The sequence below is a fragment of the Halichoerus grypus genome, chromosome 10, assembly GCF_964656455.1.
Source record: "Halichoerus grypus chromosome 10, mHalGry1.hap1.1, whole genome shotgun sequence".
NCBI lineage: Eukaryota > Metazoa > Chordata > Mammalia > Carnivora > Phocidae > Halichoerus > Halichoerus grypus.
Window position 1 is genome coordinate 89,857,981 of NC_135721.1, and position 264,234 is coordinate 90,122,214.

The 264,234-nt window shown below is 46.1% G+C and overlaps 4 protein-coding genes, 3 long non-coding RNA genes, 1 other non-coding gene and 1 pseudogene across 14 annotated transcripts; 5 read left to right on the plus strand and 4 right to left on the minus strand.

The window, feature by feature from the left end:
• Window positions 1-46,147: 46,147 nt before the first annotated feature.
• VSX1 (visual system homeobox 1) lies at window positions 46,148-51,805 on the plus strand. The gene is made up of 5 exons (XM_036109965.2): window positions 46,148-46,571; window positions 48,455-48,533; window positions 48,961-49,084; window positions 50,091-50,271; window positions 51,519-51,805. The coding sequence occupies exons 1-5, from the start codon at window positions 46,148-46,150 to the stop codon at window positions 51,803-51,805; spliced, it is 1,095 nt and encodes a 364-aa protein (XP_035965858.1).
• A 12,847-nt stretch (window positions 51,806-64,652) lies between these two features.
• LOC118546934 (uncharacterized) lies at window positions 64,653-66,923 on the minus strand. Its single transcript, XR_004922842.2, has 2 exons — window positions 66,574-66,923; window positions 64,653-65,599 (listed from the first exon to the last, which is right to left on the minus strand). It is a non-coding gene; the product is annotated as an uncharacterized LOC118546934 (long non-coding RNA).
• An 89-nt stretch (window positions 66,924-67,012) lies between these two features.
• Window positions 67,013-126,293, plus strand: ACSS1 (acyl-CoA synthetase short chain family member 1). Of its 4 annotated transcripts, none has more exons than XM_036110000.2 (14): window positions 67,015-67,356; window positions 76,953-77,049; window positions 93,144-93,343; window positions 99,873-100,048; window positions 100,435-100,587; window positions 103,936-104,083; window positions 105,319-105,456; window positions 111,024-111,116; window positions 112,307-112,419; window positions 112,822-112,948; window positions 113,695-113,822; window positions 113,932-113,995; window positions 116,731-116,849; window positions 124,592-126,293. In XM_036110000.2, the coding sequence occupies exons 1-14, from the start codon at window positions 67,062-67,064 to the stop codon at window positions 124,769-124,771; spliced, it is 2,031 nt and encodes a 676-aa protein (XP_035965893.1). In that variant the 5' UTR covers window positions 67,015-67,061; the 3' UTR covers window positions 124,772-126,293. The 4 variants fall into 4 exon arrangements, with proteins under 4 accessions (XP_035965894.1, XP_035965893.1, XP_077912975.1 ...); XM_078056849.1 differs by lacking the exon at window positions 67,015-67,356 and adding an exon at window positions 67,808-68,560; XM_078056848.1 differs by lacking the exon at window positions 67,015-67,356 and adding an exon at window positions 76,446-76,512.
• LOC118546933 (small ribosomal subunit protein eS25 pseudogene) lies at window positions 119,657-120,101 on the minus strand (annotated as a pseudogene).
• Window positions 126,294-133,390: 7,097 nt separating the features above from the next.
• APMAP (adipocyte plasma membrane associated protein) lies at window positions 133,391-168,095 on the plus strand. Of its 4 annotated transcripts, XM_036109996.2 has the most exons (10): window positions 133,413-133,551; window positions 136,225-136,329; window positions 144,824-144,940; window positions 148,860-148,975; window positions 156,056-156,148; window positions 157,614-157,730; window positions 158,823-158,997; window positions 159,603-159,737; window positions 160,186-160,378; window positions 165,853-168,095. In XM_036109996.2, the coding sequence occupies exons 3-10, from the start codon at window positions 144,861-144,863 to the stop codon at window positions 166,069-166,071; spliced, it is 1,128 nt and encodes a 375-aa protein (XP_035965889.1). In that variant the 5' UTR covers window positions 133,413-133,551; window positions 136,225-136,329; window positions 144,824-144,860; the 3' UTR covers window positions 166,072-168,095. The 4 variants fall into 4 exon arrangements, with proteins under 4 accessions (XP_035965892.1, XP_035965888.1, XP_035965889.1 ...); XM_036109995.2 differs by lacking the exon at window positions 136,225-136,329 and having other exon boundaries at window positions 133,393-133,551; XM_078056850.1 differs by lacking the exons at window positions 133,413-133,551; window positions 136,225-136,329 and adding an exon at window positions 144,628-144,701.
• Window positions 155,520-155,623, minus strand: LOC118547025 (U6 spliceosomal RNA). The gene has a single exon (XR_004922898.1). It is a non-coding gene; the product is annotated as a U6 spliceosomal RNA (small nuclear RNA).
• A 3,533-nt stretch (window positions 168,096-171,628) lies between the features above and the next one.
• On the minus strand, window positions 171,629-181,378 carry CST7 (cystatin F). The gene is made up of 4 exons (XM_036109994.2): window positions 181,255-181,378; window positions 174,223-174,395; window positions 172,742-172,858; window positions 171,629-172,167 (listed from the first exon to the last, which is right to left on the minus strand). The coding sequence occupies exons 1-4, from the start codon at window positions 181,322-181,324 to the stop codon at window positions 172,090-172,092; spliced, it is 438 nt and encodes a 145-aa protein (XP_035965887.1). The 5' UTR covers window positions 181,325-181,378; the 3' UTR covers window positions 171,629-172,089.
• Window positions 181,379-181,448: 70 nt separating this feature from the next.
• On the plus strand, window positions 181,449-185,427 carry LOC118546929 (uncharacterized). Its single transcript, XR_004922841.2, has 2 exons — window positions 181,449-184,373; window positions 184,490-185,427. It is a non-coding gene; the product is annotated as an uncharacterized LOC118546929 (long non-coding RNA).
• A 3,477-nt stretch (window positions 185,428-188,904) lies between these two features.
• Window positions 188,905-205,591, plus strand: LOC144379248 (uncharacterized). Its single transcript, XR_013441919.1, has 2 exons — window positions 188,905-197,881; window positions 203,152-205,591. It is a non-coding gene; the product is annotated as an uncharacterized LOC144379248 (long non-coding RNA).
• Window positions 205,592-264,234: the final 58,643 nt, after the last annotated feature.

The window sequence follows — 264,234 nt, forward strand, 5'->3', positions numbered from 1 at the left end:
GTGAAAATAAACAAGAGGAAAACCAAACCAGACCCCAAATAATCACACGATGACCCTGTGAACACAGCACAGTCAGGCAGAGGAAAGCCTTTAGAGCTTTGAGCAGTGCTCTTTTGAAAGGCAGAACAGGAATAACAACCCCAATTTTTAAAAATTTAATTTTATTTAAATTCAATTAATTAACATATAGTGTATTATTAGTTTCAGAGGTAGACTTCACTGATTCATCAGTTGCTTATAACACCCAGTTCTCATTACATCATGTGCCCTCCTTAATGCCCATCCCCCAGTTAGCCCATCCACCTCCCCACCTCCCCTCCAGCAACCCTAGTTTGTCTCCCTCTCTGATTTTGTCTTATTTTATTTTTTCCTCCCTTCCCCTGTAATCCTCTGTTTTGTTTCTTAAATTCCTCCTATGAGGGAAATCATATGATAATTATCTTTATCTGATTGACTTATTTCACTTAGCATAATACCCTTTCATTCCATCCATGTCATTGCAAAGTGTAATATTTCATTTTTTGATGGCTGAGTAATATTCCATTGTATACCTCTTCTTCTTTATCCACTCATCTATGCAACCCCGACTTTGTCAAAGATTACCGGAGGTGCCTAGAAGACCTCCTCTGTCAGTGGGGAATGTGGCTCTGGGTCCAGCTTTTCCTTCCTCTCTCTTCCTTTCCATCTCTTTCTTCCTCCTTTTCTCCCAAGAGGAAGGTTTTTGTTGTTGTTATTACTAGCCATTGCAAGTGTGACATTTACTCTTTTATTTTTTATTTTGATTTGAATATAGTTGATACACACTGTGGCATTAGTTTCAGGTGTAAAATTTAGTGATTTGACAAGTTTATACATTATGCTCTGCTCACCACAAATATAGCTACTGTCTGTCCCATTACATCGTTATTACAATATCATTGACTATATTCCTTCTGCTTTGCTTTTTATTCTGTGACTTATTCATTCCATAACTGGAGGCCTGTATCTCCCTCCCACAAGGGAGAATTTAATCATGAACTCACCCCTTGATCAGCACTTGGGACACCATGGAATGACCCAGCCCTTAGCTCAGTCTTCTGCCTGTGAGATGCTGCACAGTAGAAGTCCCAGAGAATATTTTAAATGGAGGAAGGGGATCCTTTGTCAGGCTTCCTCTCTTGCTTTTCTGAAAATTTTCCTTGGTTAACATATTATAAACAGAGATCATTTGTTCTTGCAATGGTAACTATTTTTCCATGGAAGGGCATCTTTTTTTTTTTTTTTTTTAAGGCAGGTTTATTAAGGTAAAATTGAAAAGCAGTGAGATCCATCCTGTTTATTTTATTTTTTATTTAAATTTTAGTTAGTTAACATACAGTGTAATATTAGTTTCTGGAGTAGAATTCAGTGATTCGCCACTTACATACAACACCCAGTGCTCATCATAACAAGTGCCCTCTTTAATACCCATCATTCATCCAGCCCATCCCCCACCCACCTCTTTCCATCAACCCTGTTTGTTCTCTATTGTTGAAGAGTCCTTATAGTTTGTTTCCCTCTCTCCTTTTTTTCTTTTCCCCCTTCCCATATGTTCATCTGTTTTCTTACTTAAATTCCACATATGAGTGAGATCATATGATAATTGTCTTTCTCTGATTGACTTATTTCACTTAGCATGATACACTCTAGCTCCATCCACATTGTTGCAAATGGCAAGATTTCATCCTTTTTGATGGCCAAATAATATTCTATTATATATTATACCATATCTTCTTTATTATTATTATTATTAGTTTCAGGAGTAGAATGTAGTGATTCATCAGTTACATATAACACCCAGTGCTCATTACATCAAGTATCCTCCTTAATGCCCATCACCCAATTACCCCATCCCCCCACCCACCTCCCCTAGCAACCGTCTGTTTATTTCCTATAGTTAAAAGTCTCTTATGGTTTGTCTCCTTCTCTGTTTTCATCTTGTTTTATTTTTCTTCCACTTCCCTTATGCTCATCTGTTTTGTTTCTTAAATGCCACATATGAGTGAAATCATATGTATACCGTATCTTCTTTATCCATTCATCAGTAAATGGACATTTGGCCTCTTTGCATACTTTGGCTATTGTTGATAATTCTGCTATAAACATTGGGGTGCATGTACCCCTTCAAATCTGTATTTTTGTATCCTATGGGTAAATACCTAGTAGTGCAATTGCTGGGTCATAGGGTAGTTCTATTTTTAACATTTTGAGGAACTTCCAAACTGTTCTCCAGAATGGCTGCAGCAGTTTACATTCCCACCAACAGGGCAAGAGGGTTCCCCTTTCTCCTCATCCTCACCAAAACCTGTTGTTTCTTATGTGGTTAATTTTAGCCATTCTGACAGTTGTGAGGTGGTATCTCATTGTGGTTTTGATTTGTATTTCCCTGATGAGTGATGTTGAGCATCTTTTCTTTTTCTTTTACATCATTAGTTTTTAATGTAGTGTTCCATGATTCATTGTTTGTGTATAACACCCAGTGCTCTGTTCAATAAGTGCCCTCTTTAATACCCATCCCCAGGCTAACCCATCCTCCCACCCCCCCTCCCCTCTAGAACCCTCAGTTTGTTTTTCAGAGTCCATCGTCTCTCATGGTCCGTCTCCCCCTCCGATTTCCCCCCCTTCATTCTTCCCCTCCTGCTATCTTCTTCCTTTTTTTTTTTCTTAACATATATTGCATTATTTGTTTCAGAGGTACAGATCTGAGATTCAACAGTCTTGCACAATTCACAGCACTTACCAGAGCACATACCCTCCCCAGTGTCTATCACCCAGTCACCCCATCCCTCCCACCCCACCCCCCACTCCAGCAACACTCAGTTTGTTTCCTGAGATTAAGAATTCCTCATATCAGTGAGGTCATATGATACATGTCTTTCTCTGTTTGACTTATTTCGTGTTGAGCATCTTTTCATGTGTCTATAAGCCATCTGGATATCTTCTTTGGAAAAGTGTCTATTCCTGTCTTCTGCCCATTTCTTACCTGGATTATTTGTTTGGGGTGTTGCATTTTGTAAGTTCTTTATGCATTTTGGATACTATCCCTTTATCAGATATGTCATTTGCAAATATCTTTTCCAATTCCTAGGCTGCCTTTTAGTTTTGTTGATTCTTTCCTTTGCTGTGCAGAAGCTTTTTATCTTGATGAAGTCCCAATAGTTCATTTTTGCTTTTGTTTCCCTTGCTTCCGGTAACATGTCTAATAAGTTGCTATAGCTGAGGTTCAAGAGATTTCTGCCTGTGTTCTCCTCTAAGATTTTGATAGTTTCCTGTCTCACATTTCAGTCTTTCATCCATTTTGAATTTATTTTTGTGTATGGTGTAAGAAAGTGGTCCAGTTTCATTCTTCTGCATGTTGCTGTCCAATTTTCCCAACACCATTTGTTAAAGGGACTGTCTCTTTGCTATTCGATTTTCTTTCCTGCTTTGTCAAATATTAGTTTACCGTATAGTTGTGGGTCCATTTCTGGGCTCTCTATTCTGTTCCATGAAATCCATCCTTGTTTAATGAACAGTTGTATGAGTTACATTCATGTACTTACCACAGTCTTGGAGGCCCATCCTTCTGTAGCCACTTGGCATAGGTAGGTTTTGTGGAATCAGAGTCTGAGACGGGATTTGTGCCTGTGGTTTGTTGAGGGAGAGCTCTCAGAAAGTGAGGAGGTGGGACAGGGTAGGAGAAGGAGCTAAGCAAGGACACAGAGCACCGTTGTACCACAGTGAATCCCATCTTGAGGATGGGGCTATGCCTGAGGACTTGTTCAGTCAACCAGTGGCTGTTCCTGAGAGGAAGTTCGTCCTTAGGCATTTGGGGGCAAGGTGGCTCTGCCAGGCTCAGGAAGATCCCCAGGGAAGAATGTCCCAGTGAGCCCACACCCATCAACTCCCACAGCAGTGGGGGATTGGTGTCACCAGCCCAGCAAAAGCATCTGGGTGAGCACTGATCTTCCTACCATACTTCCTTAGAATCAGAATATTTAACATTTACAAAAACCATCTTGGAAAATACCAGTGTGCTAGAAGCATGTCAGTTCTGCACCCCCAGCCTTCTTAGTTATGGGGGAAAGCTTGAGGAGGTGTGGCCTGTATCTCTGCTGCACATTTTAATGTCAAAGCAAAGGAGGTGAAGATTTTCACCTTTCCTTCTGACTGATTATTATATTCTATTTGCATGTAAAATATGTTAGAAATAAGTTCCTAATTTATATATTTTTTAGAACATTCATCTAGATTTATAGGAAAAATATCTTCATTGACTTTTGCCAAAAAATTGTTGGATACTGGAAATCCATGAAATAGAAAATAAAAATACAAATACATTTTATCTGCCACAAGTCTCCTGCTGTCACTCATGAGCCATTTCTCTTCTGTTTCACTGATGGGGGAGTGCGATGTGGAATGCTCTGTAAATAACGCACTTAGAAGCAATCATTCACGCCCCTGCTGTAAGCCCGGATTATAATGCTCTCCTACCAGCAGAACATATACTGCATGCATGTGCAGGATAAACAGCTTCCTACAACATAATCTAGGAATCCCCTGAATTTGAGAAAACAGGCTTCATTTGAGTAGGATTAATTCCTCCCTCTCAGATGTGGAGAGACTATGCTAAATCTGTCAGAAATATTATTGTAAAGTCAATTCTTATATGTATGTATTATACATGTATCTGTTTCTCCTTCTGTCAGGCATTTTATTTTTAAGCACTGTAAAATAACATAAAATGGAAATTGATTGAATATATTAGTTTTGTTCAGTACTGCTGGAACATTTCTAAAATGCACATTTTCCAATCTTACCTCAATTTCATAGTTTTGTTCCTTAAACAAGTTACATATCTTAGTGGATGGTAATAATTGAGGTGCTTGTAAGCAAAAGGATAATAGGTACAATTAACAGTCATTTGATAGGTCTAAGTAAAGCCTTTTAGGTTATGCTTTTTTGAAAATGAAAAAGTGAAAGATTCCAATGACTGGATAAGAAATAAATTTGTCAGGTTGTTTTTTTTTGTTTTAACAAATTGAAAGAGTACCTGATTAGGTTGTCAGTTAATAGATAATCAATAGAAAGTGAGATTTGGGGCATGGAATCAGAAAGGGGTTCAAATAATTGAGTGATGTTGCTCTGAAGAAATTGCTTCTAGCCCCATCCACTTCTTTACATAAACGGGCTATCTCAACGCTCTGTACATAAAAAATGAGATATAAGATGAAATGGATGATGTCCCAGGCTAGCATCAGGCAGTATTCACCCATGTATACATGAGGTAATTGAGAAAAGTTCTATTTCAATAAAAGATATATTTCCAATAAAACTGAAGTTTCAATATTCAATGGTTCTTTAAAAAAGTATATTTATGGTGTACTTTCCAATTGTACATTAATAATAATTGTTATAATTCAACTCAGGTGACTTTTTTTAGTTTTTACTTAAATTCCTGTTAGTTAACGTACAGTGTTATATTAATTTCAGGTGTACAATATAGTGATTTAACATCACCTGGTGCTCATCACAACCAGTGCACTCCTTAATCCCCATCACCTATTTAACCCATCCCCCACCCACCTCCCTTCTGATAACCATTAGCTTGTTCTCTATAGTTAAGAGTCTGTTTCTTGATTTCAATCTCTCATTTTTTTCCCTTTGCTTGTTTGTTTTGTTTCTTAAATTCCACATATGACTGAAATCATATGGTATTTGTCTTTCTCTGACTGACTTATTTCACTTAGCATTATACTCTCTGGCCCCATCCATTTCATTGCAAATGGCAAGATTTCATTCTTTATTATGGCCAAATAGTATTTCATGAGATATATATATCACATCTTCTTCATCCATTCATCTATTAATGGACATTTGGGCTTCTTCTACATCTTAGCTATTGTAAATAATGCTGCTGTAAACATAAGGATGCATGAATATCTTTAAATTAGTGTTCTTGTATTCTTGGGTAAATACCCAGCAGTGTGATTACTGGATCATAGGGTAGTTCTATTTTTAGCTTTTTGAGGAACTTCCATACCATTTTCCACAGTGCCTACACCAGTTTGCTTCCCATCAACAGTGTAAGAGGGTTCCCCTTTCTCCTCATCCTTGCCAACTTCTGTTGTTTTTTGTGTTGTTGATTTTAGCTATTCTGACAAGTGTGAGGTGTTATCTCATTGTGGTCTTGATTTGCACTTCCCTGATGGTAAGTGAGGATGAGCATTTTTTTCATATGTCCGTTGGCCATCTGTATGTTTTCTTTGGAGAAATGTCTACTCATGTCTTCTACCCGAGTTTTTAATTGGATTGTTTTGTGGGTGTTGCATTTTGTAAGTTCTTTATGCATTTTGGATACTAGCCCTTTATTGGATATGTCATTTACAAATATCTTCCCCCATTCCATAGGTTGCCATTTAGTTTTGTTGATTGTTTCCTTCCCTGTGTAGAAGCTTTTTATTTTGATGAAGTCCCAATAGTTTATTTTTATTTTTGTTTCCCTTGCCTCAGGAGACATATCTAGAAAGAAGTTGCTACTGCCAATGTCAAAGAGGTTGCTGCCTATGTTCTCTAGAATTTTTATGGTTTTAGGTCTCACACTTAGGTCTTTTTTTTTTTTTAAGATTTTATTTATTTATTTGACACAGAGAGAGAGAGACAGTACAAGCAGCAGGGGGAACGGCAGGCAGGGGAGAGGCAGACTCCCTGCCGAGCAAGGAGCCCAATGCGGGACTCGATCCCAGGACTCTGGGATCATGACCTGAGCTGAAGGCTGACGATTAACCGACTGAGCCACCCAGGTGCCCCACACTTAGGTTTTTAATCAATTTTGAGTTTATGATTATGTATGGTGTAAGAAATTGGCCCAGTTCACTCTTTTGCATGTTGCTGTCCAGTTTTCCCAATTCCATTTGTTGAGGAGATTATCATTTCCCCATTGGATATTCTTTCCTCTTTGTCAAAGATTAACTTGCCACATAGTTGTGGGCTCATTTATAGGTTTTCTATTTTGTTCCATTGATCTATGTGTCTGTTTTGTGCAAGCACCATACTGTTTTGATCACTACAGCTTTGTAATATAGCTTGAAGTCCAGGAACTGTGATGGCTCTAGCTTTGCTTTTTCTTTTTTGAGATTGCTTTGACTATTCAAGATCTTTTGTGGTTCCATACAAATTTTAGGATTGTTTATTATAGTTCTGTGAAAGATGTTGTTGGTATTTTGATAGGAAATGCATTAAATGTGTAGATTGCTTTGGGCAGTATAGATATTTTAACAATATTTGTTCTTCCAATCCATGAGCATGGGATGTCTTTCCATTTCTTTGTGTCATCTTCAATTTCTTGCATCAGTGTTTTATAGTTTTCAGAGTACAGGTCTTTCACCTCTTTGGTCAGGTTTATTCCTAGGTATCTTATGGTTTTTGGTGCAATTGTAAACAGGATTGATTCCTTAATTTTTCTTTCTGCTGCTTCATTATTGGGTATAGAAATGTAAAAGATTTCTACATATTGATTTTGTATACTGTGACTTTACTGAAATTGTTTATCAGTTCTAGTAGTTTTTTGATGGAGTCTTTTGGCTTTCTATATAGAGTATTATGTCATCTGCAAGTAGTGAAAATTTTACTTCTTCCTTGCTGACTTGGATGTTTTTTATTTCTTTCTGTTATCTGATTGCTAAGACTAGGACATACAGTACCATGAGAGATAACAGTGGTGAGAATGGACATCCCTGTTTTGTTCCTGACTGTAGAGAAAAAGCTCTCAGTTTTTCCCTGTTGAAGATGATATTAACTGTGGGTTTTTCATTATATTGAGGTATGTTCCTTCTAATCCTACACTGTTGAGGGTTTTTATCATGAATGGATATTTTACTTTGTCAAGTGCTTTTTCTGCATCTATTGAGAGGATCCCAATAGTTTATTTCTTTTATTAATGTGCTGTGTCAAATTGATTGATTTGAAAATATTGAACCACCTTTGCAACCCAGGAATAAATCCCACTTGATCATGGTGAATAATTTTTTTAACGTGTTGTTGGATTTTGTTTCCTAGTATTTTACTGAGAATTTTTGCATCCATGTTCATCAGGGATACTGGCCTGTAGTCCTCTTTTTTAATGGAGTTTTTACCTGGTTTTGGTATCAGGGTAATGTTGGCTGGCCTCATAGAATGAATTTGGAAGTTTTCTTCCCTTTTTTATTTTTTGGAATAGTTTGAGAAGATGAGGTATTAACTCTTTAAATGTTTGGAAGAATTTGCCTGTGAAGCTATCTGGCCCTGGACTTTTGTTTGTTGGGAGATTTTCGATTACTGATTCAACTTCTTTGCTTGTTATTGGTCTGTTCAAGTTTTCTATTTCTTCCTCTTTCAGTTTTGGTAGTTTAAATGTTTCCAGGAATTTGTCTATTTCTTCCAGGTTGTCCAATTTGTTGGCAGATAGTTTTTAATGATATTCTTTTCTAATATTGTTTGTATTTCTGTGGTGTTCATTGTTATTTCTCCTCTCTCATTCATGATTTTATTTATTTGGATCCTTTTTTTTTCTTTTTGGCTGGCTAGAGGTTTATCAATTTTATTAATTTTTTCAAAGAGCCAACTCCTGGTTTCATTGATCTGTTCTATTGTTTTTTTTTTTTAAAAACTTTCTGTATCATTTATTTATGCTCTAATCTTTATTATTTCCTTCCTTCTGCTGATTTTAGGTTTTGTTTAATTTTTTTTTAGCTCCTTTAAGTGCTAGGTTAGGTTGTTCATTTGAGATTTTTCTTGCTTCTTGAGGTAGGCCTGTATTGCTAGATACTTCCCTCTTAGAATCTCTTTTGCTGTAGCCCAAAGTTTTTGAACTGTTGTGTTTTCATTTTCATTTGTTTCCACGTACTTTTTAATTTCTTCTTTGATTTCCTCGTTGACCTACTCATTGTTTAGCAGCATGTTATTTAATGTCCATGTATTTATGCTCTTTCCAGATATTTTCTTGTGGTTGATTTCTAGTTTCATAATGTTGTGGTCAGAAAAGATGGTCTGACTTCAATCTTCTTGAATTTGTTGAGGCTGGTTTTGTGGGTTAATATGTGATCTATTCTGGAGAAAGTCTCATGTACACTTTCAAAGAATGTGTATTTTGTTGTTTTAGAGTGGAATGTTCTGAATATATCTGTTAAGTCCATCTGTTCTAGTGTGTCATTCAATGCCATTGTTTCCTTGTTTATTTTCTGTTTAGATGATCTGTCCATTGATATAAGTGGGGTGTTAAGGTCCCCTACTATTATTGTGTTATTATCAATTAGTTCCTTTATGTTTGTTATTAACTTTTTTATGTATTTGGGTGCTCCTACATTGGGTGCATAATTATATATAATTGTTAGATCTTGTTGGATTGTCTACTTATGATTTTATAGTGTCCTTCTTTGTCTCTTGTTACAGTCTTTCTTTAAAAGTCTATTTTGTCCAAAATAAGCATTACTAACCACTCTGACTTTCTTTTGAATTCATTTGCATTATAGATGTTTATCCATCCCCTTACTTTCAATCTGCAGATGTCTCTAGGTCTGAAATGAGTCTCTTGTAGGCACCATATAGATGGGTCTTGTTTTTTTTTTTTTAATTTTTTTATTGTTATGTTAATCCCCATACATTACATCATTATTTTTAGATATAGTGTTCCATGATTCATTGTTTGTGCATAACACCCAGTGCTCCATGCAGAACGTGCCCTCCTCAATACCCATCACCAGGCTAACCCATCCTCCCACCCCCCTCCCCTCTACAACCCTCAGTTTGTTTTTCAGAGTCCATCGTCTCTCATGGTTCTTCTCCTCCTCGGATTCCCCCGCTTCGTTCTTCCCCTCCTGCTACATTCTTCTTCTTCTTTTTTTCTTTCTTAACATATATTGCAGTATTTGTTTCAGAGGTACAGATCTGAGATTCAACAGTCTTGCACAATTCACAGCGCTTACCAGAGCACATACCCTCCCCAGTGTCCATCACCCAGTCACCCCATCCCTCCCACCCCACCCCCTACTCCAACAACCCTCAGTTTGTTTCCTGAGATTAAGAATTCCTCATATCAGTGAGGTCATATGATACATGTCTTTCTCTGTTTGACTTATTTCGCTCAGCATAATACCCTCCAGTTCCATCCACGTCGTTGCAAATGGCAAGATCTCATTCCTTTTTTTTTTTTTTTAAAGATTTTATTTATTTATTTGAGAGAATGAGATAGAGCATGAGACGGGGGAGGGTGAGAGGGAGAAGAAGACTCCCTGCTGAGCAGGGAGCCCGATGTGGGACTCGATCCCAGGACTCCAGGATCATGACCTGAGCCGAAGGCAGTCGCTTAACCAACTGAGCCACCCAGGCGCCCAAGATCTCATTCCTTTTGATGGCTGCATAATATTCCATTGTATATATATACCACATCTTCTTTAACCATTCATCTGTTGATGGACATCTTGGCTCTTTCCACAGTTTGGCTATTGTGGACATTGCTGCTATAAACATCGGGGTGCACGTACCCTTTCGGGTCCCTATTTTTGTATCTTTGGGGTAAATACCCAGTAGTGCAATTGGATCATATGGTAGCTCTATTTTCAACTTTTTGAGGAACCTCCATACTGTTTTCCAGAGTGGCTGCACCAGCTTGCATTCCCACCAACAGTGTAGGAGGGTTCCCCTTTCTCCGCATCCCTGCCAACATCTGTCATTTCCTGACTTGTTAATTTTAGCCATTCTGACTGGTGTGAGGTGGTATCTCATTGAAGTTTTGATTTGGATTTCCCTGATGCCGAGCGATATTGAACACTTTTTCATCTGTCTGTTGGCCATTTGGATGTCTTCTTTGGAAGAATGTCTGTTCATGTCTTCTGCCCATTTCTTGATTGGATTCTTTGTTCTTTTGGTGTTGAGTTTGGTGAGTTCTTTATAGATTTTGGATACTAGCCCTTTATCTGATATGTCATTTGCAAATATCTTCTCCCATTCTGTCAGTTGTCTTTTGGTTTTGTTGACTGTTTCCTTTGCTTTGCAAAAACTTTTTATCTTGATGAAGTCCCAATAGTTCATTTTTGCCCTTGCTTCCCTTGCCTTTGGCGATGTTTCTAGGAAGAAGTTGCTGCGGCTGAGGTCGAAGAGGTTGCTGCCTGTGTTCTCCTTTAGGATTTTGATGGACTCCTGTCTCACATTGAGGTCTTTCAACCATTTGGAGTCTATTTTTGTGTGTGGTGTAAGGAAATGGTCCAGTTTCATTCTTCTGCATGTGGCTGTCCAATTTTCCCAACACCATTTGTTGAAGAGACTGTCTTTTTTCCATTGGACATTCTTTCCTGCTTTGTCAAAGATGAGTTGACCATAGAGTTGAGGGTCCATTTCTGGGCTCTCTATTCTGTTCCATTGATCTATGTGTCTGTTTTTGTGCCAGTACCATACTGTCTTGATGATGACAGCTTTGTAGTGGAGCTGGAAGTCCGGAATTGTGATGCCGCCAGCTTTGCTTTTCTTTTTCAACATTCCTCTGGCTATTCGGGGTCTTTTCTGGTTCCATACAAATTTTAGGATTATTTGTTCCATTTCTTTGAAAAAAGTGGATGGTATTTTGATGGGGATTGCATTGAATGTGTAGATTGCTCTAGGTAGGATTGACATCTTCACAATATTTGTTCTTCCAATCCATGAGCATGGAACGTTTTTCCATTTCTTTGTGTCTTCCTCAATTTCTTTCATGAGTATTTTATAGTTTTCTGTGTACAGATCCTTTGCCTCTTTGGTTAGATTTATTCCTAGGTATCTTATGGTTTGGGTGCAATTGTAAATGGGATCGACTCCTTAATTTCTCTTTCTTCTGTCTTGTTGTTGGTGTATAGGAATGCCACTGACTTCTGTGCATTGATTTTATATCCTGCCAGTTGACTGAATTCCTGTATGAGTTCTAGCAGTTTTGGGGTGGAGTCTTTGGGATTTTCCACATAAAGTATCATATCATCTGCAAAGAATGAGAGTTTGACTTCTTCTTTGCCGATTTGGATGCCTTTGATTTCTTTTTGTTGTCTGATTGCTGTGGCTAGGACTTCCAATACTATGTTGAATAGCAGTGGTGATAGTGGACATCCCTGCTGCGTTCCTGACCTTAGGGGGAAAGCTCTCAGTTTTTCCCCATTGAGAATGATATTTGCTGTGGGTTTTTCATAGATGGCTTTTATGATATTGAGGTATGTACCCTCTATCCCTATACTCTGAAGAGTTTTGATCAAGAAAGGATGCTGTACTTTGTCAAATGCTTTTTCTGCATCTATTGAGAGGATCATATGATTCTTGTTCTTTCTTTTGTTAATGTATTGTATCACGTTGATTGATTTGCGGATGTTGAACCAACCTTGCAGCCCAGGGATAAATCCCACTTGGTCATGGTGAATAATCCTTTTAATGTACTGTTGGATCCTATTGGCTAGTATTTTGGTGAGAATTTTTGCATCCATGTTCATCAGGGATATTGGTCTGTAATTCTCCTTTTGGATGGGGTCTTTGTCTGGTTTTGGGATCAAGGTAATGCTGGCCTCATAAAATGAGTTTGGAAGTTTTCCTTCCATTTCTATTTTTTGGAACAGTTTCAGAAGAATAGGTATTAATTCTTCTTGAAATGTTTGGTAGAATTCCCCTGGGAAGCCATCTGGCCCTGGGCTTTTGTTTGTTGGGAGATTTTTGATGACTGCTTCAATGTCCTTAGTGATTATAGGTCTGTTCAGGTTTTCTATTTCTTCCTGGTTCAGTTTTGGTAGTTGATACATCTCTAGGAATGCATCCATTTCTTCCAGGTTATCTAATTTGCTGGCATAGAGTTGCTCATAATATGTTCTTATAATTGTTTGTATTTCTTTGGTGTTGGTTGTGATCTCTCCTCTTTCATTCATGATTTTGTTGATTTGGGTCATTGGGTCTTGTTTTTTTTATCCACTCTGTCACCCCAAGTCTTTTGATTGGAATTTTTAGTCCATTTACATTCGAGGTATTTCTTGATAGATATGTATTTCTTGTCATTTTATAACTTGTTTTGTGATTGTTTCTGACAATTTTCTCTGATCCTTTCTTGTCTTTCTCTCTTTCATGGTTTGCTGGGGTTTTTTAGTGATATATTTGGATTTTTTCCCCTTTATTCTTTACATATTTATTAGTGGTTTTTGATATATGATTACCATTAGGTTTGTGTATAACCTCTTCTGCATATAGCAATCTATATTAAGTTGATGGTCATTTAAGTTTGAAACCCATTTTTTTCTCCTTTCCTCCCCCACATTTTAGGTATATGTCATTATATTTTACATCTTTTTCTTGAGTTCCTTGACTTATTTTTTACAGAAATATTCATTTTCACTGCTTTGTGTTTCCTACCTTTATTCTGTCACTTTTGGTCTCTCCTTTCCACTCAAAGAGTCCCTTTAATATTTCTTTTTTTTTTTTAAAGATTTTATTTATTTATTTATTTATTTGAGAGAGAGAGAGAGAGAAACAGCATGAGAGGGGAGAGGGTCAGAGGGAGAAGCAGGCTCCCCGCTGAGCCGGGAGCCCGATGTGGGACTCGATCCCAGGACTCCGGGACCATGACCTGAGCTGAAGGCAGTCGCTTAACCAACTGAGCCACCCAGGCACCCCCCTTTAATATTTCTTGCAGGGCTGATTTAGTAGTCATGAACTCCTTTAGTTTTTCTTTGTCTGGGAAACTCTTTATCCCTCCTTCTATTCTGAGTGATAGCCTTGCAGAATAGAGTATTTTTGGCTGCAGATTTTTTCCCATTCTGTGCTTCAAATATATCGTGCCACTCCCTTCTTGCTTGCAAAGTTCTGTTGAAAAATCTCCTGCTAGCTTTATGGGTTTTCCCTTGTAAGTTAATGACTTCTTTTGTCTTGCGACTTTTAAGATTTTTTTCCTTTATCACTATATTTTTTTCCCTTTATCACTATATTTTGCAAGTTTGATTACAATATGTCTTGGTGTTGGCCTGCTTTTTAAATTTTTGTTGGGAGTTCTCTGTGCCTCCTGGATCTGGATATCTGTTTCCTTCCCCAGAATAGGGAAATTATCAGCTATTATTTCTTCAAATAAATTTTCTGCCCTATTTTCTCTCTCTTCTTCTTCTGGGACTCCTATAACATGAATGTTATTATGTTTGATCGAGATACTAAATTCTCTATTTTTATTTTGTGTAATTCTTTTTTCTCTTTTTTGTTCATCTGGATTACTCTCCATTACTCTATCTTCTAGGTCACTAATTCATTCCTCTGCTTCTTCCGTCCTTCATTTCATCAAGTGTGTTTCTCATTTTGTTTACTGCGCCTTTTATCTCTGCTCTGTTATTCCTTATCTCTGTGTTAAGGGTCTTACTCATGTCTTCCACTCTTTTCTCAAATCCAGTGAGTATCCTTATGATCATTGCTTTAAATTTTCCATCAGGTATATGATTTATATCTGTTTCACTTAGATCTCTGGCTGTGTCCTTGTACTGTTCTTTTATTTGGGATAAATTTCTCTGTCTCCTCATTTTGTCTGCCTCTCTGTGTCTGTTTCTCCACGTTAGGAAAGTCAGCTGTGTCTTCTGTTCTTGAAAGTAGTGACTTTATGAAGAAGAAGTTCTGGGGTGCCCTGCAGTGTTAGTGTCCCCTGTTCATCAGAACCTGGCACTTCAGGAAAGTATCCTCTGTATTGCATATGCCCTGCTGTTGTGTCTGAGTCACTTTTCTTTTCAGTGCAGTCTTCTGCACTGACCCTCTACCTGTTGTGAGCTGTGCTTGCTCTCTGTGGTGTTAGCTCTGTGGGGAGCGCCCACCAGGGAACTTGGGACTGGGGTGGCAGTATTAGAAAAAGTTGCACTGAAGCACTGTAGTGGCTTGGGGCTGCATGCCAGGTCTGCTGGGGGTGTACATTGGTGTCTGGGAGCATGTGGCTGGGCCTGCACACTGGATGTGTGCAGTGCACTGTGGCAGCTATGCACCTAGTGGCTGGTTATGGTGCATGCACAGCTTTAACGATATTTTCCCTGACCCCAGAGCTGAGACCAGCAGGTGTGGAGTGGGCTAGTCCTCAGAAGAACTCATGAATGTGGTGCACTGCCAGCAGACCAGGCAGCAAATGTCTGGGAAGCCCCACCACTCACAGGCAGGGGAGGAAAATGGCACCTGCTAGCTCCCTCGTTTTCAGAGAAGTCCCCAACATGTTTCAAAATCAGTATGAACAGATCTGTCCCCCATTTGTCTCCTGCATTGTGCAAACTGCTGTTTTTTTGTTGCCTGGCTGCTCAGGCTGCTTTCTCTTTAAAGGCCGCAACCCAGCTATCACTTGCCCTCCTAGCCTGCCCAATACTGAGTTAACAGACTTTTAAATCTCCATGTCCACTGGTTATATAAACTCATTGAATTCAGCCCCTCTGGTTTTTAAAGCTACAGATTATGGGGATTCGTCTTCCTGGTGTGACTCCCTAGTGCAAGGCCCTGTTTCTCTGCCCTCTCTGCACACACAGATCCTTCTTGCCTTTCTGACCTTTGTAAACTTTGAGCTGCAGGTTCTTCTCTTTATTTAGTTGTGGAGTTTGTTTTTCCAGTCTTTGGACTGCTCTCTTGTTTGTTGACTTGGATGTGGATGATATCTAGTTAAAAATGTGGGATAGGGTGAGCTCAGGGTCCTCCTATTCTGCCATCTTTCCAATCTCTGGATTCAAGTTGTTTTTGACACTTGTAACCAGAAGAGCCTTGAAAATTTTTCTGAAGGAAAGTATTTGATTTCCATTTTTGGCCATAATTGTGAACTGATTAAACTAACAACCTTCCTTAGAAATACTGAATAAAATATAATAAATGTCCATCTAGAGTCAAAGCTTATCTGTCAACATTTAAGGAGAATTTCCAGGGACCAAAAATGACAAAATCTCCTTCGTGGGCCTTTCCAACATCAATAATAAGACTTCATTTTTAAAATTATTTTTAAAAGTTGAGCAGAAAGTAAAGAGGATTCCCATATACAAAATCTGTCAAAACTCATGCAAGAAGAAATAGACAATCTGAATAGATCTATATCTATTAAAGAAATCCAATCAATAATAATAATCTTTTAGGTCAAAAAGAACCAGTCCCAGATGCATTCACTGGTGAATTCTACCAAACACTTAAAGTAGAGATTATACCAATTCTCTACAATTTCTTTTTTTAAAATAATTTATTTTTAAAATATTTTATTTATTTATTTATTTATTTATTTATTTATTTATTTACTGTTTTTTAGAGAGAGAGAGAGATTTTGAGAGGGGCATTGAGAGGTGGGGGGGGGGGGAGAGGGAGAGAATCTTAAGCAGACTCTGCACTCAGCACAGAGCCTGACACAGGACTTGATCTCATAACCTTGAGATCATGACCTGGGCTTACATCAAGAGTCAGAGGCTTAACTAACTGAGCCAACCAGGTGGCCCCTAATTCTCTACAATTTCTTTTAGAAGGTACAGAAACAGAGGAAATACTTCCTAACTCCTTCTGTAAGGCCAGCATTATTCTAATACCATAACCAGATAAAGACATTACAAGAAAGGAAAACTACGGTATCACTCATGAACATAGATGCAAAAATCCTTATCAAAATACTAGCAAATCAATTCCAGCAATTTATATAAATAACTATACATCATGACCAAGTGAGATTTATCCCAGGAATTCAGGCTGGTTCAACATTTGAAAATCAATTAACGTAATCCATCGAATCAACAGACTAAAAAGAAAAATCACATGATCATGGGGTGCCTGGGTGGCTCAGTTGGTTGTGTGTCCGCCTTTGGCTCAGGTCATGATCCCAGCGTCCTGGGATCGGCCCCCGCATAAGGCTCTCTGCTCAGCGGAGAGTCTGCTTCTCCTTCTGCCTGCTGCTCCCCCTGCTTGTGCTCTCTCTCTCTGACAAGTTAATAAATAAAATCTTTAAAAAATCACATGATCATATCAATAGAGGCAGAAAAATATATGAGAGAATCCAATACCAATTTATGATAAAAACTCTCAGTAAATTAGGAATAGAAGGGAATTTTGTCAACTTGATAAAGAATACCTATAAAAGCCTACAGATAACATCATACTTGTTATTTAATTCTAATTGATATACAATATTATATTAGTTTCAAGTGTACAACATAGTGATTTGATATTTTTATACATTACAAAATGGTTACCACAGAAAATTATTGTAATATTATTGACTATATTCCCTAAGCTCTATATTACACTCTCATGATTTATTTTATAACTGAAAGTTTGTACCTTTTAATTCCTTTCACCTATTTTGTCTTACCCTTCTTCCCCCTCCCCCCCTTGGCAACCACTGATTTGTTCTCTTTATCTGTCTGTTTCTGTTTTCTTTTTTTTGTTCATTTGCTTTGTTTTTAGATTCTACATAAAAATGAAATCATGTAGTATGTCCTTCTCTGTCTGATTTATTTCACTTAGCATAATACCCCTAGGTCCATCCATGTTGTTGCAATATATATGTAAGTGTGTATGTATGTTTGTATATATATTACATGTATATTACATCTTCTTTATCCATTTATCTATGGATAGACACTTATTTTGTCTATTGTATATAATGCTGCAGTGAACATAGCAGTACATATATCTTTTCAAATTAGTGTTTTTGTTTTCTCTGTATAGAGACCCCAAAGTGGTATTAATAAGTGCTGGATTGTATGATAGTCTATTTTCAATTTCTTGAGGAATCTTCATACTGTTTTCCATAGTGGCCACTCAAACTAACATTCCCACTAACAGTGCATGAAGTTTCTCTTTTCTTCACATCCTTGCCTACACTTGTTATTTCTTCTGTTTTTGATAATAGACATTTTAACAGGTGTCAGGTGTTATCCCACTGTGGTGTTGATTTGCATTTCCTCATGATTAGTGGTGTTGAGCATCATTTCATGTTCCTGTTGGTCATGTGTTATGTCTTCTTTGGAAAACTGTCTATTCAGATCCTCTGCCCATTTTTAAATTGGGTTGTTGTTTTGTTATTGAGTTGTATGGACTCTTTACATATTTTGGATATCAACCCCTTACCACATATATTGTTTGCAAGTATCTTTTGCCATTCAGTATTTTGTCTTTTCATTTTGTTGATGGTTTTCTTTGTTGTGCAAAGGTTTTTCAGTTTGATATTGTCTTATTTATTTTATTTTATTTTAAATTGTATTTTATTATGTTAGTCACCATACATTCCATCATTAGTTTTTGATGTAGTGTTTCATGATTCATTGTTTGCGTATAACACCCAGTGCTCCTTGCAGTATGTGCCCTCCTTAATACCCATCACCGGACTAACCCATCCCCCCACCCCCCTCCCCTCTAAACCCTCAGTTTGTTTCTCAGAGTCTATAGTCTCTCATGGTTCGTCCTCCCCTTCGATTTCTCCCCCTTCATTTTTCCCTTCCTACTATCTTCTTCTTCTTCTTCTTCTTCTTCTTTTTTAACATATAATGTATTATTTGTTTCAGAGGTACAGGTCTGTGATTCATCAGTCTTACACAATTCACAGCGCTCACCATAGCACATACCCTCACCAATGTCCATCACCCAGCCACCCCATCCGTCTAACCCCCCACCACTCCAGCAACCCTGTTTGTTTCCTGAGATTAAGAGTCTCTTATGGTTTGTCCCTCTCTGGTTTCATCTTGTTTCATTTTTCCCTCCCTTCCCCTATGATCCTGTCTTGTTTCTTAAATTCTACGTATCAGTGAGATCATATGATACTTGTCTTTCTCTGATTGACTTATTTCGCTTAACATAATACCCTCTAGTTCCATCCACGTCATTGCAAATGGCAAGAGTTTGGTTTTTTTGATGGCTGCATAATATTCCATTGTATATATATATCACATCTTCTTTATCCATTCATCTGTTTTTTTTTATTTTATTATGTTATGTTAGTCACCATACATCATTAGTTTTTGATGTAGTGATCCACGATTCATTGTTTTCATATAATACCCAGTGCTCCATGCAGTATGTGCCCTCCTTAATACCCATCACCGGGCTAACCCATCCCCCCACCCCCCTCCCCTCTAAAACCCTCAGATTGTTTCTCCCAGTCCATAGTCTGTCATGGTTCATCTCTCCCTCTGATTTCCCCCCCTTCATTTTTCCCTTCCTTCTCCTAATGTCCTCCATGCTATTGCTTATGTTCCACAAATAAGTGAAAACATATAATTGACTTTCTCTGCTTGACTTATTTCACTTAGCATAATCTCCTCCAGTCCCATCCATGTTGATGTAAAAGTTGGGTATTCATCCTTTCTGATGGCTGAGTAATATTCCATTGTATATGTGGACCACATCTGCTTTATCCATTCATGTGTTGAAGGGCATCTCAGCTCTTTCCACAGTTTGGCTATTGCTGACATTGCTGCTGTGAACATTGGGGTGCATATGGCCCTTCTTTTCAGTACATCTGTGTCTTTGGGGTAAATACCCAGTAGTACAATTGCTGGGTCATAGGGTACCTCTATTTTTAAATTTTTGAGGAACCTCCACACTGTTTTCCGAAGTGGCTGTACCAACTTGCATTCCCACCAACAGTGTAAGAGGGTTCCCCTTTCTCCACAACCTCTCCAACATTTGTTGTTTCTTGCCTTGTCCATTTTTGTCATTCTAACTGGTGTAAGGTGGTATCTCAATGTGGTTTTGATTTGGATTTCCCTGATGGCTAATGATGATGAACATTTTTGTTTATTTTTTTTATTCTTCTGCATATAGCTGACCCATTTCCCCAACATCATTTATTGAAGGGACTGTCTTTTCCCCATAATATGTTCTTGCCTCTTTGTCATAGATTAAGTGTGGGTTTATTTCTAGACTCTCTATTCTGTTCTGCTTGTCTATATTGCTGTTTTTGTGCCAGGACCATACTGTTTTGATTACAATAGCTTTGTAGTTCAGTGTGAAATCTGGGATTATGATACCTACAGCTTTGTTCTTTTTTTTTTATTATTAACATATAATGTATTTGTTTCGGGGGTACAGGTCTGTGATTCATCAGTCTTACAGAATTCCCAGCACTCACCATAGTGCATACCCTCCCCAATGTCCATCACCCAGCCACCCCATCCCTCCCACCCCCTCCACTCCAGCAACCCTCAGTTTGTTTCCTGAGATTAAGAGTCTCCTATGGTTTGTCTCCCTCTCTGGTTTTATCTTGTTCCATTTTTCTCTCCCTTCCCCTATGATCCTCTCTCTTGTTTCTGAAATTTCTCATATTGGTGAGATCCTGTGATACTTGTCTTTCTCTGATTGACTTATTTCACTTAGCATAATACACTCTAGTTCCATCCATGTCATTGCAAAGGGCAAAATTTCATTTTTTTGGATGGCTGCATAATATTCTATTGTATATATATATATATACCACATCTTTATCCATTCATCTGCTGATGGACATCTAGGCTCTTTCCATAGTTTGGATATTGTGGACATTCTGCTATAAACATTGGGGTGCATGTGCCCCTTTGGATCACTACATTTGTATCTTCAGGGTAAATACCCAGTAGTGCAATTGCTGGGTCATATGGTAGCTCTATTTTCAACTTTTCAAGGAACCTCCATACTGTTTTCCAGAGTGGCTGCACCAGTTTGCATTCCCACCAACAGCGTAGGAGGGTTCTCCTTTCTCTGCATCCCTGCCAACATCTGTCGTTTCCTGACTTGTTAATTTTAGCCATTCTGACTGGTGTGAGGTGGTATCTCATTGAGGTTTTGATTTGGATTTCCCTTATGCCAAGCGATGTTGAGCACTTTCTCATGTGTCTGTTGGCCATTTGGATGTGTTCTTTGGAAAAATGTCTGTTCATGTCTTCTGCCCATTTCTTGATTGGATTATTTGTTCTTTGGGTGTTGAGTTTGATAAGTTCTTTATAGATTTTGGATACTAGCCCTTTATCTGATATGTCCTTTGTAAATATTTTCTCCCAATCTGTCGGTTGTCTTTTGGTTTTGTTGACTGTTTCTTTTGCTGTGCAAAAGCTTTTTATCTTGATGAAGTCCCAATAGTTCATTTATGCCCTTGCTTCCCTTGCCTTTGGTGATGTTTCTAGGAAGAAGTTGCTGTAGCTGAGATCAAAGACGTTGCTGCCTGTGTTCTCAAGGATTTCTATGGATTCCTGCCTCACATTTAGGTCTTTCAACCATTTGGAGTCTATTTTTGTGTGTGGTGTAAGGAAATGGTCCAGTTTCATTCTTTGGCCTGTGGCTGTCCAATTTTCCCAACACCATTTGTTGAAGAGACTGTCTTTTTTCCATTGGACATTCTTTCCTGCTTTGTCAAAGATGAGTTGACCATAGAGTTGAGGGTCTATTTCTGGGCTCTCTGTTCTGTTCCATTGATCTATGTGTCTGTTTTTGTGTCAGTATCATACTGTCTTGATGATGACAGCTTAGTATTAGAGCTTGAAGTTCAGGATTGGGTTACCACCAGCTTTGCTTTTCTTTTTCAACATTCCTCTGGCTATTCGGGGTCTTTTCTGGTTCCATACAAATTTTAGGATTATTTGTTCCATTTCTTTGAAAAAAAGTTGATGGTATTTTGATAAGGATTGCTTTGAATGTGTAGATTGCTCTAGGTAGCGTAGACCTTTCACAATATTTGTTCTTCCAATCCATGAGCATGGAACGTTTTTCCATTTCTTTATGTCTGCCTCAATTTCTTTCATGAGTATTCTATAGTTTTCTGAGTACAGATTTTTTGCCTCTTCAGTTAGAATTATTCCTAGGTATCTTATGGTTTTGGGTGCAATTGTAAATGGGATCGACTCCTTAATTTCTCTTTCTTCTGACTTGTTGGTGGTGTATAGGAATGCCACTGATTTCTGTGCATTGATTTTATATCCTGCCACTTTACTGAATTCCTGTATGAGTTCTAGCAGTTTTGGGGTGGAGTCTTTTGGGTTTTCCACATCAAGTATCATATCATCTGCAAAGAATGAGAGTTTGACTTCTTCTTTGCCGATTTGGATGCCTTTTATTATTTTTTGTTGTTGTTGTCTGACTGCTGTGGCTAGGACTTCTAATACTATGTTGAATAGCAGTGGTGATAGTGGACATTCCTGCCACGTTCCTGACCTTAGGGGGCAAGCTCTCAGTTTTTCCCCATTGAGAATGATATTCGCTGTGGGTTTTTCATAGATGGCTTTTATGATATTGAGGTATTACCCTCTATGCCTATACTCTGAAGAGTTTTGATCAAGAAAGGATGCTGTACTTTGTCAAATGCTTTTTCTGCATCTATTGAGAGGATCATATGGTTCTTGTTCTTTCTTTTGTTAATATATTGTAACACGTTGATTGATTTGCAGATGTTGAACCAACCTTGCAGCCCGGGGATAAATCCCACTTGGTCGTGGTGAATAATCCTTTTAATGTACTGTTGGATCCTATTGGCTAGTATTTTGGTGAGAACTTTTGCATCCATGTTCATCAAGGATATTGGTCTGTAATTCTCCTTTTTGATGGGGTCTTTGTCTGGTTTGGGGATCAAGGTAATGGTGGCCTCATAAAACGAGTTTGGAAGTTTTCCTTCCATATCTATATTTTGGAACAGTTTCAGAAGAATAGGTATTAATTCTTCTTGAAATGTTTGGTAGAATTCCCCTGGGAAGCCATCTGGCCCTGGGCTTTTGTTTGTTGGGAGATTTTTGATGACTGCTTCAGTGTCCTTAGTGGTTATAGGTCTGTTCAGGTTTTCTATTGCTACCTGGTTCAGTTTTGGTAGTTGATACATCTCTAGGAATGCATCCATTTCTTCCAGGTTATCTAATTTGCTGGCATAGAGTTGCTCATAATATGTTCTTATAATTGTTTGTATTTCTTTGGTGTTGGTTGTGATCTCTCCTCTTTCATTCATGATTTTGTTGATTTGGGTCATTTCTCTTTTCTTTTTGAAAAGTCTGGCCAGGGGTTTATCAATCTTGTTCATTCTTTCAAAGAACCAGCTCCTAGTTTCGTTGATCTGTTCTACTGTTCTTTTGGTTTCTATTTCATTGATTTCTGCTCTGATCTTTATTATTTCTCTTCTTCTGCTGGGTTTAGGCTTTATTTGCTGTTCTTTCTCCAGCTCCTTTCGGTGTAGGGTTAGGTTGTGTACTTGAGACCTTTCTTGTTTCTTGAGAAAGTCTTGTATTGCTATATACTTGCCCTTAGGACTGCCTTTGCTGCATCCCAAAGATTTTATACTGTTGTGTTTTCATTTTCATTTGTTTCCATGAATTTTTAAAAAATTCTTCTTTAATTTCCTGGTTGACCCATTCATTCTTTAGTAGGATGCTCTTTAGCCTCCATGTATTTGAGTTCTTTCTGACTTTCCTCTTGTGATTGAGTTCTAGTTTCAAAGCATTGTGGTCTGAAGATATGCAGGGAATGATCCCAATCTTTTGGTACCGGTTGAGACCTGATTTGTGACCTAAGATGTGATCTATTCTGGAGAATGTTCCATGGGCACTAGAGAAGAATGTGTATTCCATTACTTTGGGATGGAATGTTCTGAATATGTCTGTGAAGTCCATTTGGTCCAGTGTGTCATTTAAAGTCTTTATTTCCTTGTTGATCTTTTGCTTAGATGATCTGTCCATTTCAGTGAGGGGGGTGTTAAAGTCCCCCACTATTATTGTATTGTTGTCGATGTGTTTCTTTGCTGTTGTTATTAATTGGCTTATATAATTGGCTGCTCCCATGTTAGGGGCATAGATATTTATAATTGTTAGATCTTCTTGTTGGATAGACACTTTAAGTAGGATATAGTGTCCTTCCTCATCTCTTATTACAGTCTTTGGTTTAAAATCTAATTTGTCTTATATAAGGATTGCCACCCCAACTTTCTTTTGGTGTCCATTAGCATGGTAAATGGTTTTCCACCCCCTCACTTTCAATCTGGGGGTGTCTTGGGGTCTAAAATGAGTCTCTTGCAGACAGCATATCGATAGGTTTTGTTTTTTAATCCATTCTGATAGCCTGTGTCTTTTGATCGGGGCATTTAGCCCATTTACATTCAGGGTAACTATTGAAAGAAATGAATTTAGTGCCATTGTGTTTCCTGTAAGGTGACTGTTACTGTATATTGTCTGTGTTCCTTTCTAGTCTGTTGCTTTTAGGCTCTCTCTTTGCTTAGAAGACCCCTTTCAATATTTCTTGTAGGGCTGGTTTTGTGTTTGCAAATTCCTTTAGTTTTTGTTTGTCCTGGAAGCTTTTTATCTCTCCTTCTATTTTCAATTACAGCCTAGCTGGTTATAGTATTCTTGGCTGCATATTTTTCTCATTTAGTGCTCTGAATATATCATGCCAGTCCTTTCTGGCCTGCCAGGTGTCTGTGGATAGGTCTGTTGCCAATCTAATGTTTCTACATAGGTAGAAACATATCTCATAGATTACATATCTCTTCTCCCAAGCTGCTTTCAGGATTTTTTCTTTGTCTCTGAGACTCGTAAGTTTTACTATTAGATGTCAGGGTGTTGACCTATTTTTATTGATTTTGAGAGGGGTTCTCTGTGCCTCCTGGATTTTGATGCCTGTTTCCTTCCCGAAATTAGGGAAGTTCTCTGCTATAATTTGGTCCAGTATACCTTCTGCCCCTCTCTCTCTTTCTTCTTCTTCTGGGATCCCAATTATTCTAATGTTGTTTCGTCTTATGGTATCGCTTATCTCTCGAAATCTGCCCCCGTGATCCAGTAGTTGTTTATCTCTCTTTTTTCAGCTTCTTTATTTTCCATCATTTGGTCTTCTATATCACTGATTCTCTCTTCTGCCTCATTGATCCTAGCAGTCAGCGCCCCCATTTTTTATTGCACCTAATTAATAGCCTTTTTGATTTTGACTTGGTTAGATTTTAGTTCTTTTATTTCTCCAGAAAGGGTTTCTCTAATAACTTTCATGCTTTTTTCAAGCCCAGCTAGTATCTTTAAAGTGATGATTCTGAACTCTAGATCCAACATCATACTTATGTCCATATTGAGTAGGTCCCTAGCAGTCAGTACTACCTCTTGTTCTTTTTGTTGAGGTGATTTTTTCCATCTTGTCATTTTGTCCAGAGGAGAATAGATGAATGAGAGAACAGAATGCTAACAGGGTAACAACGTCCCCAGAAAATATACTCTAAACAAATCAGAAAAGACCTGAAGCCAGGGGAAAAGAAAGGGAAAGAAAGAAAAAAGAAAAAAAAAAAAAGAAAAAAAAGAAGTAAAAGAAAAAGATAAAAACAAACAAAAACAGAGCAAAACAAAAAGAACCAGAATATGATCAAATATGATTAGGCTGGTGCATATATCAGTGCCACACACTAGATTTTGGGTGTATTTTGGTCTGTTAGAAGAAAGTACCTCCCAAAATTTTAAAGAAAGAAATACTTATATATGTACAAAAATAAGGGTTGATATGAAGTGATGGAATATGACTGTAAAGATGAAAAGTATAAAAAATTTTGTAAAAGGAATTGATAAGAAGTTGTTTGAAAAAAGAAAGAGGAGGATTAAAAAAAAAAAAGACAAAAAAAGGGAGAGAATGTGATCAGGCAGGAGAGTAGAACAAAACCATACACTAGAGATTTAGGGTATATTTTGATCTGTTAGAAGAAACTGTATCTCAAAATTTTAGAGAGAAAAACTTATATATATATGCCAAAAATAAAGGTAACTACTATGAAGGGATAGAATATGACTCTAAAAATGAAAAATAAAAATGTTTTTTCAAAAAGGGATTGATAAGATATTGGTTGAAAAAGGGAAAAAGAAAAATTAAAAAAAAGAGAGAGTTAAAAAAATTAACTTTGAAAGACTAAAGAATCATGGTAAAAAAGCCGTGCATTCTATGTGCATTATTCCCCTAGCGCTGGACTCCTGCCGTTCTCATTGATCGGTAAACTTGGTCTTGGCTGGCTGTTCTTGCTGATCTTCTGGGGGAGGGGCCTGTTGCCGTGGTTCCCAAATGTCTTTTCAGGAAGCGGAATTGCCCCGCCCTTGCCGGCCTGGGCTAAGTAATCTGCTCGGGTTTGCTCTCAGGAGCTTTTGTTCCAAGCTTTCCATACAGTTTTGGAGGCTGAGAGTGAAAATGGTGGCCTCCCAATCTCCGCCCCGGAGGAGCCGAGAACTTGGGGCCCCGCTCCTCAGTGAACCCCCAGAGAAAAGCAGGCAATCACTCCCATCTCCCTAGTCTCTGGCCGCACTCTGTGCTCACTCGGCCTGTGTCCCAACGTTTCTATCTCTGGCACCTGACCCCGTGTGGAGTCTCCAAACCCAGCAGATCCCTGCGGTGCACTCCCGCGCCGCTCCTCCCAGGGGAGGAAGGGGAGTCTCCCCAGATCTGCCACTTGTTGGGTCCCCGCTGGAAGAGCAGTGGCCCGACTATGCCGCTGATCACGATTTATGGCTACCCTGAGCTGAGAGCCCGCGCCTTGGCTCTGTCTCTGCAGCTGACTTCCCTGCTCCGATACCTGGGAGCTCTGCCGCACTCAGGCACCTCGGGTCTTTCTGTGACCCTGAGGGTCCTGAGACCATAGTGTCCCACGAGGGTTCCACCCCCTGCTTAGCCACTGGAGCGACGTCCCTCAGCGAAGCAGACTTCTAAAAGTTCCGATTTTGTGCTCCGTGGCTCTATCACTTGCCAGAAGCATCAGACAGAGGCCCCCTCTCCCACCGTCTATCTTCCTGAGTATCGCCTCGGATTCACTTCTCCGCACATCCTACCTTCCAGAAAGTGGTCGAATTTCTGTTCAGAGAGTTGTTGCTATTCTTTTCTTCGATCTCCTGTTGAGTTTGTAGTTGTTCAGAATGGTTTGATCCCTATCCAGCTGAATTCCTGAGACCAGACGAAATCCAGGTCTCCTACTCACCCCCCACCTTTATTTTTTCATTTACCTTTTCCAGTGAGACTTTTATTTTTTATGTTTTCTTATTATTAATTAGTTCCTTTTCTTTTCAGCTTAGAGAAGTTCCTTTAATGTTTCTTGTGAGGCTGCTTTAGTGGTGATGAACTCCTTTAGCTTTTGTTATTTGGAATACTCTTAATTTCTCCTTCAATTCTGAATGACAGTCTTCGTGGGTAGAGAATTCTTGGTTGACAGTTTTTCTGTTGGGCACTTGAATACGTTATGCCACTTACTTCTGGCTTGAATAGTTTCTGCTTAAAAACCTGCCTATAGCCTTATGGTGTTTTCCTTGTATATAATATGTTGCTTTCCTCTTGCTTTTTTTTTTTTTAATTTTTATTGTTATGTTAATCACCATACATTACATCATTAGTTTTTAATGTAGTGTTCCATGATTCATTGTTTGTACATAACACCCAATGCTCCATGCAGAGCATGCCCTCTTTAGTACCCATCACCAGGCTAACCCATCCTCCCACCCCCCTCCCCTCTAGAACCCTCAGTTTGTTTTTTGAGTCCATCGTCTCTCATGGTTCGTCTCCCCCTCCAATTTCCCTCCCTTCATTCTTCCCCTCCTGCTATCTTCTTTTTTTTTTTTTCTTAACATATATTGCATTATTTGTTTCAGAGGCACAGATCTGTGATTTAACAGTCTTGCACAATTCACAGCACTCACCATAGCACATACCCTCCCCAATGTCTTTCACCCAGCCACCCCATCCCTCCCACACCCCCCACCACTCCAGCAACCCTAAGTTTGTTTCCTGAGATTAAGAATTCCTCATATCAGTGAGGTATTATGATACATGTCTTTCTCTGATTGACTTATTTTGTTCAGCATAACACCCTCCAGTCCCATCCATGTCATTGCAAATGGCAAGATCTCATTCCTTTTGATGGCTGCATAATATTCCATTGTATATATATACCACATCTTCTTTATCCATTCATCTGTCGATGGACATCTTGGCTCTTTCCACAGTTTGGTTATTGTGGACATTGCTGCCATAAATATCAGGGTGCAGGTACCCCTTCGGATCCCTACATTTGTATCTTTGGGGTAAATACCCAGTAGTGCAATTGCTGGATTGTATGGTAGCTCCATTTCCTCTTGCTGCTTTAAGATTCTCTCTTTATCCTTAACTTTTACCATTCTAATGATAATATTTCTTGGTGTACTTCTTTTTGTGTTTATCTTATTTGAAACTCTCTGGGATTCATGTACCTGTATGTGTGTTTCCTTCCCTAGATTAGGAAAGTTTTCAGCCATTATTTCTTCAAATAATTTTTCTGGCCCTTTCACTTTCTCTTCTCCTGCTGGGACCTGTATAATGTGAACATTATTCCATTTAATATTGTGTCTGAGGTCCTTTAAGGTATCCCTACTTCTTTTAACTTTAAAAATTTTTTTTTATTTTGCTGTACTGTCTGTATGTTTTACATTGCTTTGTCTTCCAGCTCACTGATTTGTGTTTTTAATTCATCCATTCTGCTGTTGAACTCCTCTAGTTATTTTTCACTTCAGTTATAACTTCTGTTTCATATTTTCTTATATTTTCTATCTCTTTGTTGAAGTTCTCACTGTTTCCTTCATTCTTCTCTTGACATCAGTGAGAATCTTTATGACCAATACTTTGAACTCTTTAACACATAGGTTGCTTATCTCCATTTCCTTAAGGTCTTTTTCTGTGGATTTGTCCTGTTCTTTGGCTTGAAATATATTCCTCTTTCTCCTCATTTTGCCTGTTTGTTTGTCTATATGTATTAGGCAAAACAGCTACTTCCCTCAGTCCTGAAGGAGTGGTTTTGCATAGGGGCTGCTCCATGTGGCCCAGAATTGCAGTCTTCCCTGGCCGCCATCCCTGTGTGCCCTGCATGTGCCTGCTGCTGTGATAGGGCTATGGTTACTCCCCAGGGAATGTGGGGTTTGGGGCTCTTCCTCACCCTGGTTCAAGGAGAGCATGGTTCAAGCTGCTTGCCTATGGGGATTGCACTCTTGCAGCTTGGTCTTTGTATGGGGTGGCTAGATCTCAGGGACACCCATCATGCAGCCCAATGTGACTCATCTGCAATATGGGGAGGGCAGGTTTTGGGGAACTTGCCTAGCCTGACTGAGGCTCATTCTCTGTGTTATGTTGTCGGGGATCAGTGTAATATCATATTTAATGGTGAGATACTAGAAGCTTTTCCACTAAGATCAGGAATAAGGCAAGGATGTCCCCACTCACCACACCGTTTCAACATTGTACTAAAAATCCTTGCTAAAGCATTAAGACAAGAAAAGGAAATAAAAGGCATATGGATTGCAAAGAAAACCACCTTTCTTCCCAGATGACCTGATTATATATGTAGGAATCAAAAGAATCAGAAAAAAAGTTTCCTGGAACTAAAAAGTAATTATAGCAAGGTTGCAGAATACAAGGTTAAGATTCAAGAGTCAATTGTTTTTTTAGGTACAAGCAATGAACAATTAGAATTTGAAATTAAAAACATAGTATCATTTACATTAGCATCCCCAAAATGAAATACTTAGGTATAAATCTAATAAAATATGTGCAAGATTTATATGAGGATAAAAAGACTCTGATAAATGAAATTAAAGAAGAATTAAAAAAATGGAGAGAAATTTCGTGTTCATGGATAGGAAGACTTAATAGTGTCATGATATCAGTTCTCCCCAAATTTTTCTATTGATTCATTGTAGTCACAATCAAAATACCATCATTATTTTTTGAATATCAGCAGTGTGGTTCTAATGTTTATATGAAGAGGCAAAAGACCAAGAATAACCAACTTAATATTGATGCAGAAGAACAAAGTTGGAGGACTGGAACTCCCTGGCTTCAAGACTCACTATAAAGCTACAGTAATCAAGACAATATGGTATTGTTAAAAGAATAAACAAATAGATCAATTTCATGAAAGAAAACCCAGAAATAGATCCTCATAGATACAGTTAACTGATCATTGACAAGTGAAGGTAATACAATGGAGCAAAGATAATCCCTTCAACAAATGGTGCTGGAATAACTGGAGATCAACATGCAAAAAAATGTCTAGGCACTCACCTTACATCCTTCACAAAAAGTAACTCAAGATGGATCCTAGAGCTAAATGTAAAATACAAAACTATAAAGCTTTTGGAAGATAACATAGGAGAAAACCTAGATGACCTTGGGTATGGTGATGACTTTTTAAATACAAAGGTATTATCCATGAAAGAAATAATTCATTAGAATTAGAAACTTCTGCTCTGTGAAACACAATGTCAGGAGAATGAGAAGACAAACCACAAACAGTGATAAAATATTTGCAGAACAAACATCTGATAAAAGACTTATTCAAAATGTATAAAGAACTCTTAAATCTCAACAATAAGAAAACAATCTGATTAGGAAATAGGCCAAAGACAGACACCTCACCGAAGAAGATATATAGATGTGAAATAAGCATGTGAAAAAATCATATGACATCATATGTCATCAAGACAATGCAGATTAAATCAATGGTGAGATACCAGTACATAGCTGTTAGAATGGCCAAAATCAACAGTACACTGACAACACTGTTGTTACACTGACGATCCTGGTGACGATGTGGAGCCTTAGGAACTGCCATTCATTGCTGCTGGGAATGTAGAATGGTTCAATCATTTTGGAAGACAGTTTGGTGATTTCTTAGAGAACTAAAAATACTTTTACCGTAAGATCCAGCAATTGCACTTGTTAATATTTATGCAAAGGAATTGAAAACTTATGTCTATACAAAAACCTGCACACAGATGTTTATAGCAGCTTTGTTCATAATTGCTAAAACTTGGATGCAACTAAGATATCATTCAGGAGGTGAATGGATAAGTAAACTATGGTACCTCTGGACAATGGAGTATTATTCAGCACAAAAAAGAAATGAACTATCAAGCCATGAAAAGACATGGAAGAAACTTAAGTGCATATTACTAAGTGAATGAAGCCAATTTAAAGGGGCTACATAACATACAATTCCAATTATATGATATTCTGGAAAAGGAAAAATTATGGAAACAGTAAAATCAGTGGTTACCAGGATTTAGAGGGAGGGAGGGATGAACAGGTGGAGCCGAGAGGATTCTTAGGGCAGTGAAAATAGTCTATATGATACTGTAATGGTGGATACATGTCATTATACATTTGTCCAAACCCACGGAACGTACAACATGAAGAGTGAACTAAATGTAAACTATGGACTTTGGGTGATAATGATTTGTTGGTGTAGGTTCATTGAATGGGGGGGGGATGTTGATAGTTGGAGAGGCTGTGCATGTGGGGGGCAGGAGGTATATGGGAACTCTGTGTACTTCTGCTCAATTTCTCTGTGAATCTAAAACTGCTCTAAAAAAACCCAAAGTCTTAATAAAAATAAAAATAAAAACAAAACTACTGTGAGCAGGAGTCAGCAGAAAGAACAAATGACGGAATTTGACCTCTAAATGCTTCAGATACTGAACACTGATGGTGACTCTAAAATGAGTGGGTTTAAATCAGACAGAAATGAAAATTACAGTCTTAAACTTAAAACACAGTGGACTGATTACAAAGCAGATTAGGCACAATTGAAGAGAGGTTAGGGAATGTCAAGTTAGAGCTGTAGCAAAACGATTGGAGGACAGAAGATATGAAAGAAGTTTAAGAGTCATGGAGGAGAGACTGAGAAAGCCCAGCCAAAGAGCAACTGGAGCTCAAAAAGGACAGCCTAGAAGGAATGGAGGAGAGGCAATATTAAAAAGGATAAAATCTGATAATTTCCAGAACCAATGAAATACGGGAGACCCCAGGCTGGAGAATCACCAGTGAGCTCCCAGTATGTGAAGAGCATGAGATGAAAGTCTCTCCAAGCATGAAAGGACCAAGAACACAAACCATCTCCAAATACTTCCCCCCTTTGCACATGAAAGCCTTGGCTATAATGGTAGTGTAAAGAATAAAATGTCTCAGTGTTTGCCACTTCCTCTCTCTCTGGGGAGATGCACATTGACATCTTTGTTGTGTTCAGTAAGGGCTGATTTAAATCACATGGCAGCCCGTGTCTGCAGGGGGTGGTGGTGGTGGGTTTTCACTGTCATACCTTCTCCTTTTTATGCTTCCTCCTCTCCTCTTTAATGAGGATTTCTCTAGTTGACTTGAGGATGTCTGGTTAATTAGTGTGTTTGGGGGGAGTGAGCTAGGACAAGTAAGATTCAATAATCAGACAGACATGTTGCAGTCCTTTGTCCAGGCTGACAGAGCACAGATGGCTTGCTCCAGCCCCATCCTGTCCCCGGCCTGGGTCACCACAAGTCCCATACCCACCCCAGCCTCTATGCCACTTCCTTTAGCCTCACAGGCAAAAACCTAGCACAAATGAAAATACAGTTGCAGAGTGGCTGGCGGCTTGGTGCCACACATTTCAAAACCTTGGTTGGCAGCAGTGAACACAACAGCTCTGTGAAAAGAGCCACTAGGCAGGATGACCAGTCCCAGGGCTGGGCTATGAGTTCCAATGTTGGGCTCCTTTCTGCCCCAAGTGCCAAAGTTGCCATGGAGATGTGCTTTCAGCCCATCTTCCTTGGACCAGGCCTTTAGCATTCAGGGAGGGGACTCTTGAGAAAGACGGCTGAGTAGATGGGGAGGAGCTAGTTTTGGCAACAGACACATGGTTCATATGCATCATACCCTTGGATTCTTTCACTCTGCAGACCTTCTGGAAGCACTCACTCTGTGCCAGCCATGTGCCAGGCACCCAGCATATGGTGCTGCCAGGCCTGCCCAACCCTGCTTTTGTGGAGCTTATTCACTATCCAGGTTTGGGTCCCCAGAGCAGACCCTGAGACAGGGACTGAGATGAAATAGTTTATCTGGAAGGTGAAACAAGGCAGCTCTGGTAGAGGAGAGGGGGAGGACACAAGGAAGTCTGTGATAATGAGTGGGGTTTGCTGGGGCTCAATCCTGACGGGGCCTTTGGAGTGACTGTGCAGAATGCCCCCAGTCTCGTTGCTCCACTTGGCAAGGATGCTTTGGTATTACCCACCACCTCCCAGTCATCCTTGGAGGGTTGTTGCTGGGGCCATTGCCTCCCTGGGTCCCAGGCCTGGCCACTGCACTCCTGGGGCCTGAGAACATCATCAGGCAGAGTTGCAGGTGCTGAGGCAGGATGTTGTTGGTGTGTTTGGGAACTGTCCACAGATGCTGCAGGTGACCTGGGGGGCTGGTGGGCCGCCCTCAGACAGTGCCAGCTATAGCATCTGGTAAGGGTACAGGCAAAGTGCAGTATCCTCTGGACAAATGAATAATTACAAATGTGGCAGGTATCTCCAAGAGAGCTGACAGAGCTAAGCACTGTGGCAGGAGCGAGGACCTCCTTCAAATGGGAAGTGTCTGTGTCCTAGGAGAGGCTCCCTGGAGCTGGTGGAAACTGCAGTCCTCCCTCCCTGGCAGAGCCGTTCTTAGCTTCACCCAGAGCATCAGCCTAGGTGTGGACCTGGATGGTGATCACGTATTTACCTCATTACAAATCCATTACAAGCACATTATCATTTGCTGCCAGAGAGTTTTCTCCACCAGTAGATGACCTAATGCTTGTTTAATGCTGGAAATGAAACTCATCAACAGCTCCTGCCTGCCTTTAGTGTCCCTTTCCCATGACCTTTTGGTTGACTTGATCTGTGCCATCACCCTCTCACTGCATTCCATGCACAAACAACACACCTGCCAGAGTCTCTTCCTCCCACGTGGGGAGGCCATACACACCTTCGGTCATGTCTTCTCTCTGCCCTGGGGATCCCCGCGCAGGTGCTGGATGCTATGCTCTCTCCTGAGTTTAATTTGGTCTTGGAGTTCATTTGACTTACAGATGGGAATTAAGGAGAGTGGCCCTGAGCTTTTTGATGAGCTAAACTGAAGGAAGGGCTAAGCAAGAGAGGGGGAGGGCAGTGGAAGGAGGAGACAGATACAGAGTCCCAGAAGGAGGAAAGGAAATACATTCCTTGGGGCCAAAGTGTTACCTGCATTCCTACCTGGGATTTCCCTATCATCTCAGAACCTAAAGGGAAAAGACCAACCATGGGCATAGGAGCCTCTCACAGAAATCTGCCTCAAGCCCACAGCACCATCAATTGATGGCAATTGGAGATGTGCCAGATTAAATCTTTTACAGGCCTCAGGCTCATAGAAATCAAAACAAAAACAATCCCGAACACCAGACAAGTGTGAGAAACATTGTCATTTTCTTTTTTTTTCTTTCATTATGTTATGTTAGTCACCATACAATACATCATTAGTTTTTGATATGGTGATCCATGATCCATTGTTTTCGTATAACACCCAGTGCTCCATGCAGTACGTGCCCTCCTTAATACCCATCACCGGGCTAACCAATCCCCCCTCCCCCCTCCCCTCTAAAACCCTGTTTGTTTCTCAGAGTCCATAGTCTCTCATGGTTCATCTCTCCCTCCAATTCCCCGTCCCCCTCATTTTTCCCTTCCTTCTCCTAATGTCCTCCATGCTATTCCTTATGTTCCACAAATAAGTGAAACCATATGATAATTGATTTTCTCTGCTTGACTTATTTCACTTAGCATAATCTCCTCCAGTCCCATCCATGTTGATGTAAAAGTTGGGTATTCATCCTTTCTGATGGCTGAGTAATATTCCATTGTATATATGGACCACATCTTTATCCATTCATCTGTTGAAGGGCATCTCGGCTCTTTCCACAGTTTGGCTATTGCAGACATTGCTGCTGTGAACATTGGGGTGCATATGGCCCTTCTTTTCAGTACATCTGTGTCTTTGGGGTAAATACCCAGTAGTACAATTGCTGGGTCATAGGGTACCTCTATTTTTAAATTTTTGAGGAACCTCCACACTGTTTTCCAAAGTGGCTGTACCAACAACTTGCATTCCCACCAACAGTGTAAGAGGGTTCCCCTTTCTCCACAACCTCTCCAACATTTGTTGTTTCTTTCCCTGTCCATTTTTGCCATTCTAACTGGTGTAAGGTGGTATCTCAGTGTGGTTTTGATTTGAATTTCCCTGATGGCTAATGATGATGAACATTTTTTCATGTGTCTGTTAGCCATTTGTATGTCTTCTTCAGAGAAGTGTCTTTTCATATCTTCTGCCCACTTTTTGACTTGATTATTTGTTTTTTGGGTGTTGAGTTTGAGAAGTTCTTTATAGATCTTGGATACCAGCCCTTTATCTCTAGTGTCATTTGCAAATATCTGCTCCCATTCTGTGGATTGCCTCTTTGTTTTGTTGACTGTTTCTTTTGCTGTGCAGAAGCTTTTTATCTTGATGAAGTCCCAAAAGTTCATTTTTGCTTTTGTTTCACTAGCTTTTGGAGATGTATCTTGAAAGAAGTTGCTGTGGGCGATGTCAAAGAGGTTATTGCCTATGTTCTCCTCTAGGATTTTGATGGATTCCTGTCTCACATTGAGGTCTTTCATCCACTTTGAGTTTATCTTTGTGAATGGTCGAGTTTCATTCTTCTGCATGTGGCTGTCCAATTTTCCCAGCACCATTTATTGAAGAGACTGTCTTTTTTCCATTGCATGATTTTTCCTGCTTTGTCAAAGATTATTTGACCATAGAGTTGAGGGTCCATATCTGGGTTCTCTATTCTGTTCCATTGGTCTTTATGTCTGTTTTTGTGCCAGTACCATGCTGTCTTGGTGATCACTGCTTTGTAATAGAGCTTGAAATCGGGCAACGTGATGCCCCCAGCTTTGTTTCTCTTTTTCAACATTTCCTTGGCGATTCAGGGTCTTTTCTGATTCCATACAAATTTTAGGATTGTTTGTTCCAGCACTTTGAAAAATGTCATTGGAATTTTGATCGGGATGACATTGAAGGTATAGATTGCTCTGGGTAGCATAGACATTTTAACAATGTGTATTCTTTCAATCCATGAGCATGGAATATTTTTCCATCTTTTTGTGTCTTCTTCAATTTCTTTCATGAGTGTTCTGTAGTTCCTAGAGTATAGATCCTTTACCTCTTTGGTTAGGTTTATTCTGAGGTATCTTATGGTTTTTGGTGCTATTGTAAATGGAATTGTTTCTCTAATTTCTCTTTCTACAGTTGTGTTGTTAGTGTATAAGAAAGCAACTGATTTCTGTGCATTGATTTTGTATCCTGCCACATTACTGAATTGCTGGATGAGTTCTAGTAATTTGGGGGTGGAGTCCTTTGGGTTTTCCACATAAAGTATCATGTCATCTGCGAAAAGAGAGAGTTTGACTTCTTCTTTGCCAATTTGAATACCTTTTATTTCTTTTTGTTGTCTCATTGCTGTTGCTAGGACTTCTAGTACTATGTTGAGCAATAGTGGTGAGAGTGGGCATCCTTGACGTGTTCCTGATCTTAAGGGAAAGGCTCTCAGCTTTTCCCCATTGAGAATGATATTCGCTGTGGGTTTTTCACAGATGGATTTTATGAACTTGAGGAATTTTCCCTCCATCCCTATACTCTGAAGAGTTTTAATCAGGAAAGGATGTTGTATTTTGTCAAACACTTTTTCTGCATCATTTGAGAGGCCCATATGGTTCTTCTCCCTCCTCTTATTAATGTGTTCTATCACATTGATTGATTTGCGAATGTTGAACCACCCTTGCATCCCGGGGATAAATCCCACTTGGCTGTGGTGGATGATCCTTTTAATGTATTGTTGGATCCTATTAGCTAGGATTTTGTTGAGGATTTTGGAATCCATATTCATCAGGGATATCGGTCTGAAATTCTCCTTTTTGATGGGGTCTTTGCTTGGTTTGAGGATTAAGGTAATGCTGGCCTCATAGAATGAGTTTGGAAGTTTTCCTTCTGTTTCTTTTTTTTTTTTTTTTTAAAGATTTTATTTATTTATTTGACAGAGAGAGACAGCAAGAGCAGGAACACAAGCAGGGGGAGTGGGAGAGGGAGAAGCAGGCTTCCCACTGAGCAGGGAGCCCGATGTGGGACTCGATCCCAGGACCCTGGGATCATGACCTGAGCTGAAGGCAGACGCTTAACGACTGAGCCACCCAGGCGCCCTGTTTCTATTTTTTGAAACAGCTTCAGTAGAACAGGTTTTATTTCTTCTTTGAATGTTTGGTAGAATTCCCCAGGGAATCCATCAGGCCCTGGACTCTTGTTTTTGGGGAGGTTTTTGATCACTGCTTCCATCTTGTTACTGGTTATTGGCCTATTCAGGTTGTCAATTTCTTCCTGTTTCAGTCTTGGCAGCTTATAGGTTTCCAGGAAGGCCTCCATTTCATCCAGATTGCTCAGTTTATTGGCATATAGTTGTTGATAATAATTTCTAATAATTGTTTCTATTTCCTTGGTGTTAGTCATGATCTCTCCCCTTTCATTCATAATTTTATTAATTTGGGTCCTTTCTCTTTTCTTTTGGATAAGTCTGACCAGTGGTTTATCGATCTTATTAATTCTTTCAAAGAACCAACTTCTAGTTTTGTTGATCTGATCTACTGTGTTTCTGGTTTCTAATTCATTGATCTCTGCTTTAATTTTAATTATTTCTCTTCTAATGCATGGCTTAGGCATCGCTTGTTGCTTTTTCTCCAGTTCTTTAAGGTATAGAGTTAGTTGGTGAATTCGGGATTTTCTATTTTTTTGAGTGAGGCTTGGATGGCTATGTATTTCCCCCTTAGGACCGCCTTTGCATTACCCCATAGGTTTTGGACTGATGTGTTTTCATTCTTATTGATTTCCATGAATTGTTTAAGTTCTTCTTTGATTTCCTGGTTGACCCAATCATTCTTGAGCAGAGTGGTCTTTAGCTTCCAAGTGTTTGAATTTCTTCCAAATTTTTTCTTGTGATTGAGTTCCAGCTTTAAAGCATTGTGGTCTGAGAATATGCAGGGAATAATCTCAATCTTTTGGTTTCGGTTGAGAACTGATTTGTGACCCAGTATGTGGTCTATTCTGGAGAAAGTTCCATGCGCGCTCGAGAAGAATGAGTATTCTGTTGTTATAGGGTGGAATGTTCTGTAAATATCTATGAGGTCCATCTGGTCTAATGTATCATTCAAAGCTCTTGTTTCCTTGTTGATTTTCTGCTTAGATGATCTGTCCATTGCTGAGAGTGGAGTATTGAGGTCTCCTACAATTAACGTATTGTTATCGATATGACTCTTTATCTTGGTTAACAGTTAGCTTATGTAGATGGCTGCTCCCATGTTGGGGGCATAGATATTTACAATTGTTAGATCTTCTTGTTGGATAGACCCTTTAAGAATGATATAGTGTCCTTCTGTGTCTCTTATTACAGACTTTAGTTTAAAATCTAATTTGTCTGATATAAGAATTGCTACCCCAGCTTTCTTTTGAAGTCCGCTGGCATGGAAGATGGATCTCCATCCCTTCACTTTCAGTCTGGATGTATCTTTAGGTTCAAATTGAGTCTCTTGTATGCAGCATATGGATGGGTCCTGTCTTTTTATCCAATCTGCAACCCTGTGCCATTTTATGGGAGCATTTAGGCCATTCATATTGAGAGTGATTATTGAAAGATATGAATTAATTATCATCATGTTGCCTGTGAAGATGTTGTTTTTATAGATTGTCTCTGTAAATTTCTGTTGTATATCACTCTTGGGGTCTTTCTCCTTTTATAGAACCCCCCTTAATATTTCTTGCAGGGCTGGCTTAGTGGTCACATATTCTTTCAGTTTCTGCCGGTCGTGGAAGCTCTGCATCTCTCCATCCATTCTAAATGACAGCCTTGCCGGATAAAGTATTCTTGGCTGCATGTTCTTCTCATTTAGTACCCTGAATAGGTCTTGCCAGGCCTTTCTGGCTTGCCAGGTCTCTGTGGATAGGTCTGATGTTATTCTGATGTTCCTTCCTCTGTACGTAAGGAATCTCTTCCCCCTAACTGCCCTTAAGATGGTTTCCTTGGTTCTAAGATTTGCAAGTTTTACTATTACATGCTGGGGTGTTGGCCTGTTTTCCTTGATCTTGGGAGGGGTCCTCTCTGCCTGTAGGATGCAAATGTTTGTTTCATTCCCCAGATTAGAGAAGTTCTCAGCTACGATTTGCTCAAATACATCTTCTAGCCCTCTCTCTCCACTCCCTCCGGGATTCCAATTATTCTGACATTCGAACGCTTCATGGTGTCACTTATTTCTCTGATTCTATTTTCATGGATTTGGAGTTGTTTTTCCCTGGCCTCCTCTTTTCCCTTTTTATCTCTTATATTGCCTTCCAGGTCACTTATTCGTTCTTCTGCCTCACTTACCCTAGCTGTTAGATTATCTAGATTGGATTGGGTCTCATTGATAGCATTTTTAAGTTCTGCCAATTCACCTTTCATTTCTGCCCTTAGAGACTCTATGTTGCCATTAATTGATTTCCCCATTCTAGCCATTGTCTTCACAATTGCTAGCCTGAATTCCATCTCCTACATCTTGGTTATATCTGCATCCATTTGTAAATCTGCAGCATAAGTCATAATCTCTGAGTCTTTTCTATTTTGGGGGCTCCTCCTCCTAGTCATTCTGTTGATGGGTGTTTGAGGGAATGTATAGAGTCCAAATTATTGACCAGAACCCAAGCAAGATGCACCTGTTTTCTTGGGACCTTAGGGTTGCTGGCCTCTTGTTTTCCCAGCCTGTCTTCTGGGGGAGGGGCCTGCAGTGCTGTTACTCAGGCAACCCTGTTTGGGCGGAGTTGCCCTGCCCCCCTGTGGCGGGGGATGGGCTCAGTGGGAATCAGTTTTTGGGGCTTTTGTTCTCTGGCGGCTTTCCCTGGTGGCTTTCCGCGTCTCTTCCGCGAGTCAGAGCAGAAGAGACCGTTTCCAACCCTCTGCTTCAGAGCAGAGAGACCGCAGTCTGTTCTTCAGTGAGCTCTCCAGGCCACACCGTCTCCTTTCTGTCTGTGCTGCTATAAACTGCAGCGTCCTGGGTTGTGAGCCCCTCCGCAGTGCTCCCAGTCCTGCCTCCAGGTCGGGCACGCCTCTGCCCTTTGTGCTTCTAAAACCTCTAGCCACTCCCAGTTCGCACGTGCACGACCCCGCAGCTTCGGGTTTCCGCCCCGGGGGCTGCCCTAAAGTCCTTTCCCCACCGCTACTGGTCTGTGAGTCTGTGCCTGTCCCCAGCACGCGAGGCTGTCGCTCACCGGCGGTGTAGGATCCTGGCGGTGTAGGATCCCTGTGGCCAGGCACCCTCCTGCTGCTGTTTATCCTCCGATATCTGCCCGCGGATTCAGCACTCCCCGATTCATACCTCAAAACCAACCGCCTGCGATATTCTGCTTGTAGAGATCCAGATCTTCTTATGTCTCAGGCTGGTTTCGTGGGTGCTCAGAGTGGTCTGGTAGATATCCAGCTCAATTCCGGGGACCAGTTGAAATAGGGTCCCCTAGTCCTCTGCCATCTTTCCTCCTCCCCCCAACATTGTCATTTTCCCCATCATGACTTTGCTGCTTCAAGGCTGACAGTAGATCCTGACTTCTCCACTGCCTGCCAGACTAGTTACAGCTCTCTACCTTGGTTTTCTCATCCACCAAATGGGAATAATAATAAGACTTCCCTCATTAGGGTTTTTGCATGTATTAAATGAATTGATACATATAAAGCACTTAGCATAGCACCCGGCACACAGCCCGTGCTCCACTGATGGAGCCTATTAGTTTTATTATTAACATATTTTTTAACATACAGAAGTTTTAAATAAAAGTTTTTCTCTTTCTTTTTTTGGTGCCCCTGATTTACTGGTTCCTTTAGTTCACATCTGGCTGTTAACTGTTATCCTACCCTTGAACTCAAGCATTCCCCATAGCTCCTCAGAGCATGAGGTCTGTATGCTCAGACCATATTTGTTAAACAAAGAAGGACACATGGTTCATGAAACATTGCTAGAAGACCCTGATTCTCAAACTTGAAAGGGCAGTGGAGTCCCCTGGAGAGCTTGTAAACACTGATTCCTGGGTCCCACCCCCAGTTTCCATTCAGTAAGTCTGGGTGGGGTCCAGAGTCTGTCTTTCTAGTCAGTTCCCAGGTGATGCTGGTCCTGCTGGTCTGAAGACCACACTTTGAGAACCACTGGTCCAATGTGAGGAGACCAATCCAGAAGCCACATGAAGAAATGCATTGTCTTGGAAGATAAAGAGCATTTTTCTGGGATGTGATTATGAGTAAGACTTGGTCCTGGGCACCTGAAGCCAATGGACGGATGAAGACAGATACAAAAGAACTGAAGGGTAAGACAAGATGGCATAAGGAGCATCAAGTACTGCAAGAGTGTAGAAGAGATTTTTCCAGTGGGGTGAGGGGAATCTGGGAAGGACTACATACCTGGCCCTTTGCACTGGCCCCAGGACTCCAGGTTATAACTGAACTGCCAGAGAGTGGGGAGAGAAAGCATCCACCCCTTACCCCACACAAAGAGAGCACCTCTTGCAGGGCACCTTAAGAGTTGTTTGGATACTGAGTAGCCGTCGACTGACAAATACATTTCCCTCTAGCAAGTGCTAGCTTGGCCAGACCCATTGTGTGGCAATGGGCAGGGAGAGAACTTGAAGACGGATGCAGGCTAGCTAGTGGTGCAGAACTATGCATTAGTCTCACAGTGTTTGTGTTCAAATCTGGCTCTGCCACTTGGCAGTGGGGTGACCTTGGGTAATTTATGTGATTACTTGCCCCCTCCCCAAATCTTTGTTTCTTTACCTGAAAGATATAGACAACAATAGCATCCACCCTTAGAGTTGTGGTCAGGATGAAATGCGATCCTTTTGATAAGGCATATGTAATAGTAGCTGCCCATAGTAAGAACCCAAGAGATGTCAGCCCTTGTTGTTACTCATGTTATTTCTGGTAATTGGAGGTAGACCTGGTGGGGAGGGCTCTGTTTGGGTCCCTGGGGTGGAGCTGAAGAAGGCTTGGGGAGATGCAGACATGAGGGGCAGATGTTGCATTCAGTGCTGATGGGACTGTGCTGTGGTACTCCTGGGACACTGGGACAGAAGTCCAGGAGGCCATTGATGTGAGCCTGAACTGCAGGAGCACATCCCAGGCTGGAGACAAATTTGGGAGTTCTTGGCAGGCAGATGATGACTGAATCATGGGATCTCATGTGAGGGAGAGAGAATGGTGCCCAGGGGAGCCTGAGAAATAGGATGTGTGAGTTTGGGTTTCCCCAGAGGTGGGCTCTGAGTCAAGCACTCCAGGATAAGTCATTTATCTGGGAGATGCTTTTGGGCAACACCATAGGGAAGCAGGGAAATAAGGTGGGAACAGGTTCCTAGAAGCAGAGCTGGAGAGAGAATGTGGATGTATGAGCTTTATTGGGGAAGAAGCTGAAGAGGTCTCAGGGATTAGGGAAGTCAGAGAAGGGGGAGGAGCTGGGCAAGAGTGTGCTCATAGGTCGAGCTGAGCCTTGGCCTGATCCTTGAGCAGAAAGAGGTTTGAAGCAGAACTAGCTCTACGGAATTGTCCCTCTGGAGGCAAGGGGTAGCCTTGTATCGTGTCTAATATAAGTCAGTCAAACATTCTGGATGTGCGGATAGGGGGTGTAGGTTAAAGTCTTTTGTCAGCAGGGGGCAATTCTCATTATGGGCAATGGTGAGCTCTTAGCAGCCTACATTCACAGCAGCTGGAGGGAGGTCCCAGAGCCCAAGAATAGGAGTCTGGGTGGGGCGCTCACAGCACCTAGGAAGAAAGCAGTTTGGATATGATAATTAGCAAGTAACTGGGGCACACCCTGCTGGGGACCTCTGGGAAGCAGAATAGAATGCATTCCTGAGTTATTCCACTCTAGACCTGGGGCAGGTGGTCCAGGGCTTCTCAGGGTGTTTTAATCCTTGGCACCTCTGTTTAGTGGGCAAAGTGGCCTCTGGAGACCAGAGAAAGTCCCCAGGCGAAGATGTGGGTGGTTTGGCACTTGAGGTTGGGCAGGTGTGCAGGCAGAATGGTCAGGGCACGAGATGGTAGAGAGGGCGGAACAGTATCTACACAGGCTTTAAGGGGGAGGGGGGCACAAAAGCAACCGAGGAGTAGCCAGAGAGGCAGGAAGAAAATCAGAAGAGGAATAGAGCCATAGGGCTTGTTTGTGCACTCACATGGAGATGCATTTTATTCACCCGTACTCCTACTGTATTTTAATGCTGCCAGCCTGGCCAGGGGTGGCTCCCTAAAAGCCGAGGACGCGTCTCAGTTGAGCCATTCACACCGGGTCCGGTGTCAGCCTCGCGCTGGGCCAAGCCGGAACGCGTGGGTGGCCAGGGTAAATGGAGCACACATTCGTGGTTGGCCACAGAGAGGGGATGGAAACCTTTCTTGGAAAATAATGAGCAGAGAAACCTTTACTGATTAGTTAAATCCCAGATAATCCTGGCTGATGAAGACAGATCCGGACCCTTTAACGGATTTAGGGTTCCAAAACGACTCTGGGGGTAAGCCAGGGCGGGGATGCTCCAGAGGGCTCTTTTCCTGGCCGCAGATTTGTTTGTCGAGAGAGGGGGCTGGGAGGAGCCTACCCTCCACCCAGCCAGGGCGCGGAAAAGTTCACCAAACCCTTGCACCCACCCATAGACTCCGCACCTGCCAGGGCGCCAGGGGACTCGCAGAACGTGGGTGGGCTCGGGGTGGTACCAGCTCGCACTCTCCTTTCCCAGTCTCCTAAACGACTGGAAGCGCTCTCGCACCTTGGCGGACGTTGAGCCAGGAGCTTAGTCCGGCTCGCGTGGCTGCGTTCCCATCCCCCCGCGCGGGGCCTCTTGAGAGGATCCCGCAGAGTTCCGCGAGCAAGTCAATGGTCCGCCGCAGCAGCTGGGCGTGGGAGTGGGGACGTGGATTAAAGCCGCAAGGGGGTAGGGGAGGCGCTTCTCCCTGGGGAGGAGACAGTGAAAGTGTCCTCAGGCGCTGCGCTCCCGCCACTGCCACTCTGCAAAAAAGGAAGACACCCCGGGTTCATCTATCTCTCCAACCTGGTCCAGAGGGCCCCTTCCTGCAGTGGGAGCGGGAGGAGGCTCTAGGGACGCTCCTGCGCAGGAATTGCAAGGTCCCCTTAGAGTTGCAATTCCGGCTCCTTCTTCGGCTTTCTTTCAGCTTCGCTTTCCCAGTTTCTCTATCCGTGTCTGGTATGACCTGGTTAATAAGCCTCAGTTTTTCTCATCTGCAAAAGAGGTTTTGTAAGATCCTTACAAAAGGATTGTTAACCAGTGTGCTCTTTGATCTATGCGGAGGTCACTGTGTGGGGTGACCGAAGTTGGGCTCCTACCGCCGGCCTTTTGATACCTCTGGGTTCCAGGCCATCCACTTGAGGTCTGTCCTCTCGGTAATCACCTGCCTCCCCGGGGAAAGGATTAGGGGAGAGAGACTTTAAGACCCTAGCCGAGGCGGGGGGGGGGGGGGGGGGGGGGGGCGTTTTTGGCACTCCAGGCTGCAGGCGCTGACCCCGGTTGAGCCACCTTGGGGCGGATGGTCCCGCCTGTCTACACCCCGGACTTGGTCTCAAAATGTGTGGATCGTTAGATGTCTTACTAAACTGTGGGCCCAAATTCTTAATTACAAACGACTATTCTGCTGGGCAAAGACCTAGAGCACTTGGCTGGGTCCTGTGTCAATAACACCTTCCTTTAAAACCAGAGATAAATTTGGGGAGAAATTCCTGGCGGAGCCGAAAATGACGCTGGCGTCTAAAGCCGCCCCTGACCCCCAGCGATTCAAAAGACAATTATCCCAAAGGAAAGTTATTGTTTTGCTAATACCAGGAACAGCTTGCGAGGGGGGAGATTTGGGTCTTCCTTTAATAATGGAAAGTTAATGCCCAGCCTGTTGTAATTATCTTCATCGGAAGCTCCTCTAATCTGCATGTTTAACAGAGGACCCACTCGAAGGTGCAGCCAGCCGTAGACCCACTTTTCAGGGCTCGGTCTCCTCTCCGGCGCGCGCAGGGAACCGCGCCGCGTCCCGGTGGGCTGAGAGTTTTCACCTCTCTCGCTAGATACCTCAGACTGCTCGGCGCTCAGGGGAGACACTGAAGAGATTCCGTTTCCAGGATTCTGTGTTTGGGAAGGGTGGGCTCAAGGTTTCGAACTATTGGGGTTGGGTGGACTCAAATTTTTGGCGTGTGAGCCAGGAGTGGTTTACTCACGTGCTTTGTTTGGCGCCAACTTCAACAAATCAGGACGTTCACAGGACAATCGGGCTGTCTTTGAATAATCCTAAAATCTGACAGTAATTTGTTTGCCTCCTTGAAGAGGGGTGCCTCCTAGCAGACAGGTCTTATGTTCCAATTTACCCCCCACACCCAATTTAGAGTTGCCAGATAGAATACTGATATATTCTTACACACACACACACACAAATATTTGTTTTTTATCTGAAATTCAAATTTCATTGGACCTCTAGTACTTTTGTTTACTAAGCCGGGCACTCTTCTTCGGTCCACTCTACATCTGTCTCTCTCTACTTCTTCCCCCAGTTCGTGTGAGTTTTGCCCCGGCTAAAGCCATTTAGGGAGCTGGGAGTGGCTTTGGCTGGAGGTGAAGTGGGAGTGGATTAAATAAACGCTTTCCACTCCCTTCCCCTTGGAGATTTTCGGGGAAGGCTCTGGCGGTGGAGTTGGAGGGCTGGCGTGTGTTGTATTGGTGGTAGTGTGGCTGGGAATGAGGTCCTAGGTCTTTTTAAAAAATATTTTTTAAAAGTTTTATTTATTTAAGTAATCTCTACACCCTACGTGGGACTCAAACTCACAACCCGAGAGTCAGAGTCGCATGTTCCTCTGACTGAGCCCGCCAGGTACCACGAGGCCCTAGGTCTTAATGGGCAACTGGGTCTTGGGAGGAGGCTTTGGGGCAGCTGTGAGCGGGACCTCCACCTAGAGAAAGGAAGACCACACCGGGGCCTGAATATGCGGCTTTTAGAGGAACTGGCAGATAGCGGGATCGTCCCCTTCCTACTTTCTTCTCCCTGAGAATGGGGGCGGGGGGCGGTGGATGGGGGGATCGGCTGGGGAGTGGGCAGGAGGACAGCTGTAGAAGAGAGAGAAGGAGGTGATTGAGGGGACTGCAGCTGGGAGGGCGGCGACCGAGGGGAGGGAAACTGGTGGCGTCCCCATCTCGCGGGGTCCGAGGCGATGACGCGTCCGCGCCCCACTGATTGGAGCCCTCCTGGCCTTCCGCGCCCGACGGGCGGTCGGGTAGTATAAAGCGTCCTCTGAGCTGCGCCCACTCTGCAAACGTGACCTAGAGAAGGTCAAGCCTCGGCGACTGAGAAGCAATGACCTACCGGGACGCACTTTACGACGGGCGCTCCAGGAGCAGGGCGCTGGTGCCTGGCGGCTCCCCTAGTGGCTCGCGCCCCCGCGGCTTCGCCATCACCGACCTGCTGGGCCTGGAGGCTGAGGTGCCTGCGCCTGCCGGCCCCGGGCCAGGATCTGGTTGTGAGGCCTCCCCGGCCGCACCCTGCACGGGTCCGGGTCTCGGGGGCTCCTGCCTCGCGCGCGGGGCCCTCCCACTGGGGCTCGGCCTTCTCTGCGGCTTCGGCGCGCAGCCTCCTGTGGCTGCTCGGGCGCCCTGCCTGCTCCTAGCCGACGTGCCGTTCCTGCCACCCGGAGCGCCTGAACCTGCTGCCCAGCAAGCCCCAGGTCGTCCACCGCCCCAGCTCAGCAGCCAGAAGAGCAGCGAGAGCGTCCCGACGTCCGGTAATCAGGCCAGGCCATCCGGGTCTTGCCCGTTTCCTCCGGCTTGGGGCCATGCTGGGGTAACTCACCATCGCCTCACTGAGCCCCTATTCCCAGCATCCCGGATCTAAGGGAAGTCGGGACCCTAGAGCGTGGCCCCGTCGGGGGAGGCGTATTCTCGCAGCCTCGCTCCCTGCCCCTTGCCTCTCCCCAAATCCCTGCCTCTTCTCCGGGATTTGGTCCCGCAGCACAGCAGATATCACCACCACCAGGTTCTGGACCTACCCTGGGGGTCTCGGCAACCAAGCAGCGGTCTCCTGAGGGTTTTTCCCCAGCGCCCGGCGCGAGTCTCGGCCTCTGCGAACGGCAGAGGTCAGTGAGGCCTGGGTGTGCTTGTTCATCACCAGCACAGAACCCAGTACCCTGCAGGCGCTCAAAGGTTTGCTGGATTGAAAGATTGAAGAGCTCGAGGCCTGGAGGCCTGGAACTGTCCGCCTCTGGGGTGCTGAAAAGGGAGTCTAGGTACCGCGCTTTTCACCTCGCGCTGCCTTCCCCTCTCCCCACACGTGAGAAAGGAAGTAACCTCGCCAATTTCGTTGTTCTATGCTCAGCATTTTGTTCCGAGCCCAGCTATTTCCTCAAAGAAGTTGAGGCGGAATATGGGGAAAGACAAGGAGGCCATGAAATTCTATAAAGAGCAGAGGCAAAAAAATTGAGAGGTCTGGGGTGTGGGTGGAAGAAAACGGAGAATTATACAAGAAAACGTGGATTGAGAGAAACTATATAGTAGAACCTAGAGTTGAGCATCCAGGCAGCCAAGGCAAAAAGCATACATTGAGTATCCACTGATAATAAAAGACAAAATAATAAAAGTAAACATGCCAGATCAGCAGGCAAGCAAACTTTCATTCTGCTTTTAAAAATCTATTCATAAGTCTCTCTGTAAGATAAAACAAACCCTTCTATTAGTAATTTCACTAAAAATCCAGAAACTGCCTTCATAGGATGAGTTCTTTCCTCTGTGAACACTGATAAAATGAAAGGCAAAATATGGCTAAATTTTGTCAAGAGTGAGTTTCCTGGACCCCACTTCCAGAGATTCAGAATTGGTATAACAAGGCAGGGAGTGAAGTCCTGACAAGGGTTCTGATGTCAAACCTCAGCCCCCGCCCCTGCTTAGAGAAATGTTGGTGTATGGATTAAGAAGAGGGATTAGAGGTGGAAGGAAGTGGATGAATTTGGGAGCTGGGAGCTAAGTGGGGGTAGAGAGTGCCATTAACAGCCAAGTAGCTTCACACAGTCTGGGGTTTGAATCCCAACTTGACCATGTACAACCTGTGTGATCTTGGGCAAGTTACTTAATCTCCCCGCATCTCAGCTTCCTCATCTGTAAAAATAGGACAATAATAGCAGCTACCTTGGAGTTCTTTTATTTTGTGAAGAATAACTGCGATAATGCATGGACAGTGCTAAGCAGAGTGCCTAGAATATAGTAAGTGCTAACAATGCTAAAGTGTATTATTAAATACTCACATATCCTAGCAGAATCATAACTTCAGTCCTCATATTAGAATCTGGAGGAGAAAGTGAAAAATATGCTTGCCTTTTTTTTTTTTAAGATTTATTTATTTATTTATTTATTTGAGCGAGAGCGCGCATGCACAAGTGGGGGATGAAGGAGAGAGAATCTCAAGCAGACTCCACTTTCAGCATGGAGCCTAACTTGGGGCTCAGTCTCATAACCCTGAGATCATGACCTGAGCTGAAACCAAGAGTGGGGGACTTGACCGACTGTGCCACCCAGGTGCCCTGAAAAATATGCTCACCTTTAAAAACAGTTTTTTTTTTTTTTTAATAAAAGGTAATGTGCTCACCTTTAAAATCTCTTTCTCCTGTGCTAACAGATGAGGACAGCCCACCTGAAGACAAGAATGGACTGAAAGTGTCCCCCACCCCTGGCAAGAGGAAGAAGAGGCGGCACAGGTATACAACCAGGCTGTCTTCCCTGGCCCTTTACTCAGGACACAGAATCTGAGAATCTATGGGGCTGCATTATGGCAGGCCCTGTGGCCTCCTGGTTGACACACAGTAGCCATTTGAGAACATAATTCTGCTATTCACAGGAGGCTGCAGGATAATCTTTGTAACATTTTAAAGACACAATTTTGTGGATCTTTAAAGTAGATCTTCTTGAATTCATTGAGGAGGGAAAATATACTAAAGAACTCCGTTTTGTTTGAACCAAACTTCTGGACTTTCCAGAGGCTGATCATTCAGAGGTGGGATATCCAGTTACCATGAGGTGGCCTTTTAGGGTGTGGAAAGGCGGGCACAGGGTCTTCTACATCTGGGAAGCCTGGCAGTCTCCTGTGGACATACACTCATGCGTGTGCTTTGGGTCTCCCTACAGGACTGTTTTCACTGCCCACCAGCTGGAAGAGTTGGAGAAGGCATTCAGCGAGGCCCACTACCCTGATGTGTATGCCCGGGAAATGCTGGCTGTGAAAACTGAGCTCCCGGAAGACCGAATACAGGTGTCTGGGGTCCCCTTTCTCTTTCCCAAAGACATCACAGAGAACATGTTTTTCTCATATACACACACCACCTCTAAACAACCCAACACATTTCCCTTGACACACAAACTGAGGCTCACTTAGCTGTAGGTACCACAATGCTAGAGCCGTTCTGTATGCTTATTCCAAGAAGACATCCTCTGCAACCTGAATGATTTTTTCCTTTTATTAATTAATTCCTTAAAATTACACAATAATGTGTGCTACAACTAAAAACTATATATATAGTTATATCTATCTATAACTATCTATCTATCTATCTATCTGTCATTTATCTATCAATCATCTCTTTGACTATCATTCCCTGAGAGAAACGAATATAAATAGCCTATTGTAACATTTCTGCACACTATCTCTGTGTCATATATATTTGGCACTGAATATGTTTATATGTATGTGCCTGTAGATATATGTATACTTATACATATGGAATTTTGCTCTTTGTTTTTACAAAAAGGTATTGTGTTATACTTCTTAGCCTCTTTGCTTGACAACACATCTTGGACATTTCTCCAGGTCAGAAGATATGCCATTAACTCTTTAACAGCTAATCAATATTCCATATTGTTTCTTTATTAAGATAATATTTTCCAGGAGAAATATCACCAACAAACCAACAACCTGATATTAAAAGGGACCACTGCAAGCATGAACTGTTTCCAATCAATGAGAAAAATCAGGAGACATAGTAGTCCACTTCTTTACATGATGTGGGAAAGAATAATTTTATTTTTGTCGTTCCTGGCTCTCTGGAAAACCTTAGTGGAAACTGATTGAACATTATCCTCACAATAGGATGAGTCCCTGTGAGCTTTGAGTGAATAGTAGACATAGCTCCTGTAAGGTCTGGGACTTGAACGACTAGTTGGCTGTTTTTAGAAGCCCCTGCTCAGGGATACCTAGGAGCATCCTCTTTACTGTGTCTCCTCCTGTATGCTCTTCTGCTTCCTGTCCTGCCTCACATTAGGTCTGGTTTCAAAACCGGAGGGCCAAGTGGCGGAAACGGGAGAAGCGCTGGGGTGGCAGCAGCGTGATGGCCGAGTACGGGCTTTATGGGGCCATGGTGCGACACTGCATCCCACTGCCAGACTCCGTCCTCAACTCCACCGAGGGTGGCCTGGTTGGTTCCTGCGCACCCTGGCTCTTGGGTAAGGAAGAGGGCCCTGCAGCCAGCAAGAGGGCCAGAGATGCTGGGGGAAGGGGCAGGGTTCCCTGAAGAGCAGCCATTTGCAAAGCCAGTCAATGTACATTTACTCAGATTTGGGCCCAGAATATCACATCAATTTTAATTAATTCAAAGGCTTGAACTATGGTCAGTAGAATTATTTTTCATCAGAACTGTGTAGACAGTGTGTGGAAAGGTCACATCAGGCTTTGGTTCTAAGAGTAGAATGATATACTTGTAATATGTGAAATATGTTTCCAAAATGTCACGTGCTATTACAGTGTTTGGAAACCATACAATTTAGAGCTCATGGTAATAGGAATGAGGACAGTGCTAAGCAGTGAAACCTGCAGGTGATTAACCCCCTGCATACCAGAGCCAGGAGGTCCGGGGTCTGGGTCCTAGTTCTGCCATTAACAACCTGCTTTTCTGTCTCTTAGACTTTTGGTGCTAGAACAGTCTACATGGGTGAGGTCCAAGCTTTGGGGCTGGGCATTCTGGTTGTTTTCTGTTTGCTGTTACCAGAGACTAATGGGCAGGGATCACACCTTGGAGGAATGAGTCACAAGATAGCACCCAGGGCAGGGTAGGAGATTAGAGTTAGGTGTATGCGTGTGTGTGTGTGTGTGGGGGGTGGGGTGGGGTGGGGGAATTCTAGGTTGGTGTGGGGAGGAGATTTTTTGTTTTGCAAACACTTTTTTAGCCCCTACCCATCATTAGCTATGCTGAGACTAGAGATAACAATTGTAAATATGGCCTTGACTTTGCCCTCAAAGACTGAAGAAACAAAGAGAATTTTGGGCAGGGAACCAAGTCCACCCCTCTGAACTTCCACAAGCAGGCCAGGTGTGGGGCGATGGTGCTTACTAGCATCTGCAGACCTGTGGCCACATAAGAAAGTGGGCCCAGTGCTGCCAGACATTCTTACTTTCAGAGAAGCTGGAAGTCTGGCTTTAAATGTGCAATCTCCTGATTTTAAAACATTGGCAACAATTAAATTAAAAAAAAAAATCACTTGGATACCTTTGCTGGCTGCACTCCACAGGCTGACATCAGACTTCTACCCTTAATGGGGGTAGTTACCTACCTGGCTCCCCTAGAGGCCCCAGAGACGGGCACTGATGAGGGCACTTCTAATGGGATTTAAAGAACAAGACAAGGAAGAGATTTACAAAACTGCTGAATTTGGAGATATCTAGTTTTATTTTTTCTCTTTTCCTTTTTTGCAAGGGATGCATAAAAAATCCACAGGGATGATAAGGAGACCAGGAAATGAAGAAAAGCTGGCAGGACTCTGGGACTCAGACCACCTCCAGGAAGGTTCTAGCCCAAGACAGGCAGGACCCCAGAGAGGCTCAGATGAAGGCAGCCCTGAGAACGGCTTGGAAGATGTGGCCATTGATCTCTCCAGCTCTGCCCGGCAGGAGACCAAGAAAACACACCAGGGTGCCAGTGCTCGAGGGTGCTCAGACTCCTCGGGGCTGGAGGGGCTCCAGCCAGGAAAGGTGGGAGCCTGATGAGGCCCACAGGCCCCACCCTCAAAGGCTGGGCAATGTGCTCATCCCTCATGGCATTTTCCACAAGACAAAAGTTGTCTAAAACCAGTACTCTCAGCTGGATTTTCTTCTTCCAGTGTCAGGGTACAATGCAAAGCCACTTGCTTTAAGAAGACAAAGGGATGATTTAGGGAAAATCCCATTTCACTCTAGAATGGAAACCATTCCTTAAAGGCACTTGAACCAGTTAATGTCATGTAAGATTTTATTTCTCTTTTGTAGAACTTGAGGAGGGAGGATTTATAGTTCAAAAAAGCATATTTACTGCTGGGCCTCATTTTGAGATTTGGTTCAATATACTGTGTAGATTAATAGGTGAAGTCTGATGTTCTTACTCTGAATTTGAAAATATAAATTCATTTAACCTCCAGAGAATCAGATGTCTTTATAAATAGCAAAGACCCCATACCCCATATAATTCATTCATTCTATGAATGAATTATAGTATCTTTACCTTAAACTTGGCTTTGGACATTTCAGTTTTCTTGTTAGGCAATACTCTTGTATTATCCTGAGTGTCATTTGATAGGCTGTATATATCGGAACTCATAAACAAGAAAGAAAGACATACTTTCCCTTCCCTTCTGAAATATTATGGGACCGTGTTTAAATAATTGTTCAATATCTATAAGTGTTTTAAAGTCAGACGAGGCTTCTTGGTCTTCTAAAATTTATGTTTGAAAGCACTTTAGCGACTTGGATTTCATGAATGTTTCCTTTCCTGTATTTCTTTTGCCACTTATTTATTATTTAAGAATAAATGTTGTGTGGTTTGTTTGCTTCTCAGGGTGCTCCTTCTGTTACAGGTGTATACAACTCCACTATCACTGATCCCCTAACAAAGCTCCTCCCCCTGCAGCCCCTTTGGCCCTTTTTAATCTCAGGACATCTTCAGGCTGTAGCATGTATCATGTGTAGCTTTGTAAACTCCCACTGGGTGGCAGCCAGGTCTAATGAACCTTTTATTATTTTATTTTATTTTATTTTATTTTATTTTATTTTATTTTGACAGAGAGAGAATGCACATGTGTGAGAGTGAGTTGGCATGCAAGAATGGGGGCGGGGAGGGGCAAAAGGAGAGGGAGAGAATCCCATGATCTCAGACTCTGAGATCATGACCTGAGTGGAAATCAAAAGTTGGATGCTTAACTGACTGAGACACCCAGGTGCCCCAATTCACCTTTTATTTATTTATTTATTTATTTATATTTTAAAGATTTTATTTATTTATTTGACAGAGAGAGCACAGTGAAAGAAGAAACGTAAGCAGGGGGAGTGGGAGAGGGAGAAGCAGGCTTCCCACGGAGCAGGGAGCCCGATGTGGGTCTCGATCCCAGGACTCTGGGATCATGACCTGAGCCAAAGGCAGACGCTTAACGACTGAGCCACCCAGGCATCCCCCAATTCACCTTTTAGAGTTCAACTACAGAGAGAGCTTAGATTCATGAGACAGAATTGTGAAACTTCATGAAGAAGCCAGAGTGGGGAAGGAAAGTGGGGATCCCCCATTTGAGAGGCCTTCTCTGGAAACTAGTGCAGTCAGACTGGGCCTGCTTTTCTCATCTCTCCAGATGAGAAAAGAGAGGCTTCCTTCCTCTGGTCTATCTTTCCCATCCTAGCTAGTTCCTTACTATTGTGAGAAGTAAGTGTTACCTATTCTTACTGTAGAAACAGAGAACCATGAGCACTACCTTCTTTTATTCATTCTGGCTCATAGAGATCATTGCGGAATCCTGAGACTAAAGGGCGAAAGAGCAGGTATTGGTGAAGAACTCTAGCAATTATGTTCTATCTTTCATGTCTAGAGGCAGCAGACCAGGCTCTGAGCCAAGTGGCCATGCTTGTTCTGGACCATCTTCTGCCTCACAGCTGGTTTTAAGATTCTTGCTTCCATCTCTCTTCCATCTCCAGGGTTGAGTTTGGGGGACGGAGCTGGTAACTTGTGCAACTTACATATATCACACTCATAGAATAAAATATTATGCAGCTGCTAAAAATGGTAACTGGGCATATTTACTTATGTAGTAAGGTATTAATGAAATGTTGGTGAGTAAAAAAACCCTAAATAAATGGAAATAAAGATATAAGTAGAAATAAACAAATATGTAAAGCAGAATGGAAATGAAATAAACAACTTATTTTATATAAAAATATACAAATAGTGGACAAATTTCTCTGCAATATTATAAAGGAAAAGAAAACAAGAAGAGGCAAAAGAGAAAGGGACCAGAACCAGTAATGTAGACCATTTCAATATATAAGAAAATACTATTCATGACTGGAAAATATAGTGATATGTTTTAAAGATCTCCCACAAATGGACACATTTTCTGGCAAAATACATATTACTAACAATGACTCCAGAATAAGCATGAAATTTGAAAAATCACTAACCAAGAAAGTCATAAACAGTTGTACTATAGACAGAAGGTCCTCCCCCAGGAATGCAAAGAGAATTTAATATCGTGAAAGAAAATTATTTAAACATTTTATTAACAACTCAAACAACTGAATGAATCTTAACATTCATTCAAGAAATACCTATTTCTTTAAAAAAAACTTAAAAAGTAGGAATAGAAGGATGCTTATTTCAAAAATAGCATCTTAATATTTTATAATGCATATGTACATACACACATATATCTAAAAGCACAGTCTTTGAGGTGGCTGTGTTACCTTCATAACATGGCCTTTCTGATCTCTCAGTTTTTTCAATCCTAAAATGGGGATAGTAATAGAACATTCTCATTTCCCCAGAAGATTAGATAAGAGGACATGAGTAACGTACTTAGCTCAGTTTCTGGCATGGCAGAGAAAAAGCAAAATAAATATTAGCTGTTATATGACTATTATTGGCATTCCTATTAATATTAAGACTCAAATGAGAATACGTATCACCATTATTTAACAACATGGGATCAACTAAGTACAGAATGGAATAGCAACCTATTGGAATGTTCTGTGTAAGCAACATTTAGGAAGAGTTCCAGGAACAAAGTAGGATAGACTTTCGGTCTTCTTTCATATTTTCTCAGTTTCATAAAATTAGTATGTAAAAATAAAATAAACTTGTTAATATTAAAATAGTAATACCTGTTTTCAATTTAGAGCTAAGTTCACACTGGACAACAACTCTTAAAAATACAGTGCGAAAACTTCTTATGACGAAAAGTCTGTACTCTGCCCACGCCTCCTGTCTGGTTCTCAAAAGTGCCAGTTTGATAATGAAGACATAAGCAGGCATTTTACACATAGTCTTCTCAAACCCTTACTGAAATCATGCGGCAGGTCAAAGTGAGGTCTGACCACAGGCTGACAACAGGACTGAATCCTTTCCAGCTCTCAAAATTGTTTCCTGGCTGAAATGTGACCGTAAAAGCTCAAAAGGAGATTTAAAAAAATCACAATTTTAGCAAGGCCCATTTGGAGAGATTCTCAGTACGTCACACTCCCAGCTAGCCTTCAGCAGCAGGATGCGGCTCATCGTGCATGAGAAGTGTTCATGAACTCAGGAGATATTTTCAGAAATGACACCTGAACAAGACATGGAAATCACTATTGTTTCCTTTGGTTTAGCAGTATAAATATTATAAACTATCTGCACACAATATATATATTTCTGAACCATTTAAGAGGAAGTTGCTTACATCATCTGCCCCTTTATCTCTTTTTTTCTGGCCTTATTGAGATATAATTGACATAGACCATTGTGTAAGTGTAAGGTGTACAATCTGATGATTTGATACATATATATATATTGCAAAACGTTTACTGCAATAGGTGAGTTAACACATCCTTCACCTCACAGCATTACCATTTGTTGTTGTTATGGTGAGAACATTAAAATGCTACTCTCATAACTACTTTCAAGTATGCAGTGTGGTATTGACAATTATGGTCACCATGCTGTACCTTAGATCCCCCAGAATTTATCTTGTAACTAAAAGTTTGTACCTTTTGACCAATATCTACCCATTTCCTCCACTCCTCTGCCCTGGCAATCACCATTCTACTCTGTTTCTATGGGTTTCATGTTTTCACATTCCACATATAAGTGAGATTGTAGAGTATTTGTCTTTCTCTGTGTTGGTTTGCAAGCTCCTCGGGAGCTTCCTAGGTGAAATCTGAAACCTGTATGCAACTGTATGCGGAGGGTAGGGAGAGATGGAAGAAAGAGGCAGGCACTCCAGGTTGGTAGGGACAGTTCTAATATGCAAAAGGAACTTATACATAAGAGGCTTTTCTTGGGTGGCAGCAAGGTAAGTAGATTTCTGCACCTGCCTGCCAGATCTTAAAAGTTTTTACAGAGGTCTTAAGTGGGTTCAGTCACATATACTGTCCAGATGGTTTCAGGACCACATTCACTTTCTCAAGTTTGTGTCCTTAGGGAAGCCTCTGGAAGTGGGAAAGGAAAGTGGAATGCACATTCTAGGAACAGAGGAGGGGGTGAGGATCTTCTGATTATCAGGGTGCAGCTCATGGGCGAACTGGCAGTCATATCTTCTGGATGACCTCCCCCAACAGTCTGTCTGACTTATTTCACTTAGCATAGAATCCTCAAGGTCCATCCATATTGTTGCAAATGGCAGGATTTCCTTCTTTTTGTGGCTGAATAATATTCCATTATATATTCATAAATTATATATATGTTATATATATTTATTGCATATATATATATCAATTATATGTATATATCTCACTTTCTTTATCCATTCATCTGTCAGTAGACACTTAGGTTGTTTCCATGTCTTGGCTATTGTAAATAATACTGCAGTGAACCATGGGGGTGCGGATATCTCCACAAGGTACTGATTTCATCTCCTTTGGATCTGTCCCCAGAAGTTGGATTGCTGGATCATATGGTAGTTCTTTTTTTAATTTTTAAAAGAACTTCCATACTCTTTTCCATTGTGGCTGTACCTGCTTCTTTATCTCTTAAAGCTGTGTGTATTTCCTAAGGATAAGGTTATACAGGAATATCCCCGATGTGAGCAGCTGAAAGGATTAGAAGGGTGGCTGAGTAGAAAGGCTGAGTGTGGGAGATAGGGCAGGGACTCCTGTCACCTGTTATACAACCTCCTGCATTTTTGAGTTTTTAACAGGGACATATAATTATTTGATTAATAATTTTTAAAAGATTTTATTTTTAAGTAATCTCTATACCCCACATGGGGCTCGAACTCACAACCCTGAGATCAAGAGCCGCATGCTCCACTGACTGAGCCAGTGAGCCACCTGGCTAGGTCCCCAACAATTTTTTAAAATAAGGGAAACTTATGTTGGAAGGCACATATTTTGGAGGTAGGCGGGCATGCTAATTGTTTTGCAAGTCCTTTGAGGAGGTCAAATTGGTGGACAAGGCTATGTATGATCTGGGGAAGAATCCTTTCCTGTCTAGAAGAACAAATCACTTCCCATCTACTCAGGCATTTAGAAACTCTTGCAGGTGGTGTCCTAGGAATTCAAATTTTAAGTACTTTGAAGGTTGAGAGATTTAGACTTTCTGCTCTGCATTTCCATATTGCTGAGCTCATGCTGGGCATATAATGGCAGCTAATGAACTCTAGGCCATTTGTTTTGATATTGCTTTTGAGATTCTTTGGCCTCACTTTGGACACTGAGTAGGGGCTGCAAAGTTTTTCAGAATTCTGGGAATGAGAACAAGGGTCTGTAATGGGTGTAGCTATTTCCCTAGCAGGTCTAAGAAGACATGTCTCTCCAAGAATTGTTGTGAAATACTCTATTTCCCAATTTTAACTTTGGTTCATCTGGGCCCCTATTTAAGGGATTTTATCAGATAGCACACAAGCTGCTTCAAACCCTGTTTTGGTGTATGATCACCTTTAGCTACACCCTTTAATGCTGCTGAATTTTCCTCCTTTGGGCAATTTCTCATGCAGCTTTATTCTGCCTAAATAAGCATGCCAATTTCCCTTTATTATCACTGATGATCCCTCTTCCAGACTCCCCACTTGCAGGCCTCCCAGATATGCAAAGGTTCAACAACCTTAGAATGAAGGTAAAGATCTTCCAGGTTTGTTGTATTCTTTCCCACATCTGGCACCTGGTTGATGAAGGTAAAATGGTATCCATGACGTCTAGGTCCAATGTACAGATGTAGAAAGCTGCTCTTTCAGAAACATCTCTCCATATTAAAGGGCTTTGTCCATCACTCTGAAGTACTTCTACACCAGTTATCTATTAGGAGGGAACTGTGGATACCCACAGCACTATTCTCACTTTTTTGGACACCCTCTCTCCTTAAAAGTTCATCCAAGGCTGGCTGCCTTTTGTCTCTTCCTTCCATCAAAAGGAAGGATGGAAAGAAGGAAGGAAGGAAGGAAGGATGGAAAGAAGGAAAGAAGGAAGGAAGGAAGGAAGGAAGAAAGAAAGAAAGAAAGGCAGGCATAAAAAACACGTAAGACATCACAAGTTTACACACTGGTGCCACCTGTTGGCAAACACATTGATATGCTTTTGCCTCGCTTTTAGCTTAGTATCAATCTAAATTCACAGCTTGAACATTTTTACGTGAAGGAATTTCTTTTGTTCTACCTTCATCTTTCCAACTTGCCTCCTAAATCACCAGCTGTGACAGTCTTCTCATTGACTGCTGATCTGTGAAATGTCTCTGTTCACATAATTGTCCTGTTAGCCACCTTGCTGGTCTGTGGTTCAGCCTCATTTACCATTTTAGGACTTCTCTTTCACTCCCTTCCACCCAAGGCCACCAGCACTATCTCTTTTTCTCTTTCCCTCTTCAACACACTGTCAGTTTTGTACAATGACTAAAGTTGCATTAAATCCTGAACAAAGGCACTCGGGATGTAGCTCAGTGTGGGAGGTGGGGAGATTCTGGGATCTCTTTAAATATCACGTGTAGGGAGCATGTGGAGGGGTTGGAATTCCATAAAAATGAATATTGCAAGGAAGTGTGTTCATGTGTGTGTGTGGGGGGGGTGGGAGGGGGAAGAAATCCATTTCTTTTACCAAGTAATACAATGAAGAGTCCTTCAAGAAATTTCTGATTGAGATACTCCTGTGATCCACATCACATCTTCTTGAACATCTCTTACTCTGGCTGCATCAACTGGCTTTGCAAGTCTGGCTGCTGCATGGAATGTCTCTTGCTTTCCACCTGGGCTTCTTGGACATTGAGGTATGGATCCTTCTGGGAGTTCACCTGGTACTTTCACCTGTGAGACTTGAAAGTGCAAAGAGTCACAACTCATGACCGGTGGGGGGTGGAATCCTTGTGAAGGAATGTTCCCCTTTCCACCCCTGTGATGGGCAAAACTCACGTGCATTCCACAAAACAACTGAATGTCTTGGTGGAGCCCAGCCCCAGTGGCCCACAGGGGTGACCAGCTGGAGAATGGACCCTTGCTGTGGCATTCCCTCCTTTCTCTCTCTCCTGCTCCTCTGCCACCACTCGTCTCCTTTCCCTGGATGTCCTCCCAAGCCAAGCCATGTGCTCACAAGTCCTCAAGGGTCTCAAGTGGGGTGGGATGGGGCCACATCCTAGCCGTGACAGAAGTATAGTGGAATCTGAAGGAACTTTTATGATCTAAAATTCCATCTGCACACAGACTGGCTTTACTGAATTCAGTTTTGTAAATAAAGCTTGAATCCAATCAAACAACCATTTTTGTGAATCTAAATGATATCCAGTCACTGTCCCAATTTTTATGAGATGGTTTTTGGGATTGTGTATATATGGCCTGAAAATTATGAGGGTCAATTTGTTAGTTTCTCCTTGTATTTCTGTCAATTTTTACTTTATGCTTTTGGAATTGTATTTTTAGGTGTACACAAGTTAAGAATTCCTGGATTTTCCTGGTGATCACTTACCATATGTAATTTCCCTCTTTATCTCCCCTCCTATTTTGAATTATAGTTCATTTTGTCTGATATTTAATTCATATTTATTTGGTAAATATTTTCCATGTTTCAGTATCAATATTTCTATATATTTACATTTTTAGGTTGAGGTATATGGCTTGAAAAAGTATCTAGTTGGAATTTTTTTATCCATTCCAACAATCTTTGTCTTTAACAAGATAATTTACTCCATTTACATAGAATATAATTATTGACCTTTTGGAATTTATTTTCACTAATTTATTTTTATGTATGTTTAAAAACATTTTCCACCTTTTCTTTCTTTTAAATTTGTTTCTCTTTTCTATCTATATCTCAGGTTGCTCAGATTTTCTTATTTTATTTTCCCTGCTACTAGATTAGAAGTTATGTTTCTATTTGTGGTTAATCTAGAAATTGTAACAGTCATATTTATTTAAATTTAAAACTCTCCCAACTACTGGAAGGATTATAGGATGCTACTCCCATCCACTTCTACACTCCTGTTGTTCAGGATTTTGTTTCCATCTCTGATTAACTCCATCAAGTACACATTGCTGTTAAAATTATATTGCTAATGTTTGTTTTGGTTTACCCACAAGTGCAACAATTTTCTTGCTTACCCTCCTCTTGCCTTTCAGAACTTCATTTGGGGCTAATTTCTTTTCCTCCTGAAGGAATTCATTGGTGAGGGAGTAGAGTAAAGAATTCTATTAGTTTTTGTTTTGTACTTTGCACTTGTTCTTGAAAAATGATTTCTCTAGCTACACTATTCACAGTTGACATTTTCCTATAATAAAGATATACCACCTGTGCCGCTGTCAGTCTAATCACCCTTCCTGTGTGGGTGATCCACCTTTTCTTTCTGTTTTTATGACCTACTGCTTGTCTTCTCTTTGGTTTCTGACAGTTTTACTATGATGTGTGTAGGTGTTGATTTCATTTTATTTAACTGGCTTAGACTTTGTGCATTTTAGAGGCTGAGTGTCTTTCATTAATTCTGGAAAATGTGCAGCTTTTAACTCACTGAATATTGCCTCTTCTCATCGTCTCCTCTGGAACTTCAAATGTGTGTGTGTGTGTGTTCCACACCCCATGTCTTACACCTTCTTTTCCAAATTTTCTATCCTTTTGACTCTATGCTACAATTTCTATTTAATGGGGGAAATTAGATTAATTATAGCTATTACTGATATGATGTTTGGACATAAATCCCTTGATCTTGTTTTATATTTTCTAACTTACAATTCTTGCTTGTTCCTTTCCCATCTTACTCATTTCAGCTTTTTTTTTTGATTGACCAAATTTTGTTCCATTTCCTTCACCAATGATTTATAGTTACATTCTCTATTTCTAGTTTTCTAGAATTATTTCTGATTTCTAAAAACATAGTCTGTGTTTGGGCTGTAGTTTCTTCTCCAAATTCCACCATTTGTCTCCCATCTGTTAGGGGCTCCTCCTCAGGATTTTCTTCAACCATGGTGTTATGGACCAAATGTTGTGTGCCTCCAAAACTCGTGTGTTGAGATCCCAACCCTGGTGTGCTGGCATTAGGAGGTGGTGACTTGGGAGATGCTGAGGTCATGAGGGTGGAGCCCCCATGATTGGGTTTAGTGCCCTTGTAAAAGAGACCCCTGAGAGCTTGCTTGCCCCTCCCACCATGTGAGGACATAGTAAAATGCTGGCTGTCTAAGAGCCAGGACGAGGGTTCTCCCCACCAAACACTGGATCTGCCAGTGCCTCCAGAACAAGAAGAAATTAACTTCTGTGTTGAAGTCATCCAGTTGGGTCTTACTTGTTATAGCAGCCCAAATGGACCAAGACATGAAGCCTATCTTTTCCCATTTTATCAGAATTTTAAATAAATTATTTCATATACCTCGTCCATCACCTTGATCTCTCTCTCTCTTTCTCTCTCTCCCTGCCATATATAACAGATGTCTCATCTCCTTCACCAGAGTGTCTGTCCCTTGAGTTCAGGACTGCCACATCGCCTTGGACACAGTCAATCTTTGTTCATAAACTCACTAAAAAGACAAAGACTATTTCAAAGGATCTCATTATTCAGGAAACGCTCTTGGACTTCCTTTGATGGTGACATGATTTCAAGGGATGTATTGTGTTCTTCTGGTTGACCTGTCCTGTAGTACAAACATTAGGTTTCCCAGACAGGATAGGAAGTAACTTTAACATTAAATGTAAACTTCCCAGAAAAAAGAATGAAATATTGCCATTTGCAACAACATAGATGGATCCAGAGAGTATTATGCTAAATGAATTATGTCAATCAGAGAAAGACAAATACCATATAATTTCACTCATATGTGGACTTTCTTTTTCATATGTGGAATTTAAGAAACAAAACAAATGAGCAAAGGAGAGAGAGAGAGAAAAACCAAGAAACAGACTCTTTAATTATAGAGAACAAACTGAGAGGTTACCAGAGGGGAGGGAGGTGGGTGGAGGGAATGGGTGAGATGGGGGAGGGGGATTAAAGACAATATGATGGGGGAAAAAGTTAAATGTAGAATCCATCACCAGGTGGCAGTATTGGCCAGCTTTAAATTTCTCAAAACTGCTGTCAGAAATTTGGTGATACTAGATTTATATTTTCTATCACTGATTTTCTGATCCAATTGAATAGTACACATCTTCCTGGATTCTCAGCTGGTGCTTTCAGGGTTGGGACCCTGTTTAATCTGTCTTTGGGACCAGCAGGGACTGGCCCCAGAGAAAGCAGTGTCCACCCCAGGTGGCCAGCACATGTTTGCTGGCTGACCCCTTTCCTGCCACGGTCTTCGGTCTTCGTCCCAAAGTTGTGCCTGTATGTAAACCCTCACATTTGGGTTGATTGAGTTGAGAGGCTGGGGAGCCCATGGAAGCATTCCTGAGGCCACAGGCAAAGATAGCAAGAGTGGTTTCAGCTTCTTTTGCCTTCTTGGGGCAGGAAAAGGGGCCTGATAGCTCAGACCTGCCCAAAGACTGCTCCCTGGTTTCCCTTCCTCCTCTGTAGACTCTTGCGATGGAGGACCCAAGCATCTAGGGTGATCACTGCATGAACAAGTGTCTCAGCAAGGATACCCACAGCACTGAGACTATGAAGGGGACAGGGTGGGCTGCTGATGGGCATTAGGACCTTTGACTAGGAGTGAGTGGATTCTGCAGGTCTCTGCCAGAGGATGAACCCACCGGATGAACCATGAGGACAAGTGGCCACTGGGTCTTTCTGGCACATGCAGGAAATCCACACACTGATCAGGATGACTGTCCCAGTTGGGAGTTGGCTTCTCTGAACAGTTGTCTCATCCACTTTGCCCTCTGGAGTATAAGCCTCTTCCTCCTCCTGTTACCTCCCCACTGAGTCACCATTTGATCTCAAAGGGAACTCTAAGGGTGAGCTGAGAATCCTCTCTAGTTTTCGACCCCCTCCATTTTTTGTTTCATCCTAGTTGAAATACAAACCTTCCCAGGCAGAACTGGCTGCCATTCTCAGAAGCTGCTAGACCAGAAACCCATCAGACCATCAGTCCCTGGTTGCACTTCTGTCCAGGATAAAGCCAGTTCTAGTTGGGCCAGCTTTAAAGAAAACCACAAACAGTGCTCCTGACTGCATCAGTCAGAGTGTGAGCTGGAGCAGATGGGATGTCTCTGTTGGAGACATCCTGGAGTTGGTCTTGGTTTTCACCTCCTGTCTTGCTCTTTGGTGGTGAGCCCTCCCACCCTGTGGTTGCTGTGCATTGCTGGGTTAACCCCGCAGGGCATGGGGTGGGGCAACTCATCCACAGGGATCTGGTGCACAGTGTTACAAGATGGGAGACAAAGGTTGTCCTGTGGCTGAATGGGAATCATTGAGCCCCCACTGCCGAAGTGGATGGATACAAACCTCCCCATGGGTCATTACCGCTGAGGTCATGGCAACACTGGGAAGTGGGAACCTGGGGGGAAGGTTTCCCCAACACCCTTCTGAAAGCGCTCCCAGACTCCCAGCCAACCAAGTGTTCTCCTCCTTCTGACCTGCTTCAAGGCTCCTATTATGGAATTTTGGTTTTGGTTTTGTTTTGCATTTCAAGTCATTTGAGCCGCTGTCTCTCTGGCTCCGTGCACCCCCCCGCCCCGCCCCCGTGGTAACCTTGAGCTCAGGGGCTGTGTTTGGTTCATCCTTGTCAAGCTGTCAGCCCTTTGCACTGGGTTGTGCACACAGGAGTGGCTCCACAGATAACCTTTGCATGCCATTGAAGAGAAGAGCAGAATGAAGAGAACAGGAAAAGAAGCGATGCAGAGTGGGTAAGCAGAGAGCTTTGAAGGTTTTTGTGGAGGCACGTGACTTTACAGATTTGGTGAGTCAATGCTAGGTCTTGCTGACTGGGGCAGGCAATTCTCCCAGGTCCATTATCAACAAAACTGTTTCTAGGAGCACCCAAGTGCTCTGAGTAATGTAGGTGGTTGGACCTAAGGACCTAAGAAGGCAAACGGCAAAGGGCTATACCCTCCAACGTGAACATCAGACCTAAGATGTAAAGGAAACCCCAGCTTCCCATGGGAAACCTTCCAGGCCTCCCTACTTCTGCACCTGCCAATGTACAGCTTTCAAAGCTAAGGGTTTTGCCCAGGGGCCTGTTGGGAAGAAAATGTGACCAGCACTGCCGGGATGGTGTGCTGCTCTCTCAGCACCACTGGGGCCCCATGGAAGCAGCCCTGTGGATATGGCTGGGGCAGGTGGACAGTGGCTCCGCTTTATTCTAGTTCTGGGAGGTATGCTTCCTGGAGGCAGAAATGATGGCCTTGGCCTCGGGGACCCCAGGGCTGTGACACTCAGGAGGAAGGTTCCCAGGTCATCTCTTGGGTAATGGGCTACAGGAAGTGCAATTCTGTACCACCTGAATTCTGAAATGCTTTATGTACACATAATCACTTCGCTTTACCCAACCTGAAGGAAACAAGAACTATGTTACTTCTTTATTTTTTAAAGGTTTATTTATATATTTGTTTATTCGGGGGGGGAGGGGCAGAGGGCGAAGAAGAGAGAGGCCTAAGAAGACTCTGCGCTGAGCTGGAAGCCCAATACGGGGCTCAATCTCATGACCCTGAGATCGCAACCTGAGCTGAAACTAAGAGTCCGATGCTTAACCAACTGCGCCACCCATGTGCCCCTGTACTTCTTTATTTTAAAGTTGAGTCCATTCTGTGTACTTTTCTCATTGTTCTCGTGAGGCTTCTTCCTCTGGAAGGCTACATCGGCTCCCTTACAGCACCACAGCTGAGTTCCAAGAAAGCCGAGCTGCAGCTGGGGCCTCGATCTGGGTCTGTCTGAGCCGGATGCCTCCTGGGGTCCAGCATCAGAGCCATCCCCCAGCCTGCATTCAAGAGGTGGGGGCAGGCTCCTCTCTCGGCGGGGCAGCACACCATCCCTTAGACACAGGGGATGAAGTGTCGGCGGCAGTCTTGGGACCCTCTGCCACGGTTATAATCTTCATTGACAATTTTATATTTTCTTTTTTTTTTTTTTTTAAGATTTTATTTATTTATTTGACAGAGAGAGACATAGCGAGAGCAGGAACACAAGCATGGGGAGTGGGAGAGCGAGAAGCAGGCTTCCTGCTGAGCAGGGAGCCCGATGTGGGACTCGATCCCAGGACCCTGGGATCATGACCTGAGCCGAAGGCAGACGCTTAACGACTGAGCCACCCAGCCGCCCGACAATTTTATATTTTCTATTAAAAATGAAGATTCAGGCCACATGGTGAAGCAGCTACTGAGATGGGAGCGGGAGTGCTGGGTATCAGTGCTGCTCTTCCACGGGCACACTGTGTGCTCTTCAGTAAGCCTGTTTCTTTCTTCGGGCTCAGTTTCCTCATCTGTTCCACCAGGGGGTTGGTCATTGGTGGGAGTTGATAGCTGTAGATAATTTTTAAACTAAGTAAAAAATGTGCTTGGCACAGAGCAAGGCACATGTGTACTGCCAGCTATTTCAGTCTTCAGCGGCCTTCAGACCCTCTGTTCTTTGGCAGGAGGCCGGCATCTCACACACACACACACACACATAGCAGGGCCTGGAGCTGACTTCCAGTGGAAGCTCCTCGGAAATATTCTCCTCTGCCAGGTCTTTCCCACTGCAGATCTTACGGCTAACAGGAAGGACTCTTTCCCAAACCCAAAGAACTCAACCAACCAGTTTTCTAAATCCTCTTTCTCCTCTGTTTGCCTTCTTCATTATGCTTTTACATTTTGGGTATTGAAATATTTAAGAATCTGGTTGAGACAAGATTCCATGAGTTTCCCAACAATACAGCCTCCACTACTGAGCTTCCCGTGTGCCCATTCCAGGCTAGACTTTCCACAGATATTATTGCATTTAATCTTGACTTCCGCCCTGGGGAAAGAGATATTACTCCTGTTTTCTAGGAAAGGAAAATGAGGCAGAGAGAGTTTAAGAAACTTGCCCAAGGTCACAGAGCTAGAAAAGCCAGGGTTTGAGCCCAGGCCACAGATGCTGGAGCAATGGGAGAAACACCTATGTTTCCAAATCAGCCAAGGTTAGTAGAGCATTTGCTTCGCTTATACTCCCCCCCGCCCCCCCACCCCCCCGGAGGTGACTCCCAAGGGGCCTGAGGCTGGCAGCTGGCTGCTAAGAGCATCAGACCTTGGGCCAGGGTTTGAGCATCAGAGCCCAGACCAACATCGTGGCCTGAGGACCGCTAACCAGCCCATTTGGCCCACGGGGGCCACTTATGTGTGTGTTGAAGGGTGGGGCAACAGGTCGGCCTGGCAAGGTGACGGGCTCACTCTCAAGGGCGTACGAAAGGATTGATACTTTGACTTCAGCTTCTGAAATGCTGAAAGGACCTAACTTTGGTGGTCTTCAGACCCACCTGAGCGCTTCCCTCCACCAGTCGCTTACATTCTGCGCCGCCTCCTTCCCATAGCAGACGGTTCAGGCGCCAGGGGCCCGGAGCCTGCGTCCCGCGACGCACGTGTCGCTGGTTTTTGTTTTTGTTTTGTTTTTGCTTGGCGCAGCTGTTGGGTCCTGAAGACCCACAAACTGAAACCAAAACAGCCCGACGCCCAGCGTCAGGACCGGAAAGCAAAGACAAGGGGGGCGCATCGCAGCTCCGCGGGAACCTTCCCGCCGCGCTCCCAGAGGCCCTCTCTTCCTCCGCGGACCTCTTCTCTAGGGCAGGAGAAGAAGGGGTGGGGTTCGCGGCAGGCTGCGGGAGGCAGCTTCCTACCGCACAGGCGCCGGGAGGAGTGGGTGGTGGCCAGAGGGAGGAGACGGGGCGGGGCCCGCGGAGACGTTAAGGGGCGCCCCGGGCTCGCGGCACCCGCTTGGGGCTCCGAGTGCCTCCCGGCGTCTGGCGAGATGGCGGCGGCGCGTGGCCTGGGCAGCAGCGCGGGGCGGCTCCTGGGCAGCCTGTGCAGGCGCTCGGGGCAGCCGGTGCGGCAGCTGCGCGGGGTGAGCGCCCCCGCCGCCGCCGCCGCGCAGCCGGGCTCGTACCAGGCGCAGAGCGCACAGGCGGCCCGGGATCCGGTCGCTTTCTGGGGGCCGCTGGCGCGGGACACGCTCGTGTGGGACACCCCCTACCACACCGTCTGGGACTGTGACTTCAGCAGCGGCAAGATCGGCTGGTTTCTGGGAGGCCAGTTAAACGTGTCTGGTGAGTGGGCTGCGGGGGATCCAGGGCGCCCCCAGCTCACGAGTCCCGAGGGCACTTAACAGCCGTTCCCGGCCCGGCGGGTCACGGCCCCCCGGGAGGCCCCACCTCCAGGCTTCTGCTTGTCGCGCTCTCAACCGTGGCGACTCGCCGCCCCCGCCCCCATCCCATGCGGCCCCAGAGGCTCCAGCCCCGGCCGCTGCCACCCCGCGCCCAGACCCCACCTTCCCCGCTGCGGCCCCCGCCTGCGGAGACCCGGCCCGGCGTCAGCTCGAGTCGCCCAACCGTTGGCCTTGCTCCAGCGCGGCTCCTCAATCGACTGTCTCGAGTTCAGCTGCGGAGTTCCACTGCACTGCGAAGTGCGCCCGCGCTGCTGCGGGCTACCCCTGGGCCAGGCTGGGGTGGAGGGCGCGGGGCTCGCAAGTGTCGGCCGGGACTCCCCCACTTCTGTCCCTGGGAGAGACAAAAACGAAAAGCGGCTGACTTGTCACCTCCAGTTGCGGTGCCCAGAGACTTGCGTGGGGAGATACTGCCCATGTAAACAAACCGAGTGGCAGGCAGCGGGGGAGGAAAAAAACCCGCCAGCAGCAGGAATCAGTTATCTCCTTGCTCCGGGCTTGTGGACGGGAAGGAAGGAATGGGTGTCTTCCAATCGACAGTTTAAGCTGCATCCCGCCTCTGAAGACCCAGGGCTTGCTTTAGACGGTGGCAGTTGAGATCCCAGAAACCAGCTCCACCAGCCAGTCAATCCTCTGGTATCTGCTGAGATTGAATCCACTAGTGTTTCCTTAAGATTTGGGATGGGGGTGGGTACACTGTACCCCTACGCCACAAGGGGAGAAGATCCAGGGACTGGAGACTGGAGGCAGTAGCGGCCTGGCAGGGAAGGCCTGGGGTTGGTCTCCCAGGGCAGGATGGGACTTGCAGTCAGGTGCCTAGTCAGAGGGGCTGCCTGCTGTCCCGGACTATGGAGTTGGATGGGGTCTAGGAGGTGATTAAGGAAAGGACCTGCACATCTTCATGGCTGAACTTCTAGGTAGGATCTGCTGTCTGGCACATCTCCACCACGTACTGGCCCAGTTTTTCTACTCCTCTCAATTCCAGTCTCCCCCCATATAAACTGCAGGCGATAATGCCCACCTGCTAGTCTGGTTGTGAGGACACAGTGCCAGAAGGTATGGACCAGCCCAGCATTTATCGGTGATCAGTAAGTAGTAGTGAATTTAATTTATTATATTCAGAAATAGCCATAAAATTATGGATAGTGTGTTGCAGTTAACTTTCAAACAAAGAAACTTAAGGGAACTTTGGACCAGATATATGTTTTTTTCATATTGTATATTACTTTGCTGGTTTAATCAAAGTGAGTCACTTACTAGATAAGTGTTTTCTCTAAAATTGAGTCAGCAGCATGTGTCCTTGAACTAGTGGGAAGAAAACCAAACCCTTAGTTTTGCGGAGTTGATGTAATGTGCCTTTGAAGGGGAGGAGAGCAACTCACAGCAGGAAGGCACATAGAAAGTGCAGCTCCTTGAGGCTGCTTCTGGATGTGGGAAGCCTGAGGCCACCATGAACATTCCTGGCTGGCTTGTGTGCACTTGCCACCTCTCACTCTTTGATAAGACAGTGGGGATGGACTTCATGGGGCAGGCACCAGGGGCCTGGTGAACCTCACTCAGTCAAGGCTGCGTGTGGTCAGCAAGCAATTCTTCTGCTTCTTCTTCCTTTGCTTATTTCTTCTTTATGGCTACATAGCCAGCAGCTGAGCTTCAGAAAACTGTTGTGTAGAAAGACAGCTTTTCGCAGCTTCCTACCTCTAGTGCATATGCCCACCCACCCATCTGTCAGGAATATCTCTGTCCTTTGCCAGTGTCTGCAAACCACAGAGGTGCCGGGATGGAAAAGGGCCAGGCCAGGCCAGAGCTGCCCTGGGAGCCACTGAAAAAGTTGTGGGATGGGTGGGGGGTGTTTTGGCCTGATCTGTAATCAGCACAATGATGGCTTGTTCCAAAGAAGTATTGCTGTCAAAACTGCCATTACTCCTTCAAGAGGATCTGCACTAGCAGTTCTCAAGGTGAGGTCCCTACACTAGCAGCATTAGCATCATCTGGGAACTTTTTAGAAACACAAGTTTTCAGACCCCATCCTAGACTGTCAATATCAGAAACCCTGGGAGTGGGGCCCTGCCATCTCTGTGTGTGTGTGTGTGTGTGTGTGTGTGTGTGTGTGTGTTTTAAAGATTTTATTTATTTGAGAGAGAGAGCATGAGAGGGAGAGGGAGAGGTACAAGCAGACTCCACAGTGAGTGTGGAGCTCGACACAGGGCTTGATCTTACGACCCTGAGCCAAAATCAAAAGTTGGATGCTCAACCGACTGAGCCACCCATGCCCCACATCTGTGTTTTTAACACGTCCTCCCGGTGCTCCTGATGCACGTTCAAGGTGGAGAACAACTGACTTATAAATCCCAGACCAGTGCAGATGAAGGCACTTCTCAGATGGGTAGGATTGGGATTAGCATCCTGGAGATGACTCCTTTAAGCCAACAAAAATGGTACATGGGTGATGCAGTACAGTTAGTGGTCTAGGATGTGTCTAGAATCACACCTAGGTTTGAATCCTTGCTTTCCCCTTACTTCTCTTTGCACGCATCTCCTCATCTGTAAAGTAAGGATAGTGTGTAACCGAACTCTGTTCTAGTTACTAGTGTTGCATATCCAACCACCCCAAGCTTAGTGGCATAAAGCAGCAACCATCTTATTAATCTCTGGGATTCTGTGGGTCAGGACTTTGGACAGGGCCTGATGGGCAAGCCCTAGGGGATGGCTTGTTTCTGCTCCTGAAGGCTATCTGGGGCTGTTGCATCTGCCCTGCTTCTCACTCCAAAGTCTGGGGCCTGGGCTGGGATGACTGTAGACTGGGCTCAGCTGGAACTGTGGTCCGAAGCACCTACACAGGGCTTGTCACAGCATGTCACTGGGCCAGGGAACATGGGCAACCAGAGGTCTCAGAGACCAATACTCAGACCAAGACTCAGAGCCAACCTGCTCGGCTTCTTCTGACTAGCAGTGTATGACCTGGGGACATCTGGGGCTGTTGCTAGCGTCAAATGAGAAAACGCTTGTAAAGCATTACTTGCACCCAGTCACCGGCTTTTGTTATTTATTAATGAATCATGGGAAAGGCTGTGACCTTGAACTTGGCCTTCAGCAGTGTTACTAGAACTCTGTTTCCTCTGAATAGGACCACATGGGTTTGCATATGATCAGTCTTGGATAAGTGGGAAGCAGACTAGGAAGGCATGCAGGCGGCCAACGTGGCTCTCAAAGTCCATCCTGGAGCTCTGGGATAGCCAGGTCACCAGGTGGAGTCATGGTATCAGAGGCCCCCTGGGCAGGGTAGGTAGAGCCTCCAGTTGCTTCTATTACATTTATGTAAAACAGCTTTGCAGAAGGTTCTTTGGAAAACCAAGATCTAAAAAGGATACTTTTTTAAAAATTAGGTTTTTTATTTTAATTCCTGTATAGTTAGCATACAGTGTTATATTAGTTTCAGATGTACAATATAGTGTGATTCAACAATTCTATACGTTACTCAGTGCTCATCAAGATAAATGTACCCTTAATCCCCTCCACCTATTTCACCCATCCCCCCACCCCCTCCCTCCCCTCTCATATTTGCAAATCACATAGCTGATAAAGTGTTAGTATCTAAAAAGGGTTCTTACCAGTCTTTGAAATTTGGCTGTCTTTTGCAGGGCTCAGTGGGTAAAAGTTTGTGCTTTGTTGCACATAAGCTCAGGATGTCAGGAAGTTGAGAATGCAGAACCGGACGTTAATGACATGTGTTGCTTTCAAAACTCAGAACTAAATTTTGTTTTCTTTCTTTTTAAAAAAAAAATTTTATTTATTTATTTGGGGGGGAGGGGCAGAGGGAGAAGCAGACTCCCCGTTGAGCAGGGAGCATGACTCCTGTCGATCCCAGGACACTAGGATTATGACCTGAGCCAAGGCAGATGATTAACTAACTGAGCCACTCAGGCGCCCCCAAATTCTGTTTTCAAAGACCAAATTCTGAGATTAAAAAAAAAAAGGTTTTCTTACTTTTAAGCAAGTGTGTAGAAAAACTATTTTTAATTGACCATTGAGGGCAGAGATTTCTGGATACTTTTTGGAGTATGAATTGAAGCTATGGAAACCATTTTGCTGTACTTTCCTCCTTTCTGATTGCACCTCCCATAATTCAGAAGGCAGACACACTGAGAGTGGCAAGATGCTGCATTTCTGTGCTTCATGTTTCTCTCAGTGATTGAAATAATTTTTCTAAAGTCTTTCAAGGTAGTCTAAATGAAAGTGTAACCCTTGGTCTTAGGAGGGTCCTCCTGAAGAGACTGAATTCTTCCCAGTTGTAAGATGCACGACTTACTTTAAATAGCAGATGCTTCTGGAAAGTTGGCAAATACAATTTGTGACTGATGTAATTTCTTAAAATGTGCCAGGGAGATTTTCTATTTAAAGAAAGCCCATTGTGAATCCTTTGGTGAATATTAACTCCCTCGTTTCTTTTGATTAAAATTGAATTTCCCTGTGTGGGTTCACTTAAAGTTGGGGAGGGGAAGAGATGTATTTAAACAACTGACAAGAGTTCTTGAAAATTCCTACATAAGTGTATGTCATCTTTATAATGGAAATGATAATCTTATTGTAATCTTTTTTAAAAAACAAAACTCAGGGGCACCTGGCTGGCTCAGTCAATTAAGCATCCGACTCTTGATTTCAGCTCAGGTCCTAGTCTCAGGGTCCTGGGATCAAGCGCTGCACATGCATCTGGCTCCACACTCAGCAGGGAGTCTGCTTCTCCCTCTGCCCCTCCACCCGCTCGTGCTCTCTCTCAAATAAAATAAATAAAATCTTAAAAAAAAAAACCCTCAAAACCCATGAACCTTCAGCAGGCATTTGCTTAACTGTTTGCAGATTTGTGTTAGGCCCAGGGTGCAGATGTGTTCTTAGGAATAGGATGGAGCCTCATCTCACCTCATCCTCATGACACTGATGTGAAGTGATTGGTGGTCCATTGTACAGATGTGGAAATGAAGGCTCCAATTCATGTATTGTGATGAACAGTGCGGAAATGCCACAGAGCCTGCATTCTTCCAAGAGATGAACCACAAATCAGTGAGCAAGCAAATCCACACTGGGGCACTTGCTCAAGGTTTTTTTATAGCTGCTAAGGGGAGAATTCTGATATCATCCCCTCCACCCCAACCCCATGATAAAGGAATCTTAGGGACATGGTCCCTGTCCTCAGGGACTTGTGACCTGGATAGGGGAGGATTTAGCAAAGCTAGCATTGTGTCCCAGAGTGGGGACCACTGGGCAGGTAATTAAGCACTAAATGGTGTGAGCCACCAAGTGACAGGGAGCAAGAGGTCACTGTGTGTTGGGAAATTGGAAAAGGCTTGCAGTGGGAGGTGGGGTTTGAGCTGAGCCTTAAATCGTACTAGGTCCTTAACCGCTTATTCTTAGAAATGGAATTTTCTTGTCCCACTGCCCAGTTCTTTGGGTGGAGGCTTTGTTTTCAAATGTGGAGAAGGAAGAATTTCCTTCCTTCCACCCTCCCTCCTTTCTTTCTTTTCCTCCCTGCAGTTGAGGCAATAGCAGGAACCATGCCCACGTGTTAAAAGCCAACACATACATGGCATTTTAGGGCCACTGTCACCCTAGGCCCTGCACTGTGCTTTGTGTACATGCTTGTGTCATCTGAGTGTTGTCTGTGGTGGCCGTAGAAGCTGTTTCCTTGGGAACACAGTAGCACCATCTGACCTCATGCAGGAAACCCACAAAGCATCTCATTCCTACCATGTCTCCGAGTCAGGAGCCATCACTCCCACGACGGATGAGCAAAGTGAGATTTAAATGAGATAAGCAGTGCACCGTCTGTGGTTAGCAGGTGGTTGGACAGGGTCCAGACTCGAGCGTGTGGTTTTTCCCTACGATCCAGGCTGCCATCCAGCAAAGGTCTGGCCAGATGTCTTACAGAAAGTCTTTAATTACTCCTGTCCCCCAAGGCAGAAGCAAACCCCCCCACCCCAAATCTGGGATAGAATGTGTGTAGTTGTAAGCACATGCATCCGTCTGCTGGAGCGGGGTCCTGGACCAGCAGCACTAGCAGTACGTGGGATCTTACTAGAGGCGAAGATGCGCATGCCCACCCAGACCTGCTCGGTCAGAGACTCGGGGCGGGGGGCCCACCCTCTCTGTGCTAACAAGCCCTCTGGGGGTTCTGGGGGATTCAGAAGCGCTAATTTAGACTAGAAAGAGACCTTGAGAGAGGAAGCCACTAAGACAAGAAGAGATCTGTTCCCTCCCCAGGCACAGAGCCAACCTGGTGTCATTTAGACTCCACTGTCGCCCTCCAGCTCGAGGACCTGAATGGTCCGTGCACCATTCAGAGCTGTGGTGCTTCTCTGCCCTGTGCTCTGGGTTAGGCTGCACGCGCACACACACGTGCACATGCACATGCACAAGTATGGACAGGACGTTGGGTCCCTGTCTGCAGTGGGCAGCAAGTGTGAGACCTCAGGAACAGTGAGAGGGAGGCATGAGGTCCATGGGATGGGAAGTGCTCAGTGAGGGTGGCAATGTGCAGGCCAGACCTGCAGGGGTGTGGGCACCAGGTGAAGGGCAGCAGTGTGGACAGTAGGACAGTGTCCCCCAGGCAAGGAGAAACAGTGCAAAGGCCCTGAGGCAGGAAGGAGCTCACTAGACTCAACATGATTGGTGGGGGGGGGAGGTTAAATCACATGGAGCCTTAGCGGCTGCTTGTTGAGCACTTCCTATGTGCGGGGGGAGGCACGTAGGGGACACTGTACCTGGGGCTCCGTGCTGACCTGCCTGGATTCCTGCCACCCTTCAGTCCCAGAAAGACAGAGACACATGGCTGGTCGCACTGGCCACCCATCCACACCCTGGATACCCAGTGTCCAGCCTGTGGCCGGTGTTCCTCTATTACTTTCTGCAGCTCTGCCTTCCTGCTTGGCATAAACCAGGTGCAGGATGCCCTGCTGGGGTCCGAGGCTGTGAGGGTCTTGGCTCGAAGCTGGGCAATCATTCAGGGGGTGCCCTGGCTGCTGTGGAACAGACAATGCGGGGAGATGAACCCTGGGTGAGGTGTCATGTGTAATTTGAGGCCCTTCCCGCTGCTTTCTGGCTGTGGCCTTAGGCAGGTCACTGGACCACCCAGAGCACCTGGAAACTGTTTCCCAGGCTACCCCTGGGCTGCCCACTTTTCAGGGTGACTCCAAGGGTCAAACTCAGAGTGGGAGAAGGTAGAGCAGGCTTCTTGGATAGAAGCAGGTTTAGGGTGAAGCTGAGGGTTTACTCCTCTAACCAGCTCACCTGTGATGCCTGAAGCAGCCAGGGGCCAGTGAGCATTCGTGCGCAGGTGGGAGCAGCACCCTCCTCCAGCTGGACCACCCACCCCACGCAGTGCACACCTGTAACTCAGTCTGTGGGTTCTCAGCTGGGCACTTCCAGGCTTGTTGTGACCTCTTCCCAATCCATCACTTAGGTCCTCCAGGGCCAGGCAGCAGGAGTGGGGTGTTGGGGGTGGTGGGCTGGTGGTGGGAGTGGGGAAGTCAGGGGTGGGAGGGAGAAAGGGCCTGGCCCTACTGGGGGGTGGTCACTGCTTCAGCTTCCAGGCAGGGTGTGGCCTCATCTGCTGGTTGCTCAAGAGAAGCCAGAAATCTGTGGTTTTAGTGTGAAAACTCTTGATTTCTAAATTTTGGACGGATCCACACACACATACACACACACACACACACACACACACACACACATCAGGTTTATTGTGTAAATCCAGGTTTTGCCACCAACCTCCTTCTCAATTTGACTTCTTGTATTTTCTATCCTCTATTTTTATGGCATTTCTTTTCTTCTGTTTTTCTAGTAATTAAAAGAACTTTCCGGTATCAGTAAGTAGTATTAGTATTAATAATTCTTCCTGATGACATCTATCTTTATTTATTAAATTTTTGGAGGTATAACTTCTATGTCTGTTAGGAGCCAGAAAGTTCAAGTAAAATTTTTTAAAGATTTTATTTGTTTATTTGAGAGAGAGAGAGAGAGCACAAGCAAGGGTAGGAGCAGAGGCAGAGGCAGAGGGAGAAGCAGGCTCCCTGCTGAGCAGGGAGCCCAATGTGGGGCTGGATCTTAGGACCCTGAGATCATGACCTGAGCTGAAAGCAGACGCTTTAACTGACTGAGCCACCCAGGTGCCCCCAAATGAAATTTTTTATTATAAGAGTAAATGATAGATAAAATAACCCAAGAGGGAAAAAATGTAATTCACACACAACAGCTAAAGTATATAAATATTTTCATGTGGCCTCACCCTCTCAAGAATTATGAGAATCACATGATCTTTTATGGGTATGGTCTCTCATAACTTTTGTGAGGACAGTTACTCCATCAGGAAATATTACTGAAGTCCCTGTAGCTCATTGCTTGGTGTTACCAGTTGATAACAGTATCTTGCATTCATGCAATAGCACTTCAGCTTTGGTCTTTTATTTGATTTCTATCATAGTCCTGTGATTAAACATGGTAGATAATGCTTCTCCCATTTATATGGGAGGAGATTGGAGAAGATAAGTAACTGCATTCAAAAAAAAAAAAAAGAAAGAAAAAATTTATATACCTGGACATTGGGGGGTGACCCTGAACACCAGGTGGGCAGATGGCTGCTGGCTCCAAAAGCTATTTGTGGTCATTGTTTCTCCGGCTGAAGGGAAGTTAGTAATGAGATCTGGCCGTGAGGGCTGATAGAAAGGAGCACCAGCATGAACCTACCAGATCGAAGCTCACCTTGAAATCAAGAGTAATGAACAGAATGTTAGCAAATTACCTGATCCTACTATTCTTCAGGTTTACAGTAAATTGTCAGAACTGACCTGTTTTTGCAGGTAGTCATGTGATCTGAGCTTGGGTAACAGAGGGGGCGGGAAGCAGAGTCTTCCGGAAAACCAGCATGGCATTTCCCCATCATTTCATCACTTGTTGGAGCAGAGGCTGCTTTGTAGGGTGCTGGCCAGACATCTGAGAGGGGATATGAGTCCTTGCCCTGGATTGCACCTCCAGCGGACTCCAGAGACTGCCGAATGTACTGTGTACTGAATCAGGGGCAGGCCATTTGCATTAAGCATTCTTTCCAACATCTCAGGTTATAGTGCTCAGTCCCAGCTGCATGTTAGAACAACCCAGGGAGCCTTGAAAACCGCAGGGCCAATTGGGTCAGGGTCCCTGGGGGTGTCCTGGGTGACGCCCACATGTGGCCAGGTTTGGGAACCACAGGTGTGAAGCACCTGCTTCAGAGTATTCACAAGGGATCACCCTGCACCTGTGAGATACTATTTGTGTACAGGTTGTCTTGTTTTGCCAGCTCCAGCAATCACTGTCCTTGCAAGGAGGTAGAAGCCTTGCCTTTGAGGAGGGTAGGGTCCACCTCCGTGGAGAGTAGCACAAGCCATGGCAAATCAAACCCTCCTCTTATCTAACTTTAAAAGCACCAAGTGTAACATCTGTAAAACTGTTTTTGTGCAGTCAACTGCTTGGATCAGCATGTTCAGAAGTCCCCGGAGAGCGTTGCTTTGATCTGGGAGCGGGATGAGCCTGGAACTGAAGTGAGGATCACGTACAGGTACCGTGTGTCCCCTGACAACATCTCAGGGCCCAGCAGGGTCTCCTGGGCCTTTACGTCTCTGTTTGTGGTAGACCCCAGCACCAAACACCTCTGCTGGGCTATTAGCAGGAGCAAGACTGCCCAGCTTGGAGGAGGGCTGCCCTTCTTGTTCACCTTGGCAATACTTGGTGCCTTTAGGTTCCCAAGGAAGGATCTGGGTCTTTGGACACAAATGTGATGAATGTTCAAGGCATGAGGAGGCTTTTGGCACAGTCCTGTATGCTTCTGTCTGGTTCTAGGTGGAGGTCATCTTTGTTATCAAAGGGCATGTTTCAGCTTTGGAAATGTTCTGTGGTCCCAGGAGAGTAAACATGAGTGCAAAGTGAATAAAATACATGCTGGAATAAACAAATGAGGCTGCTCAGCCTCTTTCTTCCAGTGCTCTGAGAGGGGGACCATAAATAAGATCAAGCCATTTAAAGGGGGTCTTCCTGACATTTGTGTTCTTTGATTCTTTAGATAAGTTCTTTACACATTCCATGTGTCAAGCACCTTTCTGGTTGTTGTGTGCATGTCAGGGTTTGAAGGAGCCCGGCATCTGGGAATAGTAACCCGACTTTCTAAGGCACTGCCTCTTGCTGGGACTGCCTTGCTCAGGGATCTCTGTCGTTTGTCCCTGCAGGCCAGTGGTTTCCCCTTCCCCGGGGGTAAAACCTCCTTTGGTTAAGCCTAAACTTGCCTTTACTATGCTATCTCAGACCCACCGTGAACCTGAGTTGTATGTCCTTTATCACCAACACCACCCCTCCCCGCCATCAAGTAATGCTCATTCTCCTAGTGGGCAGCTTGTGACTCTTCTTGTCCCGTCATTCAACAAGTTTCACTGAGTGCCACCATTATCAGTCAGGACAGGCTAGGGTATGTCGTAGTAACCAACAGTCCACAGATGCATGGTAGGGTGTGGCTGGCTGGTCACTTTAGACTGAATAGTCAGGGAAGTCCTTTCTGAGGAGGTGACATCGGAGCTGAGGTCTTGTTGCCAAGAAGGAGCAGCCAAGATTGGAGGAAGAATTCCCAGGCCCTTCCAGGACCGTGAATAAGTGTAGGTGTCCTGGGAACAGAAGGTGCATGTGGCTGGGGCAGTGGGAATGAGGGGGGCATGGTAGGAGGACTGTTCAGGGAAGCAGGGGGCCTGAGAGCAACAGTGACTGTTGGTGACCTGTCACTTGGGTGACTTGGGGGCTATTGGGCACCCCTAGGTTGGTTTGTTTCTCAGACTTAGGTTTTATCACAGACTAAATTCACTAAACCTGGTGAAATTGTACTCAAGTTGACTTTTGGATGTAGCAAAATGATGTTAATCTGCTGCAGCTCCCTGTGGGCACCACCTTACCCATCCCCCTTCAACAACCCTTGGCTGTCATGCCCTTTACCAGTATCTGCATTGTTTGCTGACCTGTCTCCCCACCAGCCTGTACAGATAAACCTCTTGCGTCTGGGTAGCCCACCAACCAGCAGCATTGGCCCTGGGAGCCTTGGGCCCCACCCCGACAACTGAGGCAGATCTTCAGGCCCCTGGGCACACTTGAGTTTGGGGAGCACGGCTCTAACAAACAAACTGGCTTCACCGGTTGTTACTATTATCGGCCCAACTGGATTTATGTTTAATTCTTTAGTAAAAGATTAAGACTCTGTGGGTGAGGGGTAGATGGGCTTACTGCCTGGATGCTGGACATAAGCTGGTCCAGTGATGGACCATTTTCCTTCTGTCACTACCTCAGATGTGCCTGGACCCCAGGTCCCCCTTGGCTGGACATCCCCCATGTGCACACCGAGTTAGTGGTCAGCAGCGTTAGGTGGTCCGAGGGCTGGGCTTGAACTGGCCTGCTGAGATGTGTGGTTGAATGTAAGCCACGGGAGAACTGTTAGGAATGCACCAGTGTGTTAAAAGCTCAGAACTGCCTTAGTTCCATGGTACCAGAACAGCCCCAGGCAAGGGACATAGACACCTAGATTCTACCCTTAACATTTCACAATGCTGGTTTTTATCCCATGTGATTTATGTTTCCATCCCTCCATGGGTCGGTCCATCTTATGTTTTGGATGCATTTCAGCAGCATAGCATTAACTAGAGTTCATTGTGTGCTTATTTTCTCTCTTTTGATGTGAAATTTATATGCCATGAAATGCACAAGCGTACATTTGCTGAGTTTTGATCAATGTGTACACCTGTGTAACTCAAATCCTTATCGAGATACAGAATAATGACCACTGTCCCAGAGGGTTCCCGTGCCCCTTTTCAGTCACTATCCCTACCCTCCCCAAGCAACCACCCTTCTGATTTTTTTCCCAAATAGGTTGTCAAAGCCTTGTCTTAGAGATAAGGAGGGGGCTCAGAGAGAGGGGTAGATCTCTCCCTCCTGGGGCTGCTGAATGTTTTTGAGGAGGCACGTTCCTGGAGAATCATTGTAGAGCTTGTAATGGGGCCCAACAACTCCTGCCTAGTGACCTTAGTGACGCCTCCATCCTGCTCAGCAGAATCTCCCCTGCTCGCCCCATGTCTGGGCGGACACCGTGCACACACACGCACACACACGCGGTGCACACATGGTTGTGTGCTCACACACATACATTTTAAGCGTGCTCGTTTTCAAGGCACGTTTCTACAACTTGCTCTTTGCGTTTGGAATCCAGCCTGGAAATGTTCTCTCGGGTGGCAGTGAGGGCCCTGCCACCTGTTCTGGGAGATGTGCCCTGTGTTGCCGGTGGCTAGACTCCACTGTTCTGAATACTGGCACATATTTCTAACCTCACCTCCCTTGGGTGCGGGAGGCCGGGCAGGATTGGCTTTGGGAGCCCTGGGGAAGCCCCATGTCCTCGCCTGCCCCACCAGTTCCTTCCCTCTGTGACATCAGTTGGCACCGGTCCCAAGGAGCAGTGCAGGTGGGCCCCGTGCTGGCCATGGGGCTCTGGGAGGAGGAGAGCTCAACAGCCGTGGCTCTGTCAAGCAGAGGGCACCTGTGACCTTAGGCTGGAACCAGGGTCAGAGGGCTGCCCCAGCCCAATTTCTAGCCTACCTCTGCTCAGAGGGTTTATGTTCAGAGCCGGCCTGAGGAAGCTGTTCTATCCTAGGGAGCGAGCAGACCGCAAGCCCCGGGCCCCTCCTGCATCCCCTGAGGCCTGCGAGCACGGGGGCTGCCGAGGCCAGGCAGGGCACAGATAACCTGGGTGGCTCCCTGAGGCTGTGCGGCCAGATTGCACCCTGGGCGCTGCTCCTTCCGACTGTCCACGTGTGCTTTTCCAGCACAGTGCCTTTCTAGAAGATTGTCCTTCACCTCTAGTTCAAGTAGACAGATTCTAGAGGCCCTTGGGGATGAGGATGTGGAAAAACACAAATCCCTGTCCTCAGAAGTTGGTGGTGGGGTGCTGGGTAGTTTCTGAGGCTTCTAGACTGCGGTCTGGAACCTGGAGGTCTGGGCTAGGGATTTCCAAGCTGGGGATGGACACAGGACGTGGAGTGGAGCAGACGGAGGCCCCGTGGCTGGTCTCAGCCTCTGGGGTGTATGTGGGTGCCCTGAAACAGGTGACAGCAGGCTGTGGGTGTCTTCCTTAGAGTATTTACCAAGGCTCAGCTCATCTTTTGTCTGAGTGCTCCAAACAGAGGTCTGAACTTGAACTTGAACTGAGAACTTAAGCCAAAGACCAAATTTAAGCCCTGGCCAGCTCTATGACCTCGAGGTCCTCAGTGTCCCCAGCTGTGAAATGAGGGCCCAGATGAGACCAGCACTACTCCAGCCCTAGCAGGCCTGGCTCCGTGCGGTAGTCGCACCCAGCATGGCGCAATCGAGCCCGACATAGGCCGCACCGTGATGGGCAGCTGTTGTCTTAGATGTGCTTCCAGCATGAACTGAGTATGGTTCTCACTGTGGGTCAAGCCCCTGGAGGGGGTGATTTCCGTGGCTGTTCCATTTTCTTTCTGGCGGGAGGTGTGCACCGTGAGGAACCCCTGTCCAGAGGAGCAGAGGGGCTGTCAGGCCTCCTTCACCCTGCCTGCCTCAGAAGCCCTGGGTGGGCGTAGAGGGGCCGGCTTCCTTGCTGGGCATGCTGGGGCCAGGCACTGGGTGTTATCGAGCCTCTACGCGACCGGTGCCTCATGTGGAGGGCCCACAGAGAATACAAAATGGGGTCTTGCCCTTTGGGGTACCCCTCTCTCTGGGGCAGCTTGACCAACACACCTGGAGCTGGGGCAGGCCTACAGCCTAGAGGCACCTCCCGTAGAGGCTTCTTTGTTTCCTTGGCCCTGGGTGTCCCAGAAAGGAGGGCCCCTGTGGGCACCAGCAGTAGGAACTGGGGAGTCTCAACATGGACACCCGGTTGGAGAAGGCTCTGGGGCAGTTCTGAGGAGGGCTGGCTTTTGAGAGGCACAGGAGGGGGGGGTGTGATGAGGAAGACAGAGAAGCAATGGCAGGTGGGTGCGCTGTAGGGAGAGGGGAGAGGGGCCAGGGAGGGGGGAAGTGGAGGGCTGTGCTCCATGTCTGCTCTGGCTTCTGGCTGTGCGTGACCCTGAGCAAGTCATTCCGCCTTTCTGTTTCCTCATCTGCAAAATGGAAACATGCCTCTCCTCTGCCGGATGGCCAAGTGTGGAGCAGCACCTGGGGTATGAAAGCCCAGAACAGGGTCTGGGAAGACGAGGCTTTGGGATCTGATGAGGGAAGGGCATGTGGCTGCCGGGGCCGGGAGCTGGTGGGGTGGTGTTTTCAGAGCAGGGACTTCACCTCCGGAGAGCAATCTCTAGTCAGCTAAAAAGCAGCCCCTCCCCCTTCTTGTGGGTCTGACCCTTGTTCCTTGCTCTTCTCCTCGGCCCCAAAGTAATTACTTTAATGAGCAAACTCCTTTATTAAAATAAACAGGGCAACTGAAAGCAGGGATCCTTAACAGGCCTAATGAGGTTGATGGGCGGGGTGCTTTGGAGTAAAACAGCCCCATGATCGGTGAGCTTTCCCACGGCAAGAGCCATCTCTCACGCAGGGCAAAGTCAGTTTGCTCCGTGGGCTCCCCTGGGTGGGGGGAGGAGAGGCCAGAGGCCCTGGGCTCATGTGCAGTGTCCTGACTTCGATGACTAAGAGGAGGGAGGTGTCCTGGGCACACTCTTTCCCCTGCTGACCTCTGAGTAACTCTGATTGCAACACTTGGTTGGGAATCTGCATGCCGACTGCCAGGAACTGGCTGGGAACCCTGGGTCACTTGGATTGTGCACTTACCTTTCCTTAAAACTTTGGCTCCAGATGTTGAGGGCTTTGCAGGGAACTGCTTAAGAGCAGGACCCTCGGAGCCAGGCCGGGGTTTGAATCCTGCCTTGACTCTTTCGGGAAGTCGGTTAAGTTCTGTTTGCCTTAGCTTCCTTATCTGAGAGATGGAGGTGGGGGGTGGGGTGGGATGGTAGCTCATACCACGAGCTGTCGTGAGCGGTAAATGTGTGTGTGATCTTTTGGATCAGCTAAGTCTCTTGGAATTTCATATTTTAGAATGGCCAAATCTTGGGACTGCAGCAGGAATGATCCACTCCGAGAGTGTCTATGGCCAGAGAAACCTCCTGGATGGGGACCCTTGTGAGAATTTTCTGGGGGCAAACAGTGGCAGAGGTTTACTTTAGGAGCACACGGAAGCAAACACTTCCCTTGGAGCTGGATCCCCGTTTTTGTGGACCCTCTTCTGCATACAGGGGCTATTGGGGGGACGGCTGGGTTGTGGGAGGCGGAGGGGCACAGCCTGGTGAGGGCACAGTGCAGGCCCTGGGGTGAGAGTGGGGAAGGGGAGCAGGTGCCTGAAGTGTGGGGCCGGGGAGGGGCTCAACGCCTGCTCCTGAGGAGTGGGGACAAGCTCCCTGCCACAGCTTGGAGAGGAGCCTTCTAGGACTAGGTGGTGTTGTTCCTGTTTTTTCCCTTTCTGCTTCCGGAGGCTCCAGACAGTAGGATAAGCCTGACTCATAGCTTCGCTGTGGGTAGCGCTGTGGTGTCACGCGGCCCTGCCCCATGTTGGTTCCCATCAGGGCAGCACTGTGGGCACAGACGGCTGTGGTTGAACCTTCTCACCTGTCCAGAAGTGCACACCAGGCCCGGGCTCGGGGGGGGGGGGGGAGGGGCGCATCTTTGTTCCTGCCCCCTCTCCCCGCAAGTGCCCATTTCCTCCTCTTATGCCAGGTGGACACCAAAGGAAAGTGTCACTATGAGGTTAGACGTGCTGTCTGATGCCGAGTTGAAAATCTTTGCACAGCTAGAAGGGAGTGGGCCCCCGGCAGGCTGGGTCCCTGGGGAGGGTGAGGATGCACAGCCCTCCTGGCTGGCAGGCACGCGTGCCACTGCGCGTGAGAGTCCTCAGCAGGGCGGCCCACGCGGTGCTGGCGTCCGGGCACCCAGTCTGGGGCGGGGCTGGGAAGAGGGCCCAGTGGGTGGGTGGCATGTGGGTGTGCCCTGGGTGACCCCTTCCTGTGCTCAGCCCGCATCCAGCCTCCAATGCCGGCCAGGCTGGACCCTTCTGTCCCCTGCCTACCTGGAACAGAGGGCACCAGCAACAACTCCTGGGAAGGTTCCTGGTGACCATCCTGCATACCAGGCTGGGAATGGGGTGTCCCAGCCCTCTGTCCTCCAGAAGTCATACCTACCCTGCTGTCTGGGGGCAGCCCCTGGCTGACTGGGCAGGAGCTGACTCTGCTGCTCATAGCTCACATTCATGGTCATGCTTGGTTTTAAAGCCCAGGACCTGATGCCCAGCGAGCTTCTGGGGTCCTCAAGCTTACCCAGCTGGAAAGGTCAGAAATGGGGTTTGAGTTCAGCTTTGTCTGGCTCTTGCCAATGCGCTGAGGAATCTGAGAGGGAGGAGGTGACAGTGTGAATGGGACCCCTGCTGCTTGGCAGCACTAACTTGGTGACAGGCCAGACGCCTGGTGGTTCCTGGTGGTTCCTGGTGCTGTGTGCAGAGGGTAAACTCTGCTGTGTGCAGACAATAGCCCTTTACTGACTGGGACCCTGTGTGCTCATTGTCTGTCCCCACTTCCTGCTTAAGCAGAGACACATTAAGTGCTAATATCAGCTGGGGAGGAGGAGGCTCGTCAGTGCCAGCAGGCTTTAGGTGGCCTTGAAGAGGGACAAGGGTCAGCTGCAGAAGACGGGGCCAAGGGCTGTGGAGTCCTGCTGTGACCGTGGGACAGTGAGGAGCAGGAAGCAGAGTGCTAAATGGGCGCTCTGGGCCTTGGAGCACCTTCGAGGCCAGGGTCGGGGACGCCGTGGGTGCCAGAGGAAGGGGTGACAGGCGGGTGCTGGCAACTTCTCAAAGAGGGGCTGCCTGGCCTGGCACTCCCTCATCCTTCATCCTTTGTGCTGGCGCTCTCCAAGACTGTCTTGCACCTCATCTGAATGTGGTAATAGCAGCGGGTGTGGTTGGGTGAGAGGCTTGACAATTTCCCATCAACAAATCCAGATAAACTTCCTCCAAAAGCCTGGACTGAGGTTTTCGAGCCTTTGGCAGGTAAGTGACTCATTTGGACCAGCACATCCCCATTCTCCCTGCTGGTTCTGCTTGACTGAGTTAATGAAGCAACAAGGACATGGAATTTGAATTTCATGTGGTTTCCACACATCCGTGATGTGTCACTCTGGTAGCATCTGAAGGTGTGCCTGAGTCCCCTGGGGAGGTTTCCAACAATAAACGCAGCCCTGCTGAGTCAGGATCTCCTCAGGGGATTGGGGAACTTTATTTGAAAACACATTTCCAGTAATAGAGCTGCTGCCCCCGTCAGAGGGAGTGGATCTGTCAGGATTCAGCTGTAGAAAAGGGAAGGCAGTGCCACTCTTTTAAGCAGAAAGGGAGCTGACACAGAGTGCTTACAGAGCCTTTGGGCGGACTCCCAGCACCCACTCCGGCACAATCAGAATGGAGATAGCACAGGCACTGCTGAGTTCTCAAAACACAGCACTGTGCCAGGAAACCACTGTTTTGCCAGCTCAGCTGCTCAGCTTTCTCTCGACATCTTTGCAGCGAGTGGAATCTCTACAGGAAAACCCCGGTTCCTCCTGAGCTGCAGCAAAGCACAACCCACCTTGCAACGGCTCCCCACGTGCAGCTGCCTGGTGCGACCTGAGTTGCATGCAGAAGCCCAGATGTGAGGTGTCTGAGGTGGCGGGTGCATTCTGGGGTGCATTCCGACTGAGAGAATGGCATGGCGACCGCAGGCAGGCCTATCCAGGGTGGGTTTGTGGACCCAGATTCTGCTTGATTCCTGGGTGGTTGACTGTAACAGTATGAAGACCAGGCCTCTAACTGCCCAGATCCCAGGCCGCTCAGGTGGGTTCTGGTGGTCCTTCCTCCTAGTGCAGGTGACCAAACCCTCAGAGTCACTCCTGTGTGCACCACAGCTGTTCAAGTTCTGCTCTAACTAATAGGCTCTTATCATTACTCTGTCACTCACTCAGTCCGTCCACCAACGTAGGCTGGTCTAGATGTGGATTCACTGTAGGCCAGACCGTTTTCCAAAAGAGTAGTCTCCTGTGACTAAATTGTGGGACAGTTTTCCAGTCTAAGGTTCTACATGAGGAGGTCTTTGGCATGTTACCAGCTGGTGCAAATGGGGGTGCTTTTGTGGAACGGCGAGAGGGCGCCCCTCAGCAGGGGTACGAGGCCTGGTGTGTACTCCAGCATCCTGGGGCAGGTGCCTTCGAGTAGAGCTGAGTGGCACAGCCACCTGCAGTGGCCCTGGTAATAGGGCTGCCATGGAGTGTGTGTGCTTGGGGGTGGAGGGAGAGTCACAGGAAACCCAATTTCTGAACTCACGCAGAACGCAGCATCTTAAACCCGGGGGAGGGGGGGTCCTGTGGCCTGGACAAGGAGATAGCTTGAGTGGAATGAAAAGGGTGTGCATTTTGCTCCTCTCCTTCCTTCCAAATGAACAATTTAAATTTCTATTAGCAATTATTTGTTTATTAAATGCATGATTATTAAGTAAAATGAGTTAAGTAAATAAAAATCATTGTTTTTATGAAGGAAACAGTTGAAGTAACCTTTAAGGACAGCCTCAATGGGGGTCACGGGCAGCTTTTGGGGTACGGAGGGCTCATGAGTTTGGTTCTGCTGTCACAGGGGCTCCTCATTCCAGTCCCTTGCTCAGTTGGTCAGTGAGTCATGTTGGTAGCTGGAAATCCTCCACAGGGGGAATATTCATACATCACAATGATTGGCAAATGCTATAAATCAGGGCTCTTTTCCCCGTGGGAAAATTGGTTGTTAAACATTTGGCAGTAGTGCGTTTCATGGGCCCCCTGTTCTTTTTAACAGTTTCTCCAAGCTGCTACCAGAGGCCAGGAAATCAACTTGGGCCCAAGGCAGTTGTACCAAATTCTTGTAGCCCCCGGGTTCCCGCCGGGGTGGCCGTGTCTCCTTGCTTACTTTCCTCTGCATGTTAGTTTGGAACGTTCTGTGGACTCACAGTGAAGCCTGGAAATAGAGCAACACCCAGCAACTCGTGTCTGGTCTGAAGCTGGCCGCCCTGTGCACTGTTGTTGCCCCTGCTGCCCGGTGGACTTGCGTGGAGCACTGTGGGAAGACTCACCAGGCCACACTGGGACAGGTCAACCTGTGGTGGGACCTAAAAAACATCTAGTGGCTTTTTTTTTTTTTAAACCAGGGAAAAGGGAATGTTTTTAGAAAGTTAAAATCTACATCCTGTTCCAGATTCCACCAGGGAAAGGACATCACTTCTGTGGCTTTCTCTGGGAAGTAAACAAGCCTGGCCCACCAGTGGGTGGGTGTCCTGCCTGGGCACCAGCTGTTTTCTGGGCTGGTGTCCAGGACCGGAGTCCACCAGCACGCTCTCGTCTGGGGCCACCAGCTTCCTCAGTGTCAGGAGCTGGGCTCTGGGTCTGGAAAGGAAGAACTTCTTTTCTGGAGGCCAAATGCTGAGGTCTGAGGGGAAATCAGGCATTAATGAGGACAGAGCTTTTTTCAAGTCTGGCCGTTACCTCCATTCCACAGGGGTTTTTCTAGAGGCTGACAGCATGTAGGGTTTTGTCAGAGTAGGAGAGAAAGACTTAGGGTGAGTGCTTCGACCCGGATATGTCTAGTGAGGTGTATCCTTGGGCAGGTGGTCCTGAACGTGCAGTCAAACATGGACTCATGAAGGAAAAGGCCACCCCCACCCCCTCCTCTCTCCTGTTCTCCTCCATCCTGATTACAAGAAAGGCTCCATGTAACTATGGTGGGCCAGCTTTGAACACTTCTCTTGCTAATTTTCCTTTTGAACAAGGTCAGCCTCAAGTTCGGAGCTTTTAGTTTATTCTTAAAAATGAATGTGCATTGGGCGCCTGGGTGGCTCAGTTGGTTAAGCGACTGCCTTCGGCTCAGGTCATGATCCTGGAGTCCCGGGATCGAGTCCCACATCAGGCTCCCTGCTCAGCAGGGAGTCTGCTTCTCCCTCTGACCCTCCTCCCTCTCATGCTCTCTGTCTCTCATTCTCTCTCTCGCAAATAAATAAAATATTAAAAAAAAATTTTTTTTTAAAAATGAATGTGCATTAAAAAAGAAACTACCCTCCCCCAAATGTTACATAAATAACAACAGAGTTGGTGGGTGGCAGAAATCATGAAATTTGGGAAGCTTTGCCATGGAAAACCAGCTGTCCTGATGTTGAGGGCTTTGGGGGGAATTGCTTAAGAGCAGGACCCTCGGAGCCAGACCGGGGTTTGAATCCTGCCCTGACCCTTTCGGGAAGTCGTTAAGTTCTGTTTGCCTTAGCTTCCTTATCTGAGAAATGGAGGTGGGGCGGGGGGGATGGCAGCTCATACCACGAGCTTTTGTGAGGGGTAAATGTGTGTGTGCAGTCAGAGTAGTCCTGGGCACAGGACATTTGCTGAATAGCTGTTACTGTTGTTCCATGGGAAGGAAATGTGAATGGGGGGATGGGTAGGCAGGAGGATGCCAACATGAGGGGGTTGGGGAAGGAACCAGAAAGTGGTCAAGAGTCAGATGCTTAACTGAGCCAGCCGGGCGCCCTGAAGACCCATGTACCTTCTGTGAGGAAGGTAGCAAACCTGCAGCTGTAGTGACCGCAGTTTCACGGGCTGACTTCGTGTCACCAGTGACAGTTCAGCTGTTGTTTCTTGAAAAGCCCATGTCGGGGGCCTTCCTTGGCAAACATCAACTTCGGGAATTGTTCACCTTTAAGTGAGGCTACTGCTTTATATTCCATTGCAGCTTCTCTTCGCTAAAGGTCATGGTCATGAAATCAAATAATGATGTATAAGGAATTTCACACTTGATTTATGAACCCATTCAGCTGAATTTCCTGGACTTCTATTCCCAGTGGTTGTGAGTAGCAGAGTGAGCAAATTTTATCACCATTAAATCAGATTTAGTGGCTACAGTAATGTCAGGGTCAGAGGAGTCTGTCCGGAGGGAAGGAGTTTGTCCCTAGGCCTGGTTCTGAGACACAATTCATGAGCTGTTGACGTGCCCTGCCTGGCCCTCCATGTAAGCCCTGTGTGAGAAAGGGGCCCTCCTGCTTTGTTCTGCTTCTTTTTCTTCTCTCACCACCTCATCTTCCAAAAGTGGCTTGCTGAAGAAAATACTGAACTGCAGAGAAGCAAACTGAGTGCCCTTTCAGGTTCTGCAGCACCTAGGCTTGCAGGAGAGCAGGGACTCTGAAGGACTTTGTGTCTGTCACAGGCCTTACGTACACAATACCAACATGATCACCTGGGTTCATTTCCCTTATTGGCAGAAGAAACTGAAGAGGAAGGTAGCTGTGGGTGCTTTATCAGTGGGAGTGGTCCCTCTCATTTGCTGCCAAAGGGGTAGGACATTTTCCTGCCTGTGTGATGCTGATATGATGGCCAGCCTTGCCCTCTCTCCGTGCAGGGAGATGGAAGGCGTCTGCAGAGTGGACAGGCGCTCATGGTGAGAGCACAGGCCTGAGGAGTCCTGCGCCTGCCAGAGTTCTTGTCATTTCTCACTTATCTGCTGTTCCCATTCATTCAACAAATATTTATCAAGCCTTCTATGAACTAGGCTCAGTTGTAGGCCCTAGGAAGAAGGCAATAACCCCCAAATCCCTGCCCAAGTAGAGCTTGCACTTAGTGGGGTAGATGGACAATGAAGGTGGTAAGTATTTATTTAATGAACACTAAGAGCCAGAATAATTGTAGGAAGTGAACGAATCATGCATTTCCAATTTGTTTATTTCTTAAATACAGCACACACACACACACACACACACACACACACACACGGCTTATCTTACTTCCCTGGGCTGTCACCTGGAAATGGCTAGAAGGTAAAAATACTTTCAAACAATAACCATGAAAAAATAGCTTTAATTAGAATATAGATAAATAAATAAACACCAGTGTATTTATTCTTGTCTTTCTTCTGAACTCTATTTCCAGCTGTGTCCTATTTTGGACTGAGCTGGGCCAGGGGCCTTTATACTGGCTGAGACATTGGCAAGTGTCATGTTGGTTACAAATACTTGAGGTCAGATTATGTCTTTAGCATTGGATAAACATTATTCCCTGCTGATGCCTAATAGTTGGCTCTAGAAAGTCTTCTCCCTTCCCCCAAGGCCAGGCAGCATTTTACTGGTATTAAGCACCATTGACACCATGCCAAATTATGTATTTGTGCACATTATTTGTATATGTTCATATTGAAGGTTTGGCCCTGAAGAGTCTACATTGCAGACAAACTTAGATATCTTGCTCAGTACTGGAATAACAAATGTTACTTTTCTCTTTGCACTTGAAAACATAACTCTAACTCACCTCAGTGAGATCTTTTCTCAGAAAGCTGCAAGCTGCCATCCCTTGGGAAGACCCTGTCCGGCACAAGGAAGCCAGTATTTCCTGCAGTGACAGCCCAAAGCACCAGCCTCCGAGTGGCAGCATTATCTTTTTGATACAGAAATAGTAGCATTTCAGTTTGTGGGAGTCTTTGAGAAGTGACAAATATCCAACAACATGCTTTTGAGCAGTTTCTGAATATGTGGAGTGATAGGATCACTCGAATATGTTTATTTTTCAATGATTTGAAGACCTAGGTTTGCTGACCATATTTTCCAATGGCAAAAGTGTGGAGGAAATCAACATGTTCTTAATTTACATTATTAAATGTAGAGTTGAGGTCAAGGGTCTCAGTACCCACATTCTGCTCTAGACAGAAACCATGAGAACATGGGGGTCCATTTGGTAACCTGGAGGTATATCTATAGAGAGTAAGTGGGGTCATGGATGGCTGGACGACAGAACTGGGAGAAGAAAGGCTTCCTGGGGTATGGGAGGGTATTGAGAAATTTGAAGAGCTGTCATTGAGTGACATTTATTCAGCTTTAAAGAGCTGAGCTAGGACCAATGTGTGGAATTTGTATAGCTGCAGAACTTGGTCCAATTTTAGGATGACTGTTTCTCTACTAAAATGACAAAGCAAGAGAGAGCCCTGTGAGGTGTGACTTCCAGCAGTATGATACTTAAGCAGAGGCTGGACCACTGTGGGCAAGAATGTGGCAACAAGATTTCTGGACCCCAAGGGAGACTGTACCATCTGACCTTCAAGGAGCCCTTTGATTTTGAGGTTTATGGCCTTGGTAGAGTGGATAAGAAGAGGAATGTGCTTGGAGATTTACCCAGATCAAATTCTTTATCAGAAACCGCTCCTCTGGATGTAGCAGCAAGAATCTGGGACCCACTGGACGCAGCTCCAGATGCAGCCCATGTTGATGCCTCTGGATCCTCCAGGGAACCCATGGGCTGCCTCAGCTTGGTCTCCAGACCCTCCTCCAGGGCCATAGCTCAACTGTCCTGCAATAGGGGGGCGACTCCTGCCGCTGCTCCCTTGCTCCTTCTCACCACAGCCAACCTGTCCAGAAAGTTCTACCTGCTGCCCTCAGAGACTGTAGCACCAAGCTGAGGTGATAAATGCCCTTCACACTCTCATGCATGTGCCTTCATCTCTCTAGTCAGAGCTGTGATCCCCACATCTCATCCCCACAGTGTCTGGATGGAATTTTTAACATCTTAGGAATTCACCCATTATGTGATTTTAGAAATGATTTTTAGAATTCAGATTTTTAGAATTTTAGAAAATGATGACAAAGAGATCTGATGGGAAAGATAATACCTTCTGAATGTTTGGCAGGGTCCTGGATGGGTGATGCTTCTCACTAACATTTGTGACAGGTACACAAGGTGCATGGCACCTGCTGTTTCTCAGATGATCACATGGCAGTTGAGAAAGGTAAGCTGCCATGCTTAATGCAGCTACTATAGAAAACTAACCCAGGCTGCTCTGTCTAGACAGTTCACATTTGTTTCTTGACTTCTAACTGCTGCCTTTGGTCTACAGAATTTCATCACCATTGATGTATAACACACATTCAAGCCTGCACATCCCTGAGCACTGCCCAGGGGCTTAAATCCTTAGCTATAAAAATGGTGCCTCCACTGGACTTGAGTTTACTCTCCTGCATCGCTGATCATAGCTGCCTCTTCAATAGTCACAGGCTGTCCCAGCCTCCTTCCCTGGATTAGTATGGATGTTTATAGGTTCTGGATTCTGGGGAGTTTGGTGTTGGGGACTGTTGGGAAGTGCTCTTTCTTTCATCATAAACTTAGGCAAGGGATGGGTGGGGCACCACTGAATGATGTCTTTGTCCTCCTGAAAGCTTTAAGGAGGAGATGAAATCCTGCAGAAGAGGCATGCCAGAGCCAGCCTGGGCATGAGTCACTGGTCGCGAGGCGAAGGAATTATGATCTGGTTCTCATCAGGTCTTCTTGCTGGATGGCTTTGGGAAGAAACAAAGGCCTCCTTGAAGTCTCTGCCTGAAATGGGGAGTGTTCATTTTCATTCCCCTGGTGTTTCTAGGCAGCCTCTTGCTGAGCTTGGCCTTTCTTCAGAGCCCTTTCCTTGACGACCCTTTGAACAGAGGGGAAGTAGGCACACACGCTTGTAAGGGGTTCTTGCAGAGCTAGGAGGTCTGGTCTCTGGCTGGCAGGGCCTGCAGAAGTCGGCGCTGCCCCACTCAGACCTGTTGGAGCGATGCAGAGCGCAGGTGTGGTTTGGTTGGTTGGCTGCCCTTTATTCTGTCTTTCCGTGTTAGTTCTGTGATTAAATAACAAATTAAAATCAAGTCACAGCAAAAATGGTAAAATGATTGGCTATTTGCACAGCCCAGGGTCAGCTGGACCAGCTGTTGGAACAACACGGAATGGAACGTCAAGTTCCCCAGGTTGCTTTTCTCTACTTCCTGCTCCACTCCAGACAAGTGGGCGCCTACAGGGAGTACTCCGGGGTTTCCGGAGTTGATGGTCATTGATTCTGATTGGGCTGGATTGGGTCACATGCCAATCCTTAAACCAGTCCGCTTCTCCAGGGAGATGCTGCATTCTGATTGGCAGGCGGAACCTCGTGGTTAGTCCTGGAGTGGAAGGAGAGTCACGTGGACAGGAGAGGGGGGAGGGGGTGGGGGCCTGGCTGCCCCTGGGTCTTCAATGCGCGACGCGCATTCAGTGCCTTGCACGCAGAAGAACGGGGTGCTCTCAGTGCCTGCCCTCCCTGCCTCGGGGCTGCAGGGTGGGGGGTCATCCTGCGGCCAGCCTTCCCTCCCACTTACTGTGGCTACACAGAGTTGGGAATCTGTTGCATGAGCGGGGGTCTCTGGGCTAGAGCCTTGCTTGGTGTCACTGGGCTGTGTTGATTCAGAAAACTGAGGCCTTACTTTCCCCAGTAAGGTCTTAGGAGATCACCTTTGAGGACGGACATTTCCAGAAGTCTCAGGGATATGACGATTTAGGCTTTGGACACCTGTGCTGTCTGAGAAGCTCTGCTGTAAATGGACACAAGGACAGCCATTTTACCACAGTTACGTGGCCATGAATCTCTGTCAGTACCAGCCTACGATGAAAACATTATTTTCTGGAAAAGAATTTGCAGTGCAACAAGCACTTGAGTACCTACTCTCTTCTGGGCCCTGGCTGGGTATACAGCACTTGCTGTTTGCAGAATTATGCCACCCCAAAAACTCTGTGTTTTGGCCCTCCCCCATCTCTGATGGCCTTCTCTTCCTTGTACTTTAGGGAACTGCTGGAGACCACGTGCCGCCTGGCCAACACGCTGAAGAGACATGGCATCCGACGAGGGGACCGGGTGGCCATCTACATGCCTGTTTCCCCACTGGCTGTGGCTGCAATGCTGGCCTGTGCCAGGATTGGAGCCGTCCACACCGTTGTCTTTGCTGGCTTCAGTGCGGAGTCCTTGGCTGGGAGGATCAATGATGGTGAGCATGTGGGAGGGAGGGAGAAACCTGGAGGACCCTGGCCTTTGTTCCTTGGGGCCTGGCCATCAGGGACTTGGAATGGAGACAGACATTAATAAAAATCACAGAGACAAATGACAGATACCACCAGGGACAAGGACATAACTGAATGAGCATTTGTTCTGTGAGCTGAGATCTGATGGCATTGGATTAACCAGGTGAAGAAGGAAAGAAATATTCCAGGTGGAGGGAACAGCGTAGGTCCCAGCTGCTTGGTGGGAGGAGCACAGCACGTGTGAGGGCTTGGAGGGGGCTGGCATGGCTGTGGTGGAGGGAAGAAACCTGTAGGGTGAGATGAGGCTGGGGATGTATAGGGAATGTCTCACAGGTCAACAGCTAGAAGCCTTCCAACATGAGGAAGGTGTGGGGGCTTGTGGTGCATCTTTAAGGATTTCTGTCTGCAGATAGGTCAGAGTCTCCTGAACAGTGTCCAGAACAATATTGACTCCCTCCTTTTTCTGGTGTGGGAGGGCTGAGTGTCTAGATAATGACCCCATGTCTTCGAGGTCTGACACGTACTCAGTGAGATCCTAGAGAGTCCCCTGAGCTGGCTCACCAAGAAAGATGCTTATGGGGGCCACTGGGAGTTCTTTGTGTCTCACCAAAGACTTGCCTTTGTGTAATGAACAGAGCTAAAGAGCAGAGTTCTCAGACCCTGGCTGACCACCTTCTTTAGGAAGGGCTGAGAAGCCTTCCCACTCCCTTTGTATGTCTCTCTCTCCACTTTCAAGGGTTGGTGCTGTCACTCATTTCTCCTTCTCTCTCTAAACCATGTAGCACCTACTATGTGCCAGGCACTGTTCTAAGCACTTTGCAAAAGTCATCTCCTTTAATTTAATAAGCTAGTCTTCATAAATATGATAGGTGATAATACTCTCACTATTTCTCCCTTCCCCCATTTTTTATTACTATTATGACCATCTTAAAGTGTACAGTTCAGTGGCATTAAGCACATTCACAGTGTTGTGCAACCATCATCACTGTCTATTCCAGACCTTTGTCATCACCCAAATGGACATCACATACCCATTCAGCAGGCGCTCCCTATTGCCCTCTCCACCCAGCGTCTGGCAACCACTAATCTGCTTTCTGTGTCAATGATTTGCCTCTTCTGGATATTTCATAAAAATGAATCCATAAGATATGTGGCCTTTTGTATATGACTTCTTTGACCACTTCACAGTGTTTTTAAGGTTCATCCATGTTGTAGCATGTATCATTGCTTCATTTCATTTTCTATAAATAAAAATTTTACTGTGCGGGTATACCATGTTTTGTCTGTCTGTTGATGGACATTTGACTTGTTAACGCTTCTTGGCTGTTTTGAATAGCGTTGCTCTGAATGTTCACGAGAACACCTGCTTTCAATTTCTCGTGCATATACCTCAGCATGGCATTGCCGGCACACGTGGTAAATCTATATTGAACTTAGTGAGGAACTGCAGGCTGTTTTCCAAAGTTGCCGCTCTGTTTTACATTCCCGCCAGCAATGTTTGAGGGTCCCAATTTCTCTGAATCCTCATCAACACTTGTTATTTCACTTAAAAAAAATTATAGCCATCCTAGTGGGTATGAAGTGGTATTTCATTGTGGGTTTGATTTGCCCTTCTAATGACTAACATCATTGAGCATCTTTTTGTGTGCTTCTCTGTGTGTGTGTCTTCTTTGGAGAAATGTCTGTATAAGCCCTTTGTCCATTTTTTAATTGGTTGTTGGTCTTTTTGTTGGTGGAGTTGTAAGAGTTATCTCTATGTTCTGGAGGCTAGACCTTTATTAGATTTATCATTTGCAATTATTTTCTCCCATTCTGTGGAGTGTCTTTTCACTCTCTCAATAGTGTCCTTTGATGCACAAAAGTTTTTAATCATGATGAAGTCTGGGTCATCCATTTTGTCTTCTGTTGCTTGTGGTTTTGGTGTAGTATTTAAGAATCCATTGCCAACTCCAGTGTCATGAAGATTTGCCTCTATGTTTTCTTCTAAGAGTTTTATAGTCTTTGCTTTTACGTTTAGGTCTTTGATCCATTTTGAGTTAATTTTTGTATATGGTGTGAGGTTCAACTTCATTCTTTTGCTGGGGTTATCCAGTGCTACCAGCACCATTTGTTGAAGAGACTTTTTTTCCCCCTCATTGAAGGGCCTTGGCACTTTGTCGAAACTAATTTGCCATCTATGTGAGGGCTTATTTCTGAGTTCTGTATTCTGTTCCAATGATCTGTATATCTGTCTTTGATTTTCATGTGTCAAACCACTCCTGGATTCCAGGAATAAATCCCACTTGGTCATGATTTGTAATCCTGTTAATATGCTGCTGGATATAGTTTGTTAGCATTTTGTTGAGGATTTTTGCATCAGTGTTCATAAAGGGTATTGGTCTGCAGTTTTGTTATTTTTCCTGTGATGTGTTTGTCTGGCTTTGGTATCAGGGTAATGCTGGCCACATATAATTAGTTAGAAAGTGTTTCCTCCTCTATAGTATTTGGGCAAAGTTTGAGGAAGATTGATATTAATTTGTCTTTGAATGTTTGCTAGAATTCACCAGTGATACCATCTTGTCCTGGGCTTTTCTTTGTTGGGAGGCTACTGTTTTTGAAGATGAGGAAAGATGAGGAAACTGAGGCACAGAGAGGTTAAATGACTTGCCTAAGGTCACATTGCTGGTTAGTGACAGAGCCAGGATTTGAACCCAGACATTCTGCCATCAGAGTTCATGTTTTTAACATTATACTCGGCTGGGGTGCCTGGGTGGCTCAGTCGGCTAAGTGTCTGCCTTCGGCTCAGGTCATGATCTCAGGGTCCTGGGATCAAGCCCTGCATCAGGCTCCCTGCTCAGCGGGGGGCCTGCTTCTCCCTCTCCTCCCTGCTCCTGCTCTCACTTGCTAGCTCTCACTATCTCTGTCTCTCTCCCTCAAATAAATAAATAAAATCTTTAAAAAAAAAACAAAAAAACATTACACTAGGTTGCTCCTTTCCTCTCTTGATGATATGGTCATGGTTGCCAAGTTTCTGTTTCTGTTAAGGTTCTTTAAAATAAGCAAAAGCCCTGGAGATTTAGTAGGTGGGTGCTGGAGTAGGTCCCAGAACTTCAGGAATCCTAAATAACAAGGCCACAGAAGGGCAGGGGCCAGGTCAGCTCTGAGGCCCTCAGCAGAGGAAACTGCTATAATTTTCTCTAAAACTTTGCTATTAAGAGGTTCTTACCCAACACCTATAACCTCCACGTCCAGCTATTCAGGTGTCAGTTTCCACGGGCAAGACTCTGTTGGGACAGGTGTTTGCATCCTCTTTGGTCAATGAGGGGGGTGTTTTGGTTATTTATTGCTTTATAACAAACTGCTCAGAAACTTAGTGCTTAAAACAATAAATTTTATTATTATATTTCATGATTCTGTGGGGGCAGGGATCAGATGGGCTTAGTGGGTTATCTTAGTGGGCTATCATGGGCTTATCTACTCCATGATATCTGGGATACAAGCTGGGTTGGCTTGCATGGTTGGGGGCTGTGAAGCATCTCTTTCATGTGGCCTGTTTGCATAACCAGCTCGGGCAACCTCAGGCAGTCAGACTTGTTACATGGTGGCTCATGGTTCCAAGAAGATGGAAGTAGGAAGTGCCAGTTTGCCCTAAAGGCCAGGTCAAGAATACACATAGCATCATTTTTACCGTACTCCATTCGTCCAGCCAGTCTGGCCATTCCGAATTCAAGGTGGAGGGGGGACACCAAGACCCTGTTTCTCCTTGAGAAGTAGTATGAGACCAGGTGAAAGAATTTGCAACTCTCTTTAATCCATCACTGGGAGGGAGAGGGTGGGATTGTGAGCATGGCCACCAGGGTCTCATCATGAGCTAGGCGGCCACCTCAGTCAATATGTTCTATTCTAGAATTTCTGTACCCTGGCCTGGCCTCCAGGCTCTGACCAATGCTCTTCCTTTTACCTTCCCTCTTGCTTTAGGCTGTGTGAGGAGTGGAGGGAGAGGGTAGTATGGTGGGGAGGGTGGAGGGCAGGAGAATGATTCTGAGAGACTGTGGGTGGGGGGCAAATAATGGCCCCCACAGATGTCCACACCCTAATCCCCAAAACCTGGTAATATGTTACTTTACACATCAAAAGGGCTTGGCAAATGGGATGAGCATTACAATGGGGAGATTATCCAGGTGGGCCCAATGTAATCACATAAGCCCTGGAAAGCAGAGAACTTTCTCTGGCTGGAGGCAGAGGACATGTGCAGAATGGGAGGTCACAGTATGAGAAGGACTTGATCTGTGTTGGCTGGCTTTGATGATAAAGGAGGTCACAAGCCAGGGGACATTGTAGGTGGCTCGAAAGGCTGAGAACGACCCTTGGCTGACAGCAAGGGAAATGGGGAAATGGGGTCCTCAGTCCTGAAGTTCTATGGAGCTGAGTTCTGCCAACACCGTGAATAGCCCAGAAGCAGACTCTCCTCCAGATCCTCCAGATAAGAGCTCTGCTCCCTCCTACCTTGATTTTGGGCATGAGACTTCAAGAAAAGAACCCTACCATGCTCACCTGGACTAGAGAACTGTGAGCTAAAATATAGGTTTTCTGAACCACTACGTTTGTGGTAATTGGCTATGGGAACAATAAAAAATGAAGACAGATGCTAATACCTGCTCAAAAACCAGGGAGGTAAAATCAAAGCTTCCCAGTAAAGTGTCGTGATGATCTGGCCTGTGCCCCAATGTTGTGCACATACCCTGTACCCGTCCACCCAGCTATGGGGGGGGCCACAGAGTGAGACATGCTCTCCAAGCACCTCCTAGGCACTGGGCATGTGCATGCAGGTTCCTGCCCTAGAGAACTGCTTGGGTGGGAAGACTCGGACAAATGAGAGCCAGGAGCAAGGCATGTGCCATGGGAGGTTGTGGACGGCTATAATCCACATAAAGGAGTTCGAACACCGGGTATGGACTGGGGCCACTGCTTTCCCCCAGGGCCGGGGGTGGTGTCCTGAGCTTTCTTTGTCTCTCATCCCCTTGAAGCCAGGCTCTTTCTACCTGCTGGATCATCTCCCTTCCTGCCCCACAGGGAGTTTACCTGGACCAATCCCAGCACCTGGGATGTAGGCCAGGGTGGTCTCTGACAGACTCCACTCAACTGATTTCGTTTCCCCAGGGTGACCGATGGCCAGGGCTGAGGAACAAAGAGTGGGCAGCTGGGGTCCCCTGGTGTGCAGAGTTGGATGACACTGCCCTGGGTGCCTCAAGCCCTTTAGAGTACCTCTCTGACCCTAGGGTGACCCAGCCAAGGGCTGAGAGAATTCTTAGATGGCTCTCAAGTTCATGCCATCTCTAGGGCCCTTGGGATGAAGAAAGAATGAGTGTGTTGCTAGAAGGCACTTTTCAGACTGCAGAGCTGAAGGAGATGGGTGCCTCTGTCAGGGCTCTCACAGAAGTAGACCCTGAGATGAAAGTTCAGGGGTAGCCAGTTCATTTGGGAGGTGATCCTGGGAACTGCTGTAGGGTGCTGGGGAGTGGGGCTGGGAAGAGGAATCCACTAGACCAGCTTCCACAGCGGATGCCTGGAACTCAGTCCCATATAGGGATTGGCCTCTGGGCGGTGAGGGAGTTGGGGTATTTATACTCCAACCCTTGAGTCATTGGTGGAGGGCTGCTAGGGTTGGGGCAATCCCTTAGCACTTCTGCCTGTGGCTTTGGAAGAAGTCCTTGGTGTAGAGTGATAAAAGGTCTGAGGATGTGTGGGATCCTGCCGGTCAGTACTACAACTGGGTATTTGTTCTGGGCTCTTCCTTAGGGGCCAGTTAAGAGAATAGCCCACTGCAGCCTTGATTCCTCTGGGTCATCCCAGGTTGGGGCACGATGTGGGGGCTCATTCCTTTGCCTATGATTCTGAGGCCCAGTTTGTGTCTGTATCCAGTTCCCTGCTCAGGGCCTCACTCTCAGTCTGCTGTGGAAGCTTGGGTCTTCCCAGCATTGCCCTGGGCTTGGTTGAGCCTAGCCAGGTTGTTGAGGAGCAGGTGTGGAGCCTGGAGGGCCATCTGCTAAAGACAAGGGTGGGGGCCTGTAGCTTCTGGCACCCACTGGGGGTGTGTCCTCTCTTTTCGGGGCAGTGAAGCTTCTTGAGCCTGGACAGGGCAGGGGCCACACAGGACACGTTGGGGCTTGATCTCCGGCTGCCCAGCTTTCTTGGTCTCTGCATCTTGGTGTTGCTTTGCCACCACGGTGGCTGTGGCTGAGGACGGTGTGATGGCCTCTCACCTGGGAAAGCTCCCAGGGCAGGTGGCAGGGACTGGTGGAAGTCTCCCCTTCAGGGCTGAGAAAAGGTCTGGCACTTCTGCACTGAGCACAAAGATTGCAAAGCAGGCAGAGCCCCCACATTTTGTGGACTCTGTTGCTAAGAACAGACTTTGTCAATCCCACGTTCAGGCCTGGACTGTGTGGCTGTCAGCCTGGGCCGTGAGGGTCAGTGTGGGAAGGAAACTGACCAGAAATCTCTGTTTGTCTCCATTAGCCAAGTGCAAGGTTGTCATCACCTTCAACCAAGGACTCCGGGGAGGGCGCGTGGTGGAGCTGAAGAAGATCGTGGATGAAGCCGTGAAGCACTGTCCGACCATCCAGCACGTCCTGGTGGCTCACAGGACGGACAACAAGGTCCACATGGGGCATCGGGACATCCCCCTCGAGCAGGTGCGTTTGCCTCACTTTGTACAGTTGGAGAAAGAGGGGTAGTTATTGGGTTAACTGGGACTGAGCCTTGTCAGACTGTGGTTCTCAACCTGGGTCCCCTGGAGGTGCTCACAGTTCCCCCGTGGTATCTGATGGACTTGTATCGTGGTTGGGAAGATGGAACTCAAATACCATAAACATACTGAAACACTTGGTGTAACAGAAATGATTTTTTTTTTTTTTTGTTCTCTCTGCATCTGGAGTGGAACTAGGGTAGGGTAGAGAAGGCGAACTGGCCCCAGTCTGCTAAGTCCTGTGGCCGTCGGGTGAGAGGTGTTCTCAGGAAGGGTGAGTGGAGGCAGAGGGTAACTGCCCTGGATGGGGCTGTTTATGTCTTCCCCCTACAGGAAATGGCCAAGGAAGACCCTGTGTGCGCCCCAGAGAGCATGGGCAGCGAGGACATGCTCTTCTTGCTGTACACTTCGGGGAGCACTGGGACCCCCAAGGGACTGGTCCACACCCAGGCGGGCTACCTGCTCTATGCCGCCCTGACACACAGGGTATGTGCCTCGGTGGGCGCGGCTGAGGGTGTGAGGTGCCATGCCTCCGTGGCCGGGCTCTGGGCAGGGGGCCCGCAGAGCCGGAGTAGGGCTAGAACTCCTGCTGTAACCGAGTGCCCGTATGCGTGAGGGGCTGATGTTTCTCCCAGTGCGTTCAGGGGCGGGCTGCTGTGAGTTGTGGCACTGACTCCGGGAGGGGGTGGGTGTGGGGGCCAAGTTTCTGTGTTCGTCGGGAGAGTCCGGGTCTCTAATCTGAGGCTCACTGCTGGCCTTTAGCCCCTTTGCCCCTGCATCCATGCCATCTGTTTGCTCTGGAGGAGTCAGGCTCTCCCCAGGTCCGACGTGCTCCCTGGCACAGCTGCGTTCTGATGCTCAGGGGCCCAGGTGCTTAGGCCTTACATATTAAAATGTCTACTTCTACTTAATAGATCTTTTTTTTTTTTCCTTGGTGTTAAAAGAAAGTAAAACATTTTCAAATGCCCCTACAGGTATTGTGGGCTCTGCTCACTGGGGCCACATTTTAAAAGTAAAATTAGAAACAGATTTACTTTTCTTTCTTTTTTTTTTTTTTTTTAAGATTTTATTTATTTGACAGAGAGAGACACAGTGAGAGAGGGAACACAAGCAGGGGGAGTGGGAGAGGGAGAAGCAGGCTTCCCGCAAAGCAGGGAGCCTGATGTGGGGCTCGATCCCAGGACCCTGGGATCATGGCCCGAGCTGAAGGCAGACGCTTAACGACTGAGCCACCCAGGTGCCCCAAAGATTTACTTTTCTAAGGAAACCTAAGTTCGGTATATGGAAATTGTATTACAGTGGACCACCCTTTAGGGCCTATGAAGCAGATGGTATGGCATGTTTTTATTTTAATAAATGCACTTAAAAATCAGGACTTATTTGAATGTGGGTGGGTTGGGGGGGGTTGTGGTTTAATTGGCATCCCTGGTCACTTGAGGAATGGGTGACACTTCCCAGGTAGGATTTGGTTTCAAGATAGTGTTTGTGGACCTGACTGTTGTAACAGGTGAAACTCTGCTCTCGCTGGTACCGGCAGCAAAGGGAAGTGGCTGGCCAGGTGACCAGCAAGCCCAGGCTCATCCAAGAAGGGCTTGGACATTGGTCCTGGGCGGTGGTGTCTTTCCTGCCTTGGCCCCCTTCCTCTGTGCTGACCACATTCCTCCCCAGGGGCTGGAGAGAGCCTCCCAGTCCCCGCGAAGTCCAGAGCCGGCTTGGTCACACGGGTGGCGAATCTCATGACACGAGTGTGGCGAGCAGCAGGTGCTGGGAGGCGGGTCGCAGGCATGCACGCTGCACAGGATGCAGTCTCTGAGTGGTAATGTGCCGGTCCCACTGGCAGCCACACACCCAGGACTAACAATGTTGAAAGTGAGCCAGCAAGATGGATGTGGTACAGAACCAGGCTGAGCAGACAAGGTATTACTTGAGCCCAAATCCATATTAAAACAGTTGTCTGCTGCTTGCTGGGTGACCTTGAGCATGCTGCAGAACCTTTCTTGACCTCAGTGTTCTCCTCTGGAAAACCCCACTCTTCCTCAGCTCTCGGTGGGGGTGTTGCAAAGATTGACACATCATGTAAATAAAAATACTTTGGAAAATATAACTACTAAGACCAAATACCAAGAACTTCACAGAGTGGCTCAAATTGTTTTCACCAGTTTACAATAAAGCTAACATTAGGGAAGCTGTAAATGTGGTGAGAGATTCTTTTTTGTGTTTTCAAAGTGTTACCAGGACCCAGTCTACATGAGCAAAAGAAGTCAGGGTATAGGTATCTTTTGAATTTTTCTTCAATAAGAGATTTTTTTTTTTTTTTTTGAAGCATTAGGAATAGAAGCTTCCAGCCTTCTGTAGATGAAAGCATGCACCCATGTAGAGGACATTAGGACCATGGGCTCTTCAGGGAAAAGGACAGTTGGCTCAGAAGGGATGACTGCGGTGTGAGCAGATTTTGGAGGTGTGCAGTGGGCTCAGGGTGCTGGCTGCCTCCTGGGCCCTTTGGAGCATGGCTGGACCCCCGCACTTGCTCCCGTTCCCAGAACTTCAGGGAGAGAAATCTGCAGCCCCATTGAAGCGTTGGCAGTTTGGGTCCAAAGTTGTACTAAAAATCCTTTCAGTCCCGGAATGCTGTGGGACCTCGGGTGTCAGCGTCCTGATTCTCCAGTGCAGCAAAAGTGCAGTCCTCCTTGAAAGAGTCCTCCCTCTCCATTGGGTCACAGCTTCACAGGGCCCTGGCTGTCTCCAGACCACTGTGCTATGTGCAGATTTCTGAAGAGTCTCAGCGTTCATCTGGGGCAGCAAGAAACTGGGCCATTCACCCAAAGATTTAAAAGAAAATCTTCTTATTGAAAAACAGAATACAGAGTAGGATCCAGAAAAGCACCCAAATCAAGTGTGTGGCTTGATGAATTATTAAAAGGCGAACCCCACTTGGGTCAGAGAAGCCCTTCCTGCCTGTCCGACCACAGCCCCTCCCTGTATCCTGACTTTGATAGTGTCGCTGTCCCGCGTTTCCCCTCTTCTAGCTTTGTCCCACCCAGCATGCATCCCCTGATCCCGTAGCTTACTCTTGCCCACTGATGTTTCTTTGAGATGTCTTTTAAACCTGTTTTAACCTGTTGGTTCTCCTCCGTCCCTTCCATTTCCTTACACTTCCTTGTGGCACTTGGCAGTTTTCCCCTCCATCCTCTGTGTTTCCTGCAAAGGGGCATTTGGATCCAGAGGCAGGTCAGGCTCAGGTTGGACCCTGTGGTGAGAATGCAGGAGACACATGTCCTGACCTATGTTTTTCTGCTGAGGCTTGTGGAAGCTGATGATGCATGAGACGTTTCTTGGTCTTTTTGGCTTTCATTTCTGTGCAATTTTTAAGGGATCTAAAAAGATTGTGGTATGACTTAATGCAGAAGGGTGCCCTTATTTTAGACATACAACTAGATGAGGTTTGACCTCTGGGTGCACATGTGGCCCCCACCTGCATCAGACGTGGGGTGTCTCCAGCTCCTGGGGGCCCTGACACACCCCCAGCAGAAAGCCCCCTAGCGGGCAGGCCCTCGCGCGAGCTCCAGCACACAGACCAGCTTTAGCTGGTTTGGGCGCACGCGGTACAAGCCTGGGGTCTGGCTTCTTGCACTGTCACCTGTGAGAGCCCGCGCCTTGTGTGTAGCAGTAACTCTGTCTTGTCACTGCCGTAGCGCACAGAGCCCCAGCAATGCTCTTGTTCTTCCTGCTCTTGGTGGCCTTAGGAGCAGCTGTGTTTTGCATTTACAGAACACTGTTAGTGACCTGTGGGAACGTGGGGTGACAGGCTCCTGACGGCCTCTTCTGTTTCTGCAGCTTGTGTTTGACTACCGGCCAGGTGACGTCTTTGGCTGTGTGGCCGACATCGGCTGGATCACAGGACACAGCTATGTGGTGTATGGACCCCTGTGCAATGGAGCAACCAGCGTCCTTTTTGAGAGCACTCCAGCTTACCCCGATGCTGGTGAGGACTGGGGACGCATACAGGGTCTCCAGGAGGGAGCTTGAGGAGGAGGAGAGGTTCACAGGAGGGTGGAGTAGAGGCCCTTGCTCTGGGCTGGCTGTGGTCCTTGTGGTCCTGTGGCGTAGCTGCCGAGCCTTCGCCTGCCAGGTGGGCTGGGGCCAGGGGCGGTGTCTGCAGTAGGATCAGATAAGCAATAGATTTGTCACTGGAAGCCATCTCAGGACAACCCACTCCAGCGTTCCTTTCCCCCTAGCAAACTGGGTGCCTTGGGCCATCCCCTCAGCACTGTCCCTCCCTCCTCTCTGGCCACCTGACCAGATCCAGCCCTTCCTCAACCACCCAGGCCAACTGCCAACCTCCTGTTACCCCAGACGGAGGGAACTTTCTCCAGCTCTGCGCCTGTGCCTTCGGGGCTCTCTATCAGAGAGCATTGCCTGTGGCCTGGAGCCACCTCCATGAATGGAGATCGCTTTGAGGACCCACATCTTGCTCACCTTGGCATCTTCCTCCAAGGCAGCACAAAACCCCAAGTATTTGTTGTAATGCAGCCGAATGGTGGTGGCTCTGCCAGGAGGCTCTTGCCAAACCTCCGGCGCTAACAGTGATGGGTGTGGAACTTCTTGTCACCTCCCCTGCTCCTCTCCAGCCTCCTGAAGGGCTAGATGCACTCTAGGAAGAATGTGTAGGGCATCTTAGGTGTGATCTCAGGCATGGCCCTTCAGCCCTTGAAGCTCCGCTCACTCCGTGTGTAGAGCCATCGTGGCAATTTGTGGGGGTTTGTGGGGAACCAGGTGGGTGCGTGCTGGAAAATTGCCCTGCTCCCAAGGGCTCCCTCACTGGCAGCCGCCACTGTCCCAGGGGAAGCACCGGTCACCCCCTTAGAGATCATTTAAGTGTGACTGAACAGAAGTTCTATGTTAGTGTGACACGGGGTATTTTTAAAATTCAGTGATATCCCTTTGAACCGATCCTTGCTGTATCCTCTGGGATACGCCACGTGAATGCAGCCGTCCAGAGCCAGGTGAAGGCTGTTGCCAGATGCACCAGCCCTGGATGTGGGGTGTGCGGGGAGGTGATTGCCCCCTTCCCGTCCCATCGATGGGTGTTGGGATTCCATTTCTGTGAACACAGGTGTTTGCATGTATCCAGTGTACAGTAACTGTTGACTGATTTCTAAATAAGTTAGATAATGTCTGATGGGCTCAGGCTGACACCGAACTTGGGCCCTTCTGTAGGTCGATACTGGGAAACGGTGCAGAGGTTAAAGATCAGTCAGTTCTATGGGGCCCCGACGGCTATCCGGCTGCTGTTGAAATACGGCGACTCCTGGGTGAAGAAGTATGACCGCTCTTCCCTGAGGACCCTGGGGTCAGGTGAGTGGCCCGCCATGGAGCAGAGCCAGTGCAGGCTTCAGGATGGTTTTAATCCTGAAAGCTGTGTCTGTAGTGAATTCAAACAGTGCCAGGCTGAATAGGAAGCAGATGTCCCTGCCCGTAAGCAGCTTCCTGGAGGCCCCGGCTGATCATGTTCTGGGGCACAACATTCCATACATTTCTGTGCCTGAGTTCTGTGCTTCATCTTTATTATGAAAACCTGGTAAAGTGGCTTGAGCCCTTCTTTAGTGGCTGCATGGGATTGCGGTGCGGGGGGAGTTGACCGTGGTTCACGAAGGTGCCCCCCTCTGCTGGGTGCCGATGAGCCCCAAAGACTGTGATAAACACACTGTGCTTGTGTGCTGTTCTTGCTGTAGATATTTCCAAGGCAGAGGGTTGCAAGATCAAAGATTATCTCCACTTACGATTTTGATAGATGTTGCCAAGTCATATGAAAGCACTTTGGAAAGGTGATGTGGGGTTAGTTCAGGTGATACGGGTCGGGTGGAAGGTACCCATGCCCTTTCTGTCTCCTTTTTCTGATTCATTTCATTTCTGCCCCTATACATGTCAGTGGGGAAAACAAGGGCGGGGAAGCCCTCTGTGCTCCTTGGGTGAATACTTGGATCTGCTTGGTGGTTTCTCACAGCGGAAGCATGTGGGGCAGGTACCACCAGGGATGTGGCTTGCTGCCAAATGCGTCCATGGGGAAGAGAGCTCAGACCATGGGGAAGAGAGCTCAGACGTGCATGTCACTCATCAGTGACGTACTTGTGCAGCGCTGTTATGGGTCCTAGGCCCTGGTTCACTCTGTTTCCCTTGCCTGCGATGCCTTGCTGCCCCTCCCCACCTCTGAGGATTCCATCCTTCTTTAAGGCCCTTCTCTGTGCACCTTCTCCCGTAGAGTTCCCTGGCAGCTCTGGATCTCAGGCTCTCTGCTCTCAGACAGCTCTGTATTCTATTCTGGGATATCTGTTCTCATGCTGACTGTTTCACTGGGTGGTGGGCTCCCCAAAGTCACAGCCATCTGTGTCCTCAGCACCCTGGTGTGGGTCAGTGAGGGTGAGTGAGGGTTGACTGCTCACTGTGAAGCTGAGTGGCAGGCCCAGGAGCAGAAGGCCCAGATGCTGTGCTGAGGGCTCAGTACCCGGATGCTAGCATCTCCAGGGCAGATGCTACCTAGCAGTGCTGCTTCCCGCCTAGGACGACCTGTGTCCTTGCCTGGGAGATGTGTTCTTATGTGCCCAGCTCCTCCCTGCTCAGGACCTGCCTTATGCGTGGGGTCATTTGGTGTCTGGATGACCAAGTACTTTGAATTTTCCAGATGGGGTCAGCAGAAAGAGTTTTGGCTCCTTTCTAGGTGGTGGTAAGTCTGAGATGCCTCTCTTGGCATGTTTCAGCTGTGGAGGGTGAAGCCAGCATGTCCTGAAGGGAGCCACGTGGTTGGAGAAGACCTGCCCTCCAGCCCAGGGGCCGTGAGGTGCTCCTGCACTCTGGGCCAGGCAGGGCTTGGGGACCGAGGGCAAGTGGAGGGCCACAGAAGCTCAGATCCTCCAGGTGCCATCTGCAGGCCACCTAAGTGGGCTCAGGAGTTAGGTCAGCTTAGTGGTGATGGGAGGTTTGATTTTCCAGATGCGTTCAAGGGATTCAGCTGCTAAGGAAGACTCACAGGGACCCCAGTGACAAGGCATATGCTCTGAGTGCTTTAGAAGGAGGTGCCCAGCCACTGCATTAGAGTGGGGGAGCACGTCCTAACTCAGAGCTGCCTTAGCCAGGCATCCCCTCGGCCAGACAGGCTTCTGGGGTCCTCACTCCATAAGTGACCAGACCCGCTTCCTCTCCTGGACCAGGCTCTGCACCAGGGAGCACACACGGAGCCTTCTCCGGGCTCTGTGTATTTTATTGGTCTTGTGGGCACATTCCTGCCGTGTAACCAGCACCGACAGCAGAGTCCTACAGGGCTTTCCCTGGGACCTGCTTGTCAATAAGCAGTGCCAGCAGGCAGGTAGCACCAGGTGTCTCCTCGCATGGGGGAAGCATGGACCGGTAAGCTGCGTGCTCGCCAGGGCCCAGGTGGTGCTGTCCCCCACTGCGGTCCCGGCTGCTCGGGCTGTGTCCAGACGGCTGGATTAGCCCTCGCAGCGCACCAGGCTGGGGGTGCATTGACTTGATTTAATCCTGCCAGTCAGCAGAATCCAGCTTCCTCAGGACTTTAACCCCAAGATTTCCATTACAGTTTTTTTTTAACTTTTAATTTCACAAGTGACACCTAGCTCTCCTCCTGTTGGGGAAAAAAACCACAACATGGTCATGCAAGCTGACGTCCTCCGTGAGCACTGCTCCAGGTGACCCTGCTGCTTGTGTCCCTTCTGAGGCTGTCTGCATGGTTACGTTCCTGTGAGAGACGCAGCGTGATTCTAAGATGTCTGCTTTAATGTGACCATGATCACACTGTGCTATCCTCCTAGTGTGTATTTTAACTCAGCAGCATGCAGGTTTCCATACGGCTCTGCTCTGTGTTTGAGAAGTTGATTTACCCTCGAGTGGGGGTTGCTGTGGGTGTGGTCCGGGAGTCTTGCCCCTGTGGTTGGAGATCCGGGCTGTGGGCAGTTTCTCAGTGTATCCCATGGTAGCTTCTTACCTCCTCGTGGGTGTGGGTGTGGGTGAGCGCAGGGTCAGTGCACACAACACCCAGCACCCACGTGACCAGCGTGGGAGCCCCTGGCCAGGTCAGGCCTTGGTTTGTTGCTGCATCGTGGGTGGTTCTGAGCAAGAGGCAACCAGCATGAGGGTATTTCACTGTTTCAGCAGCAGTATGGCTAAGCTGGCCAATTCTGGCTGAGGGCCAGTCTTGTATGGCTGGTTCATTAGGGTAGTAGCTTAGCCATTGGGGCTGCACCACTGACTGGGTGGCTTATAAACAACACGAATTTATTTCTCACCGTTGTGGGGGCTGGGAAGTTCCAAGTTCAAGGTGCTAGCACGATTGTCTTCTGGTGAGGGCCCTCTTCCTGGGTTCATAGATGGTGCCTTTTCCCTGGGTCCTCACATGGTTGAAGGGAGGAGGGAGCTCTGTGGGGTCTGTTTTATAAGAGCACTAATCCCTTCCTGAGGGCTTCATGACCTCCCAAAGGCCTTACCTCCCAATACTATCATCTTTGGGGGTTAAGATTTCAACATACGAAATCTTGGGGGGGGGCACAAAATTGAAGTCATGGTAGGTAGACACTGAGAAGTTGGGCTGTAGAGTCCTAGGGCACAAGCACATTTGTGTGTGTCTGTGTGTGTGTACATATATATGTATGTACGTAGCAGTCGTTACATATACATACGGTTGACCTTTGAACAACATGGGTTTGAACTGCATGGGCCCTACTTATACATGGATTTTTTTCAATAAATGCAGTACAGGACTGTAAATGTATTTTCTTTATGATTTTCTTAATATTTTCTTATCTTTTTTTTTATAAATTTGTGGTCTTTTTTTTTTAAGATTTTGTTTATTTATTTGAGACAGAATGAGAGAGAGAGAGAGCACATAAGAGTGGGGAGGGTCAGAGGGAGAAGCAGACTCCCTGCTGAGCAGGAAGCCCGGTGCGGGACTCGATCCAGGGACTCCAGGATCATGACCTGAGCCGAAGGCAGTCGCTCAACCAACTGAGCCACCCAGGTGCCCTCTTATCTTTTTTTTTAAAAGATTTTATTTATTTGACAGAGAGAGAGACAGCAAGAATGGGAACACAAGCAGGGGGAGTGGGAGAGGGAGAAGCAGGCCTCCCCCTGAGCAGGGAGCCCGATGTGGGGCTCGATCCCAGGACCCTGGGATCATGACTCTAGCCGAAGGCAGAAGCTGAACGGCTGAGCCACCCAGGTGCCCCAATATATTATCTTTAGCTTACTTTATTGTAAGAATACAGTATATAATATATACAACATACAAAATATGGGGTCATTGACTGTTTATGTTATCGGTGAGGCTTCTGGTCAACAGCAGGCTGTTAATAAAGTTTTAAGGAGTCGAAGCTATACTCAGATTTTTGATGGCATGGGACGCCCACACCCCTAACCCCCATGTTTTTCAACCACCAACTGTGTACATGTATCTAAAACCACCACCCAGATCAAGCCATAGAAATTTCCAGGCCCCAGAAGGTTCCCTTACGACCCCTCCGCGTCAGTAACCCCCAGCCCCAGCCACTGTTCGACTGCTCTCAGCATGGATTGATACGCTTGTTGTTGAACTTGCACCTGCAGGGCCAGCCCTGCCAAGTGTGGCGGCGGTTTGCTTTTGCTCTCATGCTGTGTATCACGTCGATGTACCACAGTTTATTTCTCCATCCCACTCTTGATGGCAGTTTTGGTTTTTAACTGCTGTGGTCATCCTCGTATGTGAGCACCTATGCATTCTTATCTGTAGGTTATACGCCAGGAGTGATGTTCTTGATAATAAGAGAAACAGGTTTAGCTTTAGTAGATCCCACCACAAACAGTTTCCAGAGTAGTCCTATCAGGTGTATGCACACTAAATATTAAGAGACACATCCATTGCTCCCAGTTGCATATCAAATTACACTTCTGTAGTGTGTTGTTTCTCCCACATTCTTTTATTTTTTATTTTTTTTTTGAAGTGAAGTTGAAAGTTTATTAAGTGAAAGTGAGAACAGGAAGGAAAGAAAAAAGCTCTCTAGAGTGAGAGGGATCCCGAATGGGTTGCCACTGAGGTCTTTTATGGTCGGTGTTTTATAGAAAACTGACCAGGGAACTGAAATCTGGACATCACTGCTGATAGCACCATAATTACCTCTCCTTTGAATATCTCATCTCTGATGTTTAAGACAAACGAGATGGTCTGGTTCTGTTCCCTTATTTCTGGTTTCCTTACGCCTCAGCATTTCTGGGATTTTTGGTGAGCCTGATCATGTAACCCCCTACCTATCTCTCCCTACCTGGCCCTGCCTGGCCCTTACTCATTTTTAGTGTTTACAGCACTCCTAAAAGAAACCCCGAACCCATTAGCAATCACTCCCCATCTCCTCCAACTTCCCTCTACCCCTACTTCAGCTCTAAGGTAGCTGCGAATCTGCTTTCTGTCTGTATCGATTTGCTTATTCTGGACAGTTCATATACATGGAATTATACGTATGGGTGTTATACGCAACTAATGAATCGTTGAACACTACATCAAAAACTAATGATGTATTATATGTTGGCTAATTGAACATAATAAAAAAATAGAAAGCTACTGAGCAAAACTGGAAAAAAAAAAGTAAAAAAAAATTTTTTTAAATGAGGGGTACCGGGTAGGCTCAGTTGGTTAAGCCTATTTAAGGTTTTCTCTCCCACATTCTTGCCAACTTTTTAATTCTTGACCTGATGGTAAAAATGCCTTGTTGTAATTTATATTCTTTGGCAGCCATAAATGTGATGAATCTCACTGTTTTTTTCAAGTTTCCTCTTATGTCCTTTAGGAAAATTACAGAGCTCTTTTCCCTGTAGAAACCTATCCTTTTTGGTTTCAGGTTTCTTGAGGTCTATTATATTGTTTTTCCTTTTGCGTGTGGTTTCAGTGGGAGAACCGATCAACCTCGAGGCTTGGGAGTGGCTCCACAAGGTGGTGGGGGACAGCAGATGCACGCTGGTGGACACGTGGTGGCAGACAGGTGAGAGTCCCCGAGGAGAAGGGGTCCAGGCATGCCTTTGGAACCTGGCACCAGGCTCGCTCGCGGTGCACGATAGCACATGGGAACCTGTGGCCGAGCCTGAGTCTTGGAGGCTCAAGTGTGAGTGAGGCTCTGTGATTGCCATCCAACAGCACTGAGGCCTCAGCCCCTCGGCACGCGTGGTGGCTGGAAAACCCGGCGTCTGGAGTGAGAGGCCGAGCCGGGCTGCCGGCTTGCAGCTGGAAGACTTGGGATGTGTATGACTTCTCTGAGCCTTGGGGTTCTTATTTGTGAAGTGGAGGTACTCCACTACAGGCCCCAACGAGGATGGAGAGAGGTGATGCAACTGCTGTATGTTGTCCCAGGCCTGACAGGTAGTAGGTGCTTAGCTAAATGTTCATTTTCCCTGTAGGGGCCACGTGCCCAACACAAGTACAACTGATGCCGATGGGCCCCACTGCAGGGGACCAGAGTCTAAATTTAGATTTCAGTGGGAAAGGCATTTTTTTTTTCCTGTGCCATTTTGTTTTGCTTTGCCCTTTCTCCTCTGGGGTATCTGACTTATTAGGATGTTAGGGCAAGAGACCATCACTGATGTAATGAATGTAGCCAGCTGGGGTCTCATTCTTCAAGAAGCCAGAAAGTGAGGCATTGCAAATAGCTCTGTTCTCCATTTGGGAAGCCTCAGGACGGAGACTCTCTACAACTGAGTCTCCTGAGGCATTTCCATGCAGGCTGAGAGAGAGAAGTGCCAAAGAAATACTTGAGAACAGAATTGTGGGCATAGCTTTTCATTGTTTGGGGTTTGTGTGTGGGGGGGAGGGGCACTGGCCCAGAAGCAATTCATTTCCTCTGTTTTCCTGTGCAAGTGGGTGGGCTCTGCCCTGTCCCACAGAGCCAAGGACGAGGGGAGGCAGCCCCTGTCCCTGTGGAGTGCCCCAGCTCCTGGGACTGACCCCTCTGTCTTGGGCCCACATCTTGTTTCTGCAGATGAGAGGACCAGAACCCAAGTCTGGTCTTGCCTCAGAAAGATATCTTTGTGTCACTGGGGGCCAAGCAGGGACAAACACCCATCTCCCACCCTGGGAGAGCACTTGTGTGTCCATCACGGACCCTTTGATGGCATGTCTAGATAAACATCTCAGTAGCCCCTGGGCCCAACCTGCATTTCTTCCCTATTCTCCCTGCAGAAACGGGTGGCATCTGCATCGCGCCACGGCCCTCAGAAGAAGGGGCAGAGATCCTCCCTGGCATGGCGATGCGGCCCTTTTTTGGCATTGTCCCGGTGCTCATGGACGAGAAGGTAAGGGCCTTGTGGAGGCATCCCCTTCCTGCACGCATGCCCTGCGGAGCTCCTGGCGCTCTTGTCTACCTTCCTGGCCTCCTCTGCCCCTGTCTCACATCACACGGGCCTGGCTCTAGTAGGTGGCAGAAGGGTGAGCGTTCACTGCAGCGTCTCCTCAAGGACACACAGTTGAAATCCGTGCATGGAGTAAGCGCAGGGTCCTCCGGGAAGCCCTCTTAGGCTGGTTCCTTGCAGAGGAGAAAGGCAGTTCCTTTTGGGGCACGCTTGTCATTTTTCACATTTCTGTTTTCCACATATTTCTCTGGCACCCCCCTCTGTCATTTCTCAGAAGAACATTAGTTCTTTGCTTCTAAAGCAGAATCTGTGTGTTCTCTCACACGTGTGTCTCTGGGTCCATAGGGAAATGTCGTGGAGGGCAATAACGTCTCCGGGGCTCTGTGCCTGTCCCAGGCCTGGCCGGGCATGGCCAGGACCATCTACGGAGACCACCAGAGATTCATGGAGGCCTACTTCAAGCCTTACCCAGGTGAGCTGTCTAAAGTGGATTGTGTCATGCGTTTTTGTACACACTGGGAAGCATAGGCTCAGAAAATGTTTTTAAGGTAATGATGACTGAGTGTAGTGTGGTGACACTTTGGAGTTGGAGTCCTACCCTCTCCCCCTCACCTTCCTGACCCTCCTGGGCTCAGAATGGGAAGAGTCCCTGGGGTTTAAGTGGGGCTGCAAGCAGAGACTGAAGCACCTGGCCCTTGGTGTGCATGCCTTAGGCTACTAGGAAGGAAGAGTGAAGAAACCACTCTGGAAAACTGGCATGATGGCTGGCTGTGAGTTTTCTTCTGGCTTACTTTTTTTTTTTCCTGGTTTGCTTTATGTCATTGGGTTGGAAGATGATATACACAGTGTGCCTATTGGAACCCATCATCTTCATCTCAAGCTTGTGAATGAGCCTCACTTTGGGGGATGCTTAGATGTGCTCTTTGTATACCATCTACTCCCCAGACGTTTGCAGTCGTGACGTGGTCAGAATTCTGCTGTTTCGGAGCCATTGCCCTTTCTCTAGCACACAGCCAGATGGCACCATCTAGAGAAGTGTCTCTGCGAGGGGTTGGCAGGAGGACGGGTAGGCAGGAAGTCAGCAGGCTGGGGCTTCAGAGATTTCTTCCGTAGAGTGAGGTCAGGGTGTGTGTCTTGCTGTGTCCCTGTGGAGGGATGGGAGCCCCGCCAGGTCCTGGTGCAGAGGTATTGGTGCTGAATTCCCCCGCTGTGGTGCAGGCCACTACTTCACCGGCGATGGGGCATACCGGACAGAGGGCGGCTACTACCAGATCACAGGGCGGATGGACGACGTCATCAACATCAGTGGTCACAGGCTGGGGACCGCAGAGATCGAGGATGCGATGGTGAGCATGGTCGGGCCTCCTTTGCTGGGGTACATCCACAAGGCCTTGGATTTACTTGTGTGCTGACTCAGGCGGTTCATCTGCATGTTTTGTCTTGTGTTCTGCCCAGGCTAACCACCCCGCCGTGCCAGAGACCGCTGTCATTGGCTATCCCCATGACATCAAAGGAGAAGGTGAGCGCCCACAAAAGGTGCTCCTCATTCCTGGTCTCATGCACATTGTGGCACTTTGTAACAGGAATGGACTCCGGGAGTGGGTGGTAGGGGTTTTGTGTGGGTCAAGCTGTTGCTTTCTTCTGTCCTATGTGGAGGTTTTGGGTGAGGAGACTCGATAGCATGTATGTTAGACAAGGGTCAGATTTTTGAAATGTCCTAGCTCTGCCACCCCTTAAGGACACACATCCACAAGCAGCCAGGACCTGTTTGGCCCCTGCTGAGCTTGGGAGTTTCCTCCTCTGTCCATGTGCGTGTGGCAGCTTGGTTGTGGAGGGTGTCCACGAAATGCCCTGTCCTGCTCACAGCGTCTCCTTGCACGTGCTCGGTCACAGTGCCCCACGCAGCCGCCACAGGGGCTGCCCGACAGGCCCTGGCGCGGGCCCTTGTGCAGCTCTGGCATTCTTTTTGGAGGCATTTGACCTGTGGTTCTCACTGCAGATGCTGAATGATAATCAGAATAGTTTATTTGAAGACACCCATTGTTCCAAAGTCTGCCAGTTTCTAAGTGGGTGGGTCTGGGAAGGGACAGGGTCCCCTGAGTATTGTAGTGCCCAGTGCACGGTGGCCATACTCATTTGGCCTGGTGTGACCTGCACACTCGCTGACTGTATGCTGCACTGCTGGGCAGGCCACCCTCCACTGCCCGGCCAAGCAGCCTGGGAAGGGCACTTGGCCTCTTGCTGTCAGGGCTATCCTCTGTCTCCGCGTGCCCCAGTGTCATCTGCCTTCCTGTCACATTTGTGTGCCACAGTTCCATTATTTACTCAAACACCTTATCTAAATCAACCCATTGTAAAATTTAACATTTATTTAAACACTTTTTAAAAGATTTTATTTATTTATTTGTCAGAGATACAGAGCGAGAGAGCACAAGCAGGGGGAGGAGCAGGCTTCCCGCAGAGCAGGGAGCCGATGCAGGGCTCGATCCCAGGACCCTGGGACCATGGCCTGAGCCAAAGGCAGATGCTTAACCAACTGAGCCACCGAGGCGTCCTATTTAGACACTTGAAAAAGCATTTTCAGTTGCCGTGAGAAGCATGTGTCCATGAGGCTGCTGCCCCTTCCTTAGCAGGAGACTGGAAAATGCACGAGAGCAGTCAGGGATAGGAAGGGGATGGAGATGGGTCAGGTCCTCTCGTGTGAATTCAGAGGCCTTGGGTCAGCTTGTGTCCCCGTTAGCAGAAGCTGCAGCCCAAGTAACTCTGGGATCAGTAGGCCTTTCAGTGCCTGTCAGGCAGCTGGGGGGAATGTACATATCATGGGTATGGTGATAGACATTTTTCTGATTTCTTTTTTTTTTTTTTTAAGGATTTTTAATTTATTTTTTGACAGAGAGACAGCGAGAGAGGGAACACAAGAGGGGGAGTGGGAGAGGGAGAAGAAGGCTTCCCGCGGAGCAGGGAGCCCAATGTGGGGCTCGATCCCAGGACCCTGGGATCATGACCTGAGCCGAAGGCAGATGGCTAATGACTGAGCCACCCAGGGACAGCTGTTTTTCTGATTTCTAACAGAGTTGAGCATCTGTGTGATGGTAACACATGAGCAACAGCAAAAGCTGTTGGGTACCTGTGTATTCCCACTCCCTGGGTTTGCACGTGGTCTGACTGAGGGGAGCCCCTGGTCTGGTCTGGTCTGATTAGGACCCAGACTTGGCGAGGAACAAAACTCCTTGCTTCATAGAGCTTACGTGCTGGAGGATCAGGGAGTAGAGGGGAGAGACAGACAATAAGTAATAAACACAAGCAATGACAAAACTACATAGTAGGCTAGGCGGCACGTGCCATGAAGAGAATTAATTAAGATGGGGTGGGATTGGTGCAGGTATACACAGGCCGAACATATATAGGAACTTCATGCATGCGAGGGGACACTGCAGGTCCATGAGGGAAGCTAGACTGTCTGCAGGGCTGCTGGGATGGCTCATGTGGAGAAACAGTGGAATTGGATCTGTGTCCCACACATGCAAGATTATCCCAGGTGGATTGAAAAGAAATGTAGAAACCTGTGGGAACCACTGTTAATCTTTTCTGGAACATGGTAGGATATTGACAAACAAAACTTAGTGTTTATGCTAAAATATTGGTTGGCCAGCCCTGCCCAACAGGGCTTCCAGCCAAGCCGGAGCTCGCTCTTCATCTGTGCTGTCCAGGACAGTAGCCACAAGCTACAGGGGGCTCATGCCACCCAGGAACTACATGTTAACCTTAATTTCATTTACATTTAAATAGCTACTGTGGCTAGTGCCCACTGTGTTGGACACGTACCTACAAGATTAGTGTCACCTGTTACGTTCCCATCACCACGTCACAAGGGTGGACAGTACGTCTCCTTTGAGCCCACATTATGGGCTACTTCACAGGTACAAGGATGGTAGGAGAGGTTAAATCATGCCTCCAAGGTGACATCCCCATCCAGTCAACACAAGAGCCAAAGGGAGCTCTCATATACATGTCGGCTTCGCTAGGATGTTCATAGGAGCTGTTAGAATCGCTTCCACTTTGAGAAAAAAAAAATCACTTCCCACTTTGGATGAAATGGAAATGCATCTTTAGGGCTGCAACTAAAGGAAGCAGCTGCTACAGGTCACCAATGTATGATTTAAAGATCCTTAAGATATATGATAACTGTGTACAATGATCTGCCTTGGAGATGATTCGTGGTTGAACACACCCCAAACCTTTGACTCCTTTCAGCTGCATTTGCCTTCATCGTATTGAAGGACAACACAGGTGACACAGATGCTGTGGTGAAGGAGCTCAGATCAGCAGTGGCCACCAAGATTGCCAAGTACGCCGTGCCCGATCAGATTCTGGTGAGTGGCACCTGGCCCTCAGGTGTGATGGCGCTGCTTGTTGTAAGCCTTCTTCTCTACTTCCCACAAGTAATGAGCAAAAGTGATCCCTTCCATCGGCAGCAACACGGATGTTAGCTGTTTGGTTGCCTGGGATGTAGGTGGGGAAGGTGAGTTGCTGCATCCTCAGAGAGAGGGGGAGGCCAGAAGACCTCACAGCAAACGTTTTCACAACTCAGAGGATCATGCTGGGCAGGATTAGGTGCTCTCTTACTTTGGCATGTGGAGGCCAGTTATAGGAGCAGGGCTGGGCGGTGAAGAAAATTTAGAGATTTTACTTATTTTTTAAAAGTTTTTATTTAAATTCCAGTTAGTTAACATACAGTGTAATATTAGTTTTAGATGTACAATGGAGTGATTCAACCCTTCTATACATCACCTGGTGCTCATCATAACCAGGGCACTCCTTAATCTCCATCACCTACTTAACCCATCCCTTCCCCACCTCCCCTCTAGTAACCATTAGTTTGTTCTCTGTAATTAAGAGTCTTTTTCTTGGTTTGCATCTCTCTCTCTCTTTCCCCTTTTGCTCATATATTTTGTTTCTTAAATTCCACATATGAGTGAAATCATATGGTATTTGTCTTTCTCTGACTGACTTATTTTGCTTAGCACTGTACTCTCTGGCTCCATCCATGTCATTGTCAGTGGTAAGATTTCATTCTTTTTTTATGGCTGGGTAATACTCCAGTGGACACACACACACACACACACACACACACATCTATATACACACCACATCTTTATTCATTCATCAGTCAGTGGACACTTGGGCTCCTTCCATAATTTGGCTATTGTAGATAATGCTGCTATAAACATCGGAGTGCATGTACCCCTTTGAATTAGTGTTTTTGGATTCTTTGGGTAAATACCTAGTAGTGTGACTGCTGGATCAGAGGGTAGTTCTATTTTTAACTTTTGAGGAACCTTCGTACAGTTTTCTAGAGTGGCTGCACCAGTTTGCATTCCCACCAACAGTGTAAGAGGGTTCCCCTTTCTCCACATCCTTGCGAACATCTGTTGTTTTCTGTGTTGTTGAGTTTAGCCATTCTGACAGGTGTCAGGTGATACCTCATTGTAGTGTTGATTTGTATTTCCCTGATGATGAGTGATGTTGAGCATCTTTTCATGTTTCTGCTGGCCATCTGTATTGTCTTCTTTGCAAAAATGTCTATTCATGTCTTCTGCCCAGTTTTTAGTTGGATTGTTTTTTGGGTGTTGAGTTTGATAAGCTCTTTATAGATTTTGGATACTAACCCTTTATCAGATATGTCATTTGCAAAACATCTTCTCTCATTCTGTAGGTTGCCTTTTAGTTTTGTTGATTGTTTCCTCCACTGTGCAGAAGCTTTTTATTTTGATGAAGACCCAGTAGTTTATTTTTGCTTTTGTTCCCCTTGCCTCAGGAGACCTATCTAGAAAGAAGTTCTATGGCTGATGTCAAAGAGGCTACACTCTGTGTTCTCGTCGTGGATTTTTATGGTCTCAGGTCTCACATTTAGGTCTTTAATCCATTTTGAATTTATTTTTGTGTCTAGTGTAAGAAAGTGGTCCAATTTCATTTGTTGCAGAGATTGTCTTTTTCCCATTGGATATTCTTTCCTGCTCTGTCGAAGATTAATTGACCATATAGTTGTGGGTCATTTCTGGGTTTTCAATTCTGTTCCAATCATCTATGTGTTTATTTTTGTGCCAGTACCATGCTGTTTTGATCACTACAGCTTTATAATATAACTTGAAGCCTGGAATTGTGATGCTTCCAGCTTTGCTTTTCTTTTTCAAGGTTTCTTTGGATATTTGGGGGTCTTTTGTGTTTCCATACAAATTTTAGAATTGTTTGTTCTAGTTCTTGTGAAAAATGCCATTGGTATTTGATAGGAATTGCATTAAATGTGTAGTGCTTGGGTAGTATAGACATTTTAACAATATTTGTTCTTCCAATCCGTGAGCATGGAATGTCTTTACATTTCTTTGTGTCATCTTCAGTTTCTTTCATCAGTGTTTTATAGTTTTTACGGTACAGATCTTTTACCTCTTTGGTTAGCTTTATTCCTAGGTATCTTACTGTTTTTGGTGTAATTGTAAATGGGATTGATTCCTTATTTTCTCTTTCTGCTGCTTCATTATGGTGTCTAGAAATGCAACAGATTTCTGCATGTTAATTTTGTATCCTGTGACTTTACTGAATTTGTGTATCAGTTCTAGCAGTTTTTTGTTGGAGTCTTTGGTTTTTTACACAGAGTATCATGTCATCTGCAAATAGTGAAAATATTACTTCTTCCTTGCTGATTTGGATGCCTTTTACTTCTTTTTGTTTGATTGCTATGCTTAGGACTTCTGGTACTATCTTAAATAACACTGGTGAGAATGGACATCCCTGTCTTGTTCTTGACTGTAGAAGAAAAGCTCTCAGTTTTCCCCATTGAGGATGATATTAGCTGTGAGTTTTTTGTTTATGGTCTTTATAATGTTGAGGTATGTTCCCTCTAAATCTACTTTGTTGAGGGTTTTTTATCATGAATGTACTGTACTTTGTCAGATGCTTTTTCTGCACCTATTGAAATCATATGGTTTTTATCCTTTCTTTATTAATATGGTATATCACATTGATCTGCAAATATTGTACCACCCTTGCAACCCAGGAATAAATCCCACTTGATTGTGGTGAATGATTTTTTAAATGTATTGTTTGCTAGTATTTTATTGAGAATTTTTGCATCTGTGTTCATCAGGGATATTGGCCTTTAGTTCTCTTTTTTAGTGGAGTCTTTTTTTCTTTTTGGATTTAATAAAGTTTTATTTTCCCAAATGTACAGTTGGTGGGATCTGTTCATGCGTTCTACCAGCAGCAGGGGCATCTCCACCCTTGGTGTTTCTGGTGTAAATTACTTGAGCTCTGTGCTTTGAAACCAGTTTTTAATGAGTCCTTTACTAAGGAGCTCCTGAAGGACTGCCCTGGCCAGGGAACCTCGAATCTTTAGTCTCCCAGAGACAACACCTGGAGTCATAAGCTTATAGTTGGGAACTTCCTTACAGAGCTTGTCATATGTCACTTTGTCAAACAAGACCAGGTTACTGAGCTTGTCCCAAACTTTGCCTTTGGACCCTTCTTTCTGGCCTTACTCCTGGATTTGTTCACTGGGTCTTTATCGTTTTTGGCTGACTTTCCAGCATCTTTCTTCTTGTTGTCCTTGGGCGGCATGGTGAAGCTCAGAGGACAGCGGTCACCCCCGCAGCCTGGCTAAGATGTAGGACAATAAGGTTAGTGGAGTCTTTCTCTGGTTTTGGTATCATGGTAATGCTCGCCCCATAGAATTAATTTGGAAGTTGTCCTTCCTTTTCTATTTTATGGAATGATTTGAGAAGAATAGGTGTTTGGTAGAATTTGCCTGTGAAGCCATCTGGGCCTGGACTGTTGTTTGTTGGGAGATTTTTGATTACAGACTCAATTTCTTTGCTGGTTATTGGTCTGTTCAAGTTTTCTATTTTTTCCTGTTTCAATTTTGGTAATTTATAGGTTTCTAGGAATTTATCCATTTCTTCTAGGTTGTCCAGTTTGTTGGCATATAGTTTTTCATGATATTGTCTTATAATCTTGTTTGTCTTTCTCTGGTGTTTGTTGTTATTTCTCCTCATTTGTGATCTTATTTATTTGGGTCCTTTCTCTTTTCTTTTTGGTTGGCTAGAGGTTTATCAATTTTATTTTTTCAAAGAGCCAGCTCCTGGTTTCATTGACCTATCCTAGTATTTTTTTTTAAAATTATTATGTTCAGTTAGCCAACATATAGTAGTACATCATTAGTTTTTGATATAGTGTTCAGTGATTCATTAGTTGCATACAACACCCAGTGCTCATCACAACACATGCCCTCCTTAATACCCATCACCAGGTTACCTCATCCCCCAATTCCCTTTCCTTCTGTAACCCTCAGTTTGTGTTCTAGTATTTTTTTACTTTCTGTATCATTTATTTCTGCTCTAATCTTTATTATTTCCTTCCTTTTGCTGGCTTTAGGCTTCATTTGTTGTTCTTTTTCTAGCTTTTTTGGGTTTAAGGTTAGGTTGTTTATTTGAGATTTTTGTTTCTTAAGGTAGGTCTGTATTGCTAGATACTTCCCTCTTAGGACTGCCTTTATTGTATCCCAAAGGTTTGTACTGTTGTGTTTTCATTTTCATTTTTTTTTTCTTTGATTTCCTGGTTGACCCATTCATTGTTTCATAGCATGCTGTTTAACCTCCATGTATTAGTGGTCTTTCCAAAGTTTTTCTTGTGGTTGATCTCTAGTTTCATAGTGTTATGGTCGAAAAATGTGCATGGTATGATTTCAGTCTTTTATACTTGTTGAGGCCTGTTTTGTGACCTAATATGTGATCTATTCTGGAGAATGTTTCATGTGCACTTGAAAAGAATGTGTATTCTGCTGTTTTAGGATGGAATGTTCTGAATATATCTGTTAAGTCCCTCTGGTCCAGTGTGTCATTCAAAACCATTGTTTCCTTATTGATTTTCTGTTTAGACGATCTGTCTATTGGTGTAAGTGGGTTGTTAAAGTCACCTATTATTATTGTATTATTATCAATTAGGTCCTTTATGTTTGTTATTTTTTTAATATGTATTTGGGTGTTCCCATGTTGTGGGCATAAATATTTATGATTGTTATATCTTCTTGTTGGATTATCCCCTTTATGATTATATAGTGTCCTTCTTTGTCTCTTGTTACAGTCTTTGTTTTAAAATACATTTTGTCCAAAATAAATATTGCTACTCCAGCTTTCTTTTGACATCCATTTGCACGACAGATGTTTCTCCAACCGCTCACTTTCAATTTACAGGTGTCTTTAGGTCTAAAATGAGTCTCTTGTTGGCAGCATATAGATGGGTCTTGTTTTTTATCCATTCTGACACCATATGCCTTTTGATTGGCGTGTTTAGTCTGTTTAAATTCAGAGTAATTATTATTGTTTTTTAAAGATTTTATTTATTTGTTTGAGAGAGAGAGAACACGCACGAGTTGGGGGAGGGGCAGAGGCAGAGGGAGAAGGAGAAGCAGACTCCCCACTGAGCAGGGAGCCCAAAGCTGGGCTTGATCCCAAGACCCTGAGATCATGATCTGTTTTGTCATTGTGTCTGGAGATTTTCTCTGATCATTTTTTGTCTTTGTCACATTTGGTCTCTTCTTTGCACTTAAAGAGTCTCTTTTAAAGTTAAAAATAGAACTACCCTATGACCCAGCAATTGCACTACTACGTATTTATCTAAAGGATACAAGCTGATTTGAAGGGGCACATGCACCCCAATGTTTATAGCAGCAATGTCCACAATAGCCAAATTATGGAAAGAGCCCAGGTGTCCATCTATAGATGAATGGATAAAGAAATGGTATATATACACAATGCAATATTACTCAGCCATCAAAAAGAATAAAATGTTGCCATTTGCAATGATGTGGATGGAACTGGAGGGTATTATGCTATGTGAATAAGTCAGTCAGATAAAGACAAATACCATATGATTTCACTCATATGTGCAATTTAAGAAACAAAACAGATGAACTTAGGGGAAGGGAAGGAAAAAATATAAGATGAGGATAGGGAGGCAAACTGTAAGAAACACTGAACTCTAGGAAACAAACTGACGGTTGCTGGAGGGGATGTGGGTGGGGGATGGGGTAACTGGGTGATGGGCATTAAGGAGGGCATGAGATTTAATGAGCACTGGGTGTTATATGCAACTGATGAATCACTAAATTCTACCCTGGTGTAACTAATAATACAGTATATATTAACTAAATTGAATTTAAATAAAGAATTAAAAAAAGAATCCCTTTTAATATTTCCTGCAGGGCTGGGTTAGTGGTCACAAACTCCTTTAGTTTTTGTTTGTCTGGGAAACTCTTTATCTCTTATTCTGTTCTGAATGACAGCCTTGCTGGATAGAGTATTCTTGGCTGCAGATTGTTCCCATTCAGCACTTTGAATGAATATATATATATATATATATATATATATATATATATATATATATATATATATATATCATGCTACTCCCTTTTGGCTTGCCAAGTTTCTATGGAGAAATCTCCAGCTAGCCTTACGGTCTTCCCTTGTAAGTTAAGGACTTTTTTCTTGATGCTTTTAAGATTTTTTCTCTGTCACTATATTTTGCAAGTTTAACTACCACATGTTAGTGTTGGCCTGCTTTTGTTGATTTTGATGGGAGTTCTCTGTTCCCCCTAGATCTGGATGTCTGTTTCCTTCCCCAGATTAGGGACGTTTTCAGCTATTATTTCTTCAAACAAATTTTCTGCCTCCTTTCATCTCTCTTCTTCTGGGACTCCTATAATACAAATGTTTTTACATTTGTTGGAGTCACTGAGTTCTTGAAGTCTATTCTCATGTTTCCTAATTCTTTCTCTTTTGTTCAGCTTCATTATTTTCCATTATTTTATCTTCTAGGTCACTAATTTGTTCCTTTGCTTCTTCCAGTCTGCTGTTAATTGTATCAGGCCTGTTTCCAATTTCATATATTGCATTCTTCATCTCTGATTGATTCTTTTTTAACTCTTTTATCTCTGTGGTAAGGTTCTCATTGAAGTCTTCTATTCTTCTTTCAAGTCCAGTGAGTATCCTTATGATTGTTACTTTAAATTCTCCATCATGCATGTTACTTATATCTGTCCCACTTAGATCTCTGGCTGTGACTTTATCTTGTTCTTTCATTTGGGATAAATTCTTCCATCCTCTCATTTTGTCTAAGTCTCTACCTTCTTCTAAAAATTAGAGAGTTTAAATAGAGAAACGTGGAAAGTACCAGCTTTCCCTAGCCCCTGTGTGGTTTCTGAACACATCACCTGGTGTCAGTGCGGGAGACACTGCCAGACCCCTATCTGAGGGAGTCTGTGTTGGAGTCAGGTCTGGGGAATAATGGGGCCACCTTTCCAGCCCCATTAGGTTTCTACTCCTTTCTTTGTTAACATTTTCCCCACAGCCTTCCTTGGTTCAGAGGAGGTCCTCTGAGGGAGGCACGGCCCCAGGCTCACCTGGTCTTATACAAAGTCAAGCTGTTGGCCTGGACCAGAGTTTCAGGGAAACCTGAACTCCCCTAGGTGAACTCAACCCTTTCAAAAGATGGGTAACTGTTAAATAAGCCCCAAACACGGCTCTTAACATATTGCTATTGACATTAAGGGGACCATGGTTGTTTGAAAATGTTAAATGCTAAATTTTCAAACACTAAACAAACAACATTTTTCTCTAAAGTAGTAGCTCTTACCTTTCATGTCAGCAAAAAACAACCTTGGGCCAAGCCAGTCAGTGGAGATGAGTTGCCATGGCATATGCTTGGTTCTGTTGCTACTGGGGAGCTCTCAGAAATGTAGCAAATGGGAGACAGAGGTATCAGCAGTGAGGCAGACCAGGGTACTGGCAGACCCTGCCTGAAGAAGGGCTTCAGCAAAACCCCTGACGTATGGTTGATCCTTTGGGTTGATTTCAGTTTATGTCTAGATTGTGGGAAGATAAAACCAGAGACCACAGGCCCCCATGTTCTCTAGGGTGGGCCTGGCACCTCAGTCGTGTTCATTCCTGAGTCCCCAGTGAGGCTGTCAACCCCTGGGCAGAGCCCTTCTTATGCCAACAAACTTGGATGCCGCTGGGAGTCTGGGCACCACACAAACTTGAATGCTGCACCCCTTCCTTGCCAGGTAGTGAAGCGTCTTCCAAAAACTCGGTCTGGAAAAGTCATGCGGAGGCTCCTGAGGAAGATAATCACGGGCAGAGCTCAGGATCTGGGGGACACCACCACCCTGGAGGACCCCAGTGTCATCACGGAAATCCTGAGTGCCTACCAGAAGTACAAATCCAAGCAAGCTGCCTCTCAGTGATGGGCTCTGGTCAAGACCCAGTGCCCACACCCCTAACCGTCGTTCCAGAATGTAGCTCTCAGATGTGCTCATTTTCTGCTCTCTCAGAAGCATAACCTCTCCCAGTCCTCTCCCAGAGCATAACCCATACTGCCCCAGTGTGAAGTCTGTGCTAAACCCTGCCTCCTTGCTGCTGAGAACCCATGAAGAAGTACTATCAGACATGCTTAGCATTTGCTTCCCCTTGTCCTGAATTTGGTTTCCTGGAGTGAAAAGTCACTGTCATCTCCATTTCTGTGTTACCTCCTGACAGCACAGGAAGGTGAAAAGCCTGGTAACATGTGCCTGCTCAGATGACTGAGAACTAGAAGCAATCATGTGTTTTCCCAGATGTTTCTAGATACAAAAGGCAGATATTTTATTTTTATACTTTTATATTTTGGAAGAATGTACAAATACACACATGTAGTATGTGGATTTACATGTACACGCTCTTTGTAACATTTAGAGTTATGAAAATCTTTTGTGCCTCTGCTCATGGGGAAATGTGGAGAGGGTCAGAGGGTGCATTTTTAATGTTCAGCATATTGGGGAATCTGTATTGGAAATGTTTGTACCTTTGTCTAAATATAGCTATCTTGAGAACTTTCAAGCTTGTAGCATCCTTTTTTGATATATATTTCTATTTCCCTTGGTTTATGTATAATGAAACCTAACTCTTAAGAAGTGGTGGTACGAATGTGCTCTGATTTTAGTTTTAGAACCACTCATGTATTCTGTTTCTCCAAGCTGTGATGTGGAAAGACTTCCCTCTCCACCTTGGATGCCTCTTGGTAGGAGGTCAACATGCTCCAAATATGTGGGGATGTTCAGGGAGGGAAGCCCATGGGAGGGAAGCCCATGGAAACTCAGGTGACTCCTCGTTAGGGCCCTAATTTGGCTAGAAATGGGTCCTTGAAAACTGCCTGCCCTTCATTCTGTGGTTGGTGTGGGAAGAACCACAGAGGCCCAAGGATGAGACTTGGAACTCTGAATCAAGTCTCTCTCTTTAAGTATGCCTTAAGTCATCTGAACATTAGCAAGATGACATAAATCATTAAGTTGCAAAGTGTTTATTAGCTAAGCATTCAGGGGCCGATGGCATGGAGTACAGGTGAAGGCAGCCTGCTGAGCTGGGTCCTTGGGAACAGGGAAAATTTGTCCTTATCTATACTCCATGTTATATGGTGCCTTGCAGCTGTGTAGGTGTTCAAGTGGTGTCTGGGGTACTGAACACCTACTGTGGGTCATAACTATGCTTGCTTCTCTCTGATTTGGCGAGTATGCCTGTGACACCAACGGGGTGGCCATTAGCTGTAGCCCACAGATACACTGAGTGATGGTCTGTTCTTTGTCGCTAAGCAACAAGCCGTGCTTAGCAACAGAGATCTGTGGCGTGTGTGGTGGACCTGGCGGCTTGTAGTTATGGCACTATTTATGAAATGGCTTGGATATAAACTTGGACAGTGACCGGGGCAGTTCAAATAAAGCTTTATTTTGTTCATCCTCTTCTCTCTGTGGTGATGTTTTTGATCAAATAATGCTGTTGTTGCTGAATATAATCCTAAGGACAAAACTGGAAGGGGCCTATTCATTCAAAAGAGAACACTTAGTAGTCCATTGGGGAAGAAACCCATTACAGGGAGGAAATCTAGACTAAGAGCTCACCCATCTCAGACTGTTGCTTGGTAAACCTGTGTCTAGATTGCTGTGCTATCCAATACACTAGTTCTACGTAGCTCTTTAGGTGTAAGTAAAAAAAAAATATAGAATAGAATGGAATAAAATAAAATATTCCATTCTACAGTGGCAGTAGCCACAGTTCACATGCTCAGTAGCCACATGGCCAGTAGCTACCAGATTGGACAGCATGGACAACAACATTCCCACCATCACACAGAGTTCTGGTGATGGGCGCTGGTCTGGAACACCCATTAGAACGAGGAAGCAAAAACGATGTCAGGGTCACAGACTGCATCCGTGAGCAGCAGAGGCTTGCCTGAGAGAGAAATTCCCTGACCCAGGGTTATCCTTTCTCTAGACGTGAGAGAACATCGGTTTCTGTGTCCTTCACTGAACAGAGAAGCTGATTTTAGAGAATACACTGAACTGGTGCCACGGGAGCTGGGATGTGAGAGACCCCAGTCTGGGCGGCTCCTACAAAGCCTGGACCCCTGGTTTACCCACTGCAATGAGTTCATGGTGAAGAAAAGGGAGTGTGAATTCTCACCCAGTTTCCCCAGCCTGACTGGAAAGAGGGGATTTGGCCGTGGAATTAACATGAGTTCTTGGTTGTTGCAGAGCTGACTTGCACCCACTGCACCAACCACCCTCAGGATACCCAACATCGGGAACAACAGCAGTAATGGTCACACTACACTGCTGGGCACTGTGTGCAAGGAGGCCCTGAGAAGGTTCTGGATTCCATCCCCCCATCTCTTCCTCGTGTGGCCCTCTGAGGCAGACACTGTTATCCCAGCTTCACAGAAGAGGTGGGGAGAGGCAGAGCTGGGATGTGGATGGAGATTGTCTGGCTCTACCCTTGATCCTCAAGCTCAGACCAAAGGTGTGGCCCCTTCCTGCAAGAGCTTTGAAGAATATCAACCGCATTTTATTTTTATTATTTTATTATTATTTTTTTAAGGTGCTTTACTGTTGACATCTGGGTAGCTCTATGAACTCTTGGATAGAGGTAAGAAGCCTAAATCCAGGCCAAGAGGAAGCTTTCCTGGAGACAGCGCTTTTGGAAGGGGTGGTGATGCCAACTTGACTTTCAGTGAACCTCTAATTGGGGCTATGTAAGTTTTCCCTTCATCAGTTTGGGAATTTGTTGCATAACAGGATTAAACCAAATAAATACATAATTCCTAGGTCTGTGAATACCAACTGTCTTTGGTTTTTGCAGTATTCTCTTTTGTTGACTTGTTTTTATTCACCCTGGGTGGGCTCTGAGGTGCTTCTTGGATCTGTAGCTCGATATCCATCTTAATCAGTTTTGGAAGTGTCTCAATCATTATCTCCTCAAATATAGTGTTTGCCTATTTGGTCTCCTTTTCTTGAGGAACTTCTCACCTTCTATTTCCTAGATCTCTTACTGCTTTAGTCTCCAGTGTCCTGGAAGCAGAGCCTGAGACGAGGGCCTGCATGCAGGTGATTTGCTTAGGAATGGGACCCTCAGGACAGGTGTGAGGAATGGGGGTGTGAAACAGGGAGGGAGGGAAAGCAATGCAAGCAGGTGCGCTGCTGGGACAGCCAGCACCGTCAGCCGCCGCTCTGTGTCCCAGGCCTCAGGGGGGTCTTAACCAGCGTATCTCTGACCCAACTCAGAATGAGCTGTCTGAGATGTTGCACGGCCTCTCAGCTTTCCCCTCTGGAGCCTGCAGATGCACTCAGGAAAAAGTGGCTCCCTGCACTGGGCTCATCTCCCTGAGCTTCTGTCTCCAAAAAAGCCCTCCTGCCTGCTGTCCTGGTTTATAAGTATCGGAGTATCATTTTTGTTCTCACTTGCCTTGCTCTCTGAAACGAAAAGAGGGGTAAGAAAAAAGAAGCCTCTGTTTCCACACTCTTTTGTTCAGTTGCTCAGATTATTCTTCTCCCTATCTTAGGGATATGGGGAGACAGGGGGATGCCCCCAAATTTGTTCCTAATCAGCCATGCCAGAGGCAAGCTGTGACCCTCCAAGCGCACTCCCAGGGAGTTCCCTCACCGGTGGCCTTTGCTAAATGTGAAGTTGAAGTTCCTGCCTGCACCAGTCTTTATTCCAAATAGTAGAGAAGGAGCTGGTTAGTGCCCCTGGTGCCTGCACCAAAGGGTACCAACCATGGCCAAGGAGGTGAGAAACCAGAGGGCAAAAATCCAAGTCTAAATAAACCTAGAAAGAGCAAAGGGGAAGAAGGCTGGGGCTGGCTGGCCTAGGACATCATAAACAGACTGGTAAGTACCAAGGAGTTTAGAGTCTATTGGAATAGATGGCCTGCCAACTTCTTTTGCAGCAGGGTGGGATTTTCTTGGTAAGAGCCACCAACTGGGTAACTGTGTCTAGTCTCCTTGCTCCTGTAGACCAAACTTATGCTGAGCAGCCTTCTGGATGCACAGCCTCATTTTGGGCTGAGTCTTTCCCAAAGAAGATGTCCCCTCAGCCAACCACACATCTCTTTATTCCTGAGCCAAGGAAACACTTAACTCTTACACGTATGCAAACGTTTGCTCAAAAAGGCAGAGCAGAAATCGTCCAAAGGGAAATAACTAGTTGCTTTCAGGAAATGGTTTCTGGGTGTAATGAAATGTGATGAATGAGTGACCCAAGGAACTGATGGAGCAGATGAGCTCACTTCTCAACAGAGGTAACGATAATGAATGTCCAGGTCTATGCAGATGCCGACTGGTGAATGTCTTTCCTACGAGCACCTTTTCCTACCAAGTCAGGGCTGACCTTATGAATCTTCCTCATTAGGGTAATTAAGGCAGTTCTGTCCAGTCAGCTTATTTCTAATCCTCACCTCTCCCCTTGCCTGCTTCTCATTGGGGCAGACATCATTCAGTGTGCCAGCCCTGCCCTGCTCATGCCTATGCCACCTAGTCTCTTCTCTCGGTCCTCCCCGCCCTGAATGCTCAGTGGAACATGGGACCCTGTCCTCTAACATGGCAATCAGACTTGGGCACCTCACCAAAGTTGGGAGCATCAGAGTCTCAGTCCAGGAATCTGGACTGTGGACAAAGAGACTGTAGTTAGCTGGTGGAATACATGAAATGGGAGGTCATGGAGAGCTGGGCTTGAGGCAATAATTTTCTCCCACGGGCATGTTCAAGCAGAGAACACTGGCATATCAGATAGGACGCATTTAGGTGCAAGCACAAACTGCTCACCTGACTAGGCCTTGGATGCACAAGGGGTGGCTTTCCTCATGTAACCCAGAAGCCCGGGGGTACATGGTTGCTGGCAGGAGTTAGCAGCCTAGGTTTTCTCTTCTTGGCGTGTTGTTAGACCTCAGGGTGATTTTCCACTGTCACAAGATGCTGCTGCCCTTCTAAGCATAACTCTGGGGGTCAGAGGAGGGTAAGAAAGGGCAGGACACTATCTCTCCTTTTTATTGGAAAAGCAGGAACTTTTCCTAGAGGCCAAAAGAAACCCCAGATTGCTGCCTTTAACTCAAGGCCAGATTCTAGCCTGCGTCACTATACCCAGCTCTAATAGAGGGCAGCAAAGACGAAGACGGACAGTCCTGTAACAAGGCTTGCCACCGAATCACCAGGGATGAAGAGACAAGACACAGTGAGGTATGAGGGAGGCTGAGAGGAGTACTGCTCCTGTTTTCCCAGGTCCTCGTACCAGTCCCTGTGAGGCCAGGCTGCACTTTCTGTGTTGGAGTTCCATGAGCTATCCCCATATCCTTCCAATAAATCCCTCCCATACCTTAAGTGGGCTTTTGTGAATGCCTGTGTCTGGCAACTGGATGACCTCTAGGATACTTTTTCTACTCTGAACAAGCTATTCTACATTCTCTAACTTGACACTCTCCACTGTCCCACCTGAGCTGACATCAGAGCTTCCCATCACAACACAACAACTTAGCTTGAAGTCCTGTTTGGAGCAGATCACTCCTGCTCTCCTGGATTCGGGGCAGGGAGAAGGGCTCTGTCTATTGCTGCTCTTCTTCACCCCTTTAGAGCATCTTTTAGATGATTCTTCTTCTTTGATTACTCATAACCTTGAAGTCTACCCTGATTGTCACCCCCTTGTTGACCAATCCATGGACACCCCACGCTTCCCTTTTAAGCCTGTTTTTTGTCCTCTTCCATCCCTTCAACCTGCCATCATAATTCTACTTCCTCCATGAAACCTTCTCTGGGCACTGCTACCTGATGGGACTTGTTCCCTGTGGCCCCCAACACACTGTGTGGTTCCTCCGTGGCACCGTTTTGGATTGGTTATCATGCTTATCTCCCTTCTGAGATCATAACATGTCTGCAAGTTGGCTCACCTTATTTCACCTTTGTTTTGTCACAGCACTTGGCTAAGCGCCTGAAAGGCTTTCGGGAGATATCTACAAAAGAAATGGAAACAGTACGGGATTGGGAAAAAGCAGTGGCCTGGAAATAGGGAGTATTTCCAGTCTAAGCTGTGAGGCACAGTACTGGCTCCTTGCTCAGCATCACTGCCTCTCCTTCCCTGCTGGCAGAACCCTGATTTGTTGAGATAAATGCCTTCCACATGGGCCAGAGTTTCAATGCAAATGGGCCTCATCCCCACTCTCAGGGTGCATGGGGGTGGCTTCTGGTTGGTCTAACCTAGTGGTTCGCAATCAGGGGCTATTTTGTCTCCCAGGGGACACTTGGCAGTGTCCGGAGACATTACTGATTATCAAGACTAGGTGGGATGCTATTGACATCTAGTGGGTGGAGGCCAGGGATGCAGCTAAACATCCTGCAATGCACAGGAGAGCTTCTTCCTGCCATCCCCAGCAAAGAATTATCTGGCCCATAATATCAGTGGTGCTGAGGTTGAGAAACCTGTTCTAACCAATTACATTGATCCCATCTCCCTGCTGATAACTGAGTGGCAGCTAGGCTAGAGCCTGGGGAGAGAACTGAAACAAACCACAACCAGCAATGTGGATCTCACCATGAAAAATGGTACTAAACTGTGCCACCCAACACAAACAATCTAAACTCAAACCTTTTAATTTAGCTCATTCAGACCACTTGTTCCGAGATAAGACAAGCTGATCTCCCAATAACTCCACTTGGACTCATGTGTTCCAGGTAAGACCACTGACTCCCCCAATCAGTCTCCTAGTTTACAAATTCTGGCCCATCGCTGCCAAGACCATCTTTTACAAACACTGGCCCTAACCCCTCAAGGACCTTCTGTAACTCCCCCATTTTTGAGGAGCCTCACAGGTCCTTCTGGCGAATTTCTTTGCTGCAACAAGTTCAATAAACCTAACTTCTTATTACTATTTCTTACTTTTGACAGGTATGTTCCTGGCTGTTTTTAGTTGGTGGGCTTTAATGCTGGGCATGGAATACAAATAATTCCAATGCAATGAGCTGTCTTATACTTGGGGCATGTTCAAAGTGGCTTAGACACAAAGATGTTCTGCTTAAGAAATTAGGGGAAGAGTTTTCAGCAATGATACTTGAAGTGAATCCTAAATGACAAAAGTTGTTTTAAAGGCCAAGTGGTGAAGGAAAGCATTTTCACAAGAAGGAATAATATGGACAAAGGCAGGGAGGCATAGAATTAGAAATAGCAAGCAATGCTGAGTGTCTGAAACACAGCAGGAGGGATAATCCAGACAGGAAGAAAGGGGCCAGATCATGCAGTGCTGTTTAAACTATCCTGGATCTAACAGCTATATTGGTTGTATTGGATAGGAAATGAAGTAAAATATTGCCAAGGCCTTAATTACATCCCTGCCAGGCATGGTAATCCCTGCAGAACTGGATTTATATGAGAACTCTTCACTTCCCTCATGCTGGTTCTTCATCTCTTATTAAACAGTCATATGGGATTCTAGTGCCACCTAACACTAAGAAAGGCAATGGCATGTTTGATCAGGGAAGCCTTTAAGTGCAATAAGGAAATTAATTCTTAATACTTCATTTTGAACATGCCTTTTCTAGAGATGATGCACAGTAATGGGATTTGGTTTCCTCTGCCTGGAAATCCTGTTTCTTCTCAAAATCCTAGTCATTTCTCAGGACCTTAATCCATCAAATGCTCTCACAAGATCATGTTACTCCCCTTTAATGCAATTTTTACATTTCACATTTATCTTTATGATGACCTGATTAAAGTCATCTCTCACTAGTTTAATTTCAGTAAGTGAGCGAGCTTGTCTGTGGTTTGCTCACCATCACCTCCCAGCACTTAGAAATATACCTAGCTGACTAAAATACTGTTAAATGATTACTTCGTGCTTTCTTAGACCTTATTTGTTGTAATTAATGATTTCTATATACCCCCCTTCTACTTCTAAGGGTAACCCTTTCACAAACCTTGTCAAATATTCGGTTGTAGCAAAAAGATTTAATACTCAATGGCCTTAATCCAAAGAGCAGCATATATTTGTCCCAAATTTTCCCCTTAACAGGATCTGTTTTGTAAAAGGTCACGATTTTCAGGTGGGCATTACGCCCTCGTAGGCCTCCAGTACGAACTCGTTATTTTTTTTACCCCGCCTATACGAACCGGGTCTTTGTCATTTAACAAGCAGCGCCATCTTCTACCCACACAAACGGCCAACACCTCAGCCCAGCACCGCCCGTTTGCACCATTATGCGCCTAACCATTACTGCGGTCCCACCGCCAGCAACAAAGTAACGCAGGAAGCGCAGGCGCTGCGCTGGACGAGCCCGGGGTTAGACCACGCGCCTTCCGGGGCCCCGGAAGCGTCCGCACTGGCTCGGGGCCCCCCCGAGCGCCCGCCCACTCGCACTCGCCGAGAAGTGCCGCCCAGACAGGCTCTAGGGGCCGCCGTGCCAGTTGCCAGTAGGGGCGGGCCAGCGACGTCACTTCCGCGCGCGGTCGGGGTGGGGCCGAGGGCGGCGCGGGGCCCGGATCTGGGCGGGCCGGGGCGGGCCGGGGCGGGCCGGGGCGGGCGGGCGCAGAGCCTGCTCTGCTCCTTCCCGGTTAGTGACGGGGTTAGGGGCTGTGGCGCTCGCACCATGAGCGAGGCGGACGGGCTGCGGCAGCGCCGGCCGCTGCGGCCGCAGGTCGTCACGGACGATGGCCAGGCCCCCGAGGCCAAGGACGGCAGGTAGGCCGGGGCCCTGGCGGTGGGCCGCGAATGGCCGGGTCGACCCTCCCTAACCATTGGGACGGCAATAACAGCAGTTGGGTAAATGCGTTGCCAAGCGCGCTGCAGGCGCCATCCCATTTAATTCCCCAGGCAAAACTCATTTTATAGGGGAGGAAACAGGCTCCGACCAAGCGGATGCACCTGCCAGGTCCTTGAGGCTTGGGTGCACCCTGCGCCCAATTTCAGCATTGTTCCCTGGCTCTTGGCGTCCCGAGACCGCCTCGCTCCGCATCTGCCCCTTTCTGCCCCTCACTCCTTCCCCAGCTTAGAGAGCTGTTGCTTTCTCGCCTTTCCCAGCTCCCTCGTCCCCTCCCCCCTTTCCTTCCTGCTGGCTTACCCGATCCCCCGAGGGAGGACCACCTTGCCACCTCGCCACGGTCCTAGGTCTTCCCAGTCCCCCGCTCTCACTGTCCTGAAAGGAAGTCCGAAAGCATGCTCGGGTCGCGCCTCGTGTTCCAGCGAAGAGCTGGCCTCTCTGCACCTGCTCTTCTGCACCTTCCCACCTCTCGCTGTGTGGTCAGTTTCATTGTGGTTTTCAGGAAAAAGTAGAGAACAGAAGTGACATTGTTAATCAACTTTTGTGAGAATTTAGGCTTGCACATTTTTCCTGATTGGGACGGAGAAGCCTAGGAAACTAGTTGATGCCTACCTAATAAAAAAATCTGATTTTTGGCCTTCGCTTCTCTGAACCTTACAGAATTTACGTATACTTTGTTTTGTTAGCTAAAAACTGAAGCAGGATCCTTAAACATACATTTAAAAAAATATAATACTTAAACTTCTCTCTTTAATTTTGTCTCCTGAGTCACCTAACTGTGAATTTTTAGGGAGAACCAAGAGGCCCCGTGCAGACCAACCTCAAAGTTGTGGAACTGATTGACTTATAAGTTGATAGAAATATTGGAAGTATTTATCGGTGTGCCTAGGGGTGTGGTACATAATGAGGGCTAGTTTTTGTGGGAACAGACTGGATATTCACTGATGATAATCAGAGGACCACACTTGACGGAGGGCTGTAGCAGAGAGGAGTGTTTTGGTTTTAGAAAGGCAATTTGCAGAGAAGAGATTTTGGTAATATTTGACTCCTGGGGCTGGTGGAAAGGTCAGTAATATGCTGAATAAACTCAGAGGTTTCCAAGGACATAGGACTTTCAGTGCAAAGCCTGGGCAAACCAGGACAAGTGATTGTGGATATTGTGAAGTCATGGTCTGCTGATCACTGAGGAGCCCTTTAGAATGGACATGCAAGGACTGGCAGTGCTTTACTACAGAAACCACGAAAACAAGGCTTTCTCACACACTTCTACATGGGAAGTGAAAGAGCAGGTGGCTCTGAGTTTGCCTTGAGGGGCAGTGTGTTGAAAACCAGGGCATATAGCACCTGAGGGCGCTTGTTGGTTGGGCCCAACTCTCAGCTGGTCTTCTCTGACACTCCTGAGTGCAAGGCGGACGGGCAGATTTAATTACACTGTTTTTCAGTTTCTCTGTGGGATCTCTGACTTAATGGCAGGATGAATTGGATATTACAGAATCATCATCTGCTGCTGTTCTTTTCCACTGTGCCTTTTACAAACCTGTGTGTATTTAAGACATTTTCTTGACTTCCCTGTCCATGAACATTGTTCTTATTTTCCCGTGTTTCTCTCTTTCTCTTCTTATGTATTTGATCCCATTTCTATATATCTGTAATGGTCTCTTTTTTCAAAGTGAGTTTTCACTTTTTCTACATTTATTATTGTAACTCTGTAGTTGTTTTTCTTATTTTTCTGATGCAGTTCTATTTTTCATTTCTTTTGTGATCATTTCCAGTACCTCACTGTCTTCTTGATTTACCTTAAAAGTTGAGGGTTCACTGTAAGGCAGAAAGCATTGTATATAGTGGGTGAAGTAAAGGAATCTGAAGGAAGTAGAAATCTGACAACTATAGAATAAACTTTAGATGAGCTAAGCAGGAAAAAGAAGACCTTGAATGATATGTTATTCAGTCAAGAGAACAGAAGTAGGACAGTAGATTTTAGTGGAAGGGACACCCAGTGATACCTTAGCTAGTCCCCTGACTCTTGACATGAAATGTGTTGTTAGCTCTGTTTGACTGCTGAGGTCACTGAGGTCTGTGTGAGTGAAGTGGTTTATATAAAGTTAGAGTAATGGAGACAAAAGAGAAGCAGAAATGAATGAATAAGGATAGCATTGGCAGCTGGACAGCGATTGAGAAATATTTTTAAAATTATGCTTTGGAAATAAGGTTTTATGCCAAAGCTCTTGAATTTCTGTATTTAAGCTATAATGGGGAATGTGGTCATTAAGTCCTTTTATTCAGTGTGGAATATAGATGGGCTATGCACTTTTAACATACTAGTGCAAACTTATAATTATTATTATTTGGCATCAACTTCTCCAAATGCTTTACAAAAGCTATTAGAAGGATTGTAACACTGATACTATTCCTTCTCTTTTGGAACATAGTTCAGTCTGGGAAGAGAGAATAGCTGTTTAATGTCTCTGTGTAACTGTTAAGGATTGAAGAGTGAATATATTGAAAATTTAGCTGCTGCTTTTTCAATAAACTTCTAAAGGATTTTAAGCTAAATAAGAATCTCTACTACATTCATTTTCCTTTTCCCTTTTTAGGACTGAAGAGTAAGGAAGGCAAGGTGGAGAGACAGATGGGGCCATCATAAAATTGTGGTCATGAGGAGTCAGGAATCAGCATTTTCTTCTCATCCCTCCCCTTGGGTGTGTGTTTCAAATGGCTCTTTTAACTTGTTTCTAACTTATTTTCAATGCTAAAATGAATGAAGACATCTACAGTCAGGGAGCCCCAGTTTAAAAGAATGTGAGAAACCAACAAATTCAGGGTGCAGTCACTTAAAGACTGGGCTTACTGCTATTTGACTTTCTCAGGTTTCAGGGGTCACCTTGACACCTGGGGCTCTGGTCCATGGATCTGTGGCTAATAAGTTTTCCACAAAATCACAGGTTGTTTTTGATCTCATGGAGTCATTAGTCTATGACTCAAGGCCCTGATGTCCTGTATGCAGAAGGGGGTGGAGAACACCTTTTAGTTTGCCTGGTGAAGTTACAGAGGATTTTGCAAAACATGGCTGAGCCAACAGTTATTGCCAACTCCTGTTGTATCAACCTGATTGCTCTCTTGGCCTTAGAAATGTAGGAAATTTCAGGGTGCAGATGTCCTCAAGGAGGTGAGCATCACTTTGGGCTCTTCCAAGGGATTGGAGCAAACCAGTTGATTTCCCAAACTGCATCTGGAAGGGAAGTTGCTGGCCTTCCTGGATGTGTCAGCACAGATTGGGAAAGAGAATATGATGGGAATGTGCAGCACTTTGTCAGTGAAAATGGATAGGGATAAATGGGGTGTCCTCTGTTTAGGTTAACGTGAGGCAGGTGTACAGAGGCAGGGGCAAACCTGGAGGAAAGGCAGAATTACAGGTGACTGTGAGTTTGCAGGAATGAACCTTGGGCCAAAATAAATGTGCCCAGAGCTTGGGTGCAGAAGTCCCACTGCCAGACAGTCACAGACTCAGATGCCCCCAGGAGAGCAGCACTCCTGCTACCTGTCATATATGGAGCACTTTTCTTGTTCCAGACCCTGGTCTTAGCACTGCACGTGCATCCGTCATTTGGTTTAGTTCTTATAAAATCCTGATGTAAGATCTGGAGCAGATGTGGGGCCAGGAGAAGAGGAGCGTGTGTGTCTGTCTGAAGAGTGGAAAGCCCTGTGCACCTGCCCTGTAGCCTTTTCACAGGTTTCATAGATCTCTGCTTCTTCAAGAGAAGCTGGAAACCCAGATTTTTATGGGATATCTCCTTGTTTTTCAGTTATGGCAATTAAAGCCATTTTTGTGGAGTGACAGTTATGGTTTAGACTAGAGCTTTGCTTTGAGCTCTGGGCACCACATCTTATGGGGAATTTTGACAAACTCTGAGACAACCAGGAAAGTTCTGCAAGCCCCACAGTCTGAGGGACTCCTGCAGGACTGGGGATGCTTTGCCCATGAAGGATGGTGTGATTGCATGCATCTGGGAGGTCAAAGGTTTGCTCCTCCCGAGGGCACACATCTGGGCCCAGTCAGTGCAAGCAAAGGGAAAGTGTCTTTCTTAGAATGTGTTGCATGAGGTGACCTGAGCAGCCATCGTCCCCCAAGTAAAAGAATTAGGGAACTGCTTTATACTGTAGCCTTCATATACATCCCCCCCTGCACACTGGCCGGCACTTCCCTGGCTTTCAGGGCCTGTGGGATCTGCCCCTGGCTGTGGGCCAGACCTGTTCCAGCAGCTTCCCCTCGCTCACCATGTCTCAGCCTGCCTGCCCGCCTGCCATGGCCATTCTGTCTCTGTGGCCAAGGTTTGGGAATGGGGGCTTAAAGTTAAACAACCCCTTAAAGTATGTATTCTTCACTCATGCCGAGTTCTTGTTGAGTCCTACTGTGTTACCTCTGCTTGCATTGCTCTGCCCCAGGTATTTTTTTCCCCACCTTCACTGAAGTCTCTGTTCAGAGGTCATCTGCTTTGACCCCTGTGTGTGTGGCCAGCCTCCCCTTCCTCCTGTATCCTGATCCTGCTGTATTTTTCTTCATTGTATTTGTCACTATCTGGTATCTGCTTATTTAATAGAATATGCAGAGGGCAGGAAACTATTTATTGCTGTCCTCTCAGGGCCTTGGATAGTACCTGGCACATGTGTGTAGTTGATTATTAAATGCTGTGTGTGAAGGAATATTAAATGAGCCGAAGCTGTGCTGTCTGATGTGCTAGCCATTTGCCCTATGTAGCTATTTAAATTAATTGGACTAATATTAAAAATTCAGTTCCTCATTTGCACTGTGTAGGGAGTTTGAGGGATTTGGGGGCTGATCAAGGAAAAAAATGACTATGAGGTGGCAGTGGCACACATGAGCTTTATTGGGCGACACTTGGACAGGTTGGCATGTGGGAGCAGTCTCTCATGGCAGGAGCCGGGGCACAGTCCAGAAGGGGAGGGGAGTGAGGGCGGGAGGAGAGGGGCCTCCTCCATCTAGGTGAGTCTCTGGGTCAGAGAGCTCCAGGGGCAGCAGCGGCAGCAGCTCAGGGCCTTAAAAGTTCCAGGCCCTGTCTTATCAATGGGTAACTGCTGGTGGCGAGGTTTACAGAGTATGCAAAGCAGGCAGACTCTAAATGGCTAAAAATTTGCCTGTTTGGCTATTTTTAAAATAACCAGGTATGTAAAAGTTTGAGTTTGGTGCCGGTGGGCCTTTTGAGCTAATGGGTCTTAGCCTGCAGTGAAGAAATAAATAACGTAGGGCCAATACACAGTGGCCGTCTTTGGCTCATTTAGATAACGTGCTAGCCCCATTCCAGGTGCTCAGCTGCCACACACGGCTAGTGGTTGCTGCGTTCTGTCGTTGCCGAGAGTTCTGTTGGACAGCACTGCTCAAGGAGTTTAAGTGCTTGTTTGTAAAACTTGACCACAGAACTTTCCAGTAGAGGCTGTGTCTCATGATCAGCCAGGGGGATGACGGACATCTGCCACCGGGTGGGGAGTTGGATGAGGTTGGGGGTATCTAGCACATCGGGAGCAACTGGGGAGCACGAGAAAAAGGGTCCCCAGGCCCACACTGGCCTGCACAATCAGAATTCCTGGGCCTTGTTTAAAGTTGCCCCAGTCATCTGGTGTAGGCAGTCCAGGGACTGGCCACCTTTGGGAGCACTGCCTGGATGGCCTCTGAATTTTTCTTCAGCTTTTTAGACTGGATTGTAAGAGGGCATTCACTAGAACTCTGGCAAGGATTGGCTCCCAATTTCTGGCTGCCTTTCTAGCTGGAAGCACCCGCTTTCAGTCCTGGCTGGACTTTTTCTTCTGGGGATCAGTGAGCCTTTTGCTATTGTGTGAAAGGGTAGCCAGATATTCAAGCAGGGTGTCACAATCTGTGAGTTGGATTACTAAATTAAGATTTTAAAAAATGTAAGCTACAGTGTGGTATAGGAGAGTTTACAGTATAGGAGCCTTAGACAAATGAGAAGGATGTGTTAGGTAAGGAAAAGGTAAAGTAGAACTTTGGCCAGAGTGTCACCACCTTTGTTAAGAACAGCTCAGTGGTGAAAGATTTTACAATGCAGTTTCCCCTAAGGGACTGCACCTCTGCTGGGCTGGGGGAAGGGTGATTACATCAGCCCCCTTTCAAGGACATGGACTTCCTTGTTGGACCTTACCCGAATGATGTGTGCAATGCAGCTGCACCATGCGCCTTTGCATTTGTCTCTCTTGGGATTCTGCTTTTAAAAGAACCACGCAATCAGCCATTTCTGTCAATTGTACTTGTAAACAGCCCTGCTTTACCATATAGATACTTTGTTATTTCTATTGTGTTAAAAGACTTTAGGCCACTTGAAATCACTTGAGTGTCCCAGCCTCAGAGTGGCAGTTGGGTCATTGACTTTTTTTTTAACAAGGTAAAATTCACATACCATAAAATTCACCCATTTTAAAATGTCCAATTCAGTGGTTTTCAGTATATTCACAAAATTTGGAAGAATCACCACAATCTAAGTTTAGAACATTTTCATCACTGTTAAACATTTTTAAAAATTGAGGTGAAATTCACATAACATAAAATCAACTGCTTTAGAGTATATACAGTTTAGTGATATTTAGTGTTGGGCAACACTTTCTAGTTTCAAAACCTTTTCATCACCCCATAAAAACATCTTGTACCTATTAAGTAATCACTCTGATGAGGGAACAGAAGGCAAGCTGAGGACAAAGCAGAACCTGGTACCCTACACCCCCCCCGCCCCGCTTTGGGATATATGTGACATTCCTCAGACACTCCTGGCTGCCCTAAAGGAAAAACAAATGGTGAACTGATAGAGATCACAGTCCTGCAGGACAGGAGTCTCCCTCAGTTTACAGATGTCCTAGTGATTTTCAAGGAAGAAGCTTTCTTATCAATAGCCTAACTTCCAAGAAACCCATAACTCAGTTTCCTGAAGCCCTAACATCACCCTCCCCTCCATAAAATTAAGGGAGGCTGAGGCAGAAGGAAATGTAAATAAAATTAAATTTCTTTTGAACCTGAAGCCCATTGACAAGGATGTGTGATAGGAGGAATGTAACATTCCTCCAGGAAACTCCCAACTGTCTTCATGTTAGTGCCTCATTAGAGGAAAAAACAACCTTGGCTTGACAATAACCAGGCCTCCAGTACCCTGAGAGTCTTTAGCATATGACAGTCCTTCTGGACACCCCCTTTGTCCTCACCTCCCCAACTCCTGAGTATATAATCAGCCACTCCTCAAGACCACGGGGCAGCAGCTCTTTCTGCCCACAGGTCCTGTCCCCGTGCTTTAATAAACCACCATTTTGCACCGAAGATGCCTCAAAAATTCTTTCTTGGTTGTCGGGTCTGGACTGCACCCCTCTGAACCTCACCTATATTCCAAAACTGCATTAACTCCTTATTTCCCCTTCTCACCCGAATGTCTATCAGTAGATGAGTGGATAAACCAGTTGTGATACAGGCATACCTCTGAGAAATTGTGTGTTCAGTTTCAGACCAGTTTTATCTCAATAATATGAGTCAGATGAAGTTTTTGGTTTCCCAGTGCATAGAAAAGTTGTGTTTATACTATACTGTAATCTATTAAGTGTACAATAGCATTATGTCTAGAAAAACAATGTACATACCTTTACGTTAAGTTAAAAATACTTTATTGTCTAAAAATGCTAACCATCATCTGAGTTTTCAGCAAGTAATCATCTTTCTGCTGGTCTTGCCTCGATGTTGGTGGCTGCTGACTGATCAGGTGGTGGTTGCTGAAGGCTAGGGTGGCTGTGGCAGTTTCTTAAAGTAAGACAAATTTGACGTATCGATTGGTTCTTCCTTTCACAAGCAGTTTCTCTGTAGCAGGTGATGCTGCTGATAGCATTGATAGAACTTCTTTCAAAATTGTAATCAATCCCCTCAAAATCTGCCACTGCTTTATCAACTAAGTTTATGTGCTGTTCTCATTCTTCTGTTGTCATTCCAAGAATCTTCACAGCCTCTTCACCAGGAGTAGATCCCATCTCAAGAAATCACTTTCTTGGCTCATCTATAAGAAGTAACTCTTCATCTGTGAAAGTTTTATCACGAGGTTGCAGCAACTCAGCCACATCTTCAGGCTCTACTTCTGATTCTAGTTCTCTTGCTGTTTCCACCACATCAGCAATTACCTCCTCCACTGAAGTCTTGAGCCTTCAAATTGTAAAAGAAAAAATATGCAGTGTCTGTGAAGCCCAGTAAAATGAGGTATGCCTGTATATACTCACAATGGAATGGTATTGAGCTGTGAAAAGGAATGACGTACTGATACGTACTGCAGCCTGGATGATCCTCAAAACATATGTTGAGTGAAAGGAGCCATTCATGGCGGTCACATATTGTATGATCCCACATATACGAAATGTCCAGAATAATGTCATGATCAAGGTGTGCCGAGTTTTTCCAACCCCGGCTCTGAGGGCTCTAGGTCTGGGCACCCTCTCCCCATCCGTTTGTCCCTGGCAGGTGGTGGTGGTAATGGTGACTGCAGCCTTAGAGCCAGACCTGGCCCTCCGTTGTGCTCTTCCAGTTCTGGCAGTGGGCAGCAGGCCCACTTGTCTTTCTCTGACCACTTTTCTCTTCGGAAACTAGAGAGAGACCTAGTTCCACCTAGCTAGCTACCCACATAAAGCACGTTGCATGGCATGTTCTTATTGTCACTGTCTTTATCATTCCTCTTTTTATGGCCCTTACTCCTTCCCCTGCTGCAGACCTCTCAGCAGGTTGCATCAGCCTGCTGTCATGTCGGGTTCATAGCTGATCTATGTCATACGTGCATTTTCATGCACTGTGCTCTTGCACCCTTGACTGGCATCGGTCAGTCGCATTAGAAGACTCTGTGGCCCTGGAGTTTGGAGACAGGGCTGGGAGGTAGAGGTTGGCCTGAATTTTCCCTTCCTGGCTGCTGATCCCCTTCCAGGAGCCTGGGCACCCTTGGCCTCTCACAGCCGGGTCTGTGGGATGGACCACCTCCTTTCCCAGGTAGCAGAAGAGGGAAAGACTGGTGACCTGGCGTTTTGCCTGGGTAGAGTTTGGGCTCTGAGCCCTGTGTGAGTGAAGAGAAGGAAGTTAGGAACAAAATTCGTTTTTGGAAGATTATTAGAAGGTAGACAGACACAGAATAGGGTTCTCATTACCAAAGGGGGAAGTGTCAAAGGCAAAAGGAAGTGCTCACTGCTGCTCCCTATGCTGTCCTGCTCTGGAAGAGAAAGGAGAAGAAGAAACCAGGCTGCACCTTCCACTCTGCTTGGAAAGGGCCTTAGCTCGGCATCCTGGTTCATCATATACAAGTTCTGCTTTCCACATTGCTGCAGGACACAGTATAATAAGGATCTGCTCTCCTCCAGTTTCCAATAACCTGTTCCTGACACCCTTCAGAGCCCTTACCACGGCACCTTCAGTGTCTGTCTGTTCGCAACGATTTCGGCATCCCCTGAGATGATGTACGTTTTCTCTACCATGCTCCTCACTGCCTTCTGAGCCCTTGCTAGCAGAGTCTTTAACATCCGTTTTCCTACTAAGTCTGTTTAAGGAGATCTGGACAAGATTTTCTGTCCTGCTTCTCAGCGTTTTTCCTTCCTCTGCCTGCTGCTTGATTCCAAAGCCACTTCCACGTGTTGAGGTATTTGTTGCACCAGCACCCCACTTCCAGGCCACAAAAATAGTTTAATTAGAAAACTGCCTTAGTTTTCCATGGCTGCCATGGCAAGTGACCACATACTTCATGGCTTAAACAACACCATTGGATGAACTTGCAGTTCTGACTGTCAGCAGTCCCGGACAGTTCTCACTGTGCTGAAATCAAGGTGTCGGCAGGACTGCGCTCCTTTGTGGGGGCACTAGGGGAGAATCTTCTCCCTCCTCCTCTTTTTCTTTCCCCTTACCTTTTATTTCAACCCAGTAGAAACAGATGCTTCATTTTCTGCCATATTCATTTATTAAAATCATGCATGTTCAAATTGGGCAGGACTTTGAGGTTACAAAGCCCTGTTTCATAGTGGGGAGCCCATGGGCTTCGTGTGAAGAAACCTGCCTGAAGTGGCATAGCTGGCTGTTGGGAAAGTTAGGACTGGCCCTTAGGCCCCCACATTTATGTACTGTACCTGGAATCAGGTTTATACAGCGGAAGACTGGCCTGTCAAAAGTCAAACAAAACACTGCCCTTCAATGAAGTATTTGTTAAGTGTGAGTCTTGATATTTTTTCTTTAAGTCAACTTTTTTTTTTGGATAGAAAAAGATTCTCCACCTTAGGAGCTCATGATTTTATTTGCTTAGAGTTAATCTTGATGTAAGTGTATAATAAATCTGAATGCACTTAAAGCAAATAATGATCCTGTGAAGTAGCAAGAGGCTAAATGTGCTTGTTTACCAGATGAGTAATGGTGTATGTGAGGATTGTTTGAGAGATATTTTAGTTACCATTGGTCATTTGTCCAAAAACATCACACAAGATTCCCAAGGCAGCTTTTAGATCTTCCCAAGGCTTTAGTAGTGGTGACTTGGAATTGTGATTGTATAGATTCTTTGTAAGTAACTGTCAGTATCTGTCAGACCTCTACCAGGTAGAGAGCTGGGATTTGCTTTGAATTCTTGAAGGTGTGGTGTGATTGGCAAAATGATTGGAGAATTGGATGCTCAGGAGGTTGTTTTTTGTTCTCTTTGCTTCATGAATTTGTCTCTGTCTCTTTTATCTACCAAAGCTGTGAATCTTAGGGACCCACAGTACTGAGTGTTGCTGCTTTGAATCCAAGTACCAGGAAATAGTGGCTTTTGGAAAACACGTTTTCTCTGTAGACAAGTGTGTTTGCATTACTTCATTGCACCTCTTTTCTTCCATTTTTGTGTTTATCAATTCTTTGATTTGCCCTCTTTGAGACTCCGCTAGAGGGTTGAAGGTACAGCTTATCGAACTGTCTGGCAAATAACTGATAAGTGTTTCCCACGCAGCTGGAAGATTAAAAAAAAGAACAGAGGCATGTTTGGCAATTGTAGCAAACCATCCTAAAGTTTCATCACAAGCCACAGAGGTCAGTGGTCTCACGGTGACACCAGGCTAGAGGCCTGCTCTGGCTTGACAGGCTTTGAGACCAGCTGAGCTTGTCCCCGCTGAGCCTCTGCTGATGGCCTTTCTACATTTCATCTCTCGCAGCTCCTTTAGTGGCCGCGTGTTCCGAGTGACCTTCGTGATGCTGGCCGTCTCCCTCACTGTTCCCCTGCTTGGGGCCATGCTGCTGCTGGATTCTCCCATCGACCCACAGCCTCTCAGGTGAGCTGTCATGGCCATTCTTGGGAGGGCTTGCTCGGCAAGGGTGGGGTGGGATAGCGTCTAGGGTAACAAACCAGTTTGATCTGAAAGGACAGAGGGAGAGAGATTTGTGATTTCTTTAGTGCCTGAATTTTGTGTGGAATCAGATGTTACACCATATGTGAATGGTATTGTTGATGATATGGTTTCAAAAACAAAACTGTACAAACCACATATAAAACCCAGAAAAACCCCAAATAAGAGAAGCTTATGTGTTAATTAACCTGAATTCATTTGAAGTGGCAAGAGCATACACAAAGGTTAAGTTTAAGTTACCTTGTTTAAATTTTATAAGTACTGATTTTTCAAAAGCCTTGTAATTAGTATTCTGCTTTTCCTAAGTTACCTCTCATTGGTGGGCATCTATGAGGAATGCAGTCCATTATAACTTGAAAAAAATAGTGTATACCTAGGGACTCTGTGAAATATATTCACGTTTGTAATTATAGTAATGCAGAGCCAGGCTCTTAATGGTGTGATGATTTATGACATCGATGTTGAGCTTATGCCAAAAGGGTTGTGCAATCCGGTTTGATAAGTAAATTCCCCTTTCCTCTTGAAACTTTCTAGAGAGGTGAAGCTTTTGGAAGTTTATTTTAAGTAAGTTTAAAAACTTTAGGCTCAAGTTTATATTGGACTCAATTCACTGAGAATGTATTCAGCATCTAGAATGCTTAAGGTAGGTACCCAGCTGAATACAAAGATACAAGAGGACACAGTTCTGACCTTAGATTGACATTTGTATACAAGAACAACTTTTTGTTGTTGGATTTAGAATTAGTAAAGGTACAAGGTGCTGTTAAAACATAATTAGCTTGCATAACATTGAGATTGGGTGAAGGCCTGGGCATTCTAGACCCATGACAGTGTTGGCTTCTAATTCCTGATGTGTCGGTGGACCCTTTCGTGTGTCTTTCTGGCCCGAGCTAGGCCCAAGGGCATAGTGGGTGTCCTGTCTTGGGGGAGGCTCCCAGGACACATTGTGGGGGATACGGGTTCTCTCTTGCTAACCCCTGTCAACATGTAGAAGGATGTGGCTCAACCCACCCCAAATAGAAACTGACCTGGGGCTTTCTGGATAATCTAGTTGGCTAATGACAACAGCAAAAAGGGCTTCTTTCAAACTCTGTTCAGAGCAAAAAGAGCAAGGAAGGGAAATGCACTGTTTGGAGCAAGTAAGTGGTTGGGTATTGACAATGACAGGAAAGCAGAGCTCCCAGCTTCTGCTGCACCTCTGTTCTCTCCACCAGCTGGTGCGGTGGGGAACAGGATCAGGCCAACTGGCCGGGTGGGAGGACGGCTGACGGAAGTGCCTCAGAGAGTCTGCCTCTGGTGTACATGACTTCCCGGGAGGGCTGAGACCACACTTAGCAATGGCCAGGATGTCACAGAGAAAAATAAAGATGGGTGCAGACCCCTCCAGAATGGATTATTATGCAGTTGATTTCAGTTCTAGGGAGCAGTCACTGGGAAGGTTGCAGGGCTTTGTCAAAAACCTGCCATGCAAGGCAGCCTTCTTCCTTGTTTGGAAGACTGGTGGACTGTGGTAGGTAGGACATACATGACATCCTGATTTCTGGAGGATGTTGGTCAGTTCTTTCAGGATACATTTGATACATGGAGTTAATGGGACTTAATATGAGTTAGCAGGACTTGGGAGTTAACAGGGAGTTGATAAGAGTTTATGAGTTCACGGGCTTTAACAAGGGTCCACGTGGCCTGGCTGGCCTTCCTGAGGCCGTTCTTCCTTGATGCTCCTGCTGCTCAGGCTGCAGAAGTCAGGGCCTTTTCTTGCCTGTTCTTTGCATTTTCTCATATAAGTTTTCTTCTTGCCTCCCTATTGAGATGATAGTCAGGCTGTTTGTTGGCAGGGATGGTGCATGAAGTACTGATTAGGTTGATGCTACAAGTATTTCTTGAGGACTTCCCTTGTATAGGGAATTAGGCAAGGTCAAGGACTGGACAGAAGGGGGTGGCTGAGTATCAGGTGTGCTGTCCTCTATCCCTGGGCTGTACATGTTTGTGTTGTTCAGTCTTCATATGCATCTTGGAAGGGCTGACCTTTCCAAGGTCAGAATTCGAACCCAGCTGTGTCCATCTCCATAACCCAGGCTTTTCTCACCAAAGTATGCAGGTTGCAGCCCTGCTCTCTTCCTTTGGAAATAAAACTCCTAGTTTTATTAGGTAGGTTACCTATCTAATAACTTTATTAACTTAATAACTTTGTTAATAACTTTATTAACTTCTAGTTAAATCATGAGTGTTTTTTTTTTAAAGCAGGTGAAAGCCATAATTGGGAGGCAGGGTAGAGTGAAAGGGTGGGTTGGGGGAGTTTAATTCAGAGGAAATTGTGCTGTGTCCTGAGTACATGCCTGACTCAGAGGAGGCAGTAGGAAGTGAAGTGCTCTGCTGGGAAGAGAGGGGTTGGGTAAGACCGGGAAGATTCTTCATCATTCCACAGCCTCAACCACCCCTTCCCTCTTGGTTCTCCCACTCCGGTGGGCTGGCTAGGAAACTGCCTTGCTTCAGGGCAAGGTAGGGAGGGAATTGGGAGATAGTCTCCTGCTCCGCTCCCTCCTTTGCTTCTTCCTCCCTCCCACCGTGTTCACCGGGAGCCTCCTGTATGTCAGGTGCTTGAGATACAGCAGTGAAAAACACAGACAACTCCCTGATCTCATGGGCCATGTGTTCTAGTGGGGATAGACAGACAATATATGTAACAGAGAAGTGAGAAGCTGCTAAGTGCTATAGAAAAAATAGAGTGGGGTAAGGGACTGGGCTTTTGAGGGGAGGTCTGGAGTATTGTACTGGGTGGTCAGAACAGGTGTCCTCTTCAGGGAGAGGGCAAAGCACAGAGGAGCGGGGGCCGAGGATTTCAGGTGGGAGGTGCCTGTTAGGTCAGGAGCCAGCAGGAAGGGTCCTGGGGAGGGCAGAGTGAACAAGGGGGAGAGGACCTGAGAGAGGTGACTGGCCAGACTGCCGGGGGAAGGGCGCCCCTGCAAGGCCATAGGCTCTGCTGAGATGGGGCAGTTGCAGGGCTGTGAGAGCCGAACACTGTGATCTGACTGTATTTCACAAGGTGCATGGTGCTGGGTTGAGGATATACACTGTAGGGAACAAGGGAGGAAGTGGGGGCCAGAAGATGGTGGCCTGGACCAGGGTGGTAGCTGAGGACATGGGGAGAAGGGCTTCAACCATGTTTGTCTTCTGAGGGTGCCACCAGCAGGATTTGAAGGCTGTGAAGGACCAGCAGAGAGGGAAGATCCCAGGGGCTGAGTCTCTTGTCGGGGGAAGGGTCCCCGGCCTAGTGGAAGCTGGCTTCAGAGAGAAACCAGGCTGGGCCCTGAGAGGGACAGGTGGGAGGCAGGGCGCACCTGTGCTCGATGATGGGCTGGTGGCGCCAGCCCTAGGACAAACTCCACTCGTTCCTTCTGTCTTCTCTGTGAAGTAGGAAGCAAGGTTATCAGCTGTGAAACGTCAGCACCACTCCCCTCTGTCTCAATTGGATTTTAACGACTGGGCAGGCACTGGGAAAATAAATGCTGGGGCATGTGAATCAGAGGGTGGGAGGAGGTCTAACCTGTCCCGAGGGCATTGGACTGTGACTGGAGCTCAGGTAAATGGAGGCCCCAGATGCTCTCAGGTGATTACCAAAGTTCTTGCATTAGCCATAATCATATTTAATTGTTTTTTATACTATGACCTTTTCTAATATCCTAGAATGGTGTTTTCTTTAACCTTTGTGTTTCTGGCAACTAAGGATGTTGTTGCAACATGCCCTCTTTATCAAAGAATGGGGAGTTATGCATGAAGGTCCTCAGTAAACACTTTCTTCATGTATTTCTTATAGACCAATCCCTGTAATTGCATTATTTTACAGCTTCAAAGAACCCCCTCTCTTGCTTGGCGTTCTGCAACCAAATACGAAGTTACAACAGGCGGAAAGGTTGTTTGAAAATCAACTTATTGGGCCAGAGTCCATAGCAAATATTGGGGGTGAGTAAAGCCCTGGAACTTCAAGACTCCCTGAGGGGGGATTCTGCCAGAGCAGCCTTGATGCACCCTGCTGCTCCTGGGTGGGGGGCCCTGGCTGTTCTCCTCAGCTGCAGACGCGACCCCTCAGCTCTCTGAGTTACAGCTCATTTCAGTGCTGGGTGGTTTTGAGTTCATGTGTGTGGAACACTTTATTCTGTCAAAGTGTTGGGCCCATTAAATTGAAAGGAAAAAGGAAAAATATACTGATGTTTAGCTCATTTATCAAAGGTAGGTATTACTTGATAGGACATTGTTTTTTCATTCAGTTTGTCTTTGCCTAGATTCCATTTTTGGAAAGAATACAAATGAGAGGCACCTGGGTGGCTCAGTCGGTTGGGGGTTGGGCATCTGCCTTCAGCTCAGGTCATGATCCCAGGGGTCTGGGATCGAGCCCCGCGTGGGGCTCCCTGCTCAGCGGAGAGTCTGCTTCTCCCTTTCTCTCTCTCTCTGCTGCTCCCCCTGCTCATGCTTGCTCACTCTCTCTCAAATAAATAAAATCTTTAAAAAAAAAAAAAATACAAATGGTTCTCAGTATTTCCACTGTTGTTTTGTTTTGTTTGTTTTGTTTGAAGCTGACTTTGGTGGGTATGTTTAAGGGTAACTTAACTATCTGCTTCAGACTTGCCCAAACCTAAAAACTAGACATGGGTCTGGTTCTAATTCTTGAGTCTCTAGCCACGAGGCATTTTCTGCCTTTGAGAATGAAGCTTAAGCTCAGGGATCAAAAGACACAGTTAATGAGCAGCTGAAGAGCTGAAAATGGCATGAGGATTTCTGAGCAGCTTCCTGTGGCAGGCTGCCCTCATTCTGCGTATGGTGTGCTTCCGTGGAGCGGTGTAGATTCCTGCCTCCCGTGTGCTGCTTTGCTATGGGCAGGGCGGGGTGGTCCCCCAGTGGCACGGACCGCTTCTCTTTTCCCTGCTGTTGGATATGGGACCCAAATCTGGTGCATTTCTGCAACCGTTGGTTTGTTTGGCTGGCAGTCAAATTTGTAAGAGGGATAGGCCTTTCATGGTAGAACCTCGAGTTTCTCTTCAAAAGACATTGACATTTATTAATGTAACAAATTTTGTTTTTTTGGTGAAAAATCAAAATTGATATTTAAAACTGGAACTCCTAGGAGTTAAGTGATCTTTTCTGTTACCTTTCAAAGAGAATATTTCTCTTGTCCCCTCCCTTTTCCTCTTGGGCTGACACCCTATTGCTCCATGGCACCGGGGTTTGCCTTTTTCCCTTAAAGGAGTTGGTGGTTCTCTCTCTGACGTTTCTGGTTAGGCACAGTGAGGGTCCGTTACCCCCCTGCAGGTGTGAACCACAGGGAGGCCCCCAGGGAGCCGCTGCTTCCCAGCTTCATTTGGAAGTTGTCCTGGGGCTGGAGGCACTGGCCTCAGGAGGGTGCGGGGGAGAGTGATCACCAATTAACATACTTTAATTTTTTTAAATAAAATTTATTTCTTAGAGCATTTTTTTATTATGTTCAATTAGCCAACATATAGTACATCATTAGTTTTTGATGTAGTGTTCCACGATTCTTAGAGCGTTTTAGATTCATAGCAAAATTGAGGGGAAGGAACAGAGATTTATCATATACCCTGCCCCCCACCAGCACATATACACAGGCTCTCTGTTATCAGCACTCAGCAACGGCGTGGAACATGGTAGATGAACCTACCCTGACATGTCATTATGACCTGGAGGCCATGGTTTACCTTAAGGCTTACTTTTGGTGTTGTATATTCTGTAGGTTTGGACAAACGTACGAATGATGTGTATCCACCATTATCATATCATACAGAGTAGTTTCACTGCCCTAAAAATCCCCCCCAAATCCTCTGTGCTCCACCTGTTTATCCCTGCCCACCCTGCAACCTGCGGCAGCACTGATCTTTCTACTGTCTCCATAGTTTTGCCTTTTCCAGAATGTCATATAATTGGAATCATGTAGCACGAGCATGTAGTCTTTTCAGATTGGCTTCCTTCCCTTAGTAATATGCACTTACAGTTCCTCCATGTCTTTTCATGGATTCATAGCTCATTCCTTTTTGTTGATGGGTAATACTCCATGTGTGAATGTACCAGTTTATCCATTTACCTACTGAAGGACATCTTGGTTACTTCCAAATTTTGGCAATTATGAATAAGGCTGCTGCTATACACATCCACATGCAGGTTTTTGTGTGGACTTATGTTTTCAACTCATTTGGGTAAATACCAAGGAACACAGTTGCTGGATTTTCAGAATATATTTAGTTTTGTAAGAAACCATCAGACTGTGTTCCAAAATGGCTGCACCATTTTGCATTCTGACCGGCAATGAATGAGAGTTCCTTTTGCTCTACATCTTCATCAACATTTGGTGTTGTCTGTGTCTTAGATTTTTGGCCATTCTAAGAGGTGTGTAGTGGTATTTCATTGTTTCAATTTGTAATTCCCTAATGGACATATAATGTTGAGCATCTTTTCATATGCTTATTTTCTATTTGCTTATCTTTTGTGGTAAGGTATCTAAGGCTTTTGGCCATTTTAAAAATTGGGTTCATTTTCTTCTTTTTTTTTTTTCATTTTTTCAAGGTTTTTTTTTTTTATGTTATGTTAATCACCATACATTACATCATTAGTTTTAGATGTAGTGTTCCGTGATTCATTGTTTGCGTGTAACACCCAGTGCTCCATGCAGAACGTGCCCTCCTTAATACCCATCACCAGGCTAACCCATCCTCCCACCCCCCTCCCCTCTAGAACCCTCAGATTGTTTCTCAGGGTCCATAGTCTCTCATGGTTCGTCTCCCAAAAATTGGGTTCGTTTTCTTATTGTTGATTTTAAGAGTTCTTTGTATATCTTGAATAACAGTCCTTATCAGATGTGTATTTTACAAATATTTTCTCCCAGTCTGAGGCTTGTTTTCTCTCTCTTGACAGGGTCTTTCACAGAGCAGAAGTTTGTTTTAATGAAGTCCAAGTTCACAGTTATTTGTTCATCAATTATGCCTTTATTGTTGTGTCTAAAAAGTCATCACCACACCCAAAGTCACCTACATTTTCTCTTATGTTCTCCTCTAGGAGCTTTATACTTCCGTGTTTTATATTCAGGTCTATGGTCTATTTTGAGTTAACTGCTGTGGAAGGGTGTAATGTCTGTGTCTAGATTAATTTTTACATGTGGATGTCCAATTGTTTCAGCACCATTTGGGGAAAATACAATCTTTGCTCCATTGTATTACAATATATTATGTAGATTGTATTGTGAAACATCAGTTGACTAATTTATGTGGGTCTGTTTCTGGACTCTATTCTGTTACATGGAATTATTGTCTTAATTTTTTCGCCATTACCACAATGTCTTGGTTACTGTAGCATTACGGTAAGTCTGGAGGTCAAGTAGTGTCATACCTCTGGCTTTGTTCTTCTTCTTTTGCTTCTCCATATGAACATTAGAATCAGTTCTAGGATATGTACAGAATGCTGGGATTTTGATTGTGATTACTTTGAATGTATGAATCAAGTTGGGAAGAACTGACCTTTTCACAATATTGAATCTTCCTATCCATGAACCTGGAATATCTTTCCATTTAGTTTTTTAATTTCTTTCATCAGAGTTTTATAGTTTTCCTCATATAGATCTTGTACATATTTTGCTATATTTAGACCTAAATATTTTATTCTTTTGGGTGCTAATGTAAATGCTACTCTCTATTTAATTTTAAATTTTACTTGTTCATTGCTGGTATACAGGGAAGTAATTGACTTTTGCATATTATCCTTGTATCCTGAAACCTTGCCATAATCACTTATTAATTCTAGAAGTTTTTTTGTTGTTGTTGATTCTTTGGGATTTTCTACATAGACAGTCATATCATCTGTGAACAAAGGTTTATTTCTTCCTTCTCAGTCAGTATACCTTTTATTTCCTTCTCTTACTGCATTAGCCAGGATTTCTAGTACAGTATTGTGAAGGAGTGGTGAGGGGGGGACATTCTTGCTTTTTTCCTCATCTTAGTGGGACAGCTTCCAAGTTTGTCACCAATAATTATGATGTTAGCTGTAGGTATTTTCAAGTTGAGCAAGTGCCTTTCTATTCCTAATTTGCTGAAAGTTTTTATCATGAATGGGTGTTGGAGTTTGTCAGAGGCTTTTCTGCATCTGTAGATGTGATCATGTGATTTTTCTCTAACCTGTTGATACTATGGATTACTACCTAAGTATTTTCTTTCTTTTTTTTTTTTTACTTTGTTAATGTTTTATTTGGAATTTTTGTATCTAAATTCATAAGTGATATTGGGCTATAATTTCTATTTTGTGCTTGCTTGTGCCTTTTCTAATCTTTGACAATGTATACAATATCCTCCCTTAATATTGGTCTATTCAAATTCCTCATCTGGACTGTTCTGATAATTTAGTTTTTCTTTTTTTTTAATAATTTTTTTTTAAAAGATTTTATTTATTTGAGAGAGCACGAGCAAGGGTGTGGGGTGGGGCGGGGAGGAGCAGAGGGAGATGGAGAAGCAGGTAGGAGGGAGGAGCATGATTGCCATAATCACTTATTAATTCTCGGACCCTGGGATCATGACCTGAGCTGAAGGCAGATGCTTAACCAACTGAGCCAGATTTTTGCATTTGTGTTCATGAGAGATCTTGATCTATAGTTTTTTGTAATGACTGTCTGGTTTTGGCATTAGACTAATGCTGGCTTCATAGAATAAGTTTGGAAATATTCCCTCTTCTTTTATTTTCTGGAAGAGATTGTAGGGAATTGGTGTCATTTCTTCCTTAATTGTTTGGTAGAATTCATCACTGAACCCATTGGTGAAAGCTTTATGGTTTTTCTGTTTTGGAAGGTTATTGGTTATTGATTCATTTCTTCCATAGTACAGGCCTATTCAAATAGTCTGTTTCTTCTTGTGTGAGTTTTGGCTGATTGTGTTTTTCAAAATACTGGTTTATTTCATCTAGGTTATCAAATTTGTGAACATAGAGCTGTTTATGATATTCCTTTATTATCCTTTTATGTCCATGGGGTCTGTAGGGATGTTCTGTTTTTCATTTCTGATATTGGTAGTTTGTATCTCCTCTCTTTTTAACTTAGCCTGGTTAATAGATTATCATTTATTGATCTTTTCAAAGAACCATATTTTGGTTTTGTTGATTTTTCTCTTTTGATTCCTCTTTTCAATTTCATTGATATCTGCTCTAATTTTTATTTATTATTTCTTTCTTCTGCTTACCTTGGGTTTACTTTGCTCTTCTTTTTCTAGTTTCCTAAGATGGGAACTTAGATGATTGATTTTAGATCTTTCTTCATTCCTAATATATGCATTCAATGCTATAAATTTCTCCCTAAGCAGTGCTTTCACTGCATCCCACAGATTTTGAGAAGTTGTATTTTCATTTTTATTTAGTTCAAGATGTTCTTCAGTTTCTCTTGAGATTTCTTCTTTGACCTGTGAGTTATTTAGAAGTGTGTTAATCTTTAAGTATTTCAGGATTTTCCAGCCATCTTTCTGTATTGATTTGTATTTTAATTCCATTGTGGTCTGAGAGCAATATATGATTTCTATTCTTTTAAATTTGTCAAGGTATGTTTTATGGCCCAGATTGTGGTCTGTCTTGCTTAGAATGTTCCATGTGAGCTTGAGAAAAATATGTATTTTGCTGTATTTGGTTGAGCAATTGATAGATGTCAGTTGTATCCAGTTGATCAATGGTGCTGTTGTGTTCAACTATGTCCTTATTGATTTTCTGTCTTTAGAACTTGTCCATTTCTGATGGAGAGATGCTTAAGTCTTCAACTCTTATATTTATCTATTTCTTCTTGCATTTCTATCAGCGTTGCTTCGTGGAGTTTGATGATTTGTTATCAGGCACATACACATTAAAGCTTATTATGTCTTCTTGGAAGATTGACCACTTACTATATGTAGTGTTCTTCTTTATCTCTGATAATGTTCTTTTCTCTGAAGTTGGCTCTGAGATTAATATAGCTACTCCCTTTCTTTTGATTAGTGTTGGCATGGTATATCTTCTATCCCTTTATTTTTAATCTATGTGTGTCTTTGTATTTAAAGTGGGTTTCCTATGGACAACATGTAGTTGGGTCTTGTTTTTTGATTTACTCTGAGAGTCTCTGTTTTTTAATGGTATATTTAGACCATTGATGTTTAAAGTGATAATTGATATAGGTTAATATTTACCATAATTGTTACTGTTTTCTACTTGTTCCTTTGGTTTTTTGTTCCTATTTTTGTCTTCACTCTCTGCCTTTTATAGTTTTTTATTTTGTGTTGTTTTGTTTTTTAGTATAGTTGACACACAGTGTTAGTTTCAGGTGTACAACTTAGTGATTAGACAAGTTTATACATTATGCTATATTCACCACAAGTATAGCTTTTATAGTTTTAATTGACCATTTTATAGGATTCCATTTTGTCTTCTTGCTTAGCATATCAATTATACTTTTTCTAAAAAAATTGTTCTAGTAGTTGCCCTAGAGTTTGCCCATATACATTCAAAAACTGTGGAATGTTTCACGAATTTGCATGTCATCTTTGTGCAGGGGCCATTCTAATCTCTGTGTTGTTCTGAGTGTAGTACATGTGCTGATGAACTGAGCACTTAATGTGCTTTAGTTTTATCCCAAGGGACTTCTTAGCCGTTCTTCCCCTTTAGTTGGGTATAATCAGTGTCAGCAGCAGACATCGACGTGAGGCGAACATGAACACATGTCCCTGAGTGCCGAGTGTTAGCCCGAGAGTCCGCGCTCTTTTGAGAGTGGAAAATCCTCACAGTTTTTTCACTGACTGGTGTCTTCTGTGCCCTTGCTCCAATGTCAGGTTCAAGCCCATGTGCCAGTGCCCCAGGCCCCCATGGTTTTATCACTGCATGCTTTAAGGACTCAGACATCACTTCTCCTTCATCTTCAAAGCTGTCATTTTCTTTCTAGAGATGAAAAATACAAACAAGCCACCTCTGTTGTAGAAGGCAGCATGATCACAGTTCTTAGGCTAATCTAGTAACTCTCTTATTCCTTTTTATTTTTTTAAACAGATGTGATGTTTACTGGTACGGCAGATGGCCGGATCGTAAAACTTGAAAATGGTGAAATAGAGACCATCGCCCAGTTTGGTTCAGGCCCATGCAGTAAGTCAGTGACAGCACCCCCTGATATATGTCTGTGGTTATTGAGAAAGGTGCTGAATGGCTGTGTGGAGCTTAATTTTCCTAGAAGTCAGGTTCATCCTTGCAGAAGAAGAGCCCCAACCACCTGGCAGACAGAGCCTGACCTGAGTGCTGCCACCAGCTCTTCATTTGCCGTGTGGTCCCTGGACCTCATGGTACCTGACTGTCACCGTGCAGGTGTAGCTTGCCAACTAAGCAGTGGCCCCTGCACCTGCCAGTTACCTTACGGGCCTTGCACCCCTGCCATTCCATAGGGGCCCGTGTTCACTCTTGAGGTCACTTTAAAGAAGATTAATAGCCATTGTCAGAGTGCTGCTGTGGAAGAGCAGTTGGCTCTGGTTTACTTGCACGCTGAAATATCGTTCCTGCTCAGGCATTTCAGCAGTGTCATTCAGAGTGAAAACACCCTTATGTCACTCAGGTTTGGGGCAATTAGAGTAGAAGAATCTCACTGTTTAAAACCTGGTAGCCCACAGGTTTCTTAGTAGTTACTGTTTTTTAATAGCTAGAATGCTTTTGTAAAAATGATGCATTTTCATTGTACAGAGCTACAAAGGAGAAAGTAAAAGTCACCTCAGAGTCTTCACAGATATAACTTAACATTTTAGGGCATAGATTTTCAGATCTCTTTCTGTTCATGAGTACTCTGGTTTTGTGATGGAATCATACTCTACATTCGTTTTTTTAACCTGCCTTTTCCACTGTATTTTGGCAGTAAGTAGCCCTATAGTAAGTGCCCTATAGTAAGCACCCTGCAGTAAGCACCCCACAGAAAGCACCCTGCACTAAGCACCTTGCAGAAAGCACCCTGCACTGAGCACCCTGCAGAAAGCACCCTGCAGTAAGCACCCCTGCTGTAAACACCTCTGCAGTTAGCAGCTTACAGAAGCATCCCTGCATATATAAAGCTCGGCAGTTAAACACACCTGCAATAAATATGCATTGCCATAGGTTTAAAAAGGGTACAGGTATTAATCTGAGGAATAAAATAGTAGCTCTCCCTTTAAGCCAGATGGAGGGAAAACTGCCAAGGCCCTAGATGCGCAGAGTATTCAGGTCAGGCAGTCGGGATTAAACTCACAATTACTGAGGTCCTGAGGGAATTCTGGAGTTGGGGCCTGGGTCCTGATGATGTCCCTGAGTTAACTGTTCAAGTCTCAGGATGCTAATATGAACACAATTCTTGGATACCAATTGCTATTCATATGTTCAGATCCATATTCTTAGGTGGTCCCTCTGGATACACCAGACAGTTGTCATAAGTTCTGAGGGGGCTGGAATACTAGGGGATGGGTCTGTTTCTAATGCCATATCCTTTTTTGTTCTGAACAGCATGATGTATATTTAGGAAGGGATGGATGAGGTACTTGGAGGCACAGGTAGAATCTGGGACCAGCCACTGCTTCCTATCCGTTTGTTTCCCTAGAAACTCGAGATGATGAGCCTGCTTGTGGGAGGCCCCTGGGCATCCGGGTGGGGCCCAATGGAACCCTTTTTGTGGCTGATGCGTATAAGGGACTATTTGAAGTAAATCCCTGGAAACGTACGTAACAATGCCTTATTTCCTTCTCTGATGATTTCAGATGTTTTAAACAATATGTGCATAAGTGGATTTAATAGAATTTGTTCAGTACAATCTACTGGAGACTCTAATATTTTCTTATTCATTGAATCGTCCTGGAAGTATTGCCTGCGTATATCAGCTGTCATGTAACTCATGACCCCATTTGGTCAATCCCCTAATTTCCTGTTTGTGTTTTAGCCACAGGGTCTATTCCTCCAAATGTCAGAACTCCTCTTTCTGTGTTTATTTTCCTGTGTCTCTGTCTTGTCTTCCTGTTTGTTCTCTGTCTGTCCCTTTGCTCTTTGTCTGCTTCCTCCCGCGTTTTTCTCCCAGTACGTGCTTCAGCAGAGGAGTTTGTACGATGCAGGAATCTGTTATCATGGGGGAGGGGGCTGGGGCTCTGGGTGGCCCCCTCTGCTGATGGCTGGCTGTGGGACTGTGCGGGTGCTTAGCCTCTCTGTGCACAGGTTACTCACCCATGAAACTGGGCTAATGGTAGTGCCTGCCTTGTGGGATTGTGGGAGGGTTTAAATGAGATTGTACATGGGGACAGTTTAGTACTCCATAAATGGTTATTCTCCTGTTTTTAAAGTTTACCACTGTCACTGTTCCCATATTTAACACCGGATGAATGGAGCATTTTGTATTTCTCTCAAGCAACCCGAAAGACAGTTGCCTTTCATCTAAGATTCTTGATAGATTTTTAAAAGTCATTTGGTCTTGGTGAAAGGAAGAGGTCCTTATCCTTAGAGGAAGGATTTTGCCGTTAATGAAGTCAGTGTAAAAACATTAATCACCTAACAGCTAAAAGAAAGGAAAACACTGTTTTTTACTGGAAGAGGGAATAAATCTACTAGCGAATGACATGGAGAAGCTCATTTTAGTTTTCCCTTTTAAATCAGGTAGGCTGATTGAGACTTTGAAATTATTGACATACAAGTTCTTAGAATGAAAACAGGTCTTCTCTTCCTCCCTCCTTTCCTTCTTTCTTCCATTATTATTTCCTTCTTTCTTTTCTTCTTTGCCCCTTCCTCCTTTCCTCCCTCTCTCCTTTTCTTTCTTCTACCTCAGGTGAAGTGAAACTGCTGATCTCCTCTGAGACACCCATTGAGGGGAGGAAAATGTCCTTTGTGAATGATCTTACAATAACTCAGGATGGGAGGAAGATTTATTTTACGGATTCTAGCAGCAAATGGCAGAGACGAGATTATCTGCTTCTGGTTATGGAGGGAACGGATGATGGGCGGTGAGTGTTCACTTCAGATCTTCTGCTCGGTGAGATCATCAGTCAGGCAGGGTGACTTTGGCAGAGCTTATTTGTGGGAGTCATTGGAGTGTTTCTGAGCATAATATTGCAGCTTTTGAGATAGGACTTTCATGACTCCTGGAAACGGGTGATGGATGCAACACAACAGAACAAGATGTTCTCACTTTCTCTTTGAAAAAATGAAATTAAAACAGGCCAGTCTATCTGAGCATGTGGTCTAGGCACTCTGGGTGGACACCTCCCAGGCTGGCCTCCGTTTCAGGTCATCCCTCCCAAGGGGAACTCCTTTGAGGCTGGAGCCATGGGGGCCCTCCCTGGTGCTGAGCCAGTTCCCGGCTTGGTGAGAGAACTGAGTGGGGGGTTCTCTGGAAGAGGATGCCTGGGGTCTGCTCTGGATGGGAAGGCCCCCAGGGGCCAGCCTGGAGTCAGCTCTGGGCGGAGGACCACCAGGGGCCTTGTCACTGCAGCATGAGGTGGATCCCCTTCTGCAGGCCCCCTGCCTGAGGCTCAGAAGGGAGTGAGGCTCCAATGTGGCAGGGGCCACAGACTCTCCCGTGTGAGCATTTGCTGTTGGCGCCCCACAGCCTACTAGAGTATGACACGGAGACCAAGGAAGTGAAGGTTTTACTGGACCAGTTGCGGTTCCCTAACGGAGTGCAGCTTTCTCCCGCGGAGGACTTTGTCCTGGTGGCCGAGACGACAATGGCGAGGATAAGAAGGTGCGTGCGGCCCCTGCCGAGCTTTTGGGGGTGCGCCAGAGCTCGTTGTGGCCCAGCCTGGCTTGCTGGGAGATGTCGAGCTACATGATTGGAGATGGGGAAGGGCACCTTCTCCTTTGTGTGATAATGGAAGCAGTAAAATTCAGGGGTGCCTTTTCTTTCTCCTCCATCTCAGCCTGCTGAAAGTTGTGGTCTGGGAGGGTCTTGATTTAATGCTGACCACACATCCTGGGTCCCTTTTCCTCCCGGGGGTGCCGGGCTCCCTGCTACTGCTCCTGGCTGTGCCCCGGGCTGGTGAGGGCCCCTTTCACCATCTGGTGTCTTCCTTTGCGGTGGGCGCGTTTACAGTTGTAAATCACTTGGGATTAGGACCATTTTGGTGCTTGGCTAAAAGTTTTCCTTACATTCGGGGACCTCTGCTCACCACTTGCTTGGGTGAATTTTTCAGATTCTACCTGTCGGGCCTGATGAAGGGAGGGGCTGATCTGTTCGTGGAGAACCTGCCTGGATTTCCAGACAACATCCGACCCAGCAGCTCTGGAGGGTACTGGGTCGGCATGGCAACCATTCGCTCCAACCCTGGGTTTTCTATGTTGGATTTCTTATCTGAGAGACCCTATATTAAAAGAATGATTTTTAAGGTAACTATGAAAACTGTAATTCCAAAAAACAAAATGAAAATGCATCTAATTACGATCGTTTTTGACCTTTGGAGCTCTAAAAATTCTCGTGCTGCTTATAATATTTACTACTTCTAGTGACTTTTTTTTAAGTGTGAGTGAGCAGAGGAGGGGCAGAGGGAGAGAGAATCTTAAGCAGGCTCCACACCCAGCGTGGAGCCTGACGCAGGGCTTAATCTCATGACCCTGAGATCATGACCCGACCTGAAATCGAGAGTCAAGAGTTGGACACTTAACCGGCTGAGCCACCCAGGCACCCCACTTTTAGTGACTTCTTTAATACATGTTTTCTGCCTCAGCCTGAAATGTAGATTGAAACACTTGAACCCTTTGATGTTACCCTTCTGGCTTCCTTGTCTGGGTATTTTTACCATCACCCTCACCATCATGTCCTATCAGTCACACCTGCCCCTTTGTGATGGCTGTTTCAGGCCTTCTCCCCTCTCCACAGACCCTGCAACTTGGCCTGCAAATGGGGCCCCTGCAGACCACAGTGCTGCTCCTCCTCAAATGGTTATCAGGCACGCCTTCCTGCGGCCACACGTCAAGACGCACTTTCCTTGGACCCCATCCCGCCCTGGCTCCTCCTGCCTTCTGAAACCTTCCTGTCAGTCATACTCCTCCATCCCCATAGGATCCTGACCTTTGACCTCTTAGCACACCAAACTCTTTCGTTACAAAAAAAATCACTCACCCTCACCAAGGGCCAGCCACAGACCTCTTAACACAGCCTTTCCCCCAGTGACTTCCATGAAATGCCCTCAGTGTAGCTCCCCATGTTTAGCACTGTGGATGAGGAACCTGCTGATATGGGTGCTTCCATCATGCAGAAATCTTCATTTCCAGCAAGCCCCATTTCACAGGCTGAAGAGATGTTGGAAACTGAGATTGGATATTGAATAGTGAATAGATATAGTCAAATAATTGTAACTTAAGGCCCTGGAAGGTACCAGGCAGCAATTCCTGAGTCTGTACGGTGCTGGGCCCTGTGTCTGGGCCCTGCTGAGGGGCTGTAGGCACCTGCTCTGTCAGGCTGGCCCATGGCCTTCAGTTTTGTTGCAAGTTCTGTGGGTCACTGTGGAAAATCCTGGTCTGTTCAAAAATAATACATTCCTCCTCTTTGCCTCATTGGCTCCAGAGCCAGCATTTGTTCCCACTGTGACCTAGGAGGAGGCAGAATGGTGAGGTGGGAGGAAGGACAGGGTTTTGTTTTTTATTTTGTTTTGTTTTTGTTTTTGTTTTGTGCAGGGGTTTTGAAGAAGGCTAGGCCAGTTGTGGGACCCTGGGCAAATGATGTGATCTCTCTGCCTCAATTCCTCCATCTTTCAAGTGGGAAGAATAACAGCATGGTTCTGTTTTCATTAGGTACTGAAAAAGTGTAACAGGAATATGCGTATAATGCCCTTAGCTGACTTCAGTAGGTGTTCTCTTTCTGTACATGTCCATTTTCCCACAGTGGAGCGGTGGTGGTAGTGGTGTGTCTGCCGCCCCCCCCCCCCGCCCCCGACAGAACGCATGCTCCATCAGAGCAGGTGTTCTTCTGTTTCATTCGCTCCTTTGTTCCCAGCACCTAGAACAGCGTCTAGGTGGGTGCTCAGAAATTACTGTGGAAGCAATGTGTGCTCAGAGAGCTGAGGCCACAAGTGTGAGCAGGGGCTAGAGTGGTGACATGGTTCCTGGCACAGGAGAGCTCCGCACCTTCCTGAGGCAGATCAAGAGCAGTGGGAGAGGACCATAGGCCTTGCAGACGCCACAGAGCCTAGATCTTATTCTAACTATAATTGAAGTCGTGGAGGATTTTTGTTTGTTTTTAGTTTTGAGACAGTGTCAGACTTAGAAAAGTAGCAAGAGGGTAACAAAGAATTCCTTTCCCTGAACTATTTGCTAGTAAGTTGCTGACCTAATGCCCTGTCATCATCAGGGTTTGGGCAGTTGCCCTCGTGGATTCGACCCAGGCTGAGGTGTGGCCTTCAGCTGTCATGTCTCTTTATTCTCCTTTGGTCTGGAACAGCTCCTCAGTCTTGATCTTTTTGAGAATTACAGGTCAGTTATGTTGTAGAATGTTCCTCTGTGTGGGTCATCCAGCATTTCTCATGATTAGATTTAGGTTATACATCTCTGGCAGGAAGACCACAGAAGTTGTGTTCTCAGTGTGTCCTGTCAGGAGGCACGTGATATCAGCTTGTCCCATATGGGTGGTGGCAGCACTGGCCACCTGGTTCAGTGGTGAATGTGGGCTTCTCTATGGTGAAGTCACTCTTTTCCCATTTGTAATTAACAAGTATTTTGTGGGGAGGTACTTTCTAAATAAGTAAACATCAGTGTGATCTCATGGTTGCCAGTTTTTTCAGTGGTTTATAGTCTCTTACTGCCATTATTTATTCTGAGGCTCAAATCGTCTGGCTGTGACCAGTGGGAGCCCCTTTAGTGTGGCTCCTTGACCTTTGCCCACGTCCCTACTGCTTTTGGAGTGGTTCCTGGCTTTCTGGCAACCCACGTTGTTCAGGCTCATCATGCCCCAGCTCTGTAATGGACCACTTCTCCAGGAGCCCGGGTTCCTTCTAGAAAGGATCTGCTGCTACATGTGCTAATGGCTTTTGGCAGGTGACTGCCCTAGTCCCCCTCAACAGACAAGGCCAGAGAACATGTGCATGTGTATTCATACGTAGATAAACACATTTGACCCTTGAACAATGCGGGGGTTAGGGGCACTGGCCCCTGTGCAGTCAGAAATCTGCATATAACTCTTGAGTCCCCAAAGACTTAACTGCTAACAGCCTACTGTTGACCAGAAGCCTCACCAGTAACAAACAGTTGATTAACACATAATTTGTATGTTATGTGTGTTGTATACTATATTCTTACAATAAAGTAAGCTAGAGAATATTAACAAAATTACAAGAATGAGAAAATACATTTACAGCACTGTATTTATAAAAAAAAAAAACTACACCTGCTGCAGTTCAGACCGGTGTTGTTCAAGGTCAAATGTATATGCGGTGTGTGTATACATGTTTACACACGTGTTCATTTATTCATCATCTGTTTATTTAAGTTGAAAACTCTAAGTAATGCTGGTATTTTGGCTTCCAGTCCCATACCACAGGATTTATTCTAATTTTCTCCACTTCCATAATAGTACTTCCCTTCTCTAATAGTGGAACACCTGGATCCTATTACCCTTCATACCTGTTTGATCAGATTCCCTGGATGTCACCAAGATGTGGCCGTGTCCCCCATCACACGGCCCCTGCTAGGGTTCTGGCATCCCATGCTGGGCCTTCTCCCTCCTCCCAACCATGTGAGGCTCCTGCCTTTTCCCTCAAAGGCTCGGATGCCTGTGCCAAGCTGTCCCCAGGCAAACACTGTCCTCACTCTGCCTGGGCTCTTCCAGCCTGTGCCAGGCCCTGCTTGGGCTCCGATGCCCTATTCTGTGCCACTGCCCTCCCCCCAGTGTGGACTCTGCCTCACCCTGCTTGGACTGACTTGTGGTCTGGGCCACTGTGGCTCCAGCCTCTGCACACACCTACCTTGCTGGGCCCTACAAGCCACTTCCTGACGAATTGTTCAGGAGGGGCGTGATGTAGTACAAAGAAAGTTTTAAAGAGACAAGCGTAGCTGCCGTGTGGGGGGCAGCCTGTAGCTTGGCTCCACGGGCTGTGAAGAGCCTGGCATGGAGGAGGCTGCAGCAGCCAGGAAGGGTGGTGGGGCAGACCCTGGGGTGGGGGTGGTACGTCCATAGCACGTGATAAGACCCTGTGGTGCTGGGCTTGCAGGGTCTGGAGAGAAGGGATTAGGCGTGAGGGCAGGGGTCTCAGGATCAGCAGCTGATGTCCACGGCCCTGTCTCCTTAGCCAGGGTGTCTGTCAAGTTTGAAGAACTGTTAGAGAGTCTGGGTGGAGAAGGGTCAGCACCGGGAGTTGGAAATTGGGGGGGAGATTTGAGAGCTTTCTGGGAAAGCAACTTAAACCCAGCAGAGGGGGTGAGAGGCCTTAGGGATAAGACGGAGAGAGCAGAAAAGGGGGGACCTGGCACTGAGGTGAGGTGGCATTTCATAGGCCGTGGGAAGCCTTATGAAGTATTTCAAGTTTTAATCAATTTTGCCATACAACTTTCTAGAACACAGTCAACTTGTATGGCTGCTTGGACCCTTCCAGTGACTAGGAGACATTATTCATTGGACATTTACAGTTGTTTGGCTGTTTCCCCTTACGTGAAAAGGTGGACATCTGCCTATTTTCACTCACTGGTTTTATGCAGTAGCATACTGTCATCATTTCCTCCCTGGTGTCCTGCTCTGCCAGAAATTGCATATCTCACCCTCTGGTTTCTCTGCTTAAAACCCTTCAGTTGCCCTGTGTGGCCCCTGACCTGGCTGAGCCACGGGGCTCCTAAAGGGTGCCTTGCTCAGCATGGAGGTTATCTCTACACTGGCCTCAAGCAGAGCTGCCAGGGCCCTAGGGGGCAGGGACACGTTCATTTAACCAGTCCAGGTCTTTCCTCTAACATGAACTGCTCTCAAATCTCCATCATTTGCACCTTGCACATCTGAAATATTTTAAACCTAGTCTGAGGGCTTGGCGTTTATTCTGGTTAGGCTGTGCTGGTTTTAACCCGGTGTCCTGGGGTCCATGTCAGTGTGGGCTTGGCTTCAGTATCTTGTCTTCCTCAGGTGTGAGGAGCCATGAACCCTTCTCTTGGTTCAGCTAGCTCATTCAGAGTGGTGCCTGCATTGGGTCTGGTGGGTACTGTGGCGAGGACTGTTGGAAGGCTGCCATCCTTGTGCCAGGCTGGCCTTGCCTGGATGCAGGTGACAGGAGGCTCCTTGGCCTGCTCTGCCCAGGGGCAGAAGTGGGGGAGGCCTGTGAGGTGGCAGGCCCTGTGCCAGGGGCAGGGAGCTGGTTTAATCTGCTTCTGCTCTATGCGGCTTCCCTATCATTGGAAGAGCTGGGCCCTTACAAGATGGGGAGGGGATGTGGCATCTGTGAAAAACAACATTCAACTGAATAAATGTCAAAGAGCTTATTGGCTTCGTTCAGTAACTCATGAGTCAGACACCATCCAATCCAGCAGATACAAATGAGCTTGGAGGAGCAGTACAAAATGAAAAATTTTTATAGGCAGGAGGGAGCGGGAACAAGGTGGTTACACTGGACAAAAAACCGGGTTGGTTATCACCAGGCTACTTTCCTTTAGGGGATGGCAGGCAGATTACCTCATTAGTGCTGATCAGGTGATTCCTGATCGACTGGCTTAAGGTTCCATTTCTGGGAGAACCCAAATTGTAAGTAAGTTAGGTCTCAGTTTGGTGACTTGGAGCTGAGCATAATTGACTCCATTTTGGGCCCGTGGTCTTGTTTTTAGCAGGCCGGATCTGCTCACACCACTCTCTTGGTCAGAAGCTAACCTCTGCTCACACTGTGCTTCCCTCCCAGCTGTTTAGTCAGGAGACTGTGATGAAGTTTGTACCACGGTACAGCCTCGTTCTAGAACTCAGCGACAGCGGGGCCTTCCGGAGAAGCTTGCACGATCCCGATGGGCAGGTGGCCTCCTACATCAGCGAAGTGCATGAGCACGACGGGCACCTATACCTGGGCTCCTTCAGGGCCCCCTTCCTCTGCAGACTCAGCCTCCAGTCTGTTCAGCAGCCTTGACCGTGGCTGTGCCAGGAGTCCTCACACGGCACCACCGCTGGTCCAGGAGATTCCGTGCACACAGCCCTTTTCACCTGCGCCTGCCGGTCCTTGGACATGGACGTTGGAAGTGGACAGTGAGACCCTGTGGATGTCTGGGCCCCTGTGGGATACCCCTCACCTGGGTTTGACATCTAGAGGGAAGCATAACATGCCACAGGGAAGATAAGTCCATGTTATACCATTTCCTCTTAAAAAACCTTTCTAAGTACAGTGATTCTATTCTCTAGGACTTAGGAGTCTTCATACACTTATAATAGGCCTCAGGGTTTGGTGGATAGAGCAGTAGATGAGATGTCCAGGGATCTTGTTTTTGCTACTGGCTGTCCTGCCAGCCTCAGTATCTTTACTATAAAATGTGGTAATACCGGTCTCTGGGGGTGGGGCACAGGAAGGGCAAGGGGAGCTCAGTGCAAAAGTATGTTGAGGCCAGTGAGTGGAGCTGTGTAAATGGTAGAGCTGTATTCTCCAGAGCTGTGTGGGCCGTGGGCCCTGGATCCTGTGTGGTCCCTTCCATAGCTCACACCCCCCCGCCTACGCCAGTTCAGCCCCACTCTGAACCAGAGGGTTTTCAAGACTCCTGAGTCCCCATCAACCATTTAAAGGCAAGGACCTGAGAAAGTGCATAGAAGCATGTTGATCCCAGCAGCTCAGAGAGGACCTGCGGGGCTTCTCTCTGTGAACAGACCGCATTGATGGAATGATTCAGCAGCTGGGTGCTACAGGGCAGAATCTAGGGGAGTCCTGTTGACACCCCTTTGTTCCTTACCTCTAGACCAGCAGATGAATAGTGCACATGTTAATATCATTTGCTAGGGTGTCACAAGCCCGAAATGGCTGTATATCCTGACAAGTGTGTACACACTGGTCCTAAGTTTTTCAGGGGGACCCATGTAGTAATGATAATTAAATTGACTTTCTGCTCATTAACCTTTTCTGATGGTGTTGCCTGGGATTTCTTCTCTGATAGAATTAGGTTAACGGTGACTGGAGTTTGATTCCATCGCGGGTTGAGAGGAGGATCCTTTTGGCCAGGACCTTGTTTAGGGACCGGCAGTCCATCTGGCTCGCTCCGCACCCCTCCCAGGGTGGCCACCTCCGGCTACCACCTCCCGGCAGTGCTTCATCCTTGGGCAAGTTGCTCTTACACTGTGTTCCTGTCCCCAGCCTGCAGAATGGGGTTGATACCTGTTCCTCTCCGTCCTGGCTGTTCGTGAGAGTACAGAAGACCTTGCGTCTCTGGAATCGTTTTCAGTAACTTGACAAGGAAATATTTTAAATAGGCAACGACAGCTGTGGTAAAACATGAACCATTTGTGTTGTGTCACACTGGTTGGTGACAAGCCCTTTGCTCCCTTTCCCAACCGTGGCCCCTCCCCTGCGCTGGCCTGGCCTTGTTTTAGGGGAAAGAGTCAGGATCTGGAGGTTGGCTCATCTGTTGTTGCATGCTCAGGGATGGCTTCATGTGCAGCAGTAGGACAGAGTCAGAGACTGGCTTCAGTCCAGTTGGTGTGACCCAGAATGTATTAGGTGAATGACTCAATGTTACTTATGTTACTTTAGGGAAAGAAAATTGAGTATAGATTATTAAATACTTTTTAATAGATGGTGGTGCACCCCATATATCAGCTGTACAGGAGTACGTTCTGCCATAAAAAACAATTTAAATGTGTGGAGCGCATAGAAGTTGACTTCTTGATCAAGAACAGAGGGCTTTTTAGTGCTTGCTTTCTACCAATGCAAAGAAGCCGGTAAATTGCTTTTCACAGTTTTCAGCAAAGGAGTCTTGATTTTGACTTAGATGTTGATTTTCTGTCTCAACGTGTCACTTCCTGTGTTTTATCTGGTAATTTGCCGTGGTGAGGTGCAAAATATAGCCTTATTAGGTTTAAATATGTGGTATGCTTTTGTTGTAAACATAAAGCAGATTTACTCTAATGTGAATTACTAACATGCTCTTAAAATTAAATCAAGCGATTCATTCATTGTGTGCTTCCTTATTATCGATTACAAAAACTCTGCTGGGACTCAAGTACTGCCTTTCATAGGACAGAAGCCCTGTTTTGAGATTTTTATCATCAACATGCATTTGCAGGGTGGTCTGTAGTTTAGAAAGTGTTTTCATGAACACTGACGTTTTACTGATGGAAGGAGATATAGTCATTTTATAGGTGGGGACTGAGGCTTGCGGGGGCGGGTGGAGAGGACTTGCCCAGACTCACTGAGCACACCGCTGAGTCAGGACCCATGGTCTGACTTTGGAATCTGCTGGGGAAGCTGGGAGGTGAGGCAGGGTGGTGTTTCCAGGACCTGGCTCTGTGGTGGTCACCGCCCAGCCCAGGGGCTGGACCTTGGCTGCACATCAGAGTCCTCTGGGCTTCCCAGTCTTTCGGAATGGCCTGGTATCATCATGGTTTCAAGCTTCACAGGTGGTCCCCATGACAGTGGTGGGGCACTCATCACTGCCAGGGCCCACCTGTACCCTAAAGGGGCTGGGCTGGGCGGACACCTGGAGCAGGGCCAGTAGAGCTGAATCCCTGAGAGTCTGTGTATAGCTAGTGAGGAGGTGTGGAGCATGGCCAGGGAAAGCTCTAGAACACTCAGGGCAAGACTGTTAGAATTTTGACTGGTTTTGCTCAGTTTTTGAGACCTTGAACAATAAGTATTTTTTCTCTTTGGTCCTAATTCTGGTATGTCTTAGAATCCTGGGTACTTAACTTTACATTTTCTCAGTGAGAATAACATTAGATGATGTCACAGCTTCCCTCTGTGTCAGAGTCATTCTCTCCGAGGCAGAGTAAAGCTCTAAGTCTAAAAGCGCAGGTAAAATTGGGTCGGCAAGGGGTGCCTGGGTGGCTCAGTCGGTTAAGTGTCTGCCTTTGGCTCAGGTCATGATCCCAGTGTCCTGGGATCGAGCCCCGCATCTGGCTCCTTCCTCAGTGGGGAGCCTGCTTCTCCCTCTCCCTCTGCCTGCTGCCCTGCCTACTTGTGTTCTCTATCTTTGTCAAATAAATAAATAAAATCTTAAAAAAAAAAAATGGCGGCAATACGAGACTTCAGGTCATTGCTGGTTGACGTCCACCACCTACGGTAAGTCACACCATCTCCATGTGGGTGTTTTGTTTCATCTGTTTGAATCCTACCAAGTGGCTCTCTGGTCAGTCCCCTCCCAGGGCGGGCTTTGCTGTGCTCGGTCTAGAGCGAAGTCTTTCATGGGGTGGGGGTGAGGGGCAGAGTTAGGTTGCTAGAACAAGCAGCATGCCCACAGGACCTGCTCTACAGGCAGCTGTAGCCAGACGTCTGCAGTAGTGTGGTTGGCAGATGTGTCTCTGTGGAGGACAAAGGCAACGAACTGTTGGCTTCCAGAAATCAGAGTAGCCTCACGCTGGCTCACTGGCTCAGGCCCTTTCCTTCTGGTGCCACTGTGGCTGGTGTAAGAGTTATTTAAAGTCAAGCATTGTCTTCTGTGAGGTATAGTACATAAAGCAGATTGGGGATAATAAAACAGCTGACGTATTAGAGAGTTGAGGTCGCCTAGAGTTCAGGCCCGAAGGTCCCCATGTAGAGAAGGTTTGCAGAAGCCTGAGATTGGGGGACCCACAGTCAACTGGCTTCTGCAGGAGCTGGTTTGTCTTAGTTCTAAGACTTCTGTTTACTTTATAGGAAGAGATTTTAAATACCTGGCCCCAAATGATGTTTTGAAAATTGTGGGCATAGGTTAGTGTTGAAACCTGAGAGTTTTGAGATTCAGATTTGAGGCCTCCTTCTCTGTCCCCAGAGGGAAGGTCAGCCCTGGCTCCTGGCTGGGCAGAAGGGGGTTCAAATGCAGCTCAGCTCGGAGCAGAGGTACTGTGAGGCTGCTCTCCCCCACACCTGTGTGTGCATTCTCATTTCTGACCGTGAGGCCAGGTGACGCCAGGTGGGCCCACAGGCCTGGAAGCCTAAGTAATAATTTTCAGGAGAGGCCTGGCCTTCATGTGCTCTGGGCCGTATTTAAATGTTCATGAGGACCAACTGGGAGTTCGCATGGGTTCCTACCTTTATTTGTTGCAACATCCTGCCCGTTCAGCTGTGTCCCGAGGCCCATCTGAGTCTGAAGCTCTGACTCCTGGTGTTCCTGCCACCTTGTTTATGTATGGGGTCAACAACGTTGGGTGGACTCATTTATCTTGATGAAAGGGTGGCCTTCAGAATCATCAAATAAATTGTCTTGTGGCATAGTTGCCATCACTGTCCCTGAATTAAATGACCAGAAGGAGGCGAGCCAGCAAAAATGAGTGAGGATTTAGAAATTAAAGCTCTCCCTTCACTGAAGGAAACCAAAGGGTAATTCATTTTGGTTGTACGCAGTGATCAAGTTTACAACTGCATACCAAATTGTCATACGTATTTATTTATTTTATTTTTTTTTTTTTATTTTTTTTTAATTTTTTTATTGTTATGTTAATCCCCATACATTACATCATTAGTTTTAGATATGTCATACGTATTTAATGCAGATTTTGTTTCCTGTGAATTATCAAGTCCATATTTTTTAGATTTATTTATTTTAGAAAGAGAGCAGGGGAGGAGGGGCAGAGGGAGAGGGAGAGATCGAATCTCAAGCAGACTCCCTGCTGAGCACGGAGTCCTACCTGGGGCTCCATCTCACGACCCTGAGATCATGACCTGAGCTGAAATCAAGAGTCAGAGGCTAAAACGACTGAGCCACCCAGGTGCCCCAAGTCCATATTTTTTTTTTTTTTTTTTAAAGGCAACAGTGTATTTTGTACTAATCTATAGTTTGAAGAGGCCTGGAGAGGAGGAAATCCAAAGCGAGAGGCTCTGCATTCCAACCCAGGCCTACTGGAGTAGGGTGGCCGGGGGCCTGTCTTCTCTGAGTGATGCCCATCTCTGTCTGCAAGCTCCTGGGCATGTCCGTGGCCAAGCACTGCAAGGCTTGATGAAAAGGGTGGCCTTCAGAATCACGCTTGATGAAAACGTGGCCTTTAGAATCATCAAATAAATTGTGTTGTGGCATAGTTGCCACCACTGTCCCTGAATTAAATGGCCAGAAGGAGGCGAGCCAGCAAAAATGAGTGAGGATTTGGAAATTAAAGCTCTCCCCTCACTGAAGGAAGCCAAAGGGTAATTCATTTTGGTTGTACATAGTGATCAAGTTTACAACTGCATACTAAATTGTCATACGTATTTAATGCAGATTTTGTTTCCTATGAATTATCAAGTCCATCAAGAACTTGGGTGTATGACTCCTGGTCAGAAGAAAGCCCAGCTGGAGGGTGAGCGCCCTCCAAAGTGGGGTGCTGTCTGCCCTGCCAGTTCATGATGTGGACACAGGCTGGCCTGTTTCCAGCTCCTCTGGTCTTCAGTATAGTTTAGCTGGCAGTGAAAGGCCAGAGACGCCTCCAAGGGGCTTTATGGAAGTCACTAGACTCATCAGACCACTCAGTGAGAGGGACCTCTCACAACGTTCACCTCACCTTCCTGACTGTCCCTTTAACAGGTAAAGCAACAGGTGTTGTTTTGAGATGGTCAGTTCTTTATTCATATTTATTCATAGTTTTATTCATGCACAAAAGGTCAAGATGCACAATAGCTGACTTGTCCCCCTGCCCAGGGCTGTAACCATTATTTGGTCAAAGGGACGGATCTCTGGGCTTTCATTGCTGGATGTGGGACCACAAGGTGATCAGGTGGGAGGGGATGGAGGGGGCTCGCTCAGAGGTCCAGAACCTGAATAATTACCATCAGAGCATCGGTAAAATTAGTTAGGTTAGAAGAAAATGCGAAATACATACTCTAACCACGGGCAGTATCATTCTTCCACCCTGGCTACTCTGTGATGAGCCCACGGGCACTTCCGTTTCGGCTCACTGGTGAGCCACTGCGTCGGAAGGTCCCAGGGCCTGTGACAGCCAGGGCGGGGCTGTGACCGCATGCAGTAAAGAGCAGGAGTGCAGTGTTGCTGAGAGGCGGAAGTCAGCGACAGAGGAGAACGGGCACCTTGAACCTCTGGAGCCAGGGGATGACCCAAACTTCCGTGTAGCAACTGAAAGTCTGAAACAAAGAAGGGCACACTGAGACCCCCTCCCTCCCCCGTCGCAGAGGCTGCGGTCCCGACACGCTCCGCAGGGGTTAGGTTCCCTGCAGCGGTGGGCGGTGCGTGCGCATCTTCCTTTGGACGTTTTTCCCCTGCCCCAAGTTTTTATTTTGAAAAATTTCACATCTACAGAGAAGTTGAGAGATTCAAGAAAAAAAAAAATATGTATTTTCACTTTTTTTTGCAAATTAATTAGATGTTGTCACATTTGCTCTCTCCTGCATGTGTATGTGTGTATATGATTTCTGAACTGTTTGAAAGCTCCTTTTGTTCTAACCTCCCCTGCCCCAAGCCCAGGGTGTTTATTTCCTGGAGCTGTGCCCCTCAGGGGGGTGGTTTGAGGTGCTCTCTTGCGAGTCCTCCCTCTGTGTTCTCCCAGGTCTGTGGGTACTGCACGGATGCTGGAAGTGAGAGTTGGAAACTTGCAGGCAGAGAGGTGATGAAGGGGATGGTTCCCAAAGCCCTGGGGAGTGCGCGAGGGCTGGGACGGCAGTGAGTAGGTGTGAGGAGGTGAGACCCCTTTGTTTTTACCCTTTTTAAGGTATCGTTGGTCTGGAAGTCACAGTTGTCTAGAATAGGGTGCTGGGTCTTCTTGCAAGAAGTTCTGCCAATCTTTATGTGCAGCATGTACTTCAGGCCCTTCACGATCTATGGGGAAGAAGGGCCGGGTCGGTGTTACTCAGTCCAGGACAGTAGGGTGGCTGCTCCTTCACCAGCAGGAGGCGGCATGGAGACCAGGGGGAAGGACTCCCAGATTCGCTCCCAGAAAGGGGCTGAGTGTCTGGGACCCATCAGAGAACTCCGGTGTGGGGGGGGGGGGGCGGTGGGGGAAGCTGCTGCTTGCACCCAGGCCTCTCCCTTCCTTTCTTACCCACTCATGTCATTCCTGCTCATGGTGCCAGTTCTCGGTCCCCAGGTGAGACTGGGGCTCTGGGTCTGTCGGAGGACATTTCCTTACTGCCCAGAACTCTGCGCCTCACCTCCATGCCCAACACCCACCTGCGGGCTGTGCCGACCCGCCCTGCATGCCAACAGTGGTTGCTTTTCCCCCCAGTTTCAAAATAGACCCTTTTCCGCACGAATGCGGCAGCAACCGGTTCCTCCTCACTTGCAGTCTCTCAATGAAGCCTTAGCCCCGCCAAGTACCAGGTGAAGTCAAGTCATCCCCAGTGTCATCTGTCCCCTCCCACAGGCCCTCGAGCACTGGCAGGAGCACCGGGAACTTGCCGTGTTCCGCAGGAGGCGAAAGCCTGGCTTGGGAAGACCCCATGGCCCCTGGGGCGGAGTCCCTGGAGAGATGACACTTGGGCTATTTCCATGGGAAGTAGGCTTTTAAAGCCCACCGCACACCAGCTTGCGTTTCTGCCACATGCTTTCTAATCATAAAAATATGCTGCTCTTAAAAAAGTTTGCAATTTTCGAAAAGAATAAGGATTATAAGAATTTCCAACAATCCTGTGACACAGGGGTAACCATTACCAGTATGCGTAAAAACTGTTAGTGTCCGAGTGGGACCACCTCACCATCTTTCCCTGGGGTTTGTGTGTGGGGAAGGGGCAGTGGTTTGGGCAAAGCTCTCCGAGCGACATGGCCCAGATGGAGAACGGCAAGAGGTCCCTTGGGGCTGCGGTGCGGGCGAGGGGCGGGGTGGGGCGAGGCAGGGCGGGGCTCCGACGGGCGGTCTAGTGGTTCCTGCAGGCCGGCCTTCTGCTTCTCCCGGCGACGGCCTTCGTGCCCGGCTGCAGTGGCCTGTTCCACCCCTGCCCTCCTGGGTTCCGCTGCAGATGTGCTGTGGGCCCCCCGGGAGGAGCCTGCCTTCACGGGAGGTGGCGCAGGGCCTTCTTGCTGTGCCCTGGTGCCTCTGGCTGTGGCTGCTCGTGGGCTGCCTGTGGCGCTGCTGTCAGCCTCCCGGCCGGGGGCCACACTCTACAGGGACGGGCACTAGCCGGCCAGCCCCTGGTAAGACAGAAGCCACTGCAGCCTGGCCGCGTAGGGGCGTCCCCAACCCTCACCTGGAGCAGGGCTTTGCTGATGTGGGACTCCTTGAACAAGAAGATGTCATTTGTACAGTTGTTGAACCTTTCAACGCTGTGTCTGGCTGCTTGGAGGGCTCCTGGGTCGTGGGGGTTTATTTTTTTGGGAAATCCTGGCTTCACATCTGGGTTAAGGGTCTGGGAACAAAAATCTGAAACAGAGAAGCACAGAACCAGACACGAACATTGCTGTGAGCAGGGTCCTTGGGCCCAGTGTTGCACTTCACACCTCAGTTCTGCTGTCTGCTCCCAGACCTACCCCCTCAACCAGCCACCCCACACCCCACAGAGCATTTGTTGTGCTTCTCGCGGTTGCTCCCTCCTCAGAGCTGAGGACCAGGCGCGGTGGGTGGTACCGTGAGGAATGGAAGGTAGTCCCGGCCCATGGTGCCTGCCGCACAGGCTTTCTCGGAACCCAGGGTGGTTTCTAGCATGTGTTAAAGAAAACCCAACCGCGTCTTCCGGGGGCGGAGCCTCTGGATAGGATGCAACCCCAGAGGTTAGAAGAAGGTGCCTCAGTTGGCCTTTGAGGCCACCACCATCTGGACCCTGCCCCTCAGTGTGTCCCCAACAAGTGGACCACGGAGAAGTGCCCAAAGGCGCATCCTGCCTTCTCACTTGCTCGGACGCTGCTGCTGTCCTCTCCCTCAGTGATTCTTGTCAGAATCCACCCAGCTTCCAGGCCCTGGGTTGGCCCGTCCGCACCCGATGCCCCTCATGTGCTGCCTCCTGCCATGCCCTTCTGGGTACAAGTCCGAGGACAGGGGTCAGGCCCGCAGAGCTGGCACGTGGTGGAGGCAGGGACGACTGGCTTTCTTTCATCCTTCCATGCTCTTCCTATTCCGAGGAGGCCCATATTTGGATTAAAGATGGGGTAAGCAACAGGAGGGGCTTCTCCCCCGGCACTTGGGTCCCCCAGTGTCTGACAGAACCAGGGACCCCCATGCTGCTCCTCTCCTCTCCACGTCCTCTGCTCCCAGGCGCCACAGAAGCAGAGCCCGGCCACACCCCGAGGACCCTCGCTGAAGAAGGACCGGACTTCATTCCTTCGTCCGGCTTGCTCACTAGCCCCTCTGGAGCCCTCCTCATCCTGCAGGCTCTGGGGGTACAGAAGCTTATGTTCACTGCAGCTCACGTCCCGTCAGTAATCAGGCAAGACAAACATCAGAGCAGCAGGTGAAGCAAGGCAGGAGCTGTGCGGGGGTCTGTCCACAGCAGATGCAGCACCAGGCTGTGCCATCTGCACGAACCTAGATGGAGGGGCCGAGAGCAAGTGAGGGGCCGGAGGGCAGAGGTGTCTGACGGCTCAGGGCCCCAGCGCGGCTGAAGCAAGGAGGGCATGTGGGAAGGGCTGAGAGGCAAGGCCGGGCCCGGCACAGCTGTGTGCTCATTTGGGTCACAAACTTTGGATTTTATTATAAAGAAAAAAGGAACATAAAAAGCCCCACAGGCTCCGTATGGCAACACGTGAATGGTGGCCTTTTCTGGTTGGTGGCTCATGATGAATTTAGGTTTCTGTCCATTTCTACAGTGGACAACTGATGTCTAAAAGTAAAAAGTTGGGGCGCCTGGGTGGCTCAATTACGTGTCTGACTTCAGCTCAGGTCATGATCTCAGGGTCCTGGGACTGAGTCCCGCATTGGGCTCCCCACTCAGTGGGGAGTCTGCTTCTCTCGCTCCCTCTGCCCCTCCCCTGCTTGTGCTCTCTCTCTCTCTCTCTCAAATAAATAAAGTCTTAAAAAAATAAAAAGTTTTGGGGGAAAAATCTAAACTGGGAGGAAGAAGGGGAAGAGGGTTTTTAGATTTGTAAACTGCTTCTCTTTAGGAAGACGTTCTCCCAGATTTTCCTGAAATGTTAGCCTGCCAGAGACGATTTAGAGCTGAGCTGTTTTAGTTCATTAACTAAATTAAACAGAGTGTGAAGTTCAGCTCCTCAGTGGCATGGCCCCATTTCAGGTGCTCAGTAGCCCCACGTGGTCGTGGCGGTGGGTGCCGATAGGGACACCGTGTCCTTGCAGAGGACCCCAGGGGACTGCACTGCCCTGAGACTTCACTCGCTTCCCTCTGCCATGACCTCGGGGAGCATCTGTGGCGCAGGCATCTGTGTTCAGTCTGGGGAGACTGAGTTTGGCATGAGGCAGAGGTGCAGAGGCAGCAGGAAGTGGAGACTCGGGGTGTGTGGGTAACAGCAGTGGTAACCAAGCTTCCGGGCTGAGCATATGTAAGGTGGAAAGATGAGTGCTGACCTGTGCCCACCCCACCCCAGCCCGTCCCCCCTGAGCGACAAACTCCAGCTCAGACCCGAGACACCCAAGTATATTTGGGTGGTAGAAGATAACCGCGACAAGGCACGCAGGCTTTGGCGGGGGCAAGATACCATCTGGTTCCCCCGTGAAGAAATCACAACTTTAGGGGAGGAAGCTGGCAGCATGAATTCAACAGAGCATGGGAGCTTTAATAGAAGCTGCACTGGGATGTCCCATTGGGGACAAGGAGTCCCCCATGCATGGAGACTGACAGAAGGGGGCTGAGGGAAATACCCACTACCTTGTACGGGGGGTCGGGTTAGATAGGGCCAGTGGGCTGGCTAGGCTGGGAACTGCCTGGGAGGTTGGCGCCTTGGGTGCTGCGCGTCTGCTATGGCCTCTTGTGTACGTGAGACCCCTGCCGAATGTGAGACCTAGGGCGGGGTCGGGGGGCATCTGGCTGGGTGGTCTCCCCTCCCCTGTGTGTGGTGCAGTGGAAGGAGCCCTGAGAGTGGACAGAGAAGGTGTGAGTCTCTGTGCGTTCTGTGACCCTGGGGCGGGGCGGGGGCAGCATCTTGCAGTCTGGGGAGGGCCAGCACTGCCTGACCAAGCAGGGCCCCACCTGGCAAATGGGTCTCCCCCAGCTGGTTCCTTGGGCGCAACGCTGAAGCGTCAAGACTAAGCCCCCTAAGCTTTAGCAGCCCCACGGACCTGGCCCCCTGGCTCCGATGAAAGCAGCATACCACTGGGACCCTTCCCAGCACAGGATTATGGCCATCTGCTGGTCTGAGTTTCCCTCCGAGCCCTGTCCCCGACCAGCACTGGGATTCTCCTTTGTAAGAATCCAGCCCTCCTAGGACAGTCTTTGCTTAAAGTCTCCAAAGATGGAAATAAGCAAAGCCGCTTGCGTTCCTGGAGTGCCAGCAGCTGGGCTGGTGGGGCTGGGTCGGCCCTGGAACCCGCATTTCCCCAAGCTGCCCACGTGGCTGTGACTCAGGTGGTGGTGCTGGGGGGCCTCGTGGGCTCTGCACACAGACACCCTAACACGAGGGGGCGGGGCCTGGCCGAGGGCTGCCCCCACCCCCGCACCTGTGTGCCACACGGAGTCAAGGGTGCTTTGTAGTTTAAACCAAAAACCAGTGGGGCAAACAACTGCAAGCTTGACTTCTGCTCCTCACTGTAGTCTAGCCGGCAGAGGAAGAGGAAGGCACCGAAGCTCAATGTACGCCTGCCGTCGGAGAGGAGAGGGTCCCCCCTTCCCCACTGTGGATCGATAATGGCTTCTATTCTTTGCTTTGCATAAATTACATTTATTGCTTTTTCTGGTTATAAGCCTACCTATTTTGGGTAGGAAATTTGAAAAATACAGAAAAGTATAACAAAACAAGTTAGTTATCACTCTTAGTATCTCAAATTAGAAATCACTCTTAGTAACCAGTGTTAATGGTTTTTTAAATAAAATGTATTAAATGCAATTTAGCTTGAACAGAATGAAAAATGAAGTGAAAGAGGGGTGTCTGCGTGGCTTAGTTGGTTGAACATCTGACTCTTAGTTTCAGCTCAGGCCATGATCTTAGGGTCATGAGATCGAGCCCTGAGTTGGGCTCTGCACTGAGGGGGGATTCTGCTTGAGATTCTCTTCCTCTCCCTCACCTCCACCCCCCCCGCACCCCGCTCTCTTTCTCTCAAAAAAAAAAAAATGGAAGTGAAAGTAGGTGAGGCTGAACCTCAGATGCGTTGTCCTTTTGGAACACATGATGTCAGTTCCTAAGCAATTTCAGTAATGTTACAAAAAGTTTAGGAAAAATACTGAAGTTGGTTTATTTTTATCTAACTACACGTTTTCCTAAAATGTAGGCTTCAAGTCAGTAAAGCTTCATCAATGCAGTTGTCTAAACAAATAATAAAAGCTCCATTTTTAATTAAAAAAAAGGTTGAAAGTCAAATCTATTTTTAGGATTCTTTAAGAGAATTCTAAGGCTTCTCATGGAGAATAAACATCCCAAAGAGCTCTCCTTCAGGGAAGAACGGAAGCCACGAGGTGGGTGCTGAGCAGATGGCGACAGTGCAGGCTGGGTGGCCTGGGGCCCCGGCCAGGGGGTCAGTCCCTCCCCCACTAAAGGGGGCCTGGGCTGTCCTCAGGGATGGGGGTTCTGGGGTGTGTGCTGTGCAGCCGAAGTCTGGGGAGCAAGAGAGTTAGAGCTGTTCCTTTCTTGTTACCACTCTGCGGGCAGCGTGTGGGTCCCCATTCTACAGGGGAGAGACTGAGGCCCCAGAGGAGTGCAGGGTGGATTTAAACCAGGTTCAACTAATTGTAAAGCCCTGTAATGAGAAGATGGGCCACTGCAAGCCTGGCTGGGGGCAGGGGAGGGGGGCAGAGTGTGGCATGGCAACCCCGTGGAGCTTCCCAGGAGAGAGAACAGGCTGAGAAAGAAGGACTTTTGGGTTGCAACGGAACATAAAAGGGCTGAAGACACTGATGTGGCAATTTCCTAAGTCCTGAAGGGCTTAGGGAGGGAAGATGCCATGGGGCTCCGCATTTAGGTCAGTGCAGTTTAGTGTCTGGGCATGGGGAGGTCATGTGCCCAGAGGGCACCAGCGTCAGGGGCCCTGCTGCCCCCGACTCCCTCCCAGGAAGGCACTGGAATCTATTCTCAGGGGAGGGAAGGAAAAGGCTGTGGGAGCCATGGAGGCAGAGTCGGGGCTGGGCTGAGTTCCCGTCTCTGTTCAACCGCCAGACAGAGGCGCCTCCAAGCCCCTCTTTCTGAGGCCCTTGCTCAGGCCCTCACCTGTCAAATGAAGGAAGCACCAGAAGAGATTGCTTCGGAGGGGCGGTGGGGTGGGCTGGGAAGGCTACCGGCGTGGCGGAGACTTGGAGCAGGGATGTGGGCAGGTGGCTGCCAAGCACCCCGGGCCCAGTGAGAATGCTTTCCATGGGCCGCCGCAGTCAGGCCTCTTCAAGGCCCAAGGGTGCTCAAGTTCTTTATGTATCTCCTGGCTGATGAGCCCAGGCTTAGGGAGGCTGCAGGTTCCACAGCTAGTAGGTTTGGGGAGTCTGTGGTACCCCACTCTCTGCATGTGAGTGTGGGCTCTGGACTTGCCGGCTGGCAGGCAGGGGCAGAGACCAGGTCCGACAGGGGAGGGGCGCGTGGCTCTCATGTGGGCGTGGCCCGTGAGGACATGAACAGTCGTCCAGTGCCGCCTGTCTCTGAACTCCCCATGCAGTCCTGTTCCCATCCCTGCTCTGTTCCATGAGGAAACGGAGGCAAGCGGAAGGAACTTGGCAAAACAGTTGACAGTGAGTGTCAATAATTAAATCCCAGTGTAGTTATGACGGCAGGCTCCACATCTCTCCAGGGGACCCTTCACTAAGGTTTTGAGAAGGAGTGTGCGTCTCTGTTCTGAACATGCAGCTTCTTCCCCTGACTTGTCCCCCTGGGATGGGTACTAAGTGGGGGGCACAGGAAGACAGCAGTATCCCGACAAGAGAAGGCCGGGAAAGGGTGTCCTCAGCATGAGAGCTAAGAATGAGGGTTGGGGGGAGAGAGGAGGAAGGGTGTCCTGTCCCTGTGGTCCCCATGTGCAGCCCCACCCGAGACCGTCCAGGGGCCAGAAGTGAGGGCAGGGGACCCCTCCACCAGCTGAGGGGTTAAAGGAGGAGGGGCGCTTCTCTCGCCCCCCAGGCAGGCCCCAGACCCCCTACCCCTGGTGGTTGAACAGAGACGGGAACTCAGCCCAGCCCCGACTCTGCCTCCATGGCTCCCACAGCCTTTTCCTTCCCTCCCCTGAGAACAGATTCCGGTGCCTTCCTGGGAGGGAGTCGGGGGCAGCAGGGCCCCTGACGCTGGTGCCCTCTGGGCACATGACCTCCCCATGCCCAGACACTAAACTGCACTGACCTAAATGCGGAGCCCCATGGCATCTTCCCTCCCTAAGCCCTTCAGGACTTAGGAAATTGCCACATCAGTGTCTTCAGCCCTTTTATGTTCCGTTGCAACCCAAAAGTCCTTCTTTCTCAACCTGTTATTTCTCCCGGGAAGCTCCACGGGGTTGCCATGTCACACTCTGCCCCCTCCCCTGCCCCCAGCCAGGCTTGCAGTGGCCCACCTCTAAGTCTCCCCCAGCAGCCATGGCCTGTGAGTCCAGTGATGGGAGGACATGGCCTGCTCCTCTGTGCTCTGGCGGGGACAGGTGCTCACTGGCTGTGTAATGGGCAAGTAACCCAATCTCCTTGTGCCTTAGTTTCTGGACAGCAGCGGCACCCTCCCTCCCCTTCTCCCCCAGTGCTGGCCTGGCAGGAAGGGTCTGATCCTTAGGCTCCCGGGGGCCAAGTCACAGGACAGCAGGCGGCAGGCAGAAAGGGCAGGCATCACATGGAAACTGCTTAACCACCACGGGGCATCCCGGAGCTTGGTCCCCGTGCAGGGGCCACAGGGGAGCCTCCCTTGGGCCCACAGTTCTCCGTCCCTGGACAGGGAGGGGGCGGACGACAGAGGGCGCTTCTCTCGCCCCCCAGGCAGGCCCCAGACCCCCTACCCCCGAACCACGCAAAGGCCGCTGCAGCCGGGATGGGAGCCGCCTGCCCCTGCCGCCGCGCGGTCCCCCGGGCTGCCAAGCCAGCAGTGTGCCTTGGGGAGCCGGGCGGGAAGCTCAGGGCGCGCCCGCCGCCGACGGGCAATCAGGGGACCTCGCCTCGGGGAGCGGCCAGAGCTCCGGAGCCCCGGAGCCCCGGCATGAAGCGGCCCAGGGGAGACCCTGCTCTTACCTCGCGAAGGGCCCGCGGTGGTGCACGGGACCAGGCAGCAGAAGGCGAGCAGCACCCCGACGGGCCGCATGGCTGCCTGCGCGGAGGGTAGCGTGCGCTGGGGGAGCCGGGCCGGCCTGAGGGTAGTGCTCGGGAGCTGAGAGGGGGCCCCGCCCCGCAAACCGCCCCCGGGGCGGGGGTGGGGGCTGCCTGCCTCGGGTGGGGAGGCGGGGGGCGGCGATGGTTTCTTGCTGAATCATTTTGACCAGAAGCTCCCCACCTGTGTACTTATGGGCTACAAAGTCAACCGCTTCCTTTATAAAAGTTTCCAAACAGCGATTATTTGCAAGGGGAGGAGGCAGAAATAAGAGCTATAACAAAACCTTTGCGATTTTCTACCCTCGAAATATACATGGAAGAGACATTGCATTAAAAAAATTAGCAGGGAGGCGCCTGTGTGGCTCAATCGGATAAGAGTCTGCCTTCCTGCTGTGATGAGCATTGGGTGTTACACTTAACTAATGAATCATTGAACACTACATAAAAAAACTAATTATGTACTATACAGTGGCTAACTGAACAACAACAACAAAAAAGAGTCTGCCTTCGCCTGGTGTCATGATCCCCCATCCTGGGATGAGCTTGCATAGGGCTCCCTGCTCGGCGGGAAGTCTGCTTCTCCTTCTCCCTCTGCCCCTCCCCGCCCTCTTTGTCTCGCTCACTCTCTCTCAAATAAGTAAGTAAATAAATAAATAAGTAAATAAGTAAATAAAATCTTAAAAAAAAAATCAGCAGGGATTTTCAAAAGCAGAATCATCTGGGTTTCCTTCTCCAAAGGACACGCTTCTCAGGCCTATGATTCCAGCGTTCTGAGTGGCCCCCTGAAGGAGACTGTCCTCTGTTTGTGTGAGTGGGCATCTCCCCTTAGGAAGTGGGCAGGAAAATCGGGTGCACACTGCAATTTCAGAGAATGGACATCGCCAGGAAACATGCTCCCTCTGGGTGATTTCTGCACCTGGAAATTGGCAGACAGCAGTGTTTGCTGGCTAAGTGATCACTTCCCAGCTTTGGCTCCACACTGGCAAATGTGAAGAAAGAACAGAGGTGTTCCAGAACAGACAGTGACCCAGAGGTTTGCTTCCCTTTACATGCCCAGGCCAGCGGTTAGAGTGGGGTCTCTGGAGCTCATGGCTTGAATTTGTTTGAATTTGGCTCTACCTTTTAACACCTGGGTGACCTTGGGTGAGGGACGGCCTCTCTGTGCCTCAGTTCCCCCTGATGGTTGTGGTGAGGGTTTGGGGACTTCCTCAGTGTAAATGCTCAGGGCTGGGATAGAGCACATTGTATGGTCTTAGCTGCAGGGGCACCCCCCGCAGACTTCAGGACTACCCTGGCAGGAGGAAGGAGACGCCTGAGCCTTACCCAGATGGGTCCTGCTGGGGCATAGCGGCTTTCGGGCAAGGAGATCTGGGTTTGTGTGACTCAGACAAGCCACGTAAACTCTTGGGACCTCCCAGGTTCCTGGCTACTCAGAGATCTGTCATGAGAACTGAAATTAGCAAAGCACGTTTGGTACAGTGCATAGCTGGTAGCATTCAGTAAGTAGGGGCTGCTGTACGCGCCCTCACGTTCTGCTGGGCCTGCTGTGTTGGTCCCGGACACTCACCCTCTGGTTGTCAGTGGCCACGCCACAAGGGCCCCAGGGCGGCATCTCCTCGCCAGGCTCTGTGCCCTGACCACACGTGCCACGTTCAGTGTTCACCCCCAGCAGGGGACCGGGCTAGAGGAGAGGCGGGTGTCATGGCATCGGTGTCTTTGCTCAGCTCAAGTGCCAGGTTACCACAAGTGCTTATTGGTAGTGTTGTGGGTTATTCTCCCTTTCAGAAGCACGGGGGGAAGCTCAGAGCGGTTGGAAGACTTGCTCCGTTTACTGCATCTTCTCTGGGCCTCGGCCCTGTTGTCTGTGAATGTGGGTGATGGTCACCAGCCTGGTGCCTCAGGCAAAGCACAAGGGGGTCCTGTTAAATCACAAAGTGCCACAGCAGGAAGGAGCTGTTTTACAGCAGCATCATTTCAGGGTTGTCTGGGGGAAAATTGTGCCTGTGTATTTGTGCATGTGTGTAAATGTGTATGTATGCGTTTATTCACTGTCTGTATGTGTGTGTATCCACGAGCCTGCCTTTGTTTCAGTTTTTGCATATGTTGGAGTAGGAATGCACATAAGTGTGTTGTTCTGATTGTGCACAAAAGGACAGTATGCATGTGCTTATGTGCATTTGTGTATAAGTCTGTTTGAGTGTGTGCTTGTGTGTATATGTTGTGATGGTTAACTTTATGTGTCGACTGGGTCACAGATATTGGCCCAGATATTTAGTTGAACATTATTTCTGCATGTGCCTGTGAGGGTGTTTCTGGATGTGATTAGCTTTTGAACTGGTAGACTGAGTAAAGCAGATTGCCCTCCACAATGTGGTGGGCCTTGTCTAAACAGTTGAAGGCTTGAGTAGGAAGGAAGGCTGAGGAAGAAAGAATTTTCTATTTGTGTGACTGTCTTCAAGCTGGGGCGTTAGTCTTCTTCTCCTGCCTTAGGACTCAGATTTCGACTGGAACTTATACCACCAGCTTTTCTGGGTCTGCATTTTCCAGCCTCCATAATCATATGGGCCAATTCCTTATAATAAATCTCTTTACACACATGGACACGACCCCCAGCCCCACACACACCCTATTGGTTCTCTTTCTCTGGAGAACCCTGACTGATCCATTTGTGTACCTGTCTGTGCCTACAGGTGTCTGTTTGTGTGTGTAAGTGTGTATCATTCGTATGCCTGTGTCTCTGTGCTTATGTGTCTGTATGTTCATATGTGTGTGTCCGTGAGTGTTTCTGTGAGTCTGGATGAGAGGCTTTTGTACAGATGTGTCTCTGTGCGCACGTGCTTGTGTGTGGCCGTTTGTGTGTTACCTGCACTATTTCTGTCCCATCCAAGGCCTGCCAGAACTGACGCAGGGGTGATTCATCATTCATCCATCCTTCCGCTCCTTGCTGCTGGAAGTGTGGTCCCTGGAACTGGAGTCCCTGGGAACCTGAGGGAAATGCAGATGCTCAGGCCCCACCCCAGACCTTCTGAATCAGATTCCCTGTGAGTGGGGCCCAGGAATCTGTTTTTACAAGCTCTCAAGGAGAATTTTTGGCGCCTAAAGTCTGGGAAGCACTGATTGAACCCATTTTGTCCCCTCTCCTGTCTTCTTGTCTCAGTGGTACACATGACGTCCTCTGGCCTCCATATGACATCCACTGCTGGCCTTGGTCACACATCATCCCGCCATGTGAAGAACACAGCTTTGCCCACCAACTGCTCATAAGCAGAGCTCGTACATGAGTTCCCTGGGGTGAATGGATGTGGGAGCGACATGGGGCCGGCCAGGGAAGCCTGACTTGGTGAAAGCCAGGCCGTGTGCTCTTCCTTCCAAGCAGATGTGGCCACGGCCCCAGATCCATCCCTCTGCTGGGCATGAAGCAGAAGTGGAATCTAGTTTTGCTAGAACCTCTGAGCCAGGACTTCTCAGGCCCAGCCTGCACAGCTGGGGAGCTTCAGATCTTTGGCTGGGTGGGCAGGAAGTGTGTGTCTGTCTAATGTGAGGAAGTACAGACATTGGTGGAGGACCTAGGTTTGGGTCCCTCTCTCCCAGGATCTCTTGGGAGCTCTTCCTTGCCTCCCATTGGGATAAAAAGAGGGAGGGGGAGCTTAGGTGGCATGGCCCCTGGGTGGCCGGGTTTCCCCGACTCTCTGAGTCGTCCTTCCTGCCATGTGGGACACAGCTGGCAGCCTCACGGCCAATTCAAACACATTGAATTTACTGCAGAGGATACATCTCGGCACAGACAGTGTGCACCCTGCTCTTAGGGTGCGTGGCTTGTTACCTCCATTGTGGCTCCCTTTGCAGTTTGCAAGCAAAATCCTATGACATGCCTCTAGTTATTGGGTTAGTTATCTAAAACAAACAACGACAGGGACACCTGGGTGGCTCAGTCATTAGGAGTCTGCCTTCGGCTCAGGTCATGATCCCAGGGTCCTGGGATCGAGCCCCGTGTCGGGTTCCCTGCTTAGCACCGTCTCCCACTCCCCTTGCTTGTGTTCGTGATCTCTCTCTCTGTCAAATAAATAAATAATATCTTAAACAAACAACGACAAACTTTGCAGCTTGAAACACACATTAACTGTCTCACGATAATTGCGGGTCAGGATTGGGCACAGCTTAGCTGAGTTCTCTGCTTCAGGGCTTCCCCAGGCTACAATGCAGGTGCCAACTGGGGCCGAGTCCCATTTGAGGGCTCAACTGGGGAAGGATCCCCTTGTAAGCTCATGTGCTTGTTGGCCATCCTCAGTTCCTAGCTATGTGGGCTTCCCAGCCTGGCTGCTGGCCTCCTTAAGGGAGGGAGAATGTCCTAAAAAAATGACTTCAGGCTCTCTGAGCCTTGAGAATCTCATGTGCACAAAAGGCACAAGCTGGGCTCTTTGTGGTTTGTGGGGGTCCAACCTCAGCAGGTGTGAAGGGAGCCTCCGAGGCCTGTGTATCACCTACAGACCAGCGGCAATGCAACACGCACCTCGTAGAATCTGTGGGAGGATAAGGAGACAATGGCTCCTGGCACTTACAAGGTCGTAAAAGCCACATCCCTTGAAAAACATGGCAAAGGTTTGTTTGCCCTTGGCTGCCAGACCGGAAGCCGAGTGGCCTCCCTACACTCTGGGAGGTCAGCTGATCCAGAGCTATGGAGAGCAGGGGTGCCAGGCAGAGGCAGGAAAGGTCTGAGAGTGCCTGGGGTTGGTGTGTTGAGTGGATGGAAATAATCAAAAGAGCTTCTGTTTGTTGATCACTTCCTGCATGCACATTAGCAAATTGGCTCTGTGAATTGCCATCATAAGATGGGTATTGTCTTTAAGATGGGTATTGTCTTTAAGATGGGTATCAGTGTCCCCACTTTACAGATGAGAAGACTGGGGTTCAGAGAGGGAAAGTCACTTCCCTAGGGTCACACAGCATGCTTATTCCAGTGCTGGGCTTGGCACCAGCTCTGAGGCTCAACCTGAGGTCTGGACTATGAAAATCAATAAAGGAAACCTCACTAAAGTGGGGTGGGGAGTCTGGAAGGGGGAGCCCTACCACTCAACACCAATTACAGGAAAAGTTGTCAGTTACAGACCCCCAACAGAAGAGTCTTCAGCAGCAAAAAATCGTCAGTTACAGGCCCCAGTAGGGAAAAGATATTCACTGCATCTCCTGCAAGAAATCTACTACCCCTACAAGTCAGCCAGTGAGAGAGAAATTGTCATCACCCTGAACTCTTGCTTCTCTCCAGTAGACTTTGGTTCCAAATAACCACTCCTGACTTCCTCCTTCTTCTTCATAAAATAATGCTCCTCTGCTTCATTGGACTTGTCTATGGTCTTGCAGTAGCTTGCATGTCCCAAGTTGTAATTCTCTGCTATTCCTGAATAAACTCAGTTTTGCTGTTAAGATAAGTGGCTTTTATTTTTAAGGTTAGCAGGACCGTCCACAATGCTCTTCCCAGAAGAGGAGGCTACTTGCAGATTCACCTGCTCAGCAACACAGGGGCACTACACTGGGTTCTGGGAACATTCCAGAGTCCTGGCATTCTAGAGGACACAGTTGAAGGCCACAGCCTTGTCCAGAAGGAAGAGCCGGCAGGCCCCTTTGGGGTACTTTCAAGATCTGACATCTGATGTTCCTTGGCACATCTGTTTGTTTCCACGGAGGGGTCAGAAGGCCAGTTTGGGTGGATTCTGGGCTCAGATTTTTATACCCTGTGACCTGAGCAAGTGCATTTAATCCTGGAAAAGACCACTTTCTGTTCTTGCACCCAGTGCCCTCTGCCAGTCCACGGCCTTCACCCTGGGGGCTGGGATCCTGGGAGGCCCAGCCTCGTGGAGGAGAGGCCGAAGGTGAGGGGGATGCAGCGGCTTGGGGGGTCAGTAGCGAGGTGGGAGAGGGAGAGTCCCACGGTGCAGGCCAGGATCCTGGGAGGGCAGAACTGGCTCCAGAGTGGAGCTCTGAGGGGCTGGGTAGGGGACCCTGGGGGGGGGATGGGAGGCATTGGCTTCATGGCTGAGTGCCTGTCCTGGACCCAGCTTGTGTTTGTGCCCAGGGGCTCAGGTGACTGGAACCATCCAGTTCTAACACTGTGCTGTCCTCAGCTGCCTGGCCACACAGCTGAGAAGCCAAAGGGACATCTGAACCACCCTGCTGTTTCCAAATCCTGAGCTTCCTTGCCTTACACGCTGCCTGTCTCGGGCACAGCGGGTCCCAGGGCTCCATTAGTTAGTGATAGAAATGGTAACAGTGAGAGGGAGCGTGTTGCCAGCATTCACTATGTGCTAGGTACTTTCCCAGCATGTTATGACTGCTTCTTCACTTCATCCCTGTCCCGTCACTGTGGAGAGAGGAAACTGAGGCCCAGGGAGGGTGACAAGTTGCCGGAAGTTCTGCGGAGCCGCGGCCCAGGCCCTGGCAGTGGGGCTCTGGCTTCTGGGTCCTTGCTGCTGTCCTCTACTGTTTCCCTGCTGGGCCCAGGGCCTGGCCCTGGGGCACCTGTGCTGGCCACGGTGGCACCAGCCCCGCTGGGAGGGGCGGGGGTGACTCCTGAGCCCCGGCCAGCCTACAGACGCCAGTTTGGCAATGCGGGTGTCTGATGGCGGCCCAGTGCACTGAGGACGCAGGCCCGCTGGGGCTGCTACACCATTCCGGGTGATGGTCAGCCGGAGAGTCACAAGGCCTCGAAGAGCAGGGAGTGGTGTCCTCAGGAGTCTCAGTGTATAGGGCGCGTGCGAGACTGTTTTGTATGGCAGAAACGAAAACCGGGTGCCCCTGGAGAGGGTTGCTAGCTGATGGACTGCCGGTACCTCTTAAGTTCTTTTTTGTTGTTTTTTCTTTTTGTTTGTTTGTTTCTGATACCCTCATGTTCTGCTGGTACTTTCCTTCTTTAGAGTCATTGGTGGTTATCTGAGTGGTGAGGCCACCAGACGGTTTTTTGTCTTTGTATCTCTCCGTTCACAGAGAATGCAGTTTACCCTCTTCTCCAGGGCTGTTGGGAGTGTGAGGAGCATTTTATCCACATGCTGGCGCTGTGATCCAAGAAATGAGCTCGGCGTTCCTTCCGCCGTCACCACAGACCATCTAGGTTCAGAGGATAGGAAACAAACCCGAGTCTCAGCGGGACAGTATCACTGTCACTTCATAAGAAAAGCACGTGGGAGGGGGTACATCGATGTGGGCGAGTTGTCTGCCGCAGGTGGGTCCAGAAAAGATTCAGGTCTAAACCTCTTCGAAAGGGACCCTGTCTCCCTGACTTAATCTACCCAGTGAAGGTGCTGCTTGTTGCCATCATGGTAGACGCGGCCAGGGCCGGGCGGTGGGGAAGTCAGCATGCTGGCCTTGTAGACAAGGGGTTCGGACTAACACCACCCCAGCTCACGGAGTGGGTTCTGATTGGCCCATGTCGTCAACTCAGCTGGTTCAGGTGGGCAAGTGACTGAAGGTACCTCAATTAGAGTTCACTGAAGGACTCCCTTTATAATTGAGGGAGGAATAGCTATCTCTCATTCCTCCATCCTGCTCCCTCTCCTTTCTTCCCTCCTTCTCCCTTGGGTGAATAAAGCAGTATGTAGCCCCCAGAGCTAGAAGGTGTCTTGGTACACGAGGGCAGGCTGAGGAGGAAGCCTCAAGAGGGGAGAATTGTAGAGATTCAGCCATGGCGACCCCTGAATCAACCCACCCCGAAGATCACATACTGCTATATCTCCCAGTTATGAGTTCTTATAAAAATCCCTTACCATGTAAGACCATTCATGTTGGATTTTCAAGGTTTTTTTTCCCCCCTCAACATGGAAGGGCCCCAGCTGACACAGATGGGAAGCAGGTTTGTGTCTGGGTCACTATCAAGCGTATGTGCTTGCCAGTGCCAGCCAGTCCGGGGGTGTGCAGAAGCTGGTTTTTACCAGGAGAACTGAGGAACTTTCCAGTGGGGACGGAAGCCCAGATCAAAGGGTGGAAACTGAATTCAGGTGCACAAGCATGGTCAGTTTTCAGCACGCTGAAGTGGACTTGGTTCTTGGAGGCTGGACACAAGCCTGCCTTCCCTGTGGCCAGTGCTGTGGCCTCTGCATGGAGGTGACTTAAAGGCCTGGCATGTCCCATTACCTAAGGTTGCCAGTTAAAATACGAGGCACCAAGCTAAATTTGAACAACAAGTGAATTATTAGTAAAAGTATATCCTAAATATGGCGTGGGACATGCTTGGACTAAAAATTATTCATTATCTGAAATTCAAATTTAACTGGGCGTTCTGTATTTTACTTACCTGTCTGTAGCCTGGTGAACTTCGTCGGACAGAGTTGCTAGCTCTTTCCACTGGTTCTCCTGTGTGGAATGGGGGCGCTCTCAGCTTGGGGTTCTGGAGCTCAGAGCCCTAGTGGGTCAGCCTCATCAGCTGCGCACACTGGCCGGCCGCAGGGCTCTGGTTTGGTCACCAGAGCAGGAGCAGAACCTGGTACTGACAGGATGGGAGGTGTTTCCTTCACTCCTCTCACCCTTACGTTTTATGGCTAAGCGTCCCCAGAAGCCCTGCTACATGCTCACTGTGTGGGGACTGGACTCTTCCCTGGGCTGTGTCGCTCTGACGGTGACTAGGTGTGAGCATTCTGAAGCAGGCGCACGCCCTCAGTCGGATCCAGGTGGAGGTCTGGAGACCAGAAGCTCTGTCTGCCGCGCCATCCGTGCCTGTCCTAAAGGTGTCCGAGGCCCGGGCTTGGTGCTAAGGAACTCACCTGCAGGGGAGAACGTGTCGCTGGGATAGGCAGCGCTGCCCAGCAAGCGGGGGGATGCTCGCTCTGCTTGGGCTGCTCCATGGGCACAGGCCACCGCTGGGTACTTACTTCCCCAGCCCTGGAAGGGTCATCCTTGGCTGAAGAGAGCCACCTTGCCGGGGTTGCACCCTTTCCCAGGGGCAGCCTGCATCCCCTTGGTTCATGGCAGGACATCTCTGCACGCCCGTCGCTGCTCCTGAGTTCCAGCTGCCCTCACTCCCCACCAGTCTCCTGCTCACCCAGCGCCGTCTCATTTGATCCCCAGGGAACTCATCCATAACAGGTGGGATGCACTGTTTCCGTAGAAGGGATATTGAAGTCGGGTTCTGATGATTAGGTAGGAGCTCTCGTGGAAGGAAAGGAGGAGCACCAGCAAGGGCATGGCATGCAGGTGTTGGGGTGCTCCTTGTTAGGGCAGTCATGCTGCTTCCCTGTGGCTCCAGCTGGGGACAGTGCAGGCCAGTCCAGGCCTCATCATGCGGTCCTGAACCTTTGGGTCATTCTTGGAGCTGCCTGAGCCCAGGGGAACGAGTGGTAGTGTTGAGAGTGAACCTTGTTTTATAGTCACCGGCAAGGCCCTTTAAGCCTCACCCTGCAGAACAGTGACAGCAGTGTGACCTATGACCTGGCACTGGGAGAGCCAAGGACCGTGTGGAAATTGACGGTGTGTTCACCCTAAATCGTCCCCCACCTGCCCTGCTGAGATGCCCCCATGACCTGCAGCCCCTTGAATGTGCAAGGACTGCCAGGGAAGCCTCCACTCCAGGGCTTTGGAGTTGGGATGCTAGGCGATGCCTGGACGAGGCTGGCACCAGAGAGGATGAAGAGGAAAAGGCACAAGGCAGGATGCCTCGGTGTCCAGAGCCCAGTGCCATCCCAGGGACATGGGGACTGCTGACTGCTGGAGGAAGGCATCTCTCTGACATGTCTTCCCTCTTTACATCTCTCTGACCGAAGGCAGGTTCTCTGCCCTTTAGGGATTCGTGTGATTACACTGACGGATCACCTGGCTGACCAGGACAACCCCCCCCACCCCCACCCCACTGTCCTTAATCACATCTGCAAACTGGTCTCACGGTCAGGGCCTGGGCATCTCTGGGGGCATTGCCCTGTGAGCCCTGTATGTCAGGAAGAGGAAGACCTCTGTGCGTTGCTGCCAAGCTTAGGGCTGACCCCTGACTAGATGAGCACCCTCATAGCCTGCAAGGTGGCCACGAGCTGGGGAGGCCTCGGGGGCATGCCCCCAGCTCAGCTGTCTCACAAGCCAATCAGCCTTCATCCTTCTCTTTCAGGGAAGGTCCTGTGCTAAGTCCCTGGAACAGACGCGAAGACAGAGGTTGGGGTGTACCCAGCATAGCAGGGAGGCGATCGCAGGGAGAGACACGTGCACAGGACAGACAGCGGCCAGACCGTCAGTGACAATAGGATTCTGACCCACAGCTTGCAACACCAGCCCAGGAAGCCAGACCACAACCTCCGTAGCAATTGGCCCAACGGTCAGGCTTGGTCAATAACTGCCAGCTACCCTGTATCGGACTTACCATCAACCAGAGAAGAAAGCAAATATGCTTCCCTAACTAGTCCCATGGGATGCCCTATCTAATCGTCTGCCTGCCCTGCAGCGTCCCCAGACCAACCTGAAACCTTCCCTTTTTCCCGTCATAAAGCTCTCCCGCTCCCTGGCTTATGTCCCAGTCTCTGCCACATGCAGGAGATGGGGGCTCACCTCCCTTCCATCACAAGTTCTGAAAAAGTAGATTTTGCTTGTTCTCATTTGGGTGGTCCTATTTTCACACCAGGAGACATGGCCGGAAGAGTGGGGCGGGGACATAGCATTCAGGGTGGGCTAATGAGCAGGTTCTCGTGGGGCATCTGGGGGTCTCTGAGCCAGTGTTCTGGAGGGACAGGAAGCTGCAGGGTCATGGGCTGAGGGCTGTCTCGGGACTGGTAAGAGAGTACTCAGGCAGACTTGGTGCCTGCAGTCCCCTTCTGTCAGCACTGAGGCACCGGGATGTGGGTGGGACCCCAGGAGCACCTGCTTCTGGCACAGGTAACTTTCAGGGTGAGTCTTCGTTCTTATGGTGGCTGCTCATCAGAGTAGCCCTGCAAACTTGGTGAAAATGCAGCCTATTTGCTTCTCAGTGAACCCCCATTCTGTGGACCTGGGTGTGGAGCTGGGAATGAGCATTTTATTTTATTTTATTTTCTAAGATTTTAAAAATTTATTTATGAGAGACAGAACAAGCAGGGGGAGCAGCAGAGGGAGAGGGAGAAGCAGGCTCCCTGCTTAGCAGGGAGCCTATTGCGGGGCTTGATCCCGGGACCCCGGATCATGACCTGAGCCAAAGTCAGACGCTTAACCGACTGAGCCACCCAGGCGCCCCAAGAGGATAAGCATTTTAAAAGCTCCTGGGGATCCAGGTAGACCCTCATGCACAGCTGTGTCTCCACATGGTTCTCAGGCTGACCACTCCCTGGACACACCTGCCCCATGGCCCTGATCGGCCTCCGTGTTTACTCTAGGCATTTTTCACGGAATGTTTGTTGACTTAAACGATGGAGATGGCATCTCTGCCTCAGTCACCCTCTGCGTCTGGTGACTCCTGTATTACTGCATTAATTATGTGCTCTGGGTGTATCTTCCCTCGGGCGTCTGTAACTCTCGGGTGTCATTCATTTGGCTGATGCTGACATGGAACCACGGATAACATATCAGCGGCTTTCCTCCTACCATTAGTTTCTGTAGTTTTTGTAAAAAGGCTCCAGATCGCAATTCCCGGACTCTAATTTGGTCCTTCTTGAACAAGCCCCCTTCGTGTGGGAGAATTTAGGGGTTGGTTTTACCCCTTCCCTCACCTTCATCCCATCTTTAGTGATCTCTGCTCTTGCAGGGGAATCTGCCTCTGGTACTGATCCAACCCTCCGGCTGGCTGAGTCCTACCCCACACACATGACACTGTGTGTGTGGTAGGACTCAGTGTCAGAGAACCATAGGCCAGGATCAAAGGATGGTTATTACATGAAGTTCTTCACTTGATTTCTTCCCACAACATTTTATTATAAAATTTTTCAGAAATGTTGAATGAATGTCCACCCCCTAATTCATTCCACAATTAACTTTTTCTACATTTGCTTTATGATCTGTCCATCCATCAGTTTGTCGTACTGTTTTTGTGCAGCACAAAGTAAGCCATGCTTCAGTGGATGTTGAATCCTGGGGACTCCACTCTGCCCAATGACTGTTTGGCCTCTGTTTAAATTCCCCTGGAGACGGGAAACTCACTACCTGTTACAATTCCCCGTTACAACTATTCTGGCTGTCACCAAGTCCCCTTCTGTGCCAGGGTCCCAATGGCAGGCCCTCCCAGGTGTGAGTATTCAAAAGAAAGGCACTGAGAACAGAGAGTCAGAACTCCCTGGAGTTGTTAGAACCCGGAGGCTGGGCACTCCTTCAGGGCTTCCCGTTCAGGAGGGGGCTGGCAGGGTCTGTGCATGTGCATTTCTAGCAAGCTCCCAAGTATGCCTGACACAGCTCGTCTAGGCCCCCACTTTGAGAATTGCTGGTCTAAGCTTACACAGCCACTTGGAGGTACAGTTAATCCTAAAATAACTGTGTAGACAGTCTTGGGTGTCCCTTTGGATTGGGTCTGGAAACATGCTTCTGGTCTGAGGGTGCCCCAGTCTTTACCCCAAGGGAGGCCACCCACCCCTCTCCTGGTGGCCCCGAATACAGCTGGTTGCAGGGGGTTGGGGCAGGCGCCTTCCCTGTGGCAACATGCTCCTGTCCTGTGTGTGGTCCCCCGGGGAAGGTTGCGTGTCTGCAGCTGCTGGCTCAGGTCCTCCTAGTGGCTTCCCTGGCTCTCCTCTCTACCTGGGTGTCCATTGGCCCCACTGACTGTCCGAGATGGGGTCTGGCGTGCCCCCAGGGAGAGGCATCATCATTCGACCTGAATGAACCGGTGCACCCGATGAACTTACTTTGCTTTTATTTATTTCCTCTCTGCCCAAAGCTAAAATGTTCTGTAAAAAAAACAAGTGTGTATCTCTAAGACTGCCTTTGCCTCCGTCTGCAGACTGGGGATGCTGTCTTTCACAGTACACTTTTGCAAATTAAGTTATTTAAGAAGGAGTAAACTTACGTTAATTGTCAATGGCTTATTAGTACCCACCTAGATGGCCAGGCTGGGGATAGGTGTGAATTTCATTAATTTCCCCATGCTTTTGGGGTTTGGCTTGAACTCAAAAGCCCTTCTTCAGCGAACTCTTGTGGAAGCTTTAATTAACTCTTGCCAGTGTCAATATGTTTTATTACCTTCTGCAGCCCGCAGCCTTCCCCCGTGACTAATTTACTCGGATGTTTGGGGCCGAGGTAATGAAGGCAGGAGCTCTGCGCAGACCCTGGAGTGGATTAAATCACGTTATGGGCTCCAGCTGGAGGGCAGTGCTTCTCCATCAGAGGTGATAATAGAGGGTTGTTCTTCTCTGGGTGGGGGTGTGCACCCTAGCAGACTAGGGTGGGTGGGTAATGCTTCCATGAGGCCAGAGAAAAGTCCCGGAGACAGTAATTGAGACATAGGTCTAGTCGGGGAGCTTACATACAGAGAGCCCGGGAGTGGACAGCTGGACAAAGCACCTATATACAGCCAGCTTGTATAGTACAGCAACTGAGCCTAGTGACTCTCTGCAGCCCCTCCCTCCTTACAGGGCCAGCCCTCCAAGGAGATCCAAGCCTGCCGCCTGGACACTCTTCGTTACAAGGGAGACACTCCGGGTTGGCCATCCTTGGGAGCCCGTAACCTTGAATGCTGAAAAAACCATTCTTCTGCACATTCTGCTTGATGGGAATATAGAGGGAGGACAGGACCTCTATGTTCTCAAGATAGTGATTAACATGCGCATTCAGGGTGTGTTCGCACCAAATAGTGATCCAGCATGTTCCATACAGGAGGGGCCCCTGAAGTTTTAATCAGTTTTGCTGCATCAGATATGCGAGGGTCTGAGCTTGGACATATGACCTTGGTGGTGGCCTTTGAGAGCACAGATGTGGTGTCCAGGACTTGAGTTCAGGTCCCGACCACCACTTGAAAGCTGGGTGCAGCATAAGTCACCCCTTCTTCAGGACGCCCCCTTTCCTCCATTTGAAAGTGTGGGCAGGAATCTTGCCCCTCAGAAGACCAGGTGTCGGGGGCATCTTTGTGGCCACAGTGGATGTGGAGCAGCCAACTTCCATTGGTTTGGTGGGCTGGAGTCTGTGCAGGCCTGGCCTCTGGGGTCGGAGTAGGGAGCCCTACCCAGGACCCTGGGATCATGACCTGAGCCGAAGGCAGACGCTTAACGGACTGAGCTACCCAGGTGCCCGCAGACCTCGTTTTGTTTGTTCATTTACTTGTTGATGTACGAAGACATTTTTTCCAGGTTTTGCTGTCATGAAAAATGCTACTATAGATGTACTTGTATAATTTGTTCATTATGTGGACTTATGTTTCATTTCCCTTGGAGGGAGCATTGTTGAATCATTGGGTAGGTATATGTTTAGATTCATAAAAAACTGCCAGACTGTTTTCCAAAGTGGCTGTACCATTGTTCACTCCTAAGAAGGGTGCATGGGTTCCTGGGGCTCCACATCCTTGCTAGCACTTGATACTGTTAGTCTTTTTAATTTTAGCCATTTTGGTGGGTGCAGAACAGCATCTCACTGTGGTTATAATTTGCATTTTTCTGATAACTGATGGTGTTGAGCATCTTTCCACATACTTATTATTCCATGCATCTTACTTTGTGAAGCATTTGTTCATGTTTTTTGTTCATTTTAAAATTGGATTGTCTTTTTATTATTGATTTGTATTTCTTTATATATTCTGGATATAAATCATTTATCACATATGCGTAGTACATAGTTTCTCCTAGTCTGTGGCTTGTCTTTTCATTATCTAAATGCTGTCTTCATAAGCTAAAGTTTTTAATTTTGATGAGCGCATTCTACTTTTGTGATTGAGGTGTAATTAGACTCTTGGAGCTGGGATTGTAACTTTAGGATTTTAAATTATTCTCATCACTAGTGTGCGCACGTGCACACACACACACACACACAGTCCTCACCCCAAGTAACCTGTGTTGGCAGCTTCCTATGCATCTTCCCGTGCTCCTACAAACATATACATATGCATGAGATTTTTTTTTTTACTTAAATGGGAGCACACTATGGATCCAGGAAACTATTCTTCTCATTTAACAGTACAGTGACCAACAGGTACGTGAAAAGACCTGTCAGAATGGCTATTATAAAAAGGACAAGATATAACAAGTGTTGGCGAGGATGTGGAGAAAAGGGGACCCCCATGCACTGTTGGTGGGACTGTAAATTGGTGTGCCACTGTTGAGGTTCCTCAAAAGATTAAAAATAGAACTACCATATGACCCCGTAATTCCACTTCTGGGTACTTACCTGAAGAAAATGAAAACACTAACTCAAAGAGCTATCTGTCCTCCCATGCTCCCTGTGGCATTATTCACAATAGCCAAGACATGGGAGCAACCCAACCGTGCATTGATAGATGAGTGGATAAAGAAGATATGGCATAGATATACAATGGAATATTACTCAGCCATGAAGAAGGAAATCTTGCCATTGACAACAACACAGATGGACCCTAATGCTAAGTGAAATAAGGCCGAGAAACAAATGCTGTCTGATTTCACTTATATGTAAAATCTAAAAGGAAAAAGAAAGGAAAACCAAGCTCATAGATGCAGAGAACAGATTGGTGGTTGCCAGAGGTGAGGGATGGGTGAGAGAAATGGGTAAAAGGGGTCAAAAATTAAAAAAAGAAAGGCTAAGGCTAGCACAGGTATCACAGAACTGAAAGGGTTGCTGGGGGCCCAAATGTTTGGTAGATTTCTCCACTAGATAATGCACTTTGTTTTATTTTTCCCTGTTTTGATGAAGATTTTGCCATTTTTTTTACACTGTGCCAGGAAAAACCGAATTATGACTTACATTTTATGATTTTGGAAACCGATTTCACATGCAGTGCTAAAATTCATTTATTGTGAAATTTGACATGCACCCTGAAGCACATCTAAAACATGTGCACTGCATGAAGAGTGAAACCACAGTCAGCACTTGTGCAACCAAGACTGACCCCAGGCTGAGAATGGACGCGGCCAGGACCCCGGTGGGCCTCTGCATGTCGGATCCGCTCCAGGGATGGCCCCTATGCAAAAACATCAAAAACAAAAACACTTTTTTTTTTTTCTCAGACCATTTTGTTATGTCATTTTAAATTATATTCAAGACTGTGCCTCTTTAGAAATATTTATATTAAAACACACATAGGAAATGGAAATTAAGGACCAAAAAAAGTGCTGCAACAAACAAAGACAAAACTGTACGTGAGTTGATCCACGGAGGCCATAGGAAGAGATCTGAGCCATTCTCTTTGGTTGCTACTTAATTAATATTCCAGAGAATGAATATGCCACTGCTGATTTAACCACTTCTCTTTTTAACGAGTTTCGATTCTGTCTTCTGCTGGCCCTTCGGGTTGTTTCCGGCATCTGGCTGCCTCACACAACGCTCGAAGCAAGCACACAAGCAAGCCAACGAACACACCGCGGGTACAGCTCTGCAAAGCCTGTGGCTGTTTTCCTGTGGGATAAATTCCAACAGTGAGATCGTTGGGTCATGGAGTGCGTGTATTGTGAAACTTAACAGCAACTGCAGATTTCTTTCCCAAAAAGCTGTAGGAATTCACAAGGTGCAGGTGAGGCTCTGTGTCCCTGTGTCTGCAAAGCTCTGGGTGCTGATGCTTAACTCATTTTGCAGCCTCATGGGTAATAAAACTCTTATCTCACCTCAGCCCAACCATGCTTTTCTACTAACTCATTTTAAAAACTAATTTTTAAAATTTATCTGCATGACTTTTTTTTCTGTTCAGAAATGTTTTTTTTTAATTCTTCCCCTTTTCTCTCCAGTGTTCTCTCTTGCTCTTCATCTTGTCATTTCTCAAATGACATGTTTCAGACGTGTTTCAAACAACTCCCAGGAGATCCTCGGTTCTCGATTACTTATTTTTCACGAGTGATTTCCTCCAGGCCTCGAGCCCTGCTTGCCGTGCAGCATGCCCGAGGGCGAGCTCCCTGGGGATTCAGTGTCATAGTTTCTAGATAAAATTGTTAAACCGCGGCCTGCTTTGTAGGAATTGGGTCCAAGTGTTCTGAATGCATTTTCTTTTTTGAGAACTGATCCTGGCAGGGATCAAATGCATCTTGATTGAATCTGAACCTCCCTGTGTGGAGGCTGAGCTGGTTGCTGAGCCTTTGTCCTCATCGCTGGATTAGTTGCTGGAGAGCCGGGCTCCTGGCCTCTATGGTAGCACACGGCCCACCCCCGTGCCGGGCTATTCCAGCCAGCTACCAGCAGGGTGTCCGAGCCCTGCGGAGGGGACGGGCCTTAGAAGACAGCGGGCAGGTGTGCAGGGCAGGGCCACGCCGCCCCGGTCACAGAGAGAGAAGCAAGCAGACTGAGCTAGCATGGGCTGGCCAAAGGCAAGTGGAGGTCTGGGGGCAGGAGGCTCAGCTCTTTGAGCACCTTTCTCCTCCTCCTCGACTTTGGAGAACCGTTGAAGAACTGCAGAGAAAACAAAACCACAGAATTTTTTTTTCTTTCAGTGTTACTGAGATGTAGTTGACACGCAGCACTGTGTAAATGTAAGGTGTACGTGTGTCATGAAGTGACCCAACTTACGTGTGTCGTGGAGTGAGGACCACGATAAGTTCAGTTAACACCTATCACCTTATACAGATGCAAAAAAAAAAGAAAGAAAGAAAGAAAAGAAAAAGAAAAAAGAAAAAAAAACAAGAAAAAAATGTATTTTCCTTGTGATGAGAACTTTTAGGATTTGCGACCTTAGTCACTTTCAAATACACCAACAGCAGTGTTAACTATAGTCTTCATGTTGTATGTTACATCCACACTACTTACATATCTTATTACTGGAAATTTGTACCTTTGACCCCCTTCATCTGTTTCCCCACTGCCCCCGCCTCCGGCAACCACATGTCTGATCTCTTTTTGTATGAGAGTTGTTGGCTCCATAGCTCAGGGGTTAGAGCACTGGTCTTGTATGAGAGTTGTTTTTTTTTTTTAAACTCCATATGCAAGTGAAATCATACAGTATTTGTCTTTCTCTGACTTATTTCATTTGGCTTAGAACACTCAACATCCACCCACTCTTTTGTTTTTTTAAGATTTTATTTATTTGTCAGAGAGAGAGAGCACAAGCGGGGGGAGCGGCAGGCAGAGGGAGAGGGAGAAGCAGGCTCCCCGCTGAGCAACGAGCCCGATGCGGGACTCGATCCCAGCACCCTGGGATCATGACTTGAGCCGAAGGCAGATGCTTAATTGATTGAGCCACCCAGGTGTCCCAAGATCCACCCACTCTGTTACAAATGGCAGCATTCCCTTCCTTTTACGGTTGAATAGTATTCCATCCTGTGTATATTGTCTATCTGCTATCTCTCTCTCCCTCTCTCTATCACCTATCCATCTAGGTGAGTGATAATATTTTATGTAGAAAATCTGAATTGTTATACCACAGAGTATAATGAATATAAGAAAACTTGTGTATAGTCTCACTATCCACAGATCTCTCATAATATTTCTGTGGTTTTCTTTCAGTAATAAACAAACACACACACTTGTTTATATGTATATTTAAGCATTTTATATATATTTAAAATGTAGCTCACATTGTATATGCAATTGTCTCTTATTTATCATTATATTGTTTCTATTTATCCATGTCATTAAATATTCTTTAAAAGTTTAATTTTTATTGAAGTATAATATACACAGAAGAATGCACATACCATAAACATGTAGCTTCAATGAGTTTTCATGTGAAAGTCTCATTTTTATACTACAGAGTAATTTCTTGCATGTAACTCATTTGTATAGCCCATTGTTTGTAAGTTTTCATACAGATAAATAGCTCTGTGATGAACATCTCTGTGCACAAATCTTTGGGTGCATCCCGGGTGAGTTTTAATCAAATATACATTATAGATGAGAATAGGCACCACTGTGCTTTTGCTCTGGGGACTCGGGACTGGGACCTTTACACAAGGGGCCACGTTCATGTGCCAGTTGTGCAGTATTTGGTTTACATCACCTGTGAAGGGGACACACGGATAAAGACTCTGGAGCAGTGACCCGTATCTCAGGCAGCAACCACCCTTCTGCTGTGTGTGCTTGTGAATGAGAACAAAGATGGTGGGCCTTGGGCGGGAAGACCCAGGAAGCAGAGATGGTCAGCAGATGCAGGGGCTGGGGCTACAGGTGACTGGGAAGGTCTGCTATGGATATGTGGGCAGTGATGTCCTGCCCTGGTGGTCAAGGGGGACATTACCATCAGCCTGAGGTGGTGAGTGTGGGACCTGAGCAGGACCCTGACCTCCGGCTGACCTTCACTTCCCCAGGACGGTCCTGCTCCAAAATGGGTGAGGAGGAGGGGTACCTGGCCTCCATTGGGCCCTTGAGGCCTTTGGGTACCTGAAGGAGAGATGGGCTTATGACGTGGCTGGCTTTTGGACAAGGTCTTCCCAAATGCAAGTAGCTGGGAGTTTCTCCAGTTCAGTGAACTTTCTCTTCTCTTTTTACCCGACTGCCTGGTTGCCTTTGTCCCTCCCGCCCTCCCTTTCTCCCTTTCTTTCATCTGTTGACTGTTTCCTGGAAATATGACATCAAAGGAAGCATTACCTGTGCTTCCAGAGACATCTGTGCGGGGCTGTGGAGACCTGGAACAGGCTGCAGGTGTTGAGATGGCCTATTGCAGTGTAACCCACCATCCTGAGTGTGGTGGCCCAAACAGTGACCATCACCCACTGCGCTTCCCTCTCAGGCCCTGGGTGGGCTCTGGGGGGTGGGTCTGTGACCCACTCTGCGACCCAGTGGGACAGGGCTGGAGGGAGCAGCGGGGCTGGCCAGCAGCCGCCTCTTTCCCTGTGTGGCCTCTCTGTGGGCTCCCTCATGCAGCGTACCCAGTACGGCCCCCGAGCACTCTGAGAAGGGCTTGCAGAGGTGCTGCGCCTCTTCCCAGCGCTGGCTCGATGCGGTTCCTTTCCCGGGGGCGAGGGCGGGGAGGACTTTGAGGTGGAAGTGAAGGCTCCAACATGTGGGTTGGAAAGGGAAGATGGAGAGGTTCTCAACCACACTGCACAAGGAACAGCCGTGACCTTGGAAGGGGCAGGGGGTTTGAGAGAGGGTGGTGCCAACTGAGTGAGGCAGGAGGCAGAGCTGGATGAAGCACCGAGTGCTTTCTTGACATGAGGTGCCAAGTCACCTTGCTCTGAAATGTAAGTCCTCTCCTTTTCTCTACACCTTTAGTAGAGTCGGCTATAGACACGGGGGCCTCGGGGAGTAGGTCTATCTGTATCTGCTTGTGCGCGGTGTGTATGGTGCGTGCGGCACGTGTACGGTGTGCGCGGCGTGTGTGAATGCAGGTAGCGTGTTTGCATCGGTGCATGTTTTGTGTACAGTGTGAATGTGGGTGCCCGTGAATGAGAACAAAGATGGCGGGCTTTGCAAGGAAGACCCAAGAAGCAGAGATGGGGGCTGAGGGTTAGGCTCGGGGGGATCAGGTGGCATGCATGGAACTGGGCTCTGCCCTCTGGCCCTCTCCTTTCTGAGACTCCTGGGGTTGTGGACGCACTGACGCTGTCCCCCAGCCCTCTGTGTACGTGCTGTGTGGAGTTGCGGTCACTCCTGGGGCGGGCAGGGGGGCCTGGCCCGATGGGAGCTGTGGGCATGGAAGGTTGCCGTGCACCTCTCCTCCTCCAAGCGTCAGTGCCTGGCTGGCATCTGCCTGCGCCGGGTAGCTTCCTAGCGCCTCCGATGGTTGATGTTGCATTTTATCTTGAGGTTATTGTAAAATCCATGGGAAGGTCCAGCTGGTAGGTGCTTGCCTGGCCATCTCCACACGTGGGGTCTTGGATGCAGAGGACTTGTCTACACAGCCTAAGATACGCTGTTATTTTCCACACGAGTGGGTATCATCCAGCACCCCGGCCTTTCCAGTCCCTATTTCTGACCCACCTTCCAGCACACATCTTCACTCCCTCACCTCACCCCTCACCGTCTCCCCACAAAGCCTTCGCTAGTACACCTTCACCACCCCTTACACTTGGGTGCGCATTCCCACAGGCACGGGGGGAGGGCCCTGCGCCAGTGGCTTTCAAGTCTGGGCTACATCCCGAGCGGCCACAGCAGGCTCCCTGGGTGGGCCTGGGCTGGCCAGGTGATCCCACTGTGTAGCCGAGGCCGAGAACCACTGCTAGGAGGAAGAAGTCTGCAGGACACCTGCTTTTGATGCTTCTAGGTAAAAAAAACCACAGTGTTTTGTCCAAAATGGCTGCTTGGGGGTGTTACTTCCTGCGTGCTCCATCCCAACTGTGCAGAGACCCCTGAGGTTGCCCCAGCCCCCACTCTGACCTGTGGGACATCCCACGAACGGGCCAGGGCGGGCCACATGTCTGGGGCTGCTGCCCTTTCTCCCTTTTGTTCTCTGTGTGGCTGCTCACTCCCCTCCCCCCTGCCCTCCGCCCCAGCTAGCTCAGCTTTTCTCAAGCTCAGAAAGCTGTTGCTTGGCCGTGGGAGCATCAGGGGTCTGGAGAAGGGCTCCGTAAAATGAGGAACTGCTCTGTCTTCCAGGGGACCCTTTTCAGGGCAAGGCCCTGGCAAACTGAGAACTTAAGGAGAGTGGAAAAGGGAGTCTTTTCCACGCAAGGCAGGAGATGTCCCCAGGGTCTGAGCCGGGCCTGAGACAGCAAAGGCCTGGCTGTCAGAAGGGAAAATACTTCTGCAAGGAGGGGAGGTGACACTTTGGTGGCCCTTCATTACCTTGCTGGACCAGCTGCCCTGGAGTCATTATGGATCAGCTGAAGTCATGTGAGAGGACAGGTGTTCCTAATTGCTGCCACAAGTCTTGGAGACTTGTGCATTTGAGATTGTTCTGAGCCTTCTGTCTTGTTGCAGAGCCTCTTCGGGAACGTGGGGGTTGGTGTGACCCAGCACCTGCCTCGAGTTGATGCACTGGGGCCACATACTGTCTGCTGAGAGCCATCATGTCCAGGGCCTGGCAGCCTGCGCACGGAGGACTGGCTCCCACACACAAGGAAGAAACAGACCACAATGCAGGGAGGTGAGCAGGGAGTCCACTCTCCCAAGGATCTGAAGCTCTCCTGTTGGGCTGGCTGGAAGCAAAGTTCACTGGCAAAAAATGGGTTTTGCGGTGAAGCCAAGCATGCTTCGTCCATTCCTTGGCCGTCTGCTCTACCACTGTTTACTGAGCACCTACTGAGTGCTCCAAAAAGCGATGGGCATCTGTGGGCCTAGAGTCTCACAGGAGGCATGGGTGAAACCCAGGCCTGCCACCTACTCAGGATGTGCTTCAACCTGTTTCCTTATCTGTAAAGCCAGCCCCTATGTCGTAACAATGTAGGAGGCCATTGAGAGCCTATCAGTAATTTCTCTAGGGCTTATCTGTGCTAGGGTCTGTTCTCAAGGAACCCACAGGACCTGGGGGTGGCTGACCTGCAGGTGGATGAGAATGTGCCAGAAGCCCCCTGCCCTCAGAGCAGCCGGCATGCGGTTCCTGATAGCTGGACTCCCTGGGAATGCCCTCCTTCCGAGGGACCAACTTGTTTTAACAGGCAAGAGCTTCTCTACATCAGAGGAGTTACTGACTGAAAGGAGGGGGCTTTTAGAGCTCAGAGTTCACTAAATGTTCCCAGATTTTGAGCGAAGATGTTCCTGTATCAGTTTGAGATGGCAACGGGGCCTGCCTTTCTGGGAGCTGGTTCTGTGGACATCCCAGACTCCATGTTACACCTATGAGAACCAACTGTGCAGGGGGGCTGCCTCTGCCACAGTCGTGGAGGTGGGTGGGAGGGGGCTGATCTGGCTCCTTGAATCAGGGCTGCTCAGAAGTAGGACTACTGAGGACAAACATTCACTGGCTTGGAGAAAGATAAGACAAATAGATCAATGCAACAGAATAGAGACCCCAGAAATGGACCCTCATAAATATAGTCAGCGGGTCTTTGACAAAGGGGCAAAGGCAATGCAATGAGGCAAAGACAGTCTCTTTAGCAACCAGTGCTGGAACAACGGAACATCAATATGCAAATAAATAAATCTAGACACAGACCTTATGCCCTTCACAAAAGTTAACTGAAAATGGATCACAGACCCAAACGTAAAATAAAAACTATAAAAATCCTAGAAGTTACCATAGAAAACCCAGATGACCTTGGGTGTGGTGATGACTTCCTAGATACAACACCAAAGACATGATCCATGAAAGAAAGAATTGATAAGGTAGATTTCATTAAAATTAGAAACTTCTGCTCTGTGGAAGACCCCATCAAGAGAATGAGAAGAGAAGCCACAGACTAGGAGAAAATATTTGCAAACAACACATCTGATAAGATGTTATCCCAAATATTCAAAGAGCTCTTCCAACTCAAGACAACAAATAGCTCAATTAAAAAATGGGCCAACAGATACCTCACTGAAGAAGATGTACTGATGCCAAACAAGCATATGAAAAGATGCACCACATTATACTCATCAAGGAAATGCAAATGAAAACAACAATGGGTTGCTACTACTCTCCTATTAGAATGGTCAAAACCCAATAGACAGACAGCACCAAGTGCTGACGAGGACATGGAGCAACAGGAACTCTCACTCACCGCCGGTGGGAATGCAAAATGCTGCAGCCACCTTGGAAGACAGTTTGGCAGTTTCTTACAAAACTAGAAATATTTCTACCATATGATCAGTTGTGCTTCTTGGTATTTACCCAAAGAAGTGAAAAACTGATGTCTGCACAAAAACTTGCATGTGGGTGTTTAGAGCAACTTTATTCATCATTGTCAAAACTTAGAAGCAGCCAGGATGTCCTTCAGTAGGTGAACGGATAAATAAACTGTGGTGCATTCAGACGATGGAATATTATTCAGCAATAAAAAGAAATGAGCTATCAAGCCATGAAAAGACATGGAGGAAGCTCAGATGCATATTATTCAGTGAAAGAAATCAATCTGAAAGGCTACATGCTGTGTGACTCCACCTATATGACATTCTGGGAAAGGCAAAACTATAGAGACGGTAAGAGGATCAGTGGTTGCCAAGGGTGGGATGGGGGAAGGAGGGACGAATAGGAGGAGCACGGAGGACTTTTAAGGCAGTGTAACTCTCCGGATGATGCTCTAATGATGGCTGTGTGTCATTTTCCCTTTGTCCAAAACCAGCGAATGGACAATGCTGCAGGTGAGCCATGAGGCATGGGGGAGGCTATGTACGAGTGGGTGCAGGGTGTATTTGGAAAATCTCTGTACTTTCTTTCAATTTTGTTGCTTTAAAGAAATAATGTCTTTAAATAACTTTAAATAAAGTCTTTAAAAGCTTTTGTTGGCTCACTAGCCCCCGGGTATCGTTCCTGTTGAATTTGGCTGTTGCTGATGTTGTGTGAGCTCGTCACGGGGTCTTTCCTCTCACTCTCGTCCGTGAGGATGAAGCTGTTTTCTGAAAACGTCTGGAGGTATTGGAGAGTGAAGGGTGGGGGACGGGCGTCTCGGGGTGTCCGGTTGGCAGGCAGTTCAGGACGGGGCGCTGCCGGCTGGCGAGGGCTGCCCTGTGGACCTTCCAGCAGACAGGACGGAAACGGGCTGGTTTGAGTTGAATGGGGAGAGCAGACTCATTTCAGATGGAACAAGTTCTTTCTGGGGCTGGCCCAGGACAGGCTACGGGCATCAGCTGAGGGGAGCTGCCAGGGCTTCCTTCTCTTGCCAAGCCCCCTGCTGGCCCGGTGGAGCACTTGTGGAGACAGGCGGCTGGATGGAGGGGTAGCTGGAATGGATCATGTAGGGCAGCCCATCCTGCAGCACCTCCCAAGTGACTCCCTGAAGGCAAGCATTATGGAAGTGGTCGGCATTCTGCCATCATAGAATGGGTTCTGGGGTCAAATACACTTTACAGTGGCCGTTGACCAGTGCTTCTCAGACCAGCATCAGCAGCTCGGGGGAATGGGTCAGAAATGTGAATTCTGGGCCTACCCCAGGCCAACTGAATCAGAGAGGATGAGAGTGGGCCCAGCTCTCCTGGGGATGCTGATGATCCCTGCTCAAGTTTGAAAACCTCTGCTGTAAACCAATGGTGGGCTGGGCCCTTGGGGCCAAATCTGGCTGAGGCTGCCTTTTTTTTTTTAGAGAGAGGGAGAGAGAAAGTGGGGAGGGGGAGGGGCATAGGCAGAGGGAGAAAGAGGATCTTAAGCAGGCTCCATGCCCAGATGGGGTGGGGCTCCATCTCACAGCTGTGAGATCATGACCTGAGCTGAAATCAAGAGTCAGACGCTTAACTGACTGACACCCCACAGGAGCCCAGGCTGAGGCTGTTTTGTAAATAAAGTTTTATTGGGTCACAGCCATACCCGCTCATTCATGGTCATCTGCTGCCACTTTCACTCTTCAACCGCAGACCGGTTGTGACAGAGCCCATGTGGCTCACAACACTAATATCTTTACTATCTGGTCCTTTACAGAAAAAACGTGGCCAACCCTGGTTCTCAGCCTAAGCTGCACAGCGGGATCACCTGGGCAGTGAGAAAACCACTGAAGCCAGGGCCCCAGCCCAGAGACCCTGGTTTGATTGGTTGGGGGGGTTGCCCTGGCTGCTAGGACTTTGAACAGCTCCCAGCTGATTTAATGTGCAGCTATGCTTGTGAAACCCATGGCTTTAGACCAGCGTTTGTTTTCAAGGTTTGCAATCTGCTCAGCCTTTCTCAGCCAGCTTTGCTCACATCCCATCCCCAGCCAGCTCGCTCTTCCGACACAGGCTGGGGGACGGGGGTTTCTTTCCTTCTCAGAGTTGCTCCTGCGCTTAAGTGTGGTGAGCTCTTGGGCTCCACACTCCGCAGGATGCACTCGTGAAGACATCTGAGTAGCTCTCCTGCGGGAAGGGCCACCGTGGCAGCTGCCAGCCTGTGGCTTGGGCCAAGTGTGTCTCTCTAAGGGATGGAGGGGCTGGCTTGACCGCAGCGCTGGTGCTGTTGGAAGCAGGGTACCTGGATGTGCTTCTGCTCAAGGGTTCCGGCGCACAGGGAACAGCAGTGCGCCAGAGGCCAGGAGGCCCTGGAGCTGGGAGCAGGTCACTATTTACCAGCTGGGGAAACTGGGCAGGCGGCTCCCAGGCCCAGCTGTTTACACAGGTGCTGAATGCAACAGGTCATCCACAAGGAATTTACCATTTCTCATGCTCTGTTAGTTGATGTTCACACTTACTTGCTTTTAAAATAAACTATCCTTCTTATTGTGGTGACAGAAGAAAAGAGTTCAGTGCATGAAATTTAAAAACTAAAATTTAGATCAAATAAGAAACGAGAAATCATTCACCACCCAGAGAAAATCCCTGTTAAGATGTTGGTATGGATCCTCCTAGTCCTCATTTCAAAACTGAGCACTGTACAAAATTCAGTTACTTTGCAACAACTCCATGAGGTCGGTGGGAGTAGACAATGTAGCAGGTGGAAGAGGAGAGTCAGCCCTGAGGGTAAATTGAAGGTAGGTGGTTATGTGGCTATGTGGATGTTCAACTTTGGGAGATATAAAAATCACTCATCTTGATCTAACTGCCCTGGGGACTTGCTAACATGCAGATTCTGGCCTCTGGGCTGGGCCTGAGACTGTGCATTTCTAACCAGCTCCTGGAAGGGGCCCACACTGCTGGTCTGTTGACCACATTTGAGTACCAGGGACTAGAGAAGAATTGAGAAAATCCAGCTGAACTGTGCTGCAGGCTCTCGTGGTGCTAAGGTGTGAGATGGGGAGGGAGTTCATGTCTACTTAAATGTCTGCTCTAGAACTTGCAAAACTATGTTTTATTAGGAAAAATGTTCCATGGAAGAATTTAACTATTTTCAACTAGCATACTGGCTCTCTGGGAAAATCTTGTCCTTGTCAAGGATAAATATATCAGGCTGCTTACTCTAAAGCCTCTTCTCAGCTTCTAGGATGCCTGTTTTCCCACTTCTGGGTTGGGGGGAGACCTGTGCCCTTGGCTGGGCAGGCAGATCTGCTTTAGCTCCCCAGAGGCCTTCACGTAGCCCCTGATCTCGAAAGAGGAGCAAGGAATGAGCTTGCAAAAGAGAAGCTGTGGTTTTTAGAGTTGAACAAGCAGGAGGGGAGAATAGGCAGGCTGAGTTGGCTGCCAGAGCAAAAGGCCTCACCCCCAGCGAGGGGCACGCACTGTGCAGCCCCCCCGGCAGCTTCCAGCCGCAGGCGAGGGGGACTCTTTTGGTTGCCCCTGTGGGAGAATGAGCTCAGGAGGTGAAGTGCAGGACGGCTTCAATAACAGGGCTGAAAACGTCTTTTCCTCTAGCAAAATACATTTTCCCAGAAAACATAATTACACTGCCAAAACTACTCCGGGCAGCTTGAGGATAAGAGCACCACAAAATGGAATGAGGCAGTTGGTTTTATTTAAAAAAAAATCTGGAGAATTCAAAATGGCCTAATTGCACAGCTATTAAACAGCTCCTAAATCTGGGAAGTTAGAGCTGTTTTGTTGTTAATATTTCCTTTCAGCGGGCCGAGCCCCCTTCCTCATTGCAGGCAGCAGCCATGAGGTTTGGCTGCCTTCTCTCCTGTAGCTCGATGGTGACCATTTTCAGCCTGGTGCGGGGGAGCGTGACTCCTGACTGCCTGGGTTTATGCAGCAGCTTCCCCCGGAGGGAATCTGCCCCCAAGACGTTGCTCCCCAGTCTGGGGGCAGGTTCTGTTCCCCAAGGACCCTGTGTCACTGAGGGTCCTCCTGGCTGGTCCAGACTCCGGGCCTCTGCCAGGAGAAAGAGGCTTAGTGTGGAAGACAAATGGGTTTTGGAATCAGCTGTATCTGGATTTGAACACAGGACTCTTCATTTTCTGACCCGGTGACTTTGGACAACCTATGTGACCCCTCTAGGTGAGGACTTGCCGAGCTGCGGCTGGGGCCACTGAACAGGGACTTGAGTGAATATAGTGTGGGAGGCCAGGCAAGAGGGGGCAGCAATTTACCCCAGAAGTGTCAGACTTCAGAGTCTGACTGAGCCAAGCCCCATGTTTTCCTCATCCTCAGAGGATGGCATAGTGCAGGGATCCTTCTGGAGCCTATTGTGTTTTTGCTCATCAGTTTGTAACAAGTATACACCCCCCATGTTCATCATTTTATCAGCGCTTTCAATAAACGAACTCATGAGTGCACCCCTCTGGTTTTCCTTGCATGGACGCCCTTTCTGCTTTTACACCATTATATTTAGGAGGGTTGACCATGTTCCTAAAACTCTCAGAGCTGAGTGAAAATTGGCAAGTCTGCTGGGAGTTGGGCCTGAAGGTGCCCCCCTGCCTCCTGTCATTCCACTTTACACTGCTGACTTCCGCTTTTCCTACTCCTAACACGGCACCTTCTTTTGGGGGATTTTGTTTCTTGCTCATAACTTTTAGGACAGTCTTTGGCTCTAGGGAAGAGGGATCAGCCACTCTGGAGGGATTACAAAACTAACCGAGATTTTATTCTTTACAACTGGTACAAATTTTTAAGATTATGAAATACTTCAAATGTATAGAAAAGAAGTAGAATCTGTGTATCTGCCACCCAGATTCAACCAATGGACGTCATTTACCCTACTTGTTTCAGATTACTTATTTTTTATTATTATTATTATTTTTTAAAAGATTTTTATTTATTTGACAGAGAGAGAGAGTTAGTGAGAGCAGAAACAAGCAGGGGGAGTGGGAGAGGGAGAAGCAGGCCTCCCGCTGAGCAGAGAGCCCGATGTGGGGCTCGATCCCAGGACCCTGGGATCATGACCTGAGCCGAAGGCAGACGCTTAACGGCTGAGCCACCCAGGCGCCCCACAGATTACTTATTTTTTTAAAGAAACAAAATATCATAGCTAAAGAAACCATCAACAAAACTAAATGTCAACCTAAAGAATTGTAGGAGATATTTGCAAATAATATGTTAATAAGAGGTTAATATCCAAAATACGGAAAGAGCTTCTACAACTTAATATGAAAAAACAAATAAGCCAATTAAAAAATGGGCAGAAGACACAAATAAACATTTTTTTCCAAAGAAGACATACAGTTGGCCAACAGACATATGAAAGGATGCTAACCACAAAAACCAGCACCTTACACTTGTCAGAATGGCTAGAATAAAAAAGATAAGAAGTAACAAGTGTTGCTGAGGCTGTGGAGAAAAAGGAACCCTCGTGCACTGTTGGTGGGAATGCAGACTGGTGCAGCCACTATGGAGGTTTCTCAAAAAATTAAAAATAGAACTACCATATGATTCAGTAATTCCACTACTGGGTATTTATTCAAAATAAACTAAACTACTAATTTGAAAAGATATGCAACCCAATGTTTATTTCAGCATTATTTACAATAGCCAAGGTATGAAAGCTGCCCAAGTGATCACTGATTGATGAATAAAGAAGATGTGATGTGTGTGTGTATACACACACACACACACACACACACACACACACACACACACACACATATATACATATATATATATATATATATATATATATATATATATATATATAAGCTTTTTATCTCTCCTTCTATTTTCAATGACAGCCTAGCTGGATATAGTATTCTTGGCTGCATATTTTTCTCATTTAGTACTCTGAATATATCCTGCCAGTCCTTTCTGGCCTGCCAGGTCTCTGTGGATAGGTCTGTTGCCAATCTAATGTTTCTACCATTGTAGGTTACAGATGTCTTGTCCCGAGCTGCTTTCAGGATTTTCTCTTTTTCTCAGACTCGTAAGTTTTACTATTAGATGTCGGGGTGTTGACCTATTTTTATTGATTTTGAGGGGGGTTCTCTGTGCCTCCTGGATTTTGATGCCTGTTTCCTTCCCCAAATTAGGGAAGTTCTCTGCTATAATTTGCTCCAATATAGCTTCTGCCCCCCTCTCTCTTTCTTCTTCTTCTGGGATCCCAATTATTCTAATGTTGTTTCGTCTTATGGTATCGCTTATCTCTCGAATTCTGCCCTCGTGATCCAGTAGTTGTTTATCTCTCTTTTTCTCAGCTTCTTTATTTTCCATCATTTGGTCTTCTATATCACTGATTCACTCTTCTGCCTCATTTATCCTAGCAGTTAGCGCCCCCATTTTTGATTGCACCTCATTGCCTTTTTGATTTTGACTTGGTTAGATTTTAGTTCTTTTATTTCTCCAGAAAGGGTTTCTCTAATAACTTCTATGCTTTTTTCAAGCCCAGCTAGTATCTTTAAAATCATGATTCTGAACTCTAGGTCCAACATCGTACTAATGTCCGTATTGAGTAGGTCCCTGGCAGTCGGTACTACCTCTTGTTCTTTTTGTTGAGGTGATTTTTTCCATCTTGTCATTTTGTCCAAAGGAGAACAGATGAATGAGAGAACAAAATGCTAACAGGGTAACAACGTCCCCAGAAAATATACTCTAAACAAATCAGAAAAGACCTGAAGCTGGGGGAAAAGAAAGGGAAAGAGAAAAAAGAAAAAGAAAAAGATAAAAACAAAAACAGAACAAAAGAAAAAAAAAACAGAATATGATCAAATATGATCAGGCTGGTGCATAGATCAGTGCCACACACTAGATTTTGGGTGTATTTTGGTCTGTTAGAAGAAAGTGCCTCCCAAAATTTTAAAGAAAGAAAAACCTATATATGTACAAAAATAAGGGTTGATACGATGAAGGGATGGAATATGAATGTAAAAATGAAAATTATAAAAAATTTTATAAAAGGGATTGATAAGAAGTTGTTTGAAAAAAGAAAGAAGAGGATTTAAAAAAAAGAAAAAAAAAGGGAGAGAATATGATCAGGCAGGAGACTAGAACAAAGCCATACACTAGAGATGTAGGGTATATTTTGATCTGTTAGAAGAAACTGTATCTCAAAATTTTAAAGAGAGAACAACTTATATATATATGCCAAAAATAAGGGTAACTACTATGAAGGGATAGAATATGACTCTAAAAATGAAAAATAAAAATGTTTTTTAAAAAAGGGATTGATAAGATGTTGGTTGAAAAAGGGAAAAAGAAAAATTAAAAAAAAAAAAAGACAGTTAAAAAAAATTAAGTTTGAAAGACTAAAGAATCATGGCAAAAAAGCCGTGGATTCTATGTGCAGTATTCCCCTAGCGCTGGAGTTCTGCGGTTCTCATTGATCGGTAAACTTGGTCTTGGCTTGCGGGTCTCGCCGATCTTCTGGGGGAGGGGCCTGTTGCCGTGGTTCCCAAATGTCTTTGCCAGAGGCGGAATTGCCCCGCCCTTGCCGGTCCGGGCTAAATAATCTGCTTGGGTTTGCTCTCAGGAACTTTTGTTCCCTGCAAGCTTTCCGTACAGCTTTGGAGGCCTAGAGTGAAAATGTCGGCCTCCCAATCTCCACCCCAGAGGAGCCGAGAACTCGGGGTCCCAGTCCTCAGTGCGCCCCCAGAGAAAAGCAGTCAATCACTCCCATCTCCCCGGTCTCCAGCCACACTCTGTTCTCACCCGGCCTGTGACCAAGCGTTTCTATCTCTGGCACCCGACCCCGTGTGGAGTCTCCAAACCCAGCAGATCCCTGCGGTGTGCTCCCGTGCCACTCCTCCCGGGGGAGGAAGGGGAGTCTCCCTGGATCTGCCGCTTGTTGGGTCCCTGCTGGAGGAGCAGTGGCCCGACTGTGCCGTGGATCACGGTTTATGGCAACCCCGAGCTGAGAGCCTGCGCCTCGGCTCCGTCTCTGCAGCCGGCTTCCCCGCTCCCATACCTGGGAGCTCTGCCGCACTCAGGCACCCCCGGTCTTTCTGTGACCCCGAGGGTCCTGAGACCACACTGTCCCACGAGGGTTCCACCCCCTGCTTAGCCACTGGAGCGACGTCCCAAATCGGAGCCGACTTATAAAAGTTCCGATTTTGTGCTCCGTGGCTCTATCACTTGCCAGAAGTGGCCGACGGAGCCCCCTCCCCCACCATCTATCCTCCCGAATATCGCCTCAGATTCACTTCTCTGCACGTCCTACCTTCCAGAAAGTGGTCGCTTTTCTGTTCCGGGTGTTGTTGCTATTCTTTTCTTCGATCTCCTGTTGAGTTTGTAGGTGTTCAGAATGGTTTCATCCCTATCCAGCTGAATTCCTGAGACCGGACTAAATCCAGGTCTCCTACTCCTCTGCCATCTTGCTCCGCCCCTTGTTATTTGTTTTCTATGTGCCTTATAGCTTGCTTATCTCTCATTTCCTGTATTACTATTTTCTTTTGTGTTTCACTGATTTTTTTGTAGGGACACATAGAAATATCTTTTTCAATTTCCTTTGTGTATATTCTTCAGCTACTTTCTTGGGGGTTTCCATGGGGATTATATCTAATATCCTAAAGTTATAACAATTTAACTTGAATTTACACCAGCTTAACTTCAATAAAACTCAGTTCCTTTAACATTTCCATCCTCACTCTTTCAGTTGTTGATTTCCCCAAATTGCATCTTTATACATTGTATTTCCAAAATGTAAAGTAATACATTTTTAATATATTAGTTTCTTATATTATGTAAACAAAATGTGCAGTTACAAAGGTAAAATGATATTAGTTTTTAGAGTAAGAATTTTTTTTGTGTAGTAAACAAAAACTGGAATTATACACCATTGTACAATTAATACAGGCTTTTATATTGCCCAGGTATACCTTTACACAGATCTTTGTTTCTCCATATGACTTTGAGTTACTGTTCAGTGTGTTTTCATTTTAATCTGCAGGATTTCTTTAATGTTTCTTGCAGGGCAGGTTTAAGACAGTTTTGCCAGATATAGGATCCTTGGTTGACCACATTTTTCTTTTAGCACTCTGAATATATCAGTTCACTACCTTCTGGTCTCCAAAGATTTGACAAGAAATCTGCTGGTAATCTTATTGAAGACTCTTTGTGATGAGTCACAGTTCTCTTCCTGCTTTCAAAATATTCTTGTTGACTTTTGAAAGTTTGACTATAATATCTAGGTGTGGGTCTCTTTGAGTTCATCCTATCAAAATTTGTCGAACTTCTTGGGTGTTTATATTTATGTCTTTCATCAGATTTGTTAAGTTTTTGGCTATTATTTCTTCAAATATTCTCTCTGCCACTTTCTCTCTTCTCCTTCTGGGACTCCCACAGTTGCATATGCTGGTCTGCTTGCTGGTGCCCACAAGTCCTTTAGGCTCTGTTCACCTTTCTTCTTTTTCTCAGATTCAGTAAGTCCCATTCACTGATTCTTTCTTCTGCCTGCTCAAATCTGCCTTCGAATTCCTCTAGTAAATTTTTCATTTCAAGTTTTGTATTTTTCAGCTCCGGAATTTCTTTTTTGTTATCTTTTTAGGTTTTCTATTTCTTTATTGGTATTTCCACTTTGTTAAGACATTATTTTCTTGACTTTGCCCACATCTTTCTTTAGTTCTTTGAGCATCTTTAAGATAGTTGTCTTTGTCAAGTATATCTGCCAGCGGGTCTTCTTCAGGGACAATTAGTTTACTTTTTTTCCTTTGAATGATGCATACTTTTTTGTTTCTTTCTATGCCTTGTGATTTTTTTTGTTGAAAACTGGACATTTGAATCTAATAATGTGGCCACTCCAGAAATCTGATTCTCTCCCTGCCCCAGAGTTTGCTGGGTTTTGTTTTTGTTTATTTATTTAGTTTTGATCTGTTGCCCAATCTGTCACCTGACTGTGCTTAAGATCAGACTGAGGTATAAACTTAAGGTATTCTCAGGTATTTTCTGAGCCTTCACTTCTCCCTAGGCATGTGCGGTGACTTTCTAATTTCCCCTGTATAAGCAGTTGCTTTTGAACGTCCTAGTTTTTAATGGGCGACTCCCAAAAATGGAAAAAGAGAAAGATGAAGGCAGGGAAAAGGTGTCGGCCCTTTAAAATTCCTAGAAGTTACTTCTGCCAGATGGAGGAGGACTTGCAGTAATGTGGGGGAGGTACAGCAATGATGGCCTACCTCTTTGTCTGCACTTCTGAGAACAGAAGCAGCAGTGATCAGAGCACAATCCCCAATATTTGGAGGACAAGGTTCTTTTTGCCCACTCTTGCTCCCATAAGGTGTGTGCAAGCTGTGCCAGGAGCACATCTTGTTTGCCATGTGGCTGGGGGTGGGGGATGGGTAGCTGCTACTGCGCTAAAAGCTGAAATTGACTAAAATTAACCGTAGTTTACTGCTCAAGCCTTCCCCTGGAAGTTTCAAGCCTTCAATAGACTCTAGAGTTCCAAAATAGCTACATCGGAGGACTCTGCCAGTGCAATTGCTGTCTCTGTGGGGATATAAATTCCTGGTGCTTTCTAGTCGGCCATCTTCCCCGAATGTTTGTTAAGAGGTTTAAACTTGTATGAGGTATTGAATTTTATCAAATGCCTTTTCTGCATCTATTGATGATCTTGATATGTCTTTTTCTTATATATTATGTGATAAACCACATTCCACAATTTTAAGCCAACTTTGCATTTCTGAGATAAACCCTACTTGATCAAGTTATCAGTTTTGTTTTTTTTCTGCAAAAAGCTTTATTGTTTCCATTTGGTCCATGGCTTGGGAGAGGGCTCCAGAGTAGTTAAAAAGCTGCCTAGTGGCTGTAGGGAGAGGCTCAGGCACAAGACCTGACACCAGGGGGATGCCAGAGAGGCCCCTCAAAGGCTGCTGGGCTTCAGAGGCTCCTAGTCATGCTGGAGGGTGAGCCTTTTGAAGAAATACTTCCTCAGTCAGCCTGCAGAGGTTAGTCAGGTGGTCGCCCATCTTCTTGATGAGTTTCACCTCCTCATCTAGGAATTCGTTCTCCAGGAAGTCACAGACATGGGAGTCTGCACAGCCAGAACCAGGGCATGCAGATACAAAAGAGCCTGGTTCAGATTCTTCTCCTGAACCAGGGCAGCTTCTGTGGCATCTAGGGTTTTACCCCATTCATCTTGGGATGGCTTCTGCACATCCTGGAAGAGGGTGGGGCAGCTTGCTGAGCTGGTTTTGAATCTTTAAGAGACACTCAGCACCCTAGCACTTCTCCTCAGCCAACTCGTGGAAGAAGTGGCCCATGCCCTCCAGAGCCACATTGTCATGGTCGAAATAGAAGCCCAGGGAGAGGTAGGTATAGGAGGCTTGCCTGTGCATGTTGACCAGGTAGTTGATGGCAGCCTCTACCTTGGTGGAATAATTCTGATGAATCTGGGTTGATTGGTAATAAGGAGCTAAGCTCAAAATAGGGTGTTGGCTGGTCCTGGAGGCAGAAGGTGGCCAAAAAATGGATCCAAAGGTTGCAACTGGAAACAAGGTTGGAGGGTGGTTGGAGGTTGGTAGAAGGGGCATCCCTGGGTCTGTTCTGTCCAAACACTGTTGAAGCAACAGACAGATCTGTGGGACTGTGGTGTGTACTGCCAAGCTATCAGTTTTTAAGTGCTATATTCAAGTTCCTAAAATTTGCATAGGATTTTGAATTTATGTTTGTGAGTGAGCTTATCTTATAAGTCCTTTGGGTTTGGTATCAAAGTTTTACCACCTTCATGAAGCAAGCTCTTCTTACATGCTCTGGAGAGGTAGTGTAATTGCAGAGATCTGTCATCTGATTCTGTCATCTGATCTGTCACCTGACTGTAAAACCATCTGGGCCTGGTGCTTTCTATGTAGGAAGATTTTAACTTCTTATTCAATTTCTTTGATTGTTACGAGAAAAATTTGGCCATCAATCTTTGGTAAGCTTTTCATATTGAGTGTAACATACATAAAAAATGTCTAGTTCATGTTACAACTTGATGAATTTTTGTGGTAAACACATCCATGTAACATTCATCCAGATCAGTCCCACCACAGCCACTCATGTGGGTGTTTTATCAAATGCTTGTCTATGCCTATTGAAATGGTTCCATATTCTCTTTTATTCTGTTAATGTGGTGAAATACTATAAGTGATTTTAAAATGATTGGTTAACTTTGCATTTCATAAACCCAATTTGGACATTCTATTACCCTTCAGACATATTGCTGGATTTTTTTTCCATTATCAAAATGTCCTTTTCAGGTTTGGGAATCAAGATTATGGTAGCTTCATAAAACAAGGTGCTGCATCTATGTATCAGTTTGCTTTCAACTGCAAGGAATTGATGATCATCAGTTTAGTAGTGTCTTAATAATGTGACAGAATTATTTCTCATTAGAAGGAATAGGGAGGAAGATGGTTCCAGGGCTGATTCAGAGGCTCATCATTGTTATCTAGGACTCAGGCTCTTTCCATCTTTCCTCTCTGCCACCCACATCCTGTTGACTTTTTGTCTTCAGCCTTGTTGCCTCATGGTTGCAAGATGGCTGTCAAAGCTCCAGGCTTTGTTTTCCCATACTATCTCCCCACATTATCACGTTCAAAGTCAAAGAGCAAGTGGAAAACTTGGGAGGTGAGATAGATAGATAGATAGATAGATAGATAGATAGATAGATGATAGATAATCTTGGCCTCTCTTTTCTTTTCATCACAGAGGAAAAATGTCTTCCCTTAAAATCCACAGAAAATTTCTCCTAATGTCTTAATGGCCAGAAGGACTAGGTCATATGCCCATACATGAACCAAGCACTACAAAAGGAATTGGGCTCCAAAGTCTGCTTGGAACAGTTATGATCCCTCCACCCTCTGTCGCCAACCCTCCCTGCTCCACATTAGGGTTGGCCACTGTTGTCTAAACACCCATGAGATTTGTTGGACATGAAAAGGAGAAATGTCTATTGACTGACGTTATTTGCCACACTTGTATCCAGATATTTAGTAGGTTGGTAACTGTCCATAAGGGAGAACTGGCCCATGTTTCAAGACCTGATTTGTGCCTGTGAACTGGGCTCCTGAAAATGACCTGAGTTCTCAGAAGTGAAGGCACATGATACTATTTAGTGCTATTAGCAGTATAGAAGTTAAACCTGTCCTGTATAAAAAAACAAATAACAGAGGATTCTGTCCCTAAGCTGAAGCAAGCTGTCAAACAACATTTTTTTTTAGAATGTCCTACATGTCTTCATCATGGGTTTTGAATTGAGTTCACAGCTGGTGTTAAATCTTAAAAGGGTTAGCTCTATTTTTCACATATTTGTTAACAAGGCTTAGGCGGGAAGCTGGAGACCACAAGTAACTAGATGTCCATGAAGACCTATTAATGCAGAGAGCACAATTTTTTTTTAAAGATTTTATTTATTTATTTGAGAAAGAGAATGAGAGAGAGAGCATGAGAGGGGGGAGAGTCAGAGGGAGAAGCAGACTCCCTGCCAAGCAGGGAGCCCGATGCCTTGGTCCCATGGCCCTGGCAGCACCACAGGAGGGCAGGTGGAAACACATAAGGCCTCTTGGGACCTGGCTGGGAGTTGGCATATCATCACTTCTGCCTTATTCTCTTGGCCACACTAGAGGCAAGGGGCAGGGAAATACCCCCCACCATTTTAGTGGGGGAACTTCAAGTTGTAGGTGAGGTCATGGATGTACCTTCTTGCTACTGAGAGGGAGGTAGTATGATGGATTGGATAGTTCCAATGACAGAAGTGCTAGTCAGCAGAAGAGAGGAATAGTCACCTGTTTATACACAAGTTGGGAAGGATGTTAACAAATATTGTTGAGCTGTAATGGAGTTCTAGGGGTTCTGTGTTCCAGTCACTCATCTGTTGCTCCTCATCACTTCTATTTGGAGATGTTTGACACCAATGGTGGACACTAATGGAGTAAGGGAATGGGTACACAGGGGAAGTAGTGCAACTCAGTGGTTAAAGATGCTGGCTTCAGGTCAGAGGGGCTTAGTTTTGGCATCCAGGCTTTGCAGCCTCTACTGGGTGACTTCAGGAGTTTCAATTTCCCCAAGGCTCAGTTTTCCCAGTTTGACCTGAGAGGGAGCTGGGTGTGGCATGTAGAAATGGTCCAGTTAATGATTTACAGCCACTGTTGCTTCCGTGAGGTCCCTCCGGAGAGCTCCAGGGCCCATGGTGGACATGAGCCCTGGATGCAGCAATAGCGATTCCGTAACCCAAACCAAGTCCATCTGCCCGATGTGCAACAATGCCAATCACTGAGACGTCAGGTTTGCAGCAAGGAAAGAGTTTATTTGAGAGGCAGCTAAATGAGGAGACAGGAGGCAAGCTTCGAGTCTGCCTCCCTGAAGGGGGAGAGAGTCCATTTTTTTATGATCATTGGCATTGAACTTACATTCATAAGATGGAACATGCACATTGAGCAAACATGTATGTAACATACATCCCGTATTCACCTGGGGAGGAGACAACATCAGAACGAGGCAAAATTCAGCCCTTGATGTCAGCAGGTTATCTTAGGACAAGGAGAAGGGGCCATGGGCAAGCTCTGAGAGCCTGTATAAACTGGATAGGGTCTTGGGCTTGTTATCTCAGGTAAGGGTAAGGAATGCAGGTTCTTGCTTATTCCTAGGCTGGAATCATATCAGTTGATCTTGAGTCCAGGCTTCTGCAGACACAGCAAGTGTGCTTGTTAGTGGGGTCCAAAAAGAACAAGAGCTGATTAGGGAGACACAGTTGTCTGAAAAATAAGCTTTAATATTTCTGCTAGTGAACCTCATTAATCCTATGGGGCACAGTTTTGCTTCCACATTGGGCTCTGGCTGGGTCAGCCTCTGTTGTCCACTGTTGCATAGGACCACCAGAATAATCTCCTGGTTCTGCTTCCCTCCTCTGACAATTCCAATCAAGAGCCCATGATGGACCTTATTGCTTATTATATCAGGTCCAGATTTTTCATTCAGTTTGACCTCTGTGCATAAGCAATGTTGATAATGTCCTGAAGAGAATGTGCATATAAAGAAATGAGGCCCTTTTGCTCTTCAAAAAATCAATACATCATACAGAATGCCTTAGGTAGATTGGTAACAATATAATGAAGTTGATAGTTTGCATATGTACTTTGATTTATAATGTTGACCACATGTATTGCGATTGATTATGAAACAGAGCTGGCAAGGAGTGGGACAGAGAACTTTAGACTGGCTGCCACCCTTTGTAGCACTTCCTACAGGTGAGGCTTTGCAGCACCCTATGGGTGCCTGAGCAGTTCCCTTAGCCCCTGTCCTTCCTAGGTCTTTGACTCTGCTGCACAAACATGGCTTCACACTTGCGCAGATCCTGGTTCTCATGTAAACAAGGCTGTGGGCCGGAAAGATGGGGACTGTCCATTTTTATATTTGGTTACAAAATAGATGTTGATGGCTTCAAAATGCTAAGTGTCCAGCACCAAAGGCCAAGGGCATCAGCCTTCTCCATGTCTCAAGTCAGGTGGTGGTTAGCTGGTTTTGCTCTCCTCTCCTTTCCCCTCCCCTCCTCTCCTTTAAAATAGCTTTATTGAGATACAATTTACACACCATACAATTCACTTATTTACAATTCAATTATTTTTTGGTATATTACATTATTTTAAAAAGTTACTAAAATATATATAACATAAAATTTTCCATTTTGGGGCACCTGGGTGGCTCAGTCAGTTGAGTGTCTGCCTTCGGCTCGGGTAATGATCCCAGGGTCCTGGGATTGAGTCCCACGTGGGGCTCCCTGCTCAGTGGGAAGCCTGCTTCTCCCTCTCCTTCTGCTGCTCTCTTCTTTCTCTGTCAAATAAATACATATTTTAAAAAAAATTACCATTTTAACCATTTTAAGTGTACAATTCAGCATTAATCACATTCACAGTTCTACACCATTGCTACAATTCTTTCATCATCCCAAACAGAAACTCTGTAACCACTCAGCAGTGACTCTCCACTCTCCTCCCCCAGCCCCTGGCAACTTGTCCTCTACTTTCTATCTCTACAAACCTGCCTACTCCAGATCCATGGTATAAGTGGAGTCTATAAGATATTAGTCCCTTTGTGTCTGGTTTCTTTCACTTAGCATAGTGTTTTTGAGGTACATACATGTTGTAGGTTGGATCAGAACCTTGTTCCTTTTTGTGGCTTAATAATATTACATTGCATGTAAATACCACATTTTGTTCTATTGATGGGGTGTTTTCATTTTTCAGTTATTGTAAATAATGCTGCTATAAACATGAAGGTACAAATATCTGCTTGAATCCAGGTTTTCAGTTCTTTTCCACATACACTTACAAGTGGAATTCCTAGATTACAGGGAATCCACATGCATTTACAAGTGGAATTCCTGGATTACATATTTTTGATTTTTTTTTTAAAGATTTTATTTATTTATTTGAGACAGAGAGAATGAGAGAGAGAGAGCACATGAGAGGGGGGAGGGTCAGAGGGAGAAGCAGGGAGCCCGATGCGGGACTCGATCCAGGGACTCCAGGATCATGACCTGAGCCGAAGGCAGTCGCTTAACCAACTGAGCCACCCAGGCGCCCTACATATTTTTGATTTTTTGAGGAACTGCCAGACTGTTTTCCACAGCAGCTGCACCATCTTACATTCCCACCAGCAATGCACAAAGGTCTTAGTTTCCCCATGTTCTCCCCATGTTCTCACAACAAATAACACTTGTTATTTTCTGTTTCTTTAAATTAATTATTTAATAATAGCCATCCCAATGGGTATGAAGTGATATCTCATTGTGGTTTTGATTTCCATTTCTCTAATGATTAGCATTGTTGAGCATCGTTTCATCTTTTCTGTTTATTGACTCTGTGTAATTTCTTCAGAACAATGTCTATTCGAGTCCTTTGTTCATTAAATTTTTTTTTTTTTTCCTGGGGCGCCTGGGTGGCTCAGTAGGTTGAGCATCTAACTCTTGATCTTGGCTCAGGTCATAGATCTCAGAGTCCTGAGATCCAGCCCCGCCTCTGGCTCTGTGCTCAGCGCAGAGTCTGCTTGAGATTCTATCTCTCTTCCTCTCCCTCTGCCCCTCCTCCACTCATGCTCTCTCCTGTGCTCTCTCTCTAAAATGAATAAGTAAAATCTTAAAAAATTTTTTTTCTTGTTGAGTTATAGGAGTTCTTTATATATTTTGGATATTAATCTCTTGTCAGGCATGTAATTTGCAAATATTTCTCCCATTCTGTGAGTTGTCCTTTTATTTTGTTGATTGGGCCCTTTGATGCACAAAAGCTTTTATTTTTTATTAAGTCCAACCTAGCTATTTGTTGTTCTTAGCATTGCTTGTGTTTTTGATGTCATATCTAAGAAATTGTCATGAAATCCATGTGATGATTTTTCCTTATGTTTTCTTCTAAGGATTTTATAGCTTTAGGCTTTGCATTTGGGTCCAGAATCCATTTTGAGTTAATTTCTGTAGATGTGTGAGGTAAGGGTCCCACTTCATTCTGCATGTGGATACCACTGTTCACGTTTGACAGGAAGGAAGGAAGAAGATGTGGGGAATCATATGCTCTGGGGCTTAGTGAATCTTTGTGTAGTTTTTCTATTCAATCAGGGCTTGGCTAGCACCTTGTTTGACTCCATTGTGTGGTCATGTGTCCAAAACTATTCTAAGGTTTTGTCACCCACATGTTCTCTGTCTCTACTCAAGTTACCTCCCAGACTCCAGGGCTCATGGCTGTGGGAAGGGGTAAAGTCCCGGCTACCAACATGCTTGTCCTTAAAAATGTATTGATGGTGAAACAGAGAGAACTAATCAGTGGCTTCCAGGGGCGGGGGCTGGGGTTGGGGCTGACCCCAAAATGGCTGCATGAGGGAGTTTTTTGGGTGATGGGACTATTCTAAGTCTTGACTGTTGAGGTGGTCCCATGACTGTGTACAGTTGCCCAAACTCATAGAATTGTAATCCAGAACAATGACTTTTACTGTCTGTTAGTATAAAACATGGACATTAAAGAGTGAACAATGTGCTCTTGAGAGGCAGCAGAGCAAGGGTGAGGACAGCCTCTGGAGGCAGACTGTCTGGGTTCAAGTCCAGGCTTCCGCACCTCCCAGCTTTGTGACTTTGGCAACCACGGAGTGCTTAGGTCTCCCTTTCTGTAAGAGGAGAGTGGTGGTCATTATTGCATGGAGCCGGAATGAGGATTGAATTTATGTGGCCATGCAGACCTCGTGGGACAGGTTGGTGTGCCATGTAAGGGGTCGCTGTCGTCACAGGCATCTTCAGGCCCGGGGGGGGGGTGTGTGTGTCCGTGGTGGTGGGGGAAGAAGCTGATGGGGTGAAAGTTTCTGGTCCCTGTGAAGTACTCTGTTGTCACTTGGTTTTATTCGTTCACGTCACACTGTAGTGCTACAGCCACGTTGGAGTGGGATGCTCTGTGTTGCCCGTGGCATCTCGCGTGGCCTGGGCACGTGACCTGAGGAAGCAGCTGGGCAGGGCTGGGCTGTCCCTCCTGAGCCCCAGTGGTGGCAGGTGGCTTCGGATGACTGCAGCCCTGACCCCCAGCCCTTGGGGGCCTCAGCCCCATGGCCCCAGTTAGGTGGGACTGTTTCTGGATGTCAGTGCTGCTTTCTTTATAGTGTAACCTCTTTAGCTGGTCATTGGTCCCAAGGAAGAGAGAACGAGGCAAAGGAGGTGAGAGTGGTCACCTCAACTTGGAAAAACTTTCCTCTGCTTTCTGTTATTCCAGGGGCTTCTCCGTCCAAGGAAAGAAAATACAATGTGTTCTGGCCAGAGAGGAGCTGTTCCTTATGGGTCTTCCTGGTTAAGAGGCAGGGAGCCAGACCCACCCCCCCACCACCTGTGAGTCTGACTGCGGTGTTCTTTCCAGTTGCCTCTTCTCAGATTGACCCCCACCACCACCACATGGTTGGGCCCAGGCCTCTCTGGGTCCTTCCAGGCATGCTCGCCCCCATCCGCCTGTATTTTGGGATGCAGCTCCCCACCCTCTGTTGCATCTACCAACGCATTTCCATCTGCTTTCTGTCTCCCAGAAATTGATTGAAATCTCGTGCCTGCTTGCTGATGGTCTGCTTCCAATTCTTTTTGTGGTAACAGGTTTATTCCCTTTTAAATTTATTTTCTGGCTTGGAAGGGAGGAGAAACAAGCTTGTGTGGTAAGTCTGGGGCCAGAGTAGTCCACTTTTAGAAGGCAAATACACATGGGAGTCAGGAAGCTGGGCAGTCATGACATCGTAGCATGAATGGCGCTGCTCAGAGTGTCCTTGAGAGTGCATTTTGGAGCGTGGAGAGCTAGAGAGGGCCAGTTGTGTCAGAACAGGAAGGCAGGAGCCAGTGTGAGGGCAGTGAGGAGAACACTGGGAACACTGGGAGGTGGGGGTGGTGCCCAGTGCAGGAGCAGCAGATGAGACCTCGGATTACCTTGTAAATGAGACTTGGAACTTGCTTCGTTCTCTGTGGGACCTTTGGGGGCAGCTCTGCGGTGGGGCTGTTGAGACGGTGTTCGGGGGTGTTCTAGGGGAACTTTTGGCCAGGTATCAAGGCATTTTCTTTTTCTCCTTGCCAGGCCCCCAGCTGATGCATAAATCGATTCTATGAGATGAAAAATAAAACGTTTAGAACTCTAACAAGCAAATGTCAGCCAGTAAAGTTTTCACCCAAGCCCTTTATTCAAGAAAGCAAAAGGTAACACAGCTCTCAAGCTAGATTCTCACAGGGAGGTCCTTTGCAAAAGCCATGGGCAAACATTTGGGAGCCTCAGTGAGGCCTTCTGTGCTGTCCTGGAGCAGGAATGAGGGCAGAGGGAGTGAGGAGGGATGGAGGAGAAAGGCTGTTCCGGCAGTCCCTGGGCTGGAACGAGCAGTGCCCTCTGCTGGGAGGGGTGGCCAGGTCACCAGGCAGGATGTCCCTCCTTCTGGTCTGCGTGACTGGGGCTGGTCACCAACACCCCAGGGGGTACTACCAGACAGAAGGAGCCCAGGGCACCACCCTGACCCCACCCTCGGGGCTCCCCAGGCCACACTGTGGCCTAGGCCTAGGCACTCACCTCCAGCAACACGGAGTTGCCCCCTCTTTCGAGAGGAGCTGCCTCTGCTGGACCTCAGACAGCCTTGACGCCCTGCAGGGGGTGGATTTCATGTAACGTGAATTATAACTCAATAAAAACTTGTTTCAGAAAAATATTTTTCCAACATCAGCTGTGAGATGTCTGTCGCATGAACTTGTGTTAGAATCCAGTGCCCCTCCCCCGGCAAGACTTCTGTAGGCACAGCTGCGGACAAAGGCGCGCCCCGCGCCCAGCTGCGTGCGGGCCTGTCTGCAGGCGTCGTTTCCGCCCACGGCCCAAGCTCACCTTCCCTCCGGAGCCAAGTGTGAATCTTGGGACCGCTTTGCTCAGCCAGGCCTGCTGGGTGGGGGTGACGGAGAGGATGAGATGGACAGGCAGCAGCAGGAAAGCTCAAGGCCCGGCAAGGGTGTTGATTTTGAAGGCCCGGTGGTCTATTCCTCTAGTAAATGAGGTCTAGCAAAGGCCTGGCCTGTGAGATCAGCAGCTCGTCCTCTGTGCGGGACAGTGGGGGGCAGTGGGTGTTGGGTGGAGCCAGGAGGGTGCAGCGGAGAAGAGACTCACTATGGGCAGAGATGAACAAAGCCATTCCAGGGGCCCAGTCTGGCCACAGCCACTATGTCCTGGGAGAACAGGGCTGGTGAGATCTAGGTGGGGCATTAGCACCCCAGAGTGGCCTGAAGTTGAGGACAGAACTTCTACTCAAAGGAGAGTCGAAATGCTGGAGGGGGACCAGGAGGGAGCCTGGGTTGGATGGGCTGCCTCCATGGAGAGGAGGGGAAGGGGAGTGCTGCAAATTTGGGGACATGCTCTGTGGTAGTCTGCAACACTGGGGTCCCCGATGAACCAAGCCTGCTGGTATACATGGCCTGTGTAGTCCCCTGCCCTATGACTTGCTTTAACCAATAAACTGCCAAGGAAATGACACTGCCAGTTCCGGGTCTAAGCTGCATGGAGGCCTGGCTGACTCTGCTTTTGTGCTCGGGAGCCCTGAGACCAGCGGAGGAAGGAGATCCAGCTATCTCAACATCCAGCAGAGTCTGGTTCCCAGCTGGTCTTTCAGCTGAGGGTGGCCATGAAAGTGACCACTGGTGAGGCCCAACAGGCCTGCCCCGTGGGAAGTCAGAGTGCCTGGCTAGATAAGATTTTATAAACACATGCCTCCCCGGATGAGACCAGTCGAAAAACAAAGAAGGAGTGTCTGGATAACTGGGCCTCCTTCAGAGTTTCTGGGCTGAAAATAGCTGGATCCTCCTTGCGGCTCATGCACTCATCCAGGGAGTAAATGCTTGACTTAGGAGAAACATTTATCTTTGGAGGTCACACACTCCACGCACTCCCTGTCTGCATGCCCGTCACAAGCACAGCTTGTTCTAGTCCCACGATACTCCCTATGTCCCTGTCTTGATTATTACAGCTTCACATTCCTTCTTGTTTTTCTTCTTCCCTCGTTGTATGGATAACATTCACAATACAGGTGGAGACAGTCTGCCTTGGGACCTGTCACCACTAGGGCATCTGGTCCCCAGGCCCTCTCCTCTCTCCTTCTAAGTTGTCTGGAGTGATCTTTTCATTTGCAGCCTCGGGGTTTGCTGGCCAAACCCGATACTGCCCAGCTCAGCTTGCAGAATCCTGAGCAATTACACCACTCCTTGAAGTCACTGAGTTTTGGGCTTGCTAGAACTGCCCCTTCTAGGTCTGCCCCTCTGACTCCTGATTGGTGGGCAGAGGCCGCTCATCTTCCTTCCTCCTGCTCTGGATGGGATTGGCCCAGGCCCTGGGAAGGGGTGATGCCTCAGGTAGAGAGACTCAGTGAGAGGTCACCAGGCAGGGTGCCTGTGGAAGCTACTTGAGCTCAAACTGCATCTCTGGGATGAGGCTGCTGTGCCCATGATGTCCAGGGCAGGGGCAGCTCCCAACTGGTACTAATCTGCCAAGGCCAGGTGACCCCTTGAAGATCAGCTGACTTTTCTCACAGATTGTGGTTCAAGCTACAGAGTCATCCAAAGTCATCCAAAGTGCAGGGCAAATGTTACCTGTCCTAAGGTATGTGTCACCCTGTTCCTCACTGAATCAGCATCAAGCCCAGTCAATGGCTCAAGGACCATCGACATGGATGAGTGGGCCAGTGGGGGCCTTCTCCAGTGGCTTCAATGGCTGGATCCCTCCTTAGCTCTTCCACAGGCCCTGAGCTAACCAGGCTGCGTGTATTGGGAGGCCAGGACCAGATCTTGAATTATTTCCTACTGCGGGGTCTGGAAGGGCGCCTTGCACACAGGAGGTGAGCTTGTTGCATGAAGGAAGTGCAGCTGGGAAGAGCAGGTGCTGGGCAGGAAATGGGGAGCTCCGAGTCTCTGCAGGAAACAGGACGGTGGATGCTTCTCCTGGAGCAGGGACAGCTTGAGTGCAGGCAGGATGAGAGCTGTCTTTATCTCCTGCTGCAGGCACAGACAGTCCCATGTTTGTTTTGTGTCGATAATTCTGAGTTATTTAAAATTTAGCTATTATGACAGAAGGACACTCATAATCTCACCTGTCAATGTCTTTCTGTAGGTTCTCTTCCAACAATGGAGCAGGGAGGGAGGAGGAGAGGATTGTGTGGACAGATCAGTGATGACCTCGTGCCAGAAGAAGGGCTTTATGGGGTGTGGAGACCACACTGCCGAGTTCATTCTACTCCAAGTTCACAGCATTTTGTCATCGGTGGTCCTTGACCTCCACCTGCTCTGCCTCCCCCTTCACTGGCCCCAGCCCCACCTCCCACACACTTCCACTCTGGTGAAAACTTGTGGGGTGTGCAAGGCTGTTTCGTGCATTTCTATTGTGCACGTGTGGAAGTGTGCTCTCCATCTTCCATTTCTTACCTTTGCTCTTGACACAATGTTCTTCAGGCCTACCCGTGGTACTTCTGTGCATCTGGCCTTGCTTTGTACAGCTGTTTTTAGGTGCATTAAAGATGTTCAGTTAATCCTTCCCCCTGATGATGACTCACTGATTGTCCTGAATTCTATCATGATGCCTCAAGGAACATGCCTCATGTGTTTCCTCAAGGATACCAGGAGCGGAGTCTGGGTCATTGCCACCTTTCCTTCCACCCCCAGACTTAACACTCAATATTTCATATTTTTTGATACCCGTATGGGTCTGTTTTCCTGCTTCTTTACATGCTTGGTATTCTTGATTGGGTGTCGTAGGTTGCAAATTTTGCCTTATTGAGTGCTAGATATTTTTGTATTTCTGTAAATGCTTTTGAGCTCTTCTCTGGATACAATTAAGTTATTCAGAAAGAGTTTGATGCATTTGGGTTTCACTTTCAAACATTGTTAGAGGGAACAAGAGTGCCTTTACTCTCGGGCTAGGGCTCCCCGTGAATGAGGCCAGGTTCTTCTGAGCACTCCGTCCAGTGCCCTGTGAATTATGAGGTTGCCAGGGTGGCTAGTGGGAGCACGCATGGCTCCTGGCCCTGTGTGAGTGCCTGCGACACCCTCTCCGTCTGGCTTTGGGTAGTTTTCCCACACACATTTACTCAGCCTCTCTCAGCTGAGGACTGGGGACTCTGCAGATCTCCACTGGCCTCCGCACTGCTCTCTCCTCCCTGAGCTTTGGTCCGCAGGCTCCCCTGCACTGCGGCTGCGCCACGCTCCCCTGGCACCGAGCTTCTTTCCTATCTCAGCCACTGTGTCTTTGCTGCTTGATGCTCAAGTTTTAAAAATAGTTATTTCATATATCTCATCCTATTTTTCCCTTGTTTCACACATGTGTGCGTGAACAACTTTTATTTTGGAACAATTTTAGATTATGGAAGAATTGCAAAGATAGTTCAGAGAGTATCTATGCCCCCCACTCAGTTATCTCTAATGTTAATATCTTAAGTTACCATGGTACATTGGTCCAAACTAAGACCATAATGTCCACTGATACATCACTATTAACAACGAAACTCCAGAAATGGAATGCCCAACTAAGCCACTCGCGATTCCTGCCTCTCAGAAACTGTGTGACATATTACATGTGTGATGTTTTAAGCCATCAATGTTGGGGCAAACTCATTACACAGCACTAGATAACCTATACATACACCTAATGCATACCCTCCTCTAAGCCTTTGCACACACTCTTCCCTCCATCTATGCTTCCTGTTCCCTTCTCTTCCCATGTGCCAATTCAACCGCCATTCAAGGCTCAGCTTCCCTACAAAATGCCCCTTGATTCCCTTTGATGGAAGAATTTTTCCTTTATCTGAACCGTATAGCCCTCTCTGCATACCTTTCAAAGACACCCCTCTTCCCCCTGTATCAGCTTTCATGTGTGATTTTGCCCTCCCTACTGCTCTGTGACGCCCGTGGGCAGGATCTGGGTCAGTAACTCGAGTGTTTGTGATTCTATGGCTACTTGTCCCCTGCAGGGTGTCGTTTTATCCTCACTCACATCTGAATGTGCTTCCACACCTGGCCTCCATGGGCTCATCCAAGTCTGTACATAGTGTTGGTGCTATAGGTTGCCCGTACTATGGGTGGGAGAGATGACATTCCACACCTGGAGTCTTTCAGGATATGGGATCGAAGAGCTTTGGGGGCAGAAGACTCTGGGAGAAACAGATCAAGTGCTTTCTCATTTGCTAGGAAAGTCCCTTGGAGTTGTTCTGATGAAGCCACAAATGTGTCTCCTGGAGCCAGCAAGCTGCCAGGGAGAGAGGAAATGAGCAGCTTTTCCACCTGAGGGTGTCCCTGCAGGAACAAAAACCAAATTCTTTGGTTTGTGGGGTCTTAGACCTTTTAAGAAACTTAGCAGAAAAGCTGATCAGGGCCCCTTTGCTGTTAACAAGTTGTCCTTCACCGCATTTCAAGAACAGCTCTTGATCCCACACATTCTGTGCTGCCCATCAACACGGGGCCAAGGGTACTCTAGGGAAGCATGGGGAAGCCAGCCGGTGAGGTCACTTCGCAAATGCCCTGGTCCGACAGGGCTAGCAGCTGCTGCAGTCATGGGCATCTGCCCCAGAAGGAAGGACAGAACCTACTGGGACCAAAGGTGAGTGAGGACCACCACTTCACCGATGAATGGAGCAGTCTGGGGCCTTGCACAAGTCACTGCACTTTCCAAGATGGAAGACAGAACCACTGCAGAAGGAGATGGAGGTGACAGAGGTCAGGGCTGTCTTTCTCCTTCCTGATTTTGCACCCAGCCCCATGTCTCCACATCCTCCTCTGTCCTAACCACATGTCCCGTCCCCTTCCCAGAGGTGACCTCTGTCTGAAAAGACAGCTGTCAACCCGCCTTCTCTCCAACTCCCCTTTTTGAGCAACAAAAATGAGATTATACTGTTCTGCAATTTGCCTTTTTCCACTTCACAACACACTGTCTAAATCTTTCCATGTTTGTATAAGGGTCAATCCTGTCTTTTTTTTTTTTAAGGGGGGAGGGAAGGGCAGAGGGAGACACAGAGAGAATCTCAAGCAGGCTGCATGCCTGGTGCAGAGCCCAACGTGGGGCTCGATCTCATGACCCTGAGATCGTGACCTGAGTCGAAATCGAGAGTCAGACGCTTAACCCTCTGAGCCACCCAGGCACCCACTCCATCCTTTTTTAAAAAACAGCTTTACTGAAATATAACTGTCATAAAATAAGATGTACATATTTGAGATATACGATCTCCTTTTTAAAAATAATCTCAACCATTTAAAAGTGTACGGGCATGATGCCAAAAGTACTTTGGCATTTCTGACTGTATCTAGTCCATTTATTCTTATTTTATTAACTTATTCTTTCATTTTTGTTATTTCCTTCCATTTTTTTTGAATTTATCCTTTGTTCTGAACTTCCTAAGTAGGATGCTTAGCTAATACTCCCCTACACATTCAAGGCATAAGCTTTTTCATAAGTGTCACTTTGCCTGCATGCTGCAGGACTTGCTGTGCAGTATTTTCGTTATTCAATGGGAAATGATTTGTTAGGTCCGTGGTGATGTCTTCTTGCGCTGATTTATTACTTCCTTTTTCCACGAGTCATTTAGAAGATGTTTTAAAATTTTCAAACATATGGTGTTGTTTTGGATATCTTTTTTTTTTCAATTCATATAGCAATAAGGATGTACATTCTGAACATACAAAAATCTTCTACAAGCTAAAAAGAAATAGACTGGCAATCCAGTAGAGACATGGACAGTGGGTTTGAAGTGATGACTCCTGGAAGAGGAAGCCAGTACACATGTGGACAGGTAGTTGACTTTGTGAGTCATCAGGTAATGCAAATAAACTCTCAAGAAACACATTCATCCCATCTGATTTGCAGAAATAAGCAGTTAATACAAAGTATTGATAGGGATGTAGGCAAATGGAAGTTCTTACACATGATTTGTTGAGGTTAGTACAAATGCTTAGAAGAGCAATTTGGCAATCTGAACTAACTCATTGACTCGTGTTATTTAAAAGTGTATTACTTAATTTCCAAACATATGGAAATTTTCTATTTATTTTTTTTTAAAGATTTTATTTATTTATTTGACAGAGAGAGACACAGTGAGAGAGGGAACACAAGCAGGGGGAGTGGGAGAGGGAGAAGCAGGCTTCCTGCTAAGCAGAGAGCCCGATGGGGGGCTCTATCCCAGGACCCTGGGATCATGACCTGAGCTGAAGGCAGACGCTTAACGACTGAGCCACCCAGGCACCCCTTTCTATTTATTTTTAAATGATTTTTTTCTAGTTTACTTTCACAGTAGATGTACCCCGTTTGATTTCAGTCCTTTGAACTTTGTTGGGATTGAGTCCTACTTTGTGCCCCTGTATGGTTTGTTTTTATAAATGCTCTATGTGCAGTTGGAAACAATGTATACGTCACAGTTATTGACAGTCAGGTCAAGTTTGTTTATTGTGTAGTATCTTCTAAGTCAATACTTTTTTGGGGGGGTGCTGCTTGTTCTACCAGTTATTGAGTGAGATAAGTTAAAATCTCTCTCTATGATTATGGATTTGTCTATTCTTCAGTACCATCAATTTTTACTTTGTGTGTCTTGAGGCCATGTTATTATGTGCTGCAAGTTTAGGACTGTTGTACTTTCCATTTGGTTGGCACCTTTGATCATTCTGGAATGTCTCTCATCTGCACTACTGCTTCCGGTCTGATATTAGTACTTCTGTACCAGCTTTCTTTCTGTTAGTATTTGCCTAATGAGTTTCTTCTATCATCTCAGTTTCAACTTTTCTGCAGTCTTCTATTTTAATGTGTCCCTTGCATTTTATTCTTGCATTAATTATTTGACTAGTTTCCATCACTAAATATTTGCTGATGACTGCCATGGCAAATACGTCCTTCGGAGACTGGAGAAAGCAGGCATGCAGCTCCCTTGCTTGATGTGGCTGACACACAGGCATGGGACTTCTGGCCAAGGCTTGCACAACTTTAAAAAAAAAAATTTTTTTAAAGATTTTATTTGTTTGTCTTATTTTTTTATTTTATTTTTTTTTATTTTTTAAAGATTTTATTTATTTATTTGCCAGAGAGAGACACAGCGAGAGAGGGAACACAAGCAGGGGGAGTGGGAGAGGGTGAAGCAGGCTTCCCGCGGAGCAGGGAGCCCGATGCGGGGCTCGATCCCAGGACCCTGGGATCACGACCTGAGCCGAAGGCAGCCGCTTAACGACTGAGCCACCCAGGTGCCCTATTTGTTTGTTTTAGAGAGAGAGAGAGAGAGCATGCGTGCACCAGCGAGCTGGGAGTGGGGAAGAGGGGCAGAGGGGGAGGGAGAAGGAGGACTTTGCCCTGAGCAGGGCTCGATGTCACAACCCCGAGATCACGACCTGAGCTGAAACCAAGAGACACTTAACCGACTGAGCCACCCAGGTGCTCCTTGCACTACTTCTATGACACAGTGTGTTGCTGTCTCTAAGTACATCACCTCTTAATGGGGAAAATATTATATACCTCAAAGTTTATGTAAGGGCTGCATTAAGTGAGAGCCTTTGTGAAAATCATTCAGCACAGTGGCTGACAATAGACTGTCAGGAAAGGATGACAGCTGTCCCTGTTGTCAACCAGTGGGTTTCCAAGCGTGGTTCCTGACCAGTAGCATCGGCATCACCTGGGAACTGTTATAGATGCACATTCTTGGGTCTACCCCAGGCCTACCGAACTATAATCTCCGGGGGTGGGGCCTGGCAATTTGAGTTTAAAAAGCCCTCTGGGTGGTTCCGAGGCATGAAAATTTGAGACCCACTGCTACAAATAATAGAAGTATAATGTTACTGACTTTGATAATACTTTCCTGTGTTGGCAGCTCTGGGGAGCAAATGGTTTGGTTAACCTAGAGCTGGGATTGGTCCAGTGATCCTGCAGATAGATGGAATGCTGGCGGAGCTGTGAAGGTCAAAGGTTTGTGCCTGACCACGAGCGCTTTGTGAAGTGACCTGTGTCAGTAGCTTGTGAAGCACTGTCATCATCACCATCATCATCATCTTCTTCACCATACCTTTCAGTACATGCTGCTTTCAATCCCTCATTCTTTTCTTCTTGCATAGTAGCCTTAAAGGTCACTGTGCTGAAGCTGATTGGGTTTTTATTGAGGCTCCTTGTTTGTCTGTTTATTTATTTAAGTGTGTGTTTGTATCAAAATGACTGTCTGTAGTCACTTGCTTTTATCCTGAAGAACTTCCTTTTGTATTTCTTGCAAGTGACTTTGCTAGCAACATATGTTTTTGCTTATCTGGAAATGTCTTTATTTCACCTGCAGTTTTGAAAGATAATTTTGCTGGATATAATAGTCTTAGCGGCTCATTTTTTTCCCCTTTCTTTCAGCACCTTGAATATATTGTTCCAGTGCTTTTGGCCTCCACTCTTTCCAATGTGAAGTCTGCCTTCAATCTTACTGAGATGCCCTTGTATATGATGAGTCATTTTTCTCTCACTGCTTTAAAGTTTTTCTTTCAGCATGTTTAATATGATGTGTTTTGGTGTCACTCTCTTTGTATTTATCCTATGGAGTTATTGAGCTTCTTGAGATTAATGTTTTTCATCAGAGAAGTTTTTAGCCGTTGTTTCTTTGGATATTTTTTCTTCTCCTTCATCTCTTCCCTTTCCTTCAGGTACACCTGTTAAACACATGTTGGTGTGCTTGATGGTGTTCCACATTTCTTGAAGGCTCTCTTCATTTTTTTTCTTTTCTGATCTTTGGGTTGCATAATTCCTGTCATTTTGTAAGTTCACTCATTCTTTCTTCTGACAGTTCCCATCTACACTTGAGCCCCTGTAGTAATTTCTCATTTTGGTTTGTGTACTTTTCCTACTCTAGAATTACTATTTGGTTCTTTTTTAAAAATCTGTCTATTCATATTCTCTATTTAATGAGCACTGTCACCATATCTTCCTTCATTTTTAAAGCATGATTTTCTTCAGTTCTTTAAACACATTTATAATAGCTGCTTGGAAGTATTTGTCTGTTATATTTGGTATCTGGGCCCTGTCTTAGCCAGTTCCTGTTTCTTAATTTTGCCCCCATGTAGGGACCACACTTTCCTTTTCTTTGCACATTATATTTTTGTTGTTGTTGAAAACTGGGCATTAGGTAAATGTAGCAACTTTCAACACTGATACCCCTCTACCTCTCTGGAGTTTGTTTTGTTATTGTTGTTTGTTTATTTGTTTAGTAATTCAGCTAGACTCTTTCAGTCTATCTGGAAGTCTATTTCTCCTTCAGTGTGAAGCCTTTGGTGCTGTTCCTCACAGGGCTCAGCCTTGGGCACGTGCAATCACCTTCGGATGACAGTGGTTGAGCAGATTCTCTTTGGTGATCTCTTTCCAAGCTCTGTCTGGTAACCTAGCTGGCCTACGGTTTAGCTTATTGATTTCAGAGTGCTACCAAATTGCTCTTAATTACTTGCACCCAAAATCTCCATTGTTTTCTAGAGCACCTTTAGACTTGGTGCTTGTTTCACATTCAGTCACTTCCTTTGGGAATTGATGTGAAGCTTTCTGTCCTTGTGGCTCCTCTCTCCTTCTGGGCATAATCTCTGAGTCACTATTCTGGAGGTTGGGTGAGAACCTTAGTGTCTGGTCTTCTTGGCTTACCTCTCCCAGCAGGAAACCTCTATCCTATGAGTTAGCTGCAGGGAGGGTGGTCAGGCCCCAGTATTCTAACCCTCCCACTCTGAAGTTAGGGTCTTTACCTTATGAATGAAGGATAAGTGGAGGAAGGGAGCTCTTGAACTCTCAGCCACACTCACCAGGAATTTAGCCTCCGCAACTCAGAGTCGGACGGGGTGAGATAGGCTGGTTTTCTGCCCCTCCCAGTGATACCATATTCTTTGATATGATATCATATCCATTGATTGGAAATGAAGTGATAGGGAACCCCATCTCCATGGCCACACCCTCTGGAGTGGAGCTTCCATCAAGCTGAGGCAGGGTGGGGGAGGGAGAGAGTTGGTTGTAGCTTCAGTTCCACAGGTTATGGCAATTCTCACCGAGATTTAGTAAATTTTCTTGAGCAAATATTCCGTCAGTTGCTCTATGCCCTTAGGGGAAATTTCCAGAGACTTCAAAATGGTTATTATTTAAAAAAATTAAAACTTGGTACTGTTTTCATCAATTATGGTTGTTTCACTGGGAAACAGTTCTGCAGGGCTCCTTGCACTACTATTCCAGAAGAATGTTTTTCCTTATCTTTTTACTTAATGTATCAATTTCCACTTTTAGTGCTTTTCTTATTTTGAATTTCTGTTTCTTTCAGGTGTGAACTCTGTGCAATTTTGCTAGTTCTGCCTTCCAGCCGGCTAATTTTCCTTCAGTGAAGTCTATTCTGCTATTTAACCTGTCCATTGAGTATTAAATTTCAATATTATTAGTTTCATTTTCAGAAATTCCATTCAATACTTTATTAAAACTATATGGTCAAGTTTGATCGTCTGTTATTCCTTCATTTTTTATTTTTGTAAGCATATTAAGTATATTTATATTTTTGAATTTGATAATTCTTACCTCTTCAGTGTGTGCAGTGCAATTCTTTCTCCTCACTTTATTATTATTAATTTAATTTTATTTATTTTTATTTAATTTTTTATTATGTTATGTTAGTCACCATACAGTATATGATTAGGGTTTTTTTTTAATTATGTTATGTTAGTCACCATAGAGTACATCATTAGTTTTTGATGTAGTGTTCCATGATCCATTATTTGCGTATAATACCCAGTGCTCATTACAACATGGGCCCTCCTTAATATTATTATTTTTAAACCTGAAGTATAGTTGACATACAATGTAAATTAGTTTCAGGTGTACAACAAAGTGATTCCAAATTTATATACATTATGAAATGCTCACCACAAGAGTAGTTACCATCTGTCACCTTACAAAGTTATTGCAATATTATTGACTATATTCTCTATGCTGTACTTTACATCACTGTGATTTATTTATTTTATAACTGGAAGCTGGAATCTCTTAATTCCCATCACCTATTTTGCCCATCCTTCCACCCCTATCCTCTCTGGCAAACACCATTTAGTCTGTGGATTTACAAGTCTTTTATTATTTTGTTTTGTTTATTGTTTTGTTGTTAAGATTCCACATATAAGTGAAATCATATGGTATTTGTCTTTCTTAGGCTGACTTATTTCAGTTAGCAAAATACCCTCGAGGTTCATCCATGGTGTTGCAAATGGCAAGATTCTGTTTTTCTTTATGGCTGAGTAAAGTGTATGCGTGTGTGCACATGTGGGTATACACATCTTCTTTATTCATCTACTGATGGAAACTTAGGTTGCTTTCATATCTTGGCTGTTGTAAATAATGCTGCAATGAGCATAGAGGTGAATATATCCTTTTAAATTAGTGTTTTTGTTTTCTTCAGGGAAATACCCAAAGGTGGAATTGCTGGGTTATGTGGTATTTCCATTTTGAATTTTTTGAGGAAACTTGGTACTGTTTTCCACAGTGACCACAACAATTTACATTCCCATTAAGAGGGCATGAGGGTTCCTTTTTCTGCACATCCTTGTCAACACTTGTTATTTCTTATCTTTTTTGATACTAGCCACTCTGACAGGTGTGAAGTGGTAGCTTATTATGAGTTTGATTTGCAGTTCTCTGGTGTTTAGTGATGTTGAGGATATTTTCATGTGTCTGTTTGCCATCTGTATGTCTTCTTTGGAAAAAAGTCTATTTAGGTCTTCTGCCCATTTTAAAATTGGATTATAATAATAATAATAATAATAATTTTTTGGTGTTGAGTTGTATAAGTTCTTTATATATTTTGGATATTAACCCCTTACTGAATATATCATTTGCAAATATATTTCTCCTATTCTGTAGGTTGCCTTTTCATTTTTTTTTGATGGTTTCCTTTACTGTGCAAAAGCTTTTTAGTTTGATGTAGTTCCAATTGTTTATTTTTGCTTTTGTTGCTTTTGCCTGAGGAAACAGATCCAAAAAATATTGCTAAGACTGATATCCAAGAGTTTATTGCCTGTTTTCTTTTAGGTGTTTTATGGTTTCAGGTCTTATATTTAGGTCTCTAAGCCACTTTGAGTTTATTTTTGTATTCAGTGTAAGAAAACAATCCAGTTTCATTCTATTGCATGCAGCTGTCCAGTTCTCTTAACCATATATTGAAGACACTGCGTCTTATCCATTGTATTTTCTTGCCTCTTTTGTCATAGATTAATTGACCATATATGAATGGTTTTATTTCTGGGCTGTCTGTTCTTTTCCATTGATCTATGTGTCTATTTTGTGCCAGTATAATACTGTTTTGATATTTTGCAGTACAGTTTGAAATCTGGGATTGTGATACCTCCAGCTTTGTTTTTTTTTTTTCAAGATTGCTTTGGCTGTTTGAGGTTATTTGTACATTTATCAAATTTTAGGATTTTTTGTTCTAGTTCTGTGAAAAATGTTGGTATTTTGATAGGGATTGCATTGAATCTGTAGATTGCTTTGGGTAGTATGGACATTTTAACAATATTAATTCTTCCAGTCTATGGCATATCTTTCCATTTATTTGTGTTGTCTTCAATTTCTTTCATCAATGTCTTACAGTTTTCAGAGGACAAATCTTTCACCTTTGTAAAATTTATTGCTATGTGTTTTTTTCTTCTTGATGCAATTGTAAGTGAGATTGTTTTCTTAAATTCTTTTTTTTCTGATAATTCATTGTTAATGTATAGAAATGTAATAGATTTCTGTATATTAATTTTGTATCCTGCAACTTTACTGAATTTATTAATTACTTCTAATAGGTTTTTTTTTTGTGTGGAGTCTTTAGGGTTTTCTATATATAGTATCATGTCATCTGCAAATAGAGACAGTTTTAATTTTCCTTATCAATTTGTATACCTTTTATTTCTTTTTCTTATCTGATTACTGTGGCCAGAACTTCTAGTACTATGTTAAATAAAAGTGGCAAAAGTGGGCATCCTTGCCTTGTTCCTGGTCTTAGAGGAAATGATTTCACCTTTTCACCACTGAGTATGATGTTAGCTGTGGAGTTGTCATATACGGCCCTTATTATGTTGAGGTATATTCCCTTTATACCCACTTTCTTGAGAGTTTTTATCATTAATGAATGTTGAATTTTGTTACATGTTTTTTCTACATCTATTGAGAGGATCATATGGTTTTTATCTTTCATTTTGTTAATGTACTATATCATGTTGATTGATTTGTCCAGAATAAATCCTACTTGATGTGGTTCATGATCCTTTTTTAAAAAAGATTTTATTATTTATTTAAGAGAGAGAGAGAGCACGAGTGAAGGGAGGGGCAGAGGGAGAAGCAGACTCCCCACTGAGCAGGGAGCCTGATGTGGGGTTTGATCGCAGGACCCTGAGATCATGACCCAAGCCAAAGGCAAATGCCCAGCTGACTGAGCCACCCAGGTGCCCTGGTGCACGATCCTTTTAATATATGAATTCATTTTGCTAAGATTTTGTTGAGAATCTTTACATCTATGTTACTAGGGGATATTGGCCTATATATATATATTTTTTTTTTTGGTAGTGTCTTTTTCTGGTTTTAGTGTCAGGGTAATGCTGGCCTCATAAAATGAGTTTGGAAGTGTTCCTTCCTCTTCAATTTTTTTGGAATAGTTTTACAAGAATAGGTATTAATTCTTTAAATGTTTGGTAGATTTCACCTGTGAAGCCATCTGGTCCTGGACTTTGTTTGTTGGGAGTTTTTTGATCACTGATTTAATTCCATTACTAGTAATCAGTCTGTTCGGATTTTCTATTTCTTCCTAATTTGGTTTTGGAAGGTTTATGTTTCTAGGAATTTATCTATTTTTCTAAGTTGTCCAATTTTTTAATGTATAATTTTTCTTAATAGTCTCTTGTAATTGTTTGTATTCCTGTGGTGTCTGTTGTATCTTCTCTTTCATTTCTGATTTTATTTATTTGAGTCATCTTTTTTTTTTTTCTTTGTTCAATCTGGATAAAAGTTTATCAATTGTGTTTATCTTTTCAAAGAACCACTTCTTAGTTTCATTGATCGTCTCTATCATTTTTTTCTTCCCCTTTGTTTCATTTATTTCCACACTGGCCTTTATTATTTTCTTCCTTCTCCCAACTTTGAGTTTTGTTTGTTCTTCTTTTCCTAGTTCCTTTAGGCATAAGGTTAGATTGTTTATTTCGGATTTTTTTGTTTTGTTTTGTTTTTCTTGATGTAGGCCTGTATCATTATAAAGTTCCCTCTTAGAACTGCTCTTGCTGAATCCTCATATTTTGAGATGTTGTGTTTCATTTTCATTAGTGTGCAGGTATTTTTTCGTTTCCTCTTTGATTTCTTCATTTACCTATTGGTTGTTTAGTATCCTGTTGTTTAGCCTCCCAATGTTTCTGTTTTTTTCCAGCTTTTTTCTGCTTGTAATTGATTTCTAGATTCATACCATCATAGCCAGAAAAGATCATGCTTGGTATGATTTCAATCTTTTTGAATTTATTGCAACTTATTTTGTGGCCTAACATGTGATCTATCCTGGAGACTATTTCATGTGCATTTGAAAAGCAAGTGTATTCTGCTGTTTTTGGATGGACTGTTCTGTATGTATTTGTTAAGTCCATCTGGTCTAATGTGCCATTCAAAGCCACTGTTTTTTTTTCCCTGTAGAGATGATTTATCCATTGATGGTGGTGGAGCATTAAATTCCCCTACTATTATTGTATTACTGTCAATTTCTCCCTTTATGTCTATTAATATTTGTTTCATTTATTTAGGTGCTCCTATGTTGGGTGCATAGATATTTATAATTTTTATAGTCTCTTGTTGGATTGATCCCTTTATCATTATGTAATGCCCTTCATTGTCTCATTACAGTCTTTTTTTAAAGTCTATTTTGTCTGATATAAGTATTGCTACCTTTTTCTATATTTCCATATACATAGAATATTTTTTCTATCCCTTCACTTTCAGTCTGTGTGTGTCTGAGATGAATCTCTGGTAGTCAGCATATATATGGCTCTTGTGTTTTTTATCCATTCAGTTACTCTATGTCTTTTGAGTGGAGCATTCAGGTCATTTATATTTAAAATAATTATTGATAGGTATGTACTTATTCCCAATTCGTTATTTGTTTTCTGGTTATTTTTGTAGTTTTTTTAAATTTAAATTCAACTAGCTAACATATAGTACATCATTAGTTTTTGATGTACTGTTGAATGATTCATTAGTTGCGTATAAGACTCAGTACTCATCAAATCACGTGCCTTCCTTAATGCCCATCACCCAGTTATCCCATCCCCCCCCATACCTTCCTTTCTGCAACCCTCAGTTTTTTCCTGGAGTCAAGAGTCTCTCATGGTTTGTCCCCCTCTCTGATTTCTAGTAGTTTCTTTCTGTTCCTTTTTTTTCTCTTGCTCTCTTCTCTTATGATTTGATTATCTTCTTTAGTGTTGTGCTCATATTCCTTTCTCTCTTTTTCTTGTGTATTTATTATAAGTTTTGGTTTGTGGTTACCATGAATTTCATATATAACACCTTATGTATATAGTAGTCCTTTTAATTTGATGGTTGGAACACATTTTAAAAGTACTACATTTTTACTTCCCTTACCCATGTTTTATGTATTTGATGTTATATTTTACATCTTTTTATTTTGTGTATCCTTAACTAATTTCTATAAATACAGTTGATTTTACTATTTTTATTTTCTAACCTTCCTACTGGCTTTATGTGACTTTTACTATGTGTTTGCCTTTTTTTTTTTTTTTTTTTTTAGTGATAGATATCTTTTGTGTGTGTGTGTGTGTGTGTGTGTGGTTTTTTAAAAATTTTTTATTGTTATGTTAATCACCATACATTACATCATTAGTTTTAGATGTAGTGTTCCATGATTCATTGTTTGTGCATAACACCCAGTGCTCCATGCAGAACGTGCCCTCCTTAATACCCATCACGAGGCTAACCTATCCTCCCACCCCCCTCCCCTCTAGAACCCTCAGTTTGTTTTTCAGAGTCCATTGTCTCTCATGGTTCGTCTCCCCCTCCAATTCCCCCCCTTCATTCTTCCCCTCCTGCTATCTTCTTCTTTTTTTTTTTCTTAACATATATTGCATTATTTGTTTCAGAGGTACACATCTGAGATTCAACAGTCATGCACAATTCACAGCGCTTACCAGAGCATATACCCTCCCCAGTGTCTATCACCCAGTCACCCCATCCCTCCTACCCACCCCCAATCCAGCAACCCTCAGTTTGTTACCTGAGATTAAGAATTCCTCATATCAGTGAGGTCATATGATACATGTCTTTCTGTGTGTGACTTATTTCGCTCAGCATAATACCCTCCAGTTCCATCCACGTCATTGCAAATGGCAAGATCTCATTCCTTTTGATGGCTGCATAATATTCCATTGTATATATATATACACCACATCTTTATCATTCATCTGTCAATGGACATCTTGGCTCGTTCCACAGTTTGGCTATTGTGGACATTGCTGCTATAAACATCAGGGTGCATGTACCCTTTCGGATCCCTACATTTGTATCTTTGGGGTAAATACCCAGTAGTGCAATTGTTGGATCGTACGGTAGCTCTATTTTCAACTTTTTGAGGAACCTCCATACTATTTTCCAGAGTGGCTGCACCAGTTTGCATTCCCACCAACAGTGTAGGAGGGTTCCCCTTTCTCCGCATCCCCGCCAACATCTGTCCTTTCCCGCCTTGTTAATTTTAGCCATTCTGACTGGTGTGAGGTGGTATCTCATTGAGGTTTTGATTTGGATTTCCCTGATGCCAAGCGATGTTGAGCACTTTTTCATGTGTCTGTTGGCCATTTGGTCGTCTTCTTTGGAAAAATGTCTGTTCATGTCTTCTGCCCATTTCTTGATTGGATTCTTTGTTCTTTGGGTGTTGAGTTTGATAAGTTCTTTATAGATTTTGGGTACTAGCCCTTTATCTGATATGTCATTTGCAAATATCTTCTCCCATTCTGTCGGTTGTCTTTTGGTTTTGTTGACTGTTTCTTTTGCTGTGCAAAAGCTTTTTATCTTGATGAAGTCCCAATAGTTCATTTTTGCCCTTGCTTCCCTTGCCTTTGGCGATGTTTCTAGGAAGAAGTTGCTGTGGCTGAGGTCGAAGAGGTTGCTGCCTGTGTTCTCCTTTAGGATGTTGATGGACTCCTGTCTCACACTGAGGTCTTTCAACCATTTGGAGTCTATTTTTGTGTGTGGTGTAAGGAAATGGTCCAGTTTCATTCTTCTGCATGTGGCTGTCCAATTTCCCCAACACCATTTGTTGAAGAGACTGTCTTTTTTCCATTGGACATTCTTTCCTGCTTTGTCAAAGATTAGTTGACCATAGAGTTGAGGGTCCATTTCTGGGCTCTCTAGTCTGTTCCATTGATCTATGTGTCTGTTCTTATGCCAGTACCATACTGTCTTGATGATGACAGCTTTGTAATAGAGCTGGAAGTCCGGAATTGTGATGCCTCCAGCTTTGCTTTTCTTTTTCAAAATTCCTGTGGCTTTTCGGGGTCTTTTCTGGTTCCATACAAATTTTAGAATTATTTGTTCCATTTCTTTGAAAAAAGTGGATGGTATTTTGATGGGGATTGCATTGAATGTGTAGATTGCTCTAGGTAGCATTGACATCTTCACAACATTTGTTCTTCCATTCCATGAGCATGGAACGTTTTTCCATTTCTTTGTGCCTTCCTCAATTTCTTTCATGAGTATTTTATAGTTTTCTGAGTACAGATCCTTTGTCTCTTTGGTTAGAATTATTCCTAGGTATCTTATGGTTTTGGGTGCAATTGTACATGGGATCGACTCCTTAATTTCTCTTTCTTCTGTCTTGTTGTTGGTGTATAGGAATGCCACTGATTTCTGTGCATTGATTTTATATCCTGCCACTTGACTGAATTCCTGAATGAGTTCTAGCAGTTTTGGGGTGGAGTCTTTTGGGTTGTCCACATAAAGTATCATATCATCTGCAAAGAGTGAGAGTTTGACTTCTTCTTTGCCGATTTGGATGCCTTTGATTTCTTTTTGTTGTCTGATTGCTGTGGCTAGGACTTCTAATACTATGTTGAATAGCAGTGGTGATAGTGGACATCCCTGCCACGTTCCTGACCTTAGCGGGAAAGCTCTCAGTTTTTCCCCATTGAAAATGATATTCGCTGTGGGTTTTTCATAGATGGCTTTTATGATATTGAGGTATGTACCCTCTATCCCTATACTCTGAAGAGTTTTGATCAAGAAAGGATGCTGTACTTTGTCAAATGCTTTTTCTGCATCTATTGAGAGGATCATATGATTCTTGTTCTTTCTTTTGTTAATGTATTGTATCACATTGATTGATTTGCGGATGTTGAACCAACCTTGCAGCCCAGGGATAAATCCCACTTGGTCATGGTGAATAATCCTTTTAATGTACTGTTGGATCCTATTGGCTAGTATTTTGGTGAGAATTTTACATCCATGTTCATCAAGGATTTTGGTCTGTAATTCTCCTTTTTGATGGGGTCTTTGTCTGGTTTGGGGATCAAGGTAATGGCCTCATAAAATGAGTTTGGAAGTTTTCCTTCCATTTCTATTTTTTGGAACAGTTTCAGAAGAATAGGTGTTAATTCTTCTTTAAATGTTTGGTAGAATTCCTCTGGGAAGCCATCTGGCCCTGGGCTTTTGTTTGTTGGGAGATTTTTGATGACTGCTTCAATGTCCTTAGTAGTTATAGGTCTGTTCATGTTTTCTATTTCTTCCTGGTTCAGTTGTGGTAGTTGATACATCTCTAGGAATGCATCCATTTCTTCCAGATTATCTAATTTGCTGGCATAGAGTTGCTCATATTATGTGCTTATAATTGTTTGTATTTCTTTGGTGTTGGTTGTGATCTCTCCTCTTTCATTCATGATTTTGTTGAATTGGGTCATTTCTCTTTTCTTTTTGATAAGTCTGGCCAGGGGTTTATCAATCTTGTTAATTCTTTCAAAGAACCACCTCCTAGTTTTGTTGATCTGTTCTACTGTTCTTTTAGTTTCTATTTCATTGATTTCTGCTCTGATCTTTATTATTTTTCTTCTCCTGCTGGGTTTTGGCTTTATTTGCTGTTCTTTCTCCAGCTCCTTTAGGGGTAGGGTTAGGTTATGTACTTGAGACCTTTCTTATTTCTTGAGAAAGGCTTGTATTGCTATATACTTTCCTCTTAGGACTGCCTTTGCTGCATCCTAAAGATTTTGAATAGTTGTGTTTTCATTTTCATTCATTTCCATGAATTTTTTAAATTCTTCTTTAATTTCCTGATTGACCCATTCATTCTTTAGTAGGATGCTCTTTAGCCTCCATGTATTTGAGTTCTTTTCAACTTTCCTCTTGTGATTGAGTTCTAGTTTCAAAGCACTGTGGTCTGAAAATAGGCAGGGAATGATCCTAATCTTTTGGTACCGGTTGAGACCTGATTAGTGACCTAGGATGTGATCTATTCTGGAGAATGTTCCATGGGCACTAGAGAAGAATGTGTATTCTGTTGCTTTGGGATGGAATGTTCTGAATATGTCTGTGAAGTCCATTTGGTCCAGTGTGTCATTTAAAGTCTTTATTTCCTTGTTGATCTTTTGCTTAGATGATCTGTCCATTTCAGTGAGGGGGGTGTTAAAGTCCCCCACTATTATTGTATTGTTGTCAATGTATTTCTTTGCTTTTGTTATTAATTGCCTTTATAATTGGCTGCCCCCATGTTAGGGGCATAGATATTTACAATTGTTAGATCTTCTTGTTGGATAGACCCTTTAAGTAGGATATAGTGTCCTTCCTCATCTCTTATTACAGTCTTTGGTTTAAAATCTAATTTGTCTGATAGAAGGATTGCCACCCCAGCTTTCTTTTGGTGTCCATTAGCATGGTAAATGGTTTTCCACCCCCTCACTTTCAATCTGGGGGTGTCTTTGGGTCTAAAATGAGTCTCTTGCAGACAGCATATCAATGGGTCTTGTTTTTTAATCCAGTCTGATAGCCTGTGTCTTTTGATTCGGGCATTTAGCCCATTTACATTCAGGGTAACTATTGAAAGATATGAATTTAGTGCCATTGTATTGCCTGTAAGGTGACTGTTACTGTATATTGTCTGTGTTCCTTTCTGGTCTATGTTGCTTTTAGGCTCTCTCTTTGCTTAGAGGACCCCTTTCAAGATTTCTTGTAGGGCTGGTTTCGTGTTTGCAAATTCCTTTATTTTTTGTTTGTCCTGGAAGCTTTTTATGTCTCCTTCTATTTTCAATGACAGCCTAGCTGGATATAGTATTCTTGGCTGCATATTTTTCTCATTTAGTGCTCTGAATATATCCTGCCAGTCCTTTCTGGCCTGCCAGGTCTCTTTGGATAGGTCTGTTGCCAATCTAATGTTTCTACCATTGTAGGTTACAGATGTCTTGTCCCGAGCTGCTTTCAGGATTTTCTCTTTGTCTCTGAGACTCGTAAGTTTTACTATTAGATGTCAGGGTGTTGACCTATTTTTATTGATTTTGAGGGGGGTTCTCTGTGCTTCCTGGATTTTGATGCCTGTTTCCTTCCCCAAATTAGGGAAGTTCTCTGCTATAATTTGCTCCAGTAGACCTTCTGCCCTTCTCTCTCTTTCTTCTTCTTCTGGGATCCCAATTATTCTAATGTTTTGTCTTATGGTATCGCTTATCTCTCGAATTCTGCCCTCATGATCCAGTAGTTGTTTATCTCTCTTTTTCTCAGCTTCTTTATCTTCCATCATTTGATCTTCTGTATCACTGATTCACTCTTCTGCCTCATTGATCCTAGCAATTAGAGCCCCCATTTTTGATTGCACCTCATTAATAGCCTTTTTGATTTCAACTTAGTTAGATTTTAGTTCTTTTATTTCTCCAGAAAGTGTTTCTCTAATAACTTACATGCTGTTTTCAAGCCCAGCTAGTATCTTTAAAGTGATGATTCTGAACTCTAGATCTGACATCGTACTAATGTCTGTATTGAGTAGGTCCCTGGCAGTCGGTACTACCTCTTGTTCTTTCTGTTGAGGTGATTTTTTCCATCTTGTCATTTTGTCCAGAGGAGAATAGATTAATGAGAGAACAAAATGCTAACAGGGTAACAACGTCCCCAGAAAATATACTCTAAATAAACCAGAAAAGACCTGAAGCAGGGGGAAAAGAAAGGGAAAGAGAGAAAGAAGAAAAAGAAAAAGAAAAAAAAGAAAAAGAAAGAGATAAAGATAAAAACAAACAAAAACAGAACAAAACAGGAAAAAAAACCAGAATCTGATCAAGTATGATCAGGCTGGTACATAGATCAGTGCCACACACTAGATTTTGGGTGTATTTTGGTGTTTTAGAAGAAAGTGCCTCCCAAAATTTTAAAGAAAGAAAAACTTATATACATACAAAAATAAGGTTTGATATGATGAAGGGATGGAATATGACTGTAAAGATAAAAATTATAAAAAATTTTTTAAAAGGAATTGATAAGAAGTTGTTTGAAAAAAGAAAGAAGAGGATTTAAAAAAAAAGAAAAAAAAAGGGGAGAGAATGTGATCAGGCAGGGGAGTAGAAAAAAACCATACACTAGAGGTTTAGGGTATATTTTGACCTGTTAGAAGAAACTATCGCAAAATTTTAAAGAGAGAACAACTTATATATATATGCCAAAAATACGGGTAACTACTATGAAGGGATAGAATATGACTCTAAAAATGAAAAATAAAGATGTTTTTTTAAAAAAGGGATTGATAAGATGTTGGTTGAAAAAGGGAAAAAGAAAAATTAAAAAAAAAAAACAGTTAAAAAAAAAGATTAACTTTGAAAGACTACAGAATCATGGTAAAAAAGCCGTGGATTCTATGTGCAGTATTCCCCTAGCGCTGGAGTTCTGCGGTTCTCATTGATCGGTAAACTTGGTCTTGGCTGGCTGTTCTCGCTGATCTGGGGGGAGGGGCCTGTTGCCGTGGTTCCCAAATGTCTTTGCCGGAGGCGGAATTGCCCCGCCCTTGCCCGGTCCGGGCTAAGTAATCTGCTCGGGTTTGCTCTTGGGAGCTTTTGTTCCTTGCAAGCTTTCCGTACAGCTTTGGAGGCCGAGAGTGAAAATGGCGGCCTCCCAATCTCCGCCCCGGAGGAGCTGAGAACTCAGGGCCCCGCTCCTCAGTGCGCCCCCAGAGAAAAGCAGTCAGTCACTCCCGTCTCCCTGGTGTCCGGCGGCACTCCGTGCTCACCCAGCCTGTGACCCAGCCTTTCTATCTCTGGCACCCGACTCCGTGTGGAGTCTCCAAACCCAGCAGATCCCTGTGGTGTGCTCCCGCGCCGCTCCTCCCGGGGGAGGAAGGGGAGTCTCCCCAGATCTGCTGCTTGTCGGGTCCCTGCTGGAGGAGCAGTGGCCCGACTGTTCTGCGGATCACGGTTTATGGCAACCCTGAGCTGAGAGCCTGCGCCTCGGCTCCGTCTCTGCAGCCAGCTTCCCCGCTCCAATACCTGGGAGCTGTGCCACACTCGGGCACCCCCGGTCTTTCTGTGACTCCGAGGGTCCTGAGACCACACTGTCCCGCGAGTGTTCCACCCCCCGCTTAGCCACCGGAGTGACGTCCCTCAGCGGAGCAGACTTATAAAAGTTCCGATTTTGTGCTCCGCGGCTCTATCACTTGCCAGAAGCAGCTGTGGGAGGCCCCTCCCCCACCGTCTATCCTCCTGAATATCGCCTCGGATTCACTTCTCTGCACGTCCTACCTTCCAGAAAGTGGTCGCTTTTCTGTTCAGAGAGTTGTTGCTATTCTTTTCTTTGATCTTCTGTTGAGTTTGTAGGTGTTCTATGTGTTTGCTTTTACCAGTAAAATCTTTTTTCATAATTTTTTTACTTCTAGCTATGAAATTTTCTTACTTCTAGTTATGACTTTTTCTTTTTTGCTTAAAGAAGCAAAAAAGAAATAGTCATAACTTTTTTAGTGATGGTGAACTTACAAAGTCTTGTAAAAAGTCTTTCAAAGTCTTGTAAGTTCATCACCACTAAACTGACCTTAACATACTTAACTTTTATTTGTCTGGGAAACTCTTTATCTTTCCTTCAATTCTGAATGATAGCTTTTCCGGGTAGAGTGTTTTTGATTGTACGTTTTTTCTTTTCAGCACTTTGAATATATCATGCTACTTCTTCTGGCTTGTAAAGTTTCTGCTGAAAAATCAGCTCATAGTCTTATGGGTATTCTCTTATGTAACTAGTGGCTTTTCTCTTGCTAATTTTAATATGATGTTATTTTTAATTTTTGACATTCTAATTATTATGTGCTTGGTGTGAAACTCTTTGGGTTCATTTTGTTTGTGGCTTTCTGTGCTTCTTAGACCTGGATGTCTGTTTCCTTTCCCAGCTTAGGGTAGTTTTCAGTTGAAGCTTATTTCTTCAAATACATTTTCTGTGCCTTTCTCTCTTCTTCTTGGACCCCTGTAATGCACATTTAGTATACTTGATGTCCCAGAGGTTCCTTGACCTATACTCATTTTAAAAAATTCTTTTTATTTTTGCTGTTAGGCATGGATGATTTCCATTACTGTCTTCCAGATTGCTGATCCATTTTTCTTTATCATCTAATCTGCTGTTGATTCCCTTTGGTATATTTCTTATTTCAGTTATTGTATTCTTTAGCTCTGAGATCTTCTTTTTTATGTTTTCTATTCTTTTTTAAAAATTTTTTATTATGTTATGTTAGTCACCATACAGTATATCATTAGTTTTTGATGTATGTTCCATGATTCATTGTTTGCGTATAACACCCAGTGCTCCATGCAATATGTTTTCTATTCTTTTGTTGAAGTTTTCACCTGATTTCATCCACTCTTCTCCCAAGTTTGGTGAGCATCTTTATGACTATTACTTTGAACTGCTTATCAGGTAAATTGGTTATTTCCATTTTATGTAGTTCTTTTTCTGAGGTTTTATCTTGTCTTTCATTTGAAACACATTCTTCTGGGTCCTCATTTTGTCGACTCTCTGTGTTTGTTTATATGTGTTAGGTAGTTGTATTGTGTAGAAGGTGCCCATGCGGCCCAAAAGCCCAATCTCGCCTGGTCACCAGAACCAGATATTTCAGAGGTTTTCTCTGTGTGGGCTGCATGCGCCCTCCTGCTGTGAGTGGGCTGTGACTGCTATGGGCATGCTGGTGGACAGTGTTGGTCCCCAGCCTGGCTGGCTGTGATGCCCAGTCACAACTACTGGTGGGTGGGTGGCCCCTGGTGGGGCTAGTTGTGAGGCTTTGGACAGTTGTGGTACTATGTCAGGCATGCTGGTGGGCTGGGCTGACTCCCCTCCCCCACCACAGTAGGAGTTGCTTTGGAGGAGTGCTGGTCTGGGAAGAGGCTGCTCACTGGGTGTCATGGGGCAGGAACTGATTTGGGGGGTGCCTGATGGGGCAGGCAGGTTGTGCAGAGTGTGTCCATAGGGCAATGTCAGGGCAAGAAGTGCTAGCAAAGTAGATGGAGATTGTCAGAATAGGTGCCCACTGGCGTCAGCCCACCTAGGCTAACGGAGGGAAGAAAGATGGTGTCCACCAGCACTTCCATTCCTGGAAAAAAATTCTTCCAGATCCCTGCCCCCCCCAACACACATCCTAAAATTAGTGAATAAGCCTTTTTCATGTATGGCCAGGTGCTTTTTGAACCGCTGCCTCTGCGTGGGGTCTCAGAGTGCGTGATGCTATGTGCTGGCCCTTTAAGAGCAGACGCTTGTGGCCCTCCTGGAGTTGTGCCCCTCTGATTGTCAAAGCAGACATTACAGGGACACATCTTCCTGGTGCAGTTCCCCAGGGCCAGGGTGCCTGATGTGAGGCCTGATCCCCTTGCTCCTCAGGGAGGACTTTCATGTCTGTGACAATCCCTCCTGCTTATGGGTCACTGCACTGGGGGTTTGGTTCCTGAGCAGACTACACCTCTGCCCCTCCTACCCTTCTTGATGGGGCTTTTATTTACATATATAGCTGTGGAAGGCTGTGCTACTAATCTTCAGGGTATACTCAGAGAATGCTGCTCTATATGTATCTGCAGACTTGGTGTGTCTGGGGAAGAAGGTGAATGAGCTCAGGGTCTTCCTTCTCCACCACCTCACCCTTGCTTTCTCCCCTCACTGTATTGTTTTGTTTTCATTGACTCTAGACTGGAATGGCTTGTTTTCTCATATATTTAGTGGCTTTTTAAAGATTCAAGTTTATCTGTGGGCAATTGTCGCCTGAGTTTAAAATAACCTCCAGAAAAGATACAAGTTCGCTTCTGTCAGGGGCCTGGAAATTGCAAATCTAGGTCTACTTTTACCTGGATTTTCAGCTTTTATTTTCCTACAACAGAGACGTGACTTCTGGCCCCAAATCACTGAGTATGTTGTCTTCTTAAGGGAGGTTCCTTTATTTTTCAAAGCCCTAAGGTCTCTGTCCAACATCAGAGATGCCTCAGTTCCTGAGGCATGCTATGAGGTGGAGCCACCTGCTATGAGGTGGAGCCTCTGACCTTGTTGTTGGGTACGTTCTGGTATTAGATGGGCCCCTTGCCTTCCCCACAACTGCCTGTGGATAGCCTTCCACCTCAGCCAGACCCCATAGTCCTGTCCTCTCACCTCAGGGACTTTGCAGCTGATTCTCTTCTTGCAACTTAACTCTTCTCTGACATGCACTAAGTACAGGCTTGCATTCTTGCTTCGTGGCTCCATACCTGTGTGACCTTGAGATATAGTTTTAAAAAGTTCTTTAAACCTCAGTTTCCTCATCTGTAATATAGCCACATATCAGTACCCTAATGTCAGTAAATATGTCTTGCCTCTCCCTTTCTCTCTTCTTTTATATCAATTTTCCCCTCACTTAGAGTGACTATTATGCTAAGGCCATTGGAAATCTTGAAGTATGTATTAAATCAGATCAAAGCTCTACTTATAATATAATAATGGTTTCTTTGAAAATATTTCACCTTTTGATCTGGTCTGCTGTTGTCTTATTACCTGTCTGATTTGCTAAGAGGGCAGACAACAAAACAAAAAGCCTCAACATAAAAATGTCTCTTGATAGCTGATGTAATAAATCTTCAAACAGAATTCAAGTAACTCTTGCCTTTGAGTCATTATGAGAGATAAGTAAATAGCATGGCACAAAATGACAACCCACACAAATGCAGCCCTTTGAAGGTGTTCTGAATGTTGGCATTTAAACACTGCTAGAATGTCTTCAGATCACTGGAATCTTCCCAAGACTGAAGTGTCATGTCCTTTGAATGTTCCTCAAAAGATAAAATACACTGATTGCCCATATATCTTGAGTCCTGTACATGTAGTGGATGCCTTTGCTTCTATTGCTAGATTCTCTAAAAGGGGATAAGATTTTAATTAGAAGTCAATAAAATTCCCTCCCATTTTTCACTGTAATGGATTTGCAAGCTGTTACTGCTACCTCCTCATTATTCAGCATGGTTTAAAATGTCAGTGGTTACTTGCCGGTCACAGGCTATGAAAAGTTCAGAGAAGTTTGTTTGCCACTCCTCTTCTGGATGGCAGTCTCCTCTCCCATTTTCCCCCAAGGCATTTTTTTCCTGTAAGAGATGATGATATGATGGCTTCTGTCTGAGCCTGAGGACTTCTTTCGGGAATTCGTATGTGGCTCAGTTATCCATCCCGAAAAGCTCCCTTTTCCTTCTGGCAGCTGGTGCTGTAGCTTCCAGAAGCAGCTTGTTAGGAGGCGGGCTTGTTGTTTCAGCAGAGGATGCTCTCTGGGAAATGCCTTTGGCAGAAGGTGAGGGAGAGACATGGGAAGGGTGTAAGACAAGGTCCCAGTGTCTAATGCTGGGGCCACTGGGAGACCTAGAAAATGGGCTGCCGGCAGGATGGGTGTGGGTGTGAGTGTGGCAGGTAGATGGAATTTTCCTTGGAAAACAGAAAAATGGAGTCCCCCATGACTCCATTTTTCTGTTTTCCAAGGAAAATTCCATCAACCACTTGTCTGTTCTGCCCATGTCCACTTCCTCACTTCTTCCCAACCTACCTAGAACCATGCAATCAGGGTTTGCTTCCCCCCAACCCTGCAGAAACCACTCAGGTCAAGTCACACACTGCCTCCATTTCCAAATCTTCCAAGCAGTCCTCACTCCAAGATTCGTTACCCAATTCCTGAAGGCAGTGGTTGTCCCTCCCCGTTTTTCTGGAAATGTTGGGTTCCCTCTTCCCTCCCCAGCCTCTTCTTGCTGCTCTCCTCTGCTGGCTCCTGCCTGAGACTCATTCCTCAACTCTCCTATCCTCCTTCACCCTCCAGGTGGTCTAACTGCTTCATTGTTGTGAACATTCTTGGAATGTTGTTGGATCTCACACCATGTTGGCCCCATTCCTGGAGTCAGCCTGCATCTGCTGCTTGCTCAGCATCTTGCTTGATGTCTGACCAGCTTCTTGAACCTAACTTGGCCAACACAGAACCTCTGCTTTGCCACACCTCACCCCCTCCCCCAGAGCCCCCGGCCCCACTCCTGCCATCGGCTTCCTCATCTCAATATGAGATACTACTGACTATCCAGTATTTCATATCAAAAGCCTGGGAGTTAGCCTTGATTTTTTCACATTGTCCTCACCACTTCCTCAATCCACAAGCATCTCCCTGAATGCTGCTTTCAGAATTCCTCATGCACCTGACCTTCCTCTGGTTCCTGCCGGTGCCTTCACAGCCACCAAGCCATTGAGTCTCTCCTGAAGGTGCTGTAATAACACCCACATTTCTGTCCTTGCTCCCAATCCTCCCTCTGCAGCCAAGACTGAGTTAATAAAACCACCAATCTGTTGATTCACTATCCTGTTATGTTCCCACCCCCTATGGCCTCCCATCACACTCAGATCAACCCTAGTTTCATTGACAGCATCAAGTCCTGTGTGATCCAGTGTCTGCCCACCTGCAGCCCCATCCCACCTCCCTCCCATCCCGATTACAATCTCAGCCACACAGGCCTGGCTGTTTCTTCACGTGCCGAGCGTGTTCACACTGGGGGCAGTAGTACTGCTTCTTCCCCCCGCTTCTTCCCTCTTTCTCTGTATGGCTGAGTCCTCTTTCTAACTCCAGTGTCCACTCCCATGCCACCCCCTTGGAGAGGCCTTCTTAGCAGACACTGTGGGTGCCCTGCCTGGGCCTATGGATTAAATAGACCACATAGTAGGTGCTCAACAAATGTTCTTTGGACAGATGAACAGATGAGTGAGTGCTGCCTTTTGTTCTTTTCCAGCACAGTAGAGATGCCACCCCAGTGTCCCAGATGCAGCTCCAGCTCCCTGGAGTATTCAGGACACAGGTCACTGCTAATAGGGTGTGTAGGGGCAACTTTGGGGCAAAGCACTGATGACAGGGGTTCTTCCCAGACTCATAGATGTGCTTGTGCCTGTGTGGTTGATTTTCTGATGCAATCCTGTGGGCAGCAGCCTCATTCAGGATCTGGAGAACAAAACAAAGATGATGATGCTCATTTCTATGAATTCTGTGAAATGCAGTTGGCTTATTGAAAATCTGTCTTCAAGTGTCATCTAATAGGGCAAGATGCTCAGCACTGCTCTGCTGTGACCTACTTGGGGAGGTGAATGAGGCTCTGTGGGACTTCCAAGCCTCCCCAGACCAGAAGCCAGGGTCATAAGTCTGATTGGGTCTGGGCCTGGCCAATGTCTGCCTTCAGAAGGGTGTGATGAAGGGAATGTGGCTAGTTCTGATCCATCTGGTTGGTGAGGGGTCTCAAAGCACCTGAGAGGGGTTGACAGCACCCACGATGCTCCAAGCAGCTGGGCGGGAGGGTCCAGAAAGCATGGCACCTGGGATCCGGCAGAGACCTGGGCTTCAAGAGTGTGTCTGTGGGCTGGCATGGGACTTGGTTGGAGCCACAGGAGTGGTGGCTGTGCAGTCCTCTCTGGCTTGGTCGGTTTGCATCTGCAGGGTGGTTTCCTTGCATCACCTGTGCCTTCTACCTTCCTTGGATGCTGGAGGAGGCAAGCTGGGAGGTGGGTGGAGCTCAGAGGTAACAGGGACACCTAAACCCCTGGTTTGTGCCCCTTCTCTCCTAACAGAGATACTGACTCCCAGGTCCCAGGACCCTGGATTTTATGCAGCCCTGGGATGGGGGGGAGGCTTGACTATTTTAGCTGCCAGTTGTCCCTAGGACCCCAGTTTAGCATTTGGATGAAATTCATCACCAGAGATAGGAAGATTTGCTGGGGACACTGCCAGAACAGTTGTGGAGGATCCAGGATTTTTGGAAAGTCATCACTAAGGGGACCAAGATTTTTCTGCTGTCTGCAGCCTTCTGGCAACTGAAGCCTGGCAAGGAGGATGCTCAGGGCAGGATGGTGGGGTCAGGCTTGTCCCTGACCCTCGAGCTTTGGGATGTGGGAAAATCTCTCATCTGAGCTCAGAGCAAATATTCCATGACCGAATCTGCGCAATGTGGTTGATCATGACTTCATTTATTCACACAACAAATCAAGGTGCTGTTCCAGGATCTGGGATAGCTCAGTGAACACCAAAGCAAAATTCCCTACCTGCATCTCCCTTGTCAGAAGGACACATTCAAAGACCTTTGGGAATGTCTGTGCCTCTGGAGGGGAGTGATTATTATAATCAGATGTCCACATTTATATTGTTTTTTATTTAGATATAAGTTACACAGAAGAAAATACACAGATCTTAAGTTTCCATTTGATGAGTTCTGGTAATTCTATATACCTCTGTGTAACCATCATCTAGACAAATTTAGGACATTGTCATCATTCTAGGAGTTTCCCTTGTGACCCTTCGCACTCAATCCCCCAGACCTGCTGTCTACGTAGGTAACCTGTTCTGATCTTTCAGCACAGATTTCTATTGCCTGCTTTTTAACTTCACATACAGCATGTACTTTTTGTGTGTGTCTGGCCCCTTTTGCTCCATATAATGTTTTGTTGACTCATCCATGCTTGGACCTGTCTCAGAATCCCCTTATTTCTGAGACTGAGTAATATTCCGAGGTCTGAATAGATCACCATCTGTTTATTCATCTTGTTGTATGGTTGGGTTATTTCCAACTTTCATGGTTATGGGTGAGCACTGTGAACCTTTGTTCCAGTCTGTTTGTGGACATGTTTTTACTTCTCCAAGTGTAGAATCATTAGGTCATAGCTGAGACATAGGTTTGACTTTATGAGAAAGTGCCAAATAGTTTCCAGCACAGTTCTGTCATCATGCACGCCCACTCACACAAGAGTCCTTGATCTGCACCTTTGCTAGCATTTGACAATGTCAGGTTTCATTTTCTTTGCTGCTCTGGTGGTGTGTGGTGGTATTTCACTGTGGTTTTAATTTGCATTTCCTGATCACTAATGACATTGACGCTCTCCTGGTGCTCCTTGGCCATTTTTCACATTTAATCCTAGTCTGGGTTCTACTCTTAATCGAATGAAGTTGATAGGGCACAGAAATTAGTGGCAAATTTGTATGGACAGCAAGAAGTTTGGAGAAATATGTTAGTACCAGGATTTGGAGAAATTTTAGTCTTAGTGCTCTCTGTACCTTCTCTTCAGTTATTTTTGTTTTTTAAAGACCTATTTGCAGTTGGGACCATTATTCTCTCCACTTTGACCTATGGCTGTACTTAGATGCTTCTAAAATGCCTTGTGGGACATCCATCCATCCATCCAGTGCATCAGTCTATCCACTACCCATCCATCCACCCACTCCTTGTCCTTCCAGGTGAGAGGTGGTGCCAGGGCTTTCTCCTTCCTTTCTTCCTTTGTGTCCACTCTCCATGTCCCTGCTGGTTTCTGTATCAGTCTTGGGTGCCCCTCAGATCCTCTAGGTTCCCTCTTTTACTGCAGCTGTAGCTGTGATGACCAGTCCCAGCTTCAACCAGCCTTATAAAACCTGAAATGGCCTTGCCTCTCTTGTTTCTTGCTTGGTCCTTCTCTGATGTCTTGGTGTGGGACAACTGGATCCCATGTGGCACCTACACATCCCACCTGGATGTAGAGGAGAGTCACCCTTCAAGGGAGCCAATGGGTAAATACTTCCTTTGTTCCTCCTGAGTGTGTCCTGAAGAGTGTCATGTGTTTCTCACTCAGTGCCCCCAGATTGAGTGACAGTGGGCATTAGCTGAGACCACCTCAGTAGGGCATCCTTGAGTGGATATTTCCCTTCCCTGTCTCACTCCCCATCCCTCACACTTGCTCCTGGGGTCACAGCTCCACATGGCCTTGACTTAGACTCTGTGTTTGGAGGATTCAGGCTCAGACAATCTTGAAAACATGTGTCTGAAACTGCTTCCATGTTGAAAGCCTTACAATGGCAGATCTGATATTCAGAACAATGTGCCAGCATTATAACATAAACTACCAAGTTCTTTCAGGCCCACCCACTGCCTGCTTCTCTCCATCATTGCTCCTACCTGTCTGCCCATCTTCAGCCTTTGTCTGCTTCCAACATTGCCAATGTCTGCCCCCTCCACCATGATTACCCATGCGTTGCTCTATCATAAACCCTCTCTCCACCATCACCCCCACTGTCTCCCCCCGTCATCACCCCTGTTTCCCTCCATCAGCACCTATACCTCCCTTCCTCATGACCCCTGAATCACCCCACCATCATTCTGCCTCCCTCCATCATCACCCCTACCTCCATCATCACCGCTGCCTCCCTCCATCACCTCCTGCCTCTTCCACCATCACCCCTCCCTCCACCATCACCCCTCCCTCCACTATCACCACTCCCTCCACCATCTCCCCTCCCTCCACTATCAGCCCTCGCCTAACCATCACCCCTCCCTCTACTATCACCCCTCCCTCCACCATCACCCCTCCCCTATCATCACCCCTGTTTCCCTCCATCATCATCTATACCTCCCTTCATCATGACTCCTGAATCACTCCACCATCATTCTGCCTCCCTCCATTATCACCCCTGCCTCCCTCCATCACCCTCCTGCCTCTTCCCTCCATTATCACCCCTCCCTCCATCATCACCTCTGCCTCTTTCCATCATCACCCCTCACTCCCTCCGCCATCACTCTGCTCCTTTTACAGAGCCCGAAACTCCCATCAAAGGGGATGGCAGGGAATTCTACCTGGGATGTGTGTGGCATGGAGCTTAGAGAAGTCTTCTCAGGAGAAGGATACTTGGATCGAGAGGATAGGAGGCTTAGAGAGTCTCTTGATTTTTGTCTGCAGAGATGTAGGAGTTATGGACACCGGCTTGGATGTCAGACTGAGATTCAGTTCTAGTTCTGCTCCCTCATGACTGTGTGACCTTAGTCAAATTACTTAATCTTTCTGAGCCACAGTTCCTTCCTCTGTGAAAACAGAGTATTGGTAATATGTTCTGCATAGGATAGCTGTGAAGACTTACAGAGATGGCTCATGTGGCATGCTAGGCACTTGATAACCACTCAGTAAATATTCATTCTTTTTATGTGCTGAGTTTGTCTGCTGGAATGCGACTCCCAGTGCCCAGATGTTGAGGTCATTCATGCAACAGGGTGTGGAGTCACCTCCTAAGGATCAAGACTTGTGTAAACATGCACGGAGTTTTCACTCTGGTCAGGAAGACTGATGATTAAACAAACCGTAGCAATCACAAGCTGTGATGAGCCTGACAGACTGGTGGGTGGGCCAGGTGTGGTCTATGGGCATGTCTACTGTAGTCCAGCAGTTCTCAAACTGGGGGCCCTGGGACAGCAGCATCAGCAACACCTGGACACTTGTTAGAAACACAGATTTTGGGAGCCCATCCCAGACCTGCTGGATCTTAGGCTCTGGGCTGAGGTCCAGGAAACTTGTAACCATCCCTCCAGGGGGGGTTGATGACAGTGAGACCTCCTGGTGTGGCACGGTTGCCCTAGAGACCCAGATAAGGTAAGGCATCACTTGCTTGGTAAACCAAGTTTCTTGCCCTGCAGGCACCCTGATTTCTGCCCTCACTCTTGGAGATGGCCGTTGACTTTTCATATCTCTTCAGCTGTATTTATTAGATACTCTGTCCACTCTCTAAGGCCTCTGCCCCATGTCTTCATTCTGAGACCAGAGTGACCACAAGGCCTAGCACATCCAGGAACGAACTTGTGTGGTATGAACCAGGGACTTCTCCCACCTACTCCTCTTACCAAGGAGGCATCTGTTCTGGTTCTGTTTCCTGTTTGCATCCTGCAGAACCAGACTTTTCATGTGTCTGCGCTTCACAGAGTCTTGGGTGGCCCGTGGAGGTGTACAAATGATGCAAAAGTCAGAGCCATCTGATTAAAATAAGGAACGACGCACCCTGTGGGGGGAGAGAGATGTGGCTGAGGCTCTTGGCGGGCCTTGCGGGGAAGCCAGGGGGAGGCAGGGCAGAATTTTCCAGCACAGTCATTTCTGATTTTACACTTTAGCAATGAAAGTGGCACTAAAAGGAGCTCCCAGAGGACAGAGGGGTGGGGTGAGGTGGGGGGAGAGCCCCATAAATCCCCATCCACGTTCAGTTTTCTTCTCTCTGCAGTGTTTTTAATCAAAACATCCCAGCACGCAGGGCCTTGCTCCCCACACCTCTGAATGCCAGGGGGTGCTCCTTTGTTCTCTCCAGAGGCCTGGAGGGAATGGGGGAGCTCCCTCCCTGGAGGGAGAGTGGGGGAATTTCATGGGGCCAATGACACGACACCACAGCTCCGGTGCTGCTGGACAGCAGAGCTTATGCCCACGGCCAGCAGGGCCACAGGGCTGAGCCAGGAGGAGAATTACAGCTGTGGCTGCCCATGGGCACAATCCCTCTAAGGCAGATACAATGTCAGGGACTCTCCATAAGCTTAGCCCACTGACGCTGACCCTCAGTAGTTGATATGACGGAGGAGTCCTAGGGAATGGACCCTGAGATGAAGAGTCACACACACGTGATTTCTAAGGCAGAACAGCCAGGTGAAGCCAGCAGGGAGGGGAGGAGGCGGCGGGGAGGAGAGAGGCTGGCCAGCATGTGGCTGACCCCACGGGGAGCCCTGGGGAAGAGCTTAGGCCAGTCTGTCAGGCATGGAAACAGGCTGCTGCATCGTGTGCTCCTCAACTAGTCCTGGCCTGTGAGATGGGGCCAATTGGGGGTCGCGTTGTTTCCAATTCACAGATGAAGAAACTGAGACTCAGCAAAGGTAGATAAGGAGCCCAGAGTTACCTGGGTAGCTAGTTAGTGAAGGAGTGTGCATCTGAACTAGGACCTTTGGACTCCAAAACCCATGACTGCAGATCCAGGGAAAATAAGAGTCAGCCGTAATGTGTTGAACTGTGGGCTGGGGTGGGGAGGGTGCCGGGCAGTAGGGGGCAGAGTGAGTCCCGTGTTTGGTTAAGGATCTTACCGCGCTGGAAATCCCAGGGATCTTCGGTTGAAATACCTTCAGGATCACACCACTGGCCTGAGTCAAGCTCTGAACCTACTATAGTAGCTTGTTTTCCGAGAACAGAGAAGGCCATAGAAGATCTAACCTGGGGGCCAGGGGTCCTGGCTTGTTTCTGTCCTGCCTGATTGGGCTGTGTGACCTGGGGCAAGAAGCCCCCTCTCTGAGCCTCGGTTTCTCAACTATCCTTCCAGGTTCCTTCTGGCTCTGAATTGACCAATTCTGGGAGATAAAAGCTGGTGCAGGAAAGTGGGGTCCTGGCCCACTGAGCTGCCTGTCACCTGCTTTGTCCCATGCCATCATGCTTGGGTCATATCTGTCTCTGGCCACAGAAACACAGTAAAAAAATGGACTCTGGTTCAGTCTTCTCCTGGAAGAGACTGGTCATCTCTTTTCTAACTACTGCCCATCCTCCTCCCCTGCCACAGTGACACAAGTTAATGGCCAACTGTGAGAATGATCCCCAAGGTTGAGTTGATTAACACTTACATTTTGAATCTTGGGAAAGAAACCAATAGTAGGCATGAAGATTTAGATGGATGCAGCTTTAATAATAATAATAAAGAAGCAGGGATCCTCCATCCCTCCGAAGCCAACCCACACTGACAAATATACACGCTCTCAAACAGAACTGGCGGGATGGCTTGTCCAAAAGAAGTGCATTATTGCACGTTGATAATGGCCTGGAGCATCCTTGTGTTCTGGGAAGCCCTCATGGCCAGATGCTGTTAGCAGATGGCTGGACTAGTTTCTGAGTAGGGAAGTGGCTCACCTTGGGCTCCCGTGGCTGCACCATGTGTGATTTGAGAAAGGAAAACCCAACAATTATCTATGCAGTCACTGAGCCAAGGCTTGTTGCCTACTAAGCAGGATGGTTTCTGGAGAGGGTTTAATTATTAACTTTTGATTTTACACATACATTCAAGTTGTTTCGTTCAAACAAGGGCAGTAAAAGGCACATTTCTGAAGAAATAGAAGACTGTGTCTGGGGTACAGGACAGAAGAGCAGATGGAGAAGCTGCTGGTCAGGGTCAGACTTGCTGCTTTTCTGCAGCAGAAAGCCACCCCTGGGGAGATGGTTTTGCTCAGCCACTTCACATGTGTTCTCTGGGTCTGATGTTTTACAGAAGTGCTGAAGGAAACCCCAAAGAGGCTGGGCTGAGGGTGGGTTGGGGGGACAGTTTGTCCTGTCCCCCAACAAGAGCATTTGCTGTAGACTGTTCATATAGGAAAGGTACTCAGCTATTTCAACATTTATATGTTCACGAATTTGTTTGAAAGAATAGTTCTGCTATTAAAAACTTTAGAAAACCACTGAACTCATTTAACCTCTGCATTGACATTGGGGAAGCAGAGGTAGAAAGAGTCTTGGTAAAGTGCTCATAGGTTACCCAGTGAAATGGTGACAGACACCACGGCCTTCTCAACACCAATTCAGGCCTTTACCTAGATCAATTATTTGATTAAAACACAGCCTTTCAAGATGTTTCTTAATGGCAGAATCATGCCTTTTCCCAAAACTTTCCCAAAACCAAAATCTGTCCTATATCTGTCTTTTGGGCATTTATTCTTGGTTTCTAATTCTCGAAATACCTGCTGTGACTTTTCCATGTGGTCCTAGAGCTGGTATCATTATCATCAGCTCCTTCGTGTGGGGGCTGAGATGACTTGTCTTACTTTTCTCCACCGGTGGATGGAAGAGCTGGGATGCGTGCTCAGCTGCTTCCCCGATGTTGCATACTTAGAGCAGGCAGATGAGTGGCTGCTTCCACCATGGCTGTGGAGTGTCTGCTCTGTGTCGGGCACTGTTCCAGACACTGGGGATACAGCACAGAAACAGAGTCCCTGAGCTCAAGGGTGTAACCCAGTCTGTTGGTCTTCAAAATTCCAAGTGTGGTGCATTAAGTTCACAGACTAATTCTGCAAGGTTGGATCTATGAGTCTCAATATAACACTGTCCCATCAGGTCATTGGCCTGGGACATGGTTGATATGCTCTTTAGATACTTGTGTTGTAAGAGATGGAATCCTCACTGAAGCCAATGAAATAAAAATAAAGCACAGGTTTTATTTTAAGAATCCTGGAATGAATCACAGGACCCGAGTACAGGAATGTGGCTGGGCTTCAAACTAAATGAAACAGAAATGGAACTGGAGACAGAGACTCCATCGGTCCTTTATGTCCATGTATCTTCTTGTTTTATTTGAATGTTGGCTTCCTTCTTCTGTCTTACTGAAGCCAGTTTTCTGCACGTGGCCAGAAAACTGAACACTGAGTGCTGCACATTTTACATCCTGTGGCTTCAGTCACCCAGAGAGCCCAACCATTTTGGGGGCAGGGGCTGCTGACCGCCTTGGACCTGTATGCCCCTCCCCCCATGAACACACACACCTATAACACACGTGCACACACGCATGTACACACATGGATAAAGGGGGTAGATTAGAGGCACAGGCAAAGTTTCAGAGGAGGGAAGGTGCTGGGAACATGAAACTACTTAGCTACCTCATAAAGCTTATCCTGGACGTTCCACATTGGCTCTTGAATGTCCTGGATCATGACGCTCCAAAGAGGCATCCAGTGGCCATAGGCCCTGGTGGGCCCAGGCAAAGGCTCGGTGGGTGCTCAACTTCAGGACCGTGACCCTGGGTAAAAAGATGTCACATCGCCCAACACAGTGCTGTTTTACTGGGTTGGGCTTCTCTGGAAGATGCAGGAAGCAATGTGGTGCCAATCACTCCTCCACCTCCTTTGTGATTTTTTTTTTTGGGGGGGTGAATCTGTGCAAAGATGAAATACTATTTTTCTCATGATTCTGAGATGCACATATTTTTTTAACTTTTTTAATTTTTAAAAGTTTTAATTTAAAGTCCAGTTAAACATACAGTGTGATATTAGTTTCAGGTGTACAATATAGTAATTCAACACTTACATACAATACCCAGTACTCATCGTGACAGGTGCCCTCCTTCATCTCCATCACCTATTTCACCCATCCCCCACCCACCTCCCGTCTGGTAACCAGCAGCTTGTTTTCTGTAGGTAAGAGTCTGTTTCTTGGTTTGCTTCTCTTTTTCTCTCTTTTTGTCCCTTTGCTTGTTTACTTTGTTTCTTAAATTCCACCTGAGTGAAATATGATATTTGTCTTTCTGTGACTGACTTATTTCACTTAGCATAATATGCTCTAGCTCCATCCATGTTATTGCAAATGGCAAGATTTCATTCTTTTTATGACTGAGTAATATTCCACTGTATATATATATACCACATCTTCTTCATCCACTCATCAGGTGATGGACACTTGGGCTGTTTCCATAATTTGGCTATTATAGATAATGCTACTATAATTATCAGGGTGCATGTGCCCCTTTGAATTAGTGTTTTGGGTTCTGTGAGTAAATACCTAGTAGTGCAATTGCTGGATCATAGGGTAGTTCTATTTTTTTTTTTAAAGATTTTATTTATTTATTTGACAGAGAAAGTGAGAGAGCACAAGCAGGGGTAGCGGCAGGCAGAGGGAGAGGGAGAAGCAGGCTCCCTGCAAGCAGGGAGCCTGATGCGGGGCTTGATCCCAGGACCCTGGGATCATGACCCGAGCTGAAGGCAGATGCTTAACAACTGAGCCACCCAGGTGCCCCTGGGTAGTTCTATTTTTAACTTTATCTTATTTTATTTATTTTATTTTTATTAGTTTCAGAAGTAGAATTCTGTGACTCATCAGTTGCCTATAACACCCAGTGCTCATTACATCAAATGCCCATCACCCAGTTACCCCTTCCCCCCCCAACCCTCTCCTCTCCAGCAACCCTCAGTTTGTTTTAAAAACATATTTTAGCATCTCCAGAATTAAGATAGTCTTTAGAGTTGATGGTATATCATAGCTTTCCTGGTAGGGGATTTCTTACTTAGCGATACATAAAATAGTGGTCTTATGCATCAGTGGTGTTTTAAATTCTTTGAAATGGGACATTGCAGAGGCACATTTCTTTGAAAAAAAGAAAGCAAATAATATGGTAGAACAGACTAGCCTGGCAGCCAGGATAGGTTTCATGGCTTGAAGCAAATGGGTTTCAGAAGTACGGGAAAATTGGCCAGAGGGCACATAAGCTTGTCTCCAGGATCCTAATATTGGGAACTGAGCTAGGCTGGAATTGGAGCACGGCAGATTTGGGCTACACATAAAAAGTCCCTTTGTGTTGTTTTACTAAATATTGAAATGAGGTGTAGAAATTGATTGTGGAGTTCTGTTTTAAAGTGTCTTCTAAAAGTGAGGTGATTCTCCATGGTCTGGGAGGTTGTAAGAACATCTGCCTAACAACAGAAGTGTGGATTAGTAGACTTTCAGTTGTATTGACTTTGGCTGCAAGTCACTGAAAATGCGAATTCAA

Coding starts and splice junctions, on each gene's coding strand:
- VSX1 (XM_036109965.2), top strand. CDS start 46,148: ATGACCTACCGGGACGCACTTTACGACGGGCGCTCCAGGAGCAGGGCG. Junction 46,572..48,454: donor CGAGAGCGTCCCGACGTCCG/GTAATCAGGCCA, acceptor CTGTGCTAACAG/ATGAGGACAGCCCACCTGAA. Junction 48,534..48,960: donor AGGAAGAAGAGGCGGCACAG/GTATACAACCAG, acceptor GTCTCCCTACAG/GACTGTTTTCACTGCCCACC.
- ACSS1 (XM_036110000.2), top strand. CDS start 67,062: ATGGCGGCGGCGCGTGGCCTGGGCAGCAGCGCGGGGCGGCTCCTGGGC. Junction 104,084..105,318: donor TCCAGCTTACCCCGATGCTG/GTGAGGACTGGG, acceptor GCCCTTCTGTAG/GTCGATACTGGGAAACGGTG. Junction 113,823..113,931: donor CAGAGATCGAGGATGCGATG/GTGAGCATGGTC, acceptor TGTTCTGCCCAG/GCTAACCACCCCGCCGTGCC.
- APMAP (XM_036109995.2), top strand. CDS start 133,460: ATGAGCGAGGCGGACGGGCTGCGGCAGCGCCGGCCGCTGCGGCCGCAG. Junction 133,552..144,823: donor CCCGAGGCCAAGGACGGCAG/GTAGGCCGGGGC, acceptor CATCTCTCGCAG/CTCCTTTAGTGGCCGCGTGT. Junction 148,976..156,055: donor GTCCATAGCAAATATTGGGG/GTGAGTAAAGCC, acceptor TTTTTTAAACAG/ATGTGATGTTTACTGGTACG.
- CST7 (XM_036109994.2), bottom strand. CDS start 181,324: ATGCGGCCCGTCGGGGTGCTGCTCGCCTTCTGCTGCCTGGTCCCGTGC. Junction 174,396..181,254: donor CACCGCGGGCCCTTCGCGAG/GTAAGAGCAGGG, acceptor TCTCTGTTTCAG/ATTTTTGTTCCCAGACCCTT. Junction 172,168..172,741: donor CCAACGATACCTTAAAAAGG/GTAAAAACAAAG, acceptor TCTTTGTTTCAG/ACTTTCAGTTGCTACACGGA.